Source organism: Pygocentrus nattereri, chromosome 3 (assembly GCF_015220715.1).
Source record: "Pygocentrus nattereri isolate fPygNat1 chromosome 3, fPygNat1.pri, whole genome shotgun sequence".
NCBI lineage: Eukaryota > Metazoa > Chordata > Actinopteri > Characiformes > Serrasalmidae > Pygocentrus > Pygocentrus nattereri.
Window position 1 is genome coordinate 28244309 of NC_051213.1, and position 230480 is coordinate 28474788.

Consider the following 230480-nt stretch of genomic DNA (forward strand, 5'->3'; position numbering starts at 1 on the left):
GTCGGGGGGTCAAGCCGAGAGGAGACAGCATTGTGTAGGAACTGTCACGCTCCGCCACCTATTTTGACATGCACGGGGCCGTTTGTTGTCTGTCGAACATGCAAATTTGCCGGCCCCGCTGTCATAAAGCCCGAGCGATCTGCAGGGGGAGAAAATGAGCCCACCTGTAACTGCTGAAAGGAGTGATGGACAAGCATTCAGTCCCCCCCTTTTCCTCCTACAGCACTGAAAAAAAATGTTGCACTCTTCATATTCAAAAAGCTGGGAAAGGCCCAATCCTGCAGGGGGCGAATCTCAAACCCAAGGCCTTTTTAATGGCTCTCACACTAAACGTCTCAGATATAATCTTTTCATTTCAGTACTGCCTTGTAAAATTATTACAATATATAAAATGCAAACATTTGGAAAATGCTTTAGCAGCAAGAACAAAGCAGAAAAGTCAGACAATAACACATTATTGTCAAATTTAATTGGCAAGTGCATATGATAAAGTTTTATTATTGCTGTACATAATGTAACCATTGTTTTTTAACTGTATATACTACATGTATACTTTAACCTCACAAAGTCATATTTTCCAGACGTCTTTCCAAGTCATTGTATTGCATTTATTTTGATCCATTCATCATACGAATTATGCACAATGTAAATAACAACAAGCAAACTATGCCAAAAACAAATACAAAGTTTTGTTCCAACAACAGCAAGATATATATGTATATATATATATATATATATATATATATATATATATATATATATATATATATATATATATATATAATGTTGGCACCTGCACTGAGAGAAATTTATGTAATAATAGGCTATTTTCAAATGTTTACACTTCCAAAACACATCCAAATATATATCTATTTTTTTCTCCATTTCATTTCACTGTGAACAATTAGCCTTTATTTATTTCTTTTTTCTCCACTTTAATTTCATTCTGTACCATATCTGCTCTACTGCCATTTACACCTCTCACTGTGAACCTTTATCCTCTTATTTAAGACTGCCAGGATCCCAAACAGAGAAGAATGCTGAAAAGGACGTACTAAAAAACTTCTGCAGGGCACTCAGTACTCCAGTAATGTTGTATTTGAGGTAAATATTAGGATTGTAGTGGGATATTATACTTTGGCTTATTGTAATGAGGAAAAAGAACAATGAGTAAGCAGATTAAAACACTTTGTGATATTGTTCCAGTGAAATTGTGCTGAGCTGCATTTCTTGCAGGGTAACCTCTTGTGCATGAACAAAACATTGGAAATGTGGACAACTACATTACAAAGGCAAAGAAAAATGAGTATATTACACACATCTACACATCTTATCCTGCCAGTCAATGGGCTGAGCAACTAATTAATTATGATCTTCACCATCCCACCCCCGACCGCTCGGTTAGCGCGTGCCATGCGGCGATCTTTAATTTATGGATGTTTTTGAACAGAGGAGTTAAAAGAAGTGCCTCATTCCCCTCCAGACACCTCTGAACTCACACATCAAGGAGAAAAAGTAGTGAGGCCACGTCAATCCGAGTCAGTTTAAACTATACACGTATATCTCCGTGTAGACACATGCTAGCGCTGTCTTTGCCTTGTCAGATCAGTGGGCATTCATTTCCTCCAAAATGATCCATTAAAAAAAAATGAGGGATTAACTGGGACGCTTTAATGATATGGGCCACAACTTTCCCACCTCATTATATAATTTCCCTCTGTCAAATGTATTCAGACGCCACCTTTATAATCCCAAGGGTGGTTTGCATAAATTGAATAAATCTTGCCTGATATTCAGAGAGAATCAAACATATCAAAGGTTTCCTGTCTTTGAAGTGTGGTAGTCTTTAATTCCAAAACAGATTTTCATGATAAATAAATACATTATTTATGATTTTGTGGGGGGAGGGGGGTTAGAAAACAACACTCAAAATGCATGAACCATTTTAAGCTCTGGAAATGTCAGTAGAGGCAAGATGACACGGACCCACATATACACACACACACATGCACACACACACACACACACACACACACACACACACACTGCAGCATTTTGGTATATGTTGGTCCCTTTTGCTTACACAAAGACTAACAGTTTTCTTCACTCTCGTTTGTGAAACATGCATGAATAAAGAGGATTCAATTATTTATTTGGACCAAAAGAAGTCATTATTGAAACCATTTACAATAACTAATACAAAGTATCATTTACCATGTTACAGTGTTACCGAGCTGACATATGTCAATGCATAAATCGGAGTCACAGTACTATATTCCTAATTATAATATATACACTGTACAGTGTTTGTACTAGTTCTTAGTTCTTTGAAAATTCAAATTAGGCAATTAACATACTTAAAGAATTTGTGTTATTAACAAAAAGAAACATAAAGAAATCATTTTATGCAGCACTGTATGTATTGTAAGTATATTGATTTCAATGCAATTTCCCTCTGGGATCAATAGAGGATTCTGATTCTGATATATATATATATATATATATATATATATATATATATATATATATATATAGAGAGAGAGAGAGAGAGAGAGAGAGAGAGAGAGAGAGATTATTTATGTAATTTTTACATATTTTTACATGTTTATTTTTTATATAGTGCTGGCTGTTGTTAACACTGTCATTAGAGGTTTATTAGAAATGGTCTATAATCTTGTTATGTTAAAGTATATTGAAAGAATGTTTTTTTCCATTTCCTGATAATTTATTTGGACAAGTTTCATTCTGACAGCGCTCTGCTTACATAGACACTCATATCAATCTAAAATCACATTTTTTTAATGTTATGCTTTTTGACAAACTTGACATAATTCACAAAAAAAGATTAAATTATTTTAGTTACTCACTCGGCTTTGGCATTTTTCTGTCCCCATTATCATCCATCATTTGAGGCCGTGCTCTTTAAAAGAGTGTGTTATGCATTAAGTACACAGCCAGGCTAATTGGTAAACCCTGGGTTGAATTTAAACCCATCCTTCTCACTTTTATGTCCTCCGAGCTGCCAGGTCATTAGAGCAAGTGTTAAAATGGCCAGCATTAGGCAACGAAGTGTGTCTAAAATGTCCTCTGCAAATCACACAAATGGGCTGCCACTCACGTTTATAGCAGATTATATGGGGTTTACTTAATAATTAGTTAACACACAAGAATGAAAGGAAAAAAATGGTCAGCTGGGGTGAGGCTGAGGTCACTTTTGCGGCAACTGTTCAAAACAGTCAGATTTATTGTAATGGTGTCAAGTTTGGACTTTGTTCCTTTATTTTGCAACAAATGCCTAAACTCCTATGAGCAGATGTACAATCTCAGTCAAAAGTTTGGACACATCAAAAAGGACATATTCTTAAGAGGTTTTCCTTTGTCTTTCACTTCCACCTATTAGAATTATAGTGATGATTAAAATGTAATACAGTAGCTTGTAATGCATTGCAACATCCTGCTTCTGGTTTGCACTGCCAAAGAGGCTTTAGAGGCATAGTCATGTAAAAGGCCATGCGAAGAGGCTCATGGGGGTCACGTATGGCCAATAAAAAGGGACTTGAATATTTGGTTGCCCTTCCTGTGACTTAGTCTTACTGCTGACTTTACAATATCTTATTTTTTTTTATTCTTTGATGTAACTCCTCTTTGTGCAGCACTTATTGGTTGCTGAAAGCTAAAAAACTTTTTTTTAGTTTTCAGTTTAAATATTTGTTTTGGAAAGTTGTATATAGGCACCTTCTTTACTATTTCTTTCTTTCAAGACTTTAGGCATAAAACTTTAGCTCAAAATGGTGTTAAGATGTTAAGAAACATATCATATCAGGGTGTCTATACTTTTGACTGGTACTGTATATATCTGCCTGTGGGTGCTGAGCACATGAAAATTGACTTATTTTGAGCTCAGTGCAGACTAAGAGAACAAGATGAGTTAATTAATTTACCCTACTGTACAGAAGTGTGAGAAGTGAGAGAATAGAGCCATGCGTGTGGCTGTGGGGGCAAAAACAGGGGATTAATGAATGAAGAGGTGCAAACACAGTGGCGTCCGTTACAATAGCTCCTGTCTGCGTAAGTGATGAGCTCCGCTCCTTGGAGAATGCTCGTTTAACCTGGGAGCCGCAAGGTCATTTCTACGCCTCCTCGGCACACAGCGGGCCTCGGCTGATGATTTATGTGTGCAGATCCGTCTCCGTCGTCTGGACTCACCTTTATCTCCATCAGCGTTAATTAAAGGAAGGTCAGCCTCCGCCTGCTTTAGCATAATAAATTACCTCCAGGCTACTGTAGCCAAGGCACCGACCACCAGAGCCTTGTTTACAAAGTTCACATTTAAAGCAATACTTGGATGGAAAATTGAATTGAATTTTTTTCTTAGCCCAAACGGAGCTGATCAGTCAGTGTTTACTTTCTGAAGTTTGCTTCTTTAGATTTACACTGGAGCTTCCACAGTAGTGTAGCTAGCAAGTAATGAAAGCAAGTAATTAAAATGTAGACTTAACAGTTGGCAGCACACTGTAAAAAATAAGGCCAGCTCTGTATAAAATTAAGTAGTAACTGATTTTAACACTGTAACACTGTTTTTCTTGAGGTAATTAAACATGAGGACACATTTTAGTGGAAAGGTTTCCACACTCCCTTTTCTAGTTTCTCATTTAAAGCAATTTTTAGCACAATATCTGGGACACTCTCTTTCATACAGTCCCATCAGGCATTTTCTCCTTTTGGGCTTCCAAATAAAGACAGCTGTGGAATCAATATTCACTATTCAAACTCACTATTCCCTAATGTTGGGGTGAATTCTTTGACCAGTGTCCTAGATGTTACTACATTGCTTATCCAATGTAAAACAACTATTATTTTTACATTATTTAAAAAATTTAAAGACATAGAAATCTGAGTAATTTCAGGGGCTAGTAAGTGGTGCAATAGAGTAAGCATTCATATCCTCCAAGAGGCTGTGATTTTGAACTCCAACTATTTGGGGGAATGGGTAAAAACATGTATTTTATATTGTTTACCCAACTGAGATGCTTAACTAAAAATGTAAGTTACTAATTAATTTTATTTGGGTCCACTCTAGCATACTCAAGTTAACGTATTGTTAACGTTCGAGTCGTTAACTAATCTCAAATAAACTTTCTTGTATAGTTTCTCATGTACTGTTATCTAAGAAATAAAATACAGACAAATTGCAGAACACTGTTTTTGTTATGCAACCTACTTTCACCTTTCGTGAGCAAGTCCCCTATGGTCTTCTCTTTAGACATATAGATTTGAGATGGCGTGTAACAACTCATATGTCTGCTGCTTCTTTTTTTTAAACTATGCAACATATTTTTGCCATGTATCAAACCACATTAGCAAGTCTTTTCAATGCAGTTTGAGGAATCATTGGTGAACTGTGATTAGCCTTGTGGCTGAAACTAAAGAAACAAACTTCAAAACTGTTTGGGCTAATCAACTACATTTAGGATGATGGGAAAACCGAGATTTTTGCCAAACTTCTGCTAAGGCAGGTGGCGGGCATGGTATGGCAGATCATACGCATACTGTAAGTTCTAAGCTGCTGGGCTAAGAGAGGGTGGGGGATTTGACGGACGCTCGTCCAGGCTGCTGGGCCGGCTGGTGCTGAGTGTTGAGTTGAGGTGTGTGGTATCAGAGTTGACAGGCCGGAGCTAAAAGGCCACAGGCACGTCACGCTTGTGCGGCTTGATGCAAAAAAGAGCGGCCCAGCAGACTGTCAGATTACCATACATCACAGCCACAGACACGTATGGGAGCATGCATGATGAAAGGAGATATTTTATTCATTTTGAGAAAAAAGGAAAAGAACAGGTGCAGAGCATCATATAGGACCAGTCAAAAGTTTGGACACACCTGATTGAATGTGTGTCTTTTTTAGTTTCAGGACAAAAATAAACAGTGAAGCTGATATTTATGCATGTATTCATTTAAAAATGAAGCAGCCTGAGAAAAAGCCAAGAGAGTGCAGAGCTGGGTTAAAACAAGGTGGAGCTGCTTTGAAAAATCTAAAATGTAAGATTGTGTTGCTGAATAATTCCATGTGTGTTGCTTCATTAATTGGATATATTCACAAGTGGAACATAATACAAATCAAAAACAACTTACATATGTGTCTACACTTTTGACCATTACTGTGTGTCTGAACAGATAAGCTGCTTCCAGACAGTGTGCACGGCCCTGAAAGCAGCTCCCTCTCGTCGTCAACTCTGTCCACATAATTGAGCCGGTCTTGAGCTGTCCAGCAGGTTAGCTTGCGTGGACTCGATGGTGAATGTATAATGCACTCTGGATGATGAGCCTCTGCAAGCTGCAGTTCCTGTCAATACACTTCAATTCCACTAATTGTCTTGAATTAATTAAGTGAATCTTATAGGGCACATGCATCCCATTGAGTCCAGGACAATACAAGCAAAACACTTCATGTATGCTTTGAACTATTAATTATAATTTCTTATTTGATATATATATATATAGTAATTAAACACTGGGTAATTAAACACTGGGAAAAATCTGTCATTCCAAATGATTTCTGATGTTTTTGGTTCTAACGCACTTTCATATGATCTACACTCTCTGTTAGCAAACACAGAGCTGGTTTTGTGATGTAGATTTAACATTTCAGTGTTCACAGTGATATGTTTACATTGTTAGACTGTCTGTAGCTGAAACAGAAAACTAGACTTTCTGTTTAATTGAATGACCATCTTAAACCACTCTCCCCCAATGTAAATTAGATTTAGGCAACACTTTGGCATAGGGGCTCATTATAATGTGTTTGTAATTACTTTATTGAGTCTTAACAAGCCACATGGTTTTAATAAACTAGTTGCTTATTACTATTTCATTAACCAGTAACTAGAATGAATTAAGCAGTTTCCAGAAAATGTTTATTTCACTATTGTACATATTTTGCACAACATTGACATGAAGACGTTTAGTGTTTTCTTAACACAATCTGATATTAGCTAGGCATTCACTTTAGAATGAGGAGCCAGCCTTTACAATTGAATGCAAAAGTTTAAACATCCCGGGTCAAATTACAGATTTTGTTGATACTTTAAATGAAAATAAGTTAACACATCCTCTAAAGAGATGCTTACTTTGAAGGGCTGTCACTGAAACAGAAACATGCTGTATTTCTGATTGCATTTAGAGATCATTAATACACTAATGAAAGATTAATTAGAATGTAATGAATTTAAACCTTTTCCATAAAAAAACAATATTATGTAAAGATCATGATGTATGACATACAAATGTAAGTGCTTAATAAAACTGTAATTCATTTAGTCACTGCTTAACAAGGTAAACAAGGTAATAATGCACTGTTAATTACCAATTCCTGGGTTGATAAGGCTTAAAGGAGAATAATGTGAGAATTGGTATTTTTTATGGGATCCCCCTACAGCTGCGGAGTGTATTTAAATTTTACACCCCTGTCGTAAATACAAAATGAGCTTTGAGGAGCTGAAGGACATGGAATCCCACTTCCCATCAGAAGAGGAAGAACCATATGAACTTACAAACTAGAGTATATTCAAAGCCAGAACGCTCAAAGCCTGACCAAACTTTTCTTTTTCAGTCACACTCTCTTTGTTTTTTCCTCACCTCCTCCGGCAATGTTTCTTTGGTCCTTTTGCAGCCTCTGTCATGATGTCCATGCTGGGAATACATATCTAGCTTCTTCCTATTGCTATCTGAGTTGTTGGTGAGTGACATGGAGACATAAAGCATTACACAGTTCTCGCAAGAGGTGTCGTGTCTGCTTTTACAAAGTTACATATCACTATAGCATGGTTTCTGGGCCTGGGGTGGCAATAACAGAGACACCGTTCTCTCAATTATATATCAGTGTACCATCAAAATGTTTTAAAGCTGTTTATTAAAGGTAAAATTGTTATGTAATGATGAGACAATTACAATGACATTATAACATTCTCTTATACGGAACTGTTACATGTATAAAACACTAAGCTCAGTTTACTCAGGAGTCGCCCACTGTTCACTCCAGACCAATCAGTCATTCCCCATAAAACCATTTCAATGAAGTAGTTACAATTATTGGTGAGATGCATTCGTGTGGAAGGCAGGTGTTGAAAAAACTTGAATGTGCTGTTTTTCTGCTATATTTATGCATTTTAACACTTTTTTAAGTGCATAAATCATGTCTACCAAGTGTTGGTTTTTACATGCCACATCCTTGAACTCAAGGTCAAACTGAAACTTTTCATGTGTTCTCCAGCAGCCTCTTCATGCTTCAGAACCTGCAGCCTAACACAGCTCCTGTCCACCCAGGTGCGGCACTGAGGTCAAGAAGTCAAAACCTATCTGCCACATCCAGCAGTGGAGGTCAGCTAGGGTTGGAAGCAGACAAGGCAGTGTTCCTGCAGTCACAACGCTATTCTGCCTTTCAAACAAGCTCTTTTCAACATTATATTTAAAAAGAAAGGTTCTCAAATGCTTTTGATTTGAATCTATGGTAGTGTAGAAAGTTATGTGGAGGTGCTTTAAACTCTAAAAATGATGTACACTCACACATCTTATTTGCTAAAAATGATACATTGAAGGCCTTTAAAGGTATTGCTGTAAAAATTTGTCTTAGACCCTAAATGTTTAGGACTAAATCAGAAATGGTTTTATTGACCAAATAAGATCTTTAATACATTATATTTTCATTTAGACAGAAGCGCACAGTTAAAAAAGACACAGTAATAAATGAAAAACATAAAATGTTTGACCAGTACAGACTGAAAGATAATGTTAGTGTGGTATCTCCAGCCTTTCTGCATATATATTCCATATATATATATGGAATGTTCATTCCATATATATCAGTGTCCATTCCATATATATCAATGTTCATTCCATATATATCAGTGTCCATTCCATATATATCAATGATCAATGTTCATTCCATATATATCAGTGTCCATTCCATATATATCAATGATCAATGTTCATTCCATATATATCAGTGTTCATTCCATATATATCAGTGTCCATTCCATATATATCAATGTTCATTCCATATATATCAGTGTTCATTCCATATATATCAGTGTCCATTCCATATATATCAATGATCAATGTTCATTCCATATATATCAGTGTCCATTCCATATATATCAGTGTCCATTCCATATATATCAATGTTCATTCCATATATATCAATGTTCATTCCATATATATCAGTGTCCATTCCATATATATCAATGATCAATGTTCATTCCATATATATCAGTGTTCATTCCATATATATCAATGTTCATTCCATATATATCAGTGTCCATTCCATATATATCAGTGATCAATGTTCATTCCATATATATCAGTGTTCATTCCATATATATCAGTGTCCATTCCATATATATCAATGTTCATTCCATATATATCAGTGTCCATTCCATATATATCAATGTTCATTCCATATATATCAATGTTCATTCCATACATATCAGTGTCCATTCCATATATATCAATGATCAATGTTCATTCCATATATATCAGTGTTCATTCCATATATATCAGTGTTCATTCCATATATATCAGTGTCCATTCCATATATATCAATGATCAATGTTCATTCCATATATATCAATGTTCATTCCATATATATCAGTGTTCATTCCATATATATCAGTGTTCATTCCATATATATCAATGATCAATGTTCATTCCATATATATCAGTGTCCATTCCATATATATCAATGATCAATGTTCATTCCATATATATCAGTGTTCATTCCATATATATCAATGTTCATTCCATATATATCAGTGTTCATTCCATATATATCAATGTTCATTCCATATATATCAGTGTCCATTCCATATATATCAATGATCAATGTTCATTCCATATATATGTATATATATATATATATATATAAATATATATATATTTATCTTTTTGTTAAATTGGTAAAGTTAAAATAAAATATTATTTAAAACATTAAAAAGCACACAAAATTCAGGCTTCACAATCACTATGACTACTGTTTTTAGCTATGAGATGTACTTTTATCCATTTTTTATATCCAACTGTGTCAGAAACCACATAAGCAAGTGAAGGGATTACTTAACACTGTGTGAGGCATGTGTATGATGATTTGCGCAAGCACTATGCACAAATCACTATTTGTGGGCTACATTAGCTACGTGGTTCCAGCACAAAATGAAAGAAGCAGGAGGGCACGTGGTGACTCTTTCTTACAGACAATAACAACGAAGCTAGGCAGGTAACTCAGGAGTACAAAAAAGACAACAGAAGATAGGCCAGCATGACCAAAAACAGCATGAAGAGGGTAAGTAAAATAAGTAAAACATTGTGCAAATAGATGATGCCAGGAGCCAATGACCATCAAATTTATTATCAAGTAAAGCTGATAAGTCATTGAAAATCCATAACTAACTCAGTTTCACCCAGATGCATGTATTTGTTAAGTAACAATAACAAGAGAAAACAAAGCGATTGGTTTCATTTTTAAACATGTTTAGACACCTTTCACATCTTGGCTGATCTACTACATTTATTGTATTGGATCTTTCAGCAAAGTGTTAATATAAGTGTACACACTAACTATAGCATGTAGAGGGTCTAATTACACAATAGAAGAGGGAGTGAAATGCAGTATGATACCACAAGGCCGAAGGATGTGTACTGTAGATCAGAACACCAGGGCCAGTGTTTCACGGTATATCACATCCTCGAGTTCATTCTTGTTTTAATGACAAAAACTGATTAACAAAAAAGTTTATTTAAACTCCATAAATAAAAATAATTTAAAAAATGACCCAACATCTGTATAAGGGCATGCACAGTTGTCTACATTAGACTAGACGTATCAGCTAATAGTTTGAGAGAACTTGCTACATATTTTACATTTGTGTAGCACATTTAAATGCAATATCAGTTGCTCACAGCAGATTAAAAATAAAGGTATTACTCAAGGGGAGCAATTTCTAACCAAGTCTCATTTTGGTCAATGGAAGGGTCATACAGCTCCTCTTTTCCACATCGTGGATGATCCTCTCCTAATCTGATTTTGACTAGTTTAGTTTTAATGAAAGGTGGAGGCCTTACCTGCAGTATACAAAATGAAGTAGCTCATCTAAAATGCTGCTCTGCCACTTGCATTAGTGTAGTCAGCTTCGGTGATTACAGTGGAAGTGTCACTCATTTGCATTGCTTGCTGTTCAGACCAGATGTTATTTGTTATAGTTCTTTTCAGCAAGTTTGCCATGTCTTTGTCATGGTTGCTACTTTTTATAGGCTAGTTGTTACTTGTTACATTACAGGTAAATAAGAAAGACTGATACTTAAAGAGATTTGCTAAGAGTGCAAGAGATATTGACACTTACAGAATGATTCTCGACCCATCACGCTGAAAGATTGGAGCTAACTGTGGTATAACAGAAGCTGAAAATGAGTGTGAGTGAAGTTGTGTAGAATTTTAGGAAAATGTACAGCAGTGTGGTGTGTAGTCAGATGGTAATACAGTTATACAGGACCTCAGTAACAGCAGGCTCTGGAAAGTCATGTTAGCGCTGTGGCAGTGTGTGCACTGAGGCTTTCGAGGATGTATTTATGAGAGTGATTTAAATCAGCACAGTCAGTTCTGTAATATGTGGCTGGTGTTAATTCATTCACTCTCCTTAAAGAGCTTGACAAACTATACACTTGTGTGCGCCCAAACTTTTGCACAACTATCACAGATGTGAAGCGATTTATACAATACACATCAAGTCAGAGACAATCCACCCAGGCTGCTCAACTATTCGCAATATATACAAACGCCAGCTCTGTCACGCACACCGATTGATTTTGAGATCTGCTCTGTACTCTCCCACAAACACACACACACAACTCACTCAACCAGAACACACTCTCACTTTGGACCCCGCTCTACACTTGCGGGACACAGGCCCTTCTGAGTGTGTCTGTCAGCTTACCCCTTAATCTGCCAAACAGTCACTTGTACACACACATACACACACACACACACACACACACACACACCCACACCCTCACGATCTGGGGGGCTTCCCGGCAGTGTAATTATGGTGTATATCCTCCTGTGTCAGTGTGTACATCAATAACAGTAATGACAGCGCTGATCCAGTTACTGTGCGTTCAGTACATCAGGGGAGATGGCGGAATGCCTTACACAGCAGCTCTCTCTCTCTCTCACACACACACACACACACCCACACACACACTGGCGAGTGCTGTTAGTGCTAAAGAAAACAGGCCGCTGAAAAGGCCTTCCGCCCAGCAGCAGCAGGGAGGAAATAGCGAGTGTCAAACCTGAGCTGCAGCTCTGTGCCATGAACCAGACAGAACAGAGCACACTGAAGAGACAGGAAAAACCACTGTGTGGGTGTGCCAGTGTGTAAAAGGAGAGTAGAGAAGAAACTTGCATAAGTTTGGTGACTTTTAAAAAAATGTCTCAAAGTTCTTCACTTTGGTGGCTCCAATTGTTAAAGTGTGAATGTGAGTGAGTGAGCGAGTGAGTGCAAAAGTCAGTGAATGAGTGAGTGAATGAGTGAGTGAGTGAAAAGAGGGTGGTAACATAGATAAAATCTCACATCAGCTATAAGAAATCAATATTACTTTATGCGTTTAATTTCCAAGCAAAATGGACCTTATGTACATATTATTTATTTTTCCGCAACAGCAAAAAGCTGAAAATATATATTTATCAGAAAATTACACAAAAGCCTAAACAACAATATACGATTGATGAAAGAAAGTTGACGTGTCAACCTTTTAGACTACTTATGGAAATAATAGACATTGTGTTCTCTGGGCCAAAACAGAAAAGGACTATCCAGATTGTTACCAGCATAAAGTTCCAAAGCTAAGGTCTGTCACAGCATGGATGGGGATTAGTGCATAATTTGCACACCTCTGAAAGCATCATAAAGATAAAAAAGACAGTTTGCAGTAAAATACTTTGAATTCCAGATAATGTCTTTTTCAGGAATGTCCAGGCATATTTCTCCATGATAACACCAATAAACATTCTGCTCATGATACAACAGCACAGCTATGTAATCAGAGAGTGTGGGTGCTAGACTGACCTGCCTTGCTCCCATTGAAAATGTGCGTCTCATTAAGCAAAACACACACACACAAACACACACACACACACACACACACACACACACACACACATATATACATATACTCTATATATATATACATATATTTATATATAGAGAGAGAGAGAGAGAGAGAGAGAGGGGCATTGCCAATAGTAAAAATAGAAAAATGCATGCATGAAGTTTTTTTTTAATCTTTGAAAATGTTAACTGTCTACTGCGTGCATTATGGTAGCAATTTTAAAACTTCACTTTCTTGCATGAAATGGTCCTTGATTATTAAATTAAATAATTATAAAATTATAAAAAAATTTAAATTATCTATCATTCTTATTCATAATCTGTCAGATTAATAATCTGTTTTTTTTACATTTAGGCAGGGATCCTGTATTTTACAGGAGAAGGCAAAAACACTCTTGCCTTTTAATGTAAGCTAATGTAAAGAGGTTTTATTCCATGTGATTTTGGAGCATTTCTATTGGTCCACTCCTCATGAAACTTTTACAGAATGTAAGGGACAGCTGGTGTGTTAAAACGATGTAGAAAAAAAATCGACACAGACAGAGATACATGGATTTCTTTGGACAGCGACAATATGTATTTTTATTCAGTGATGAATGTCACTCATAAATTAGTTCTTATTTTCACATGATTTCAATTTAGATAAGTCTTAATGATATCCAATATTGCATCGCTGTTGTCACTTTGGCTTTCTGCACCCCCACATACACACATGTTGTGTGATAAATATAAATACTGATAAATATAACATAACTATAGATGTCAAGACAGTGTTTGGTGAGACATTATTTTAAGTGCAATAGATTCTAGTTGGTCCTCATTCCTGAATCAGTAAGTTGCAGAGTTGCTCAGTTGTAACTTTGATGAAGCCTTAAAGGGATGAGAAGCGTTATACAGTGTTATCCGCGGTTGTCATGTGTAATGTTTGTTAAGTATAATGTTGTTGGTTTTTGATGTGTATCTGTATTTGTATATGGAACAGATGTGCACAACATTTCTGCAAAGAACACATCCTCCCTTGTTCTTTGGTATTTCAACATCAGCATCTTAATGTGGTTTATGTGTGGAGGATAAATTGGGCTGAGCTGGCCTGGTGTGTTTCTGGAGGCCTTGGTGACTGAGGCCTGTCCTCGGCCATGCTGGCAGGGTATGTGTGTGTGTGTGTGTGTGTGTGTGTGTGTGTGTGTGTGTGTGTGTGTGTGTGTGTGTGTGTGTGTGTGTGTGTGTGTGTGTGAGCATGTGTGTTTTCAGGGAGAAAACGCTGGAGGGCACAGCAGCGGCCGCACCGAACACACACAGAGCGCCTTCCAGGAGCTATTGTTTTCAGAGACAATCATTTGCAATCCATCAAAATCCACAATGGCCCGCCCTGTAATGTGAGCACTCTATCCTGTACACATGCACACATACCCTTTTCCCCAATGTTTCCCTCTTTAAAGCAAGACAGCACTGCCCCCATATGGCCAAATACCCTCATTACACTCCCCCCAACAAGCTTTAATTAAGACAGACCCTCACACACATACACACACATAGACATATATACACCCCCTCCTCTGCCTCAACCATTTGTTTTAATGTAGATAGCTGTGAAATTTGTCCAGCCCCCATAAGAGGGGCAGGAACAAGCATCATTTCAGTAATAGCTGTAAGGAGCATAAATGCATTGTTCAGAAAAAAAATCACAAGTGCACCTCATATATTACTTGAAATTAGTGTCCAAAGTTTTTTTGTTATTGGCTCATGTAGCTAACAAGTAATAGAAGCTTGTTCATCACCATCATTGCACAAACTACATGTCTACATCATAACACACAAAATTGGCACTCAGGCTGCACCAAGTTGTTCAGTGATCTAAAATAGACTTGCTTATGTGCTTTCTGAATTTATTGTATTGCAATAAATTGTATTAGCCTCCCTTTAAAGCCTGAAATTTGTGCTCATTTTATGAATAACAGCACACCATGTTGTGAGGAATTATACAAGCAAGCGTTTCTATTAATAATTAAGTTAATATGCTAATTATTAGGGTGTATATTTTCATAACTTGTTAGCTACATTAGCTTTGTTACATCATTAGAAAACTAAAGAAGCAGACCTCTTTTGTCTTGGCTCATTGTGTATTTTTATGGTCAGGAGAAATTTTTAATTTATAATTGATTTTTAAGCAATTACTCCTCCATGTAAGGCTGAAGACCAAGTAAAGAGTAAGGTCCTATTGCAATCTGCTTTAATTTCTTAACAGCACACAAACTGTAACTCTTCAGCTGTGATAGTGCTGCCTATAGTGTTGTCTGCTCTCTCAATGGGGGTTTGGACAATAATTAAGAGTAATTGTGGAGGACAGCAGTGCTGTGGCATGCAGGCAGTGGGCTTATGAGAGAGGGGCTTCTGCATAGCAATGATGATTAGAAAAAGAGAAATATGTGTGGACAGCCTGTACCCAACACACTATTCCCTCAGCTGGGACAGCAGCGTTTTTTAGCAGCACTGATGCTGAAAGACACAGTTAAGCACATTTGTGATGCACGTTTTTATTCTCATTAAGATTTAGTCAGCAGAAATTCAATACTGTCCTAAGTCCCTGAAATTAAGATTTTTCCTCTTAGTTTGTAGAATGAATTTTCATATCTTACATCATATTCATCTCATCAGTCCTGGCTTGCATGGCAGACACACAGACAGACAGAAAGAGGGTAAAAGGTATTGCACCAGCTTAAGTGAGTTGCGTAATTATTTTTCTCAAACTGCAGCTTTTAAAACGGCAGAATCTCATCACAAATTAATCATCTTTATTATTAACAACAGCATTTACAATAATTAATGAAATCTTAAAAGCTAGACACCAAGAGATATTTTTAAATGTCTTTGGATCCAACATTTAACATTTAATTTTATAATTTGAATTAATAATAGTTTAATTATATAGTCATTTTGGGGAACAATTAGTAAATTGTTGCTGTCCAAAAAAAAAATCTCCAAAGTCAAAACATAACATTACAGGAGAAGCAACAAATGCTCTTGAATTTTCTTGTGTTAATATGAGGAGATTTTTTTAAAATCATTTTGGACCACTTCTAATGTCCTGTTCATCATGAAATTTTGATATAAAGGACAGCTGTGTTCACATGACACAAAAAAATAAAAATAAAAAAAAAAGGCTGATACTTTTTTGTAAAGTTACAAAAAAATGATAAATGATACATTGCAATGATCTATTAAATATACAAGAACCTTATTATATGCCTTGCCACACAAGTTATCTGCCTTGATATTTTAACTGATTCCACTTTGGAATGATAGTCTATGTACAAAGTGAGCGAGGGAGAGTGAGACAGCATGAGAAAGAGCGAAATAAAATATTACTATCTCTAACTGCTCTGCAAACATCAATATGAGCTGAGATTCCCCCCGGCCTTTTTAGCCTGAGCGCTGAAACTGAGATAGCGCTTAAGTTTCCCGTCTCAGGGGTCCTGAAACGGTTGCATCTCAGAGGATCTCAGAGGAATGGCGCTCTGAGTCTCTGGAGAGGCCTGATCGAGCAGGCACGGCTCACTAGCAAGCATCTGCTGGAGAGCAGGCCTCATAAAAACCTAATGAAGATCCAGAGAGTCTCGTTACCAAGGCCAGAAAACTCCACTCCCAAGGCCCTCCTGGGCCCAGCCTGTAGCATATAGGAGGATAATATACAGCACATTGAGCTGATGGTCACGTCCATCATTCCCAATCAGAACAATGTTGTTGCTAAATGTCATAATTATACTCACTGGCCAATTTATTAAAAACAAGAGTATTTCTGCTTTCAGGCTACCCTATGAGGCACATATGCTTTATAGGTCAACTCTATAGGTGCACAGTTACACACTGCAGCCCATCTGTTGTCATGAACAATTTGTCAGCCACCCTAATCTAGTCATCATTGGTCAGTTTCTGACCATAGGACCTCTGTTAACAAGATTCTATTTGAGTAGTGGACTATTCTCAGCACAGCAATGACACTGACCATTGAAGGAGGGCTAGAGGAGGGCTAACAAATTCAAGGTGGGGGTTTCTCAATAAAGTAGACAACGAGTGTTCAACATTGATACTTGCAGGAATGGATGAACGAATAATGTGAGAAACCAATAATTTGTTAGGCTTATCACAATCACAATAAAAGGCATAGTGTTGAAGCCAATGAAGACACAAAACACAATATAATTAATGAAGATAGCGGTTTTAGCAGCCTGCTAAAATGAATTTCATTCATTACAACCCACATATTCTTTATTCATGTTATGAGCTTTTGATTAAAAATGTCAATATCCGCCTTCACTATGATGAAGATAATTCCTATCATGTACGTTTCTACAATGCCCGCCCGGCAAAACGAGCTGGGCAGAAAGCTGCATATCACGCTATGAATAATGCAAATAATGGAGGGGCCTCTACAGTAATCCGACATATCCTTATGAATTATAATGTGCTTTTTCATATTTATTATATATTATCTTGCCATTTCTCATGCTTCAGAGCAATTTATCACTCTACAATTAATTATTAACCTGTGCAAAGATTTTGGCCTCATGCTCGGAGAGAGGCACATGCATGTCCAACATAGTGGGAGATGACAACTACTTAGGCCCTGTCAGAGCCATCGGGTTCTAAAGACAAACAGGACGAATAATCAAAGAGGACTCCTCCTCTCCCTTATAGAGGGGGGATCAGGCTTATTTGTATGTGGGAGTACATGGTTGGAGGGTGGATTCATCTTAACAAGGAAGCATCCCTTTAATTTTACAGTGAATAATTATAGTTAATAATTACAGCACATGATGCAATAAATAAAAAGTGAGAAACCTACAATGATGTTAGATTGAAAAAGTGGTTTGGCCTTTTTGCTCAACTTTTGAAGGACTTTATTTTCAATATTTTCCTCATAATATCATTAACATTTTTGTGTTAACCCTCTATTGAATGTTGTTGCCTCAGGGCAACAAACAACTTTTCCTCACTTTACAAAAACATTATCCATACTTAAAGACAATAATAGGGTTAACAACAAAGGGAGGAGTTTGAGTAAGTCAGTAAAAACATGTACTTGGTCATACTATCTCTTAGTGGGTATATTTAAACCTCTTTTTTAATATTCAGTATAATTTTTTGCAAGAACTATGAGAGTTAACGAAGTATGATGATTCACAGAAATATGTTTGTTGCCTAGAAGCAACACTATGTTACACTAGAATGTATTTAGCCAGTCACAAGCCAGGTCTCACCACTTCAGGGAACACAGGCTCTATGTAATTTCTTCCCATTGTCTTACAATGTTGCCTCCAGGCAACATACTCCAAAAGGACCCCTGCATGTTTGTTTTTTTTAAATATATTTTTAAATTCAATAACTTGGGACAGATTATTAATAAGAATTATATATAATCTCATAATTATGTAATTTAATAATCAAGGACCATTTCATGCAAGAAAGTGAAGTTTTTAAATTGGTATCATAATGCACGTAGTAGACAGTTAACATTTTCAAAGATAAAAAAAAAATAATCTTAATGCATGTTAGCTAACTCTATTTTGCTACTATGTTGTGTATTTCTATGTCATGGTAAGTCCTGATAAAAAACAGAATACATGTAATCTCATAACTGTTTCAGGGACTATTTACCATTTTGCACTTGTTTGAATGATATAGGTAGTGATGTAGTTATGTACGCTATCACTCTCCACTTTCCATTAATTATAAACTGTTATTTGTTGCAGTTGCACAAGACCAGTTTGACCCCAAAAGTGGGTAAAGTCTGAAGGGTGAGTCTTATTTTAAAAGCATGCATTCCACCAAAAAGCATTAAACCCAAACGCTCTGTTCTTTATCAGGTCTTACCTTCATCAGATGGAAATAATAACAAATTTTCCATCTTGCTTTATGCTCCAAGAAAGGCTATTAAAAAAACAACTTCTGAAATCTGGAAAGTTTATGTTTTTGCTTAAAAAACACTGGAATAGTTCTTTAAACCTAATACAGAAAAAAAGTCAAACAGAAAGAATCACCTAAACCTGTGCCTTTTTCGACTTGAGCAAGCAACACATCGGGTGCATTGAAGTCGTTTGCAGGCTGCAGACTTTTTCTCTGATCTGCCCTCAGGATTTTAGAGACGTGAAACTGAGCAAAGCCCTGCCCTCTCAACAACAATCTGGATTGCGGCGATAACAAGTGAAAAATGTTGGAAGCAATCCACTTTGCCACCACTAAGACCTTTCCGATCCCTCCACTTCATTAGGAAGTGTCTAATCTCAGCAGTCTCACAGGCTGATAAGGCCTGAGCCACTAATGCAGCCGAGTCAAAGTTCAAGCCGCCTTCGATGTTTCGATGCTTAACTTACCCAAGTTCCTGCATGTTCATTAGACAGTTTTATCTACTGCTTCTACTCCAATAACCATCGAGATAGAGGAAGACTGGGAGAGATACAGAGTGTGTGAGAGAGTGAGAGAGAGATAGAGAGAGAGAAAGAGACAGGAGGACGGTGTGGAAAAAGAGAGATAAGCACCAGGCTTCTTGTCTGAGACACAGTTGACCTTCTAATTCAGGCCTTTTAAAGCTCTACTCTATTAGAGCTTTAAAGCTGGCTGAGGGGTAGAGCACGAAATATTTCACAGTGGGTTTGGTCAGGTTCAGACATAACTCCTTAAATATTTCATAGGTTCAGATTTCATGTTTAGGTTTATCTTTGTCCATCTTCTTTAACATATTTTTGGTTTCTATGTCTTTAAACAGATTTTAATCTGGCATGCCAGAGTCACTTGTGTTGGCAGTGAAGTCTCTGAGGCCAACAAGGCCAGCATTAGAATGCATTGTATAAACTTTATCCAGACTAAAAGTTTTAGATATATTACTTAAATCAATTAATCAAATTGATATTAATTTTGGAGACATGATCATTTTTTATTTTTGTCTATCAATGCTCTGATGACAGTAACCATTGCCTTCAGGTAATGTAAAGGGAAATTCCACCCATTTCTTATATACATTTTGCATAATTAAATGTTAAAAATTATTAAGACAGTAAAAATCAATTAGATGTGAAATGCTATACTCCAGAGAAATTCACCAGAGTTTGTTGTCAGAGTTGTTTACAGAGGTGCTGACAGAAACCCAATGGCTAAAGCATTTAGTGCCTCTAAAGATACCTTGCTCAACAGTTTCATAAAAATTATTATGAATACAGTCCCTGATGACTTAGACATTGTTTTATAATCAAATCAAATCAAATTTATTTGTAATGCTTTTTACAACTGATTTTGTCACAAAGCAGCTTCACAGAATTTCAGTAAAGACAGTTTTAACATGAATGTAAAAACCCCCAGGTGAGCAAGCCAGGGGCGACAGTGGCAAGGAGAAACTCCGTCAGAGCTGAGGAAGAAACCTTGGGAACAACCAAGGCTCACAAGGGGGGCCCCATCCTCCTCTGGTCAAACTACCTACAAATGATTATACTACTAATATTAATAGCGGTAGTATTAGTAGTAGTAATAGCTAGGAGTCTATGAAAACTTCAATGTAGGATGGGCAGCTATCCAAGGCAGGTGGTGGTAGCTGGGGCATGGGCAGCTGGTCTGGAGCGGGTAGCAGGAGTGCTCGACAGTCAGTCATCCATCAGTGTTGGGCAGGTGGGCGGTCGTTTACTCTGAAAAAGGTAGGAAGATGGAATTAGTTTTAGAATGATTGTACGTAAAACAGGGAATGTGATCATTTCCAGAGTGTAGCTAATGATTCCGGCAGATCTGATTATAACAGCTTAACTAAAAGGAGAGAACCAGAAGGACACAGACACGAGAGCACTCTGAAACAGTTTGGCATCCCTCCGCTCCACCATCCACAAACCTGAGAGACCGCATGCGAGCAGCGGGATGACAGCACCAGCGTCTTGACTTCGTGAACTTGGTACTGTGGTTCAGCTCGGTCAGATTTTAGCAGAATATCTCAGGCTACATTTGGGTTGAGACCAAATTTGCAGGCCCTATTACAGCTCTATAGGGGGGAGACAGAAAGTGGGAGAGAGGGCGGAGAATAGAGAGAGAGAGGAAGGAGGAAACAGTCCCTGGTTACCATGCCCAGGCCTTGATGTCCTCATGCAGTCACATCTCCAAACGCCTGACGACAGTTTCCACCCTGTAGTCATCAATTTTGCATTGCTGTTTAAAAAGCCTATCACAAGTTTCACATCAGTCTGCAAGTGGCCCATGGCACGCATAAACAGGAGCTATTTATACCAATCCCACTCCCCTGAAAATTGTTTTTCAAAGGGAAGATATTATTTTGTACCCTTCCGCTATCAAAGCCACAGTACGCCAGAGGAAAAGTTCTCCTGCGTGTTTAAAAAAGCATAAGGGGGTTCAGATGTGACACCAAAAAGAAGCATTTTGCATGAACAGCGTTTGAAAAGGTCTGCTTTGCTTTCTTGTTTACTGCTTTACTCCCGGTTGTCGCTATCGATCAGGTCGTGTCCGCAAAAGCCGTTAATTGCGTCTGACATCTGGCTTTCAAATGGGTTTAAAGGTACCAGTGTACTTGATGTTGACAGGAAAGAACATTCTTCATACGTGAAAGTTGCTTGTACCCTCAGAAAAGGTTTTCTGGGGAAATGCGTGTTTGTTGTTTTCATGCACTTTTAATCAGGAGCATCTCAGTTTAGAGACCAAACCAGCTGTAAGAGTTGTGCAATTTGGCTTTGGATCTCATGCACCGCAAGCAGAACACTCATGTACAGTAGCTACATGCATGGGTGGCATTGCTGTCTTGCAAAAAAGAAGTATATATTGCTAAATGCGTGTTATTGTTCTTATGGTGGTGTTGGTTGCAATTTAACTTTAAGAGTTTGTGTTATTCTATACAAGAACAAGTTCAATGAGCATTAGTTGGCTTGAAACCACTTTAAATTGAGCACTTCTAATGGTCACTACACACCCCCATCCACTTCCCTACCTTGTACTTCCACTAACTGATCACTTCATGCCTTCCACCAACTTTTTAGGTTCACTACAGAAGTGTACAATTACAGACTGAAGCCCATTTCAAACACAATTTCTGAGCCACCTAATCATCTCTCATCAGTTTCTGACCAGGTGTTATTTAGGTGGTCCAATCAACACAGCACTGACATGGTAGTGGTGTGGTAGTGTGTTGGTAGATTTTCTGCTACATGTTCAGACTGCCAGCCCAAAACCGATTTTAATCTGGCATATTCAGATTGTATCCAGATTGATTTTTGACAGTCTGGACAGCAAAAAACACATGAAATCCGATTTTTGCTAATTAGATCCAAACCACACTTGGAGGTGAATAAAAATGCAATTCCAAATATTTACAGATGTGTCTCAATCTGGATGCTCCAGCTGCTCAAATCAGTTTTCAATGTGTCTTTTGCATCACTCAAAACATGACAAAGACGTTGGGTAATCCATAGTGATGGAAGTGGTGGGATTCAAGAGGAGCACAGATGTTTCATGCTTATGCCAGAGAATTTGAGGAGTCTGTAGGGTAAAATGATTCACCTCTATCTTTCCTGAATCCACATTTGAAATCCGTGTCACTATCATAGCTTTTTAGTTACTGTATTGTGCTGTACCAAACATTATACATTGTTTGTTATCTTATTGTTAAAATAAAGCATCCCAGTCAATGACTTTACTTGACTGTAATATTCAAATATCACTCTCTAAAATCACATAGTCTACATATAGTCTTTAATCGGTAGTTTGACCAAATGAATCAGATTTACAGTTTACAATTTTACCTTCACCTCAAATAAAGTTGATCAGTCAAGGCATGTTTAGTGTCCAACATTTGCTGTCTTTAGTTTTGTACTACAGTGACAAGGCTAATATAACTAAAGTTTATGGATTAAACTTCAGGAACTGACAGGGCCAAGTAGCTATCAAGTGCGAGGGAGTGAGAGCAAGAGCAGGAGCAAAAGTGAGAGAGAGAGAGAGAGAGAGAGAGAGAGAGAGAGAGAGAGACTCCATACTTCCCAACTACACAAAGTGTGTGCTACAAACTTACAAATGTACTGATTATTTACAATCATGGGACCGGATCCAAAAATCATGGGCAAAACAGGCAAAGGGTCAGACATAACAATAACAATCAAAGGATAAAGGAGAGAGCTCAAGCTCAACCACCCCTGTTAATCACTGTGCTGATATTTTCCTACAGCGTGTCTCTAAGGTCCCCTCAGAAACCGTTGAAGTGTGAGAGCAGATTTTCATTATGGATATCTCCCAATCCACACGAGAGTTTCCCAAGCTTGGCTAATATCCGGGCCAATCCTCTGGGGCCTTCATTATGTGTCATTAGCCTTCATAAGGTTTTCATGAGGTAATGCATCCCTGCAGCCCCATGGAAAGCCGGGCTAATTTCACACACAGTTTAAACATACACACATCTCTGTGGTTTTCCTCCCTACCATCCCTGAGGGTTCCCGGAGCCGCATTATCCTATGCATGCTCTGTGTACTCATACCCTGTCCACCACTGCTCTGTAGTGCCCGGGGGACAGTGGCCAGGAAATAAGACACAGAAATAATCAGGCTTTGTGTTTGTCAGCTGTGCAAATCTTCTTGTTAAGGAGAATACACTGATGCATTCATGCTTGGAGAATGTTCACAAAAAATGTCCCAGTGATTACAACTCAGTACACACACCATCCATTAGAACCCCTACATAGAAGCTGTAGTTCATCTGTTGATGCACAATTTGAATTAGCCATCCTCTAACTAGCCATGTCAGTGTCACTGCTATGCTGAGAATGTAATATCTGCTCAACAGAAACTGACCAAGAATGGATTAGAGGAAGGCTGACCCTAATGATCCAGCAGAAGAAGACAGCAGAAAAAAACTCTCTGAGAATATAAAGAAGAAACCTTGGTGTTAACCACATACAGAGGTTGCTGTGCTCCTGAGTTAACTGGTCACAGAGCATTGGAGGCCAAAGAGGTTCCACCTTGGAAGTCTTTGCAGTGGTCTGACTGCAAAAGTTACAGTGGTTCCTCGCTCCACCTGCACCTGTCTGTGGTGACTAATGTTTTATAACATCAGTAATGACTGTTTCTGCCAGTCCAGATTTAGATAATAAGGCTGTGACTGATCTTTGCACACGTGTACATAAGTGCCATGTTTTATTATACTATGTAAACATTATGCTAAGTAAAGCATTTGTAAATGTAATAAAAAGATCAAACTAAACTTAAAGTCAGCTGGCTTAAAGTCAGTAAGCATGGAATACCGAATCATGAGACAGAGCCCTGGATGTAGAACACTGAGAAGGTTATCTTCAATTTAAATGGTAAATTATAAGAACCCTAAGCAATAAATACACAGTTAGCCCTGAGCAATCCTGCTTAGGACCCCTAAAAGGCTAGTGAAGGTTCTGCTCACCCTTGAGGATTCCACCACAGCGGCAGCATTTGTGAATGGTGTGTCAAAATCAAACCATTCTGCAATATGTCTATGTTTCTATTTGAAATAGGACCTGTATCTTTAAAATGGCCTAAGACCATCAAAAACAGAAACATCTGCAAAGGTAAAGCACCAGCCAACCCTCCTTTCCACACACACTCACACACACACATTCTCTTAACATGTGAGGTTGTGAGCTCTGCGTATGACCTCGCTTGGTGGCACTCCTTCACCTGCTCAGAGCCACCTACGAAAAAATCAATTCCTCAACAGCATCAAAAGTCTGTGTGTACGCAGTGACTTTCAGCACAGAGCAAGGTCAGTGGTGGGAGAGGGAGAGACTTACAGACAAAGCCCCCCACACTCTCCATGCTCTGAGATGGGTATGCTCACGTCAAATACACCCCCACACAGACACACATCACAGCAGCGGCTCCATCCTCTGAAGTTCTCTTAATCAAAGTGTGGCACTGTGGCTAATCAAAGGCCCTAAATAACTCCAGCTCCCAACACGGGCCACCGGAGGATTAAAAATCCACTAGCCAGAACTAGCTTCTTCGATCGGGGCCTCAGCACCTAATGAGAACTCCCCAAAGCCCCGAGATCACAGCTGCAATGGCCCCACGCTCAAGAGCAGTGGAAGCCCTCTTTAAATCCTTAGGAGATCCTATCAGGCCAGATGAAAATAGATATTGGCTCCGGCATGTCCGCTGATTAAAAGAATGGCAGAGGATTAGGTGGAGATGCCGCTGGAATCTGCGAAGTGGCTCATTTACATGGTATTAGCAGCCTGACAGATAACAGCTAAGAGAGCAGGCCGACCAGCAGAGACTGGAGTTTTTTTAACGTGTGAATCAGAGCCAGAGGCTGTTTACTCAGATCTGAAGCCGGATTAGGTCTTGTTTGCTCAGTTACCCATAATGCAGTATTGTTCCACTAAGTCCTGGATGGCACAGGAGTGCCAGAGCGCCCTCTTGACGTTATTTAGATGTTTTGTTTTTGACAGGTTGTCCCGTGGCTCAGGGTCAGGTTCAGTCAAGAGACAGGCCTGTAGTCAAGCAGTGCTTTGATTTCAATTTCAAAAGATGTCTGCTGTGTTGAAGTCTTGCCCATCTCTTTGTTTTAGGTTTCCAATGCCAAGAAAAAAGAAAGATCAATGCACTTAATTTAATTTAATTAAGACATATGATTCAAAAAAAGAAAAATAAACAATTTTATGAATATTTTGATTTTGATTGGGAGTTGAATGTATTCTTAATTTATTAATTAATGTATTTTCTGGGTCCTTTATCTAATGTTCTGTACATTTTTGATAAATTTATCATTGAAGATTCCTCAAAAACCACTTTTTGTACAAACTGAAAAAGTTACGCTTATTAGTATAAGAGGAATTTTTAAACCCTGGTGGTACAAAAAAGGTCTTTATAGCTCTATATATTTAAAAAAGGGTGTCTTAAAAAACACAACTTAAAAATGGCTTAATGGGGAATTCTACATATTTTTCTTTATATAATATGTAAACAAAATCATTCAAAGTGGTTTAATGTGAAATGCTCCATTCTAGAGAAGTAAACCAAGTCAGAATTGTTAACAGTGGTGGAGATAGGAACCAGATTTAAGCTCCATCACAAAAAGATATAACATAAGATAGTTGTGAACATCTACATGACATTATTTTACAATAGCTCTGCAATATGTTTTTATCTATTTTTTAACTGTTCATGGTGGACAGGTGTATATATAGGGTGCTGGAAAGTGAAATGGTCCCAAAAGAAAACATTTTTTTTTTCTGATTTACCTTTATTTCACTATAATCATCATTAGATATGATGCAATGTGTTTTAAATGTTTACAAAAACATTTAAGACACATGGAGGTTCACTGGTAGTTTTGGATGGTTAATAAAATGTTTGTATTGCAGTATTTGCATTGTTGACATTGTGATCCCTGGTTCCTATCACCACCACTGTGAAGAAATCAGTGCCAGTAAGTTTCTCTACAATTAACCATTTCACATCAAACCACTCTCAATGTCTTTGTCTACACCTCAACCATTGACTCATGCAGAAATTAAAAAAGAAATCAGTGTAATTCCCCTTTAAAGCCAATTCTATCATATAATAAATTGTATTTTTAAATTCCTCCTACAATACATTAGCAGCTAATGAGTACATGGTCTTCTGTAAAGCATGTCAGATTGAGGTAAAAGCAGAGAAGATTTTGAGAATGAAAATGAGAGCAATAGCACAATAGCACACAGAATAAAGACTTTGCTCCTGCGGAACTCGGCTGTTCACACTTAGCCCTGTGCATTCGGGGAGAACCGCCAGCCAACGCAGGTGCACATCATCCATACACCATCCATATTAATAGCAACACAAAACTGGTAATATGACAATTAGTCAATCATTTCTCTCTCTCTGCCTGACAGGCGTGCAGCTGCAGAGAGAAAACGGCAGGACCGGACTCCGACACACATCTGACAAGTTGCTTCCTTGTCACGTTGCAGCCTTCTAACTTTAACATTTTCATGTCTGCCTTGGCAGGTTATTAAAATAAATGAGGGCTCTTTGGACTGCCATGGCTCTTCTCCCTAATGGGATATGAGGAATCTGCAAGCCAATAGCACAAATTGACTGATCGTGAAGGCTGGAGAGGGAGGGCCAGCTAAAGTGGACAATTAGAGAGAGGGATATATATATATATATTGCAAAGCCCAGTGAAATATTGGCTGTTATTTTAATAATGCAGGCCATGGCTAATTTGCCAGAATTTTTTGTGCCTGGTTTTGTCAGGACAGTGTGTGAAACGGTGTGTCCCAGTGTCACTTTGAACAGTGGCCTGGCAGCAGACGATCCAGCTGCTAGTTTGCGGTGCTGGTTAAGGCTGAGAGCAGACAGGAAAAGGAGGCAGATTTTACTCATGTGCCTTCGTTTACATGCTTCTCCAGTAGATGATGTAAGCATGAACACCTAGTAAAAGCTCTGTGTCTGATTTAAGCTGGTTTATGTTTATGGAGTGAGGCGTGTGAACAGGAAATTATTAGAGCTGTTTATTGTGATGGTGCTTTACACATAAGCACCAGTTTTCTTCTAGAGAATGCACAGTTAGTAATTAAAAAAGTAAGCACAGTCCTTAACCAATCAAATACATCAACACACAGTTGTTAATCTGAGCAAATAAACACACAATTGATATACAAATTAGGTGAATACAGTTATCAGTCAAAAAAATTAACACATGAAATCATTCATTTTGCTTTTAAGTCTAAAGCCAATACTGTTAACAGAAATCTGAGTAAACACATCCTAGTTTTGATTCATATATCCAGGGACAAAGATGTTTTTCACAGTAAACTATAGACCTTAATTACTTCCACAATAACAAACTCATGAATACAACATAAATAGTATTCATTAAGCTTTACTTTTAAGAGTCAGGGCTCAATAGACACCCTGTGATGGACTGGTGACCTGTCCAGGCTGTATCCTGCCTTCCACAAGGCGACAGCTCCAGCACCCCCGCAACCCAGAAGGAGAAGTGGCTTAGAAGATAACCTTGAGTAACTTTGAAGTATTCAATAGCAAAGGATTTATAGTAGAATATATTTACTGTTAAATAATCAAAGCATGCAGAAAACATAAATAACAAAAGTCATATGGCCTGTTCACATTAGTGGTTTTTGATTTTGCTTAAAGCTACACTATGTGAGTTTTACGGATTTGTGTGGAGGAATATTTTGTAATGTGGGTTGTGCTTTGGACCCTTTCTCTGAGCAAATGAATCTGATGACTGCAAGTATGTTGAAAAATTTGTATTCAAAGAGAACTCAGAGTAAACTGGTTGTAAAAGCAATGGACTGACACAGTTTTATAGCTGGACTGATGCCAAGATTGTACATGACAAGTGACAGGTGTGACAGACATGATCATGTAAGGATAAATAAAAATAGGCAGAACAGAATTTTCTAAACACAGTCACACACAATATACTGACATATAATACAGCACTGAACACATTACTTAGCAGTACATTTCTTCACAGTCAGTCATCTACTACTGTTGTCATATCGTCATTAGTATAATGTTGATTTTGCATTTAAGCCCTTAACATCCAGCCAGTTCAATGTTAATACATAAAGTTGCTTCTGACTTTATTTTAATTATTATCTCAGGCTTCAAGGTTGACTTGCATCAGCACACACATCATATGTTAGTGTGATTTTCTGTCTTGACTCAGTAATGCTGCTTTTTTTTTCAATTTTTGCGATAAAACATTACATAGTGCTGCTTTAAGTTCACATTAATCTGACAAATTTCTGAATTCATCAGAATGCACAATGACTGGGTAAGACAATGCTTACAGCTATACTTTATCTTTGAGGGACAGGCGGTTGCCTGAAATTCTGGAAAAATGTCACATTTGTTGTTCTTCCCTGATGTTTATGAAACAGTGTGTGAGAGCATCACCAACATATCAAACTGTAGCATATACACTTAGCAATATGTATAGTGTGGTCTCATGTATTGTGCTTTTGCATGGTTTTAGAATTGGGACACACTTGGATACTTAGCAGAAAAGCACATGAACATGCAAAACTTCAGGTTTGAACACAGAGACTGCTAAACTGTAATGGGTGCAATAAGACCTTTAGGGGGCAGAGCTGAGTAGGGGGTTAATGTTTATTTATGCTTTAGCTGTGTCTCTGTCAACTGGAAGTTCTCCTCTGTTGAAGCCAGCATTACTGAGAAATCACCAGACTTGCTTTGCTCTTCCAGGTGAGGATAAAGCCACCAAGCACTGTTATATGCAGGTAACTGGAATCAAATATTCATGTGTTGGCCACTATTTTTAGAGCTATGATTTTGTAAAATGTTTGATAATAGTGTGCTAGTTAGCTGCAACAAGTATTTCTTTATCCTCATATTTTAACACTTATGGGAAAAATATAAGCCTTCTTTGGCTCTACACAAGTGTGTGGAATTGTAGGTTTTTGTATGAACGTGTGAACCAGAAAAGTGCAGTATTATGTTTCCCAACCATACAAATGATTGTTAAACAATAAGTTGAGTTAGCTGACCAGCATAGCAGAGATGATTAATTAGCCATCCTGTTAACTTTAGGCTACTGGTCTTGGGTGTAAAGTAAAAGTTAATTATTTTTGTTGTTATTTTTGGATATAACATGGAAAAATGGGGCTGGAAATCTAGCCTCTTTAAATTAAAACATTAATGTTAAGTTTAAAAATAAAAAGGTGTAAACTGGTTTGTAAAACTTGCTACCAGTGTTCATTTGATCTCATCTTTATGGAATTTAATAGATTAATTGGAATAATATCCCGTAATGTTGTCATTTGCCTGAATGTCATTAATAGTGTCTGTCTGCATAAATCTAGCTTGACTCTTTGCTTGTTTATTTCTGTCGGACACCAGTCTCTTCCGTTGTTTCTTTTTATTTTTTTTTTATTTATTTTATTCATTCTATTGCAACCACTTTGTGCAATTCTCTCCCTTTCTCTCTCTCTACCTCTCTCTCTGCTTTCTCACTCACTCACCTTCTCACGTCCACTCAATTCCATTGTCAGCTCCTTTCATCCCTTTTACTTTTTTAAGTCATTTTTAAAATTCATGCATTTCTCTTTACTCGCAATCTACAATATTACACCAAACACCTTTGCTAGCGACTCCGCAAAGAGCCCAGAGCTGCGTGTATGTATTTGCTTTTCTGTTTCTTGTTTTATTCAAGGTCAAACAAGTCAAGGCTTAAGCGTATTTGGCTTCTGACCAGCATGCTGCATATTTTAGAATGTTGAAATCATCTGAAGTTTTATGTTTGTTATTGTGTTTTCCATAACAAACATATTCACTTAATAATGGTATAAAAATACCTTCCCTCTCCACTTTCCTCCAGTGGTTGCATTCTTAAATATTTGTCATGTGTGAAGTGAAACAGTGTGTGTCATCAGTGTGTGTGTGTGTGTGTGTGTGTGTGTTATAGCCTGAATTGAGGCGATCACACTCACACACACTCACACACACACACACTGACAAAAAGCCATCACATTTCCACCTTAACTCTGCTCTTTATGGTGAAATATTGTCAGCTTGATAGAAAGGGGGGGAGCATAACCTCCCCTTCACTCTCTCTTTTTCTCCCTCTTTCTTTTTGAGATAATGACCATGATTTCCTCTCCATGGTCACTGATGACAGTTTGAGCTAACCGATGATGGCACAGCGGCACTGCAGCGCGCCACTTACGCTACTCCTCTTGACAAGGCTCGGGGAAAGGCCTCATTTTTTTGACATTTGACCATGCAAATTCAGTCCTGCTACATTATTCCGCATTTACTGCCCCTCTCAGCCAGGCTGCAGTGGGGATAAAGGCCAGGGAGGGGTGTGGGGCACTTAAATATGGATGTAAAAGGTGGATCCAAATGAAAGAGTCTCCCTCAGTGCTCTCTCATGCCTCTGCCCCTCTCGGCCAATAGGAGACGCCGTCCTGTATAGGATAAATATGGAACCGAGCGAATATTTAAATAATTAATGGCTGCAAAAATTTCATTTTTGTGTTTTGTCCCAGAAAAAGGAGGGAGGTCAAGGGGGAAAAACCTTCACGTGCTTACAGCTGTCAGAAAATCACTGTTGGTTTGCAAGTTTCACAGTGGAGAGACTGCTGATCGTGTCTGATGGTGTGTGTGTATGTGTGTGCGTGCGTGCGTGTGTGTGTTTGTGTGTGTGTTGAGGAGCCAGAAGTGTGATCACCATCCACTAACACACATAAGCTGCTGGGCATCTCTGTCACTAATAAGATGATTCTTTATGTTAGTAGGTTTATTTCTTAATCCCCAGACGGTAGAATTTCCTCATTTATTCATGTTTCAGAAGCGGGTCTTTGCTCTCATGCTGTCTGGGGAGGCAGGATGGATGGAGAGATGAAGAGAAGGGTAATTTCATGGGGTTTGGATGGGTCACCTCACCTGCAGAGCTACAAACTGGTCAGGACAAATCTTGACCTCCACCACCACATCAGCCTGTAACGGATCAAAATGAGCCACAGCTGCTTTAAACAAGAGCGAGTTTGATAGAAACAGACTCAAAACTCACACCCTCCCTCTCTCTCTCTCTCTCTCTCTCTCTCAGCTTGCTCTTCCTCATTCTCTCTCTCCCTCTCTACCTCCCTCTCTCTCCTTCCCTCTCTCTTGCCATCTCTCTCTCTCTATCACTCTCTCTCCCTCATCCTTCTCTCATTCTCATTCTATCATGTTTGCAACCACCCTGTTTCTTTCTGTCTCTCTCGTATTGTCAACCTCTCTCTCTCTCTCTCTCTCTCTCTCTCTCTCTCTCTCTCTCTCTCTCTCTTTCTGTTTTCTCCTACCTGTCTGCTTCTTTCTCTGTATTATTATTATTATGTCTGTGCTGTTTGTTGCTGTGTGTCAGGCCAAGCCGTGCTCAGACTGCAGGATTTGACAAGTAAATAAACCTCATTAGAGCGCTGGGTGAAATAACCCACTCAGTGAGCTGACAGCACCGCTCCCCTTCTTAAACAGCTGCCAGCCGCTTCAGCTCGGGCTTCAGCTTCAGCTCCGGCTCCGTCAGCTGACGGACGCCACACTGCTAATTAACACTCCTCTAAACCAACAGCCAGACTGGGGGTTATTAGATCAGAGGTGGGATTTTGAGAGGTTAACTTTTCCTCCCCCCATTCTGCCATCACACCCACGTAAAATCAACCCAAATGTCTAACTGATGATCGCCTTCGATCAACTGCTGGCTGTCACTTCCCTTAGATGTCTCTCAATATGTCCGCCGGTGATCATTCTGTTTGAATGGCCAATAATTCATGACGGCCCTCTGGCAAGCGTTCAATATTTCTGCGCTAGCGGTTTGATGTGACATGGACAAGAAGAAGCATTACGTTTTTTGTAGCTTTTGTGCTGAAGTCTGTGTTTAAAATTGACATGTACTGATCCTGGCACTGAAATGGACCTGAAATGATTGTCGGGAAAGAACATGCAAAGCCAGGGCTCTTTACATTCAAATATTAATGTCCTTTCCATCAATGCATGAGCAAGGCCTGTTTTAATAGCTACTGAATTATTGATCCCCATAAATAAGAGCTACCTAGGCCAAGAGAGAGCCACTTTAGGCATTATGTAGAATAGATCAGCGGATGTACTAAAGTTAGTGCAGTCACAAGCAGGCAGGTACCTGACAGCCAGGTTATAGTACAGTAATATTTAAACACGACCCATGGGTCTTTCAACAGGTTTCATTTAACCACAGATGAACCACTATGAAGGGCTATGTGGGGCATTCTACACTCCCTGTCTACTTTATTAGAAACCACTACCTTGTAGCTCCACCTTGCAGGGATAGTTAGAAACTGTAGTTGCACTTGATGCACAGCATGTGTTAGCCATGCTCTAGCCCAGGCATGTCAAACTGGGGACTTTCCAGGCCAAAGTGCTGCAGAGATTAATGTTTACCCTCATGTAATGCTCTGAATTCAGTTCATGAAGGCTTTGCTAATAAGCTGATGAGCCAAATCATGTGTGTTTAATGAGGTAGTGTCCTAAAGCCTGCAGTGTATTGGCTCGCATGGACTGGAGCCTGACGCATGTCCTCTAGCCTGTCATTGCTGATCAGTTTCTGACCACAGAACTGTTCTGGACTGGATATTTTTGGGTAGTGGACCACTCTCAACCTAGCAGTGACACTGATGGGTGCAGGAGCCCCAACAACACACACCAACAGTATAGCCAGGATTTCATTTTAGGGAGGACTAACACAGGCATCAACAAGCATGCAAGGCCAAGAGATAGCATCCAGCAATATTCATGATAATCTGAGGAGAGCTTTGTCAGTATCTTTTATTCATTTCAGTGCTTTAGCACTTGGTGATCTTACATTTTATAATATTATCTTTGGAAACCTTCTTATTAACAAGCAGACATCTAAGGGGTCTGGCCTGAAAGTGGCCCCAAAGCTATACATTTGATACACACCACTACTAGTTGCCATTCCTTGTCAGCAACAGTAATGTGGTCAGAAAATGACCAGTAATGAATGGGGTAGAAGTAGGCTGACAAACATGTCATTAACAGATGGGCTATAGTCCAGTATACTCTTATATAAGATAGGTGGTGCTCATAAGTGTTCAGCAAGTGGAAGTACAAGGTAGGAGTTTCTAATGAAGTGGACAGTGAGTGCACATTGTCACTGCTCTACTTTTTACTGTAGGCTACCTAAAGAGCTAGCTGATGATTCCGTGTGAACATTCATTTCTCGTTTCAGTTCTTCTGTATCTGGCCATCCTGTCCGTCTGCTATCATCTGCTTGCTTTCCGTTAGTCCTCCCCCACTCTTTCTCCGCTCCAGGCCTGATCCCTTACTTATTAGATCTCTCCGCTTCACCCACACCGCTGTTGCGGCCTGCGTTTAAAGCCGCTCCAAAATAATTTAGAGCGCTGTTGACATTGCACTCACCTCCCCGAATGTGGTTAGCCACCACTAAGGGCTTTGTAGTGAAGCTGGCTCGCTTTTATTTGGAGTTTGTCAGAGCCCGTAGGAGAGAGGAGGCCGGTGCTTTATCAACAGGGGAGAGAGAGAGAGAGCGCACAGCCTGGAGCAGTGTGAAATATTGCAGCATCCTCAGTCCAGCCAGAAGCGTTCAGCTGCCCAACGATGCAATATCTCCGGGTTTGGAGGAAAATCACTTTCAGAGAGTCTGCTGCAAGTTTGGACGATATTTATTTTCTTCAGAAAGAAGCATCTGAGCGCAAGGCGGCATGAAGGCTGTTGTAAGAGCTACTTCACAATCCGACATGAGGAAACAGACACACACACACGCACACACAAACACACAAACATAGAATCCGCTCTTTTATTTGTGATTCTTGTTTAGATCTGCTGACATGTTTGTTGGCGGTTCAAGTGAAATCCTCCAAGCTCAAGATGGAGCGAAGAGTTTTTTTTTCTTGACATTTTCTTCTGTGCTAATCAGTTTTGGCTGCTCATGTCAATATTTAATTACGTAAACAAACAGACATGCAAACAATTTAATTGGAACGTTATCAAGGAAATAATCGACTCTCTCTTCTCACTTAAAATTCTGTCGCGAAAAACGTAATTGCGGTTGACAAAATTAATTACAGTGTGAGCCATGGGACCAGACAGGGAGGGATCTGTGCTGGAAATGAAATATTCACGTACCCCACAAAAACCCTGCTATGACACAAACAAATATCCCATCTTTAGATAATCATCTCCTCTCATGTATTTTTTTAATCTGGTTTGTTTTCTCGAAATGTGAAAGACCATAGAATAACCACTGTCACTGAGATTTAATGAATGCTGTTCTGCTTAAAGATTATGATGTATAATATCTGCAAAATGCAAATAAAGTGGTAGGACCAAAAATGCCATTACGCTTCATGATGGCAGAGATTATTTTATATTTAAGAGGTACAGATTCATATATGGATGGATGGATGGATGGATGGATGGATGGATGGATGGATGGATGGATGGATGGATGGATGAGTCCCAAATGTGGGAAATATTAAATGTGGGATTTGAATAACAGGCTTACTCAGTAATGAAGGCTTTGTCAGTATTTGTATTTGTATTTTTGTGGTGAGCAAATTTGACCAGGAAAGATGAAAAATAGGGCTGGGTAATTTGTTGATTTGTATCATTATTGGGATAAATTATGCCACAATATGCTCTCCATAGCATATCCTGGATATTGTCAGTACCTAAAGAACACGAGCCACTGCATGTTTCATTACAAAGACAGCATAATTAGGCCTCTTTAAGTCAATTTAATGCAGTGTAGTGAAATGTTGAATATGTTTTTGATAATATTTTAAATATTTTTCTCAACTTCTCAAACCTCAGAAAAAACACATATTGTGATATGTATCATGTTTTGTGACAGTGTCTTCAAGTATTGTGATGTATTTTTGCCATATCACCTACCCCTAATGGAAAGCATGGAGATTTTGATCATGTGGAGACATTTGGCTGCTCTTTATTACCTCAAAAATCACAGTTGTTTATTACAAACAGTAAACGAGGATGAAGCTGATGTTTTGGCTGTTGTGGTTCAGGTTTGCTGTAGAACAGCAGTATTTACATTCACTCATACAGAAGAACATGAAACACCCACAGAAATACACACTAGCGTGAGTGTAGGCTACCACTTGTTCCACTGTGTTGCAATGAGGCTGCATAATTAATGGTGCTCAGACAAAGAAGTGCACAGTTCAGTGTGAGTGCCTAATTGGAGCATTCTCTCTTAATCAGCCTGAGCGGCCTCCTGCTGGACACGGGACTGTCCTGCCCTCCTGTGGTAAGACAGGGGAATCGATGCAATTTGCTCTGTGGATTCAGTATTCAAGGCCCTCAAACAACATTTGGCTCTTCATGTTTGATTCGCCTCTAATGACACCGCGGGACACTCAGAGCTTTTGTGGTTGAATAACCTAATTATGTTTTTATGGATTTAATTATCTTCTGGTAAATAATGAATTAATGGAAGGTGTAAGTGATACGGCTTTCCAGCTAAACGTTATAAAACGTTGCTGGAATTCCTGTCTGGGCCTGAAGTCGTTGTCATGCTGCTCGTTTCTCTGTAAACCAACACATGATACCAGAAACAACTGCAGGCATAAATGCAGGCCTTGAAGGCAAAAACCACTTATAACACACAACCACCTCTCCCTCCCTCTCTCTCTCTCTCTCTCTCTCTCTCTCTCTCTCTCTCTCTCTCTCTCTCTCTCTCTCTGTGTGTGTGCCTCCTAAAGCACTTCAGAACGTTAAATAAACAGTGGGCCCAGATTCAGCCTGGGACTCTAACAGCCGTGACCTCAGCACTTCAAATGCGCCAGGGCCGAGTCATTAATATTGCCGCTGCAGCCGCCCGGGGCAGACCTAAACTGCTGATAAATAAACGGGCTGAATCATTTATGGAGCGCTGCGGCTGGCCTATCTCTCTCTCTCTCTCCCTCTCCCCGACCGCACAATGCATCGGATGACATGTGCCTGTCTCTGTTCCGCCCGTGGAGATTTCCCAGTACTAAATGTATGTGCATATTTTGCAGAATTGCCCGTCGTCGCCCCCCCACACCCCCCCGTCCCCGATCCCTGGCGAAACTTGAAAGGCTCGCCGGCGCATAATGCCAGCTGAATTATAAAAACCCCCTCAGTGGCTGCAGCAGCACCACCGGGGGCCACAGTAATGAGTGCGCTTAAACGCTTTGTGTGCCTTTGCCTCCTCTTGTCTCTCTGCTCCTCTCTCCTTCTTAATTTCCTCTTTTTTATTTTCCAGAGGTCTTTCTTCCAGAGGTTTATTCAGCAGTCCCTAACAACTGTGTCTGAGTGATTGGAAAAGACAGCCTTGTTAAAACACAGTGGAACAAATGGTTGAGATGGAACAGGAGTTTGGGAGGGGGACACACACACTGATCTCAGCAAACACATGTTGTGTCCCTAATGTATGCTAATCACTAATTCTACCTGTTTTTAGTATGTAGTGTATCATTGAGCCATGAGAGATGGTACATTACTGTATATAATTAATATACTGTGAATATATTATTATTATTATTATTAGTAGTAGTAGTAGTAGTAGTAGTAGTAGTATTAGTATTATTATTATTAATTGCAATAACCAGTTATTTTAGCAAGCACTGTAGTATGTTAACAGTAGGCTATTCATGCAAAGTAAAATAAAACACACACACACACACACACACACACACATCTTCTAAGCCACATATCCTTCTGAGTAGCAAAATACCAGTCAAAAATTATTCCGTAAACAGAGTAAGTTTTTTTAATAACTTTATGCATTAATAGAGAAAGTAACTGGTCATATGTGTGTATTTTAGAACTGTAACTATTAATGAGGTTATAATGTGCCAATGGTTGATGCTGCTATTTTTCATGTACATATCTGCTAAAGCTGATACATAAATATATATAAAATGTAGAAATTGAGGCTAATTAGCGATACAGAGAAATAAAACATTTATTACTCAGTAGGATGAGAACATGCAGTACATTTTAGTGCAGTAGCCTAGCATCACCTAAACACAATGCTGTTCCTAGTCCTGACACAATCCTGAGATTTTAGCTGAAAATGAGTTGCCATATAAATAATTGCAGTTAACAGTTTAACAGGCTTTTTTGTCGTGGTTTGTCATGATTTAATTCTGTTTTGGTTTGTGTGTACAAGCCTAAAGATAAGCAATTAGTTATTTTGCTTTCTAGATGCTGATACTTAGCAGCTATGAACTGATGAAAGACAGAGCTCCAGCTCAGCTAAACAAACATTACTCACCGCTGCCCTCTAAAGCATCTACATCATCCGTCAGAAGTTGAAGCTTTTGTTGTTCTGTGTATCAATGTGATTTCTTTTTTTAATTGCATAGCCTAATGCACATTCTTTTTGTTGCTGTGTAAATATACATTTGGAAAACCACTGTGGAAATCTTTAATCAGCAAATCATTGCAGTCAGCTCAAATAATAGCAATCAAGCAATTACACAATATCTGGGACAGGCCTTGCTCTTAAACCTTCATCAAACCTGGGTTTGAAATATTAGTCAAATCTAAACAGCTTTCTGATGCCAATCATTTATTGTTGATGCAAATATCTGCTGATACCAGTATAATTCATTGCATGTCCCTAGTATCTATCCATTTTGTGTATTTTTAATTAAGCAAAAGTTCATATACTCAAAAAATGTCAAATGCATGATTAGAACACTTACTATGATATGCTGTTGCTGGTCACAAAGCAATGTGAAGCAAAAAGAGAGTTTTAAATCTGGAAAGTGTTGAAAACATGCCAGGATTTGAAGTAAGCACTAGTTACCTCAACTTGGAACTTTTATGTTAGATTAGTAAACATAGCAGCCGTCTCTAAGTGGTATAGTAAAACTTTCAATTCAACCTACTTGGTAGCATCCATAACATTTAAAAGACTGAAAAGTTTAGTAGCACAATGGAAAGTTTAGAAGCACACAGATACACACATATTTGAAACATTTTTCATTTAAAAATGAACTGGCTTTATGGGATGCTCAATAAAGATATGCATGTTTGGGAACTGAGGAAATGCAAGCAAGCCAGTTTAAAGCAAACAAAAAAAAAGGATTCAGTAAATCATGTTTCCATTTCATTGCTAAAGTGGCAGATTTTCACGTCTAATAAAAGGGATGGGAGCTATCTGTTCAGATGAGCTGTTGCTAAAGTTAACAGCTAGATGCCGTGGATGATATATTGTCTTTTATCAAACTTTAACAGTACAAAGTACAACCCCAGTTCCAATGAAGTTGGGATGTTGTGTAAAACATAAATAAAAACAGAATACGATGATTTGCAAATCCTTTTCAACCTATATTCAATTAAATACACTACAAAGACAAGATATTTAATGTTCAAATGGATAAACTTTATTGTTTTTTGCAAATATTCACTCATTTTGAATTTGTTCCAAAGAAGTTGGGACAGGGGCATGTTTACCACTGTGTTATATCACCTTTCCTTTTAACAACACTCAATAAGGGTTTGGGAACTGAGGACACTAATTGTTGAAGCTTTGTAGATGGAATTCTTTCCCATTCTTGCTTGATGTACAACTTCAGTTGCTCAACAGTCCGGGGTCTCAGTTGTCATATTTTACACTTCATAATGCTCCACACGTTTTCAATGGGAGACAGGTCTGGACTGCAGGCAGGCCAGTCTAGTACCCACACTCTTTTATTACGAAGCCACGCTGTTGTAACACGTGCAGAATGTGGCTTGGCATTGTCTTGCTGAAATAAGCAGGGACGTCCCTGAAAAAGACGTTGCTTGGATGGCAGCATATGTTGCTCCAAAACCTGTATGTACCTTTCAGCATTAATGGTGCCTTCACAGATGTGCAAATTACCCATGATATGGGCACTAACACACCCCCACACCATCAGAGATGCTGATAACAATCCGGACAGTCCTTTTGCTCTTTCCAAAAACAAATTAAAATGTGGACTCGTCAGACCACAGGACACTTTTCCACGTTGCGTCAGTCCATCTCAGATGAGCTCGGCCCAGAGAAGCCGGCGGCGTTTCTGGGTGGTGTTGATATGTGGCTTTCACTTTGCATGGCAGCGTTTTAACTTGCACTTGTAGATGGAGTGACGAAGTGTGTTCACTGACAATGGTTTTCTGAAGTGTTCCTGAGCCCATGTGGTAATATCCCTTACAGAACGATGTCGGTTTTTAATGCAGTGCCACCTGAGGGATCGAAGGTCACGGGCATTCAGTGTTGGTTTTCTGCCTTGCCGCTTACTTGCAGAGATTTCTCCAGATTCTCTGAATCTTTTGATGATATTATGGACTGTAGATGATGAAATCCCTAAATTCCTTGCAGTTGCACGTTGAGAAACGTTGTTCTTAAACTGTTGGACTATTTGCTCATGCAGTTGTTCACAAAGTGGTGAACCTCGCCCCGTCCTTGGTTGTGGACGACTGAGCCTTTCAGGGATGCTCCCTTTGTACCCAATCATGACACTCACCTGTTTCCAATTAACCTGTTCACCTATGGAATGTTCCAAACAGGTGTTTTTTGAGCATTCCTCAACTTTCCCAGTCTTTTGTTGTCCCTGTTCCAACTTCTTTGGAACGTGTTGCAGGCATCAAATTCAAAATGAGTGAATTTTTGCAAAAAACAATAAAGTTTATCCATTTGAACATTAAATATCTTGTCTTTGTAGTGTATTCAAATGAATATAGGCTGAAAAGGATTTGCAAATCATCGTATTCTGTTTTTATTTATGTTTTACACAACGTCCCAACTTCATTGGAATTGGGGTTGTATATCACATATGCGAGAGCGTTCATTTTACCTTTTCACATTTTTATTCACAAATATGAACACTGTGCAGTCCTGTTTCATTTGAATGATTTATCAAGTTAACTGTCAGCAGCTAAGCTAAGAAAAACTGACTATATGTAGCTAACTGATTAAAATGTTTCTGAACCATTACTTATCATTAGACACCATATTAAAATTATTATGGTTTAGCTATGATAAGTCTGTATGATATTAGTTTTCACACTGAGCTGTGAGTTTGAACTACTACATAGTTTAATAAAGCAAAACATTTTCATCTTCAGGAAATAAATAAAAACATCAATCATCGTCCTCATCATCCTTATTATATGCAGGAATGGGGGAGTAGCTAAGTAGCGTGCCTCTTTTTCTAACTAACTACACATTTTTGTAGCTAATAGATGTAGCCACTTCACGCTATACATTGGGCTTGTTTGGTGTGTCAGGTGGAGATTCACAAACATTCTGGCAATCATGAGCTAAAAAGTAGTGTATTACTTTTTAAAAAGTAACTAAAAAAGTAGGCACTACTTTTTCCAGAAAAGTAGTTAAATTGTTGCTAGCTACAAATTTTGGCAAAGTAGCTAACTACTCATTTTTCAGTAGCTATCCCAACCCTGATTATATGTAATTCAGTTACACCTATCCACCATTTCTTAGCCTAATTATTCTAACTAATTTACTGCCACTGCCATTCTCATTGCAGGTTTGTTTTGAGAAGTTTGCTTTTTACAAATTTTGATCAAATACATGTCAAATCACTTTGCTTGTCCTATAATTCTTCAGTTTAAAAAATGATTATCTTTGGAACATTCCCTGACCTTTCATCAGTGGCCAACATTACAGCTTCATTAGCCACTGGAAGCTTCTGTTTCATTGCCAAATTCAGAGAGTCTTTAGGACTGTTTGATATACGCATTTTTCATTTAAACATGAGTGTCTAATCTGTTTTTTTCTTTTTCTTTTTTTAGTTTGTTCTTCAGTGTTTTTGACTCTGTGACTGCATAACATTTTTGACTATTGCAATGTTCTTTCTCATTGTTCAGACATTCTCAGAGTCTTCTCAGTTTGCTTGTGTATATACGGGTACGCTTCATTACAACCACCCTGCTCATGTGTCCTGTTCTTCAGACTAGTTTGTGACACATACAGGGTGGGCCATTTATATGGATACACCCAAATAAAATGGGAATGGTTGGTGATATTAACTTCCTGTTTGTGGCACATTAGTAAATGGGAGGAGGAAAACTTTTCAAGATGGGTGGTGACCATGGCGGCAGATACGAGATGTGCAGCACCTGAAACTACGGATACTGGAAGCCTGTGCTAGCATTTCTTCTGCGGTGTTGCTATCAGTGTGTGAAGAGTGGGAGAAGAGGGTTGCATTGACAATCCAACACAATGGGCAGCACTTTGAACACATTTTATAAGTGGTCAGAAACTTGTAAATAACTCATGAAAGCATGAAGTTACGTTAAAACCAAACACACCATTGTTTATCTTGTGAAATTCTCAGTAAGTTTGATGTGTCACATGACCCTCTTCCCATTGGAAAAACTAAAGTTGGATACAAAATGGCCGACTTCAAAATGGCCACCATGTTCACCACCCATCTTGAAAAGTTTTTCCCCTCCCATAAACTAATGTGCCACAAACAGGAAGTTAATATCACCAACCATTCCCATTTTATTTGGGTGTATCCATATAAATGACCCACCCTGTATAATGGTTCATAATGTACCTCTCAGCTCTGTGCCTGTCTCCATAGGAAACATTCAAAAGGGCAAAGCTTTGAAGGTGTTAAATGATCTTGGATCAGCAAAGCTTCATATGTGTGTAAAGCACATTCTTCACCAACAGAGGGCAGTATTTAGTTACTTTCTGACTTCTACCAGTTGGCCTTCAGTTTTGCACAGCCTGCGTGCACTGTGTTCTCCCATTCTTGAGGATTCTATGTTCCTTTTTCTTTAGTTACAAGTTCTTGCTCATTCTGGGGGGAGTGGCTCATTCATCAAAATGCCTCTGAGATCATTTCTCCCCATTTTGCCCTGAATAATTTTGCATAGTTGTCTACATTATGTTCACAAACAGCTAGAGGTAGACCCAGGGGCTGTTGGAGAGCACCTGGCTCATTCTGTACAAAGACCCTAAACTTTCAGACGTTAAGCCAAAACCACTTAGTACATGTCAGTTTCAGTCAACTCCGACACAAAGCTGGCCACAATCCATAAGCAAACACTTTTATATTGTTTTTAATCAAGTTCCTACCAAATGTAATAAAACCCTCACATCTTACAGCAAGCTTTTTAATTCTTTATGAGAGTGCCAAAATGTAGTTTAACTCATCTGTGTGATAGGAGGCAGCACTGGGCAACAGGCCAGGCAAAGAGCTATGATTTCCACACAGAGCTGTGTATTCTGCCGAAGCTGGCCGGGACTCAGGCTGCGTGCTGCAGAGATCCTGGAAGGCCTTCCATGAATAGGAGCTTGCCATCAGCTGTTGAAGGAGCAAGGGAGACATGGAAAGCATCCACCAGAGGATTTTCACTCGGTCACCCCAGGAATGCATCTGACATGGCAAATGTTGGGGATTTTCCCAGCTCAAATGATTTTCCCTCCGAACTCCAACCTTGCACAGCAACTCAGAGTGGAAAATATGCACAGTCATCCCAATACTTTCACAGCGGACAGCTTCCTTTACTTTTCTGGGAGACTGTAGATGGAAATGTATTGGGGATATATATTGTGGAGAGAATATGGATTATGGCTAAAATGTATGGAAAGTTGTGTTTAAAGCTGAAATGCAGTTTGACCTGGAACTACTCATTTTATTATCTCAGTAAGAGTTGGGCCATTTGCATTTAAACTAATAAACAGATGATAAAATTAAAGATGTGAATATTGATCATGTTGCCAGAGTCTGTTTTTATGCATTGCATGTGTGTTTTTAAAGAGTTGATATTATGGGGGGGGTGTCCTCATTTTAAAATAAGACTTTTAAGAAGTTTGATGTAATATTTAAACATTTAATGTGCACATAAATATATATATATATATATATATATATATATATATATATATGTGTGTGTGTGTGTGTGTGTGTGTGTGTGTGTGTGTGTGTGTGTCTGTGTGTATGTATATATATATATATATATATATATATATATATATATATACATTCACCGGTTTTATTTTATTATTTATTTTATTATTTTATTAATTTATTAGGTACACCTTGCTAGTAAACGTTTGGACCCCCTTTTGCCTTCAGAACTGCCTTAATTCTTTGTGGCATGAAGACTGCTGATCTACTGGGATTTTCACACAGAACCATCTGTAGGGTTTACAGAGAACGGTCCGAAAAAGAGAAAATATCCAGTGAGCGGCAGTTGTGTGGACGAAAAATGCCTTGTTGACGTGAGAGGTCAGAGGAGAATGGGCAGACTGGTTCGAGATGATAGAAAAGCAACAGTAACTCAAATAACCAACCAAAATCTCTGAGGAACGCTTCCAACACCTTGTTGAAAGTAGGCCACGAAGAATTAAGGCAGTTGTGAAGGCAAAAGAGGGTCCAGTGAGTGTATATATACATATATACACACACTCTCTCTCACACACACACACACACACACATATATGTATATGTATATATATATATATATATATATATATATATATATATATATATCTGCGTATTCAGCCTATAGTAATTCAGTTCCACCCATTCACTCTGAAGTTATAAGGAGGTTTTCAAACAGGCCACAATACAGGGCAGCAAATCAGAACAGGGGTCATTTACACATATCTGTCTTAAAGGCACAGTGACCATGTTAGCTTTTTTGAGTAAAGCATCCAGAATACTTATTCTCCTCCAGTCTCCTCTATATTCAGGTCAAAAGTGCATATCGCTCTCATACAACCTCATGAAGAAGTTCACACTAATCCTCTGGCAGCCACTCCACTCATGCTAGCATTCATTAACTAATTAGTTCAGCCACTAGTCCCCATGACCCCAGGTAATGGAGACTTCAGACAAGAGGTGGGCTGGTAAGCACCCCTCATCAGAATGGTTTGTAGTTCACTGAGCCCTTCTTCTTACTCATCAGTCCATCAGCCTGTTAATTAGCCTACTTTGAATACATCATTCCGCAGACATGGAAAGAATGAATTAAGATGAATGACTGATGGAGAATGAGGACTCTTTAAGCCCCAATCACAGATGCAAATGCAATGTTCTTGGAGTCTACAGCATGAAGGAACAATATGTTAATGTATATAAATGTTTGCAATGATTAAGTGAGGTAAGGCGTGCGTTATATCAAACTAACTACAGTTTTTAATCAGGTCTTCATGAGGCATAACTTGGCACAAGCCTCATTAACCTAAATCAGGAAAAGTGAACAGTTCTAGCTAATATCCGCATGCTCTAGAAGTCATAGAATTAATTATTATTACTTCTCCATAGAGTAATAGCGCAGCCAACAATCCCTTAAAAGAAGTTTCCTTTTTTTGAGCTGGACCTATAAAGGCTAATATATTTAACAAATCTTTTCCCCATCAATTAGCATCATGCAAACTTCATACTCTCATCATCGTACACTTTCCTCATACTGTGTCATTATGTAAACTGTATAAGACTTACTTATGTGGTTACTTATGTGTTTTAACACTATTTGACATGCTGTTATGTAAAGAATAGACTACGGTATGTAACATGGATGAAAGCAGCAATCTTGAGGCCTAAATTGTGTTTATATTTTTGTCCATTTTGAAGATACATTTGAGATTATGTAACTCAATCTGGTATAAGGCAAGTGCATGCTAATTTAAGCATGCAGTTTGCATAATGTTAACTGGTGGGATGTGAACTTCTATTAACTTTTAGCTGCATTAATTTGCATAAGTATTGTGGCTCCTGTGCAAAATTAAGGAAATAAATATCAAACATAAAACATGTCTTGGCTGTTTGATTACATATAGGCCACAAGGACAACTGATGAGGCAACTTAAGGCCAACTTGATTTGTCACTGAATTTTAATTATGTTTTCAGTCTACAAATTTAAGTCACGCTGCCTTGACAGAGCAGCTTATTATGACTCAGACAGGGAATGTCTAAACCAGTGATTGAGGAGAGCGCTGGAGTGCCACAGACTGGTAATACCTCATTTGGTGAAGTCATTAATCTGTTTTCTCTCAATTTCCCCCCAATCATCCTGCATGTTATACATTTTTTGGGTGGCAGGTTTCACTGGCTTTGCCCCTTCTAACAGGTCAGGCTTTGTGACGCCAGTGAAATCTTTTTTATTTATGTTTTTTGTATGCTGGCATAGAATAGGCTGGAGCATTGAGGAGTTCTTAGTGCAAAGGAAGCGCATGCAGCATGCCCACCCGTGCCCTGTGTTTGACTGAATGTATGCATGTTGCCATCTGTAACATAAAAACGTTTAATATTACTGTGTCTACATAAGTGCAGTAGTCAAAGTGGAAAGCGGAAAGAGGGGTGTGTGTGTGTATGTGTGAATGTGTATGCATGTGTTAGGCTGTGCATCTCTATGTCTGTATCTAAGGCTCATCTTGAGGTGGAGGAACTCCGGTGCAATCGGAGTCGCTGCAGCTGCTGCAGGCCGGATGCTGAAACTGCACTGTGGGATTAGAGCAGCAGTTGCCACAGTCACACACAGGAATCTCCTGTCACTAACTCACAAAGTTAAGCAATGGACTGTATGACTACCCATTTCCAAACCAACACAACATCTAGCAAAGACTAGCATTTAAAGTACATGGCATACAACCATGGACTTGAATCACTCAAATGTAATTTACAAAGAATCTGCCTTGGGCTTGCATGGTCATAGTAATGTTGTTTATATATTTGTTTATTTGTTCGTTCTGTTTATGATCATTTTTTTCAACTATGACAAACATGAGGTCAGGATCATTGCCACAGATGAAGCAGCGAGACTGGGGCATAGTTTAACATATCCTTATTAATTAAACATATGTCTTAAAAATAAATAAATAAATAATGATTGTTTAAATATGTTTAGAGCAAAATTATTCAATTGTTTTGTACAAGTTTGTTTGTTTTTTGTACCTCTTTGCTACAAATGAAAACGTAAACTTTCTATTATTTGTGAACAATTCAGTCAAAAGCAGCAAATGCCCTATAAGCTTTCTCCATTGGTGGGGTTCATTGTAAAAGACTGAGGGGCTCTCACACAAGCTTTCCAACTTGAACACATATAAATATGTTCATTATAACATATACGATTAGTGAAAAAATGTCAGACAAGGCAAATTTATTTTGACCACAAAGTAGAAGAGCAAATATCAGCACAATAAAATTGAATTATGTTTTATTTGCATGTCATCAATAGTTCATTTCTGATAAATCTTTCAATTTTTTTTTTACTGTTTTGAATTGATATGGGGAGATACAGACTTGTTTTATTGCTTTCAGGTGGAGGCTTGATAGCATCCCTGTGTTAAAGCTAATTGTGTTGGCTGTACTTTAGCCTGGCTATCTTATATGCATGCTTTAAAATTCTATGGTTATAATCAGCATCCTTGCATTTGAAAAATTGTAATTAAATAATATGTCAAGAAATACTTTAAGTAAATAAGTGTAGTGTCATTATTTATCATTATGCATTTATTATTTGTCATTTAATACCTTTTTGCTTCCCAAAAACTTTGAAATTAAATATTGAAAAAAAAATTTTTAACTACTTTAAGGTGCCTTATACGTCACTCAACACTGTATACATTATTACTGAATACATTAGAAGCAGATTTTAAAGTAAAAAGTCATTTTAGTTCATTCAGTAAATCATTACAGGTAATTATTATACAGGTGTTTCACTCTTTTCTGTCTGTGAGCGTAATGTGTAAATAATCTGTATATTTACATTTACATGTATTTATTGATGGTTCTGCGCAAAGTAATGTACAACTAAGGCAGGCCCAATACAAGTGAATGAAATCTAACTTCCATGCAATCAGAACTCACAGAGAAAGAGAGAATCCTGGTATCACACAATGAAAGCCTTGACGCCGTTCAATGAGACATAAGACATAGAAGTGAAAAATGTGAAATATGGGTTTCATGTAAGAGCAGCATCTTCAGCGGAAAAGCTTCTTAAACAAGCCTCTTGAAAGTTGCAAGAGATGAGTGACAAATGAATGAATGTTGTTCCACCATCAAACTAATTCCACCATATATGCAAAGGGACCCTAAGAATGTGCATGAGAAGCGGTAGTGGAGGAGGAGGGCACGGTGAATGAGTGACTGTTGACAGGAGGGTGCCGTTCCAGTGATAGCCTTCAAAGCAAGCATTAAGGCTTTATACTTAACATGAGCAACCACCAGGAACCCGTGAAGTGGAATGAAGAGGATGTGATGTGTGTGTTTAGGCTGTTTAGAAATGCGTCTAATGTTGAGTTGTATGTAGACGTTTGAAAACCCTGACTCACAAATTACAGGACTGTTACATTTCCAAATGAAAAGAAGTTACATAATAACACATAATTTATGGGGAAGAACATAATTAGGCCACATATAAGGCAAATTTTCTACAAAGTTAATTAAATTTAAATTCAGCAAATAATTTTTCTTTATTGGTGCATGAAAACCTGCTAAATAAAAAAAACATGTCACTTGACCAGGGGTGCCTAAAATTTTCCATATGATTGTACATGCTAATGATGGCGCTTGCGCTTTAATGTGCCTCAGCGCCCTTATGAACTGAATGAAAAAAGAGCCAGTTCATTGACTGCCCGGAGTCTCGAAAATATAGATTTAATGCATTTGTTGAGCTCTAAAAGGTCTAAAATCTTTTTCTTTTGTACATTATTTCTTATGTTTATGTATAATATGTACTGAGACAGAGTCTTTACAGTGTACATTAGAAGATAAAACACATCCTGTATAATGACTAAATAACTGTAGATGAGTATTACAGGTAGCCATGAACAGTAGGGTTATCTGCACTTTGTGAGCTTGGGCGCCGTCTGAAATGGACCACTGGTTATGATTGGCGGCTGGCACGATACACCGGAACCAGCGTGTATGTTTCCATGTCCAATGAAGATTTCATTGTTCTTAAATTTGTGGTGGAGTCCCACACACTGAGCCAGATTGTTGCTGCTCTCTTTTTTTCCTCCTCCTCTTCCTTGTCCAGCAATGTGAAAGGTCTTATTTTTCCCCTCATTCTCCCATTGCTGAGTCTGCAGGGCCTTTCTGTCCCCGAGCTCCAGCGAGCCCTTAATGCCAAAGACTAATGGTCTGCCACTCCAGATAATGGGGTTTTAGTTGCCTCAGCCATTTAGCCAGTGTGACAGCGACGTGGGGACTGCCCACACAAGAATGCAGACCTTTCACATGGGCTGTGGGATGGTGTGCCACCCAGCACGGTGGGAGAGAGAGTGAGAGAGAGAAAGAAAGAAATAGAGCTCAAAGATGTCACTTAGGCAAGGATGGAGAGGAGGGGGAAGGGAAACAGAGGAAAGAGTAAATTGGCTCAGCTACTCAACTTCAACCAGCTTTCAGCTTGGAGTCATTGTTGAGAAATGTGGTAGCTCAACATTATGTTTTGTCTACATGCAGTTAGCATGCAGTGGACTATTGTACTGGACTGTTCTGCCATGACTTTTATTATATTAGCCCATAGAAGACCAAAGTTATAATTGTCAACATTCAATTTGGATTACATAATGATTTAAATTTATTTATTTTTCACACACACATCTTCTAAGCCTCTTATCCTCCTGGGTCATGGGAGGGAGCTGGAGCCTCTCCCAGCAGTCATTGGGCAGAAGCCAGGAAACAACCTGAACAGATTGCAGTTACAATATCCATCCATCCATCCATTTTCTAAGCCGCTTCTCCGTCAGGGTCGAGGGGGGGTGCTGGAGCCTATCCCAGCAGTCTTTGGGCGAAAGGCAGGATACACCCTGGACAGGTCGCCAGTCCATCGCAGACAGACAGACACAGACAGCCACTTACACACTCACACCCAGGGGCAATTTAGCATGTCCAATTGGCCTGACTGCATGTCTTTGGACTGTGGGAGGAAACCAGAGAACCCGGAGGAAACCCACACAGACACGGGGAGAACATGCAAACTATACACAGAGAGGACCCTGATCATCCAACCGGGGAATCGAACCCAGGCCCTCCTTGCTGTGAGGCGGCAGCGCTACCCACCACGCCACCGTGCCACCCTGCAGTTACAATAGTAACCCATTAATTACATATTTGTGTAATAACATTTACATTTTGTCACTGATGGGACAAAACCTTGTATCTCTAATTTTGTTATTTTTCATATTTTGAAATTGCTGGCTGCACTTTAAATTGTATTAAAATTTAATGATGAATGGACCAACGGAAGGGGTCCAAGATTAATTAGAAAAATTCATTTCTCCCTTAACATCCATTGAAAATAAAAAAAAAACATTTATCACTCTACTGTAAAGTTGCCTTTTCTGAGATTTTGTTTCTGACAGTGACATGACACCACTTTTTCTTTTTTTGAAACAAAGACCAAGATTGAAACCTTGAGTATTGAATGATATGTGTACTAATTTCATGTTTCTTTTTTAAAAACTTTGTCAGGAGATGGCAGGTTCAGCTCCTGGTGATGCCACAGCCATCTGTGGCCAGGAGTCCAAGACAGCATACTTGGCCTCTCTCTCTATGTAGTTTAGGATGATGCTCTATCTGCCTTCATCAATCATGCTAGGATGTCTTTTGGCCAAAGTAACAGAATTGACAGTAAGCGCTCTCCTACAAATGCGTTCAGCTTTTCAATAGCATTGTGTTAGTAGCACTTCAAAGGATGTGGTGGTACTTCATGTAACTCGGAGGAAGCTTGTGTTTAAATAATTGCTTTTTATACTGAAGTTTTAGTCTGTAGTGTTTTTTGGAGCCTTCTCTACTTTGTATTCTCATACTGTGCTGTGGTGTCAGTGCACCCGCTTCCCCACAGTAGGTGGACCTCAAGTTTTTAGTGTGAAGCAGTCAAGCAGAAAACAGGCTCAGCATGCTAGCTGCTGAGAGAGTGGGAGTTAGGAAGGAGCTTTAGGAGATGCTATGGGTCACTTGGTCCACCATGCTGAATGTAGAAAATCTAAAATTGTGTACAGTGTACAACAATGCAAGGATTCACATTAGATGATCAGAATAAATATTGTTCTTAATGTCTGGAAACTTCATTGACAAAATCAAGTACAGCAGAAGCTGCTGACCACTTGTAAACATCTCAAGAATGTTTACAATGTAAAGTTTTAGAAGTTGTAGATATGGCTGCCAATAATGCAGTAACAATCAAAGCTAAGCCTTTAATTAGGGCCATAAATGTCAGTTTGCTGATTCAAACTGTTGATTATAAGCTCACTCAATGTCACAGAAGATTAAGAGGAAATTTATTATGATTTGAATTTGACAAAATGTTACTGTAATGCATACAGTTGTTCAAAATGTACGCTATGTAAGATTTGGGGATTTCCACCTCTCTGGTGGAAATGTGTAATTGCATGCAAGGCACCAAAAAACACTGTGTGACATTGGTTGTGCTTCTGACCCCCATGAGTGGATAAATCTGATGACTGCAAGCATGTTGACAGAGTTTTCAAAGAGAACTCAGTCAAAACTTGGTAATGGATGTAAAAGGATGCAAGGGAATTATCTACTGTTGACATAATTTTACCAGTGTACATAGACTTTGCATTTGACACTAAAACAAGTCGGAGTCGGATCTGATATGATTCTAATTCATAAAAACGTGTGACAAGGCCTGAAAAACACAACCTGACAACTCTGAAATTTGAATTATTATTTCAAGGTTTACAGGGCATCACACAGCAGTGCATATACACCATGCATTAGTGTGTTTTTCTGACTTAACGATGTTAATTCTTTTTTTTAGAAAGATTTAGATTTCTGTTATTTGAACAATGACACAACAAAAAAGCAAAAATACAAACCTTCATACAGACTGTAATTTGCATTTATTCTACAACTAACTTTGTAATTAATTATTTGATTATGTAATTACATTTTAATGGTTATGTAATGTAGATCAAATGTATAGTAGATGGACTAATAACTCTTCTTATAGGCATTATAAATACAGGCAAAGCTCTAAAACAGCCACTAAATGAGACGCAATGAATGCTGTTGATGTTCTGAAGTTCACTAAGGCCCATCCAGTTCGCAGTCCTCTGTGCCCACTGATGCTGATCTGGAGTGATGTGGCTACTGACCTGAGAGCTCAGCCTCTCTTTGGTGCAGTCAGGGAAAAGGCCATGTTTGTTTAGCCTGTCACCCTCTTGGCATTTGAGATCAGGCAAGGCACTCCTGAGTGGACATGAGAGAGAGAAAGCATAGAGAACAAAGGACCACATCCTGGACATTAACCCAGAGAGCCAGTCAACCTTAACCGGCCCTTTCGGCCAGTGGATAAATCCCCCTGGCAAACACCTCCAGGGTGGATGTGTTCGCTCACAGACCCTTCTCAATGTTTTGTGGAAGTTTGTGGTCTAAATTAGTGACGTGAGAGTATGTCCAGCCTGTGTGGATCCACATGGTTCCAGTTATTGGACACAGCTAATGAATGTGTTTTCACTTTTCCCATAATAATACTAGCCCCTGGGGTAAATATGGGTTTTATTACTCTGTAAAACATGCATGTCTTTGCTACTCTGGCTGAGTGAATCATTTAGCATCATACACTGCATGTGCATGTAAAGTTGTAGTGAAGTTTATGGGATTTTTTCACCATCTCTTCAGAAACACTGCAATAATCACCATTTTGGTGTTGGCCTTTTAGTTATCATCCACTCTTGAAAATACTTTTTTTAAGTGTTCTTTAATAAAGATAATGGTTCCATTTAGAAGAACCATTCTATATAGAAACATTTTATGCTTAAATGGTTCTTTGCATGGTGAAAGGGTTCTTCAGACTGATTGAAAATGTGTTGTATTTGGTTCTGTATAGCACCAAAAAGGTTCTGCTAATGTTATAATGTCAAGTTTGTAACAACAGAAGAACCTTTTTTAGTGCTATATAAACCCTTTTTCAAAAAGGTTCTATATAGAACCATATACAACTCCATCAACTTGAAGAACCATTTCACCATGCAAAGAGCGTAGTAAATAAAACATTCTTGTTTCATTTTATTAGCTTTTTTAACTGTACTGACCTTTGGCCTACATTTCAGAGGAAAACCCCCTTTTTAAATAAAATGAAAAATGCAACGTTCTGACAAACAGAGATGCTGTTCATAAAGAGCTAAGATACCAACATGGAAAAAGCATGCCTACCTATAATTTTGAGCTACTGCAAGTGATACACAATAGCTAAAAATAAGTGTTACAATAACTGTAAAGATTAACATTATGGCTCTATAGGCTGTAGAATGATTTAACCGGATTAACAGTTTACATGCTAGTCTAATGACGTTTTTATTTTACTAGAAAAGTTATATGTGATTATGTTTCCAACTCAAATCTCTTCACATGAAAGTTGTGCTTGCAGAATGTGTTGTACTTTTAATCAATTACCTTTTACAAAGCTAGCTAGCGTGTGTAACAGCGTGACGAAGTCAGCTAAATATTTCTAATTAACAGTTGTAGTCATTAATATGAAGTTTGTAAGGGTAAGGTTAGCTCATTCTCACAAGTCACTTATAGCACAAAGTATGAAGCAGCTGTTTATCAAAACAGTTTATCAAAAATCCCTGAGGGCAAGCTATGGTTTACTACCCATTCTGCAGCTTGAGAACCATGTTTTCTTTTCTGGTGGTTGAAGGTAATGTTGTGGTTCCATGGGAGGCCAGTCAGACTTGCATACATCGTATGTGACTATTTTATTTTTCTTTTCATAAAAGAAAGGATAAAATAGTCACATACGATGCATGCAAGCGTTCAGACATAACTGTTCTTTTTCTTTTGCTCTCATCTGCTCACCTTGGTAAGACTGTATAAGAACTGCTGCCCTCTTCAGATGAACTCATGAACACACTTCAGGTTGGATTTGAAAGTATACACAAATACCGAAATGTTTTCCAACATTTTTTATTATCGACATTATCAGCAATGAGCCCTAGGACAAAAATATTTCTCAAGCATTCACCAGTAAATTTGAACCTTCCTGTACTCTGCCATTGTTTGCAAAAGAGGTCAAACTGTCTCAGCAGTGTTCCACAACAATTGCAGGACTTAGATTCATGATCTGTATTTGCTTTGATGAAAGAATGATCAGATGAGACTCTTACAACATGTAAAAGCATTCTACAAACCATAACATTTAAAAGCATCTCGTGGTCCATGAAATCTAAAACACCTGTTCGAAAGAAGCAAAAGCTCACAGCTAGCACCCATGTGGTCACGGTCTGCATGTGTTCCAAGCATTGCTCTTGATCTCTAGGCCAGACCATGCTGTCATAATGTGATGTCACATTTTTTTGTCTTTATTTCAGCACTTGGCCAAAGACACCAAGCTCCCGTTTGAAGATTTCAATACAATGAGCATCACACTAGCTGGCGTGGGAAGTATAAGTGCCTTTAATGAGCATGACGCAGGGTGGATGCAGGCCTGGGACAGTAGCAGGACAGCCAGGTCAGACTCAAGCTGAGAGAAGAGCCATAACAAATGGTAAGTAAGAAGTAATGAAAAATAGTAAAGGTAACATGAAACTCATAAGAGGCAGAAAGAGATCATAATGGATGAGAGGATGGAAATCAAACATGGAAGGAGAGTTTCACTCTGTTCAGTTGTGCACTCTGAGTTACAGAACCAGCTGGGTCCACCTGCTCAGCCCCTCAAATTTCTAACACTGAACATCTGAGCAGTTATCGGTATTTACCACTATGTCTACTTCTACTTTACCTTCAGAGTCTGAAACTGTTGACTGCAGTGCTTTCCTTGCTGCTCTCAGCCTTGTTCACTTGGGGTCTGAGCCAGGAGCTGTGGCTTCAAAAATAAAAATTCAGTTGGTTCACTTAGAGCCAAAGCAATATTTTCACCTTTCCTTTCTTGCATTCCAAGCTCAACAAAATGTTCCTAAACAAACTAAATTATAAAAAACTTAAATCAATTTCTTTTACATAGGATGTATGTAGGCCTAATATGTTCAAATTGCGAGTTTGCAAAGCTATTAGATTTGCCAGTTCTGTTTGTATTGATAAGGACATTCATACCCACACAGGATATGTTGTCAAGCTATTTGAGGCTGCTTGTGAATCTGTAAATTGCTCCAAAATACAGATAAGAAATTGCTTAGTACAATTTCCCAGAGGGTGTTATAATCAACACAAGCTCAAACACAATGATACAAATATATCAATAGAATTAGCAAATTCTCCATTTAAAAATGCATAGATATGCTAGCTGACTAGACGGTTTCTTACATCATGACACATGATACAAAAAGATGGCTAAAAGCCTGGTACTCTGAGCTCATTTCAGTATATGAGTATCATATCATATCAGTCATATGAGTCTTGTAAAATTATACCCTAGATAAAATCATATGTCATGTTGATCCAAAAACATCTGGTACATTGGAGGAAAGACTCAAATAATAAGCTAGTGTGCCACATGGATCAGAAAAATGACTGTTTTTTTATTTATAACTAATAATAATTATTTACCTGTGGCAGAGATTTCAAACTAATATTTCTGATACTCTTCCACTGCAACAGTCTAAGAAATGCCCCTGCTCTGCTTTATGTCATGGTGCCTGGTCAGCAGTGGGCTATAAAGGTGAATCCAAAGCACTATATGTAATTATGCACCCATAAGGCACACTTCACAAGCCGCTGACATCTCACATTGTGACAAAGTGTGAATGTGCAACAGAAACAAAAGGAAGGAAACGGTGGAATGAGTGGTCGCCAAGAGACTGTGCAATATGTTGGCCAGACACTAGACTTTACTTGTTATATTTGCAGAAAAAAAGCACAGTTGCACGCTTACAATACTTGTCGATTGGGCAATGTGTTGTAAGATTGTACCCTCAGGGCATGAGTACTGAGAAGCTTCACATTAAAGAACTGACATGGAATTGCCAAGTGTTACTGAAAGTTGAGTGCTAATCAAGATGGGGTCCCAAGTTCTACCATGTTAAAGGTGGTCACAGGATTGACTAGGCGTACAGGAATCTCTGTAGAGACAGCCTGCAGTAAGTGTGGGTGGTCTCTGCCAGACACTCTGCACAACCCAGTCTTCGTCCTGAGGGAGGCTGAGGTACAGAAGCTCTGACTAAGGGGTTCTTTCTTTTTGCCCTCTCTTTCCCTTCGTCTGGCATACAGGCTGGGGTTTTGGGTCAGTCATTGAATCTTTGGCTCTGTAATGTGTGGGTCAGTGGGATCTGGACAGACTTCAGTGCCCCCACCCGTAGTAGCACACCCTCATGCAGTAAGGGAACTGAAGAAGAGAGAGTGAGACATTGCTCCTTCCTGTGGAAAAGACCTGCAGAGCTGACCTGAAAGGGCCTTTCATACAACACAGCTTAGGCCGGGCAAACAGCCTAGGAGGCCTCTGTCGTTTGTCCTGCAGCCCAGTCTGGACTACACCATGTGATAAGCTCTTATGGTTCTGTTTTTTCGTCTCCTTAAGTACAATGTGCATTGGTTTCCCGGACAAGGATTAAGCCTGGTCCTGAAATACACTTTTTTTTGAAAGGTGAATTTCCGCTCATAATACACACCTCTCCACCACTCCAATTCATACAAAAGTTATTAGATGATGCTCCATCACTTTTTGGTATAGGGCATGGTTCATGTGCAGCTGCTACAAAGTGTCCCATTCTACTGAAAATATATTTTTTATGGAGTGCACCAATTTGTATAATGTGTGTACTTTAATGCAGCTGAATTTAATAATTAGAAGGAGTGTCTGAAAAGTTTTTGGAAATATAGTGCACTGGCCCACTCATCTAACAAACATGATTATTCTCCAACAAAATGATTGCATTTCTGTGAAAACACTTCCATTTCCCAACAATCTCAAGCATTCTAGGTCTATTCTTCACCAATCACCAACAAACACCACCATTCTGCAATGAATACAACTATTATACAACAAATACCATCATTCCTCTACAATCACTAACATTCTCCAACAAACACCTTCATTCACCAATAAACACCATCACTCTCCAAAAAACACCATTATGCTCTAATAAATGCAATGATTATCCAACAAACACCAACATTCTCTAACAAATACCATTATTCCCCAATAAACACCATCACTCTCCAAAACACACCAACATTCTCTAACAAATACCATTATTCCCCAACAAACACCATCACTCTCCAAAACACACCAACATTCTCTAACAAATACCATTATTCCCCAACAAACACCATCACGCTCCAAAACACACCAACATTCTCTAACAAATACCATTATTCCCCAACAAACACCATCACTCTCCAAAACACACCAACATTCTCTAACAAATACCATTATTCCCCAACAAACACCATCACTCTCCAAAACACACCAACATTCTCTAACAAATACCATTATTCCCCAACAAACACCATCACTCTCCAAAACACACCAACATTCTCTAACAAATACCATTATTCCCCAACAAACACCGTCACTCTCCAAAACACACCATTATGCTCTAATAAATGCAATGATTATCCAACAAACACCAACATTCTATAACAAATACCATTATTCCCCAACAAACACCATCACGCGCCAAAACACACCAACATTCTCCAACAAATACCATTATTCCATTTACATTTACAGCATTTTTGCTCTTATCCAGAGCAACTTACAAGAAGTGTTTTGTCAATCTAGAGAAAGTATCTTTGCTAGCTACCAATAGCTTAGAGAAAAAGACAGTCATGAGCTCAGATACTGCTAGAAACAAAATGTCACTGCAGACACCAAGAGAAAAAGAAACAGAGTTCCCCAACAAACACCGTCACTCTCCAAAACACACCAACATTCTCCAACAAATACCATTATTCCCCAACAAACACCATCACGCTCGAAAACACACCAACATTCTCTAACAAATACCATTATTCCCCAACAAACACCATCACGCTCCAAAACACACCAACATTCTCTAACAAATACCATTATTCCCCAACAAACACCATCACTCTCCAAAACACACCAACATTCTCTAACAAATACCATTATTCCCCAACAAACACCGTCACTCTCCAAAACACACCAACATTCTCCAACAAATACCATTATTCCCCAACAAACACCATCACTCTCCAAAACACACCAACATTCTCTAACAAATACCATTATTCCCCAACAAACACCATCACTCTCCAAAACACACCAACATTCTCCAACAAATACCATTATTCCCAAAAACACCAACACTCCCCAAAGAACATCATCATTCCCCAAAAAACACTATAATTTTTCTCAAACAACACCATTATTTCTTCACAAACACAGAATGTCAATTGAAACCATGTACATGAAGTAGAATATTCTAAACACCTACTGAATTTCACACAAAGTACAGTGTTTTTCAGTTAACTTTTGGTTGTTGTGCTCTGTTTAGACTGAACTGTAAACAATTAAAATACTATATCATAATTGGGTTCATTCTGAATAACTTAAAACCAAGCTCTCTCTATTAGCAAGGCACACATTCATGTATTTGCTAAAGAATGAACTCTTAAATCTTAAGGATGTTTGTGGAATGTCTAAAAGAGCATTGTCCCATACATTGTAACCCTCCAGTAAAGCCAGCGTTGCCCTGCTCCTCCCACTAGGAAGATGAAGAGTTATTCTAACTGAGCTGTGTACACAACACAAAGGTGCCAACCCCCTCACTAGAAGAGCCCCCCTAAGGTACATCATAAGACTGGACACATCACATTCGCGTGCTCTTTCTGCCCTGCTGCTCAGGCAGACATGAAAGAGGATAATTAGAGCATTTCTTTCAGCCCAGCTCCAGCACGAGCCTCTGAGGGGCCAGGGTTTGGTCCAACGATGTGGTAGGAATATGACTATCATGAGAGAGGTACTTTTGGAACATTGTATAGTGTGTAAGCAATGGCTCTATTATGGTGCTACTTCTAATATATACACACTCCTCTCCCTGCTCTCTGTCCTGTTTCACATCATGTTCTCCCTCTCCCATCCTCCTTTCTTTATCCTTTTATTTCTCTAATCTGTCTTGAGTCTAGAGTCTTGCTCTCCATCCCCACATGCTATCTTCTCCTTCACTTCCTATCTCTTCTTTCACCTTTTCTTTCCTTCTGCCCTTTCTCAGCTCCTCTACTGCTTTTCTTCTCTCTGTTATTTCTCCCATCCTCTTCATCGCCCCCATTTGACCAACTTCTCCAGTTTTGATTTTCTTTTCTTTCCATGCTCTTTACTCTTTTTTGGTTTGTTCAGTTTCTGGTCCTGGTGAATGTATGCCTTCATCTTGCAGTTCATAACCAGAGGTAGGTAGTAGCCTAAACATATAGTAAAAGTGTTGTTATTTTGCTGAAACAATGATTCAAATAGAGCCCAAAAGTGTCAGGTAAAAATAACGTTCAGTGCAGAGTTCTCTATACAATCCACTGAATTCTTTATTTATTTGCCAAAATATTATATAACAGGCTAATATGCTGTCGGTCCTCTGCATGCCATCAAAAGACCTCCAACTTGCTAAGGCATGGATTGTACAGGATCTCTGTAGGTATGCTGTAGTATCTGGCTCTAAGACATTAGCAGAAGATCCATTAAGTCCTGTAAGTTGTGAGGTGGAGCCATGACAGATTAGACTTTTTTATCATGTTCCTTAAACCATTCCTGAACAGTGTGTGCAGTGTGGTAGGGCACATTATCCTGTTGAACGAAGCCACTGCCATCAGGAAATACCACTGCCATAAAGAAGCGTACCTGATTCACAGTGGTGTTTAGGCAGGGGGTATGTGTCAAATTGAACTGAACTTCTACATGAATGCCCAGATCAAGGGTTTTCTAGCAGGACACTGCCCAGAGCATCATGCTCCTTCCACTGGCTTGCCTTCTTCCCACAGTGCATCCTGGCACCATCAGTTCCCCAGGTAAATGGTACAAATGTACTGGTCCACATGGTGCAAAAGAAAACAAGCCTCATCAGAATGAGTGACCTTCTTCCATTGCTCCAAGGTCCAGTTTCGATGCTTGCATGCTTACTCATTGTTCACAGTTACAATAGTAGACAGAGGTTAACATGGGCACTCTGACCGGTCAACGGCTTCACAGACCCATACGCAGCAGAGTGTGATGCACTGTGTTTCTTCCGTAAGTATCACTAAAAATCTCTGTGACTTGTCCCACACTTAGTCTTGTCATTTTGGAGATGCCCTGACCCGGGTGTTTGGCCATAACAATCCGGGCTTGGTCAAAGTCACTCAGGTCTTTCTTACCTGTGCATTTTTCCAGAATCCAACAATTGACTACCAGAACTGATTGTTTACTCATATCTTAATAATTTATATATAATATTAATTTCATCTGAAATGTTTTCGCTCACTGGTGTACATTATATATACTTTCATTTAATGTAGCATGGTTATGTTCACCTACTCAAAGTAAATTAAAAAAAAAAAAAACAACAATTGAAAAGCCTTCAGTCAGAAGTTAATAGAGTGTCCAGTCCATGGTACTGCACACTCACTAACTTGCTATACACTTAATCAAAAACAAGGGAGATGCACAACCAAAGGAAAGTAGGCCAGGGGGACACCTCATGGAAAGATGAGTAAATTAAAGGTGAACGACATGCCCACTATGTAAACAGAGAGAAAAATGCAAGTTTTATTCAACAAGGTTAAACTTATTAAGTAAAGCTGATAAATCACTGTATTTCACTGAAACTACACAACTGAACATGTTTCACTCAGTTACATGCAGTAGTTGAGTAATATGAACATGAGTGCAGTTGCTACGTGTACAGGTAATCATTTGAAAGTACTAAGAAAATTCAGAACTGTAATTAAGTGCATATAAATGCTAATAGTTGCAGTCCAGCTCTGTTAATAATGGAGGGCCAGTTGAGAGAGGAATTTTAGCAGCACAGCAAGCATGGCCCTGATGGCCCTGTGCCATGGTCCACTCCAACACTGCCCCAGCCTGAAATTCTCAGACAGTTAATTAAACTGGATGAGGGAATGAAGCTCTCTGCACTCCTCCAAAGAGCTGAACTGTATGTGTGTGAGCACAATAGGAGTAAAATTACAGCTGGAAATCTTTTTAATAAAGCATTCTCTTGAGGGAATTATTTTTGTTATTATTTAAAAGCTATTTTATAAATAGGATTAGTGCATGGGATTATTGCAGAAATTTGACTTTGAAAAACAAAAGATTATCATATTAATTCAACTGAAAACAACAGTTGGGTGAATAAAAACATAATGTAAACAATTTTCCCCCCTTACCCCAGATGTAGTTGATCAGCCAAGACACAGCCAGGACAAGTTTCAAAGGTTCGCAGAAAGTACATGGTGGTTATTTCTAGCTGTGATATGTGATGTTTTTGGCCATCTTTATGGACAATAGTATGTCATAAAGTGTCAGAAACCACATTAGTAAGTCTGTTTCAGATTACTTAGCAATTCATCATGGTTTGAGGTTAGTGTGAGTGTATGACAATTTCCTTAAAATTTGCTAAGTGCTGATAAGTGAAGTTTTAGCTCCCATTACTTGTTAACTAGGTTAGCCTCATAGCTCCAGTGCAAAACTAAGGAAACAAATGTGTCAGGCACCAAATGTGTTTATAGAATTTTTGTAAACAAAATTTTTGTGAAATGATTCCTTTAAGGTGGCTGTGATGGTAAGAAGGTAAGCAACATAAATGTTTCAGTGTATTAAACACATTTGGAGAAAGTACCAAGCTTTATATATATTGGCTGAGTCTAGACTGTGCTGTTCACTTTTCTATATAATAACTACTCATGCAATCAAAATAAAGAGAAAAGAGGGCACATTTTGAGGTGATGGTCCTCTTCTTTTGAGCCCTTTAATTTCATTCATTTTCATTCATTCTATTACAAATTGTTTGCGTATTCTTAGTCAGCATTTTATATTGGCATGTTTTGTATGGACATATATTTAATTCCTTGGCTTTATGTTTTATGGAGGTATGGTTTACATGTAATATATAGGAGTAAGGCAATATGTGACCATCTATCACATGTTAACGGAAAGCATTGTGTGACCACGTTTCACTGTTTGGCACCAGATACTGAGTCTTTATGTCTGCCATATAAAGAATTATGCTATAAGGGCAAGAACAGCACTCAATATATTCATATAGAAGTCAGCAGAAGCTGGAATGAAACCAGGGTCAAACAGACTTTTTACATTAGAGAGGTCTAGAGGACTTTCAGGTAAAGCATTTTTGTTTCCATGATAAATCTGGTATGAATATGAGTCTAGCATTATCAAACCATAATTACTATGATCATACACTATGTGCCAGATGGCACTTTCCATGGAAATGCACCTCGTCCTGACATGTCTTAACGCACCAAGAGGTGCAATGTTTAGAGCTAAATACATTCTAAAATCTGAAAATATTACAGCTTGGGATCAAGCACAGATGTTCTGTATTAGTTTTCTTATTTTACAGAACCTGCCAAACCAGTTCATGGCAATGTGTAGTTCGTCTACAGGGTTGTAAAGCTACTGGTGATCCTTTTTGCAGTAGTTCAGCAGTTTTGGTTTAATTCAGTTTAATCCTAAATTCACCTATGCTTTGGTATTATTTAACCCTGATTTCTAGTAAAGTTTCCATTCAGATGTGCTGACAGGCTTAATGCACATGGACCAGGTAGGATCTGTCAACATGTTTGTTGATTTTATTTTGCCCCTTGGACATCATGCATGCTTGCACAAAGGTGCCATTTTAAATGTGTTAGAGTTGGCAGTCTGTCCTCAGCTGCAGACATCCTGAAATTCAGACCAGTCTGTAAACTGAACAGTGGACAAATGCTGCACATCCCTGAGAGAATGAATAAACTAATTAATGTATGAAAAGTAAAGCCTAGAAAAAATGTAACAGTTGAGTTTAAATTAAAGAAGATCTTTCCCCTTCGTTTCTAAGAGTTCATTCAGTGCATTATGTCCATATTTCTGAATCATCTGAATGATTTGCTATGCCCTGCATAAGCTGGGTGGCCTGGGGTGTGAATATGCTTCTGTGCATTGTTACGTCCATGCACTGACACATCAGTCTGAAGGTGCGGATTCAAGTGCATCAATTTCAAAGTGTTATAACCACTTAGAATTGATAATAATTCCTGCAGTCATTCCTGTACACAGTGTATTAAGAAAAATACTTAAACATTACTAGTACTACAAAATTGTAATCACATCTCATCATGGTGAAGTCTCAGATTTCCTAATGTATTCAGTTCTTTCATAAAGAATTGTAATCATAAGTCATAAATATTTTCATTCATTCATATGGTGATACCAAGATTTTCCCTAACAGGCAAGTCGAGGTGGCTAACTGTCTTAAAACCTCATTTTATTTCAAATCTCAGGTTATTTCTATGAGTGTGTAGCTTGAAAATGACAAAAAGTGCTAGATATGAGCCTCATTCACCGAATTTGTTGGGAAGAAATTTTATTAAAAACATGCAGTTTTCCGGAAGCCATTTGCCAATGTTTTCTTATTCGAGATTTGTTCTTAAGTAAGAACATAATCTACACACACTTAGGAGCACAAAGGTGCAAACAATTCTGTTAAAGAACCAATCATGAATCTGACTTTTTCTTAGGACTTTTCTCAAGAACAAATTTGAAAAAAAAAAAACAATATAGTAAGATACATGTAAAAGAGGCCCAATGTTATTCTCATACATGAAAATGAGTGGTAAATTACATAAGTTATGATCATTCATTGCACATCAACGGCCACTTTATTAGAAACCCCTGTCTTAATCCAACACCCCAACAACATCTAGTGGCTGTAGTCAGAAATGGGGTAGAGAGAACTAATGCCGTGAGCTAATAAAGTAGGTAGACCTCATGAAGTGGTCACTGAGTGGACAATCAAAGTAGGAGTTTCTAGATGGTGAGTGTAGAGTGTAGTAACACTGTAATGATAGCAAGTAGTACAATGAGCAGGGCCTATATGTATCTGACTGCTAATAGAGCTGACTGAACACCCCTTTGACCTTTTGAATAGAACCATATGGATAAGGAGTCTTCTACTCAGAGGAGTATAATATATATGGCCCCTGACCAGCTGCTTCAGAGAGAGGCGGGTAAGATTTGCAGAGCGCCTGAGCTGCCTAAATGAAGTTTGTCGATGGTAAATCTAGCAGTAGCTGAGAGCGACTCAGAGGTGGGGGGGCTATTGGAACTGACCCAGACCCAGAGACAATCCTGCCAGGCACCCGGAGAGAAACATATGCCCTTATCTTTTGTTCCACTCAGCAAACAGGGCTGAGGTCGTTTCCAACACTGGCTATAATCTGTGAGAATTGAAAACAGAGATTCATTCGTTTGATGAGTGGTGACAGGTGGAGAAACCTGAACAAACTTTTTTTTCTTTCTTAAAGAGTCCTCTAAGTGAATTAAATGAACCACTGATGTTTATGATTACTTTATGATTTCATGACCTACTTACGAGTGAACTACATATGATGGACTAAAAGGGGGCGAGTAAAAACTTCTCAGACATTTGCTTAAAAACTTTAAGGAATATAAATGTTTTTTCAATGTACAAATCTACAAATGTTCATTTTACATAGACTCATAAAAAGGTTATCAAATGATTTTGGTTTGAATATATGGTTGGTATAACTGCTATAGCTCCTTTATATGTAGATATGTTTCTTTCAACTTTTACCCCTTAAAATCCTAAACTTATTAAATTCTAAGGCTTATGATTCTGTGACTACAGGGACTTCAATGCAAACTGGCTAAGCTATTTTTAGGTTATAGAAATGTGTAATAAAACTTTGGGCCTGCTGGTGAGCCCTGAACATTTAAAAGGTTAGAAGATTCTTCACATTCCCACAACTCATTTATAAATATGTGCATTTAAAGAATCTGAAATGTCCTTTAAGGAATTCAAACTATTTCTGCAATTCAGTTCAATTCAAAAGTTACTTATATAATGTTTTTACAAGTGGCGTTATTACAAAGCAGAAAATCAGAGCCCAGTCCTGAAATTAGTCAGCCAACAGCGACAGTGGCGAAGAGAAACTCTGTAAGAGCACAATGAATAAAACTTGAGTTTGACCAACTCTGTGAAAAACAGTCACTGTTACTGATTAGTTAGTGACTTCTATGGCATCAACCCATAGAACCATTCTTGATCCCGTTATTTTTGAGAGTGTAAGAGAATTAAATGAACTACAGGTGTTCATGTTGTCATTTTGAGGCATTAATGCCATCTCTGTGGTTTTTTTACTGTCCATGGTATAAGATGGAATTGGTCTCAGTCCCACTACATTAAGTAGCAGGATTACAGCAGAGGAGGCATTTATTTACTGCTTCCTCTCAAGCACTAAAAGTGTGAGTTTATGATGAAGCCCTAAAACCTTCTCACTTCCGCAGCGATTGCATCTAAGCCCAAAATCCATCTCTCCACATTTACCACGGCCAATGTGGAAACCCCCTCCAACACTGATGGAGACCTCTACTGTCTATGTGGCTGAATATGAATAGACTATGTGTTATGAAGTGATGTAGGTCAGTAAGTTGTAATGTGTGAACTTTCATTACTTCACTCTGTGAAGCTTTCTCTCATCATGCACAGGTTATGACCAGATGGTGGATGATGAGTTTGATTCAATTCCAAGTACTTAATTACAATTTTGTATTTTTTCACTTTGCTTTTTTTTGGTTCGTTTGTTTTGTTTTTCGTTATAGAAAGACTTTTACTTCCACGCATGCATATTTGTGTTACAGCGATTCTACCTTTAATTATTCACACTTAATTTAGATTGGTTTTAATTTCATTCTGCTCTGTTGGTGCAGCACCTGGACTGTTCTGCTGCTCAATTTTGAGCTTTAGCATCTTAGACCAAAAAGAAAAGAAAAGTACCTAAAAAAACTTTTTTGGATGCTGTATGTACGAAGATGTTCCACCGCAGGTCCATCCAAGGCTACACATGTCTGTGATGAGGGAAGTGACTATAAACTTTCAATCAACTTGAGTACAGAAACTCTTGTGGAGATTCTCAACCTGCTGTTTTTATTTAACATGTTTGGTATTTTTAGTAGTTTGGTAGTATTACTGGTAGAATTTACTTCTACTTCTACTTGAGTCTTTATTCATGTAACAATACTTTGACTGGAAGATGGTCAGGCTACATTACCACTGTATCCTGGTTATGAGTTATAATGATACAATACTGTACATTTTTGGTTGAAACTTTGCTGTAGAACTGTAATGTAGCAGCCAGAATCATCAAAATCCTCAGCTACAAATACACCTAAAGCCCCTTTTAAGGTTCCACAATCATTTTGTGCTTAATTTGCTCCTTTTTTCTTGCCACAGTATACATTCATTTAGTTTTTTTTTCTTGTTTGTTTGTTTGTTTGTTGCTTTTTCCACCTCCATTTTTTCCATTTTTTGCTATTTAATACTCATAAACCAACTCTGTGTCAATATTGCATACTATCACCCCATTGGTTCTTTGGGGGCTTTTAGTAAAGGCAGTAAACACGGAATAGAACCATGAACATGGTTAAATTGCTCCTCTCTATAATGGAAATGTTCTATCAGTACTATTAAACAAAGACGGTTCTTCAAGAGTTCTCAGGTGAAGCAAATGGTTCCAAATCGAACCATGAACACTCAAAGAACCATTTGCATTACTAAATGGTTCTTTGTGCCATTAAAGAGTTCTTCAGATGTGTCAGAGTTCTTCACACTCTATCAATGTGAAGAACTCTTCCATGATGCAAAGAGTCCTCTAATCATAAGCAAAAAAGTTTGAGTGTTTATGGAACCTTTTTGGGTGTTATATGGCACCGCTGTCACAGAGTGCACCATACCACCACTGAAACAGCATGTCACAAATAGCACATCACCCTTAGCCATGCACTGATCAGTAGGATATACCGTGTATATATAGTACAGTATGTGGTTTTAAACGCAGCCAAAACTTCATCTTCAGCCTTTTTTTGCTTCTCAGGTGTGGCTCGTGATTGGCTGATTGGGACGGAAGTGGGAGGGGCGGGAGGGCGAGGGGCCAAAACTCAGATTGACCGCAGCGCGAACATGGCATTAGCGCGTTCAGGGCGGAAAGTGTGAGGCTGCGGAAACATGCGCTCGGACTGGGAGCTCACTTTGTTCTCCTCCATCGCGCAGAACACTGATTTTCTTCTCGCTGGGGGATGGACTCAGGACCTCGGAGTGCGCGTGAATTTGGAGTCAGTGATGCGACAATAAAAATGTCCTGAAAGTGCTGAGAGCCGCGAGAAGTTCCAGTCACTGTGGCCGCAGAGCGCCTTTGGAGAGGATCCCTTATAAGCGCACCGTGAAGCCGGAGCACGCGTTCTTCAGGGCTCTGCTGGGGACATGGCTTACATGCACTTTGCGCCAAACAGAAGGATTTGCACACCGACCTTCTTAGCGTTGACTTTGATTTTCATTCTGGGATCCAAGGTGAGCAAAAGCCTCAGCTGACCGTTTATCTCAGTGTGCGTCTTTGTGCTTATGCGTCCTTTGTGTTCAAATTCTAGAGCACACAGTCCAGCTCTCCAAACCCCGGAGCGCACGGAGCTGACAGGGCTCCATCCTCACTGCTGGAGTCCCTCAATTTACCTTCCAACACAGGTAAGAGCACATCCACCCACCACCCGCTGCACCCAGTTCACCAGTCAGGTCTTATGAACCAGTGCAGTTTAGCTTTGTGCTATAGTGCTGTTAAAATTAGAAGGAAAACGCGTCCTGTCTCAGGTTGCAAACCCCGCCAGGTTTGCACACAGTGGTGGACAGCTATATGCTCGATGGGGATGTGTTCTCAGTGAAAAGTGCGGTGACAATGAGGGATGCGGCCAGCAGGGGCCGCTAGACAACACGACTGAGCCCCATCAGTAAACAGCGTGAGAAAATGCTGACAGATTGAGCTGATCCAGGGCAACAGAGCTGGGTGGATCAGCCTCAACCCATCCTCCAGTATAAGTCTTACTGCAATGAAATGAAATGATCTATCATAAGTTAAAGCAGAGAAACCAAAGTATTTTTTCACTTTTTAGAAGAAAAGTTCAAGATAAAACTGTGGTGGACCTTCTTAGTGCAACCAGCATCTATCAGCATGAACTGAAGGTGCTGTTATTCTCTTTTTGGGATCCTTTTAGTGTAAATAAGATGCTCAAGATTGTATTGCAGTGTTAATAGGACTGGATGCTGTCCACCACTAAGGAGTGGCAATTTTCAGTAAAATTGATGTATGTCACCTCTGCCTCTTAGCATGGAAAAGCACTTTTCTGGTCATAGAATACTGTGCATCTCATTACGCCCCCTCTGTAATCTTTCATTTGTCTAAGACTTCTCTCCTTCTCTTTTTCACATACACACACACACACACACACACACACACACAGAGAGAGAGAGAGAGAGAGAGAGAGAGAGAGAGAGCCTGTAGAATGGCATGCACTCAACTTTGAACAAAGGCAGACACTTCAAGAAGCTCTCCATCAAAGGCTCTAAATGGCTGAGTACACCGTGACAGTATTGAGCTGGGGGACTGTATGGTACACGTATGTGTCCATGACTGAGAGTGAGAGAGAGAAAGGGTGTATATGCGTGTATTTATTACCTTGTGGGGAAAACATGTCCCCAGAATGATGACAACCTGAATGTTTTGACATTATGGGGATATTTGGCTGCTCATCTTAAGGAGACATGTTAACGTAAGTTGGTGTAGAATAGCAGCATTTACATTCACTCGTATAAAAGAAACCCCCACAAAGATGCAAATACACACGTGTGTGTGTGTGTGTGTGTGTGTGTGTGGAGTGGAGACAGTGAAGTCGTGTTCTGAGTTCCATGGCAATGAACACATTGGTTCTGTCTGCAAAAGCATTTATAGTTGAGCTTAGCAGACCACCTCACAGACACACAGATGAGAGGTCAGTACAGGTCAGATTCCCTCAGCGTTGACACTCTACTGGCTCACTACCACTGCATCTTACTGCACGTTCCACTTCCAATACTGACATCTGTAAGAATGTTGTTTTTATGATATGGGTCATGGAGTGATGAATCAGAACATGTACCCTTTTCCTTGTTTGCTGCTGTATCCAATGGCATTCTTACTGCTGCATATTGTTTTTGCTGAAGAATAACTATAAATCCATGATGTAGATCAATCTTTAAAGTAAGCCAGTCATATCAAATGAATTATGCACTTTGCAAACATGTATGGGGGTGTGAGGGGGGACACACTGAAATGTCTTTGGGTTTTGCATCATTAGTAGCCAGAATTAGTTAGCCATGATTCATCTCTCTGAGGACAAAGTGATCATTTGATTTTGAATGTTGCTTTTTTATAACATAAGTCTGTTGAGTGTTTTGATTAACTGGTGACTGATGTCTGCTCGTTCAGCTAAGAATTGTGAAGTCTGACTTTGATTCACTGCAGATCCCTCAAACTTGCAGCATCCAGGATATTTCAGGGAACAAGTCACACTCCTGGCTTAGTGAATGGGATTATGTAATGCATCACAGCACTAGCATGCAAACTCCAGTTACCATTTGCATTGTGTTAAAATTTCATGATGAACGAGCCAGCAGAAGTGGTCCAAAATTACTTAGGGAAAAAAACCTTTTTACCTTAATGTCCATTAGAAGTTAAGAATGTTTTTTCCTTCCCAGTTGCATTTTTGGAGATTTGAGATTTGTTCTGATTGCAGAAATATGTAAAAAAAAAAACATTATCTAACAAGCTAAAAATTAAGTTTTCATTTTGTAAGCTAACAATATACATCATACTTCAATATAACTCCTCTCTCACTATACCCCATGTCAAAGTCAGCAGTCTAAATGATTGGAATTCTGTTCTGAATGTGTATGCATGCTCACTCAGAGACTCATTTGCAGTGCATCCAGCATTAAAAGGCAGCATCATACTTCTTTTATGCAGTGATAGAAAACGTAGCAGCACACAGAAACATATTCCCATGAAAAATGTGGTCGCACACATTGCTGCTAGCACATTATAATGAGATAAGTGGCACAAGTCTCAGAATTTATTTCCAGGAAAATGTTTGAGTTGTTAGGTTTTATAAAAGAAATTAATACACATTCTGTATTCACTCTTCCTTTTCTTTGCAGAGTATGAGATTGTGGCTCCATATGAGGTGGACCATAAGGGCCAGTACATTTCCCATGCTGTGGCTCACCACCATCGCAGGAGGCGCTCAGTGGAGGGTCAGGTGACTGACCTCACCGCCATGGCCCACTTTAGGCTCCATGGTTTGGGCCAAGATTTCCACCTTGAGCTGCTTCCGTCCAGCAGTCTGTTTGCACCTGGCTTTACAGTTCAGACTCTGGGCAAGAATGGCACCAAGAGTCTGCAGCCATACGCACAAGATGATTTTTGCTTTTACCAGGGGACACTCAGGTCAATGGTCAACTCCTCTGTGGCCTTGTCAGTATGTGCAGGGATGGTGAGTAGACTGTCTGTACAATTATGCCATATTTCCAGGACTTGTGTTCCATACTCTCCCTATCCACTTTAGTAGGAACATTTTGCTTTCACTCACTGGCTACCTTATGAGGTCCACTCAACACAGAACTGCTGTTGCTCAGATATTATTTGGATGGTGGACCATTCTCAGCACAGTAGTGACACTCACTCTTAGGCTGAGTGGCCACCCAAAAATAATAAATCAAGAGCAGTTCAGTGATCAGAAGCTGACCACTGATAAAAGATAAAAGTGTGGGTATCACAAAATGTGAATCAACCCTTGGGCTACAGTTGTACACCAGCAAGGTGGAGCTTTGTGGCTTTTGGCTTGTGAATGTGGTCGAGATCTGCTTAATTTACCAAAAAGTCAATTTGATTATTTTGGAGATTTTTCATGAGCTTGACATGTTGGAAGACATGACCCACCAGTATCAGCCATCAAAACTGGAGAAGTCAAAGTCAAAGCCATAATTCTGCAGTCTTGTTTCTTCTGCAAATCAGCAGTTGTCTAATGAATGGGAACACTCAGCCTTAGTCATAGCCTAGATCCCTGCCAAGTAGGGGAAGTGGATAAAGATCATTAGATCCACAGAAAGCAATTAATGTTGTTTATTTAAGTGCAAACATTTCCTTGCTTAAATTAATTACATTCAGTGTCAGTGTGAGACAAAGCTGGTAATTATATCTTATTATTAAAAATAGTTGCGGCCGTTTAATAATGTATAAAAGAGCTTGTTCAGCAGTCGGTTTGAACACTGGTCATGGACTGTTTGAGAGATCATTGTGACTATATTGGTACATTGTGTTCTGATGCAGTGTCCTGCAAAAATTTTCCATTTCCACTGCTCTCATTCCTGATTCTCAGAGTTTGTCCTATGCTGGATGCCCACTCAGACCCCTGAGAGAGTACTCTTCCATTCAGACTTAGCCCCTCCAGGGGATTTCCTTCTTTCTTGAGAGAGTGGGAATTCTCAGGCCATGAAATAAATGCTGGTCTGCAGATCTGGGTGTAAAAAAAAAACAACTATTTACCGAAATCAGCAGGGGGCTAATTAAAGAATCTGTTAAATTTCCTCTACACCAAATGTTCTTCACTTTTTTCACTGGAGCTAAAAGGCTAATTAGCTAGCACTAGTTGTAATGGAGGATTATGCTGAACTGACTTATCATACTGACTTGTTTCAAACCATGTTGGGTTCTTAAGTCTCAAACAGACTTGCTTATATTGTTCCTGAAATTGTATGATGTGCTGTTAACCAAAAAATGGACAAAATATGTGAAAACAAAATCTCTAACCTTAAAACCTGATATATTGAAATCTGATTTTGTCCATTTATGGTGTGGCTGGGACTGAAAGGATGATGTACAACATATTGAGTCTCACAGTATATCAGAATATAAAAATGTTCTATATCTTAATATGAAAATATGTTGCTGACTTTGGCATCATATTGAGCCAAATTCCAAAATGGGCATCACCTACTGCACTGGGAATTAAACAACTAAAATGGGAGAGAATGAAGGCAATACAAATTTTTAAAAAAATGCTAGCTTGATCCCCAGGAAATCATTCCCCTTTCCCCCTGTTAGGCGGCAGTCTGGTCCACTGGGTCCTGCGGCTCATAGGCCCCTCTGCATGCGGCTCCCTGTCAGAGGCTGAGAGAGTACAGCCACTGGAGCTTCGCTTCTCATGACTCTGTCCCAACCAGGCTGATCTTTATTCTCCCCTTAGATCAGAGGGGTCTGTCTGACTGCGCAGAAAAAAATCCCTTTATACCAGTGACTCACTAACCCACATAAATTTGGGTCAGGGAAGGCAGAGTTTCTTACTGGAAAAACAGAGTCTCCTTTTATAACCCAAAAGATGGTTTTATGTGTCCTCTCCTTGTCCTCTGCAAAACAAAAAAATAAGTTTATCAAGTTTAGATAATTAAGAATTTATTAAGATGTTTTATGTGGTTATCAATTTGTTCTGGATGGAGCTTGTGACAGAGAAGATGATTGAAAACTCAATAGGGAGAGAAACAGCATATGCTGGCCATACTACTCCTAAGATCACCAATAACTCTTAAAGCTTTGCCTGTCATCTCTAATGTTACCTATCGTCATGTTATTTCTGTATGCTTTTGAAAAACCAAATATGTTTCTGTGTCACAGTCTTGTCCAAAGACCATCATGTTTCATCACCACTTAGTGTTTTAAGTAAACATCACAAATCAGACCAAATGCAATAGGGTTGTCTGGAGCTTTTGCCTGAGTCATTGCATTCTGATCATGTGTCTCTGTTTCTGTTGATTTGGCTGGTTGATTTATTGTTTAGTTGAAACTTGTTTTTGTTGGCTGAGAAGACACAGTTATTGCCAGTGATAATGAAAGCTTGCTGTGATTTAATAGTAATTATTTCCCACTTGTAGGTCATTTAAACATGTGGAGAAATCCTGCTGAAAGTGCAGACACTAAACTTTAAACCAGGCATACACTGTGGGATTTCAGCACATTTTTAGGCCCAGTTCGCTTGTTGCAGACTAAACTTTAGGATTGGTCCGAGTTTGATGTCTGTCTGATGTGAAGTGGGCAGCAATGCCTGTTTAAAATGGGAAATTTTGGTCAAATGTCTTGCTGTTTTAGCAGATCTCGCAGGCCGATTGCTCTAAACCGCATGCAAACCACACAAGCACAGTCACAAACTGAGGCAAAAAGTTAACTGACTTGTTGCTGACTTTGCTTGACTGAATGAAATGTTAATACAGTGGGTGGGTTTTATTGTCTTTATAAAACAGGCCATACAGAGACCATGTTTTCCTGCCCAGGTACATTATCTCTTGGTTTTAGATTGAGTGCACAGTGAGGCACAAGTTAGCAAACATGCTGCATCCTTTCTTTTGAGTTTTGAATGAAAATCTGAGAAATAGACCTGTCTGCAGAGTGTGCACCCACATCATAACATGTCAGTTGGACTGAGCATTTTCATACAGTGTGACCTTGTAAACTGCAGCTATTGTGCGCACATGACGGGTGATTCAAACATGTAAACTGTCATCAAAGAACAAAATTTCAGAAATTGCACAGTGTACGTCTGTCTTAATTAGAAGAGGGGATGTTGCATATACGCTTTCAGAAAAAAAGGACGCTGCACAGGTGCTAACAACATAAATGTATCATCAATGGTATAGCAATGGTTTTAATATTCAACTGTGTTCCTTAAATGAGATTTAAAGGTAAACTGTGTCCACTTTCCCAGAGGAAAAGAGAAATAAAAGACGAGTCTAGAATTAAAACCGGAGGTTCGGAGGCAATTTAACTTAAAAAGAAAAACAAAACTGCAAAAAAAAATATGGTAGTTATGTTTCCTAGCTAAAAGTACTGATGACATACCATTGAGTGTGATATCCCAAGTAACGTGAGGGGTGCCATCCCAGTGACAGTTTAAGTGTACAGTCTTGTGTTGTGGAAAGAAAAAACATCCATTGTTAATTTCTCCATGTTTTTTTGTCTCCTTTTCACATCACAACGAACATTTCACATGGGAAATATATGTGACTTTTTTGGTGAACGGCAGACTTAAACCTGTGGACACAGAACACAAATTGCATGTAAATTTAATTCATTATGTAGTTATGTCATTGTGGCATTACATTCAAATACTTATGTAGCGTAAATTATTCCAAAACGCCAGCAACAGCTGAGAGTTTACTGAAGAAAGGGGCTTAATTCAAGAAGATTAATCAGAAAAGCATGTGAGACTGTTAAATGTTAACTTTTGTCACTGCAGGGTTTGAAATAAGCCATATGAAGTGCATGAATAATAAAAATAAACTTGTAGCAGCCCATGAAGTGTCTTTTTGCTGACACAGATGCTGACTTCAATGGAGACATGGAGACAAATTCCGAGTGTTGGCGGTCATGACACGTCCACATCAGTAGTGCTTCTTGTGTCTCTGGGTAGGGTGATGATGGGGGCGCTGATTTTTAATCAGAAATGAAAAGCTTGGTGAGTGACTGTTGTGAATGACTGTCATTCTGTCGCTGTTTGTGTGATGGGCTCTGGGACTAACTCGAATCTGGCAGCTGCAGTTTGTCATCGTCTTCAGCTGGAGGTGATTAGGAGCTCAGCCATGCACGATCATTCGTTAACTCTTTTGTCACAGGCCAAGCGCCTAGTCGAGCTGTGCCATGTTTTAAAGTCTGCACATAAATACGCTCTGAATGACTGCGAGGGCGCTTGGCAGGGTCTTGGCAAAGCTGCCGCGGGTTTGATGACAGTAGGGAGTTTGCTGTAAAAAAAAGACTCGAGCTGGAGTCTGTAGAGCAAGGAGCAGGCGACTGACTTCACAAGCCTTTGGCGTATTCCTGGCGAGTGGGTTACAAAAGAGTTCTTGTGACAGCGAGGAAGCCAGTAACTTTATGTGGGTGCATTTGTGTGTGCACTTGTATTTGTACCCTTATGAGGAAAAAATACTGGTGGCACCTTCATTGGACTTCTTTTCATTGGACTTTCTGAAAAATTCTATGATCTTTTTATAGAATATTATAGATATATAGATTATACTGCTGCAGAATTTATTTTTTACATTTTGCACAAAATACCAATGATACCTAGGCCATAGCTTCATCACACTGACCTTATGATGGAGGGGAATGTGACAGAGTGAAATATTTCATGCAAAACCAGCTCCTACACTGCCTATTTTCAAGTTTAGACCTTTTAACATCATTTTTTCAATTTGACGTTTCTGTAAATATTGAAAAAAAATGGTGGGCGTGTGTATATATATATATATATATATATATATATATATATATATATATATATATATATATATATACACACACTGTGTGTGCTTATGAATGTGTGTGTGTGCGTGTGTGTGTGTGTGTGTGTGTGTGTGTGTGTGTGTGTGTGTGTGTGTGTGTGTGTGTGTGAGTGTATAGCTGTTAAAAGGTACAATGCCCAAGTTTAGAGGTGGCTCATTGGGAATGTCAATTGGGAACGTCATTGCGAATGCCAGTCTGGGCTCAAAAGGGCTCCATGGCATGAAAACACCAGGAACAAAATCCCCTCTGAAGAGTCTGCATAAGGCTTCACCCTCTCTAACAATAGGCTAATTGTGAGTGATGTCACTTGTGAACTTTAGTGAAGGCTGGAAAATCTACCAACGAACCTCAGTGAATGAGAACTGAATCCCATTCTTCGCTGCACTGTAATGGGAATTGAAAGAAAAGGATAAAAACGGTTAAAATGTTATGGCCAATAAGTTAGTCTGGACAAAGTAGATTTCTAAAGCAGCTTTAACATCATTAATACATGAATGGCAACCTGGATATGAATGAAGAAAGCACTTATGAGGTTATAAGGGAAATGCTCCATGACAGGAAAAAAGACTAAGGCCCTGCAGAGCACTGTTTTGTGATTCTAGCAAGGATATGCCCAATCGTGGCCTGCAAATTGCAGGAAGTGTTCAGTTATGATGTAATCTCATGTCGAATCCACTCAGGTTTCAGGTTGTGACTGGGTTGGAGCCTATGAAGCATTGGTGAGAAGTATGCTGGCCTCAGACAGAGAGTCTGCTTTTGAAATGCTTTAGATGCAGGATCGTTGCTAAAAAAAATATTTTATGTGCAGGCAGCAATGGTCAATCTTTAATGAAATAGTGTGGCAATCTAATTGACATAGTCTAACCTAGTTGGACAGTCTAATTGATCTTTGTGATTAATCTAATTGACCATTACTCATTAATCTGTGAAGACATGTTTGGTGTCTGAAGTTTCTTCTTTCTTTGTTTTGCACTGGAGATTTGCACTGAACTTGCCTCAAATTGCTGTTAAGTGATCTCAGATAGACTTATGTGGGTTCTTGCATTGCACGACACTGTCATCTATTAAAACGGGCAGAATTAATGAGTAAATTGAGCCTTCAAGATGGCTCCTGCAGCTCGTACATTCTGTGGAATGTACTTTTGCCCTTTTATATAGATGACAACATTATCCATTATATACATAACAGTACAGCGTCATAAATCGCAAATATATTTGATGTGATTTATCAGCTCAGTGTGCTTTAGGCATGCACTTAGTACAATGCTACATGGGACATAGAAGCTTACATTACTTGTTGGCTGCATTAGCCTTGTAGCTCCAGTGCAAAATTAACTTCAGACTCCAAAACTTCAAACATTATGTAAATAGACTATGTTAATTCTTACCAAAATGTCCTTAACGCTTCAACCTGCCTAACGCTTCAACCTGCACATTACAAAAACATTTGGGTCTTCTGTTTCTCTGACTTCTCCTTTTTTATGTGAGAGGAGCTCCCTCAGGGTCAAAAATGGAATCCATCAGGCCGGCTTCACCCCTTCCCAGAGATTTCTCAGAATGCATGTCGTATGGCATGCCTCATTTATGTGACAGCACTACGGAAAACACACCACTCGGTCCCAACAGATCTTCACATTGCAAGAAAAAACAAAGCCTACATCCAAAAAACATACATTAATTTCATTCACAAAACAAAAGGCATGTTTTAACCTTTAATCCCTGCTTGTGACTGTAATGGGTCGATTGAATTATGCACTAACATATATTTATGATAAACACCAAGGCGCAGTAATGCATGATTTAGATGAGGGAAAATCACTCGGTGAAAGCAAAGCTGAAAGAGCAGCCAGGTGATGACTAACTGCTGGCTACAAGGCCACGAGCTTTAAAGTACATTACTATATGACAGCTTACATAAGGCTTTTCAAGTGGCATCAAGGCATGAAAGTGGGTGGAGTGGCAAAGCCTGTCTGCTGAGGTTAATCGCTACCCTAACCCTGCAGTTAGCAGTGTTTCAGGATTGTCACCCGATTCAGTGGAATGTACAATCCTTGTGTCTGACTGGCTTCATGACTCTCTCGCTGTATCTCTTTTATGACGATAAGTGAAGTAGCCGTTAGCGGCTTAAGTGATGTAATGCTATTATTGAAGCAGTATTGTCATCTCTCTCTAACAGCAGAGCTAGCATCTCTTTTTATGTGCTGTATTAACTTTTTCTAATCCCTCCTTCACTTTAGTCCTGCAGAAATTTGATATCACTCTCATTTCTTAGCTCCACAGCTCAGATGAAACACTGTGCTAACTGTTGAGTTAGCAATGTTTCAGAGTGGTCATTATATTCTGTGGAAGTTACTTTCAACTTCAGCACCTTCAGTGACATTTGTACTGCAGGCCTGTGTGTTTCATCATAACAAGTGAAGCAGTTAGCAGCTTAAGTGATGTAATGCTATAAAAAAGGTAACATCATCATCATCTCTCTCAAATAGCCCAGCTAGCAAAATATCTTTTTTACACCCTGGATTGAATTACTCTTTTCTTGGCCACACTTCAGTCCTGTAGAAAGTTCACTTTCATTTACATCAGTACACCACTATCTGGTGTGGTCTAGAGGCGGATGGGTTTTCCTTTTTGTGCCTTGGCTCATTTATTTTTTTTATCATCCTCTTTTTCGTTTTTTCTTGACTTTTTCCCTCAGCATGATCATTAGGAGTCTGCATTTCTAGAAAGCAGCAATATCTGCTAATTGTGCTAATGTCTAACTGAGTTACATTTAACTTTTCAGTCACCATTGCACTTACCATTAGGTTTCTTTAAAGCTCATTTGAAAGTTCTTGGTATTCGTTTGACTTCTTTGACTGTGTTTGGTAGGTCATGTCTGGATCTGCCCCATGCTGCTGGAGGGCGGCTTGCTTGATCATTGCAGCTTTTACGACTGCTATTTACACCTCGTAGCTCTTGGCATGTAATTTGATAATGGGTATCTACAGACGCTGTTCAGACATTTGTTTTTGGCTAAGGTCGCCGTGGGACTGCACAGAGGAAATGCTGATTTGTGGAGGGTAATTACCGGTGGTGGAAAGAGTGCTGAAAAACTCTCTTCATGTAGAAGTACTGTTGCCTCAGAGGCAATCCATTTTAATTGTCAAAGCAGCCCTCCAAGAAACTACTCAAATAAATTGCTTGGTCTGCAGTCAGTGCACACACCGCCTAAGTTCTAATTGACCATTTAGATGCTACTAACTTGATTCTGAAAATGGCATTTAAAAGGGGCTACAAAATAAGAAAGTTTGTGATTGAAAGCCAATATTACATCTTTAAACATGAGCTTAAGCAAATCTGAGGCATTAGCTGAGTCTGAACTAAATGTAGTAGTGGCAGTTTATTAACCCCATATCCGGCCAGGGCCAGCCGGCAGGCCTAAAGTTTTATTACACACTTCTATAACCTAAGAATAGCTCAACCAGTTTGCACTGAAGTCCCTGTATTTACTGAATAAGCCTTAAGCATGTAATAATTCTGGGATTTTTAAGGGGTTATCTCTTTCAGACACACATTAGTCTTTCCACTTTGGCATACATTTACGTTTTGCATGATAATGTTTTTTTATCAGTAACATCAACCTGGCATAAGATTCAGAAAACCTCAAATATTAAGTATCTAAAAAAATACATGGAGATATTTGTCCATAAACAGCCTTTTCGAGCCAAAGTATTGAAAACCTGCCTAAAATTCTAAATAATTATTCTATACATCACTAACAATAATGATGAATGAAAACTGATCTCTAGTTTCACAGGTATAAAAATGCATCTCTTGCTTAAAGTATACAAAGGTAGGGATTCTCTAAAGAAAATGTGAAATTATGTTCATGGTCAGGCAGTATGATAGGTTAAAATGCAGCTATCACAATATTCACCTACACAAAGACTATTTTCTGTGCAAGCCATTAGTTACCTTACACAAGGGAACATTAAATCTATCGATAAATGACCATAAACCGCTAAAGATTTTGACTGTTGTGTCATGCAATTTCCAAGTTGCTAAAAACAAAAGTCCTACCCGCTAGAAAGGCCAAAAGATCAGTGGCAGAGAATTCAAACAACTGTCGCTTGTAATTTGGGGTTTCACTGTAAAAGAGAACAAAACCAGCACTGCATGGTAAACAACAGTTTTGTGTTTGGGATAGCCATGCAGAGCTTGCTTACAGAAAAGTGTAGCACATTTGGGTCAACAGACTTTCAGTCTCTTTTGCTACATACCCAATAACAAGGCCCAGTGTTTCTGCAAAGTTTCATAGTCTATCACCAAATCTCAAAATCTTCATATGGCTGATAGAGAGACACACAGAAAGCAAGTAAAAGATTTTGGTCATCTGTGGTTAAGCCTTTAAACCTAAGTCTCAATGTGATCAAATTGTTATATCTTAATATTTAAGTTCACTTGACAAATTCCTCTTATTATTATTCTACACTTTTTTGTATTGTTTCCACAAGTCAAAGTTTTCAAGCTAGAACTACAAAGCATTACGTGATTAAAAAGCTTATATGGCAATAGTGTATAGATGGTTTTTGAACAGCATTTGAACCAACACATTTTTTTCCATAGGAAATAAATGACAGAACATTGAGAGACCTTAGTGGGATAGTATATGGTAGGATACCATAGTGATGACCTTATAACACCTAAGCAATAATCTGTGATTATTATAGCATTCCAAAGCAATGACTTTTACAAGCCAGCTTAAACTAAACAAACTTTCACTTAGCAATAACTAGAGCAGTCTGGTATTAACTGTAGGAGCAGTGCAAAATGTGTCTCAATGCAAACACAATATAAGCCTGAAATTAACTTTTATTTTACTATGGCTTTAGCTTATCGCACAAATGAAACAGTAAATAAATTTGAGACAAAAAAAAGAACATGAACGTTCATTGAAATCCTCTAACACCAAAACATTAGAGGGTTGTTGTTTTACTTTGCAGATCCATGACAACATGCACAGTGTCTCCTCACACATGTATATCTGATCCAGAGTTTAACATGGTTATTCTGCTGCTAAATAAAATAGGAGGCTGGTGCCTCTGTCTAGCTGCTATGGCTGCTGACATTGTCAAAAGAGGCCTGATTTCTGTACAGTCATCCCATATTTTGTAAAATGCAATTTAGCATTTTTTCATGCAAGTGGCCCATAAACATGCACCTGAAATTGCTGCAAAAAGTTTTTTAAAAAGCAATAAATGGGCTTTATATGTTGAAAAGTTTGTTAACTCCTACTTATCCCTTCTTCTGAAATGAAGTTTAATATTGGGGAGTTAAGGATTTGATTGAATTCAGTCGCAAGAGCATTAGTGAGGTCAGATGCTGATGTTGGATGATAAGTTTTTGTTTAGGGGATGGTGATCTTATGCTCATGTGCTGTTGCTTTTGAGCACCCCCATTCAATTTACATTTACATTTACAGCATTTAGCAGACTCTCTTATCCAGAGCGACTTACAAGAAGTGCTTTGTCTATCTAGAGAAAGTCTTTTTGCTAGTAACCAATAGGTTAGAGAAAAAGACAGTCCTGAGCTCAGATACTGGTAGAAACAAAAAGTCACTGTAGATACAGAGAGAAAAAGGAACAGAGTTAAACACAGAACTCTGTGCCATTCAATGCAATAAAATACAATACACTACAATACACAGTGCAATACAATAAAATACAGTACAATATACTACAATACACATGCAATACAATATAATATAAGTGCAGCTTATAATTCAATGCTCATTTAAGTGCTGTGTAAAGAGATGTGTCTTCAGTCTGTGTTTGAAGACAGCAAGAGACTCTGCTGTATGGACAGCTAGTGGGAGTTCATTCCACCACTTGGGTGCCAGTACAGAGAACATTCTCGACGCCTTTCTTCCACACGCCTTGAAGGATGGCGGGTCAAACCGAGCTGTACTCGAAGCTTGAAGGGCTTGTGGTACAGTTTGAGATTTCACCATTGCCATCAAGTAGGCAGGGGCTGGTCCATTTTTGGCTTTGTAGGCCAGCATTAGGGTTTTAAATCTTATGCATGCAGCTATAGGAAGCCAGTGAAGGGAGCGCAGCAGTGGGGTGACGTAGCTGAACTTAGGCAGATTGAAGACGAGCCGTGCTGCCGCATTCTGGATGAGTTGCAGAGGCTTGATGGCCTGCATGGGAAGACCAGCCAAGAGAGAGTTGCAGTAGTAAAGCCTCGAGATGACAAGTGACTGCACTAGCATCTAGGCGGGCTCTCGGGTGAGGAAGGGTCGGATCCTATGGATGTTGTACAGGAGATATCTGCATGACTGAGTCAGGTTCACGATGTGAGTTGAGAACGATAACTGGCCATCCAGAGTCACACCAAGACTTCTTGCCTCTACAGACGGAACAATCAGAGAGTTCTCGAATGAGATGGTAAGATCATGATGAGGACCTATAGTTGCAAGGATGAATATCAGCTCAGTCTTGCTGGGATTGAGCTTCAGGTCGTGAGCTGCCATCCATGAAGAGATGTCAGACAGACATGCCGAGATGCGACCGGAAACCTGTGTGTCAGAGGGTGAGAAAGAAAACATAAGTTGAGTGTCATCAGCATAACAGTGATAAGAGAAGCCATGAGAGGATATTACATCACCAAGAGAGCTAGTATGAAGAGAAAAGAGAAGAGGACCCAGGACTGAGCCTTGTGGGACACCAGTGACGAGTCTGCATGGAGAGGATGTGAACCCTCTCCATGTTACCTGATAAAAGCGATCCTCCAGATAGGACTTGAACCACTTCCATGCATAGCCAGTGATTCCAAGGTTGGTGAGGTTGTCCAGAAGGATCGTATGGTTGACTATGTCAAAAGCTGCTGAGAGATCTAGAAGGATCCGGACAGATGACAGTTTGGCTGATCTTACAGATTGGAGGTTCTCAGTCACTGCGATGAGGGCAGTTTCTGTAGAGTGCGCTGGTTTGAAGCCAGACTGGTTAGGGTCCTGGAGCTGGTTCTGTGTGAGAAAGAGAGACAGTTGATTATAGACTGCACGTTCAAGAATTTTTGAAAGGAAAGAAAGAAGTGATACCGGTCTGTAGTTGTTGACATCAGAGCTGTCAAGCATGGGTTTCTTCTAGATGGGAAGTACTCTTTTGTCAGTGCTTTTCTATATAGCTCATACAAGCTGTGTGTATAATTGAACACCAGTGTCTGGATACTTTTGGACATATAGTGTGTATTGCGCTATCATGCATGTCCTCTGAGTCAGCGCAACCTTTTTACTTATGCCATTTATTTACATGAAAGTTTCACAGGAAAGATCAAATGAAGTGTGCAAAAGAACAGCACATAGTGTGTTGAGTAGGTCTCTGTTTGTTTGGCAAGCTTTGACAACCAAAAAAGTTTCAAAAAAGACTATGTATTAACAACAACTGCTGACTATTAATCTGTATCCACTGTGATATAATGAACTCTCCAGATGCAGTGTGGATTGAGCCTGGGACTAAACATTGTGTGTGAGCTCATGTTGTCAGAAGACTTACTGTGAAATTTGAAGCATGTTAGTCTCAAACAGATACAAAGTTAATGTGACAAAAGTGAGAGAGAGCAAAGTACATGGAATAGCATAGGAATAACTTCTTTCAGGGTCAATTAGATGAAGACTGAGTCAGTGATCAATTGAGTGGATGGGTCACTGGACACTAAGTCGGTTTTGTTGGTTTGTTTCAGTTTGACCTTTTATTGGCCCTTTCATATTATACTGTACTTCATGCTGAGGTTGCTTTTGAGTACAGAGAGTTCTTCTTTCTCTTGCAAAACTGCTATGATTACTCAAGCTCAGAATCCAGTAGTGCTGACCTACACATTGTCCTACACCCCACATTGTCCCTGCCTGTTTTCTCACTGTCTGCCCACATTACATCACTGAGATATTTGTCTAAGCAAAGATCACATTAGCAAGTCCATGTCCTATTCTTAAAACCTTGAACCAGATGCAATGCCTCTGATTGCTCAATACACAATGAGGCATGCAAGAGCTGTCACATAAAAGTAAATCTGTGCAAAACTGGCTTTGAGGAGGATTAGGTTTGACAAAGGCTCAGGGACCCACCCAAATTCAGACCCAAGCCTCAGTCACGTGAAGCAGCCAGTCTGAGCCGAGCAACCTGCCTGAGCTGTAGCCCAGAAGGCCCGGCACTCATCAGCACAGCACTGCTTCTGTAGAGTGGCCCGTCTTATCTGCCCAAAAAAAGCCAAAGCCCTTGAACCTCAGCCCAAAAAAAGCTGAGGTTCAAGGGCTTTGGCTTTTTTTGGGCCTGAGCAATCAGGTAATTGGGTTCTTTTGAAGTGCGAGCTGTGTTGTGTAGGATCAAACGGCCAGCCGCTTGACCCTCTCTCTTTGCTCACAGAGAGGGTCAAACGCCCAACTGCTTGACCTTCTTTCTTTGCTTACAGAGACTTTTTTGCTGATCATGTGTGTCCCCGTGTGACACTCTTCATTAATCTGCTTAAACTTGTGAACAATGTCAGAGTTATCAGTTGGCTAATCGACTATGCTCCACTCCACCAATGGCTCTTAAAATTTGATTCGCTCTTCACAGAGGTTTCGCTTTGATGTGGGGGTCTCCATAAATTTTTACCTCTAAAGCAGGATCCTTTTTTCAGCACCATAAACTCATCAAGTTCAACTTGGAATGACATGAATGTGCTTCCAGTCACTTAATCTTGAGCTTTATGGATGTGATCTAGCAAGCAATGGATAAATGATTTGCATGTGCAGACTTAGCCTCCCATACTTGTCTTTTTGGCTCACTGACTCGCTGACATATTTCATAGAGCATAGTAATTATTTATTTAAAATAATTATTTATAATTATTTATGTAATTAAATCTTTTAAAATGTGCTTAATTCATTAAAAAGGGTATTCCTGTGAGTTCTGTATTGATGCTGGATGTCTGGTTTATTTCAGCTACAACTGATATGTTGTGTGCAGGTGTTACGCTGATAAAATTCTGATTTAACGCAGTGGTCCGCGCACTTATTCAGAGAAGTCTTTAATACTTTGTCTTCATGAATAACCAAGCTGGTTTCTTTCCTTCAGGAGAAAAAAGGACAGCTGTCATTTTGTTTGTGTGAATGTTATGACGGCATGGGCGTGACCCAGAAATGGTCCACAGTGAGGTGTAGTGGTGTCACTTTTTCCTCGAGCTAGAGTTTGGCACAAGCCTGCAGCCAATCTTTCCTCTAATCTATCCTACTGTGCACTTGCATTTGAGGTTGGTATAATTCAGAGCCTGCTGAAGCTGGCATTAAGACTTAACAGCATTGACGGTAGCCATAAAACAGCAGCAACATTAAAGATCAGCACTTTTTGTACAGATCCTTACAGTGATCAGTGTCAAGACTGGCTTTCCTACAAAGACACAGAGGTTTATAGTTAAGCTTGCAGCATATTGTGAGAATCTGCAGTGCTGTGCATCAAGCAAACACTGCATCCAATTGGCTAAGAAAGTTCATCATAATAATTAGGGATGCAGTTGTTGAATTTCTTATGATGTTGGCTGGGCTTTGTTGCAGTTTCATGACAAAATAGCATGGTCCAAGTCAGTGCACTCGAGCTGTGTTTAAATGCTGCTGCTTAACTAATACCAAAATGTCGTGGCATACAGTCAAATGCAAAAGCTACAGCACCCTGGTCAAATGACATGTTACACATCCTCTGTAGAGAGCACACTTCTGCACATTTTAATACATTAATTACTGTTTGTTTGTTGAATTCAAGATTTTGGAAAATATAAAAAAATAAACCATGGAAAGTTTTGGTGCATTTTATATTTTATGTTTTTTCAACTTGTGCACAATAGAAACAGACAAATGCCATAAAATTGCCCCTGTAGAGAATTCGTTAACATATTTTCACTTGATGAAATATTAATATGACGGAGAGCTTCAAACTTATATACAGTCATATTACATATGACTGTTGCCTCTTAATAGTGATGTTGCACTTTATTTGATTCAAGTTATTTAGAACTAATTTTATGCTTGTTTGGCCTGAATAATGTTACTTATTTATGTGTTTCATGTCTCCACTTAGCTCACATGGTGGTGAGCTTTGGGTTTAAAAAAGGCAAATAAAAATCAGCCCCAAAATTTCCTGTTGTCTAGTTTGGCTTTAAGGAAATTACTGATCAGGGCATTCCAAGTTGCATTAATTAAGCATTAATATGATTAGATTTGTATGATAATGTGCATATATTAATGTATTTATTAATGTTTTAATATTTCAAAATGCAAGGTTAAAGGCAGATTTGTCATTTTCTTTTTCTTATTTGTTTTGTGCACATTCTGGATTGGTTAATGTGTACTACGTTAAACGGTTAAACAGTACACACATTATCAATGTCTATGTTGCTGTTATAATTGTATAGTTTTCAAGATATAATTCAACTTTCCTTGGCTGTTAGACTGTATATCATGTGGCTTCTTTAGGTTTCAAGTACTCTTCTGGATCTTTTGTAGAGTTTTTATATCTTTTCTGTCTGAACAAATCAAATTTAGTGTAGCTTCTGCTTTATTTTGGTCTCATCTGCTTTTAGTAAACTTTAAGGGCCATAAAAGATTATGGGATGTGCAGATTACATCTTTAGTGGCTGAAATGGGAGGAATCAGCTCTGACTGACTGAATCACATTCAGCCGCAGCAAATCACAATAACATAACCACAGACACATACAAATATGCATGCACACTAAACATGAGCAATCACACACCAGCCTCTCTCTGTGTTGTGGCTGGAACGTGGACCTCACACACACTGATGGCTTTTTCTTTGCTTACATGGCTTTGCTGCTTTTCCCCAACACATGCAATTGGTCAGAGAGTGTGCTGATCACCAGCTGCCGTTAAAGCTTTGTTTAATGATAATGTGAATAAAGAGTGCTTAAAATCGGCCTGGTTTGACCCAGTCCCAGATATTCTTCAGCTCTGAAAAGAAACAAGTTTTATAGGCCATTGTGTGTGTGTGTGTGCGTGTGATTGCCCTGCGGTGGCTTGCAGTGCTGTTGATGATGACAAATGATAACCATACTCACTTAGTTCCAGAAGGTATTTTTGTTTACTCTCGTTAGAGAAGAAATTCTGTAATGAGCCCAGTTTGGGCCGACTACTGTACAGAAATGGTCAGTGAGGAGAACAGAAGGGTCAGCTGAGTTCTTTCTCTGACCTAGCCTGGCCCTCAGTTGGGGGTGTGGAGAGATCTTGGGAAACGCCAAAAAAGACGATTTCGTCCTGTTGTTTATAAACAATGCAAAACATAAAGTGATCAGAGCTTTTAAATATTGTTCTTCATCCATCACATGCTGTTTTTTTGTGCATTCAGAGGGTTGTCTATAGGCAAGCTTCTCCCAACTCTTTTCTTCCACTTTTGTTAAGATTTAGAAATGTAGAGATTTCAAGCTTGATATCAAGTTAAATGAAGCCTGATTTAACATTTTTTGTAGGCCTCTCACTGAACAGTTTGCTTGCATACTGGAAATCATCCATCCATTTTCAAGCCACTTCTCCCTCAGGGTCACGAGGGGGTGCTTGAGCCTATCCCAGCAGTCATCGGACAGAAGGCAGGATACACCCCAGACAGGTCCCAGTCCATTGCAGGGCAGACAGACAGACAGACACAGTCACTCACACCCAGGGCAATTTAGAATGTCCAATTGCATGTCATTGGACTGTGGGAGGAAACCGGAGAACCCGCAGGAAGCCCACGCAGACATGGGGAGAACATGCAAACTCCACGCAGAGAGGACCCCGGTCACCCGGCTGGGGAATCGAACCTAGGCCCTCCTTGCTGTGAGGCGACAGCGCTACCCATCGCGCTGCTTTCTTGTAATTAATATAGTCAAATAAAAAAACTCTGTGATCAGATAAACTATGACAGTGTTGGCTTTCTGTGTGTGAAAAACTCTATGCTTAGCTGCTAGTGAGCAATGAGTGGTGAAAGTGCTGACGTAAGTACCCCCTGCTGTAAAAACAAGTCACTTATGGCTACTGTAAAAAGGAAACAGAGAAGAAAGGCACATCATTTTTCATGACATCATCTCTCATGTCACTTATATGCTGCTTAAGATTTAATACCCCAACCCCCAAAGCACTTTCCTGTGTCCTTCCACACAGTTGCATAGTTGCTGTATAATGCATTACATTCACATTCAATTTACCCCATTTAAACACGTATCATTCAAACTCTGTCCACTGTTTTAGAAATCCCTACCTTGTATCTCCATCTTGCTGGTGTACAGTTAGAGACTGTAGTTAATCTGCTGATACACAATTTGTGTTAGCCATCCCCTAACACTTCTTCTGCTATTGGCTCCAAATGTTTTGGATGGTCGACCACTCTCAACCTAGCTGTGAAACATTGATGTGTGTAACAACCTCAGCAGCACCACTGTAACTGATTTGCTTGTACCAGCACCACAAACACTATCATACCGCTACCATGTCAGTATCACTGTTATGTTGAAGATCCACCACCCAAAAGAAATCTGAACTAGTGAGATAATGCGTGTAGCAAGATCTCTGACGAATGTGTGTGTTTCCCTGTAGTCAGGTTTGATCCGGACACAGGAGGCCGATTACTTCCTAAGGCCGCTGCTTCAACACCACCTGCGCATGAAGAACTACACAGCACCAGAACACCACCAACCTCACATCCTTTACAAGAGACATGCTACACCACACATTGCCAGAGAGACAACCAGAGATCCAGCAGAGCCCTCCAGAAAAGATAAGGAGGGTGATGGACTGTACAGAGACACCAAAAGACTCAGAAGGTCTACACACATGCAGATGGTTCCGGGTGACCACCTACACCGACACCACAGTCACCACAACAACTACAGGCATGGCACGCGCCAGCGACAGCACTACTGTGGAAGAAGGAAGAAATGTATGTAAGGGCATTCTATATTACACTGCATTACACTGTTTTATATCACAAGTCTTTATCTATGTTTCCTTATACTATGTTCAACTAAATAATATTATTCTACTGGAAGTGATCTAACATTACATTTTCAACATTAAAATATGTGCAATCAAATTAAATACCTTTAATAGACAGACAGACAGACAGACAGACAGACATTCACTCAAAAGAGGCCCTGTATATGCTGCTGTAATTCCCGTTAGGATGAAGCAGTCTGAACCAAAAAAATACACTACATACCGTGACATATGTGTAATTGATTGAATTGCATGCGATGCTGGAAGTGATCTCCGTTTTCTGCCAGACACATGAAGGGTTACAGGGCATGTACCTGGAAGTTACAAATGGAGGTTAAATGTTGCAGTGGCTGTCCAGCGCCTACCTCATCGCTCCAACGCAGGGGCATTCCGTCTTGTTCGAAGCTCCAGATACTGAGGAGCACATTGCACATCATTTTGTTCAGATTGCTTCATACTAACAAGAGTTTTTACAGAATATTCTGGGCCTCTTTTAACTGAATATTAAACACATTTGTTTTGTTCTGTAATAACTCATAACATTATTCTAAATTAAACTGCATTGCATTTTTAGATTAAACTAAACAGTGTTATACTATTCTATATTATACTAGTACTATTCTACTATTCTACACCTAAACAACTATATAAAAATGGCACATTATTCTACATTAAACTAACATATTTTATTTGGTGTTAACTAGAATATTTCTATGTGAAACAAAATGATCATGTGTTGAACTGTTGTTACTTTTTTATATTAAAAAGTTGTAACTTATTTCTGTTAAACTGCCTTAAATGATTCTATGTTTTCCCTAAAGATCAGTGTCAAATTAAAGCAAAAACCTGAATAAATAAGTGGAGAAACATAATGAGTGCAGATGTTTCCAGACAGGTGTAATGTATGATACAGTTAAGCAGTTGACATCCTTCCTTGCCCTGTGGCATGTATGAACATACCTAGCAGCCACAGTTGACACTGATGTTTTTACTCTGAAATCAGGTTCATTACTTGGGCATGGATGTCAGGGGCTTCAGTTACAATGGCTGCTCAACAGGCTAGAGATTAAATAGGAACAGAAGTGACATCTGTATTAGATCTATGGCAAAGACATCAGGAAATAGGATTGGAAACTATGGTCACTGTGATGACCATGTATTAGTATAAGATGTAAGGATAAACAGAAGAGCAGCTGTTCTTCAGGTGTCTTGGAATGTCAATGTAGGACATGATCAAACTGTGTCAGCATGAATAATTCATCCACAACTACACAGAGAGGGATATTAAAGTATAGCAGCAAAGCATAAGCCTTTTAGACAAATGCACATTTGAGAGTTCAGTGGTCTAAAAATTACAGGCATGGATCTACAGAGATGTGGAAAGAACAAGTGGACAAGTGCATGTGTGGTGTACACCAAAAGGACAGTACAGGTCTGAATGTTTAAATGCAGTGAGGGGGTCCAGTGGGTCTCTAATGCTGTGGGAGGCAATTTGCTGGCATAGAGACCACTTCTCCACTTGCTTCAAATCAGTACCAGTTCATTCTGACTGAACACCCTTATCCAGATGACAGTGACCACATGCACATGGTGCAAATGGTCCCTGAGTGGTTTGATGAGTATGGAAATGGTGTAAATCATGCTATGACCTTCACAGTTACCAGATACCATTTCAGTTTAACATCGATGGGAGATTTTGGACTGACATGTTAGACAGCACTCTCCACCATCATCGTCAGAGCACCAACTGAGGGAACATTCTTTTGGAAGAGCAGTGTTCCATTCTTAAATACACAGTTCTGGCAGCTCCTGGTGGCCCATCACCTGAGTTCCTAAGACACTTTATGTTCTTTGTTCCTTTAACTTGTCATCTGTCCATAGATTATATTGTTCTATATGAAAATATGTTGCATTAGTCTGCGTTAAACTGTGTTGCATGTTTATGCTGCTCTACCCCAAACACTGTTTCTCAATTTCTGTAATGAGTTTCATTCGACTAGATTTAGTATAACTTTAAATGTGAAATGTTTTACATTTTGTCTTTTATGCAGCAGAGTTCCATAGTTCTCAGAGAAGATTTAACAAGAAGTTTTTAAAGAAATATGTGCCACTGAAAGAAAATTATGGCAATGGTCACATACAGAGCCAAGCATACAACAATCACGTAAGCAAAGAATTCATATAGAACAGGAAAAGAGTGCACAGTGTCACTGTTGTCCAACTTGGATTTTCATCCATCTTCTGCCTGCATGTTTCTATTGGTTGACGTGCCTTCACATCAGAATGCGTTGGAGCACAAGTTGAAAGGGTTTGACCTTTTTAGACGCTTGATGGTGCACCTTTTCACTGCATGCAAACACATTTCTAGTCCAAAAGAGTTGATGCAGCATCCTAACTGAAATACATTGGAGGGCTGTGTTTCTCACGCTGTGTCAGCCTCTAGTGTGTAGGCAGTCTTAGTCTAAGACTGAGCCTAAGACTGAAAGTCTTGCATGACATCATCAAGTCAGTAAGGAATCACTACAAGTAATTTAATCTAGGTCTTGCAAACCCACCCTGAATGTTTAGATTGTTAGTTTTCACACATGTACTATTGACATGGAGTCACACACTTAATAAGCGCTGCCCTTATTTCATTAAGGTTGAGTGTGATGAGGTCACAGCTGTTCATGCACATTTCACCCTGGTGACATCATCACACACCTGTGCTGTGTTTCGTCAAGGTCACATGCTCACCTGCTCTGAGCTCGCTCAGCATCAACATGCTGCGTTTGAAATCTGAGCGTTATTCTGTGCCGACTAACCAGTCATCACTGCATTAAGGTCACATTCATCACATCAGCTCTTATTAAGGCTTAAAGACATTACAGAGGAATGACATTTGTGGTTTATGACCTGTAAAACACTCCATAGAAGAGTACACAAGGACACATGGATAATATAGGTTGATTTATGGATATTTACATGTACCTGAGCCCTGCTCTTCTTAAAGACTACTGGGTCCTTATTATTAAATGGCTTTTCTGGTTTGGCTGCTGCAAATAGGGCTGTCACAATTATTACATAATGGTCCAATGGCAGTTACTTGAGCAGACCACAGTTATTTAAGCTTAGCACAGTGATTTTCCATAGGTGTTAGCTTTCACAATCACAGTTGTTTTATTTCACAGTGTTTACATTGCAACAAACAGAATGTGAATTGGAGAAAAGACATGTATAGCTAAATCCACCAATTTGTCCACTTCAGGCTTGTATTGCATGCAACTAACAGAAACCAGTTACATTTATCTGCCAATTAAATGTTAATTTCATGACCATAATAGGCCTAGTTGCAAAAGGAACAGAAAGAATTAATCATATTTGATTAATGTTTTTGTTGATTATATGGGAGATTTGATGCCCGTAAGTGTATGTAAGTAAACTACTGCTGGATTAGATCAGTTCAATTCAGTCATTTTATTATCCCAGTGGGAAACTTGACTTATAGCCAGGTGCAGGCGAAATGTAAAATGTACTGAAATTTCTCCTAATTAACCTAACAAGAAAATTTAAAAAAGAAATAAAAATGCATCAACAGACTAAGATTTTTTTCAATATAAACAAAACATACCAAACTTACACATGTCAATTTAGCACATTTTTCACACAGGAAGCAAAAGATTTGGTTGAGGATACCAAAGACCTTTGCCACCGTTCAAACCCTGGTGTTAAATCTTTTGTATACGACTGTAACCTCATCCTGCCATTAGATACTGTTGCTCTGTCTGGCAAGTTCTCAAGCTCAGCATGTCAGCTGTTTTCAATGGTGAGGGAAATCCACGACACAAAATCTCATGAGTGAACAAGAAAAACTGTATTTGCTTGCTAGATTTAGACAGCTACTTTAACAACTTAACCTTTTTTGACAAGTTTAAGGGGTGATGTGGTCTGCCACATCATTTAATCCCAATCCTGCACCTGTCCTCTTGCCTTCAGTTTAGGAAAGAGCTAAATTCAATGTGGAAATTCCTCACACACAATGCTGCAGCTCCTCATTCTAAACTAGGAGTTCTAAGCTCTAAGTTAGGATTGGACAATTGGTACCGAGGAAAAGGGCTTAGATTCACAAACTGAAGAGAGATGGTTCCGCACGTGATCAAATTAAGTGGTCTGCTCACCAAGATATTCTGTCCAACAAATGAAGAGAGTATGATGTGGTCTATACCAATCAATAACAATAGCATCGGACCACTGACAGAGTAAAAACTTGAAAATCAGTAGGAAAAATAATCTAGCTATTTGATATGGCTCAAATAAACTAAAATGTTCAAAATCATTATGTCCAAAACTGAGGGGGCCAGAAGATCTTATTGAGAAGACAACACCCCTTTTGCCCTAAAGAATTACTTTTTGAAATATCTTTTCATTTCTTTTCACAGATATGCCAAAGCCTCCAGAAGAAGACATCCATATTTTGCCTGATGAGTACAAGTTCCTGCCTAGAGGCAAGCGGGCTGTGATATTTCAGACCCCTTCAAAACAGAAGCTGAATGTTGAGACACTGGTGGTGGTGGACCAGAAGATGATGGAGAATCACGGCCGTGAGAACATAACCACATACGTGCTGACTGTTCTCAATATGGTAAGTCATAGAGTAGTAGTCAAACATAAAGACACACCTTTTTACCTTTTTTTACATTTTACAGTAAAAGTGATGACATCAAAATTATGAACTTACACATGGAATTATGCAGCATCCACAAAAGTGTTAGGCAAGGAAACATAAACTAGCCCCCTTTTACCCTGATGCAATTTTACATCTTCTTTACATTCTTCTGACCAAGTTCATGAGACCCTTTTCAAAAATGTTTAAGAAGTTCTACATGTACTGAGTTCTTATTGGCTGCTGAAAATACATTCTGAGGACATTTTAAAATTATATTTTGTCAAATTATATTTTGGTTTGGAAATAAATGAAAGTATCAATTGTACTATTGGTATGTAAGGCACATTTTGAGCACTTTTGCCTTATTTTCAGAATGTCTTAAAGGTCATGAAAAACATTATATCAGGTGTGGTCAACATTTGAACGGTGCAGGATGTATATGGCTCTGTAAATCCATTCCTCGCCCCATTCATTCACTCGTTTACCCGTCCATACGCCCATCCATCTGTACGTGCATTCCTTAGTGTAATGCAACACACATTTGACTTGGCTTGAGAGACCATGTCAAGGTGAGGTCACTCCATATGTTTCTGCTCGCTGAGGTCTCAGTTCTACCTAATAACCTGTGGAATCCAGAACCAGTCCTGTCTGTGGTGAATACAGTGCAGAAAGCATACTGGCACTGCTCAAAACACCCCAACTCATCAGGCCCTGGGGGCTTAAGACATAGATAGAAATGATATTGCATTTCGCATGGTGGACGCAATAAGTGGTGTCAGGTCTTAGGTGTCTTGAGCACCCCGCATGGAGGTGTCACTGAAAAGACAAAACAACCAAAGTGAAAGATCCTGTGCTCAGGTCCAGTTACCAGGGTCATGATACCTGAACTTCTTAACCCTCTAAACATAGAGCTTAAAAGTGGCTTCTTATTATTGACTGTGTATTTTACACCATCATCAAGTTACCTGTGTCCTTTGGCTCAGGTTTTCAGTTACGCCACTACACTGTGCCACTGAACATGAATATTGAATAAAAAGATGTATAATGTGCAAAAGAATAAAACGAAGTGTCATGATTGGATATGCTGGATGGAATGTATAATCGTGCGATTGGCGTCCAAGCACTGACAGACAAAAGAGAGTGCATGTAGTGGTCAGACAGTCCCTGAACACTCTGCAAATGTAGTCTACAAGTTTAGTAAGAAATGTGAAGCATATTGATCTCCAGATGAAACAGTTGAAAAGTTATTAGAGTGTAAAGACAAAGTGTCCTAAATATGTCAGCATTACACACCCAGGCTTACATGGATAAACAGTCTTTAGGAGTGTTTGAGTCCGGCAGAATGTGTAGGATCAGGAAAGGAAGAGAAATTGATGAGGAAAGATCTGAACATGAGTTTTTCGTTTTCTTCAAAGTGAGTTGTCAATCACACTTCGACCCCTTGGGTCCCCCATGGCGTAGACGCCTTGAAGCGTTTCTTCTTACATTATATTGAACTATTTCTCACTCATAGCTCGTTGAAAGGGAGAATTCTCTGGAACATCTCTAAATCTCTAAAAAAACTCTAAATTTTCAATCAATACCACATTTGTGTTTGTAAGGAGAAGCTATTGTTATTGCTGATTTGATGTAAAGTTATTGTTATAAAGTTATTGTTGTGCACACAGTTTTATTTATTTCCATATGTGCCATATTTGTGTCAAATTCTGACTTTGGAACAAATTAAAAAAGGAAAATGTTGGAATAGTAGACTCAAATCTGTTAATGCAGAATGTAAATTAAATGGAAATGTAATGAATTACATAATTATGTAATTACTTATGAATAATTTCGTAATGATAATAACGAGACTTAACTGTAGTTAGATTTTCTCTGCTCTTGTTTTAAACTGTGCAATTCAGGTGATCCCGTTACCTAGTGTTACCATGGCAATGATTGCTTTTAACAGGTACAATGTCTTTTTCTGTGCAGGTCTCCACTCTCTTCAAGGATGGAACTATAGGAGGGGATATCAATATAGTGATCGTTGGCCTGATACTGCTGCATGAAGAACAGGTGAGAGGATGACGTTCAGTCTTACTGAGCTGTTATAATTATTAGCCATCATTGCCTTTTGTTTCTTTACAAAGTCATTCTGGGAAAGTAAACCAGTGCCTACTTGGAAGCAGTTGTCTGTTTTTTCCTTTTTCCTTTTTTTTTTTTACTTTCCTTGAGAGACTTGTTTCTTTGGCCCATGTAGCTGGACAGATCTCATTTTACAGTGACAGTTTAATTGGACAGACGGCATACCTCAGCCAAATGAGTTTGGACTCTGGGCCAGTAAAGCCCCTGTTACTGATACACCTGCAGTAATGCAGAAGAATGCAGACAAATACCATCGTCTCCTCTTTTTGGCTGCATGATTAGAGACGGTTGCCCTGACTGCCTTTGGCTCATACTGCAAAATTAATTGTCTGTAGACTCATTAAATTAAAAGAAGGTTAAGAAGGGCAGGAGGTAATACAGTCCCTGAACAGTGCTCTCATCTCGTCTTCTCTTCTCTTCTCTTCTCTTCTCTTTCTGTCATTGTCGCTCTCTTTCTTTGTCCTTTCTCTCTCTCTGTCTCTCTCTATCTCAGGAAGGGCTGGTTGTTAGCCACCATGCAGATCACACTCTAAACAGTTTCTGTCAGTGGCAGTCGGGTTTGGCGGGACGTGAGGGCCGTCGTCATGACCACGCAATTCTCCTGACAGGGCTGGACATCTGCTCGTGGAAGAATGAGCCGTGTGATACTCTGGGTAAGACCTTAACCTCTAAAGCCTAGTGATTTACTGAATCTTGTTTATCTGACCATGTAGTCACGTTTATTGGGAAGTTAAGGTCAAAAAGACTGAAGCCTATCTGTTGTCATGCCTTTTGTAGGCTGGCCGCTTCCATTTACATTTACATTTACAGCATTTAGCAGACGCTTTTATCCAGAGTGACTTACAAGAAGTGCTTTGTCAGTCTAGAGAAAGTATCTTTGCTAGTTACCAATAGCTTAGAGAAAAGACAGTCCTGAGCTCAGATACTGCTAGAGGCAAATATGTCACTGCAGACACCAAGAGAAAAAGAAACAGACTTGAATGCAGAACTCTGTGCCATTCAATGCAATACAATAACAATAAGATACAATACAATAAATAAAATAAGTGCAGCTTATAGTTCAATGCTCATTTAAGTGCTGTGTAAAAAGATGTGTCTTCAGTCTGCGTTAGAAGACAGCAAGAGACTCTGCTGTTCGGACAGCCAGTGGGAGTTCATTCCACCACCTGGGTGCCAGTACAGAGAACATTCTCGACGCTTGTCTTCCGTGCACCTTGAAGGATGGCGGATCAAGCCGAGCTGTACTCGAAGCTCGAAGGGCTCGTGGTACAGTTCGAGATTTTACCATTGCCATCAAGTAGGTAGGGGCTGGTCCATTTTTGGCTTTGTAGGCCAGCGTTAGGGTTTTAAATCTGATGCGCGCAGCTACAGGAAGCCAGTGAAGGGAGCGCAGCAATGAGGTGACGTGGCTGAACTTGGGCAGATTGAAGACGAGTCGTGCTGCCGCATTCTGGCTTCCTCACTCAGGTTTCATTTGCTTGGTGGATCATTCTCAACACAGTGATGCCAACGTAGTTGTGACTTGATAGGTGCTTTGTGCTGGCATTTCAGGCACAGTTTACACACTGTATACACTTACTCGCCACTATTAGACAAACCGGCCTTTGTGGTTCACCTTGTAGGTGTGCAATTAGAGACTATTGCCCATGTATATTAAACATTTATGGTGCCACTAATGAATCTTGTGTAAAAGCAACTGCCATTAGCCCATTCACCAGGCCATGGTTCAAAGGTGCTGGGAACCTGGTGCTTGGGGCTGGAGCTGTGATTAACTTGTGATTAACTCCCCAAAGCCTATAGCTAGCAGCCCAAAACCCTCATAAGTGCAGGGAGGAGCTAATGAGGATCTCACACCAGTCTGAGGTCAGAGGATGATTAAAGGCTAGCATTCCAGCTCTCTTAGCTCTCTTTATCTAGGTCTGGAATACCCAGTACAGGAGCACTCTGAAAAGCTTGTTTCCGAAGTGGTAAAACACTGTGAAGCTGGACTGTTCTCAATAGTTTTGAGTGTTTGCAAAATATATTTTGTTTATTTTTATTTTTATGGGTGTGGACAACTAATCCATTGATATGGTTATGAGATGGAAACTACAACTTTACAAGACAGAAAACATTGCTTGATGCGTTAAAAAAAGGATGTAATAGTTTTCTTTTGCTTTTGCTATCACAAGCAAGACATAGATTTTTCATCCTAATGGCAGCATGTCACAGCAGTAATGTGAATTCAGTCCATGCACTTTTATTGTTGCTGTTTCATATTTTTCCCTTTTGGACCATATTTCTTCGTTGGTCCTGCATGATTTATGATCTCAATAACATTATCTCTCACACATGTTGTGGGAGTTGAAAATTTCATAGCTCTGATGAAAAGCAAATAGAGAAAAACCTGAAACACTCTCTGTCCCCTACATACCTGCCAGAGGCCTGCAGGCCAGACCCTATTGTGCAAGGTGTTCTCCACATTATCTGATGAAAAGCACATCAGTGGCCTTGTTTCAGCAGAGTTTTCCAGGATCAGTTTGGATGCTCTAGATTCACAGCCTTAGAAAACAGGGAAATGAGCTGTGATCTTTTTAGATGTGGATGTTTATAATTGTGGTGTTGATAAAGATATTTATTATCTGACCATTCATCTCCAGCAGGTGACATAATATTGGGCTGACCCCAGTGTTTTGCGATTCCATTTCCAAAAGAGTTGGGACATTGTGCAAAATAAAAATAAAACCAGAATGCAATGATGTGCAAAGCATTTAAACCCTATATTTAATTGAAAAAAGTCCAAAGAATAAATTGGGAAAGGGGCAACAAAAGACTGATAAAGTTGTGTAATGCACTAATAATAGTAATGACCACTCTTAACTAATTAGGTTAATTAGCAACAGGTCAGTAAAATGATTGAGTATAAAAAGGGAGCCCAGAAAGGCTGAGTCTTTCAGAAGTAAACATGGTGAAAGGGTCATCACTCTGTGAAAGCCTGCATGGGTAAATAGCAACAACAATTCATGAATAATGTTTCTGAACATTAAATAGCAAAGAATATTCATAATCTACAGTATATAAGATCACTAAATATGTAGAGAATCTGGACAAATCTCTGTATACAAGTAACAAGGCTGAAAACCAATAATGGAAGGCTTTGATCTTTGGGACCTTAGGCAGCACTGCAATAAATACAGACATTGTTCTGCAGTGAAAATCACTGCATGGGCTCAGGAATACTTCTGATAAAGACTATTTGTGAACACATTTCATTGCTGCATCCTCAAATGCAAGTTAAAACTTACCATGCAAAGAAGAAACCATATATAAACAGAATCCAGAAATGCTGCCACCTTCTCTGGGTCAAATCTCATTTGTGCTGGACTGAAGTGGAAAAGTGTCCTGTGGTTCAATAAATCAGAATTTGAAGTTCTTTTTGGACATCATGGACAGTGTGTCCTTCAGGAAGAGGAGAGAGGAGGAGAAGGACTATCCAGCTTGTTATCAGCACACAGTTCAAAAGACAGCATCCATGATGTTATGGAGTACATTAGTGCACATGGCATGGATGACTTAGACATCTGTGAAGGCACCTTTAATGCTGAACGATATATAAAACAACATATTGTATACAATATATTGGAGCAACATATGCTGCCATACAGAACATCTTTTTCAGGGAAGCCCTTGCTTAATCCAGCAAGATAATGCCAAACCACATTCTGCATGTATTACAAAAGCATGGCACTGTTGTAATAGTCTGGGCGCTAAACTGGTCTGCCTGCAGTCCAGACCTGTCACCAGTTGAACACATTTGGCAGTTAGTCTCCTCACTTATAGAGTGCTGTTAAAAGAAGAAGGCGATGTAATGCAGTGATAAACTTGTGCCTGTCCCAACTTTCATGAAAGGTGTTGCTGACATCAAATTCAAAATGGAGATGTATTTTGCAAAATTTCTACAACAATGAAGTTTCAACATGTGATGGTGTGCTATTTTTAATTAAATGAAGGGCTTAAATGATACACACCTGCATTTTTTATTTACAGTTTTTATTTGCATATTGCACAGTGTGCCTTTTTTTTTTTTTTTTGGGTAACAGGATTGTATAGCCATTTAATTTGGTGTTCTTACTCTGTAATTCAACGCGGCTTATGGCATCTTTGATTTCAGTGAGAATTTTGGTAGGAATTATGCCTTTCTGTAAAAGGGAATCAGATACTCTTACATGAATCAGTTAGCCTTTTCAAACCTGTTTGTTTTTGCATGACTTAAAAGATAATAATAAAGGTTATAATAATAATAATACAAGAAATTAGTCTGTAAACAATCTACCAGACCAAAAGATTCACAAACATGTCTAAATTGTCATTTTGTATATAATGAGCATGAAGAAGGAAGGTCCATATTGATAAACTAGGGCTTGCTAGTTAGCTCAAGATTTAATAAAGAACCAGTGATGTAGATTTTTTTATTGGGACTGCCAGATAGGGCTATAATACATAAACTGTATCAGCAAAAGTATGTGGACACCTGACCATGATACCTAAATGAGCTTGTTGTATATCCCATTTCAAAACAATAAACATTAATATGGAGTTGCCCCTCTTTTGCAGCTATGACAGCCTCCGGTCTTTATTCAGCCAAAAGAGCATTTATAAGGTCAGGCAAAGATGTTGGCTGAAAAGACCTTTACCCCAGTTGATGTTCCAATGAATGTTAAAGGTTTTCGGAAAAGTCGAGTTAAGGACTCTGTGCAGGCCACTGGAGTTCCTCCACACCAATCTGATCAAACCATGTCTCTATGGACCTCGCTTTATGCACAAGGGCACAAAGCAAAGGGCATTCCCCAAACTTTTGCCACAAAGTTAGAAGCATATACTTGTCTAAAATGTCTTTCTATACTGTAGTATGAACATTACCCTTCACTATAACTAAGGAGCCTAGCCCAAACCTTGATAAAGCCCCAGACCTCCTTCACCATAGGATAGGTAGCCTTCTCCTGATGACCGCCAAACCCAAGTTTGTCCATCAGACTGCCAGATAGTGAAGAAATACTCTGGCGTGATGAATCAATTTCCACTGCTCCAGAGTCCTGGTGCTTTACACCACTCCAGCCGCTTGGCACTGTGCATAGTGATCGGACATGTGTGCAGCTTCTTAGCCAATGAAATCTATTTCATGAAGATCCTTATTAACAGTTACTGTGCCATAGGCAGTTTGGAACCCTATAGTGAGTGATGCAACGGAGGATTTTTTTGCACTATGCGCTTTAGCACTCAGTGGCTCCACTCTGAGAGTTTGTGTTGTCTACCATTTTATGGCTAGACTTGTAGGTGTATCCACTTTACAAAAATGGCACTTACAATTGACCATTCCTACTCCTGCTAAAATCTCAAAACAATAAAAATACTGAAGGTATGGGTAGCGTCTGGGTTTGTCCTGTGAACTCTCATTTCATGTCAGTTCAGTATGTCTGAGTGTTCTAGATCTCTGGCCTGAAAATGAATGAAATAGTGCTTTGTCTCTTTTCTTTCAGGCTTTGCCCCCATCAGCGGCATGTGCAGCAAGTACCGGAGCTGCACTATCAATGAGGATACAGGTCTGGGCCTGGCCTTCACTATTGCTCATGAGTCTGGCCACAAGTAAGCACAGCTCTCACCTTGAATGCATCACATTTAGCTGGGTTTAGTGTCCTCCTCCTGGGAATTGATGTTCTTGCAGGAGTTGGCTCCAATATTTTAAGGAATACTCTTAACAATTATTACAATAATACATATAATTCGTTATTATTATTGTAGATGTTTATGTTGTTATTGTTGTTGATATTTTTTGATACTTTTTTCGCATCACCCACCCTATTCTAAATCTGTCTTTTCTAAAATAGATGGAGTTTCTCATTTTACCCATGTTGCACATGATACACTCAGAGAACTTTCTTGTGACATAATCTATCATCATATTGCCCATTGCTAGTAGTCTGTATGTCTTATTATCTAATGCAACTGATGCAAATTCACTTGCAGCAAATTTATCACCAAAAGATGAAGCTTATTCCACCTATTTTGCAACCATAGTGCCTCCATTCAACTATAGATCCAGCTAAATGTTCTTGCAGGAGTTGGCTCCAACATTTTAAGGAATACTTTTAACAGTTTTCCACCTAATCTACTACAGTACTGTGCAAAAGTCCTAGGCACCCAAGACACATTTTCAAAATCTATTTATTTGTGTTGTTTATTTGCTGAGAAAAATGTTAATGTTATTAGTATTATATGTAGTTAAAAAGCAACTCCTGGTTTGATCAATCAGTGCTTCATTAAATTGTGCTCATGATGTAATTGATGGAATTAACAAGTCTCTGTTGTAGCTGTGAAGGTGTCAAGGAAAAATATGGACCCAAAAAAATTCTTGTTACCTTTTATTGTTTTTATGTTTATCTGAATTATGAATATGACTTGACTCTAATGTATATTATGGTAAACTCACTGCTGAGGTAAATTGTATAAAAATTTGCTTAGATGCCTAAAATTTTTGCACAGTACTGTACATCTGTGTTAATTCCCACAGACACTAACTTCAGTGCGTTTCTCTGTACTTTGAATTGTTCTCTGTAAAGACAAAAGCCTTGCCTGAAAACACACTTATAATAGAAGCCAACATGCAGTTGTTTCTATTGGCTGGGGTAATGAAACAGATGTGAAAGATAGAGATAAGACTGAAAAACACAGGTATTCTCTAAATCTGTCAGACCAGATCCAGCTAATGAGTATCTTCAGACAACATTCTCATCAGATGTGATGGATTGGAAATGATTTGGGTTTGAAATGGAATGGGTTGCACAATGTCATTTGTTAATCATTATCAGAGCATTGGTCTGTAATACTGATGTCACAGAAGGCTGCAATATGCCGGATGATTCTAGCAAGTTTCTTAGATGGATCAAGGCATTTGCATGATGTAATAAACGTAATCATTTTAATATAACAAAAACAAATGGACAATTTTGAAAACACCATATTACGTTTTAGCATATTGCAAGACTGTAATTGTAATTTCAGGTATAATATTTTCTCTATATAATGTAGCCCTAAAATGAACTCTTCAGGAAGATTTCCAGCAGGAGGATTGTATTGTTCACCATGTGACCGCTATAATAATTAAATACACTTTTTTTGCTCTCAGTTTTGGAATGGTCCATGATGGGGAGGGGAATGTGTGTAAGAAGTCTGTTGGCAACATAATGTCCCCCACACTGGCTGGCCATAATGGCCTTTTCTCCTGGTCATCCTGCAGCCGGCAATATCTCACTCGTTTTCTCAGGTTGGTACTCATTCACTTTCTAACATACCCAGCCTAAACATCACTGTCAGTCATTTAACTCACTTGTGATTTGTCCTGGTGTTCATATTACCCAGCCCTGGTCTAAATCTGTCTTGTCTTTGACACATACAATTGCTCAGTGTTCTAGAATTATTTATAATATAGAATGGATAGTACTCGATATACACACACCTATGACCACCTCACTACAACTGAATTCTGAATTACTGCTCCAAGTCATTAGTTACTGTCACAATAATACATATTGTTAGTTATTATTATTGTAGTTGTTTATGTTGTTATTGTTGTTGATATTTTTTGATACTTTTTTGTTATCGTGATATTATCATCATTATCGAATAATAGCTAATGCTGTGATATGAAGTTCACATCACCCACCCTATTCTAAATCTGTCTTTTCTAAAATAGATGGAGTTTCTCAGTTTACCCATGATGCACATGATACACTCAGAGAACTTTCTTGTGACATAATCTATCATTATATTGCCCACCACTAGTAGTCTGTATGTCTTATTATCTAATGCAACTGATGCAAATTCACTTGCGGCAAATTTATCACCAAAAGATGAAGCTTATTCCACCTATTTTGCAACTGTAGTGTCACCATCCAACTATAGATTCAGCCAGACTATGTTTTGCTCTCCAGTACTCCAAGTAATCCGAAGACCAACATAACAGTAGGCACCCTTCAGAAAGACTACCCATTAGTCACATGCTATCGCTATTAGCAGCCCACAGCAAGAACAAACAGACTTGCACTCAAAAACCTTTCTGCTCCAAATTAACATCTGTGCCCTTTACAGAGAATGCTCTAAATCATCCATCATCCATTCGGGCTCACACACCGGGCTGCCGGCCGTCTAGACGCAGCCTCATCCTTTACAAGCTCTATTTGTGGAAGTGTTGTGCGGAAATAGAGCCAAAATGGTCCCCACTCTAACATGTAACATTGGGCAGCTCAATCCGGTCTTGTGTCTCAGGCCACTGTCCAAGAAAGTAGTCTGCGCATGTGTAACTTGACCGAGCTTGCACTACAAGCCCTAAATTAACCTGCTGGTGAAATTAAATGCAAAATATCCACTGCCTGTCAGATCAGACTGATTTAGTGAGGCTTTCATTAGTGAATACAGACTCCATGACCTCAGCCTTGTTAGAGCATGACAGAGATCTGGCCCACAAACTGGGGTCAGTGGTGTCAGGACAAGCCAGCTGAGGCTGAGGGTCACATGTTGGGGTCTGCTCTCCCCTTGTCTATGCTAAGTGCAGAAATCCAACCCAAATGTAGTTCAGCTAATCGAGGATTTCTGAAGCATTGATTAGATGGATCAGGTTGATGGGTGTGGCATACAGTCATTGGGGTGCTGACCTTTTCAAGCCAGCGGACTGAAGTATGCTTGCTATCTGAAGTGACACTGACAAGGTAGTGATATGGTGGTGTGTGTGTTCACACAGGTGTTTCAGGTACAGCAAAGTTGCTGTTGTCACTGTTAGGTTGAGACCACTGCCCAAATACAGTGGGGCAAAAAAGTATTTAGTCAGCCACTGATTGTGCAAGTTCTCCTACTTAGAAAGATGAGAGATGTCTGTAATTTTCATCATAGGTACACTTCAACTAAGAGACAAAATGAGAAAAAAAAGTCCAGGAAATCACATTGTAGGATTTTTAAAGAATTTCTATGTAAATTATGGTGGAAAATAATTATTTGGTCACCCACAAACAAGCAAGATTTCTGGCTCTCACAGACCTGTAACTTCTTTAAGAAGCTCTTCAGTCCTCCACTCATTACCTGTATTAATGGCACCTGTTTGACCTCGTTATCTGTATAAAAGACACCTGTCCACAGCCTCAAACAGCCAGACTCCTAACTCAACCATGGTCAAGACTGAAGAGCTGTCGAAGGACACCAGGAAGAAAATTGTAGCCCTGCACCAGGCTGGGAAGAGTGACTCTACAATAGGCAAACAGGTTGGTGTGAATAAATCAACTGTGGGAGCAATTGTAGGAAAATGGAAGACATACAAGACCATTGATAATCTCCCTCGATCTGGGGTCCACGCAAGATCTCATCCCGTGGGGTCAAAATGATCAAGAGAACGGTGAACAAAAATCCCAGAACTACATGGAGGGACCTGATGAATGACCTGCAGAGAGCTGGGACCAAAGTAACAAAGGCTACCATCAGTAACACAATACACTGAGAGGGACTCAAATCCTGCAGTGCCAGGAGTGTCTCCCTGCTTAAGCCAGTACATGTCCAGGCCCATCTGAAGTTTGCCAGAGAGCATATGGATGAATCAGAAGAGGATTGGGAGAATATCATGTGGTCAGATGAAATCAAAATAGAACTTTTTGGTAAAAACTCGTGTTTGGAGGAAGAAGAATGCTGAGTTGCATCCCAAGAACACCATACCTACTGTGAAGAATGGGGGTGGAAACAGCTTTGCGACTGTTTTTCTGCAAAGGTGACAGGACGACTGATCCGTTTTAAGGGAAGAATGAACGGGGCCATGTGTCATGAGATTTTAAGCCAAAACCTCTTTCCATCAGTGAGAGCATTGAAGATGGAACGTGTCTGGGTCTTCCAGCATGACAATGATCCCAAACACACCACTCGGGCAACGAAGGAGTAGCTCCGTAAAAAGAATTTCAAGTTCCTGGAGTGGCCTAGCCAGTGTCCAGACCTCAACCCCATAGAAAATTTGTGGAGGGAGTTGAAAGTCTGTGTTACCCAGCGACAGCCCCAAAACATCACTGATCTAGAGGAGATCTGCAGGAGGAATGGGCCAAAATACCAGCTACAGTGTGCAAACCTGGTGAAGACTTACAGGAAACATCTGACCTCTGTCATTGCCAACAAAGGTTATGTTACAGAGTATTGAGTTGAACTTTTGTTATTGACCAAACAATTGTTTTCCACCATAATTTACAAATAAATTCTTTAAAAATCCTACAATGTGATTTCCTGGATTTTTTTTCTCATTTTGTCTCTCATAGTTGAAGAATTAGCTGAAAATTACAGACCTCTCTCATCTTTCTAAGTAGGAAAACTTGCACAATCAGTGGCTGACTAAATACTTTTTTGCCCCACTGTATATCCAGCCATGAGCTGCTCTGTGGTCCATTGATGACGGGCTAGAGCAGCGGTGTCAAACTCAACCACTAAAAGGGCCTTATTACAAAATCTTAATAAATCCGTGGGCAAGAGAACACCTGTTTTTTTTGTTTGTTTTTTTATTATTAACATAATCCAAACTGGCTATTGTTTTAAATATGCCAAATTGTGAACAGCAAAATATAGGCACGTGTAGTAGACCTTGAAATATTACATGAAAACCTGAAATATTCCAAATTTAAATGTCCCCGTGGTAGGGCTGGTCGATAAAACGATAACAATAATTGTGTCTGTCTGTCTGCCCTGCGATGGACTGGCGACCTGTCCAGGGTGTATCCTGCCTTCCGCCCGAAGACTGCTGGGATAGGCTCCAGCATCCCCCCGCGACCCTGACGGAGAAGCGGCTTAGAAAATGGATGGATGGATGGATGGATAATTTTTTCTCGATAGAGCGATAAGACATGTTTGATAAATTTTCGATATAATGCACCATTCTCACACTTCCACATTCTAGAAAGTTTTCTACTGCAAGGAAAGCGACACTACTCTGCTGTCTCCAGGAGAGGGCACACTTCCAAGTTTTTCAACGATTGGAGAGGGGGGCCATGAGTAAGATGATGTAGCAAGATAGCCAAGCACTCATCACCAGACAGCTAAAAGTAATGTGTTTTTTTTTTCTTAAATTATGACTATTACAAAAACTGCAGCCGTGCTTTCCCAGCTTTAGCAGCGTTAAATCACAATCAAAGTCTTCACAACTACAGCACTGTTGCAGCGCTCAAAAAGTCATATTTTAGTATTAGTGTATTCCCAAGCAACGAAAGTGAAAGAAAGAAGTGAGTTCATGTCAGTTACAGCCCTGATTTAAACAAAAGTAAACTGGGGAAGCTGTGAGGCATTGGAAAGTGGGAGAGCACTATTTTTCCTGGCTAGTTGTTTTTAGCAACTGGCTAACTTGAAGCAGTGCTCCGTCACTCACACAACACAGAGAACTGATGATACTGTAGATCAAACACAACACAAAAGCAGCGTTTTCAATTTAAACATACCTGAAAGGACGACTGTTTGTCTGGCGCTGATATATTGCGGTTCACCCCTAAAACTATTACTATAGTATAAAGAGATGCAGTCGTCTGCCAGCTGGCGTTTGAATACAGTGAAGTGCTCTGACATGGCTGTGTTAGGGCTGATGGCACTAAGACAGCGTGATTGTATATGATCTAATGTTGCTGTCCGTACTAAGTTGAGGTTGTTGAGAAACTAAACAGTTTGTCACTGTTGTTGGCCACTTGTTTAGCATTTGTAACAGGATAGCCCAGCATTCGTCAACAGACAGCAAAAAATAATCTTTTCTTTCTTAAATTATGATTATTACAAAAACTGTGGCGATGCTTTTCCAGCTAATAAAAACAGCTCACCAGACACTTTCTCCCACTGTCCTATGACAGATTTGTGAAATGTTCCACTGTTTGGTGAGTGTTTGTCGTGTTCCGACCATAAAGGATCATTTAAAACAGCAATTAACCACCCAGGAGCAAAAATCAGCCTTCACACTTGAAAGAAATAATGATTTGACATTTATCGCGATATGTATCGATATCAAACAATGTGAATTTTGTTTATCATGATAACATTTTTTGCCCTATCACCCAGCTCTACCCCATGGGCTTGGTCTTTTGAATCTACCTACCTGCTTGAACTAGACACCTGGGATCCTTCTTGTACTGCAGGTTCATTAATACTTGAGCTCAGTTTCTGAGGTACTGAGCTGACATTATTTTAATACTAATTGTGCATCAACAGATTATCTACAGTCTCAGATATGCTACAGTTCACCTGCAAGGTGAAGGTAAAAAGGAGAGGTTTCTAATAATGTGGACAGTATGCTTTTGAATCATGTCTCCTGGAGGCTGTACAGAGGGGCTAAGAGGTTACATGTTTTCATACGTTGCCCACACAGCATGAAGGTTAAAAAGATGAACATTTTAGTGAAACTAACACAGAACAGGCCTGTGCAAACAGCTTAGACAACCACGCAAAAAGAAAACAAACAGGACGCAGCACGCAGAGTCTGGTGGCATCTTCTGTAACTGTAGCTCTTCCCCTCAGAGCACCTCCTCTTTCATCTCTCCCTTCTAAAAGGAAAGCCTAGAAGGAGAATAGTCTCTCAGTTCGCTGAGGCCTGCACTCCTGCTGCGTGATGCGCCAGCAGTTTAGCGTCTCTTTAATGTGGGAAGCAGCTGGAAGGAGGTGACAGAGCAGAGTGAGGATGCACAGCTCTTGTCAAATCCAGCTCCAGATGTGGCTGAGCCGAAAGAGTCGGGGCTAATTGGAAGCAGAGCGTTATGCGCTGAAGTATGGATTCATAAATCAGACAAGGCTTCCGCAGATAGAGTTTTCTCAGGCTGACACCATGTGCAGAATAGAATGTCGTGTCCTTGTTTTGCCCACTGTGATGCTGTGTGATCGACTGTTGTAAAAATAGAAAAAAAACAGACAAAATTCAGACTTAATAGAGGCTGCTAATGATTGATCATATCTCTGCAACATTTTTATATTTTAGATAACAGTATGTCACAGTGTTAGAAACCACATAAACAAGTCTATCTGAGTTTGCTTAAGAGGCCCATGTCCTATATTTTTACTTGTATTTCATTTTTTACTCTTGAAGCACATTTTGACATTTATTTTCTTTTATGTACCAAAAACACACATTTTTTCACTTTTTGTCTTTACAGACAACGTTTGGTAAATCCTAATTAAATAATTTGGTATACATTATATATGATATGCCTCTCATCTTATAGATGCCATATGTCAAACGTAAGGCCTGCCAGATCAGACTGCGCAATCCCATCTTAATTTTTTACATTTTTTTAATCAACATTAGCCCATTTTACAGTGCGCTGCACTACAATCCCCAGCATGCACTGCAACATAACATGCACTTTTACCCCCTTCTGCAACAACAATTATAACAGCATATGGGACAAGAATTCATGGTGCAGTACAAGTTTCTATAATTTGTTGTTGACATTGGCATATTTAAAAATGAAATAAAAAGCAATGTTGTCTTGTCCACAAATGTATTAAGCTTTTGTCATATGGCCCTTTAAGTGGTTGGGTTTGACACCCCTGTTTTACATTGTGAATAGTTGCAGACTCTCAAACTAACTTGTGACTGTCGGTGTGCAGTGCTCTGTGTTTCTCTGGAGCTAGCACTTGTTTAGAAACTGTTTAGAAAATGCTCCTGCACGTATCGGAGCGAGGAGGCGGACGCATATGTTGAGATAAGCGACATTTATTGTGGGCAAATCCAGGGTCATCGTTTAAACGGTCCAGGATCATAGATCCAACACGGATTGATCGGGGGACAGACATGACAGAAACCAGAATCAAACAAGCAGAACAGTACAAAGACCAATACAAACAACAAAGACCAGCAAACACAAGGGGCAAACACAGGGCATAAATACACAGGGTAAACGAGGGACAGCTGGGAAACAGGTGGAGACAATCAGGGGCGGAGTCACAAAACAAGGGGCTGGACTAGGATCAAACCACACGCACATGGACCGGACTGGGAGGGGCCAATCGTGACACTGCAATTATACTCATCATACCGATATCTCCTGCTTTATATGTCAGTGATACAAGACAAAATCTAAACACATAATGCTGTTAACAGGAATAATGATATCATGCATATTCATTATAGACATTCAGTGTTGTTGTCTATTACAGTCACATTTATTTCATTTCATTAGTAATTTTTTGTGTAATGTGTAAGCTGCTCTAAATATTTTAGCAAAATAGCCCAATAATGACAAATATCTTAGAAAAAGGAAGGACTAATAATAACCAACTCAACAAGTAGTCACTGTACAGTAGTGATGAAAATGATTGAAAGGCAGATCAGTGTTATGAATTACAAACTGTAATAGAGGTTTACACTGTAATTGACAGCTATATAATTGATATCTATCAGCTCTTTAGCAACTCAGCTGTTTTGTTTCTTAATAGCCATTACACCAACACCAAAAATTATCTTAAGTAATTTCAAAATATGGAGATGTATGCATATGTTTTGTGACACAGTAACTCTCTCTCTCTCTCTCTCTCTCTCTCTCGCTCTCTCTCTCTCGCTCTCTCTCTCACACACACACACACACACACACACACTTGTAGGTTGGTTCACCTACAAAGTCAGGACATTTTTGTCCTGAAAAAGTATGAAAACAAGAACGTGCTTACACACATACCATGGCCATAAAGCCAACTCAACTCTGGTAAACTCATCAGGTCTACAACACAATCCAGTGTTTCTGATCATGTAAAACGTACCATATTAAAATCCATAAAAACTTTTTTTCATGATCACCCACTATCATGTGACATACAGGGCCTGATGGCCAGTCCTCTCCCAGCAGCACTCAGTCACATACATCATTATAAACTGTCAGAACAGGTTTAGGAGAAAAATTACTTGTCCCATAGAGGAGTGCTAGCGGGATTATTTTGTTTCCATGGTCACTGCCCCCTGCTGTACTGTGGGAAATGTATTTTTTTTATGATGTGAGTGAGTGATGAGTGGCCTTTGTCCTCTCTTTGTCCAGCACGGCTCAGGCCACCTGCCTGTCGGATGAGCCCAAAGCAGTGGAGGAGTACAAATACCCAGAGAAACTTCCAGGGGAGCTGTACGATACAGACACACAGTGCAAGTGGCAGTTTGGAGAAAAGGCCAAACTTTGTACGCTGGACTTCAAGAAGGCAAGGAACACCTCTTTTCTCTACATACATGACATATGCTTAATATGTATTAAGGTTTTTGCTTGTGACCACTTTATTTTGTTTAGTTCATCATGCTTAATCACATCAAATTTGAGCCTAAAGAGTTTGTTTTTTCTTTTAAAAAGCAGTGTGATGTGTGCTAGCTTTATGAGTGGACAAAATAAACTTCATCACAATGTATTTATTACTTTTAATAATTTAATTACATTAGTTATTTTCATGAAGTGATCAAAGGCATCAGATGTGCCTGAACATGAAAATCATGATTTCCATAGGATGAAAACAGCTTACAGTTTTCATCACTGATGTCCAGAGAGAGTAACAATGGCTGCATGTTTCGACCAATGAGAGTATATATCATATACACTCACCGGCCACTTTATTAGATACACCTGTTCAATTGCTTGTTAGCACAAATAACTAATCAGTCAATCACATGGCCGCAACTCAATGCGTTTAGTCATGTAGAGGTGGTCGACTTGCTGAAGTGCAGACCGAGCATCAGAATGGGAAGAAAGGGGATTTAAGTGGGATTTGAACGTGGCATGGTTGTTGGTGCCAGACGGGCTGGTCTGAATATTTCAGAAACTGCTGATCTACCGGGATTTTCACGCACAACCATCTCTAGGGTTTACAGAGAATGGTCCGAAAAAGAGAGAATATCCAGTGAGCGGCAGTTGTGTGGATGAAAATGCCTTGTTGATGTGAGAGGTCAGAGGAGAATGGGCAGACTGGTTCCAGATGATAGAAAGGCAACAGTAACTCAAATAACCACTTGTTACAACCAAGGAATGCAGAATACCATCTCTGAACGCACAACACGTCAAACCTTGAAGAAGATGGGCTACAGCAGCAGAAGACCACACCGGGTGCCACTCCTGTCAGCTAAGAACAGGAAACTGAGAGTAAAATTTGCACAGGCTCACTGAGATTGGAAAAATGTTGCCTGATCTGACCATATTTCAGAATGAAATTTGCACCAGAATTACACCCACTAACCTTAAATTTTCAATTCAACTGTATTTGTAAAATGCTTTCTAAAACAGACATTGTTCCAAAGCAGCTTTCCTGATGATCAAACTGAGGGAGACCGTGTCAGGCAAGACTTCCTAACAGTATGAGGAAGAAACACTGAGAAGAACCAAGATTCAAGAGAGGACATCTCATACTTCTCTAAACTGCACCAGATAGTTAGTGAGATATTAAAAGTCTATTAGAGACTGTCAGATTCAACAGACAGACTGCTACAAAGTTTTCATTCAGGGGTCAGTCAATCATGCCTAGATCTTGAGTTTTAGTTATTTATGCTTTTGGTTAGGTTTGGATGTTGCTGGCCACTCTCAAGCCAGAGAACTTTGGTGATATATAGCCAATAGTGCAAGTGTTCTGAACTTACTGAACTCAGCAAGGGGTTTGCCCCAAATCATTGTCCTCCCTCAGTCTAAAATATGACATGGCCCTTTTGAGAGGCTTGATAAAAAGCAGTCAGTGGAGAGCCAGTGGCCAGACAGACATGGATTCTGCTGCAATAAAGGAAAGTTCAATGTATGTTGAATTATTGCCAGTGAGAAGTTCTGTTTACTGCACTCTTGTTCTAAGTGGATGAGAACTGTATAGAAACGTCCGATCTGATCAATCTTGACATCAGCAGTGTTTGACAGTGGAAACTTGTGAGTTGACCGAAAATCTCTTACTGTCCTCTTTGTTAGAGGCTCCTACATAGTACTTATACATGTAGACCATCTGTTGTTGTGTACAATCTGTCAGTTACCCTTTAAAGAAAAATTCAGGGGAAAAACAGGGAAATCACCAAACTGTGCCAGACTCAGGTCCTCCAGGATGTGAATCAGTGACACCTGTTCTACCACAGGACTGCTGTTGAACAGGTATTATTACAAATAATGATGACTGAAGGGTTAGAACAGGGCTCAACAATCTTATCCACAAAGGGCCAGTGTGGTTGCAGGTTTTCAAGCAAGCGGAAGCACATCTTATATAACTGATTCATCATTTGAAGACTGAGATCAACTTATTACACTACCTCTTACTACAACAATGTCCAGAAATGTGTGCTGTGTCTGTGCTGCACTGTCCTGTCTGTTTACTGTGTCTAATGTCTGTTTAATTTATCGTATTTATTATATTGTGTCTAGCTTAATTTTTTGTCTGCACACTGTCTGCACATTCACACTTTGTAATTTTTGTTCCTTGCTGCGCATGTTCCTGGATAATAAAAGCCTCTTGACTCTCTTGACTTGACACAAGTGGAATCAGGTGTGTTTGTCCTTAACTGGAATGAAAACAATCAGCTACCCCAGCCCTTATGCATAAGGTTGGTGACCCCCAGGCTAGAGGATGACAAATTGTGCACCAACAAGGTAAAATGCTGCTCATGTACTGCTTTCACATGCAAAAGAAAAAAATGCTTATGCAGCTGTTTAATTTTAAAAGGTCTAAATGTGGGATGTCTGAGCTGCAGTCAGTTTTGGGCCAAAATACTTTTTGTTTGGTGCAGCAGACGACTGATTCAGATGGTGACGTCAGTTTAATGCAGTGAGAGCATCGCGAGCAGGTTACACATCTGTTTTCCGTAATTTTGTGACTGTTGGACAGCAACCCAGACAGCATCTTGGGTCACTGCTGGACAAATAGTTGTTTGTATAATCTAAAATATTTGAGTCCAAAATGCACACTCATAAAAAAAATGTTTTGTTTGGGGGGATTTGTTTTTGTTTTTTTTGAAGGACCTTGTCAACCTCATGCAGTACATCAGCTACTTTTGCAGTTCAGTTGTAGAAGGTGGGACTGCAGAGGGGAAGGCCTGTTTCTATCTTCCAATCTACTTTATCTTTTTTGTTTTTTTTATTTTATTTTTTTGCAAATTATTTTGATATATTAATAGCATGATCTAAAAAGAAAAAAATGTTTTATAAGCAAGAGAAGCTTACATTTGAAATATGCTTCATACTTGAATTATGTTACAGTTACCCTGATGAACCTGAATAAAAAAAAAAAAAGCACTTACTGATGCCAATTCTAAATGTTTCCATTGCTCACACAAAAATAAAGACAGCATTGTGCTTCTATTATATACTGATAGAAAACAGTAGCTCACAGAAAGCATCAGTTCCACATGCTGATCCATTTTTCCATGCCAAAGTGGACATTGCAACTGCTCTGGGGCAGATATTAACAAGCGAAAAGGACATTGCCAGAATCTCTGAATGTACTGCCAATGACATGTTAGGTAAGGTAGGTTTATCATTGTGGTCACCTGTTGAATCAGATGATGAATGAGATGAATGATAGCTGCAAATACAGTGTATTAAAGAGCTCCCATCACTAACACAGGGAATCAGCTTTTCCTCAGGCTTTTGGCACACAGGGCAGAGAGAGAGAGTGTGAGAGTGAGAGTGAGAGAGACATTGTTTTAGCTTTCTCTCCGCGTTCACTGCTGGAGATAAATCAGACTGGAGTTGCCTTTGCAAAGGGTAAATAACATTTTGGAATCTCCCTTTTTTTCTCTCTCTCTCTCTCTCTCTCTCTGCCTGGAGTTAAATTAGCTGTTACTTTAACAGACAGCTGTGTAAACGCACTGTGAGATTTGGGCCATTATCAGTTTGGCAGGCTGCTGCTGGGCTCCTCATCTGTGGGCTGAATGTTGTGAAAATAGCATCCAATAATGCAGATATGACAGACACAGAATTGTAAAATGTCTTGCTGTGTTTGTCTGCTTCGGGTTAGAGATCTAGCTCAACAAAGTTTTTAAAAGTCTAGAGTTATTGTTAATTGCTTTACTGTTTAAAGGTAAATGTGTAATCAAAATGTTTCTATTTAAATTTAATTATGTAATAACATAGCTGCATAACCAGCTACACTTTCTGCACTGAATGAAAAAGAAACACTCAAAAATAACTTTTTTTATCAAATTCAAGTCATGACATCTCCTTTATTGCTTATACATGTGACTGACAGTTTAGAATCTGCATGTTGTTTATTTCAGGGTGAGAAATTATTAATGTAAAATGCTGTATGCTTTTTTATCATGAACAGTAACTGGCATAGTAAACTACAACTTACCTTCGCCTAATGTGAAGTTCATTTTCCATATTTTTGATGGCTATTCAAACTGACATTTAAACTGTCTTAAATTATAATACCCAGTAAATATAGAGGTTGCTCACAATAAACTCACTATCGGTAAACCTAGAAACCTAAACTGTCAAGCATGCTAAGCTAAAGCATACTGCCGCATTGGGCATGAAAAGTATTTATCCATCATTTGTATCCTTTGTGTGAAAGCAGACATGTCACAGACCACTGCCCGTCAGTGACGCAGCGACTTTTCTTTAACTCAGGCTGACTTTTTTTTATTTGTGCTTGGCTTTGGAAACAGGTCCTTCAGATATAACGTCTCACTTTTACAGGTCCCTCAGGCACATCTTTATCTAGCTTCAAATTTGAAATATGTTAACAAGAATGCTGCGTGACTGCAAAAAAATATTAAAGTTTGACTGAGGTCATTTGAAAATGATGTTCAGGAATGACATTGGGAGCATCATGTTTTGATTAGTACCACAAGATAAGAGTAACAGAATGTATTTAAACTTTTTTCTGCCAGTAAAGCAGAGCTTTTGCAGGGTAAGGGTTTCCCACTGCAGTCTTTTGTGCTTTTGGTTTTGTTTTTTTGAATTTGTCATAATTGCTCACAGGGGCCCTGTAGTGTCTTGGGCCTCCATGCACACACCCATAAAATGCATGAGGTGTTCCAGGTCTGCATGTTTAATTGTAAAGTGTGGTTTAAAGTTATTGTTGTGTGTTTAATCTTGTTTTGCCATGAACCAGAGGATGTTGGTGAATTGATTGTAAATATAACTCATTGTGTAAGTTACTATGTAATTAATTGTGTGATTATGTAATTACAAATTAATAAATATACTTGCTTTTCTGACTTTCCTAGCTTAGCTTCTATCATGAGTACAAGCTGTGTTAAAAGGTTAATAGGTTCTCTCTCTCTCTCTCTCTCTCTCTCTCTCTCTCTCTCTCTCTCTCTCCCCCTCTCTCACTCTCTCAGGACATCTGTAAAGCCCTGTGGTGCCACCGGGTCGGCCGGAAATGCGAGACCAAGTTTATGCCAGCTGCCGAGGGCTCTGTGTGCGGGCCAGAGATGGTGAGGCACAGTCACAAGACCAGCCATCTTCACCTAAAAATACAGCTAAAGCACATCTTCACTTAAATACACAAGGCGTGCTCTTTATTCAGTACTTAAGCACGCAGGGGCTGCAGGGAGTTGAACTGAGTGGTTTTATGAAACTAGTTTGGGCTCCTCTGATTTAGTAAATCTTCTCAATGTGCTGTTTTTTTATGCTCTCTGCTATCACATGCTTGATTTAAGCTCTATGTGATCAGAGTAAGACATATTAGAGCAGCAGTATGTTTTTACAGGGCTCAGATTGAGACCAGTACTCTATTATGAGTTGTAGTGTATGTGAATTTGCTCAGTGGCTGCTGGGATATTTCTTAGAAGATAAATCTTCATCTACTGGCTGGTGCTTGTGCAGGATGACCTTGTTTTTGTAATATAGAGGTTAGAAGTCTAGATGAAGGATGTCTTGCTTTAACACACCTGTTTCAGGCCTTGTTTGAGCTGACATGGACGTGCTGAATATGTGTTCTGCAGTGTTGTGATCTGTTTGGTTTCCTAATCCTTTTGGGGGGTCGCTGCATATTTTTAATATCTTCCTTACCCCAAGAGACTTGATTTATAGTTAAACATTGGTGCATTACAGCTGGAACATGCCAAAATCATCAGTGCAGGGCACTCCAGGGCCAGTTCTGTGATGTACACTATATTTCCAAAAGTATTTGCTCATCTGTCCTCACACATATGAACTTAAGTGACATCCCATTCTTAATCCATATGGTTTAATATTATGTCAACCCACCCTTTGCAACTACAACTATGAACTATTCTAGGAAGACTTTCCACAAGGTTTAGGAGTGTGTTTATGGGAATTTTTGACCATTCTTCCAGAAGCGCATTTGTGAGGTCAGACACTGATGTTGGACGAGAAGTCCTTGCTCACAGTCTCCTGACTCTAATTCATCCCAAAAGTGTTCTATCAGGTTGAGGTCAGGAATCTGTGCAGGCCAGCCAAGTTCTTCCACACCAAACTCACTCATCCGTGTCTTTATGGACCTTGCTTTGTGCACTGGTGCACAGTCATGATGGAACATGAAGGGGCCGTCCCCAACAAAACAACCCCACCCATAATCCCCCCACCACCAAACTTTACACTTGGCACAATGCAGTCAGACCATGCAGTCAGACAAGTACCATTCTCCTGGCAATTGCCAAACCCAGACTCGTCCATCTGATTGCCATATAGAGAAGCATGATTCATCACTCTAAAGAACACATCTCCGCTACTCTAGAATCCAGTGGTGGCGCTTTGCACCACTGCATTCCATGCTTTGCAACTTGGTGATGTTAGGCCTGAATGCAGCTGCTCAGCCATGGAAACCCATTTCATGAAGCTCTCTGCGCACTGCTCTTGAACTAATCTGAAGGCCACATGAAGTTTGGAGGTCTGTAGTGATTGACTCTGCAGAAAGTTGGTGACCTCTGCGCACTATGCGCCTCAGCATTCCCTGACACTAATCTGCCATTTTACGTGGCCTACCACTTCGTGGCTGAGCTGCCCGGAAGTGGAAGGCCACGCTTCCACTTTTGTTATAATACCACTGACAGTTGAATTGAATATTTAGTAGCGAGGAAATTTCATGACTGGACTTGTTGCGTATGTGGCTTCTTATCACGGTACCATGCTGCAATTCACTGAGCTCCTGAGAGCGACCCATTCTTTCACTAATGTTTGTAGAAGCAGTCTGCAGGCCTAGGTGCTTGGTTTTATATGCCTGTGACCATGGAAGTGAGTGGAACACCTGAATTTAATGATATGGATGGCTGAGTGAATACTTTTGGAAATATAATTTATGTATTGTAGTGTAGTACTGTGCAGAAGTCAGAGACCAGAAAAGTGTAAAATCTGTTTAGCATAAAATTACCTCAACAATTAAATATTATAGTACAATTTTCCCTATTTAGTGTTTCCAACTTGTATTACAGCTTATTACAGTTCTTTGCTGGAGACTTGCTTTCAGTTTTTCAAAAAAATCTGCAGGGATATTTTTCCACACCTCAAAAGTTCAGTCTTAGAAGTTGGTTGCATTTTCTGCTTCTCATGAGCCAAGTACACACACAATCCCACACACACTCTTGATGTCTGGACTATGGGGGTGGTTAGTCCATTGTTCTGAGAACAGCAGAAACTTCTTTGTTTGATTCTTCTTTTTTGCCTATTTCTTTTTCTCAGTAAGAGCTTCTTGACAGTTACGCATCCTTTCACACTCATAGTGTTGACTTGTCTTCTCACAGTGGAAGGACGGACAGAAACGCCTGTAGATTTTTTCAAATCTGAAATAAGAGTGGAGCTTGATTTTGATCTCTGAAAGATGAAGCCTTTAATTACTGTTTATCTGTCAGTTTTGGTGCATTACCAGGTTTTGCGGTTATTTTTATATTGTTTAATCATTTATAAACTCCAGTTTTGGAATTATCTAAATATACTCAAGAGCTGATAGGACCTGAAATTAAATGAATGGAGGGTGGTGCTCTTGCCCAGTATTGTAACATAGATCCCAGTAGTGAGCCAGCCTAAGCTCTTAAAATAAATCTCAGGCTTATGCATTAAGTGTCTCTGAGTGACGATTCAGACTAGGTCCCTAATGTCCTTATAATCATTTTCTTAAGCATAATAATAATAATTGTGTTTGTGACCATGTTAATAGCCTTCAAAAGAATTTAAAAGATGATAACTGATCCCAGATCATCACACTTACTCCATTTAATCCTTTGATCAGATAAACTGTGTGTGTGTTAAGGGGGGTGTATGAGTGTACAATATCAGCATCCCAGAATGCCTTTCCTGTGACTCAGGCTCCTTGTAGCTGTGTGCGTGCGTGCGTGTGTGTGTGTGTGTGTGTGTGTGTGTGTGCTCTTTGACAGCCTATAGTTGAGGGTTTGGTTTTAGGATGTATTGGAAGTGAAGGCTTAATCTGGTCCACTCCCATTGAGAGCCAATTACACAGCTCTAAGAATCCCAGCCAGGCACTCTTTGGAAATCTCAGCTATAGAATAACTTCTCACATGGATTCTGTCCCAAATAAGCTGTCCAGATTGAACATTATTGCATATTCTAGTGCTTCATGGGAATACCCACAAACCACACTAGAGAACAGCTCCATATCCTGTATAGTGTTATACTTAGACATCAGTATTAATTCTAAGTCTGAATTCTGCACTCATGATGAGAGAGCAAGCAAAGATATTTGCTCATGTCAGGACACTGCCCACAGGATGCCGCTTACTGCATGTTTCTGGTTGGTGGACTATTCTCAGTCCAGCAGTGACACCGAGGTGTTTGAAAAATCTAGCAGCTCTGCTGTGTCTGATTCACTCATATCAGCACAACACACAGTAACACCACCACATCAGTGTTACTGCAATGCTGAGAATGATCCACCACCCAAATAATACCTGCTGTCCTGTGGAGGTCCTGACCATTGAAGAACAGGGTAAAAGAAGTGTAACAGAGTATGCAGTGAAACAGTCTGTAATTATAGATGTTCAAGGTGCACCTGTGTTGTAAACTGACCTGATAAAATGGTCAAAAGGTGCAGATAGAGGCAGATGCACGAAATGAAGTGGCTTGTCCTGCCGACTTATTATGACATTGTACCTAAATGAATTGCCCATTTTATCACTGTCATATTTTCTACATTCTATCTTGCAAATTGTATCATACAAATAAAAAATGTGTGTGTGTCTCTTTCAGTGGTGCCGTCGTGGACAGTGTGTGAAGCAGGGTGAAGAAGGTCCACAGCCAGTGCATGGTCAGTGGTCCTCCTGGTCCAGTTGGTCCAGCTGCTCCAGGACCTGTGAGAGTGGAGTGACCTACAGAGAGAGACACTGCAACAGTCCCAGGTGTGTACTGAGCCCAGATTTACACAGAAAACATGGCAGATTTTCTTCCAAACTTGTGATCTTCAAACATCTAATTGATTAGTTTTCCTTTGGCCGAGCTGTGTTATAATTTGTGATATTAATGTATAATAATTAGTGGGTGGCAGGTAAGTGCACTCACACTTTGAATGCTGGTACTACACCTGTACTAAATGTCACCACATAATTATGCATGACTCATTGTGCTAAACAGCTATTTACCCCTTGCTTTTGATGTAGCACTTTATTTGATTCATGTTATTTGATATGTAGCAGATTTTACATTTAGGAATTTAAAGTGTCAGTTTGGCCTGTTAAAGAGCAAATAAGCTTATGTATACTACAACTTTGGCTAATAAAAAGTACAGGAAATGTGCTAGTGAGTCGTATGTTTTCATTTAGCCCTTACAGTCTGAGCTTTGGGTTTTAAAATATGCTAGTAAAAATCTGAACATAAAAAAGGAATAAAAATCTGCCCAAAATTAAGACATCAACCAATTTGGCTAAAGGGAAGTCTGAAACAGAATGGAAATTCTCATATGGTGCTTCCCTACAATAAAAACACACACAGATCAAAGTTATTATCATTTATGAAAATGGTTTTGTTAACTGTAGTAAAAAATAAAAACTAAATCAAGACTGTAATATCCACTGCAATATGATGAATACAATGACATTCATTCTTTAGCGTTTTTGGCTATGCCTTTAAGGAATGCTTGCAAGCTAGCCGAGCATAGTCTGCAGCTGTGCTGGTTTTGCACTGTTCAACCAGAACACAGAACTAATCTAAAACTGGTTTCTCATAAACATAGACATGTCCCTGTTGGCAATAATGGTAAAAGAGAGTGAAACAATGCTAAAAGTAATGCTAAAATGAACTAATAAAAGCCATGTGGTGACATACTCTCTGCATGTTGTACAGCAAACTGCCTCAATGACTCAAATGTTCTTTGAGACAAGGATGTCAGCAAGACTGTGTGAGTCTATTACATTGATGCTGTAAGTCCTTGTCAGTACATCATACCTGGTTTTATCATAATATTGTAAGAGCAAAACTAAAAAAACACCCAAAAAAAACAAATGGAAAAAAAAAATCTATAATAACTCGCACTCATACTTACTGTACTGAAGACTGAGACATTCTTTGGTTTAGGGGTCTCTAGCAGATGTTTGTATAAGCATGAAGGAGAGAGAGAGAGAGAGAGAGAGAGAGAGAGAGAGAGAGAGAGAAAGAGAGAGAGGAGTAGGTGTAAGAGAACGCAGTGAGGATGTTACGGTCATGTTGAGGATATAGCAAAGTTAAGCCTGAGGATATACACCTGTGAGATGGACTCATGAACTAGCAATCAACCACTAAATATACTGTTAGTAATGCTCAAGGCTGTGCTGCTGAAGTCACAGTGTCATGTCATTCTACAACTTACAGTCCGCTTACATATACACATTAATCCAATGTAATCCTTCAGTTAATATGATAATGTATTACAGAACCCACTTTAAATGACCTGCATACTTGTGAATTTTGATGTGTGTTATGGGTTCTTACGTGCCCTGCGTTGTGTATAGTGTGTGTTATGTGGTATGTGGCCCGCATAGCGTGTTATGTGTAAAGTGTTAATTTTCCTGTAACTTGTTATGTGTTTTCGTCTCTCTCTCTCTCTCTCTCTCTCTCTCTCTCTCTCTCTCTCTCTGTGTTCTCTTTCTGTCTTTTTCCCTCTGTTTTTCCTTCCCTTATTCTCTCTCTATTCTCTCCCTCACCCAGGCCAGTGTATGGGGGCAGGTTCTGCGAGGGACCATCCCGCTCTTATAAGCTGTGTAACACGGAGAACTGTCCTCAGGGCAGTGTGGACTTCAGAGCTGCTCAGTGTACAGAGTTTAACAGCAAACCCTTCCGTGGCTGGTACTACAGCTGGAAGCCCTACACACGCGTAGACGGTGGGTGGCCTTGGATTTCACACACACACAGACTCACAAATACACACCACCTGGATATGAAAACTAGCCTTTCTGTTTTGTAAGCAGGAACAGCACTTGAGAAATATCATGATGCCACAGAAGAAAATATGTTCACATGCTTCCAATATCAGATAATCAATGTCATATAAATAAGCCATGAAATACAATAAGTCACAGTTTTGTAAACTGAATTCTGGAAGTGGACAGTCACTCAGTTGTCACAGTAAACACTCCAAGTCTACACACCAGTGTTAACAACTTAGATATAGGATAATCAGCTTGCATATGGAAGAAGAAAGTCAAAGGAAAACAAATAACAAACACGGAGTTTCCTTAACTGGATTTTAAATCATTATTGAAAGATATTTGGAAAATATTTGGGCTCCTTAACAACTGTGCAGAACTTGGTAGACCACCAAAATAAAGCTCCACTCTTGATTCAGGTCTAGAAAAACACAGGTGTTTCTGTTCATCTTAACTGTGAGAATATATCTCAGTTCTATGAGTCTGAAAGGATATGCAGCTGGCAAAAAGCCTTTACTGAAAAAGGAAGAATAAAAATAAATAAATTTGCAAGTTCAACAAAGAAACTGCTGACGTTCTAAACCAGCATGTGGCAGAGCATTCAAACACTGTAGCAAAGTTACTGACTACAGAAGAAAAACTCATCTCACCTTCACCAATGATGCCACCCTTGCAGATGCTCTAAACATCCTCTGTGCCCATTTTAATGTGTCCAACACTGAGATAGCAGTGAGAATCACCTCTGTTCATCAGAAAAATGGTGTCTGTGAGGAGAACCCTAGTGGGGTTGAATCCACACAAAGCTGCTAGTCCTGACAAAATTCCTGGGCATGTGTTCAAAGAGAGGTTGCACCAGCTTACTGACATCTTGAGCATGTCCTTGGTGCACGTGGTTAACTCAACATGCTTCAAATCAGCCACCATTATCCCAGTGCTGAAGAAGTGTTCTGTCGCCTGCCTTAACAATGACTGCTCTGTTGTACTCACCCCTTTTCTCATGAAGTGCTTCAAGAGGCTGGTCATGGTACACCTTATGGACTATCAACATAGGACCCCCAGCGATATGCCTATAAGCAAAACCGCTCCAGTGTGGAGACTACAACCACTGCCTCCCACCTGGCCTTATACATAAAATAAGGACACATTTGTTAGAATGCTGTTTATCAACTTTAGTTTAGCATTCAACATTGTCTTACCCCTGAAGCTCGTTAGCAAACTCCACTCACTAGCTCTGAGCTCTGCAGCTGGGTTCCAGATGTCCTAAAAAACAGGCCTGAAGCTGTCAGGATCCAGAACAGGACATACCACTCCATTGCTCTGAGCACTGGTTCCCCACAGGGCTGTGCAATAAGACTTCTGTCCACCCTGTTCACCCATCTCTAAACATCACATCAATCACATCATCAGGTTTGCTGATGATAGTTACAGTTGTGGGACTTCAACATTTCCAACAATGATGAGACAACCTGCAGAGAGAAGGTAAGGCAGCTGGAATTCTGGGGCAAAGCCAACAATCTCTCTTGTGTTGTCAGCAAGACAAAGGATGCTGTAGGACACAGGCACCTCACAGCCCTCTGCACATCAGCGGTATAGCAGTGGAGTTCCTGGGAGTGCACATCATCAGCAAAATCTCCTGGACCCTGAACATCTCTGTCTTTGTGAAGAAGGCGCGATAATGCCTGTACATCCTAAAGAGACTGAAAGGACCGGCATGTGCTCACCCATTCTCAACGACTTCTGGAAAGCACTCTAGAGGACAATGAGGACTATCCAGTCCATCACAGGGTCAACCTTCCCTGGCATCAATGATATCAACACCAAACAGTGTATAAGGAAGGCCTGCAGCACCAGAAAGGATTCTTCTCACCTCTTACACAGACTGTTATGGAAGAAGGCTGTGGAGCCTCTGGATCTGCTTGATGAAATTTTAAACATACAGAATACACTTTCATCTGTTGCACTGTACCTGCTGCACCCAGGCGGTTTGTATACTGTCTGCATAATCTGTTATCTGTATTTATTGTGCTTACTTTCTTTTGCACTGTTGTCTGTTCCAGTTCCACAGTTAAATGGAGCATTGTGCCCTGGACTAACTTTATTTACTATATTAACTCATCTATGATGAAAAATGAAAAAAAAGTTGACTTTGACTTTGAAAGACAGAGTGGCCATCCAGGAGTGGGGTGTTTGGGAATGTTTGGATCATGAGAAGCCAAAAATGTAACCAACTTCAAAGACTGAACTTTGGAGATATGGAAAAAGATCATTGCAGATTTCTGAAAAACTAAAAGCAAGTCTCCCCCAAAAAATGAAAGCTGTGATAAAGGCAAAAGGTGGAAATACCAAACACTGAAAAGACTGGTATTATATTTATGGTTTAAATATATTAATTCCAGATGCTGAGGAATTAATGACTTGTACCTAATGGCCATTTTGACTGGAAATTCAATAAATGAAAGTCGTCCCTGACTTTTGCACATTGCTGTTTATATTTGTGTATATATGTTAGCAACTGTATGTGTGTGTGTGTTTATGTGCTTATTATCTTACTTAGGCCAGAGTGTCTGTAACTGTGTGTAACTGTGTATAAATGTGCTCCTTTCCCAGACCAGGATGTCTGTAAGCTTTACTGCTTCGCCGAAGGCTACGATTTCTTCTTTGCACTCTCCAGTAAAGTCCAGGATGGCACACTCTGTACACAGGACAGTTCTAATGTGTGTATCGACGGCATGTGTGAGGTAAGTTCCTCCTGTTATCTGTGGTGTGTCTTGTGGTGTGTCTTGTGGTGCATGTTACGGGTTCTGTGGTCTGTGTTATGTGTCCTGTGGTGTGTCATATGTGTCCTGTGGTATCTGTTAGGTGTCCTGTGGTGTGTATGTGCCCAGTGGTGTGTGTTGTGTGTCTTAAGGTGTGTCTCATTGTCCTGTGATGTGTTCTGTACAGCATGTTATGTGTCTTGCGGTGTGTGTTATTTATCCTGTTATCTGTGTTGTGTCTTATGGTGTGTCCTGTGGTGCATATTAGGGATCCTGTGATCTGTGTTATGTGTGCTATGGTCTTATGTGTCCTGCAGTATTTGTTATTTGTGTCATTTGTTGTGTGTTATGTGCCCAGTAGTGTGTTATGTGTTGTGTGGTGTGTCATATCTGTCATGTGTACTTTATGTCCTGTAGTGTGTTATGGGTCTTGTTGTCTGTGTTATGTGGCCTCTGTTGTAAGTTATGGGTCCTGTGGTGTGTGTTATTACTTCTCTGGTATGTATGGTCAGGTTTTGGGTGTTATGTCATTTACTTTGGGTTGTGTTACATATGATATGTGTTATGTGCCCTGCGGTGTGTTATGGGTCCTGCAGTTTATGTTATGGGTCCTCTGATGCAGTATTTGTCCTCTGGTGTGTTATATGTCATATCAGGTGCGGTACACGTTCTATGGTTTGTATTATATGTCTTATGTTTTGTGTTAAAGGTCCTGTAATGTGTCGTGTTGTTAAGGATCCTCTATCGTGTTAGGTGTAACATTGCTTTCCTTTGGCTCTGTGTTTAGTGTAGGTGAATGTGTGCCTGAGCACCAGTGTACATGCCACTAAACATTTGTGTTTTCTGTTCTGTACTTTTTGACACTGAGTGCTGTTACTATTATGGAAATTCCCGAAGTCTGAGTCTTTGAAGAAGAGAAACCAAGAGTCTTTCATCTCAGTGTTTAGTGACTGTGCCTCTGTGCCTCTGTAGAGCTCTGGCCAATCGCTAATCTGTCCTGAATCCAGAAACAAAAGCTCCCTTTGGAGGACTCTGGATGCAAATCAATTTCATGCCTCGTATGTTTGCCCAGAGACAGCCAGCCTCAGTTCCATCTAATTGAATTTTACTGTGAATGGTGTATTTCAGAAGAGAACTGTTTGACTTGACAGAATTACATGGCTTGTTTTTGTAGTAAAAAAATGGAAAAGAAATAATTTTGACATTAAATGATGGTATATTGCTGTAGAGCAGAAAATTTAGTTTCAGCCGATGTGACTTCCACAAATGGTTGCTATGGCTGACTGAAGCTGCTCGTCAATATTACTGCTTAGATCACAGAAAACTGTCAGGAAATCATATGGGATTTAGGTTGCTTTGAAAATAATACTAAGATACTTTTCAGGTGAGGTATGTCACGCCGTCATAGTCTTAAACTATGTTATTCAGGAGGGAATGTTTGACGCAAGTGTTTTTGGTTTGTGTGTTTTATGATTACCAGAGCTTAAGTTCTTTGTTTGTTCTGCTGGGCCAAATCTCTAGATTGATCTTATTTTTTCATTTTTATTGTTTACATTTACACTCTGTGTCTGCTTCAGAAGAAACCCTGCCTTGCAACTCCACCTTGCAGGTGTACAGTTAGAGACTGTAGGCCATTTGTTGATACACAGTTTGTGTTAACTAATCTATCATCCTGGGGACGGGTAATATGATGATGTGTTATCTTAATTGCGATAAATAATGTCACGGTACACTTTTCTGAGTATATAATATCGATGGAGATCAGGACTTTTTGAATAGTTAACATCTTCATGTGTCATAAAAATATTATAGAGAACCTATAAATAGCAACAATCTGACTTCTTCTGTGTTTTACACACTGATATAAAACAGAAAACCCAAATATTATGATACATTATGTATGGTGAAAATATATTTAAGCATTGTGATGTTATATTTATGCCATATCCCACCCATACAGCAGCCCTTCAATGGCAGTCAGTTTCTGACCACAGAGCTGCTCCTGTCTGGATATTATTGGGTGGCGTAGTACTCTCAACATAGCAGTGACACTGAGGTAGATAAACAAAGCCAGCACCCTGACACACTTGTACCAGCATCATGCACGCTGCCATGTCAGCTGTTGTGGTCACAAACTGACCAGTGGTGAATGTGGTAGACATACAAGGTAGGTGGAGTTAAAAATGTAGCCAGCAAGTGAAGGAAGATTTTTTGTTTTGATGTTTTCGGCTTTACGTTAATGCCTTTGTGGATGCGTTAAGCTGACAGCTAATGTACCATCTTCTGCAGAGAGTGGGCTGCGACCGGGTGCTGGGGTCTACAGCAGTGCTGGACATGTGTGGAGTCTGCAGTGGCAACAACTCAACCTGCAAAATCTACAAAGGCCAATACACCAAACAGCATTACGCTAACCGTAAGAACTTCATTTATCTCTCCCAAACTTCTCTCCTACACATTCAGTTTTGTAGCATATGGCTCAGAAATACAGATATGACTTTTTTCTGCCAAATTTCAGAAATTAAGACTAGTGCATTTTAAACATTTTCAGAACAGAATTTACTGTGTTTTCTGCTCTATTAATAAACTTAATTTTACTTTTTGAACTTGAGGCCTAATTAAAGTTTAGCACTTATTTTCTCTCCATGATGTGTGTGATAGAGTACTACGGAGTGGTCACTATCCCACCTGGGGCCCGCAGCATCCATGTGGTAGAGCTGAACACCTCAAGTTCCTACTTGGCCCTGCGGAACAGCAACAGGAAGTACTACTTGAATGGCCGCTGGACGGTAGACTGGCCGGGCAGACACTCCATTGCTGGGACTGTGTTTGACTACAAGAGGCCCTACAATCGCCCAGAGAGCCTGACCTCTACTGGGCCCATCAATGAGACCCTGGTGGTGGAGGTGGGAGTTTTAGAAACTTTGGATGTAGATCCTTCTTACTATCTTTCACTCCTACAGCTGCTTTCTGTATTTGAAGAGAAGTTGCTGGAAACAAACATAGGATAGGAACATTAAAGTGTAAAGTGGATTATGAAGTCCTTTATTTGTTCTTTTTTAGGGATGTAAATTTCTTAGTAAATAACTTAATGCATCATAAAATCTAAAATTTTGCTGCATTTAGATTTTTTTTCTATTTGATTACATTAATTTGGCCTGATTCAGAATTATTTTTAGAAATCAAACTTGAGGAACTACTTTCTTTATATTCATTCCCCATATTGTTCAGCTCATCTGTCTTTTAAAGCTAACATGCTTTGATCTGACTGTGACCCAGCTGGACATGAACAATATCCCCACCAACAGTACTATAGACAAGAATGAGCTTGCTAAACAGGGGACATGACTTGTGCTTCATGTGCTCTTTTGTCGATGGTCCTGTTCCATATTATGATTGAGTTTACACTAATTAGAATTAACTAAGCATGAGGACAGTTGGGACAGTTGCAAACCACAGTTTACTGCCACAGTAGAGCCACATCTCACAAAGCAGCATCCAGAAGTGCGTAAGTTTGATCATCACTGTTCTGATAAAGGGCCTCCCAGTGTCATGGTGGGTAGCGCTGTCACCTCACAGCAAGGAGGGCCTGGGTTTGAGTCCCCTGCCAGGCGACCACGGTCCTCGCTGTGTGGAGTTTGCATGTTCTCCCTGTGTCTCTGTGGGTTTCCTCTGGGTTCTTCCCACAGTCCAAAGACTTGCTAAATTGTCCCTAGGTGTGAGTGTGTGAGTGAATGTATCTGTCTGTCTGCCCTGCGATGGACTGGCGACCCGTCCAGGGTGTATCCTGCCATTTGCCCAATGACAGCTAGGATAGGCTCCAGCACCCCCCGTGACCCAGAAGGAGAAGCAGCTTAGAAGATGTGTATGTATGTGTGTTTTGATAATCCATTAGGACATCTAGAATCTATTTCTAGGGTGTTTTTCTGAGCCCAGATGCCCTGACTTTGGAGATGAGTCTATGGTGGAGAGCTAAGGATACTGTGTCTTTTGTTGATATGTTAGGTCAGTAGGTGAATAGGAGGTCCTCCTACTTGTATTGTGTTCAATTTCAGTCGTATTGGTATAGCAGACAATATTGAACACTTCACATTTGGCAGACAGATACCGTTGTGCCCTGTAGTGGTGTAGATGCTGGTAAATATTTAACTCTTTAAACCATGCACTCTAGTGTTTGCAACACAAAGGGTAAAAGTAATATGTCAAATGGAGGGAGTAATAATACTGCCAACTTGTGTAGTTGTATATCTACACCAGAGCTGCGCTGTCAGGTTTCTTAATGCCATTTGAAAGAAAAATGCTGTACATCTGTAAGATATACACCGCTAAACCTGTAAGCCTGTCAGCAAATCCACACGCATTCATGCTCTCCTGTGAAACTTCTCTTTGTCTTGTCTGAAGGTTTTATAAACCCTCTGTCCTTTTCACCTGTGGCAACATAAGGAGTAATTCGTAGAATAGGAGTTTATGGTGCTGTAAGAAGTCCATACAAAATATTATGCAGATCTACTAGGCTTGTTGCTTTCCAAAAACAGGAATAGAAATAGAAATCAAATTATGGTCATGCTAAAGCCAAGATCAAACTCAAGCTGATTGACTGTGATGATGTGAATTGTTCTGTGTACGTTTGCATTAGCTTGCTCTGTTCACTATCAGGAGTTGGACAGAGCACTTCCTGAGTTAGAGATGCGGACTCCAGTACAAATACTGCCTTTTTTGGATCATGTTGTTTAAAGCTTAAGAAAGCCAATGATAACTCACTTACCATTTAGCAGATGAGTTCAATAATGTGTGTTACAGCAGGAAAAACATAAAATAGTGCAGTGTAAGGGATTAACATGGAGTGTTGAGAAACCATTATTGAGACACTGTTTAACTCAAAGCAAATAGATTTTGACATGAAACTATTAATTTATATGTACACTGGCTGCTTTATTAGCAATCATTGTACATTTTATCAGCCCAATGTGCCAGAAAGATGCACTAAAATTATAGATTGTAGTTCATCTGTTTCTCTGCATAGTTTGTAAGCCCTTGTTTAGTGTTACCGCTGTGCTGAGAATGATTCATCAAATAGTATCCACTCAGAGGTGGTCCTAACCATTAACAAACAGGGTAAATTATTTCTAGAAATTGGGACAAAAAGAATAGCATACCTGTTTTTTCTAGCTTCAGGTCTGAATGTTGCCAGCTACTGCCAGTTAGTTGTGGTTGTGTTGTCATGTACACAGCACATGTGAACATTTTGTACACTGTTTGGATGCTTTTCTTTGGTCTTTGGACTCATCTACAGGCAGTTTACCAAGTTATCAAGCTCCATGTTATTAGGTTAAAGTTCCACACTTAAAACTTATATCAACATTGTAGATATAATATTGGCCTATAATTAAAATTGCCGCTGTTGTGATTTGAAAATTGTACTATTATTCTGGTAGGCTGAAACTGCTCCACCACTCAAAATATCCAGCCATTAGCAGTTCTGTATACAATGGTCAGTCATTCACTGTAGTCAATAACTGACCATTGATGAAGGGCTAGTGGATGGGTAAAATAAACTTCAGCACATTAAATACAGCCTCTAACCGTTCCTCTCATTTATGGAGAATGCACGTACAAAAGCTGAATTCATATTGGAAAGCAGTCCTGCAGAAATAGAGCCATTGTTATTCGTGTTTGTGGTCTATGTGATTGTGTTACATGGTCTGTGAGCTTTATTATTATGTGTTGTCTCCTCTGTGCAGATTCTGCTGCAGGGTGTTAACCCAGGCGTGCGGTGGGAGTACACACTCGCCAAAGCCGACACAGAGAGGGAAACCCAGCCTAAACACAGCTACACCTGGGCCACTATCCGCTCCCAGTGCTCTGCTACATGTGCCAGAGGTAAGCATTCTGGACCTGACACGGCTCATCAAAAGTCTGAGGACAAGTAATTTTGGATTTTGACTGTTACACTTTAATTCAGTAAGAAAAAGTTACATAATAACTACTGACTAATTTGGCTACACACACGTGTGTGTGTGTGTGTGTGTGTGTGTGTGTGTGTGTGTGTGTGTGTGTGTGTGTGTGTGCGCGTGTGTGTGTGTGTGTGTGTGTGTGTATTGTCATTATTTGTATAAAGATGAGGTTTTACCTAAATAATGAATTGAGAGGCTTCTTTTCTAAACTCTATTAAAAATACTGAAATGCAAATTTGTTGAAAATTGTTTGCTAGAAGGTGATTTAAGCACCTGAAAAGTATGAGTGCTGACATCGTAACAATGGTATAAAATGTGTGGAGTTTGAGATTGTTACTAAGAGCTTTTGTCAGTTGGTCCTTCCGTTTAGCACTTTTTGCAAAGAAAGTTGCTAAATCTAAACAGTTCTCTCTCTTCTCTCTCTCAAACCAAAAAAAGAAAATTTGTTTATTTATTACAAATTTTGAAAATGTTTGTTGGACAGTGTGATACACACACATGCATACACAAACGCACACACAGTCATCCTAACACACATACAGCTTCCACTCTTATCACTGATTTGATGGCTCAGTAAAATTTGGACTAAATATACAACTGTGGCTCAAACAAAACAGACATTGCTGTTACATACCCAACCTGCACATCGTGCATTTTTACATTTAGAACTTTTAAAATGTGGGAAATGTGGTAAATAGTAAAATAAGGAAATCTCCGACAGGTGTTCTGAACTTTTGGCTGTTATTACTGAATATTCCTCATGCCATTTCTTTAGCCTTTCATAAAAATCAAAGGCTTCCCACTCACCCTCTCTGGCTGTCAAGTATGAGCTGCGCTGGTTTACCCTAATCTGCGATCTGACCTGTTGCGAGGTTCTTGAACCCATTCTGTTCCCATCCTGTTTGGGGAAATGAGTGGGGTGTGGCGTCCTCCCCTTTACCTGACCCTGTAATTACTGCCCATAATGACCTGCAGTTAGACTGAGGACAATGAGAGCTCAGGGGTATACCTGACTCAAAACGAGGGTCAAACAGCCTCTGCCTGACCTCTGCAGATGAATTAGCTTTTAGTGACGAGAGTTAGTGTTTTAATAGATGTCATTAGGAAGTGAATTACTGCGGTAAAGATCAATAAAAAGTACATCTTTTAGCTTTTTGGTTATCACAGTTGGCTTTTACATTCACAAAAATTATTTTTACTTATTTTAAGTATTTATTCTGTGCCTAGTAATTAGTGCTTTACTACTTACATTGTTATACAGGGTAAGTAGTAAGTATTTATTATATAGGGTTTTATTATCTTTCCAGATATTCCAAATTTATAAAACATGTTCTGTGCATTTTGCGTTCTGATTGTAATCCAGGTGAGATGAGTGTGAAGGCAGCGTGCTATAAAGATCTGAGAGTTCAGGTGAACACATCCTACTGTAATCCACGTTCACGGCCCAGCACCGGTGTAATGCCCTGTAACACCCAGCCCTGCCCTCCCAGGTAAGACAACACCTTAAACCTTGTAAGGCCGCAGTCTAAAAGTGGCCAACTGGGAATATGTTTGTACTGATGACTATAACTTAGTGATATACACTGCTCAAAAAAATAAAGGTCCTAGATCTGAATGAATGAAATATTCTCCTTGAATACTTTGTTCTGTACAAAGTGGAATGTGCTGACAACAAAATCACACAAAAATCATCATTGGAAATCAAATTTATTCACCAATGGAGGCCTGGATTTGGAGTCACACACAAAATTAAAGTGGAAAAACCCACTACAGGCTGATCCAACTTTGATGTAATGTCCTTAAAACAAGTCAATGAGGCTCAGTATTGTGTGTGGCCTCCACGTGCCTGTATGACCTCCCTACAATGCCTGGGCATGCTCCTGATGAGGTGGCGGATGGTCTCCTGAGGGATCTCCTCCCAGACCTGGACTAAAGTATCCACCAACTCCTGGACAGTCTGTGGTGCAACGTGGCGTTGGTGGATGGAGCAAGACATGATGTCCCAGATGTGCTCAATCGGATTCAGGTCTGGGGAACGGGCGGGCCAGTCCATAGCTTCAATGCCTTCATCTTGCAGGAACTGCTGACACACTCCAGCCACATGAGGTCTAGCATTGTCCTGCATTAGGAGGAACCCAGGGCCAACCACACCAGCATATGGTCTCACAAGGGGTCTGAGGATCTCATCTCGGTACCTAATGGCAGTCAGGCTACCTCTGGCGAGCACATGGAGGGCTGTGCGGCCCTCCAAAGAAATGCCACCCCACATCATTACTGACCCACTGCCAAACTGGTCATGCTGAAGGATGTTGCAGGCAGCAGATCGCTCTCCACGGCGTCTCCAGACTCTGTCACGTCTGTCACATGTGCTCAGTGTGAACCTGCTTTCATCTGTGAAGAGCACAGGGCGCCAGTGGCGAATTTGCCAATCCTGGTGTTCTCTGGCAAATGCTAAGCGTCCTGCACTGTGTTGGGCTGTGAGCACAACCCCCATCTGTGGACGTCGGGCCCTCATACCATCCTCATGGAGTCGGTTTCTAACCGTTTGTGCAGACACATGCACATTTGTGGCCTGCTGGAGGTCATTTTGCAGGGCTCTGGCAGTGTTCCTCCTGTTCCTCCTTGCACAAAGGCGGAGGTAGCGGTCTGGCTGCTGGGTTGTTGCCCTCTTACGGCCTCCTCCACATCTCCTGGTGTACTGGCCTGTCTCCTGGTAGCGCCTCCAGCCTCTGGACATTACGCAGACAGACATAGCAAACCTTCTTGCCACAGCTCGCATTGATGTGCCATCCTGGATGAGCTGCACTACCTGAGCCACTTGTGTGGGTTGTAGAGTCCGTCTCATTCATGCTACCACGAGTGTGAAAGCACCACCAACATTCAAAAGTGACCAAAACATCAGCCAGAAAGCAGAAAGGTACTGAGAAGTGGTCTGTGGTCCCCACCTGCAGAACCACTCCTTTATTGAGTGTGTCTTGCTAATCGCCAATGATTTCCACCTGTTGTCTGTTCCATTTGCACAACAGCTGTGAAATTGATTGTCAATCAGTGTTGCTTCCTAAGTGGACAGTTTGATTTACTTGGAGTTATATTGTGTTGTTTAAGTGTTCCCTTTATTTTTTTGAGCAGTGTATTACACTCACATGACCTACAGCCATATGTAGAAGTTTAGACGCCTCTGGTCAAATCGCATGTTGATTTTCTAAATGAAAAAGTTCTCATATTCTATAGAGAACACTTCTGCACATAATAATATATATTTACTGTTTAGTTGCTGAATTTAATATTTTGAGAAAAATGGCTTGTGCAAAAGTTGTGGCACATTTTATATGGTATGTTTTACTTTTTGTTTTAAAAAGCTAAACTCAAATAGATATAATCAGAAATTGTGCACTATTTTTTTTATTATTATTATTTAACTTTGTTCTCTGTAAAAGATGTGTTAGCTTATTTTTACTCAAAAATAGATCACCAGTGGTCGGATGGTTATTTGGCAGCTACACAATCATCTTTGCATGGTTAACTGAGGAAAATTAGGATATTGCAATGTTGAAATCAGCATTAAGCATGTAGCTATCTAAAGATCTTGGGGTATTTAAGACTTTTTGTGTACTTTATAACGTTGTATTACACAGTACACATGATTGTGTTTTTTAGAGAAATGCTGCTAATATTGATTATGAATTCTGACCTAATTTGCAGAAATAGTAAGCAACAAAGTTTGTAAAGATTTATTGTATATTATTGATAGTAGTATTATTATTGGTGTATTGGTGGCATATGTATTGTGTTGCCTTGTGTTGCTTTGTAGTGTCTTCATCTCAAGTAAGTCTACTCTGCTGGCTGGGTTTGAGTGTTTGTGCTGGGTTCGTTCTGCCTTTCCTGCTCTCCCATCTCTCATAATAATATTTTACAGCAGTCTTGGCTCTGGCTCATTCAGCAATTTTTTTATTTATTTATTTTTTACTCTTTGTGTCATGTGTCATGTGTCAGGCCTGGCTGAGGACCAGCCTGTGTCTCGGAAGTCCACAAACTGTAATTCGCTGTAATGTCTAGAAGTGTGGAAAATTTTAAGAAAAAGGCCTTAAAAATGACTCGTACCTTAGAGGGATGCTGTCAGGAAGGCCATCAGTCCATGGGAAAAGTCAAAACTTATGTAATTGTGAAATGACATTTAAAGTATTATGTAATATTAATTCAGTGTATGTCAAAACAATGATTACTTTTATGTAGCTCCTTGTCTGAGAGGCAGTATTTTGCCTGTAGCATTGAGCCTGATTTATGCAGCCTTTGTAAAAGACAGCTAATGACTTATCAGCCTGGGACGTTTCTTTAAGCCTCGCAGCTTCAGCCGTTAAAAGCTTTAACCTCCCATAAAATCTGCCTGATTGCTAGTCTGATTGGGTCCTGAGTGAGACTGTGTTTTGTTTGGCTCTGGCTTTTGCCGCTTAGGTGGATTACAGGGTTGTAGAGCGGCTCCGTCTGTCCTGGGGTTTGGTTGGCTTCCTCACAGCCCCTGACATGTCTTCAAACAGATGTCTGTCAGCAGAGCACCTGTTGCTAACATTCAACCCTTACTATCCACTGTATCCATATCCCCCTACCTTGTAGCTCCACCTTGCTGTTGGCTTGCCTAATTTGTTAGACATCCTCTAGCTCTTCATCAGTGGCAGTTTCTGACCACAGAGCTGCTCTTGGGAGAATATGTTTGGATGTTGGGCCACTCTCAACCTAGCAGCATACCTGATACATTCATTCTAGCACCATACACTACCATACTACTACCATGTCAGTGTTAATGCTGTGTTGAGAATAGTCCAGCACCCAAATAGTATCTGGTTAACAGTGGTCCTGTGATCAGAAACTGACCAGTGATGCATGACGAAACAGATGGTTTACAGAAGAAAAGTCAGGTTCCCAAAGTCAGTCCTACACTCTTTAAAAAGAATCAAGAATCATGAGTTCTATATAGAACCTTTTTATGCTTATCTGGTTCTTTGCATGGTGAAATGCATCTTTAGATTTATGGAGAACTTTTTGGTTATACATAGAATCATATACCACACATTTTCCATCAATCTGAAGAACAATGTCACCATGCAAAGAACCATTTGAACATGAAAAGAACCAATTCTTTTTCTAAAGAACCCTTGAAGAACCATCTTTTGAAGACCTCACACTTTACAAATGTGTGTGCTTTCCCTAATCTAGCACACCTGATTAAACTCATTAGATAATTCACCTGTACCACATATGCTGAGGAAGTTGTGTTAGAATAGACACAAAATTTGTATAATGCTTTGGGAACAGCACTGACTTTGGGAACCACCAGGTTATAGTCTGTAACTGTACACCTATGTGGTGGACATACAAGGTTGATAGAGCTCATAAGGTGGCCAGTGAGTAGAAGCACATGGTATGGATTTCTCCCTTTTAACACATCTACCTGGATAAAGTAAAGCACACACAGATGAGCTCAGAAGCCTCTCCAGACTGAGCTGCAGCTGTTACAGACTTGTAATGTCCAAAGTAGTGTGAGAATTAGCTTAGTTGCTTCTTCTCAAACTTGATTCTCTGAAGGCATCATTTATTTAAAAGTCTTAATGACTTCATGATTTATTGAAGTCTTGATGACATCTTCATTTACTGCAGTCTTGCTGATGGGAAAGGTTAGTTCCATTTAAATTGAAGTGCTCTGCCACTATGGGAACTGCATCGACAGGGTGTGTTCGGGGGGTTTTCACGCATGAGGCAACAAATTCACATTACTTAAGGAGCTGGGAGTAAACCCCTCCGTGAGTCAGACACTGGCATCCTGAAAACGTCACCATCATCTTTTCCTGGTTCAGTGACAATGCTGAACTCATAGTAAAGATCCACACCAATGATAAGGCATGGCAGCTGCACACTATCCATCTGGGCAGTCAGTAAGAATCATGCACATTTAAGGATTTGTGCAAATTTCTGTTCAGTTTTATGTGCATGGTGCTTTCTACAACAGGTTTTGTCCCAGAGCAGCTTTCCAGATATGCAGATCCAGATATGGTAGAGATAGTCCCTCTGTAAAAAGGCTAGCTATGTTATCTGCCATTATCTAGAACTAAAATCAATGAAATGGCATTTCTGTATTCTTAGTGTTAGCTCGTCATCAACTCTACTACTGCACTGGTTAGTTCTATTGTTAGTGGGCTTTATTTTGTGTGTATATTTTCACCCTTCCCTGAAGTAGCAGCCTCTGTTACTCAAGCTTTATCCAACCAAAAACAGTTTAACCCGCAGTGAGAAAAAGATTTCCCTTGGCTGAATAATAAGACGTATTTATTTGAAATAGCCTGCTACCACCAATGCACCTGGGACAGGGAAAGGGGTGTGATCAGCAGCATCAATTGGGACAGGAGCTAGGGTAGTGATGGTGAGAGTGCAAAAATATAGCCCGGGACTGGGAGACATGGATCGGGAACAGTAATCATGACTGGGACAGAAATTTAGACGCGGATGCTCTGACCATTAGATACTCTGAAAAATCTGCTGGTAAGGAGGGACTATGCAAGGCAAAGGAGCAAAACAAGAAGTATATATACATACAGATAAACAAGAAACAGCTGTAGACAGTAATTATAAGGCAAGACTATTGGCTAGACATGGTGGCAATAACAAGAGGGCAGAACCAAGGTAATGTGGAGACAGGATGGGATAGAGACTGGACAGGGCAGAACCCAGCCAGAGATTCAAAACTACATTACACAACTACTGTCATAGGGTAGGATTAATGGACACATTTTTGTAGTATATTGAACAGAATGTTAGCCATTAAGCTCATGGATTAAGAGAGAGGGAGAGTAAGCTAGAGAGAGGATGAGAAGATGACTGAGTTGAGTTTGGGTGGACATTAGCTCATGCAGCATCAGCAAAATGTGCTGATAGTTTGGATGTTTTGGAGTTATGAGGGCAGTGAGAGAGGGATGGGTCAGCGAGTTGGCGGCCGAAGGCCTTGAACCATTTGCCACAGAATTCTGGGAGCCAGACAGAGACGAGGAGATGGGAGGATAACAGGTTGATGGCTAGAGAACAAGCAGAGAACAAATCACACCCATGCCTACTTGAGTCAGATGAGTGGATCTGGACCTCCACTCTGTATATGTACACATTCACTCTTTCTCTCTCTCTTGCTCGCTCTTTTTACTGCTATTACATACATACCTGTTAATCTGTCATCCATCACAACCCCATTTGCAGCTCATTGAATTAGATAGCTGGTTCAGCTAGTTTGTGCAGGCTCTATAGACCATATGGGCAGGTGAGACTGGCAGTGGCAACAACCAAGTATATGCTCTTGTATGGGAGATTATATGAATTGGCATTGATAAATATCCTTGTTTTTGGAGCACTTGGTGAGCTAAGTAACTTGCCAGCCATAAACAGTAACAAGACCACAATGAACATAACTATATCAGATAATTAAACACTTGCTCGTGGATTGATTGTGGTGACTTAGGTGCAGCTGTAGCCAAGAATATAATATAACAGTTAGCACCCTGGCTAATTTGCAAACTATAAACACTAAAAACACAAAAGTGAACATCTATATCAGATAATTATATACTCATGAGAGTGTAGTTCTATAAACTGATTTGTAGCAGTAGATAATGTAGATAACTGGCATGGTTGGAGGTACTGGGAAGAATTGTGTGCAGCTGTAGTTACTCAAGGAGCTAACATAGCTTACACAACTAATAAATGATCTGGAGGAATGGTGACGAAAATAATTCCTCTGTTTTTGGTTGTTTACCAAGCTGGCTAACTCGTCTACCATACACAGAAAAAAACACAAAAATGCACACAATTATATCAGAGATTATATCACATGATCTGTAGCACAAAAGTGTCAATGGTATTATGTGCAGCTACAGTTAGCCAATGAGCTAACATCACAGTTAGCATGCTGGCTAACTGCTATAACCTTCATGGTTTGTGTGTATTTATAGCAAGTGGGGGTGAAATGCTAGTCATGCTTACACTAATGTTTGCATTTCCTCCATTTTTGGACAAGGATGCAATTTTTGTCAAAGTTTAACAAAGTTGAAGTTTATCAAACTTGAAATTTATTCACCCCAGAAATCTGCAGTGCAAAATCCCCATCACAGTTCTATTGAAATTAATGGAATTTTGATAGCAAAATTTTGCTGGAAAACACTGGTGTGACAAAGGCTTGAAACAGAGAAAAAGAAGAGACACATGCATTAAAATTTGAGTTTTTATAATTCCTGGAAGTCTCAGTCGGTTTGTTGAGCCTAAATACCAATGGGGGTTGACAGCCCTAGCGCACACACACACATACACTAGTGTGTATTTCTATCTTTGTGTGGTATTTTCTTGTTTCATGTGTAGTATTTCTTCCATATGATTAAACATAAATGCTGCTGTCAAACACCTAAACCAACTATAACCTCAACCTCAACAACCAAAACATCAGCTTTATTCTTTTTTTCTTCTGTTTGAAAGTTTTTTGAAAAATTTTTTTTCCTTGTGTAGCGCATTCAGTTGCCACCACAAAATCAAAATGATCATGTTTTCCATCATATTTGGGACATTTGGTCATCAGAAGCCTCAAACAAAACACATACACACGTGTTCATGTATTTAAAGCTGAGACTGGGACTCTGCCAAGCACAGCTGAGATTTGTAGGTTAGGTGGGAGTTGAGGCCTGCTCCCTCGGAACTTCTCGAAATATGGCTCTAGTGGGACTACTGTAGTTATTTATTAATTTTTTTTATATGAAAAAAGCCTAAGTAGCTCAAAGGAGCTTTCATTGTGTCTGTGGAGTGATGACTATTAGAGTGACTGAATTGCAGAATTGAATCATCTAAAAGCTGAGAGTAAAAATTACCATTGATTTCCACCAGACTTAGTGAGTCTGACCTTGTAAAGTTTGGTTTTGTTTCCTGGTTACTATGAGAATATCTCAGTCACATTTAATTTAATACCACACTTTAATGGCATTACCTGTGTCTGATGTGTCATGTGGTTGGCTGAATATGGTATGCTGTATGGCTTGCCTGGAGCTCTATTATGAGTCTGAGTACAGTATATGAGTGTGCTGTATGTAGATTCTTTTACTAATGTAATTCTACATGTATGTAATTCTATTTTTAATTTTATCAGATGGATCAGGGCCTTTCAAACTGGCTCTGTCGGTTTTCCTTTTAGACATTTTCAAGTATAAAATACCATTCATACTACGGCTTGGCTGAATACTTGATGGTTATTATTTGCTGAGAGATACGCATCCATACTGCTTAGTATGCCCAGCTAATCAATATTTTAAATTCAACATTTTATCAATAGTCAATGTCAATATATCGCTTTCCATTTTCAAATAAACCTTGACTGAGAGACTAGATAATCACTGTCTTGATTTAAAATTGTGTGCATCTATGAGGACTGTGCCATTATGCCCATATATTGTAGTAGTGTGCACTCCAATTATACTCTATGAGTGTGTTATCTGAGTGTGCCCTCTAAGTATAGACTATGAGTGTGCTCTCTGTGTGTGCACTCCAAGAATATTCTATGAGTGTGGTATCTGAGTGTGCCCTCTAAGTATAGTCTATGATTGTGCTATCTGAGTATGCCCTCTAAGTATAGTCTATGAGTGTGCTTTCTGAGTGTGCCCTCTAAGTATAGTCTATGAGTGTGCTCTCTGTGTGTGCACTCCAAGTATAGTCTATGAGTGTGCTCTCTGTGTGTGCACTCCAAGTATAGTATATGAGTGTGTTATCTGAGTGTGCCCTCCAAGTATAGACTATGAGTGTGCTATCATTGTGTCTCCAAGTATAGTATATGAGTGTGCTATCTGAGTGTGCCTTCTAAGTATAGTCTATGAGTGTGCTATCTGAGTGTGCCCTCCAAGTATAGACTATGAGTGTGAAAGTAATGAATAGATTTATCTGATACACAAATGAAAGCTGTCAAAAATAATATATGACAATTTCACCATTTTGATAGTGTACTATCAAAATCTCAGTTTAACCATAACTGAGGCATTTGCTAATTCTCACTACCTCCTTTGCCACAAACAATCCCCAGAACTATAGCTCTGAACCTGTGCACCTCTCTTGCTTTTATGAGATGGTTGAGTCTATGTATGAGTTTGCGGAGGTCTGCATTAGTTCTGCAGTGATCTCAGCATTTTGGAGATAAATATTGGGAGGATTAGTATGTGGATTAAAGGATTAAACACTACTGGTTTTGAGGACAAAAGTAGCCAAGCTCACTATATAGGATTAGATAAAAAACGGTAACTACAGATATACAAATCTGAACATGGCATATGACACAGTCATCAACAAGCTCATTAACATCAAAATGTATTTAAATAAATGCCAGAAATCACCACTATATCAAATGTATGTTGGTTATGATCATTTATACAGTACTGTGCAAAAGTCATAGGCACCTAAGCACATTATTTAAAACCAGTTATGTTGTTAGTGTTTCTGTCACATGTTTTTGCCTGTAAAAACACCCTATATCTTTAGAATAGATGCAAATAAACACCAATAGAAACAAACAAAAAGTAACAAGCATATTATTATATGATTAATAAATTAATTAGGTAGAAAAAAGTAAGTAAGTAAGTGGATTGTGGTGACTTGTGTGTAGCTGCAGTTAGCCAAGGAGTTAACATAATGATATCTTACAAGCTACTTTGAAGAGCAATTTAGTTCCCTGAACGTCCTCAGCTATCGCATGTATTTGCTAAATTCCATCACCAACACACTTCATTTTACATAATGAAGCACTGATTGACCAAACCAGGTATTGGATGTTAATTAATACTAAATAAGAGCTATTTACAAGCTCTGGCTTCATGCCCTCCCAGAGTCCAACTCTCCTCTATAAGCTGATCTATCAGAGCACGTCTGAGCATAACTGCTCTTTGTTCCCCCGACAAGAGGAATGGAGCGCAACCTCTGGATACACACATCCAGAAATATCCACACAGTTCAAAGGGCCCTGAGAAACTCTAACTCAAAGTGGAATGTTGGTCATGTGAAATAAATGTTTCTAAACAGAAAGCTCTGAGACATCAAATCAAAGCATCCATCAAATTTTAACTAACATGCGGCGTTGCAATCCAAGTCTTGGATGGAAAATCGGTAGCAAGGTTAATCCAAGAAGTGTGTATTTTCAACTTTGTTTAGCAAAACAAACCACATCCCGTGTTTCTGTGCACACATACACACCATTTCAGTCACTCTGTGTGCTCACACTGTATCCCAGTACACTAGGATTGTGTTTTAGGATGGGGGTTTTTAAGGGCTATGACATGGCTACAGGGGAGTTGCAAGAGAAGAGCCATACAGAAATGAAAATACCTAAACAAACACAGAAAAAATATGATTATATTTGCCATATATGCTCTTCCTAATGGCTCCACTTATAGACCACAGAAGATAGGCTAATGTCAATCATGAACCCCCTTTCACAGTAGCCATAAAATTGCTTCCTGTTTTGGATTTTCCTCTATTTCTGCATTCTGCATTATTTTTCTTCAGCAACATTAATGAAATATGTTTGGATGGAAATGTGTAAGATTTACAAAACCAGAAATTGAATAACTGTATATTATCTTTGTAGGTGAGCAAGGCAATGTTTATACAAATATTTTTATTGGTGTTAAAGGTTTATTGTTAATATTATTGTGGCAGTTGTACAACAACTGCTGAAATCAAGAAAGCTGCAGTTGTCCTGTCCGTTTTATATCAGCATGGCCATCTTTAAGTATAGAGTGAACTGTGTTCACAGCAGTGGGGTCTCACCCCTTCTATTTCACCCCTCAATGCTCACTAGCAGCTCAGTAGCTCAATATAGTGTCACAACATCCATCCATCCATCCATTATCTTCCGCTTCTCCGGGGTTCAGGTCGCGGTGGCAGCATTCTAAGCAATGAAGCCCAGACCTCCCTTTCCCCAGCCACTTCCACCAGCTCTCCAAGGGGGATTCCGAGGCGCTCCCAGGCCAGCTGGGCAATAGAGTCATGCCAGCATGTCCTGGGTCTTCCCCAGGGTCTCCTCCCAGGTGGACTTGCCTGTGACACCTCCCGAGGGAGGCGTCCAGGAGGCATCCTAACCAGATGCCTGAACCACCTCAGCTGGCTCCTCTCGATGTGAAGAAGCAGCGGCTCTACTCCGAGTCCCTCCCGGATGACTGAAGTTCTCACCCTATCTCTAAGGGAGAGTCCAGACACCCTGCGGAGGAAACTCATTTTGGCCGCTTGTATTCACGATCTTATTCTTCCGGTCATTACCCAAAGCTCATGACCATAGGTGAGGGTGGGAACGTAGATCGACCGGTAAATTGAGAGCCTTGCCTTATGGCTCAGCTCTTTCTTTACCACAACAGACCAGTAAAGAGCCTGCATCACTGCTGACCCAGCACCAATCCGCCTGTCAATCTCCCGCTCCCTTGTACCATCACTCGTGAACAAGACCCTGAGATACTTGAAGTAAGAGCCTATCCCCGACCCAGAGAGGGCTCTCCACCCTTTTCCGCCTGAGATCCGTGGTCTTGGATTTAGAGGTACTGATTCTCATCCCGGCTGCTTCACACTCGGCTGCAAACCGATCCAGCGAAAGCTGAAGTTCGCGGCCTGATGCCCCCAATAGGACCACATCATCTGCAAACAGCAGCGATGTGACCCTGAGGTCACCAAACCGGACACCCTCCATCCCCTGACTGCGCCTAGAAATTCTATCGATAAAAATTATGGTGACATACGGTGACAAAGGGCAGCCCTGACGGAGTCCAACTCTCACTGGGAACGAGTCTGACTTACTGCCAGCTATGCGAACAAACTCCTGCTTTGTTTGTACAGGGCCTGAATGGCTCGTAGCAAAGATCCATGTACCCCGTACTCCCGAAGCACCTCCCACAGAATACCCCAGGGAACACAGTCGAATGCCTTCTCCAGATCCACAAAGCACATGTGGACTGGTTGGGCAAACTCCCATGAACCCTCCAGAATCCTGGAGAGGGTGAAGAGTTGGTTCAGTGTTCCACGACCAGGGCGGAACCCGCACTGCTCCTCCTGAATCCAAGGTTCGACTATAAGCCGGAGTCTCTTCTCCAGTACCCCTGCATAGACCTTACCAGGGAGGCTGAGGAGTGTGATTCCCCTGTAGTTGGAACACACCCTCCGGTCCCCTTTGTTAAAAAGAGGCACCACCACCCCAGTCTGCCAATCCAGTGGCACTGCCCCTGATGTCCACGCAATGTTGAAAAGGCATGTCTGCCAAGACAGCCCCACAACATCCAGAGCCTTGAGGAACTCAGGGCGGATCTCATCCACCCCTGGAGCCTTGCCACCAAGGAGCTTCTTAACTACCTTAGCGTCTTCGGCCTCAGGAATGGAAAAGCCTATTCCCATGTCCCCAGACTCAGCCTCCTCACTGGAGAACATGTCGGTGGGATTGAGAAGGTCCTCAAAGTATTCCTTCCACTGCCCAATGACGTCTTCAGTCGAAGTCAGCAGCACACCATCTTCACAATATACAGTGCTAGTGGCACACTGCTTTCCCCTTCTGAGTTGCCTGACGGTTTGCCAGAATATTTTCGGAGCCGACTTAAAGTCACTTTCCAAGGCCTCACCAAACTCCTCCCATACACAAGTTTTTGCCTTGGTGACGACTGAAGCCGCAGATCGCTTGGCCTGTCGATACCTGCCAGCTGCCTCTGGTGTCCCACAGGCCAACCATACCCAGTAGGACTCCTTCTTCAGCTTGACGGCATCTCTCACCTGGGGTGTCCACCACCGGGTTCGAGGCACCAACTACCTTGCGGCCACAGCTACAGTCAGCCGCTTCAACAATGGAGGAACGGAACATGGCCCATTCTGAGTCAATGTCCCCCACCTCCCCCGATATCTGGTCAAAGTTCTGACGGAGGTGTGAGTTGAAGATCAATCTGACAGGTTCTTCTGCCAGACGTTCCCAGCAAACCCTCACTATATGTTTGGGCTTGCCTGGTCTGACCGGCATCTTCCCCCACCACCTGATCCAACTCACCACCAGGTGGTGATCAGTTGACAGCTCAGCACCTTTCTTTACCCGAATGTCCAAAACACATGGCCGCAAGTCCAATGACACGACTACAAAGTCATTCATTGAACTGCGGCCTAGGGTGTCCTGGTGCCATGTGCACTTATGGACATACTTCTGTTCAAACATGGTGTTCGTGATGGACAAACTGTGGTTTGCAGAGAAGTCCAAAAACTGAACACCACTCGGGTTCAGATCAGAGAGGCCATTCCTCCCAATCACACCCCTCCAGGTCTCACTGTCATTGCCCACGTGAGCGTTGAAGTCCCCCAGTAGGACAATAGAGTCTCCAGGAGGAGCACTTTCAAGCACCCTTCCCAAGGACTGGGTACTCTGAACTGCTGTTCGGTGCATAAGCACAGACAGCAGTCAGGACCCATTCCCCAACCCGAAGGCGTAGGGAAGCTACCCTCTCGTCCACTGGAGAAAACCCCAACATACAGGCACCGAGTCGAGGGGCTATGAGAAAGCACACACCTGCCCGCCGCCTCTCGCCCGCCCCTCTCAAGGAGATTGGACCCAGAGCCCATGCTGTGTGTTGAGGTGAGCTCGACTATATCTAGCCGGTATCTCTCAACCTCGTGCACCAACTCAGGCTCCTTCCCCGCCAGTGAGGTAACGTTCCAAGTTCCAAAAGCCAGTTTCAGCAACCGAGGATCAGAACGCCAAGGCCCACGCCTTCGGACACTGCCCGATCCACAACGCACCGAACCCCTACTACTGCCCCTCCCATTGGTGGTGGGTCGATGGGAGGGGGAACTCATGTAACTCCTTCAGGCTGGGCCCGGCCGGGCACCATGAGTAAATGCCCGGCCACCAGACACTCGCTGGCGAGCCCCTCCCCCAGGCCTGGCTCCAGGGTGGGGCCCCGGTAACCCTGTTCCGGGCAGGGAACACAAGTCCTGTTTTTGTGTTTTCATAGGGGTTATTATGAATCACACTTTGTCTGACCTGTCACCTAGGACCAGTTTGCCATGGGAGACCCTACCAGGAGGATCCTACCTTTTGCTCCAGACAACATAGCTCCTAGGATCATTCAAGCACGCAAACCCCTCCACCACGATAAGGTCGTGATCCATGGAGAGGGTGTCACAACATTTGATCTGATAATATCTGATACCGGAGTTATGGGGGAAAATATTGATTAATTAAAAATACCCAAGATGATTTCCATCTCATATGGGGCTGTAGCAACAAAGTATAGTCAAATTGGTAGCACTGATTATTTTTGGTTGATGGGCCTGACAAACTGTTTTTACATTGCTTTATCATTTTGTGTCATAGCACTTGCTCAACTACAGTGTCCATTACTACATAGTGTAGAAAAAAGGCCTGATTGGCTAAATTCAATTCAGTGCAGAACAAAACCAGTCAGTCATAAAGAAGCAGATTTCAAGTTAAGTTAACCCCTTAATAGGGCTGGGCAATGGGTAATATGACTATATATATAGATATAGATAGAGATACGCATATGTATCACAAAATGTAAGGATGAAATAAGCTACAACTGAGAAATAATTAATATATACAGTATTCCTTTGTAACACTAACTGTGCCTTCTAAGGTTTAAGGGGTTAAGTTCGAGAAGCTATAATCTGCCTGATTGTGTGTAGTATGTGACCTCATGTCGAGATTCAGTCGGTTTCAGTGGACTCAGGAGACCTTAGCGGCACAGAAAGAGCACCACGGTTTACACGGATTAAACTGAAATAAACAGAATTATGTGTTTTGCAGCATTTTGGTACACAAAGCAGAATCCAGAGAGGCGTTCCTTGTTTATGCTTGGAGTCTGTTAGAGGCAGGCACTGAAGATCCAGGGGGCCAGAATGCTGACTATGATTCACCCAAAATGTTTAGTTCTTTTGCCACAGGCCAAACATTTGTTCCTGTCTGTTCTAGGGCATTGTGCGGAGTGTGTGTGCAAGCAGCATAGACAAGCCACATCATAAAAATGCTCACACAGTCTGTGGACAGAAAATGGACGATGAGTAAAGACACTAAAGGGCTTTTTTAATGTGCTGCAGTCAGCATTTCAGACTGTCTGTTGTTTAGATGCCCGAGTAGACTTTACTGAGACAGCATCATTTTCTCTCACTTCAATTACGTTTAATTCAGTAAACTTTATTGCCATGACTATATTTAGTTACAGCATTGCAAAAGCATCAGTGAAATAACAGCAAGCATCATTTAGTCCTTATATGTAAGTAAGAATAGCAGGAAAAGAATAGAGAAATGGAGATGGAATGATAACCGAAATGTCTCTCTCTCTCCCTCTCTCCCTCAAATTGTCACTGTTATTGTAAACAGCCACTAATGGTACTAGGGGACCGTGGGGTCACATTTGTGTCCTAACCTATGGGGTTTATGGGGGGCCAGGGTTTAAAGTCATCCAAACTTGGCAGTAGCGACACACACAAACACATACACTCACAGATAATGAGGCTAAAGGACCTCTGAGTCTATAACAGCCTTTTGTAAACTCAGCACTTGCTGTGTTACTAATTGCCACTCTTCAATTTTACAGAGTCATAAGACTCCACACAAAAAATGTCAAAAAAATTATAACATCACTATGACGTATAACATCAGATGAATGAATAGTGAAATCACTGGAGAGCATTACTTCTACTATGACATCTTAAAATAACATGAAACACATCATTAATACACACCACTACACACAAAGTGCACATGATGCATGGTCTAATGGAGCTAAAGTAACCTTTCTATTCACATTTCATATTTTAATTTTCCCTTCCACTTTAAATGATGCAGTAGTTGGGGATGTGCATTCCAAATAATTTTGATATACGACAATCTGTAAAAGGTTCCACAGGGAAGAAAGAAAAATTATTTTAGCCAAAAATAATGTAGGGCTGTAGGCTTACCTTTGAAGTGACCAAAATATAGCAGCTTGCAAATTAACATGTTTTATTATTCAAAAATAGCCGAGGGACACTGGTGGGTTGTCATGTCGATGAGTAATGGAGAGTAATATGTCAACAGAGCTGACAAGTGTCACTTTGGATGCTGATGGGGATTTGTCATCTTCTATACAAGATGTTTTCTCCACTGTGAACGATGTGCCAAAATGTTATTTGTCAGTGAAATATGTTTGTTGTATTTGGACCCATTGGATTTCCTTTAAATATTCAACTTATATTTTTCACATATTGCCATATTTGAGACATACATACCAATTTATTTGAAATAGGTCATTTTCAAATATGGGACATTAAGCTTCTAACTATAAATGTCAGGCACCAAACATGTCTTGGCTGACCTTATTTAGGATAAGAAGTAAATCAGATTTTTCCTGAAACTGTTCCTTTAAGCAAAGCCAAAGAAACGAAACTTTTATCATGGGTTTTACTCTAAACTTGGAGACAGGAGTTGACAGAAGTGGCATTCTGTGGAAAGAAGCATAACAAGAGTGGACATATGGAGGGTTTCACTGACCAAAACAGAATCACACAAACAAATGCACATGCCAGCCATGGTCTCAGCATGTCCAGTATTTTTGGATGCTGCATTATTTCATCAGGTTGTGTTGCAGGAGCAGTGCCAGGGAGGACATTGAGATGCCATTACATCATGGAAATAGGTGCATGGCTACATTTATGACTGACATCAGCCTGAGTTGGGGTTACAGTGGGATGCTAATAACCTCTCACCCCCTGCACTCAGTAATAAACACACACACTGCATGTGAGTTTAGATCATATCAGATCCTCTTGAAACTCCAGCTTGGAACTTTATTTAATTTCTTTGCTGTTGTTGCTAACTCATGTATATGTGGATTTGAGTCATTTTTATGAGGTTTATTTGATACTTTTTATGTAAGATACATGTGTTTGTGCACTATATAAGGAGAATGTATGCAGTGCAGTCTGTTTCTTAGTTCTCACAGCATTAAAATAAAGGCAATATGGAACAAAATGTCCTAATGATCTATTGGGCAAATGTGCAGCTCAACTTATAGGCTTTAATTGTGGACATTTGGAGAAGGTGTTAGCTGTGTGATCAGTTTCATTCAGGCTGTCAGGAATTATTTAGTACATGTACATTAATTAACGGTGTCAGTAAAAAAAAAATTCCTCACAGCTTTAGAAAGTTATAAAAATAACAAGTGCAGCGGGTTGACTCAGTGTAACTTTTGAAGTGTGATCAGTTTCCAGCTCAAGCTCATACTCTATCTTGTTAAAAAGGTTGAGTGTCCGATTCTGACTCTTATAAATATCGACTCATTTCTGAAGAAGCTGAGAGCAGATGGATGTTCTCCAGGCTTTTTTTAGCGCCAAATTGAGCCGGGATGCTACAGTAGATGCAGCTGAGTTCTGGTTGAGTGATGTACATGAGTTCCAGAGTGATGAACAGAAAAACTGCAAATAAAGATTAGAGTTGTGTATGACAGGGGGTCCAGGGCATCTGGGGCAGAGGGGAAGAAGGAAGGGGGTTGTAGGAGCAGAAAGAGTTTGTGGTAATAAGAGGACAGAAAGAAAGGGGGATATTGTTAATGTCTGGGGGGAAAGAAGTATTGTGTATGGAGAAGTAAATGATGGCAAGATGTGGTGGAAGATGACTAAAGGGAGAACAGCGTTGGCGATGTAGAGTTGAAGATTAGCGTGTGAGTTGTAAACGATGCAGAGATGGGTAGAAAGTGGAAGATTGCTATTTTGATGCAAATGACAGAAGAACTGTTAAAAAGGTAATGACTGGTGTGTCTGTAAGGGGGCAAAAAATGAAAGACAATCCAGCACCCATCAAGAGCAGAGCTGAGTGAGCACTGAGGCAGGTTTTCATCATTCATTCCTCATTTAGAAATAAATAAAGCTTTGAAAGATACAAGCCTGGGAAAGGCTGTGCATTGGTGTGTGTTGATGAGAGAGACATTCACTTTCTTTACTTCTTTACTTTCTCTGAAAAGCAATCTAATTCATTAACTGTGTGACTATATGTATGTGTCATAACTTCCTCTGAAATACTCTCTGTAGTATTAACTGTGTGTTGTGTGCATGTGTTGGTGCAGCTGGAGTGTTGGAGACTGGAGTGTGTGTAGTCGTACCTGTGGGTCAGGAGAACAGAGCCGACAGGTGCAGTGTGTTCGGCGAACCAGCCCCACGCAGATGGATGTAGTGACTGATACCCACTGTGCACTGCCCCCTCCAGCCCGCAGGCAGCCCTGTAACACACATACCTGCCCACCCACATGGAGCACAGGACCATGGTCTCAGGTGAGTGACCCCAAAGAGCACAGCTGAACATTTCTACTTTACAGGACACTTTACGTGTTGGTTTAAACTCTGTATGGCTTAAAGCTAAAAGTTGCCACCTGACACCATAGCTAGTGTCATACACAGTTATTCCAACAGGTTGCACAACACTGTAGGAAGCGTAGAGGCAATATTGCTTCTGTTGTTTTGTTGCACTGTAAAAACCAGCTAAAGAAAGAAATCATGTGTCACTCAGATGTAACTTTGAATGACTGCAGCACTGTGAGAAGAAACCACAGAAGTCATAATGGTTTGACAAGTCAGTTAATCAAAGAAAAGAAATATATATGCATGTGTACAAAGATATATGTGACCCTTTGGGTGCCAAGCACTGAAAACCAAAAATAGGTTACATTAAAAATAGAAGTCTGCTGTCTTTCGACCTGTATCTACCATGATCTAGTGATTTGATAGTAAAGAGGACTCAGCAGATGTAGTGTAGGTTGGACAAGATTTTCATTCTTTGAATCAGTTTCTAATCAGTCCGTTCTGAACATTTCACAGAATAGTTTCCTATAGAACATGATTAAAGGTAAAGCACTGCTCTGCATTTTCTCTCAAATAAACCTTTTTATCATCCGCCAAACGTCTGAAACCACACTTGCTGTACTACTTAATCCGTACACAGTGTACTTACATCACTGCCTCTGAGCCTGGTCATATTCATAATGGTTTTCAGAGCAGTAGGGTATATAAAGCCATCTCTGGGTCTGGAGCAGAGTTGCTTGCTCACTGCCAAATCAAGCCACTACCTGGCATGAAACTCTTAAAGAGAACAGATGTATTTAATATGGAAAAATACACATTTCCATATTCATCCAACTTCCTCTACAAAAACATTGCACATTGCAGAATTTGCTTTGTATTTGGTTTGTGTTTATGACTAGAATTTAGACATATGAGTGAATTTAAAACATTTTATTTCACAAAAATATTAGTTCTCGGTAGTTAGCACATGTGGAACTGTTAGACAAACAGTTGTTAGATTCATTTATAAAGTGTGTATTTTTTTAATGCTTTTGAATTTTACAAATACATTTGATTACAATACTGTAATGATACTGTTGGCTATGAAATCATATTAATTATAATAGTTAAATGTAAAAGCAGGCAGATCTTAATGTTTGTTGTATTTTTGCTCATAGTGCTCTCGTAAATGTGGTAAGGGTGTGAGAAAGAGAACGGTTATGTGCCTGAGCAGTGCCTCAGGATCACGTGTGCTGCCGGACAGCTCGTGTGTGCTCCTGCCCAGACCTCACAGCCAGGAGAGCTGCATGCTCAAACGCTGTCAGAAACAGCACAGAGCTCAGTGGGTCCTCTCCAGCTGGCAGCAGGTAAACACACCCCCACAGCTAAAGCTAAGTCTCAGAGTTAACCAACATATTCAACCCACAGCCTAAAGTTATTTTTGTCATTCAGTTATACATTTGGATTACATAGTTATTTCTATGTAATCATATAATCACACAATTAATTACATTAGTTGTATAATTACAGTTATATTTACATTATATAAATTGACTGAATTGACTGGTTCAAGTGTACACTTCTTACTTTTCATCAAATGCAAATCATGATGAATTATCTCCTCTTTTACTTACAAAATAATGTGATACTATCTGTTAGCTTGGAATTTGTAATTTCAGGAGTTTTATGTGCCTGTTTTAATGAGCAATAACTGTGGCTTCTGTGGGTTTATCTCCTAACCTACTCCCTTTTCGTCTCTCTCCTCTCTACTTCCCCTGCCAGTGTTCAGTAACATGTGGTAAAGGTGTCCAGGTGCGAGTGTTGAAGTGTGTGGAGAAGGACACAGTGGGGAAGCACAGGGATCTGGCCCTGAAGAAATGCCAGCACCTGCCCAAACCCTCTGCAGAGCTACAGAGAGCGTGCGTCCAGCCAGACTGCCCCAGCATCCCTCGCCTTCACAGGCCAGACTGGTACAACTCACCATGGTCACAGGCAAGTGAAGCATCCCAACATCCTCCACCCCCCAAAAAACACTTTTCCGACTAAGGCTGTTCCAGTCCTCAAGTTCCTACTAGCAGAAAACTCTTTCAAGTATTTAACATGATCAGAAATCGCCATCTGGGTATATTTCCATATTATTGACTATTATTGATTCAGCAAAATTCAGCTTTTAAACATAAGTTTTTTAACATATGCACACAAAAATGTGATCTAATGGTCAGAAAATTTTGAATACTCTGCAGAATTGCTGTGTTGCACAGGAATTCCCTCTGCAACCCAAAGGGCAGAATACTCAGCTTCTCTATGTCAATGTGGAGCATGTTATTCAAGGTTAAAAATTTAAAACCTTCTGTGTTATATGACCATGTTATATGATGAGTATGTTAGAACAATAACAGATAAAAAACAAAGATAAAATTACATTAAAAAAACAAACCTGTTTCAGAGCATCAACCTCAGGGTGTTTAGTGTTTTTTAGGCAGTGTAGGTAAACTGTTCAGTAGATTATGCTTTATGTTTATGTGTATGCAGTGCACAGTGTCATGTGGCGGAGGTATCCAGGTGCGCTCCGTTCAGTGCCTCATCAATGGTCGTCCCTCATCTGGCTGTTCATCTCAGATGAAGCCAGCCATGTCTCAGGCCTGCAGCACAGCCTTCTGTCCACAGCAGCAGCCCCAAGGTAAAATTCCTCTAACACAACCCCATGGATCATCCACCCACCTTACAGGTCTGCTGTTTAGGTGTACAATTACAGACTGTAGTCATGCACAATTTGTCAGCTGCCCTCTACTCTATTCGTCGCTGTTCAGTTTCTAACTCGTGTAGCGTGTGTGGTGCGGATAAGGGAGTGTTTTTTACTCACAGAAATATCCAACCAGGAGTGACTCAGAAACTGACCGTTGATGAAAGGTTAGAGGATGGTTAACACAAACTGTGCATGGTCAGATGAGCTACAGTCTCTAACTGTGCACCAGCAAGGGGGAGCTACAAGACAAGGGGTTTTAATAAAGCAGACACTGAATGTATACTGTACTGTGTATTGTGAATGTCATCTGTTTGTTTCAAATCAGTTTAATTCCTCACAAACTACTTTTCCTAAAGAATCCAGATGCTAATGCTAATTAGTGACACAGGAGTCCAAGGTCATCATGCACAATGCCAAGTGTTGGTTTGACCTGGTTTTTAAAGCAAGCCTCCCAGCATTGGGCAATGGAGTAGTAGAACTCTGTTCTTCAGAGTAATGGACTCCAAACTAATCATCCAACATCAGTACCTGACCTCACTAATGCTCATGTGGCTGAATATTGTCAAATCCTCACAGCAGTGTTTCAACATCCAACCTTCCCAGAAGAGTAGAGGCTGTTACTGCAGTAAAGAATTGAGCATTAATACCCTTAATTATGAAGTTATCTATAAAAATGTGGACATGTAGTGTATTTTGTGCAGCTTAGCATCAAATGTGAAACTACATTTATTTTTTCCCTTTTCTTTCACAGGTGCAGTCTGTAAGGATTCTTTCAACTGGTGTTACCTGGTGCCCCAGCATGGAGTTTGCAATCACAAGTTTTATGGGAAGCAGTGCTGCAGATCCTGCTCACACACAAACTTATGATAAGCATCTGTATACAAGAAACTGTGCAGCCAAAGCAGCTTTAGCGGCTTTAGCATGTGAGACTGCAGGGAGATGAAGATGCCAGCAGTGTTTTCTAGTGACTGGAAGCCGTCAGAGTGGTTTGTGAGCCACTTTTGACTGAGACACTCAGCTCTGTTGCCTTCTGTTGAAAGACGGCTGTGATGTTTACTGTAACCCACAGTGGAGAGCGATCTCTATGCTCCCTCAACAGGATGGAGTGATGGATTTCAGAGTGTCCTGTGGACTCTCTCACAGATATGGTGAGATGTGTGTGGAGCACCTCATCACTCAGCCACACCTGCACAGGGATTAGTTATGGTCCCCATTGGCTCAGTGAAGTCACATGAGCTCTGTGGACCAGCTGATAAAGCACAAATCACGGACTGATTATTAAAGAATGGAGGAGAGATTTTCAGGAATATTCATCTCTCTGTCATTTTAAATCTACCTATCTCTCATTTTCTTTCCCAGTCTCTAGTTTTCGCTTTGAGTCTCTCTCCTTTTCTGTCCTAATCTCTCTGGTTTTGCTGCTAGTCTCTCTCCTCTTCTTCCCTAGTCTCTAATTTTCTTTTCCAATCTTTTTCTTTGGTCCCCAGTCTCATTCTTTTTCTCTCCCAGTCTCTCTAATTCTCTTCCAGTCTCTCTGCTTATTCTGTTCCAGTCTCTCTCATTTTCTTTCAGTCTCTGTCATTTTCTATCCCAGTCTCTCTTCTTTTTCTCTCATTTTCCTTTCTAGTTTCTCTCCTTTTGTCTGCTATCTCCCTTTCTCTCCCAGTGTCACTTCTTTTCTTCCCCCATCTCTCTCATTTTCCCCAGTCTCTCTCCTTTTTGTTCCTAGTCTTGTTTTTCTCTCCCAAGTCTCTCTTCTTTTCTCTCCCCAGTCTCTCCCTTTCTCTTCCAGTCTCTTTTTTTCTTTACCAATCTCTCCTTTTCTAATGCCAATATCTCTTTTGCTCTTACAGTCTGTCTTCTTTTCTGTCCCATTCTCTTCTTTATCTGTCCCTGTGCCTTTTTCTCCTTTCCTCCCTTCATCACAGAAAAAGCATTACAGATTGTACTCAGCTGAGGGCTGTTGTGCATGTAACGGCTCTCATACATACAGTATTTTAATGGTGCTACACATTTCCTCTGACACTAAACAAAAGGCTCTGTAGCCTCTGAAGCGTTTTGAATGAACACAGAAATGAACTGAATGAATTGCTCTGTAGGACTTCGAAACTGATCCACTTATTTATTAACAGTACTCCCCTGTTGCTCTGCGCTTACAGTCTGAACGTTAACGTGCTTTTCATTTTGGCATTGATCTGTCAAGCAGAATTCAGGTTTATCCAGTTATAAAGATCCTTGTTTTATTATTTTTGTATGTATTGTATAGTATTATTTCTTTATGCTTTTGCATTAAAGGTACAGTAAGTAGTATTGTACATATTGCTTGTCAATTGTATTACTGGTTTGCAGGTCACAAAGCTGGTTATAAAGCTTGTTGATGAATAGAAATTGAATATTGGTGTCAACCAGAAAAGTTGTAGAAAACTGATTTTGTATCAACATTTAGATCTCTAACACTTTACACTTCACACTTGCTAAAACCTCAGACACTCACCACTTTATTAGAAGCCCCTAACTTGCAATTCCACCTTGCTGCTGTACCTGCTACAGTTTGTTGTAGCCCTCCTCTGTCCCTTCATCAGTAGCCAATTTCTCACCACAGAGCTGCTCTTGGCTGGGTATTTTGATGGTGTGATGAAAGTGGTAGAAGGTGAATGATAAATTGTGTATCACACTTATACTGTATGTACTGTATAGTGGACCTACAAGTTAGATAATATTCATAAAATTGGCCAGAGCATGGTAGTGCATGGTCCAGAATTTGCTTCCAAAATGAAAATGTTACTTTGCAGTACTGTGTAAAAGTGAGAGATGACATTATATTTACATTATATTTATTTGGCATTATGTACAAGCTCTTTTCAGCATCTAAAAACATTTGACAGAAAAATGCACAGACACCAAATACAGTATCAAATTTTTCAGTATTTAACGTGTTCATCCTTTACCTTTATTACAACTTCTACTCTATTGATTCTTTTTGCTTTCAGTTTTTCAAAGAAATCTGCAGGGATACTATTCCATGTTTCTTGTAATCATCTCCACAGTTCAGCCTTAGAAGTTGGTTGCATTTTCTGTTTCTCATGATCAAAGTAATTCCAAACACAAATTTAGACTCATCAGTCCATAAACCCTAGCAGCCGTCTTCTCACAGTGGAAAGACGGACAGTAACACCTGTGGATTTTTTTCTCTTCCTTGTACAAGTGGATTATCTTATATCTAATCTCCTTAAAATGATGTCCTTAATGTTGAAGGCTTTTGTGCAATTTTCTGCCAAATATATATATTTGAGAGCTACCTTCCTGCAGAGTTAAGTTCAAACTACAGTTTGCCACACCTACTCCAGCTCTTCCCAAGTCCCTCATCTGGTCAGATGTTTTAGAGTTAAGGAAGGGCCTATTATGTGGAAAATAGTAAAAACAATGAACCTATAAATAGGTGTGTCCACACTTTTGACTGCTACCAAAAGTAATTGTTGGAAAGTACATATGTTTACTGTTATGTGATATGACTTTCTCTATTATCTTTATTCAGAACTCACCTTCAGCTAACATATTTATTTGTGAATAATAAAAAATCTGAAAGATCTCTACTAAAGATAAACTCAGCAGTGATTGTCCACTGTTTGCATTTATGGAAATTGTCACTATTCAGTCAGCGTTGGTATGAAGAATATGGACTGATTGAAGCATGGCGCAAGCAAGTTGTTTCCCAATTCATGCTGTTTACAGTGAAGCCATAATGAATGTCATCACTTCTGTCTGTCAAGCCACATCTGAGGCTGTAATTGGAAGTGTGTGAAACGGCCATATTAAACAGAGCTTATGTTTTCTCATAGCTAATGGAGGTCTGTAGCTGTACAGACACATAGATTACTAACAGTTGCTCTCTGCTAATGCTGACTCTGCACTTTTCTTATCATAGCCAGATGAAACTGTGTCGGGTGGGATTCACTTCTATATAAGCTCAAAATCATCAGTAATTAAATAGTGTAAAGACTCAAACACTCAGGAATAAAATGGTGTAGAAACAACACTGATGCTGTTTTTCAGAAAAAAAAAGTTAAAGCTTTTCTACTCTTAATACATTTACATTGCCAGTAAATTGAACAGATTCAGCTTTGCTCCCATTAACTATCAACTCCATCCTGTTGAGTGATGGGACCACAACATTGAACATCTGGGTGAACCCATGAGAGAGGCAGAAGCAGTGAGAAAGAGAGAGAGAGATGGAGAGAGGAGGGGATGAGTATGGCTGATTTATTGCTGGTCAGCTGTGGCAGTAGGGAGTGTTTATTTACCCCCTGCAGGGTGCCTGCCTGGGCCTGACCAAGCTGAGGCTGATGTCAGCTCTTGCAGACAGCACACATGTCTGAGTAATTCTCACTCCGTCTCACGGCTCATTCCAGGTCAGAGATGTTTTCTCCTATTGCCATGGAGACAACACATCTCTCATTGCAGGCAAGTGTCAGATATTATACAGTCTCTTACAGTCTCATGTGCAGTGTTTGCTAATGCAGTCTTTGGGTCCCATAAAGTGTCATACAGCTCTCATACAGTCTAAAGATGTCCTCATACAGTCTCATTTAATCTAACATTCTTTAGGTCTCATACAGTTTCATGTGATCACAAGCACTCTTTAGGTCTCAAACAGTGTCATTCAGCCCTCATATTGTCTATTACAATTCACTCTTTAGGTCTCGTACAGTCTCACATAGTTTTCATACAGCCCTCGTACTGTCTTATACATTTGTATATGGCTGTTCAGTGTCGTACAGTTTCATATAGTCCTCATGCAGACCTTATACTTTCTCGTGCAGTCTCATACAGTTTTTAGGTGTTATGCACTCTCAAATAATCCTTATACAGCCCTCACACTGTCTTCTTCAATCTCATATAGTATCATTAAGTTCTCATACAGCCCTCATACTGTCTTATTCAATCTCATACAGTCTAATTAAGTTCTCATATAGTCTCATTAAGTTCTCTCACATACTTCATATTGTCTCATATAATCTCATAGTCTCATTAAGTTCTCATATATTCTCATTAACTTCTCATACAGCCACCATACTGTCTCATATAATCCTCATACAGTCCTCACACTGTCTCATACAATCTTATACAGTCTCATTAAGTTTCATGTGGCCCTCATGCTGTCTCATACAATCGCACACAGTTTTAGGCCTCATACAGTCTCATTAATCTTAATATAGCCCTCACAATGTCTCATACAATCCCTTACAGTGTCATTATGTACTCATATAGTTTCATTAAGTTCTCATACAACCCTCATACTGTGTCATACAATCTCATATAGTCTCATTAATTCTTATACAGCCCTCATACTGTCTTATTCAGTCTAATTAAGTCCTCATACCATCTTACACAATCTTATACATCCTTTAAGTCTCTTACAGTCTTACATAGTCCTTATACAGTTGCATAAAGTCCTCATACAGCCCTCATACTGTCGTATATCAGCACATGGGACATGGTTTTCCTGCTTGAAGAACTGATGCCAGATGTGAATGAGACTCTGATAAAGAAAGGGCATTCATTGGCCTCAGAAAAGTCCCACTGAAAGGCTTGAAAACCAACACTGTAATTTTGTCCATCATCATGGCCCCCCACCCTTCCCCCTGCGCTCACTCTCCAATATAGACTGCTACAAGTGTTTGCTCTCCAGCCTCTCCAAGCTGTCATGCACAGTTAATCTTTCAGTCAGTCTCAAACAGAGGGAATTTCTTTGTTACAGTGAGTCACTGACCTGAAGCAACCCCTGAAGCCCGGAAAGCACTTCTTCAGACAGGCAGGAAAGATAATTCTGCGGATTGAAGGACACGACAGCAAGCCTCTTCCCCTCCAGGTGAACTTCTCACAAAAGCCTCTTCTTATCTCTTATCTCCTGAATCAGGACGTCTGACCCCCACCTATCTCCTACCTGAACCTCATCATGCTCAACTCCTAAGCAAACTTAGAGCTGGGTTCAGAAAAGCACTCATGATAGACAAGAGGTTAAACATATCATGCACCAGAGATCCACATACTGTTCGTCACTTACACAAGCAGCAGGACTCTGATAGTTTTTTAGAGAGATAGTCAAAACTGGCAGTTTCAGACAATGGAAGATAGAGCTGTCTAACATGATCCTTAAAAGTCATGTAAAATAATGACTCCATGAAGTTAAAGCAGCTACCAAAACTAGCTTGAGCAGAAAATGTATGAGTTCCCTTCAGATCTGCAGAGAAACATGAAAGATCTATTAGCAAAGGAACTGAAGAATGAAATTAAATCCAAAAGAAGAGCTAGAAACTCAGAGAGCTGAGGAAAAGTGGATTCCTTGAGTGCTTGAGTGGAAGTACTTGGAGAAGTACAAATCCATCCCAGCTGTACTTAAGTATATGAACTGAGTAAATCGAAGTAATCACTATCCATATTTGGGTTCAGACGTGGACAGTCACAACACAACACACAGATACTGTGCAGTGTGCTCTAGCAGGCACATCTGCCATCCTTGAGTGAAGAATCCCAAGACTGAATCCTTGGCATGCACTACCAGCGCGCCTTCATTGCGTGAATGAAAATAACCCAACAGCGCCCTCTGCTGGCAAGAGGATAGAAAATAATACTTATAAACAAAGAGAAAGTGAAAAATAAAATGTAAATACACAACAAAATAATTGGATAGCGCATATTTATATATCCTTACATAATTAATAATTTACAGATGTTCAGTATCTTAACTTGATTGTGTAATGTTAAAAATTGAAGTTTAAAAAGGTAACAATTTTTTTCTCATTAGAATGTCTAAACGTATGCGCATAATATGTACCGAAAAATATGAAAAGATAAAGACTGCTGAGTTTGATTACAATCAAAATATATTTATTATTACAATATAATATTTATTTTTACATTAGTTGTGTAAAATATTAATATAAAATGCTCCCTTTCCTCTTCAATTCACCACGAATACAATGATAAAACAATTAATTTATTCAGTATGATAAGTGAAAAACAGGCCACAGAATTTATTTGGGCGAACACCTACAGCTATCCGTTTTATGGTTAGTGTCCTTTTTATTATTATTATTATTATTGTTGTTGTTATTATTATTATTGATATTAGTAGTAGAAGTAGTAGTAGTAGTATTGTTGTTGTTGTTACATATCGTTTCTAAATCCCAGTGAAACGTGGATTTTCTTAAACCATAAAAGTTTGAGTACCAAAAGACTGAATTTAATGATAAATTAAGTGATTAAATTAAATTAATTAAATGAAGTAACATTGCAAATACCGACATTAATGGACTAATTGTTATTTTTGTTCTAAAGTTTTGATAGTTTACGTTAAACTGCCCCGAGGCGAGAGAGGATGTGCTCATTAATCGTGTCAGTAAAGTCATAATTAAGTCTATCGCCGGACGGACCCGCTGTCCCGCCCCCTGGCGCCCTCCAGCGGTCAGTCCTAAATGAAGCGGCCGAGCTCTGAGTGGGGAAGGTGAAGGAAAGATGGCGGCCGGAGCTGAAGCGGGCCATGGCCGCAGCAGCAGCAGCAGCACCAGCAGCTCCAGCAGCTCCTCCTCGGCCGCGCTGGAGGCCACGCTGGACCGCCGCTTCCAGGGCGTCACCAACACCATGGAGTCCATCCAGGGCCTCAGCTCCTGGTGCATCGAGAACAAGAAGCACCACAGCCTGGTCGTGCGCTACTGGATGAAGTGGCTCAAGAAGTGTGAGTGTTTTGTTTTCGCTGCTTTGCTTCGCACAGGCTCCGCTCCGACTCGCCTTTCTGCCGTTTATTCCTGCAGAAATGAAGCCTCGTTCAAGCAGTTTAAGCTCTAGCGCCGAGCTGCGAGCACTTTAATCACTTATGTGAGTCCGTGCTGGTGTAGCTGCTAGCATATTGTTGCTGTTCTGCTGCTGCTGCTGTTCAGGCCTGGTTTAAGATTCAGGGAAACACGACCTGCGAGCACCGCGCACCGCGAAGTTACATTAGCGGTGCTGAAAATGGTCGGAACCCACTTAAATGCAGATATCTGATCACAAGCAAGTGTTAGTTATGAGGGCTTGGCGTGTAACTCTGCATTAGTCTTTATAGTGAGTTTAAAGGGGAAATCCACCGATTTCTCAATTTCTTTTGATTCAGTGGTTGAGATGTGAACAGTCATTCAGAGTAGTTTGATGTGAAATGGCTCATTTGTAGAGAAACTTCTAGAACTCCAGCTTTCCTTACAGAGGTGTTGATGGGAACCATGGTCAATTTGAGAGAGAAAAAAAATTCTTTGGGGACCTTTTTGGCTTTAGGGAGTTTGGGAGGTACTTCATGAAGCCGAGTTGTAGTTTAGTGAACTGTGGGGCTGGTTGGGTCCTTAAATGGGCCAAACTCCTTCAGTCTACCTTCAGTTTGACCTTTTAAACTCTGTCAGACACAGGAGGGTCAGTGTCCAGCACAGAATCTGTGAATAAATGTGCTGTTCTGTTAACGATGTCCCTTATTATCTGTTAATGTCCCTTGCCCAATATCAAGTAGGGGAGTCCACAATCTCATTTTGTAGGCTTATAACTGTGGGGTTCTGTGTTCACTGCGGTTTTGAGATATTGATCCACCATATGTCAGAACTGCAGTGAACGCAGATGAAACCTTAATTAGCTCTTATATTAGTACAGTTATCTGTAATACCCTAAAACACTGTTGTTGCCCGGAGATGCTTTTGCCCCAACATTAGAATCCTAGGAAAAATCCTTCTCTTTTCTGCAGTGGAACAAGTGCAGAGAGAACCTTAATTCTGAGAGCTCTTATTCCATTTAGAATGATGAGGTTCTGTCTGCCTATGAACCCAAACTACAATGAATGCTTCACCAGACCGTTACAGGTGCAGACTCTGTTGACGTGAAAGTATAAGGCAGCTGTTTTACTGTAATACAATGTAGAGCACTCATTTTATGTTGAAGTATTTGGTCATTTTCTTATCAATATTATACACAGATTCAAATGTGATGCTATGCAGGTTCTTAGGTTGGCTTCAAGTATTTAAGTAGTTGTATTTAAGTAGTCATTTTACTTCATTCCTCATTCATCCTGTCCTAAAAGCACTGCAAGCTCTCCTTAAGTACTTATTTCTGCCTTTTGTGTCGTGAACGACCCTGTCATTCAGTACTGTAACTAACATGAGCTATAGACGACTGTACAGCTCTTCAGGTTAAAGTTGTGTGTTGAAGGGTGGGGAAATAGCAAATTAAAGTTTAGTAAAATAACAATGTCTCTTATTTGCTGTGATCCAGCTTAGAATGATTACTTTAACGAGAATGATTTATGTTGTAGCTGCTGTGCTTCTGGATACGTGCTTTACCAGAAGTCCTACATCAGCCTAATGCACCACCAAAAGCCTTTAAAAACCATCAGCACTACAAAGACCACAATCCCCGCAATGCACCACTGTGTCTAATTGTCAGTAAGGACCCTGAGAGTAATGCAACTATGGTGAATCAGCAATTCCTTTAACTGGTGTAAAAGAATGAGAAAATCAGTATAAAAAGGGCAGCAGGGAGCAGGAATAGTGCGTAAGGGTGTTGTGGCTAATGAAAGAGAGCATACACACATTTTTGTGCAAACTTTTTATATTCCAAGTTGTAAACATGACATCCCTAAGTGAATTCAGAGAGAATTTCTGAAGTTATCTGGACAAATTGAAATGTTTTGAGTTGAGCCTTGAACACTTAAGGCACTTTTTTTTTTTTTTTTTTTTTTTTTCCTTCTTTTTTAAATTTCTGCAAATTTCTCCCAAACTCAGTGACTGACTTCTTTAAAGTGTTGGTGATGGAAACCAGGGCTCATGATGTCTATACCACAAATATAACCTTTTTATTTACTGTTCAAAACCACCAGTGACCCTGCACACGTCCTCACGTTTCTAACATGTAGTACCAATAACGCTATTTTATTTAATAATTTCTTTTATTTCGTCAACACCCTGCATGCATCCCTCTGCTGTATATAGATTACAGAAAATGTTTCAGATCAAAGTAATACTTCAGAACTATTTTAAAACAATGTCTGTCATCAGGCAGCGCAGTAATGATGATGCCATATACAATAACTTTCTGTCTGGGTGCTTTTAGATGTTAAACACTTCAGATGTTTGGTTCCTATCACCACCATTGTGAACAATTCTGACTCAGCTTCCCTAGAACGGAGCATTTCACACCAAACCATTTCTTTATGCAGCAGTTATGGAAAATAGATGGAATTCACCTTTTTAAAGCTGTTATAAAGCTATTCTGCCTTTATCAGTTTCAAGGCAGAAAAAAGCCAGTTGGTTGGCTTGTACCATCTTTCACTAGCAATAAGTGCACACTAGATAAACTTTCTTGACTTATGTTCCTGAGAGCATATGCAGCTTTTAGTTCTTTGTCAATTAAAAGGTTTGTTGCTGTTTGTAGGCCAGAGCAGCAGACGTTGTGTTGCTGTACATGGCGTTGTTTTAGTTTTCCTTCTGCAATAATGAAATAATCACCAGCACAAGTTCATGATTTATGTTTTGTTATTTAGCCATGCAGTTGAATTATTCTTCTTGGATTTTGCTGGGACAGTCTAGCATATGTATGGTAAAAATGATTGATGCATTGATACCATTTATTTCAGACATCTTTTAGTCCTCACTGATGCCGTAACAAATTAGTTAGATTATATTAGATAAGGCTTTATTGTCATTCACATCACACGTGGTACAGTATATAATTCAAATGTAGCTGACTTTAAATGATGAGCATTTATTAGCATCAATAGCTGCCAAAATATGGCAAAAAGAAATGGACAGACGGAAGACGCATCCTTCAACCATGTTAGGAGTGGTAGTGTTGGGTATTTTGTAAATAATAACTTAAAAATCCCCATCATTTCTCCTCTTAGACTAAATAAGCCTGGCAACATTAATGTAAGTGATGCCTGCTTTTGCTGCAGTACTGTAAAGGCCGGTACTGTCAGGCAAGCATCACTATTAGCCAACATTTAATGTTACGGCACTTGAATGGTGTAGGCTAAGCTGTTGACATATTGAATAGTTGATTTATTTATGAAACGCTGTGGCAGTTCTAGCGAGTAAAGAAACAGCGGTGTTATCTTTTCTCCCTAGCTTGTCACTTCTTCTAAACAAATTTGTGTCAACATCGCTTACAGCAGCTTATAACGCTGTTCATTGCTAACATGGGTTACCCACAAAGCTAATGCAGTGCTTATTAGTAGAAAACAACTAACGTTAATGAGCAGTTAAACTATAGCATTTAACTTATTATACCTAAATGACGAAGCTGAAGCTTCCAATTTGCCAGCTTCTTGGAATTTTCCTGTTCCGCCTTAAATGGTGCAGCAATTCCATTCTGGTACCTCACACTATGTTCACGTGTCCAACATATGCAGTAGCCATGTACTGTTTGCTCAATCTGTGAGGAATGAAGGAGATTGCACTTGAAGACATTCATCCAGTTTGTGCTTCGTCTTAGGTAGAGCTTCATCTCCAAAATCAGTTTGGACTGAGTTATGGAGATCTGAGCTTTAAGGCAGCGCTTAAGCTCCTGAAGTGAGGTGGAGAAACTCCTTCCTTGTCCTTCTGTCCTCCTTTTGCTTTTCCAAATCCTGCATACTGTAACAGTTTGCTCATTTTGGAAAAAGCAAAGGACCTGCTCATACATATTCCACACGTCCTTTTTCATGGTATGACCAGTTTCATGAATCGTGTGTTCTATTGCTTTTACAAAAGTTAAATAAATAAATTGCGACCTCAGAGTAACAAGCTACACTCACTCGCTGAACAGCTAGCAGTTCTTTCTCCAGCAGCTCCTTACACAGGTCACTAAATTCCCAAACTGTCAGTTGTAGTCTCATCTTCAGAGTATGACTAAATCAGCTGTCAGTCACATGTCATTTTAAAAGCATCTATTTTTTGTTTCTGCGCAAAGTAAGAAGTAAAAATGTTCAAATGGTTTGAGCATCTACAGCTGTCAGTTGTTGCTTAGCAACAGCATCTCAGCAGGGTGATAGTGTTTGTGAAAAACCTGTGATGTCATGGCGAAATATCAGCACGGTTAGAATGCCTCTCAACCAATCAGCTTGCGTGGCCGGAACAAATTGTTGTATGAAGCGAGCTGTACGCTGTGTGATTTCAGAAATCTTGCTCTTTGGTGACTAAGTAGTGAGTAGACCATTGGATGCATGAAGGTAGTATGTCTGTGCCGTGTGTGAAACGGGGCCTCTGCAGACAGCTCTGTCCATGAGCAATTCCCAGTCTGTTTGATTGAAAATGACACACTGCATGCCGAGTACTGAGCAAACACACTGAGAAACGAAACACTGCTGCTAACACTGTGCACCAAAGCTAAAAGGCAGGCAGTCAACACGCTCTCTCTACAGCATATTGTACAAAAATTATAAGCTTTCATCATATGCATTGCACTCCACCAGTTTGAGCATGTGGTGTGGTTGTTGTGCTGCTGTTTGTCTCCAGCTGCAGTAAAACTGGCGTTCTGTGCGCAAACTCTGAATGGGAGCAGCAAACGCTTTAACTGTGTGATTTAGGATGGCAAGAGTGACCATATGTTTTCAATATTTCTGTAACTTGCAGTTGACCTGCATTAAGTAGGTGGTTTAGCATGTTTTTGTGTGTTGGGCTTGATGAACTGATGCTCTCAGGGTTATAGTGGTTAACATTTTTCCACGTTAAACTGCTGAGAAAGTTGAATGTGTAGGAGGTGTGTGACTGAGTGCTGGTTACATGCCTGTCTGCTTTGATCATGCATTCATTCACATATTCATTCACCTGAAAGGTGGGCGATACTATGACACCTTGAACATTTTCCAGACATTTCTTTCATGTGTGTTTAAAGTTCCTTTAGGACAAAATGACAGCATATGGATATAATATTTAAGTGATTGATGATTTATTTTTCAGGATAGTGATTTTAAAAGCTGTTTGTACCGCAGACTGTTCTGCAGGATGATCTTCAAATCACCTTTTAGCTCACTTTGGTCAGCTTTTATGCAGCAGGTCATTTTAATTCAACCCATGCCCACATTAATTTTGTCTTGTGTTTTGCTGGCTAGAAAAAAAACTCTGGTTATAATAACTAGGATTACTAAAGTAATATGTGCTTCTGCTGAGAAACTACTGTTGTGGTTGAGTAGATTGAGTATGCATGTGCAGGGAGGTCATGACCTCAGCCGTGTCGTTTGTGGTTAAAACAGTTCTTGTGGTCTCTGTTATAAATACTTTAACTTTGACTGCGGAAAGCAAAAGTTTTTCTGCCACTCATTAGTCAAAACCTCTTTATTGTCCCACAGCAACATTTCATTACCAGTCATTTCAGGGTTCCCACATGTTAATGATTATTGTGTAACTGTAGTGGTTATATATATAAATAATGAGAGTTAAGTCAAACTTTCAGTGTTGCACGTGGGAACAGGCGGCAAACCAGCCACTGCAGGCAGGAGCAGGCGAAAGTAGCCGTGAAGAGAAATCCCACAAATTACTGAATAGCCCAAATGAAGTAGAATGATCACCGAATCGTATAAATGGTGTAAAAGGATAGCAATAAAACAACTAAAATGAATGAAGTCATTCTAAAGAACACACACATTCTTGTAGCTTATAGAGAGCCTTCAATCCCACAGCGACAGACTGCAGCCACAGTCCAGCAAAACACCAGAAATAACCATTCTGTCATTTAATTCCTGCTTTGTGTTTTTTTTTTTTTTGCTAATAAATGATGTTTGGTGTAGTTACTTCACAGTGAGTGTGATGACCATGACTGCTGTGTTATTTTAGCATTATTTATGTATTTGTGAATCGACTGTCAGATATTCGATGTGAGTTCGCTTTGACGGAACTGTACAGGTGGGAGAGGGTAAAAACGTTTTGGTTGCGGGTGGGACTGGGATAAATAATTTCGATTTTCTGCAGGAGCGGAATGAAATCTTGCGGGAACAGGACTGAAAAATCAGTTCCAAAGAACAGAATAACCCACAACACCTTTCAAGTTTGCAGATGTTAGTGCTAACTAGCCTAGCAGTTTCCTCTATGACTAACTGATTGAGCCTTCCTGGTGATGAAACTCTACTGCTTAAATATCTAACGTTAGTTTACCGTGTTAATGTAAAGATGGACATTCTGACATTAGACAGTCTGTAAACTGACATGCTGAGAAAAGAAGCCTGTTTCAGTGACCGACACAGAGATTCTGTTGGTAGAAACAAGAAAAGACTGACAGAAGTCTTCACCCCCAGAACAACAAAGACATGTTGGCTTTATGTAAACATTACCATCTTCCAACTATCTTACATCAGCCATAACTTGTCTGGCAGTAATCTGAGGTATTTTCCACCCTTCGCTGTGTTTAGCCAGTGGTATGTTATTTCTCTCGACATAGTACTGCAGATTTCATGCCTCAGACACCCGATTGGTTCATGAATGGCTCAGATATCAGTTAAATAGCTTCATCAGGTGTTTTAAGATGAGGAACAGCTGAAACCATCTGGAGATGTATGTCAGAAGCAGGGTTAGGAGACACTGATGAAAAAGCAGAAAGTTTGCCTGGTTGGCTCTTTAGCAAACACTGCTAGATATTAAAGGACAGTATACCTGCTTATCGAATATACTGATTGAAATTCTTCTAAAGATATTAGTTGTCTGTACAATTATACTGGTATGCAAATAAATAGACATGCGACAAAACGGTGCAAAACTCACTGATTACCTCACCTCTGCACCGTTTCTATTGGGCTTGAAGCCACTGTGGGCTTTACATACTGGCATTTATCTCATTAGGGTTAGAAAACGGTCCATCTATACATTGTTAATTTCTGTTTTTGCCAATTTACCCAATGAAATATTTTAGATTTACTTCAGTTGTTAAATATGCTTTTTGCCCATACTGCCCTCTGCTACTGCAAAGCTTGTTAGCACTAGCATCTGCAGACCCAAAAGGTTGGCACTGGTAGGCCTAATACTGCAGGTTCCAATATATATATATATATATATATATATATATATATATATATATATATATATATATATATACACATACATACATACATACATACATACATACTTATTTATTTATTTATTTATTTATTTATTTATTTATATATATATATATATATATATATATATATATATATATATATATATATATATATATAAATTTGTACACAGAGCAGGGCCCTGTTAGTCATTTCACCAATATAGAGTACAGGTGATCGCCCTCTGAGGAGTCCCACCCCCTTATGAAATGTCAGAACCAAAAGAAAGATTTAAGAAACAAACAAAAATATTTTAACTAAAGAAAATGAAAGCAAAGACTGGAAAAATGAGTAATTTATATGAAAATTAATAGTAATCTATTCGAAAAGGTCGTTTTGATGTAACATGTTATTTGTAACATTTTTGGATTTTGGATATTTAGTTTGAAACTTTTGGTACAAAATTAATATATATAATAGTGGAAATGTGGCTTGTTTCTCTGTACCGTTGTCTCTTCTGTCACCTCCTCAATGAATAATTAGAAATGATATGGGTTTTTTTTTTTGGTCACTTCAGAATCAAATATGGCTGTCAAAGATGGATGGCTTCTAAATTAAACAAAATGATGTGTATATACGTCAGACATATGTCGATATGCTGCGTTTAAATGTTGGCAGTGGAGGGAGGACAGATGTTCCTCATACAGATTTACAACACCAGCATGTCTGATATTAAAAAACATGGTAACGCTATAATTGATGCACATACATGCCAACATAAGGTGAGTACGGGCCAACTGACCCTATAGGGCCTTTTTTCCCTTCAAAGGTCTGACAACTTGGCCCTTTTGACATTTTAAAAGTTAGCCAAATTTCCCTTTAAGACATACATGTTGCTTTTGCATGTCGTCTGTCTGTATATTTAATAAACACCTTTTGGTAATTTTTCTTAATCGCAACTAAATTTCGCTCAACTTTTAATCTTAGCACAGTTTTTCTACAGAATTTCACTAAAAGATCTTTTACTTTCCTGATATTTAATGCCATGTTGTAGCCATCATGTGTGTAATTCATAAGCTTTCTCTATATGAGCATTTGTTGATTAGTCATCGTTGCAGGTCTTCTCAGTGCTGATGTTTTGCCACATTTGAGCCAAAAACATCAACTTTAAAATTTTTTAGACCGTGTTTCCTTCAAACACCATTGGCATAAAATTACAGTATGTGAAAAGAGAATTTTCGCTGGCACAAATGGATTTGCAAGCAGGATGTTTTTGAGGGTTTTGAGTTTGACTGTCTTTATATCTTGTCATTTAGTCATCTTGCTACTGCGGTCCTATTGATATTTCCATGATCATAGCAAGTGACGGAAGTATGTTGATCCTATACTTGCTGCCGGTCTTCTTAAAGTCTGCACACAATTGCATTTATGTTGACTAAACTCACCATGTTACTCAAGGCTCTCTGTGGATGCTGAAGCAACTGCCGCTAGATGAAGGTTATTCATAAAAATCACTTGGTAGGCATTTGCTTTTGCTTGGTTTTTCTTCTTATTAGCTTGTTACTATTACTGATTTAAAAAGCTGTTAGCATGGAGTGCCATGGTATGTAGACACCTTTCTCTATTAATAATGGACTGGTGAGATGGAAATCTGAAAAGAGGATGAGAGCTTTGGGGTTCCTGAGATCATATTCTAAGATATGCATGGTTCAGCAGCAGGGTTTGGTGCGATAATCTGGATTCAGAGTTCTGATTGGTTCCAAGTGGTCTGGGTTCATTTGCTTTGTTCATACAAAAATGCATCATATGATTCTGATATTGTGGTATATTTTGAAAGTAATGTAATATTGGATTGTATTTAGTTTGCCAAGCACTAAAGTGAAGGATTGCAGTAAAAGTGTGAGGGTTAGTTGAGTGAGTGGTCATTCAGTGGGGTGGGACACTTGCTCAGTGTAACATAGCATCGAGCAGCAAAATGCCACAAGTTTAAAAAAAAAAAAAAAAAAGACCTGCTTGCTGAGACCATTCTAGCGGCTTGAAAACTTTGCTTAGATGGTGTCTGTTGTCCAGCTGCTGTGATGAAGCTCCTTGTATCCACTGTTTATACAGTAACATTACCTTTGGTAGGTTCACGTTGTAAAAGATTATAGTCTTGGGCTTAAAGCTGATGGAATTTGGAACTGGAGCTGGTCTCCAGATGCTGCACTGCGGCTGTCCGCTGCTCCTGTTGTATAGGATGGGTTAAAGGCAGAGGAGTCATTTCATTTCATTTTTCATTTCAGTGTATGCCAGTACTTGTTAATAAATTATAATAATATAGAATTATTATTTAATACATATAAATCTTCTGAATGTAAAGAGCAAATCTTGAATTGGCGCTACTACACTGTATTTGCTCATCTGCACCTCTTTCACAGCACCTCGGATTCCTGTAAAATACATCAAAGCTTATAAAAAATGTTTATCAACAAGTAACTTCTGAAAACACATACTGTTGATTTACAGTGCTTATAAATTAGTGCCATGTGTTTAGTGACTGTGAAGTTGCTTGTCTGTAGGTTGTTGGTGGTCAACAGTCATGGAGAGAAATGATTTGTTAAAGATGCTTTTCTGTTTTAAACAGTGGTTCTCAAACCTGTCCTCAGTGCCACCTAGACAGTCCACTTTTTTGCTCTATCCCTATGTGTTGGGAGTTGGGATAAACCAAAACTTTTAGGCTGCTAAGGAACACCTGAGGACAACTGCTAATCCCTGCCTAACTTAGGAGGTGATCAGAAGTGAGTGGGGGGCATAATGTCAGAAACCTAATCCTATTTCCACATTTCCAGCCTGGAACCATTGTGTATATTTGCACTCCTACACTTGGAGTTTACTCTTCATTTATTATTTGCGTGAAAGACTGCCTTGGAGAAGTGTTTCACTCCAGCCCCTTCTCACACATTCTGGAGAGACGTGCGAGAAAATATCGCTTCGTGTGCATGAATGAAGTATCTTTTACTACCTGTAGTTAAGAGAGAGTCCTTATTAGTGGAATATTCAAATTAGTTTGTTTTGCTCGGTGATTGTAGCCTTTTAGAATTCTGTGTTGGCACAATTACAATTTTTTTATTTAAGTTTTTTTTTTCTTCCTGACATCAGCTGAGTAGGAACAGACCAGGCCATGCCTTTAAAAAAAATGCTGTGACAAATTATGAATGCAGTGGTTTGTATTCAGTGTTTCTCACACTGCATTGCACAAAATACAACTAACAAGACTAATTATACTTATTTTGTAATCAAGCATACAGTTGGGAGGTGCTGATTAAATCCTGATGCTCTCAGTAAAGCATATTGTGACAGTTTATCATGATGACGGTAATTGTCATATTGCCAAGCCCTAGTTTGTAGCATGCCATGATTAGTGCTTTGCTGTCAACATTTGGGTTATGTGTTTGTAAAGCTGCTTTGTGTTGTAGTGTTGTTAATAACTAAGTGGAGATATATGCGCAATGTGCAATCAATGGCATGCCTTACTGGCCTTTTTGTTCACCATAAATTTAAAAAATAAAAACCACAGGTTATTACATAAGTTCCCAAACCTGTGAGCCACAACATGGGTACATATAACAGCCATGATCATGCGCAGAAAAAAAAAAGATAAACATAAACTGGATTTTGTCATTCTTAATTTTAGTGTAATATTAGAATGTGATAGTGGTCATGGGCCGTTTTTTGACATTATAGAAAACAGTATACATTTTTAAAGATTTTTTTTATATATATATATATATATATATATATATATGTGTGTGTGTGTGTGTGTGTGTGTGTGTGTGTGTGTGTGTGTGTGTGTGTGTGTGTGTATATATATATATATATATATATATATAATTTTTTTTTATCACCCTAAAACTTACATTTAAGAAACCTTCTTGCCTCTTTTGCATGAGTGCCACGTGTGGTGTTGCTGCAGTTACACTATCCACCCAATTACAAAGGTAACAGTACACATTGACCTACCAGTGTTTCTTCTTTAAAACATGAGTGTTGAATAACTCTTCTTCCTCTGTGTACAGCGGAGCCCAGTCACAGGCTGAACCTCTTCTACCTCGCTAATGATGTCATTCAGAACTGCAAGAGGAAAAACGCTATCGCTTACCGCAGCGCTTTCGCCGACATCCTACCAGATGCCGCCCTGCTGGTCAGGTGAGCATCTTCCCTAATGTTTGTCTCTCTCTTTTTTTTTTTTTTTTTTTTTTTAAATATGTGCTTATGATATTTGCTGTTCATTTTTGCCATATTCCTATTGCTGAAGTATACAATATGCAAATGTGCCTCTAACAAGTAACTCAGTTTTATTCTGAGCTGTGAAACACTTGACACATCACGAGCATTCTTTAGGTGTTTGGATGAATCAAAGCCTTCACATGATCCAAATGAAAGGAAATAATGCAAGCAAGTTCTTAGCCATGTCACATCAGGATAAGAGTGATGGGGTAGTTAATTAAAAAAGTAATTCATTAATTCACTAATTCAGTTATTTCTCTCAACCTGTAATAGAATCAATGAACTGACTACTTCCTAGAAAGGTAAAAACTTCAGCTCCCATCTAATGCTCAGCTCAGCCAATCAAGGACTTCTAAAGGCAATAATGTGAAGACTAAGTCAGTTAGGGTTAAAGCTTTGTACCACTCTGCTCCCAACACAGCAGGGTAATGTTTCATATTTGCAATTTTTAGCAATATGATTGAGGTATCATATTTTGTGCAGCCCTACTGTGTGAGTGTGAATGAAGATGAGACAATTTAGAGGAAGTATTCTTCACAAAGATCATTTTTGATCCTTGTTCATGTCTGTGAGCCTTTAATCGGCTGAACCTTTCAGTGTTGCATTTTTTAACTGTTTGTATGTTGTAGGGATGCTAAAGTGCGCAAGTCAGTGGAGAGAATATTCAGTATTTGGCAGGAGAGGAGCATTTATCCAGATGAACTGATCACAGAGCTGAAGGCCACTCTACAGAAAAAGGAACAGCCACCACCGCCTTCTGGTAACTACAAGCTATAGTTCACAGCAGCAGAAACAGCAAAACTGTTCTAGTCCTGACTGACTGAAAAAACATTCTTAGTGATTTTAGGTTACTGGACTAGTCAGGATGATTAACAGGCAAACAATTCTGTTTTGTTCAATTCTGGAATTTTGTGTTAATATCATTATCGTTAACCGCTAGTCCAGATAGGGTTGCAGTAGCAGTTGAGAGAGCAGAGAATCCCAGACGACCCTGTCCACTGCAACTTTCTTCAGCTCATTCCTGGGGACCCCAAGCCGCTCCCAGACCAACTTGGAGATGTAATCCCTCCAGCGGGTCCTAGGACGACCTCAGGGTCTTGTCCCGGTCTTGTCCCCATCGGGAGGTGTCCAGGGGGCATCCACATCAGATGCCCGAACCACCTCAGCTGGCTCCTCTAAATACGGAGGAGTAGCGACTCTACTCTGAGCTCCTCCCGGACGACCGAGCTCCTCACTATATCAAATAGTAGTGCACCATCCTCCAGCTCATTTCTGCCGCTTGTATTCGCATTCTCATTCCTTGTCATTACCCACAGCTCATGACCATAGGTCAGGGTCGGGATGTAGACTGACTAGTAAACAGAGAGCTTCGCCTTTTGGCTCAGCTCCCTCTTCACCACTACAGTCCGATACAGTGACTGCATTACTGCTGCCACCTGTCCCAGCCTGCGTCCGATCTCACGATCCCGTTTCCTATCACTCATGAACAAGATCCCAAGACACTTGAACTCCTCCACCTAGGGCAGGTCCTTTCCCCTTACCTGGGGTGGACACGCCATCCTTTTCCAGACTAAGACCATGGACTCAGACTTGGAGGTACTGATCTGCATACCAACCGTTTCACACTCAGCTGCAAACCACTCCAGCAAGTGCTGGAGGCATGCATGTGATTCAGCCAAAAGAACATCATCATCTGCAAATAGCAGAGACACCACCCTCCAGCCTCCACACACAATGCCCTCCTTACCCCTGCTATGCCCTGACACTCTGTCCATGAATATCATGAAGAGGAGTGGAGACAGGGCACAGCCCTGGTGGAGTCCAATGCTAACACTGAAAGAGTCTGACTTAATGCCAAGCATACGAATACAGCTCTCGCTCCGGGAGTACAGAGATTGGATGGCCTGGAGTAATAGCCCCGGCATCCCATACTCCTGGAGGACCTCCCACAAGATATCTTGAGGAACATGGTCAAAAGCCTTCTCCAAGTCCACAAAACGCATGGAGACTGGGTTGGCAAACTCCCATCTTAACAATTAACAATCTGAGGTCCATGCAATATTGCAGAGGCATGTTGGCCACGACAGCTCCACAATATTCAGAGCCTTAAGCATCTCTGGACGAATCTCATCCACCCCTGGTGCCTTGCCACTGAGGAGCTTACCAACTACTTCAGTGACCTCCACCAGGGAAATGGAACTTGACACACCAGAAGCCTCTGGCCCTGACTTCAGTGAGGGAGGCACGTCTCCCGGATTAAGGAGTTCCTCAAAGTGCTCCATCCACTGACGGACAATATCCTCATTTGAGGTCAGAGTTTCTCCACCCTTGCCGAATACAGCTTGGGCGCAGCCACCCCGACCACTCCTGAGTCGCCAGACAGTTGTCCAGAACCTCTTTGAGACCAACAGTCTTTTTCCATGGCCTCACCAGACTCCTCCCATGCCCTGGATTTGCTTCTGTCACTGTTGTGGCTCCCACCTTTTTTGCCTGTCGGTAATTGTCTGCTGAATCGGGAGTCCTTCAGGCCATCCAGTCCCTAAAGGCCTCTTTATTCAGCTTGATGCCCTCCCTCACCACCGGTGTCCACCAGGAGGTTCTTGGGTTACTGCCCCGACAGGCACCCACAAGCTTTTGGCCACAGCTATGCCTGGCAGCTTCCACGATGGAGGTTTTGAACAGGGTCCATTCAGACTCCATGTCCCCTACCTCCTCCGAGAAAAGCTCTCCCGGAGGTGGGAGTTGAAATCATTCCGAACAGGGGCTTCCAACAGTCGTTCCCAGCACACCCTCACTATTCTGGGTCTGACCATCAGACTTCCCTGTCATCTGATCCAACTCGCCACCAGATGGTGTTCAGTTGACGGCTCAGCACCCGAGTGTCCAGAACATATGGTCCCAAGTCAGATGAAACGACAACAAAGTCGATCATTGACCTTTGACCCAAGGAGCTCTGGTACCATGTACACTTATGAACATCCTTGTGTTCGAACTTGGTGTTTGTTATGGACAATCCATGCCTGGCGTAGAGGTCCAATAACAATTCACCATTCAGGTTTAGGTCGGGCAAGCCGTTCTTCCCAGTCACGCCTCTCCTCGTCTACCAATCATTGCCAGCGTGAGCATTGAGTCTCCCAGTAAGACTCTGGAGTCTGTAGGCAAGACCCTTTCCAGAAGCCCGCCCACTCGCTCCAAGAAGGCCGAATACTCTGACCTGTTGTTTGGTGCATAGGCACACACAAGTCAGAGTTTTCCTCTCTCTGCAATTTTAATTCGCATTGAGGCGACCCTCTCGTCCACCAGGACAAACTCCAACTGCAAGGTCGCCAGCCAGGGACTTGTGATTGTGTTAATCTGTGATTCTTAAATATGATTTTAAATCTTTTAAGCTTTTAAATGTGATTTAAGTTCAGTTGAGAGAATGTTTATTATTGATTGGACAGGAGTGAGTAAAAAGCATTGTGTATTACTTAAGCAATATTCATATAGAAATGTAGTTTGCTTAATTGATTTCATATATACAGTACCAAGTAATATAAAATTATAAATATAAAATAATATAGGGCCAGCTATGGAATGGTAAGGAACCCTGGTCTTTCCAAATAAAATAGATTTCTCACCAGTGTTTGTTTTTCGTTTTTTTTTTTGCTTTTCCCCTTCCTCTCATATCTAGTTAACCCCAAAACTGCCCTCAAGTCAAAGATTGTGGCTGAGTTTGCGGTAGGTATCTGTCATACCAAAGCACCAATATTGATATGACTTTTTGTCCCTTTATATTATTAATCATTATTTAATACTGCTTTTCTTCTTTTAGCCACATGCCTTGATCGAGCGTTTGGGGACCTTTAAGCGCTCACTGGAAGAGAGTGAGCTAAGAGAAAAGCAGCTGGCCACTCTCAGAGTGGATGTCTGCAGCACAGAGGCCCTCAAGAGGCTTAAAGGTGATTTAGAACTTTACTGCTTTATATAAGTTTCAGTTTCAATTTTTGGAGAATTCTCCACAATCACTATTCTTTTTCTTTCTTTCTCTCTTCCTATATGACCCGCTGTAGATAAGGCAGGGGGGAATAAGTTTTCTAAGGACTTTGAGGAGGGCAGCATGAAGCTGCAGGAGTTTGTAAAGTTTCTGGAGGGGCAGATGCAAGCAGGACCCCCTCTACTTGAAGCTCTGGAGAATGCAGAAGTCTTCTATGAAATGCAGTACAAAGAGGTCAAGATCGTCACCAATGTAAGTCAGTATTTTTATATGTAGTGTCGGTTATTTAAACAAAGTAATATTGCAGTGCACTTCAAGTGTTCCTGTATCCATTCAGGCCTACAAGACCTTCGCTAATCGGGTATCTAATCTGAAGCGTAAACTGGACGCCATAAAGGCCACGCTGCCAGACTTGGATGACTCCCCTATTCCCTCGCCCTCTGAGGATGCCCCCTCGCCCACAGGCTCGGAGTCACCCTTCCATGGCCTGGGCGCCAGAGCAGGCCAGAGCAGTGTAGACCGAGAGGGAGCAAGAGCTGGAGAGCAGAAGGACAACAGAGACGTGGAGGACATGGACCTGTCTGAAGAGGAGGACGCCACAAACATGGGCATTATCGGTAAGAAGAAAATACTGGAATCCATCTTCTTTGATTTCATGGTTTTACCTGGAGCTTTCATTAAGTCTTATCAAGTGTTGTATTTTACACTTTTACTATCTTTTAGTTGAAGAAAAAAAAGAAAAAACATCCACAGTGGCAGCTTCAAAGGTGACCAACTCAACAGCAGCCAGGTCTTCTCATATTATGGCCGCCTCTGCTTTAGCCCCTCCCACAAAGCCGACGCCTGAGCCTGCAGCCAGTCAGACGCCACCGTCTTCTGCACCTACCCCTACAACACCTGTTCCTGCAAGCCCCGCCCCTCTGCAGGTGAATTTGGCAAATGTGGATCTTGGAAAGATCAGCTCCATCCTCAGCAGCATCACTAATGTGATGAAGAACACGGGTAAGCCACTTTCATTGCTTACTATATGAAGTTTTCTTGAAAAGAAAAATAAATTCCCCTGGATTTGTCTCCACTAAGATGCTGAAGGCACCAACTTTCTGCTTTATTCTCCTTTACATTCAAAGTGAACACCAGAAAAAGTACAATATTGCATCAGTAGTTTGGAAAAAAATCAAATTTCCATACTTTTACACTTTTATAGATAATGCTGCCATATGGTGTCAAACTGTCGATACTACATAACAACTATTACTTACATGGGAATTTTACCGTGTTGTGTTCTGTGTCTGTTGTATCCTCCTTTGCATGGACTTGTCCACCCACGTCTTTTCTTCCACGTTTTTTTTTTTTTTCCCCCCCTGCTTTTTCCTCTTTCCACTGAAGGTGTAAGTCCTGTGTCCCGCCCCTCACCAGGAACACCCACTACACCATCTAGCCACACCCCTTCATCCAAAACTCCTCTTGTGGCACCTGGCGGAACTCCTGCATCCAATCCACTGGCCAGTATCCTGTCCAGAGTAGACATTTCCCCTGAGGGTATCCTCAGTGCCCTCACCAAGACACAGACAAACAGCCCACGGCTACAGGGTGTGATATACACAAACGTGCATACAGATAGAAAGGAGTTTTTATCTATTGATTGTATTTACATATTCATAGTTGTTCTTGTGTAACCATTACAATGTCAATGACACTATCTGTTTATTTTTCTCCCTCTCTGTCGCGCTGTCTCTCCTCAGGTTTGTCCTCTCTGCTCTCTTCTGCCCGTGCTGGCTCTCTCACCTCTTCAAGTCCCGCCCCCTCTTCCTTTACCCTTACATCTTCAACAATCACCACGGCAACAGTGACTACAACCCCCACCACCCCAACCACCCCAAAGACTCCAAAACTTTCCAGCAGCAATGTAAAGCGCGAGTCAGAACGTGAGCGAGGTTTAGAGTGGGAAAAGGTGAAAGAGAAAGAGAGGGAGAAAGACAGACGAGAGAGGGAGATAGAAAGGGAGGAGGCTGCAATGCCCAGCCTGGAGTCAAAGATCAACAGCTTCTTGCAGGGAAACCCTGGTTTTAGTGCTCTTGGCCTTGGCTTGGACGATGGGGTCAGTAACAGCCCTCTGCTGGTTGGTGGAGACAATGCGGATGGCACTCCTGTTCGTGATGAAAGTGGCAGCACTCCAACCCAGGATGAGATAATGGACACCCCTTGTGTTCTTAGCGATCAGAATCCGGGCTGCTCTGGAGCCGTTTCACCTACAGCGTACCGTAGTGACCCCTGGGATGCAGTGATTATGCCAAGAGAAGATGAGAGGAAGGACAGGGATTACCGCACCCCTTCATCCTCAACGTCCTCACGATCACAGGCCTTCAGCCCTAGTGGCAAAAACACAGGTAGGAGTAATATGAAGCCCAAAGAACAGGATGGCATGAAGAGAAAAGCAGGGGTATCCACAGGTCCCACCTCTTTCACCTCTTCTGCGGATGTAGGTGTGAAGGTGGCCAAGATGGAGGGATCAGGAGGGAAGAGTGTGGTCCTGCGCAGGACGAGTGGTGGGACTCAGAATGGAGGCAAGGAGAAGGAGGAGAAAGGGAAGAAAGGAGGAAAGAAGGAGGAAGACAGCGAACACTACCACCGCATTGAGACTGTTGTTACTACAACGGCCAGCAGCAGCGAGGGCACGCCCATAGAAGCACTATGCTATAGCAACCGCATCCAGACTGTGGAGAGTATTCGTGTGATTGGCCGAGGTCCAAGGAGGGCAAGTGGAGCTGCAGCAAGAGCAGGTGGGGCGTGGTATGAAGAGGAAGAGTTTATGGAAGCCCCACTTCCACATCACCCTGGCGACCATACCCCTGAAGCCCCCGAGGAGCTGGGACTGGTCCCCCCTCCTACGCATCTGCTGCCACAGGGGCAGTACCCACCACCTCCTTACACCAGTGAGGACTCTACTCATCCTGTGCACACTCACACTATCCCCCAGCACCACCCACCTCCATCTCCTTTCTTCCCCACCCCGCCAGTTCCTCCCATCCCTCAGCCCCCGCCCCCTTCAGTGGCCCCACCTACAGCAGCCCCACCCTTACCTCAGCCTCCTCCAGCCCCTTCAAGAGACTTACCCCTCTCCCCCACGTCTGCTGTGATGGTAGGCGGGGTCTTGGTGCCCATTGACCGTGTCCTGCCGCACCCACCTGCCAACCTGCGCCCGGAGGGGGGTGGGGCTAGCAGTGCTGCACCTGCTCGGGGCAAATCCCTGCCCATGCGTCCTGCCACACTCAAAGAGCAATTCACCCCTCACCATGCACCCCCTCTCCATCGCCCTGGTACCCCAGGTGTACCCCCGCCCCTTTTGGGCAGAGGGCGTAAGGGGCCACAGTCACCCTCTTCCCCAACCACACCCACCACACCTTCTCCATCTGGAGACCCCCGGCCACTCCTGCCCTCTCCAAACTGCCTGCCCAACTCTGCTGGCTCTCAGCGAGCCCACCGACCACCCTCCCCACTTGGCCTCCTCCGCCCGCCCATCCACACACCTCACACCTCTCCCCTGTCCCAGAGGCCCTTGCCACGAGGGGGCCTACCTCTGTCCCTGCCCCTCCCACCCCCTTCCCTGTCCCGAGAGCCACTGCTACCTGGGGTCAAGCGCCCCGGTCCTGCTTTCCGAGGTGGACCGCTGCACCCTCCGAAGCGTCCCTTCCTGCCCCCACGTTATTAGGGTTATTCAGAATAAGGGTCAGCCTGCAGTGCCAATGCAGTGCAATTATGCTGTGATTTGATGTAGGAAGTGTTAGCACCAGACTGTCTCTGGGCCATGATGAAAGATAAAACTAGTCAAAACGCATGCCCGTACCAACCCCACCCCCCTACCCTCCCTGACCTTCCAACCCTGCCAACCCACAGCCAGCAGTGTTCACTTACGTGTAGACAAAGAGAAGCCTTCCAAAGATGGAGAGAATAGACGTTGGAGAGAAAGATGACGCAAAAAAGATAAACGCAGTGAGAGAGAGGCAAAAGGTGGTTATTCACTTCAGTTCCACTTTCTTACTTGTGTGAGATGGGTTGCATGAATGAAGGAGTATGTGCGCGTGTGTGTGCATTTTTTTCTTAAATACTTAGAGTTGTAACTATAAATGTAAATAAGGACTTTAGCTCTTTCCTTCTTGTAACTATAACTGCTCTTTCCCACTGTTGTATGGCTTCTGCTTTCTGATGGGGGGGGGAGAAAACCACAAAGTTTCTGCTCTATAAGCTCTGTCCCTGTTTCTGTACATGCATAGTAGACCAGTCAAACTCTGCTTAAACTCTAAACTGATTTAAATCATAGGCATAGTTTAAGCATCAGCCATCCATTATCACATCACCACTCTGCCTCTTTCCGGATGTGATGCTCTTTCACCTTTGGGGCGGGGGGAGGGCTGTTGAGTGAAGGCTGGGGTGCCGAAATAAGCTAGTAAGAGGGAGGAAATAAAAAGAACAACCTCAACGCTCAACCTTCAGAGTAGATTAGGTTTCTGTTCAGTTTGAACTGAGCGCTCACGTGTATTGTTGCTAATAAAAGCCCTGCGATGATAAACAAGAACAATGGGGGCTAGCATTTTTTTACCATCATAATGATGGCAGAGTTTGTCACTTTTTTGGGTTTGGTGTGCTTTGGTTTATTTCAGGAGAAATGTGAATATAGAATGTGTATCTTTAGTATTGTGTTCTTTAAAAAAAAACTTGATTTCTGATCATGGTCTCTCTTTTTAACATCTTGTGCTTTTGTTCCCTAACTTTTCATGGATTTGTACAGTATGGCATGCACAATGCTGTGTATCATGGTCTCTACAGGAGCTATATGTAAGATTAAACACAGCTTCCAGTCTGCACAAACACCTCTTCCTTAAAGTCAATATTTAATGCATTGTAAAGATACAATAATCACTTCAAGTTTGGTTATAAAATCATAAAAGCATCTCTGGTAAGGCCATGTTTGTTCAGTCACTTAAGTATTCTGGAAAGTTGATTGGAGGGTGGTGCAAGAAGAGGCACTGATGCCTTTCCCTTGCTTTGCATTTTCTGTCCCTTTTTATTTTTCTTTTTTTCCTCATTTTTATTTAAATCTCTTAATTGCCTTTTTCCAAGGTCTGACTTTTCATGAAAGTAGCTCTTTATTTGAAAGTGTCAGAAGATAAAATGAGTCCAGAAACTCGTGTGTATCAACATTTCCAGTGATATTTTTCTCATGTCATCCCTTCTTGAGCTATACTGGATAGGATTTTTGTGTTCAAACTTAATGAAGTTCAAAGGAGATGTTGCACCATCAGTGTCCATGAGGTGTTCATATTGACAGGATGCATTCAGCCACGCAGATGTTAATATATGAAAGTTTGTTTTGACTGTGTGAATTTAGTGCGAGAAATAGTATTTTGCAGGCTGCAAACTAATGCGTGTCTGTTTTAAACCCTGTTGTTGGTTTCACCAAAGTGAACTGGGCAAAAATGTCAACATTAACATAAACCTGTATAATGTAGTGCTCTTTCATGTACAAGCAGTGAAAGTACTTAATGTATTTTTTTTTTCTTTTAGTGCTGAAATGTTGAATCCTTTGAGGAATACGATATGGTGTCTTCTTTTTGTCATATATGCATTCACATTCAGAGAGACTGTTCCTTACAAAACTCTAAAGTACTTTAAAGCTCTACAGTTTTTTGTTATTTATTCAGAAACATAACCGCTGTGCCATCACAGATATGCAGGTGTAAATGTGAGTGCTGCACGTTAAAGTACAAAAACGCAGACGAATTCATGATGGGGCAGTTTAAAGTGGCCTAAATCACAAAACAGAATTGCTTCAAGATTTTTATTGGCCTGAACATTTTAATTGGAAACCATTCATTTAGCAGCACTACTTTGCGTCAAATATTGCATTCATGTAATATTCAAATTTTCTTAAAAAATGGATTACATTAATCTACAACCAATCCTGAACACTGTTAATCATTTTATTTATTTATTTGCTTTGTGCTTCTTGTCCTCTGTTGCGTTTTATTTATTTATTTATTTATTTATTTATTTATAGAAAAGCTGTACAACACAAACTCAGGCATGGTCAAACTAGTCCTACCCCGAAACACCTTCCAGAGTCTATGGTTACATAATAACTGCTTAGCCTGATCTAAACACAAGAATATTTTCACATACATTTCACCATACGCCAGTATGTTTCCTTTCCAGTGTGTACGATGAGAAACATTTGAAGAAAAATGTGTGTGTGTTTATATGGATCATGCTGAAGTCCACCTAATCTGCTGATGTGTATTAATGATCAGGTTCTCGAGAACTAAAACACCAACCTTTCTCAAACCTGGTCTGAGAGCTCATCTCCGCTTCTCGTTTTAGTGTTATTCTTATTACAACACGCCTAATCTAACTATTCAGGGTTTCCCTAAGGCATCTTGGTGTTAAGATAATCATTTGTAGAGGTTGTTCAGTGCGACGCTCACTCGACCATTTAAAGATCATTTTTGTGCCGAGATGCTTTCAGGACACCCGGCCCAGGTGCTTACAAAGCCCTTCTTGAAGTGAAGTGAGTGATAGCAGAGAAGGAAAAAAAAAAAACACTAAACTGTGCAAGATGGGGAAGCCACCAGGACTAGAGAACCACTTGGTGTAGAGTGCAGCACCAGACGTTCCTCAGACATTGTATGATCTAGCATTATGTGAGGTGTCCATTCAGGACTGTGACCAGTGACTGAACTTCATATGATCTGGCTGGATATTTGAATCCATGGCTGCAGAGTAAATGTGTGATGTCAGTTCCTAGATCACCCTCTGCTGAGGCATGTGGGTATAGCAGCCTGTTCTCATCCTACATCTCTAAAGCCAAGTCATATGAAACAGTACTGCTTCTGTCCTACTGAGTCCATATTGAATGCCTGTTCAGAAACTATTCTGCTCAATTTTCAGTTTCAAAATGCCCAAATGCATACCAGTATGACCTTGCACATGTGGATTGGTCCACATTTTCAAAGAGGCAAAACCCCATACAGTGCATTATTTGTCTGTAGAAGTCCCTCTGCTCCTCCAGACTGGGGCAGAGTTTAACTCATGACTTTGCGAGGTGAGGTCTGTAATGACGAGGCCACAGTTGGGTTTATTCATGAACATGGCTCACTCAGTATGTGCACTCATTGTGTGTGTGTGAAATTGATTTGATCACAAGTGACATTTTGAAGGGCAGGTTTAACCACAGGCCAAATGTGTGCTATACCTGGACTGTGATCATACTAAATTTCCTCATATGCTATCAGTTGGGCCTCTGATGTTTTAATCAGGATAAGAGCCGTAGAGGCAATAATTTTATGTTTTGGGCCTTTTAAACTAAAGGCCAGTGAGGCCCTCATTTCAATTGCATTTGCATGGTTAGGAATTATTTCACTGGATAAAATATGGTTGCAAATCTGACTACATTTAGAATAGATGTGTGTACTAACACAAAAAAGACGAGCATGAAAGGAACCGGTTCTGATCGGCATGCCAGAACGTTTTGTGGCCGTCCCAGACTCGGACAGTATATATAACTTTATTTTTTTTGTTCGTTTTTTTTTTTCATATATATATATTTTATGTTTTATTGGTGTAACACGGTGGCTTCCAACACTGCCCCTGGATTACCCTATGCCCTGCACATTAATGCTTCTCCTGCTCTCAACACCTCCATTAACGAGCTCTTTATGACTTGAACGAAATGTGTTGGAAGCAGGATGAACGCTGAAGTGGGCTGGGCAGGGCAGGGCAGGGGGTACTCAAGGACCAGGGAACAGGTGGTGTAACACTCTTCTCACTGCAGTTTAGCCCCAGACTGTGTTGAATTCATGCCCTTAAAACAGATCTTCACCTTGCCTTTTCAGTCGTTCAGAGACCTGAAGTGAGGAAAAGTCATTTTTCTTGGTACATTTTTCATCCTTTTTTCGGACTTTCCGATTTTTACAGTCGTTTTCATGCGTGCAGCAGTCGATCCAGACCTTTTCATGATCAGCGGTTGTTTATTTTCTTGAGCGCCCCGCCCTCTTTCCGCTCTCGCCTTCTGATTGGCTCACTCTGAGACAGCTCTCCACCAGTCAGGTGTTGTCTCTGTGCTTGCTGTTTTCCTGTGTCATGGCGCCGCGCTGGTTGTGAGAGTCGTATTTGTGGGGTGAAATAAAGTCGAAGGGCTCCGGGTGAGAGTGAGGGATTGGGTGAGTGTCTGTAGAGGTGCGATGGTGTCGGCTCTGCGGGCGCGGTGGCTCCTCCAGCCGGGGCCGTTCGGATCAGCGTGGCGGAGCTGCAGAGAGGTGCGCTGAAGCTCTGATCACACTCACATGGGTCGGGCTTTCTTCATGGACTGACTTTCGCCTAGAAAACTATTGGAAGACTGACTGTAGTGGTTCTGCTTTGGTAGGACCTTTACATTTTTATATATATGACACCTTGACCTGATCTTGACAGAAACTTACAGGGCTCATACAGGAGCACACACACTGTGGACTGATACTGTAAATATAAAAGATGCTGGAAGACAGATTCATGCCTGGGAGAGCTGCCTACTGATGAAGTGGGAAACTGATCATGTACATGAGATGAACAGAGAGCTGCATGAATAAAGAGAGATGACCACTGAGGCTGTACAGGGCAAAATGGCACATGGGATGATCTTTCATTTTTGGTCTGATCTTTTTCCTAGTTGGACCATTTTGGGGGTTGCCATACTGTACTAATGTGCATTATGAGCTTTAATCAAAACTACATGCATTAATCTTACATCTAGGTAGAAAGCTAGCTGAGGAAACTGACTATATGAGTCTATAATGCCCTTGGGATTATCTATTATTTTAGGTCTGATCTCCTTTATCCTACTTGACACACTTCACATGGAATAATCATTTATTTTTGCCCCATCTAATTGAAACCTGCTGAGGCGCTACATGATATAGTGCATCCCTTAATTCCCTTTATTGTACAAGAACGTTGCTTATGTTATGACACCTATCTGGACCTTTCTGTTTGGCCTGATCTCTCTCCACTTGAGTAGAAGGCTGCTGGAGGACAAAGTAGAAAGTTTGTTTCTCAAAATAAATTTAACAGATCAGGGTACTCAGTGGGATGATGTGCCGAAACATTAATACAAATTGTGTTTACCCCAAACATAATTGATCGGCCATGATAACCAAGGAGAAGGCATTTACTGGAGCCACCAGACTAATACAGTAAAAGTCACCAAAAAATGTGACCTAGACTGCTATTATTTTCAGCTAAATTAGTATCATAGCTTTTCATAGAGCACAACTACAGAAGTAAACTTTTTCTTCTGTGAACCATTTATTTAAGCCTTGAACCAAGACTCAGTAAAATATCAGGAATACTCCTGTTGGATTGTTGTCTTCTTGTAGGCCTGAATGACCCCAACTCCTACTTTTGTGAAAGGCCCTCCGAGTCATTCATTTATACTGTCTTCCAGTTTGACAGCACAAACTTTTGTGTGTTCTGTAATGTGTTATAGTTGCTTTTTATCCATATCAGTTTTCAGATTTTCACCCAAATTGCTGGAAAACACTTTCAGTTGATGTATATTTCCTCTTATATCGGCACTGATGTTAGCAGCTATTTTCTAGTGGACTTTTTTTCTCCTAAGGTCCTTTTTTTGCAAGGTTCTACATAATCTCAGGTTATTCCATCCACATGTTCTTCTACAACTAGTTTTTTTGGGCTGACATTGAGTGATGGATATTTTTCCTGCTTTCTGTTTTGGTCCTGGTAGGGTGTGAGCATATGAAACCATAAGCACGTCTTAAATCGTACATAATTTAAAACATTTTGATTTTACAGATTGATATGGAAATAGCAGGTCATTCATAGCTCAGTACGTTGATTTTTGTGTGTGTGTGTTGCAGCTGCATCCCTCTGCTGGTCAGTTGGAGCGTCTGCGGCTCTTTGAGACTCTGAAGGTGAGGAAGTCAGAACAGACAAAGGCAGCACCTGGACGAGATCTAAGTGTCAGACTGGCCGATGGGAAAACAGTGAAGGCACTGTCGGGGGTCACATCTCCACTCCAGATCGCTCGGAACATACGGTGAGTGTATGACTTCAGTTTTTACAGCACACGCTCAAGAATCTAGACACGTTAGGTGAGCGGAATTGAATTGCAGGGACAGTTGCAGAACGTGCCAGAGCAAAGTTATTTTTCTGGCAGATTTTAACATCACTGCTGGTTTGTATATGACACATTTCTTCTCTGTGTGCTTGCAGTGCCTCTGTTCAGTCATGTCATCCTTGTACATTTCTCCTATCTGTATCATAACTCCACTGTTCGATCTGATCCAGAGGAGGATGGGTTTTCCTGTTTTGTTTTGGTTCCTCCCAGTATTTGTTCATGCTCTCAGCTTGTTCATCAGGGATCTGAACCTGCATTTCTGGAAAGCTGCTTTGTGACCGCATCTGTTGTAGACCGAACCATCTTACATGCAACAGCTTGTCTCAGATGATTGGAAAATGAGCGACAACACTACTTTCTAATGTCCATTCCTTACATTGGTGGATGACAGGCAGGCTTCTATAGCAAACAAGAACAATAACAGACTTGTGACCAGACCCTACAGGCAGAAATAGCTATTTTGGTTGAATCAGTCATTTTAAAATATTTTTGCTCAAATCGTGTCTATGTGTTATTAATTGTGCTCATAAAAGTGCCAAACCTCATCAGAAATGTATTGATTTCAGGGTGTTTGGTCTGTTGTTCATTCACATCCAACACTGCCCACACTAGGCCACATCTGTCAACGTTGTATGTTACTGCAAAGCTTGTTTCTTGTAGAAGCGAATGTCTTTTTCTTAACTAATGGCAACAGTCATGTTTGCTGGAATCTACATTCAGAACCAATAATCTCAGATTCTAAAATGACTTCTTTCATGAGTTTTTACGTTCCTAACCCTGTTCTAAAGGACAGTACATAAGGATTTCCTATTACATTGCTCATAGCTAGATTTTGTACTACAAAAGACAGTAAATAGTTAGACAGTAAATAGTTTTTTCTTAACTAAACATTAAAACAAGACTTTAGTGAACTGTTCTCTGAGAAACTGTTCTTTCTCTGGAGTCGCCATATTGAAATAAACATTTTCATTCTAACATCAGCCAAGAAATGCCCAAAAAAGGTATCCGAAACTATTTTAGGAATGTCAGTAATCCGCTGGCTAAGATAAATTGCCATATCTTCCGTTTGAAAAGATTTCACATGCTAAACCTGAAGGGTCTGGTCTTAAATAGTGCCTTTGTCATTTCCAGTCACTTTACAGAAGTAACCAACACAACAGCTACTGGATATTTGCCCTAAAACAAATGTTGAAACAAATGTATGTCAAAAGGAGTGTTGTGATCTTGTGGCAGCATTTTGAGTTTTGTCACCTGTACTCCGTTTGTGTGTTATACAGTGTTAAAGGTGCAGTAGTGGGGAGAGTGAACGGTGAGCTGTGGGAGTTAGCTCGCCCCCTGGAGGCAGACTGTGAACTGCAACTGCTAGGCTTTGACTCCTTAGAGGGCAGACGGGTATGAAATTTGTGTGCGTGTGAGGTGATGATGAAATACTTGTTGGATGTTGGCGCTTTTAAGCATATAAAGTGTTTGTAAATGTGTGGTGTGTAGGTGGTGTGGCAGACAGGAGCGTGCGTGTTGGGGGGTGTAATGGAGACGCACTATGGTGCTCAGGTGTGTCGAGAGGGTGTGTCTGACACAGGACTGTACGCTGACTACCGATTGGATAACAGGTGCAGACTTGCATACACGCATGCAGCTCCGAGCCCCAAGCCCACTCCCTCACCACTCCACCATATTTCTCTCAAATGGAACTGTAAAAACATTTTTTTTTTATATTGATAATGTGATATTCTTATATGTAATCATAGTTTGATTCATTTTGTTACAAGTTTTAATTACTTGGTTTTTACTTTCAGCAGCATTAAAGCTCATATTCTTTCTCTTTCTTTGTCTCTCAGTACTCTGTCTCTGGAGGAGGTGGAAGAGAGGTGTAGGGAGATGGCAGATCTGAAGCTCCCCATCACCAAGCTAGAGCTGAATCTACAGGAACTCGGAGAACTTTTCCAGGTCAGAGTTCTTGACCTCTGTTTTTAAGGATATATGGTGTCCTTTTGTAGTGTAGCATGTTGCGAGGCTGTACTATGATGTAGATTGTGGCAGTTATATTGATGTGTGTAGAATAATGTGGTATTGTTACTGGTTCTTGTTGGCTTTTAGGAAAACATGAAGTTGTATTGAAATGCTGGTGTGTTATAGCACAACATAGTATTGTATGGTAGGATGATTTCTGGTGTTGGAGAATAATCAAGGTGTATTGTTGTTGTATTGTACAATAATGTAGTGTATGGTAAGCAATGTGACGTTGCACAATAATCTTGTGGTGTGGTGTTATGACAGTAGGTGTTGTAGGAAGATATTGTGTTGTATTGTAGAATAACTGCAGCAGAGTAATGATGTGGGAGTTGTAGGATAATTCTGTGGATTTGTAGAAAAACAATGTGATTGAGTAATGGTACAGGGTAGTACTGTGGTGTTGTAAGATAATTTTAGACTGCACGATGATGTTGTCTAATAAGATAAAGCACGGGAAGTGTGGTTAGCAAGTAGTACTACATTGTTGACCCAAATTGTTATCGGTATCGGTGAACATACCGCAATTAATGTGCCAATAATAACATCTTTCTTTGGTTATGCCATCACCAGCGAAACTTTACATGGTTGTGCCACTAAGGACCCCAATATGAGGCACCCCCTGTTTGTCTAGGTGACAGCAGTTAGACTACACTAGTAACTCTGACTAGTTAGCCCTGTCTTCAGTGTTTCAATACTTCTTTAAAACTGTATATTCTTTTAAAACATTTCTTAAATAACCTTTAAAATATAACTTTATATCATCCACTGTTACGGTAATTTAGCCCCTTAAATTTGTAATCGAATCGATCACAAAATTACATATTGGTTGGGCTCCTGTAAAGATTATTTTCCCAGTTTTTGTTTTTTTCTGATTTATTTATTTTATTTTTTATTTATTTATTTTTATAGACTTTTTCCCCCTAATATTTTTTGTCAAAGTAAATGCTTAATAAGGCTACACTAACAACAGTATTGCATTGTGTATTTTTTTGTTTTTTGTTGTGGGTTTTTTTTTTTGGGGGGGGGGTTGCTGAAATTATATTCCACAAGACTCTAACTTCTGGTTATGAATTAAATTCATTTTAAATGTAACTAATTAATAAATAAATTCTTTTGTAATTTACACACACTCATTCACTTCCTTACTCGTTTTTGTTTTTTTCAGTTGTCATTGTTCACAGGGTTAATATTGTGATGTTATATTGTAGGATGTTCTGAGGCTGCAATTGGCTGAGGAGCAGATGCAGGGACCCACAATCAGCATCTACAGGTGTGTATTCAAATATTCCAAAGCTCACTCACATTTTCACTCACTGGGACAGTGCGGAGCAGGTAAACACTCAAATACCTACTGTGTTTTAGTGTAGTACTGCAGTTGATGTATACAATCATCCACTTCATTAGAAACCCACAGTCCACTTTGAGCCCCACCTACCTTATATATCAACTATATGGGTGAACAGTTACAGACTGTCATCTTGTATTATTTGTGTGGCAGATCATTCTCAACACAGCACTGACACTGTTTTACTAGTGTTATGGTAGTGGTCCTCCACCAGAAAACATCCCCCGCAAGAGCAGCTCTATGATCAGAAGCTGTCCGCTGATGAAGAGCTAAACGCAGTTTCACTCCAGTCTTGCCGCTGTGTGTGAGCAGTATGTGCCGGTCACACTGTGCGTGTTTGCCTGCTAGATGACTGATTACTGCCTGCGTATTTTTGTGCTTAGTATTAATATATTAATTGATTTCTCACTTAGGTTTCTTTATTCACACCAACGTTTTATGAAGTCATTTTAGCGCTCTCTCTCTCTCTCTCGCGCTCTCTCTCTCTCGCTCTCTCTCAGGTGTGGGCAGAGTGTTGGAGTGTGTTCAGGTCCACTTCTTCCTCATACAGGCTTCCTCCGCTCTTTTAAGATGCTGCAGGTGAGCTTCATTGAAACCCAATTCCAGCCCGTTCTCCCTTTTTTACAATGAGAATTAGAATTTAGAACCATTAGCCTACTGTGGTTTGCACACGGAGGAATAAGACCTCTGCATTTAACCCATCCGTGCAGTGAAACTCCCATTTACATGCACACTAGTGAACACACACACACTAGGGGGCAGTGAGCACACTTGCCCGGAGCAATAGGCAGCCCTATCCATGGTGCCCAGGGAGCAACTGGGGGTTAGGTGCTTTGCTCAAGGGCACTTCAGTCATGGACTGTCAGCTATGGGGATCAAACCGGCAGCCTTCCAGTCACAGGGCTGGTTCCCTAATCTCCAGCCCACCACTGCCCCATTTATTTATTTGTGTGTATGTGCATTATTTTTGTCACTTTTTCTATCCGTAGGTTTCTCCTGTGACTCTGTCGGGCAGCACTGGGCTGTCAGGCCTGCTGAGGATGATGGGTGTTTCATTTCCAGGAGAGAAGGAGAGAGAGCAGTGGGTGCAGGAGCAGGAGGAGGCCAGGAAGAGGGACCACAGACGCATCGGCAAGGTGAGCCTTTGATCACATCAGATGGTTTGCTTTTGAGTTGTGTGTGTGACTGTGTTCATGATGTCATAAATCTCCTTCATCCAGGACCAAGAGCTGTTCTTCTTTAATGACATCAGTCCAGGCAGCTGCTTCTTCCTACCAAAAGGAGCTCACATTTACAACACCCTCACTGACTTCATAAAGGTACCAGCCATAGGCTGCTGATCCTTCTGTTTTTTTAGCACAGTACCATTCAGAGCTATGAACACATCTGATTTTATTCCTGCTTTTCATAACCTTACAAAGGCTTGTTTAGGTTTTATGGTATTTGTATAGTATCATGTTCATGTCTGTGTGTAAAATTTCTTCTCTGAACAAACTGGGGGGAAAAAAATGGATTCGTTTTACATTGTCTGTATTAAGCACAATTAATCATATCTTTTAAAAGGCAAATCTGCCATCAGAGTGATGGGGGTGGATGTAATTTTCATCAATAATTTGATGATTCACTCATAAATACATCACTCTGCAGAAGGAAAATGTTATGATTTCCGGTTTACATTGACTCTGAATTGATATTACATAAAATGAATAAGTTCTGCTTTCAGAGGTCAGCTGCATTTATTTGATTCTCTTAATGAAAGAGATCCAGTGCCTTTGCTTACAGTTACTGATTTCCACAAACCATGGACATGCATGTTTGCATTTTATTTTACATTCACCCAAGGCTTTTTGTTTTAGTTGTTTTGTTTGTCAACAGACAGTTTGTGATTTGTGAGTCATGACCATCATTTGATAAGGAAATAAGCAATGATTCCATGCCAGTGAATCTCCATTCAGTCTAAGCAATGAAAATCCCAGTCCTGGCACCGACAGGCCTGTCAAGTCTGTGTTTTCTCCATGCTCTGACCCAGACCACAAGGAGCTTATTAATTAGATAATGGTGTTAAAATCGCATGTGCTAGATGAGACAAAGGTCATAAATGTGTGTAGTGAGGGGGTCACCAGGAATGGGATTGGGAAACCCTGCTGTGAGTGAGTCTAAATAGTAGTAGAAGATAAATACTTCTGAATGTGGTACCTCCATGTGTATTCTCTCATAGTGCTCACACCTTTACAGGTATTCTAAAATGGTAAGAATAAAAAAAAGTAGAGAGTATTTATTTCCAAATGTTTTGCTGTTCCTGGACTTTGAAAGGCAATCATATAGGGCATTTTTAACATCTGACACCAAATTAAAGAGAGACCTGATGCCTGAGAACCAAAGTCAATGCTTAACTAGGAAATTTAAGTATCTTGTATTCCCTTTCCAGAGTGAGTACAGCAGGCGGGGCTTCAGCGAGGTTGTCACCCCAACACTGTACAGCACATCACTATGGGAACGCTCCGGTCACTGGGAGCACTACAGTGAGAACATGTTCACTGTGACTTGCGAGCCTCACACCTTCGCCCTTAAGCCCATGAACTGCCCCGCCCACTGGTGAGAAGAACACACGGCACTTTTGAGTCTTCCGGTTCTACAGCGTATTGTAGCAGAAGCGTGTGTCAAAGTTACATGAGTGGTTAGCATTTAAACCTGCTATGAATGTGTGTTTTTAGGATTTAAACATTAACATTTTAAAGTGGCCAAGTGCAGGTACCCCTATACTTGCTATACTTGCTATCCTCTACCCTATTCATCATTGGCCAGTTTCTGACCACAGGACTGATGTTGATCAGATATCATTTGAGTGGTGGACCATTCTCAACGCAACAGTGATACTTGTGGTAGTGTGTGAGTGCATAATGCTGGTACAAGTGCATCATATACGGGAGTGCTACTGTTGTCAGAAACTGACCCCTGATGACTGAACTGACCACTAAACAGATGTTGGGGTAACACATTGTTCATCAGCTACATTCTTTGACTGTACACCAGCAAAGATGAGCTACAAAATAGTTTATAGTAAAAAAGATGGCAAGTGTAATTTAATATTACACTTAGTTATACAAGTTTCCTTTTGTCTCATGGGAACATATCAGGAGCAGCTCAGTACCATATTGAAATAATGTAGCGTTTGTTGATACATTCATGTTATATTTCTGTTTTAAGTTTAAAGGAATCTAATTTAGTTTGTCTCAGTTTTCTCCTCTCATTGTATGTAACTGTGTTCATGGTTATTCTGTGCATTTCTGGGCCTGTGATTGGTCTGATTGTCTGTATGTCATCCCCTGTAGCGTAATGTATGAACAGAGAGTGCGGTCGTGGCGGGAGCTGCCCCTTCGCTGGGCTGATTTTGGGGCACTGCACCGCAACGAACACTCAGGGGCGCTAGGGGGTCTCACCAGGGTCCGCCGCTTCTGCCAAGATGACGCACATATCTTCTGCACACCTGATCAGGTATGGAAAACACGCACTCATGATCTTTCATAGCATGCAAGAGTGTTGAAATGCTTGCTCCATTTTCATGTCTGTGAATAGCAGTTACTGAGCAGATTGGATTAAAGCTTCATTGAATTAGAGCAGGCTTAAGGTTTGGACAGCAGTGCCCTGTGAATGCTGCTTTTTTAGCTCTTTTTCTCTGTAATAAGAAGTTTGCCTCATTCACTTAAACTAATCACTGCAAAAAGCTACTGCTTTCAGATAATCTCTTCTTTCCATGTTCTTTTTGGCCAAATTTCTTACTGTATATGCACTGAAATGATTTGTGGTTTATGTGGTGTCTAATAATGTCTGTTTATGTAACTATGAAATGGTTATAATATTTACATGCAGGGTATCTTTTCAAAAATGAAAATTGCAGTGCAAGGAAAAGCTTAGAACATAGAACAAACATAAATAAAAGTGCATAAATAAATGGGAAAATGGCAAAAAAAAAAAAAAAAAACTGTGACAGCTGAAGTGAAGTTTTACAAATCAATTAGTCTTTAAAAAAAAGAACTGGAGTAGCTTTTAAAACATTTGTAGATGCCAGTATGATTTTTCTCTCTCTCTCTCTCTCTCTCTCTCTCTCTCTCTCTCTCTCTCTCTCTCTCTCTCTCTCTCTCTCTCTCTCTCTCTCTCTCTCTCTGCAGTTGGAGGAGGAAATCACAGCGTGTTTAGACTTTGTAAGGAGTGTCTATCGTGTGTTTGGTTTCACCTTCCACTGTCTGCTCTCCACTCGTCCTTCCTCCTATCTGGGTGAGGCTGCTCTCTGGGACAGTGCGGAGCAGGTAAACGCTCAAACACTTACTGTGTTTTAGTGTAGTACTGCAGTTGATGTATACCATCATCCACTTCATTAGAAACCCACAGTCCACTTTGAGCCCCACCTACCTTATATATCAACTATATGGGTGAACAGTTACAGACTGTCATCTTGTATTATTTGTGTGGCAGATCATTCTCAACACAGCACTGACACTGTTTTACTAGTGTTATGGTAGTGGTCCTCCACCAGAAAACATCCCCCGCAAGAGCAGCTCTATGATCAGAAGCTGTCCGCTGATGAAGAGCTAAACGCAGTTTCACTCCAGTCTTGCCGCTGTGTGTGAGCAGTATGTGCCGGTCACACTGTGCGTGTTTGCCTGCTAGATGACTGATTACTGCCTGCGTATTTTTGTGCTTAGTATTAATATATTAATTGATTTCTCACTTAGGTTTCTTTATTCACACCAACGTTTTATGAAGTCATTTTAGTTTCTCTGTCTGTCTGTCTGTCTGTCTGTCTGTCTGTCTGTCTGTCTGAGCAGCAGTTGGAGAAGAGTCTGCAGCAGTTCGGAGAGCGCTGGGAGCTGAATCCTGGTGATGGAGCTTTTTATGGCCCAAAGGTCAGAAATGTGACTTGTTTTCTTCCCATCCTTGAATTGACTCTGTTCCTACTTCTCCTCTCTTTCGAGAGGCTGCAGTGGGCCTGTAGGATTGAAAGTGTGATTGGAAACACTTAGTATTTGTGTGTCCATGTATTCAGCTTATAGCAGGGGCCAAGTGTCCAAGGATGAGGGAAAACATGAAAGTTTTGATGTACCCTTTGTGACAGTAAAAAAATGATTCTTCCCTCCCCCCCGGTAAAGTGTAGTTGTGTATTAGAAATGGTAAAAGAGTATGAAGCTAGTGTTTTGGTTGTTGAGGTTCAGGTTAGATTTGGTGTAGAACAGCAGCATTTACATTCACTCATACAGAAGAACATAACACCCACAAGAACAGTAATACAATGTGTGTGCGTGTGTGTACATGTACATCGCCTTGAGAAGAAGATTCGTGCTCATACTGACACTAATCTCCTCCCACCTGCCAGACTCTGAGCCCAACTATGACAGTAAATCTTGAGAGATGAGCTATTATTTAGTAAATCTCGAAGGAGCACTTAATCCAAAATTTATAACTTACAATATTCTCTGTAGTTTTGTGCCAGGCTAACAGGGTAAACCATAAAGCAAGTCATATCACACAATTTTTAAAGGTGATAATGTATGAATGAATGTCTTGTCTTGCCCTCTTTTCTTATCCTTGTGTATCTGTGTAGATCGATATCCAAATCCGTGATGCAATTGGCCGACAGCACCAGTGTGCCACTATCCAGCTGGACTTCCAGCTACCAATCAGATTCAACCTGCAGTATGTAGGGTAGGTGCAGATATGCTGAAACACTGTGCTTGTGTTCACATGCACTGAAACATTGCCTAAGCGTTACCAAATTTTTACTGTCTCTCAGGCCAGATGGGGGGATGTACAGACCTGTGATGGTACACAGAGCAGTGCTGGGATCCTTAGAGAGAATGATCGCCATCTTGGCTGAGAACTTTGGTGGGAAATGGTGAGAAATGTGATTTCGCTTGCATGTGTGTAGATTTTCTCTCCTAAGATTCTTTTATTTGAGTCATCCTACCTTGTAGCTCTATTTTGCGGGTATATAGTTAGAGGCTGCGCTCTTCTGTTGATAAACAGTTTGTTAGCTATCCTTTAGCCATTCATCTTGGCTGGAGACCCAGCAGGGACAGTGATGTGTGTAAAAACTGCAGCAACAGTGCTGTAACCCCCACACACCACCAAATCATATAATTGTCACTGCTGTGTTCAGAATGATTCACTATGCACATAATATCTGAAAACAGTAGGCCTGTGATCAAAAACTGACCAGCAATGAGTGGAGTTCAGATGACAAATTGAGCATACTATGGGTTTGTCTGTAATTGTAGGTAGATAGAACTGTATTGATCCCAAAGGGAAATTTCAATGTTTCAGATGAAAGACATATAATTGCACATAAGGTTACATATACTATGCAGTGTGCTTACATAGTATAGCTTACTTTAGGCAGAAATAAAAAATAGACAAAATAATAGAAGTTAAATTATAAGAGTGGAAATGAAAGTATCTCTCTTTGAATATTTACACCCCTAAGGTGGATCTATAAGGTAGTTGGCCCTCATAAAGTGGTCAGTGAGAGAAAATATGAAGTAGTTGTTTCCAATAAAGTGAACAGTGAGTTAATTTGAGTTTTCTGGGTTCTATTCTCGCCCCCCTTTAGGCCGCTGTGGCTGTCCCCTGCGCAGGTTATGGTGCTTCCTGTAGGGGGAGACAGTGAGCACTATGGACGAGAGGTGTGTGGAAATACTTTGCTGTGTGAAAGTGCCATTTTGCCACACAGGCATTGATTTTCCTGTTTTTTGTTTGTTTGTTTGTTTTTTTTCCTTATGGTTAATTAAGGTGGTTCACAGATTAAAGGAGGCAGGCTTCATGGCTGACATTGATGATGACCATGGTGCCACTTTAAACAGGAAGGTTCGCTCAGCACAGCTCGCCCAGTACAATTACATATTTGGTAAGAGGCTGTTCAATACAAATGTATTTGTTTTTTGTCTTTATGGGGTAAGTTGGCCCCTAAGACTGGTACTTTCATATTTTTTGGTGACGTATTGTCATCACAGCGATACCATAACACAAGTGAACTGTGTCCTCTGATCCTGCACAAACTTAATCACGTGTAGAAAAACCTCTGACCGTTGACCTGTATCCTTGGTGATCTAGAGGTCAGTCAATCCAGATCTGCCCAATCTGCAGATGCAGTGTAGATTGAGACACCCATTGACTGAAATGATCAGAAAGCTCAGCTTCTCTTGTTTAATGTGGAATTTGAAGCTCAGACAGTTGGAAAGCTAGCCAAAGTGATGTGGTATGAACATGTCAATCGCTCTTACAGGATTAAAAGCTCAGCTTCAGTTTTAGGTCAGTACGTGTGAATGAATGTGTACTTTGGCTAGACACAAGTGTTTTGCATGAATAAATCCTTATCCCTCTTTTCTCTCTCATTCTCCCGTTCTCTCTTTCAGTGGTGGGAGAGAAGGAGCGGGGGAGTGGCACGGTCAGCGTGCGGACGAGAGGTGGGAAGCAGCTTGGTCAGAGGTCGCTGGAGGACGTGATGACTTCACTGATGGAACTCCGAGGGAGCCGCAGTAATCGAGACGAGTTTTGAGCAGCCCGTTCGCTCAGGAACCCGGACGCACTCAGCCATAACAACCCACCAGAGCCCCATAACATCTGAGACGTGTACACAGTGTCGCGTATGAACTTTGTTGAGTCTCCTCCTCTCTCGCACATGCATACAATCCACCCACCTATGTATAAACAATCTCTTCGTCAGTTTAATGCCTGAACTTTCTGTAAACCAAACAGGCTTATTGTGTTTCTACTCTCTGCCAGAGAGAACAAAACTGACCTGAACAGATCTGTGGGGGAAAAAAGGACAGAAGAGCATCCAGCAAAGTGCTTGACTTCAGTGTGTTTATAATAAAATAACTACATTTGTAAGTAGCGCCTCATGTACTCTGTTTGGAGATGGTCCCTGAAGTAAGGAAAAGCTGTTGGGATAGTGTTACACTGCAGAAAAAAGATGAAATCTTAACAAGATGGAAAATCTTTAAAAAATGACGATTTTTTTTTTTGGACGCTACACTAAATTTGTATTTATGATATGAATCAACAGTTTACGGTTTGTTACTTGTAACTATATCAACAACATATAATACTAAAAGTAAAAAATAACTATCCATCACACACACATAGAGATATTTTTCAAATATTGCACATTACATTTCACACAGGAAAAGGTGATGCATTCACAGTTGATGTGCTGTAGGTGTGCGGGGTCTCATGGGGGTGAGGGAGGAAGCGTAGGGGGGTTCTACTGTGACTAACATCAGCAGGAAGGAAGGACCTGCAATAGCATTCCATCGCACACTTTGGGTGAAGGAGCTGCCCAGCACTGCCAGTGTCTTATGCATGGGGTGGGAGCTGTTCTCCAGCATGGATGCTAGTCTGGCAAACATCCTCCTGTCTCCCACCATGTGGACTGTGCCTAGGAGGCTTCCCAGCACAGAGCTGGAACCTCTTAATGAGTCTGTCAAGTCTCTTCCTGTCGACAGTTGAGATACTGCAGCCCCATCAGACCACTCCGTAAAAGATGGCTGATGCCACAGTAGTGTCGAAGAAGGTCCTCAGGAGTTCCCCCTGCACTCCAAACGACCTCAGTCTCCTAAGCATTTAGCGTCAGCTCTGGCCTTTCCTATAAAGTGCACTAGTGTTTTCTGGTCAATCCGGTCTATCCGGAAATCCCAGGTACTTATAAGAGTCCACTCTCTGTGTTCCTTCCCTGGATGTTCACTGGAGGAGGGCGGTGGTTGTGTTTACAAAAGTCCACCACCATCTGTTTTTTTTTTTTTCCGCGTTGATCAGAAGGTGGTTCCTCAGACAGCAGTCCACAAAGTCCTGGGTCAGTTCTCTGTACTCTCTGTCCTCATCTGTAATAAGTCCGGTGATTGCTGAGTCATCTGAGAACTTCTGTAGATGGCAGTTTGGTGAGCTGTACATGAAGTCTGCAGTGTACAGGGCGAAGAAGAATGTCGCCAGGACCGTTCCCTGCAGGGCCCCTGTGCTGCTCAGCACCATGTACCGTGCCTTCACACACTGTGTTCAGTTAGTAAGAGAGTCCAGAGTCCAGCTTGATAGGTCGTATCCAACCCTGTGTTCTCCAGCTTGTCTCTGTATAGTGTTAACATCACTGGAGAAATCAAAAAACATGATTCTCCCAGTGCTCCCAGGCGAGTCCACAGATGAGCTCACCAGAGGAGGGAGATGCACAAGGACTAGTCTCTCTTGCGTCTTCATCAGGTGTGACATTGCTGCCACCAGCCTGTAGCTGCCGAAGTCCTTCGGTTGCTGTGTCTTTAGCAATGGTACCACACAAGATCTTTTCCACAATTGCTTCAAGCTCACGTTGAGTATATGTTCAACTGTCCCACACAGCTGATCTGTACAGGACTTCACGAGCCTGGCGCTGATGCCATCCAGACCCGCAGCTTTCCTAACTTTGATTTCAACACAGATTTAGCACATCTTTATTTTAAGAATTTAATTGGACTGATGGCTACTGTTATGATCTTATAAATATTCCAGAACATTGCAATCTTGAAATTTCTTTTCATAGTGGAGAACTTTGAAACATTTCAAGCTGATTAACCTCATTCATGCAAATTTGCACTAGTCTGTTTGTTTTTAATGCCTCATTTAATGGAAGTGATTTTAGGAAAGTAATTCATTTCAAACATTACAATGTTGATTTTAAAGACATTTTTGTCTGTTTAAAAGCAAAGGTTTCCTGGATGTTGAGCTAGAAGCTGTTCAGACATTCTTGTTTCAAGAAATTTTGCACCAAATAAGGTTTTGAGAACATGCTTAAAACAGGATTCAAAAGCTATTATTTTCTATTTTTTTCCCAGATCAAATTGGTGTAAATTTAAATTAAACCAGTAAACTTAAACTACTAAAAACAGATGTTAAGAGTTTGTTGTAGCCCTTTCTTCACCCTTATACCAGATGACCACACTCCTTTTATAGAAATAACTTCTCATTGGCTATTTCAGTGTTTTTGTTTGCAGCACCATGTACCCAGGCATTGTTATATAAAGAGGAGAGTCATGGGTATGAGAATAGAATAGACCGTATCTTCAGAGGGGAGAGAGGGAGAGAGTGGGATGGAACAGGGAATGAAAGAGAGGTGGGGATTTTTACTAAAATCGGAAGCAAGGATAGGGGGTGTGTTAATGAAAACAGGAAAATGGAGGCTGTGGGTCAGTGACAGGAGTGACCGCTGGGAGTTTTACTGCTCTAATTGGGAGAAAGCAGCGGAACGGAAAAGATATGAGTCATTCTGAGTGACCAAAAAGGGACAGGGTCAGGGCAGACACGCACACGCAAACGTGTCCCAGACAGGGTCGAGCTTAGCAGACCATTCTCAAATAGACTTAAAAAGGCTTGGTGAGACGCTGGTATGCGTGTGCGTGTACATGTGAGTGCCTGCAGAGTGTCGTGGGGTTTCGGCCACCAGCCGGCTGAAAACAAGAATGAGCGAGAAAGAGAGGACCGATAGAGAGAAGGAAAAGTGAGACGGGTTCAAAGACATAGCTGTTCTGCTTGAGAGGTCAGACACAGAGGGGGAATTCACTGTTCGTGTGTGTGTGTGTGTGTGTGTGTGTGTGTGTGTGTGTGTGTGTGTGTGTGTGTGTACACACTTCTCCAGCTGACGTAACTTCTCTTGCTACAACAACATTCTGGACATTCTGGTTTCAGTTAGTCTGATGCAGAACTGACCCCCTGGACAAAAGTACAGACCAGATTCAGACTTGAAGATGTGCTGCTGCTACTGTTTTTAGCTATATGATGTATCTTCATTTATAGGAAAATAATTTTATGTGTGTGTGTGTGTGTGTGTGTGTGTGTGTGTGTGTGTGTGTGTGTGTGTGTGTGTGTGTGTGTGTGTGTGTGTGTGTGTGTGTCCAACTTCTCTTTATCTTCCAGCTTTGTGGAGTTTTATTCCAAAATGGCATATTTTCTGTAATAGCTGATGTGTAATGTAAAGCACATTTTTATTTCTCTAATAAAGGTGAAATTAATCCCAGCATTGATATATATTCTATGTAAAGCCCACTCCCAACAATGTACATCATGCAAAAAAAGACGATTCCTGAAATTGGTCTCTAACTCATTTAGGAACAAAACTAACTAGCTGTGCCTTTAAGGTTGAAATGTGTGTGTCTTTTATGATTTTATTGAAGCTTATTCATGAAGCACTCCAGGCTGAAATGTGGTGCAGACTGGGGAAACGAAAACTTCAACCTCTTCTTTTGAAAAGCTGTAGTGATACATTTGCTTCCCGACAGTCAGGAACAGAGCGTTTAACTGTTTACCCCGCATCTTCCACTCTAATAACTTTGCTACAGACTATCTGCAGTAACAGCGCTCCTGATCACTTTAGTGTGAACAGGTGGGCTGAATTGCTGTAGGCTGAACTGGGGAAGGGTGTGGCATCACAACTATTGTACATTGATTTTTTTTTTTTTTTTTTTATGATCTGGGGAATTTAATCGTTTTTGGAAACATGCTGTGCAAACACATTATCAAACAATTACAAGTGAGAGAAATATATTTTTCCATTTTATGGGCCTCAAACTCAAAGCAGAAATTTGAGATGATTTAGACATGCTGTTTCCACTTAGCTTAGCTGTATTAGCTCCAGTGTAAAACTCAAACTCAATTTTCTGTACTTCCTGAACAATTGTGCCACTAATTTGCCAAATCCAACTCATTACTTGCAAAGCTTCAACAAGTCTCGTCTGAATTTATCAGTACCTCTGATGTTGCTACCTAATATCCAACCTGATCTGTTGTGTGATAGCTTTGTGGCTGTGTATTGTAATGAACATTTCTATTCTGCATTTTCTGTTTACTAATGCTCCAATTTCACCATGACAACTTCTTTGTACACTATAGCCCAAATAAGTGGAAGCGAGCAGCTTTAAGCTTTATAATTCTGAAGTTTAAAATATATTTTACAATAGTTAATTAGCCACAACACAATTTGCAAATTGACACCTAGTTTAATGCTATTCTAAAAGTTTTAGAAATACTGAGACAGGAGGTAAAAATGTGTTAAGATATAGTGTCTTTGCACTGCTGCAAGAGTCTGAAATAATGAAACTAAAAGTCAAAGACATCGAGTCAGATCTTGTGAAGTTTCTCAGACCACATTACACATCTTTAAGTACTAACGTCACACACAGTCTCAAAAAAAAGGCTCAAGATTCGATGGTCAGGTGTCAAAGGCCAAATTAACATTATACTGATGAATATACTAGATAATTCACTTAGATTCTCAGAAAATGAACATACTTCAAGTTCTTCTTGAATACTCATTTAGTGTACTCTGCACCTTTGGTCCACACATTGCGTGCAGTTACACATTTCCACCAGAGAGGTCTCCAAATCTTTGAATCTTACATAGTACAGCTGTAACCAAAGAGGTTTTTCTGAAATATGTTTTCTTTGCAGTGATGTGATCTTAAATTTGATTAGTATGTTTAAAGATGATTGAGCCAAAGTTAGGTTGCAGCCATGTTGAGTCACATGGTCTGAGTACTGTGTGCCGATTCGCTGAATGGATTTATAGGTTCTGCTGAAGAACAGCACTGGTGTTTGACGTTTTCTGCTCTAAAATGGGAACTTACAATGCATTGACAATGGGCAATAATGGCTTTTGTGACAAAACATATTTAAGGTTTAGAATGTGCTGTGTTAAGAATAACTGGCAACAGTCAACTCATTAAAAAAATGCTGTTTATCAGTTTTTGCAAATGAGCTCATGTCATATTGGTAATAAGCTTCCCACTCTTTGTTCCCATTCCCTTACATCAACCATGTTTTACATACTCTTACTTTAAAACACCTCAGTCAGTTGATCAGGCTTTCTAGAATCTGTATGTGAGAATCAGGTGTATGTCAGTATAGCACCTGTAAAACTATAGGAGAAAATATAAGGGAAACAAATGACAAGTCAGTTGTATGCTGTTGCTGACATTTAGTCAAACTCTTTTAAAGTTCTATTTTAATAAACACGTTACTGTCCGTTATCTCTTGAAAACAAACCATTGTCTTGTTTATTTTGTGCCAAAGTAGCATTGCTTCCAAATTTTTATGCTGTATTGTGCATGTAAGTGCACTTGGCCAGTAAAGTGACCCTGAGTCTTGGCCACACTTGGAGAAGACTAATCTCCAGAGTGTGACCCTTTGCTGTGGTTTAGAGCACAGAAAGCTCAATGGTCAAGTTGTTTTTCTTGCCTCAAGTGCTATTTTTTTTTTGCCCCATGCGACTCGGGCAAAGTACCACTGCGGTGTTGTAGGAGCAGAGGCAGAACATTGCCAACTTTCAACATCAATTTTCCCTTCTTAGTTTAAGAAAGAGCTTGTGTTCTTCACTGTGATGACTGCAAGAGACCTCATGGAAGAGATAACCATCACAGTCTCTCTCTCTCTCTCTCTCTCTCTCTCTCTCTCTCTCTCTCTCTCTCTCTCTCTCTCTCTCTCTCTCTCTCTCTCTCTCTCTCTCTCTCTCTCTCTCTCTCTCTCTCTCTCTCTCTCTCTCTCTCTCCCCCTCCCCCTCCCCCTCCCTCCCTCCCTCTCCATACAAACACTCCTTCACAGAAAGCAATTCTTCATCCAGTAGGCCAAGTCACGTAAAGTTCATTGGAAATTATTTTTAGCTTGCAGCAGAAAGAGTTTTAAAGACTCCTGCTTTGAGCACATTTGCCTAAGCCATCAAGCCTCACATATGGCCTTAACCTCAGTCTCCGTCTGTAGGGTATGGTTCAAATGTCTTAAGCCATCAGGAAAATCAGTATGTAAAGAGCCTTGTTTCTAGACTGTTTTGGCTAAGAAAGGAATGAAACGTAAATGAATAAGCATGTCTTTAGTTAGATTCTGAAAGTACAGGCCTTGATTTAGCAGTGTTCTAATTTAAATCATAGCTTTACAACTTCAAAGCTGACTCTTTTTACCCAGGTCGTATTAAGCATAATTCATCACATACCAACGAAAAGGCAGAATTCTTGTTTTCCTCTAATCTTCAATCACAATCTAATAACTTTTGCTCGCCTCTACAAAGTCTCATGATTTTTATTCACATTTATGTGCTCCAGCAGGCAGGAACCAACAGTGACGTCATATTTCACCTCCTCTCCCACCATCCCCACCTATCAGGGAGTGAAAGCCTACAGCTAGTTCAGAGATCCCCCTTAATGCAGCTTTTCATTGAGAAATTTACTGCCTTTTAAACTGTTTTTGATTACCAGGTCGTCTTGTTTACAGAAGGACTAATGGAAACCATTTTTTTATTTAACTTGACTGTAAAAGTATGAGGAAGTACAATAATGAATGCAATAATGTAATGCTATCTTTCTGGGCAGTGATTCTTTAACATTAAACTCTATTAAACATTTTGATAAAAACAAACAAATAAACAACACCTTGTGATTTGATGTGTGTTAGTGAGTTTTCTTAACCATTTCCACACCTCTCCTCAAAGAAGCCTAGTTATTACAGTTACTATGCAATACCTGCTTCAGCTAATCAGTCCTTCCTTTAATGAAATCATCCATCCATCCATTCATTTTCTAAGCCGCTTCTCCCTCAGGGTCGCGGGGGGTACTGGAGCCTATTCCCGCAGGTCATCGGGCGGAAGGCAGGATACACCCTGGATAGGTCACCGGTCCAGTTAATGAAATCAGGTGACAGAAAACAAATCCATGGGAGGACTGGAGTGCAGCAAGAACTCAGAAACCAAACCTAATGTTTTTTTGTATTCATTCTAATATTATGTAGTATTTTTACTGGCAAAACACACGGCTGATGTAAACAACGTTAACAGATGTAAAAGACTTTTGCACAGTGCTGTAAGAAGTTGAGAGAGGAGATAAAGAAGACTTTCAGAAATGTTGTGTCAGAGTGTGAGTACATGCACATCCCTTTGAAGATAAGCTCATGAATGTGACATTGAAGGAGTGGGCAGAAGTATGGATGTCTATTAGTACTGTTCTTAGCTATGTAGCACACCTTTGTCCATTTTTTATAGATAACAGTAGTGCATACAGTGTAATTAATCACATACAGTAAGACTAATTTAGTTGACTGAACAACTCAACATGATTTGAGGCAAGTGCACATTAAATCCATATAAGCACGTTTTAAGGTATCCCACTAACCTAAAAAAGTTGAACATTGTTGAACAAATCAGTTTAAGTTCAATATACTTTAGATGCTAACCACTGCATATTAGAGTATCTAAAGGTTTGTGTTATATTAACATACATGCATGTTTGTGCAATTCATAAGTTCAAATAATTTTGACTTTTTAAGTCAAAATAAAATCCCATTTTCATTATACGTTTCAATTTGTAATCAAGAAGATTGTGATATTGAGCACTCTGCTAGACTTCATTTATTTCAGTTAAAACAAAATGTGGGATCACAATGTGTTTGATGATTTAGGCAAGCGGTTATGCTAATTGTTGGGCCGTGAGCTTCCGTTACTTGTTAGCTACTATAGTTCCAAAACTAAAGGAGCAAACATGAGGCATGAAACCTGTCTTGGCTGATTTATTTTTGAGGGAAACTAGACTAGAATGTAAAATAGATTAGAAACATGCATAACTTACCATGACACCCTCTGGTGTCGTGTAATTTGTCCTGACAGATGACATAACATAAGGCAAATGTGCTGTTTGTGGTTCTGTATAGCAAAGCTTGACATTGTAACAATACAGAACCCTTCTGGAGCTATACAGAACCATTTTCAAAACATTCTATATGAAACCATATACAACACTTTCTCCATCAATCTGAAGATCCATTTCACCACGCAAAGAACCATTTAAGCAGGAACTAGTTCTACATAGTACTCATGGTTCTAAATAGAAGCATTGCATGTACTAAAGAACCCTTGAAGAACCATCTTTTTTGAGATTGTACAGTACATGTGACAAAAATGATCATGTGACATAAGCTAAAATGACATTAAACGTTGTGGCATCTGCTATGATAATTACCATGACAATTACATCACTGAACAAAGTTTCATGATGGCATATGACATCAGCCACAGCATGTTTAGGGCCACGTTATGTGAATGTGATACAGCAGAGTTATACAGAGCTCAAGAGTTATACAGCAGAGTTATACAGCAGAGTTATACAGCAGAGTTATACAGAGCTCAAGAGTTATACAGCAGAGTTATACAGCAGAGTTATACAGAGCTCAAGAGTTATACAGCAGAGTTATACAGCAGAGTTATACAGCAGAGTTATACAGCAGAGTTATACAGAGCTCAAGAGTTATACAGCAGAGTTATACAGCAGAGTTATACAGAGCTCAAGAGTTATACAGCAGAGTTATACAGCAGAGTTATACAGCAGAGTTATACAGCAGAGTTATACAGAGCTCAAGAGTTATACAGCAGAGTTATACAGCAGTGTTATACAGAGCTCAAGAGTTATACAGCAGAGTTATACAGCAGAGTTATACAGAGCTCAAGAGTTATACAGCAGAGTTATACAGCAGAGTTATACAGCAGAGTTATACAGAGCTCAAGAGTTATACAGCAGAGTTATACAGCAGAGTTATACAGCAGAGTTATACAGAGCTCAAGAGTTATACAGCAGAGTTATACAGCAGAGTTATACAGAGCTCAAGTGTTATACAGCAGAGTTATACAGAGCTCAAGAGTTATACAGCAGAGTTATACAGAGCTCAAGAGTTATACAGCAGAGTTATACAGCAGAGTTATACAGAGCTCAAGAGTTATACAGCAGAGTTATACAGCAGAGTTATACAGCAGAGTTATACAGAGCTCAAGTGTTATACAGCAGAGTTATACAGCAGAGTTATACAGCAGAGTTATACAGAGCTCAAGAGTTATACAGCAGAGTTATACAGCAGAGTTATATAGAGCTCAAGAGTTATACAGCAGAGTTATACAGCAGAGTTATACAGAGCTCAAGAGTTATACAGCAGAGTTATACAGCAGAGTTATACAGCAGAGTTATACAGAGCTCAAGTGTTATACAGCAGAGTTATACAGCAGAGTTATACAGAGCTCAAGAGTTATACAGCAGAGTTATACAGCAGAGTTATACAGCAGAGTTATACAGAGCTCAAGTGTTATACAGCAGAGTTATACAGAGCTCAAGTGTTATACAGCAGAGTTATACAGCAGAGTTATACAGAGCTCAAGAGTTATACAGCAGAGTTATACAGCAGAGTTATACAGAGCTCAAGAGTTATACAGCAGAGTTATACAGAGCTCAAGAGTTATACAGCAGAGTTGTACAGCAGAGTTATACAGAGCTCAAGAGTTATACAGCAGAGTTATACAGCAGAGTTATACAGAGCTCAAGAGTTATACAGCAGAGTTATACAGCAGAGTTATACAGCAGAGTTATACAGCAGAGTTATACAAAGCTCAAGTGTTATACAGCAGAGTTATGCAGAGCTCAAGTGTTATACAGCAGAGTTATACAGAGCTCAAGTGTTATACAGCAGAGTTATACAGCAGAGTTATACAGAGCTCAAGAGTTATACAGCAGTGTTATACAGCAGAGTTATACAGCAGAGTTATACAGAGCTCAAGAGTTATACAGCAGAGTTATACAGAGCTCAAGTGTTATACAGCAGAGTTATACAGAGCTCAAGAGTTATACAGCAGAGTTATACAGAGCTCAAGTGTTATACAGCAGAGTTATACAGAGCTCAAGAGTTATACAGCAGAGTTATACAGCAGAGTTATACAGAGCTCAAGTGTTATACAGCAGTGTTATACAGCAGAGTTATACAGCAGAGTTATACAGCAGAGTTATACAGCAGAGTTATACAGCAGAGTTATACAGAGCTCAAGTGTTATACAGCAGAGTTATACAGAGCTCAAGTGTTATACAGCAGAGTTATACAGCAGAGTTATACAGAGCTCAAGAGTTATACAGCAGAGTTATACAGAGCTCAAGTGTTATACAGCAGAGTTATACAGAGCTCAAGTGTTATACAGCAGAGTTATACAGCAGAGTTATACAGAGCTCAAGAGTTATACAGCAGAGTTATACAGCAGAGTTATACAGAGCTCAAGAGTTATACAGCAGAGTTATACAGAGCTCAAGTGTTATACAGCAGAGTTATACAGCAGAGTTATACAGCAGAGTTATACAGAGCTCAAGAGTTATACAGCAGAGTTATACAGCAGAGTTATACAGAGCTCAAGAGTTATACAGCAGAGTTATACAGCAGAGTTATACAGAGCTCAAGAGTTATACAGCAGAGTTATACAGCAGAGTTATACAGCAGAGTTATACAGAGCTCAAGTGTTATACAGCAGAGTTATACAGCAGAGTTATACAGAGCTCAAGAGTTATACAGCAGAGTTATACAGCAGAGTTATACAGCAGAGTTATACAGAGCTCAAGTGTTATACAGCAGAGTTATACAGAGCTCAAGTGTTATACAGCAGAGTTATACAGCAGAGTTATACAGAGCTCAAGAGTTATACAGCAGAGTTATACAGCAGAGTTATACAGAGCTCAAGAGTTATACAGCAGAGTTATACAGAGCTCAAGAGTTATACAGCAGAGTTGTACAGCAGAGTTATACAGAGCTCAAGAGTTATACAGCAGAGTTATACAGCAGAGTTATACAGAGCTCAAGAGTTATACAGCAGAGTTATACAGCAGAGTTATACAGCAGAGTTATACAGCAGAGTTATACAAAGCTCAAGTGTTATACAGCAGAGTTATACAGCAGAGTTATACAGAGCTCAAGAGTTATACAACAGAGTTATACAGAGCTCAAGAGTTATACAGCAGAGTTATACAGCAGAGTTATACAGAGCTCAAGAGTTATACAGCAGAGTTATACAGAGCTCAAGTGTTATACAGCAGAGTTATACAGAGCTCAAGAGTTATACAGCAGAGTTATACAGAGCTCAAGTGTTATACAGCAGAGTTATACAGAGCTCAAGTGTTATACAGCAGTGTTATACAGCAGAGTTATACAGCAGAGTTATACAGCAGAGTTATACAGAGCTCAAGTGTTATACAGCAGAGTTATACAGAGCTCAAGTGTTATACAGCAGAGTTATACAGCAGAGTTATACAGAGCTCAAGAGTTATACAGCAGAGTTATACAGAGCTCAAGTGTTATACAGCAGAGTTATACAGAGCTCAAGTGTTATACAGCAGAGTTATACAGCAGAGTTATACAGAGCTCAAGAGTTATACAGCAGAGTTATACAGCAGAGTTATACAGAGCTCAAGAGTTATACAGCAGAGTTATACAGCAGAGTTATACAGCAGAGTTATACAGAGCTCAAGAGTTATACAGCAGAGTTATACAGCAGAGTTATACAGAGCTCAAGAGTTATACAGCAGAGTTATACAGAGCTCAAGTGTTATACAGCAGAGTTATACAGCAGAGTTATACAGCAGAGTTATACAGAGCTCAAGAGTTATACAGCAGAGTTATACAGAGCTCAAGTGTTATACAGCAGAGTTATACAGAGCTCAAGAGTTATACAGCAGAGTTATACAGAGCTCAAGAGTTATACAGCAGAGTTATACAGCAGAGTTATACAGAGCTCAAGAGTTATACAGCAGAGTTATACAGCAGAGTTATACAGAGCTCAAGTGTTATACAGCAGAGTTATACAGCAGAGTTATACAGAGCTCAAGAGTTATACAGCAGAGTTATACAGCAGAGTTATACAGCAGAGTTATACAGAGCTCAAGTGTTATACAGCAGAGTTATACAGAGCTCAAGTGTTATACAGCAGAGTTATACAGCAGAGTTATACAGAGCTCAAGAGTTATACAGCAGAGTTATACAGCAGAGTTATACAGCAGAGTTATACAGAGCTCAAGTGTTATACAGCAGAGTTATACAGAGCTCAAGTGTTATACAGCAGAGTTATACAGCAGAGTTATACAGAGCTCAAGAGTTATACAGCAGAGTTATACAGCAGAGTTATACAGAGCTCAAGAGTTATACAGCAGAGTTGTACAGCAGAGTTATACAGAGCTCAAGAGTTATACAGCAGAGTTATACAGCAGAGTTATACAAAGCTCAAGTGTTATACAGCAGAGTTATACAGCAGAGTTATACAGAGCTCAAGAGTTATACAACAGAGTTATACAGAGCTCAAGAGTTATACAGCAGAGTTATACAGCAGAGTTATACAGAGCTCAAGAGTTATACAGCAGAGTTATACAGCAGAGTTATACAGAGCTCAAGTGTTATACAGCAGAGTTATACAGAGCTCAAGAGTTATACAGCAGAGTTATACAGCAGAGTTATACAGAGCTCAAGTGTTATACAGCAGTGTTATACAGAGCTCAAGAGTTATACAGCAGAGTTATACAGAGCTCAAGTGTTATACAGCAGAGTTATACAGCAGAGTTATACAGAGCTCAAGAGTTATACAGCAGAGTTATACAGCAGAGTTATACAGCAGAGTTATACAGAGCTCAAGTGTTATACAGCAGAGTTATACAGCAGAGTTATACAGAGCTCAAGAGTTATACAGCAGAGTTATACAGCAGAGTTATACAGAGCTCAAGAGTTATACAGCAGAGTTATACAGCAGAGTTATACAGAGCTCAAGTGTTATACAGAGTTCTGTTCTGCTTGTTCTGCTTGTATGATAACTCCTCTATCTGGTGCCATCCAGAGCAGGATCAGTTTCTTCTTTGGAGTCCTGTTCCTGTCCTGAACTGAGCTGATCTGAATCATTCATGTCATGGTGGCAGTGACACAGAGAAGGAAACAACAACAAAAAAAACTTCCCAGATAGTTCACAGAGGCCGGTATGCTTTACTTTTGGTGAGAAACTGTCAAGTGAAGAAGATAGAGGGCTGCTGACCAAAATAGGCCCCCCACTACCCCCACTCTGCCCTTTCCGTTTACCTCAGTAAAAATAAACCCAGGCAGTCCACTGCCAGAGTTGTCCTTGGACATAAGCTGCCAAAACAATAACTGGAGGTCTGTGGAATTCCACGACAAACTGCAACACTGACCACACGGTCAGTCACCCTTTTTTTCCCCTTCATTTCGCTGCTTTTAACTGTGCACTTTATAGAACAGGGCATGACGCAAAGCCTAAACAGTTTGTACATGTTTAAAAGTTTAAAAGTAGTTTGAGTGCTGGTTACTGCTACTCACACAACTTTAATCTATAATCTTCTGCACATGTTATCTAAGAATAAAAATAACACTTATGAAATTATGCTATAATTAAAAGTGTTAAACATTTAATAGTATAATTTAGATTCTTTAAAGCCTCTTTGCGTTGCTGCAGCTTTATGCGCTCTTGGCATTCTCTCAAGCAGCTCCATGAGGAGCCACCTGGGATGCATTTCCAACAGTCTTGAAGAAGAGCCACATATCCTGCTAATGTGTTGTGCTTTAAGCTTCTTTTGAAAATACTTTCCAAGTATGACTTTAAACGTTTGCTTTAGACATACACACATAGGCATTGACTTCACTATTTATATCTGTTTTAGAAACTAATTTCAAATGTTTAAGCCTAGGCCTTTAGATTCATGAAAAACATTCATTCAATCAAGTGGGTTTTGACTGGGACTATACATTGATGTGTTTATTTTTTGTGTGTTTGGGTTTGGATTACTAAGTTAAAGAGCAGGGCTTGGTGTTTGCACTGCCTTAGGATGAGAAAAAGCAGACTAATGGAGAAGTCATGTTGGACTCCTTTCTGTCGCTTGGCCCATTAGGGCTCTGCTGCATATCGCCCTTCTTTGCTCAGAGTGTTTCAATTTCCACTTCGTCTGAAGCTGATTCAGAGTGCTGCGTTTAGTCTGGCGCCTGACTCAGAGCAGCCCACCGCCACTGCAGTTTGATTCAAGCATTTATGGTCAATTTGTGCCTTGCTGAATCTGAGGTGTTTTGCCCTATCCTGCATAGGGAGTGTGAAAGGTGCATGTTCATGCATGATGCAGAGGAGGGGAAGCAGTTTTCAGTCCAATCAAGCTGAACCCCAGGTTCTACTTTCAAATACATCTAGGCTACTGTTTACTTACGTTATTAAGAGTAAGCTACTGTTTATCTGGCTTAGGTGCATTGCTTGCCTGTTTTGTTAGGAGCTGCTTAACTGGCTCAGGTGGGTAGTAGGTGCTGTATACCTTGCTCAGGCGTGTATTAGAAGCTGCTTACTCAGGTGGGTGGTAAGAGCTGCTTACCTGGCTCAGGTGTGTATTAGGTGTTGCTTACCTGTCTCTGATATGTATTAGATGTTGCTTACCTGGCTCAGGTAGGTATTAGGTGCTGATTACCTGTCTCTGGTATGTATTAGGTGCTGCATACCTGGCTCAGGTGAGAGTAAAGAGATGTTTACCTGGCTCAGGTGTGCATTAGGGCTCAGGTGTGTTAGAAACTTTTTGCCTGTTTTGGATTAAGAGTTAAGAGCTTCTTACCTGGATCACATATGTGTTAAAAGCTGCTTACTTGAATAAGGTGTACGTTAGGAGTTTTAAAGAACTTTATTGAAATTTATATATCACATACAATTTAAGATATATTCATTGCATTATTTTCAGAGCTGCCTACCTGTGTTAGGGGCTGCTTACCAGGCTCAAGTGTGTGTTAGGGGCCACTTACCAGGCTCAGGTGTGTGCTAGGAGCTGCTTACCAGGTTCAGGTGTGTGTTAGGGGCTGCTTACCAGGCTCATGTGTGTGTTAGAGGCCACTTACCAGGCTCATGTGTGTGTTAGGGGCTGCTTACCAGGCTCATGTGTGTATTAGGGGCTGCTTACCAGGCTCATGTGTGTGTTAGGGGCTGCTTACCAGGCTCATGTGTGTGTTAGGGACCACTTACCAGGTTCAGGTGTGTGTTAGGAGCCGCTTACCAGCCTCAGGTGTGTGTTAGGAGCTGCTTACCAGGTTCAGGTGTGTGTTAGGGGCCGCTTACCAAGCTCAGGTATATCTTAAGGGCCGCTTACGAAGCTTGGGTGTGTGTTAGGGGCAACTTACCAGGCTCAGGTGTGTTAGGAGCCGCTTACCAGGCTCAGGTGCGTGTTAGGGGCCACTTACCAGGCTCAGGTGTGTGTTAGGAGCCGCTTACCAGCCTCAGGTGTGTGTTAGGAGCTGCTTACCAGGTTCAGGTGTGTGTTAGGGGCAACTTACCAAGCTCAGGTATATCTTAAGGGCCGCTTACGAAGCTTGGGTGTGTGTTAGGGGCAACTTACCAGGCTCAGGTGTGTTAGGAGCCGCTTACCAGGCTCAGGTGCGTGTTAGGGGCCACTTACCAGGCTCAGGTGTGTGTTAGGAGCCGCTTACCAGGCTCAGGTGTGTTAGGAACTGCTTATCTGGCACAGGTGTATTAGGAGCTGTGTACCTAGTTCAGGTGTATGTTAAGAGATGCGTACTTGAGTCAGATGTGTTATAAGCTAGTTACTTGGCTCAGATGTGTGTTAGAAGCTGCTTACCAGGCTCAGGTGTGTGTTAGGAGCTGCTTGCCAAGCTCAGGTGTGTGTTAGGAGCTGCTTATCAGGCTCAGGTGTGTGTTAGGAGCTGCTTATCAGGCTCAGGTGTGTATTAGGAGCTGCTTATCAGGCTCAGGTGTATGTTAGAAGCTGCTTACCAGGCTCAGGTGTGTGTTAGGAGCTGCTTACCAGGCTCCAGTGTATTAGCAGCTGCTTACCTGACTCAGACGTGTGTTAGGAGCTGCTTACCTGGTTCCAATGTGTGTTAGGAGCTGCTTACCAGGCCCAGATGTGTATGTTAGGAGCCACTTACAAAGCTCAGTTGTGTTAGGAGCTGCTTATGTGGCACAAGTGAGTGTTAGGAGCTGCTCTCCGGCCTCAGGTTCTTGACAGAAGCTGTTAACCTGGCTCTGGTGAATTTCAGGAGTTGCATACCTGGTTCAGGTGGTTTAGGGGCTTCTTACCTGGCTCAGGTGTATTAGTGGCTTCTTACCTGCCTCTGGTGTGTGAGACGACTGGAATAGACTGCCGTGTAATAGGGCGGTCAGTTGCTTACAGTCTGCCACAGTTCACGTTTGACTGCCATCTACTCCCAGCTCGGGTCTTCTGTTCATCTCACTTTCAGCTGACCTGAATTCACATCCTGTCTGCCTTCTGTGCCATGAAGACGGGAGTTGAGACTCTAATGTAAAAGAACAGATGGTGAGCTGCAAATGCTCAGGCTGTGTGTGAGCAGGTACAGAGCAACAGACAGATAAAACCAGGTTTTTGAGATAAGTGGGCGCAGGGATTTTTATGTTTGGTAAATATTTGTTGAGGCTGGCTGCCTGCCTGGCAATGAACTGCTGATAAAATATAAATTTACAAGACAGACAGGGGGAGACAGAGTGCATTTGTTGTGAATTTGTCCTGGCGCTCCTATTTTTAATGGAAGGCAAAGCGTGTGTGTTCTGCCATTCGATCCCTTTTTCCCCTCTCTCCAAATTTTCTCGTATTGGAAGGGAAAATTTATGCATCTCGTTCCTCCTGTGCTAAGAGCAGAGAAAATGCCTGATAACACAGCCAGGCCTTATGATTTGTGTGTGTGAGAGAGAGAGAGAGAAAGAGAACCCACGTTGTAAAACTTTTGTTGTGACATTACAACAATGTTCTCCAGTAATTCACTGTTTATTAACAGCAAATGTACTTGACTATTGTTTGCACCCCTATATTTCTAATAAATAGCTTATACGTGCTCTAATGTGCACCCCAAGCCATCTGAGGACCCTCTGTTTTGCTACATAACCTGGTACAACATGAAAAGATAGAAGCAAACACAACAAAACAAGCTAGCTTGCTTCTAGTTACATACCTCAGTGAATAGTTATGCTACATAGCACACAGTGTTACTGTTTGTCAATCATATTTAACATCACTGTATATCAGTCAAACTGAACATCACATTACAGCTGTCAAATATATTGACAAAACTGCACTATGTTTGGAGAACCAAAATGTTCAAGTGTGTCTTTGGGGTTTTAATAGCCTGTTATGCCAAAGAATCCTGTGAAATCAAGTACAGATGAAAAAGTAAAAGCTGACAAAAACTAACAAAACCTGGGAAGCTCCACCCCAGTCTACAGTATTCAGAGACTGCTCAAGCAATCACAGAGAGGGTAGTACGTTGGGCGACTTTCTGGTGCACTGGTAACATTTTGGGACTGTGTTACTGTGAACTAACAACTATAAACCCAAACATATAAACTAAAAAAATGTGCAGAAAAACTCTGAGCAGTTTACTGAAGTCTGTATTTGTAGTCATTTAGATCATTTTAATATGTAGTTCCCTCCTCAAGTGGTACAGCCATGCTTTGCTGATTGTAAATGGTCAGTTAATAAGTCCAGTATGTTGGGTAGAGTTTAGCATGTTCTGATTCTGTGTGACAAATCTGGTGCTAGTTGACACAGACGGTGTTCTACAGAGTTACTTAACAGTGCTGCAGTTTCTTATAAAGATTGATATGGCAACAGGTGAAAAGTCAAGTGCAGATGAAGGTGAACATAAAAAGCAGGAGAATGCAGTGAAATGCTATAAAACATTTGATATGGTCAATAAAGTGGGCATTGAGCATTAACCAATGATAGAAATAGGTGAAACAATATTTAAAATTATATTAGGTGATTAAATATATATATATATATATATATATATATATATATATATATATATATATATCTAGATTATATATATGTATATATATATATATATATATATAGAGAGAGAGAGAGAGAGAGAGAGGTACATATGTCATGTATAAGACTGTATATAATTAAAACTTTATTTGACATCATTATAAACATCAATAAATTGTTTGTCAGTGCTTAGTTCTTACTGTCTGTTGAGTCACATTAAGTTACACATTAATAACACTAGTTACCATTATTAGTTAATAATAAAACATTACTTAAGTATTTAGTAATGATTATAAGCTACTTAATAAAATCTACATGTTAGCGCCCGTTTCTATCATAAGTTAATAATTAGTTGTGACATCACTTAACTGTTTAGTAATGCTTATTACTCTGCTGAGTGTAGATAATAGATGTACCCTTATATTAAATGGTTCTAATTGTCTATTTTCTGCAGGGTTAATAAGGTGTAAACTAGGCTAACTAAGCTTTCGTCAGCACTTCTCAAAGCCCACTTGCTTGGGCATATCCAATATTCTGTAGCATTTCGTTGCATTTAGTAGTGCTTATTACTGTTTTAAGTAGCATTACCAGATGTACTGATTATTGGCTTAACAGATGCTATTAGAGACTATTAGTTTCTTGTAGGACACCTTTAAATCTCATTGGGAAGCCACGAACACATCTGGAATCAGAACACCTGTTAAACCATTAGTATCCATTACACTGTGATTTTCTGTCAAACTGCCAGAAAAACACAAACCATCATTGAGTACTGGACACCACCATGAATATCCATCCATCCATCCATTTTCTAAGCCGCTTCTCCGTCAGGGTCGCGGGGGGGAGCTGGAGCCTATCCCAGCAGTCTTCGGGCGGAAGGCAGGATACACCCTGGACAGGTCGCCAGTCCATCGCAGGGCCACCAGGAATATACAGAAAGTTTTAATGGTTTCTATGATTTTTTTCAGCTGAAAAATGCCTTGATGTTTACATGTAAGCTTTCTTCTACGTGTAAGTTTTCATTTTGTCACTAGCTGGTCAGCATGGTAAGCAAATAAAAGCTGGAAATGTTAGAAAATTTTACTAAAAGCTGTTAGCCAGTTGAACATAATGGATAGCCAGTAAAAGGAGAAGAATGTGTGCACGCGCATGTTTGTGTGTATGGCAGAGAAAGTACAGTTAGAGTTTGTGGTGGGCCGGTCTGCATCATATAACTCCTGCTCTGAAAATGCTTTGCAAAAAACAGCTAATTACTGTAAAATCTAACATTTAAACATTTTTAACAAGACATCTAACCTGTATTTTCCAGAATGAACCTTTTTTACAGGACTCTTCTGTGTCTCCTGTAGTGCAAATTTTCATTAGTCCTTCACGGTGAGTGAATGTGTGTAAGTTAATATGTGTGCGCTTGTGTGTTGATTAGTAAGAATGTGAAGATGTGTGTGTGCATGTGTAAAGCCAAAGCCGCAGTTCCATAGAGAAGTGAATGGTCAGTGTATGTGTGTGGGCTGGAACACACTGCTAGAGCCGTTTCTCTTCTGATTGCTTGTGGTTGCTGGACGGCTGTTCTGACCTCCAGCACCTTGAAGCAGCGGTGCAAGGAGCGTGCTGGATGCTGCAGTGGGCGCTGACCCTCCTGAACCACTTCACACTTCACATGTGTGTTTACACACCGTTCCAGACCTCCGGACCGGAGGAGTGAGGCTGACTTCCCTTAAGGCCTGTGTTTATAAACACTACATAAGAGATTATTGCTGCTGCTGCATGCGTGCCATAGCAGAGGAGGTGTGTGGTGTGTATGAGGAAAGCTATTCAGTGTCACTGTTCACATTCATGAAGGAGCACAGTGTGAAGACTTTTACAAGTTTCACAACACAAACTCCAGCTCACCAGAGAAAATGAAGTCCTCAACTCACATGTATTATTATTTTTTCATTATTTCTCAGTTTGAAACAAGTCAATGCTCCTTTTTTAATCCATGCCACATTTATGATTTTAATTATTAGAGATATTTTTTCATTTAAATTCAGTGAAAAAATGTAGTGCTTTTGATACAGACTTGTTTTGCAGAACACTTTTTCCATGTTTTTTGTCATTTTTCCAGTTCAAAATACATGGAAAACAGACAGAAGCACAGACTTGAATCAACCCCTTCCAGCCGCTTGTTGCTTTTAGTTATTCAGTATATCACAAAGAACGCTCAGGCTGCATGGAATATTTGGCATTTTTTGCAGCAGTACGTCTTCTGGGTGTCTTTGGCGGACTGAGAAATTCATGTTGGTCTCATATTGCATACTACTAACTGCTTTTGGAGACAGTTAGTATGCATGCAGTATGTATTAGCAGTATGCAGTTGAAGTCTAGAGTTATCGCCATTGTAATGTACTAATAAAATGTGTCTCATTATTTACTCATTAATTATGTTTAAATGGTATATCAAAATGGGAGTAATAACTTTCTTTTATTATTAGAGATTATTAGAAGGTCCAGATTATATAGATGACTTGATGGTAATTGTCCTATACTGGATACTATACTGCATGGTGATATAAGGAGCATGTGGATAATGCTACATACCAGTGCAGAATGCCATATAAAGTACACAGTGTGCTATGCTGAACACAGCCATGAGCCAATACATCATCAAAGGCTGTATCCATCATAATCGTCCTTCAGATACAGCTGAGAAATGCAGCTCAAATTCTGACAACATTGGAGACTAGACTAGACTAGAGTATTCTGTCTATCATGCATAGTATCCTTCACCTGACCTGAAAAAAAGAGGGGTGCTGGCAGATGAAGCTAACGACTACATGTTTTTGAAAAAGGCCAGTGAATGTGCAGCGCATTACTATACACCACTTCTTCAGTTATTTAATGGTTTAATGGTGCAGAATGAATTTAATGGTGTAAAAATGAATGCATGGTGTAAAATGCTTTGATTGAGTTGAACAGTTTTAGCTCCCAGGATAATCTTTCCTGCCACATCATTCACATCACTGTTTTTGTTGCCAGCTTACTATCAATCACATCAGCAGTCTCCTTTTCCAGTGATTTAACACAGCTCCAGCCTTTTTGAAGGCGCCCATCTTGCTAGCTGATTCCAGACAAACTACTAATAATAGCATGAACATTAACAAAAAACACATGCATTTATCTCTGTGCTTTTTCTCCTCATCCTGTCATTTCCTTTTCTGTTTTTGGCTCTGGATGTGTAAGTTTGTTTTTCAGACATGATTAACCAGTTTCCCTCATACTCAAGCTGCTAATGTCGCTTACTAGATAGAGCAGACACTGCTGTGATAAAGTGGCCTCCTTACACGAACCCATTTGCATTATGTAATACATAAAAGGAGCTTTCAAAGGACATAGTGCTACCAAGGGCCCACATTTCTCAAGTGGCTCTGCCTTCTATGTCTCCATCCCTGTCAAGTCTCAGATTCACTCTGTTTCAGCTGTAATCTGACTTCTAAATTAGTGTTTCCGCCTGTATTTAGTTAGTCTCAGTGTATATGCAGTTCTCATGTCTACCACATCACCTTGTGTGTTTGTTACATCCTCCATGTTCTTGTGATATTATTGCCTGTTTCTAGTTTTCAGCTCACCATGGCTTTGTTTTGCGTATGCATTAGTTTTCATTTGTTACTTTTCCAGGCATTTTATTTATATTTAAATATATCCCACTCATATATTGCCTTTGTCGCACTATTGCTAAAAATATTTGTATTGTGCAAAACACGCCTGCATTTGTTATGCATGTTTTCAGCTTGTGCCGAATTCCGATTTTTCTGTGGAGAAACCGTTGACTCTGCTTTTAGGAATGACAAGAGAGGCTTTTGTCCACAACTTGATCCCAACAAAAAACAGTCCACCTAAGGCATGGGTCACACAGTCATTGTGTGGTGATAAAGATTTCTCCCTTTTCGTCATCATTTTGGTCTGTGTTGAACACGATATCAGCCATGGAGAAATCTCTGCCATTATTTGTTTAGAAATGCATTGTGAGTGTTTTTTGAGGAGCAAAGGTCAACTAAGTCACACCACAGGTTAGAATGAATTTCTGGGCTTTGGCATTCCTCTGTCTCAGTCAGGCCTCTCAGGTTTCACCGCCTACAACACCAGTGTGCTCTGAGAGCTCCCAGGGGTGACAGGAACCACACAAAAGAATTTGTTTTCTACTCAGTGCACCACACAGGTTTCGAAACCGTAAATTATTGCGACTATGGCTGCTCTCCTTCTGACTATGCTTTGGAGAGGAGCCAATTTAGCCAACGGTGGTCGATACAGTAAACTCCATCAAATCAAATCCTGTAAGTGATGTGTGCTGAAATGTTGAGTCATGTTAGACCAGTTATGTTGCTTAGTCATTATGATAACAACTGCATTATCCGGTGTGGTCTAGAGGAAGACCACACTGCACTACACAGTACAAACAACATTTTTTCCTCAGTTTGATCATTACAGGTCTGAATATGCATTTCAGAAAAGCTGGTTTGGGATGATGTGTTGTAGAAAGAGACAGAGATAAAAGTGAAATTTAGTTGAAAACACAAAGACCCCTCAGCGCTGTCCAAGAGGACACACACACTCAGTCCAGCTCAGACTGTATGTGAGATTGGTGTTTTGGTTTCCTCAACGTTATGACCTTTGACCTGAAGTCAGTCCAGGTGAAAAAGTGTTTCCTGTGCAAAAGTGTTTTTCAGTCAGGTTGTACTTGAACATTTTTCATCAGGTCTGCACAGGAAACTTGTCTAAATGAGTCTGGAATGAATGAATGAATGAATGAATACATTAATTTTGCTGTTATAACTGCTTTAACCCCTAGAATTTCTAGCTATAGTCATCTTGCTACACATTGCATGATTATCACACTAGAGTGATAGTGACAGGTTCTGACTTTTTTTTTTCATTTGTTTCAATGTCAAATGATGACAAAAATATAGTGCAAATGTCTGCAAAACAAAACTCTATGAACAGCAATAACTTTTGGTTAAATTCAAATCATAATTGACAGATTTCATTTAATTACAAACACCATTGAGTATTGAGTGAAAGTTTAGAATCTGCACAGCAGAATGCTTTGCTTGTCTCAATGAGATACAAGTGAAAAATTATTCGTATAAAGCACACTGCATTGTGTGAGTGAAGAATTTACGATGAATTAGCCGATAGAAATGCTCCAAAATTGCATGGAATAAAATCTATTGACATTAACACTTACATTAAAAGTAAAGAACACTTTTGCCCTCTCCTGTAAATCTGCAATTTTGTTTGAGTAGCTGGTGTTTGCATATAATAACTGTTGAATTTCAATAGTAGACATACTTTTATACTTACTGTATAACATTAAGCAGAAATATTAGCTTGGTTTTAGCAAGTATGCAGCATTATTGGCGTTTTATTGGAATTATTGGAACTAAGCTCCAGTGGCGCTTAGTTCAAGAGGATCCAGTGATACTTTGGGGGGAAGGGGATAAGAATGTACATGCAACAAAACATATCTTGGTATAGTTTGGTACATTTTGGTTCACCACAGGATGCAACAGTGGCGTTTTTTTCCATCCAATTTTCTCATATGTAAAATTTGATTACACCCAGAGTTGCTAACATGTTTTTTTTTAAAAATGGCTCAAAGGAATATGCTGTAATTAAAATGCCTAAGGTAAAAATACTGATTAAGATGTGCTCTGAAAATGTGTATATGAGGAGGATATTCACTTTCAACAATTTTGGATAAAACAAATTTCTATAATAATGGTATTAACCTTTGATATTTCTTGTATGTGTAATGTTCATTCCCAGTAATGTGTATCATGGGAAAAAAAAGAAAGAAAATTCCTGAAAGTGGTGGATAATTTGTCTTGGAAGAAAACCCCAACATTTTTTGTTATCACCAACAGTTACTGTAATTCTAGATAAGACATAAAACTCAGAGCTTTGTGGTTTCTTTTAATTACACTAGAAGGTAAAGCTGCAATTAATGTTAGCCCCCCAGGTGAGGGATCTTGTAAGGGTGTGGCTGTGTGTGCTGAACACACAATTGCCTTGTTAATGTACAAATGTAAGGGCTGTACAAATATAAATAAGCTCAATGGAACTGAACTGAATCATCATTTAACACCCAGAGATGTTCTGTTGCACAGACAGTCCTTATAAAGGCAGAAGAAGGCCAGTTTCATAATATCAAATTAATATCAGACTTTTTTGTGCATGCTTCATTGCAAGGTTCTCACAGAGCTGGACAGCGTACAGAAAGGCAGCAGTGAAGGCAGCCGCAGCTGTTGGGGGCTGCTGGATTTTGGTATTTTTGCAAGGGTGGTTGTGGCTGTCGAGGGCTGTTCCTGGATCAGTGTGACTGTCTAGGTGGTGTGAATTGTGTGGAGATCAGAAAGGAAGGAAAATAAGGAGCAGCTGCTGCATTAGACAGATGTTTGATACGTTGCCCGTCCGCCTGTGAGTTGTCCTTCAGCATGGAGGCAAAGACTGCTGCTGGGAACTTTTTATATCAACTGTGGAATTACATTAATCAAAATCTAACACAGACATTTATGTAAACAACTTCAAGTAGAACATGCTTTTGGTTATATTCCCATAGCTTCGTCATCTGCTAATGTGGACAGTGGCCAGATAGATATTTCTTGAGATTCACTTTAAGGTTTTTGTGCCATGAAAATAGCTTTTTTCCTAAGTAGTTTTTTGATTATTGAGTTTTGTGAGTATAAGTACAGAATTCACAGTTGTATCGTTTGAATTATAGCACCATCTGGAAGCGCAGAAGACATCAGCCTATGCACAGCCTCCACAGGGTGGGCTTCATTGTAACAGAGTGTTATTACTCCCCCCAAAGTAAACAGTAAGAGAAGTTAATACCTATTCAAATTCCAAAGAGTTCATTTTTTGAAGGTTTTATGCCTAGATTCATAAAAATATACCAGCATGTTGACATTTGCTTTTTTACATTGCAGGCAAAATGAAATTTGCCATGGTTGACAGCTTTTCACCCTCTATATTTATTTTAATTAACATATTTTATGTATTTAGGTTGGAAAGCTCATCTGGTTCGAACAATTTAGAATTGTACTGCATTAATTTTGTATTGTATTGACTTACCAGACTTTTAGTGAATGTCAGAACTAGATCCTCCATCTGTCACAACAATGGGGTAACATTCATACTGCAACTATGGTTAAATACTTTAAAAATACAGGTTCATTAAAGCTAACATTCAGTGTATGTTGTCCTGGTGTGTCAATGCATGACCCTTAGTCTAAATCACTGTGGTGAAGTTCTCTGAAGACAGTTACAAAATAGTTGGGATGCTGTGCAAAATGTAAATAAAAACAAAATGCACTGATTTGTAAATTATTTAAACCCTCTATTAAATTGAAAATAGTACAAAGACAACAGATCAAATGTTGAAACTGAGAAATTGTATTGCTTTCTGGAAAATATATGCCCATTTTAAAGTTGATGCCAGCAGCACATTTCAGAAATGTTGGGACAGGGGCAGCAAAGGACTAGTAAAAACTAGTTTACCTTTCTCTCACATCAAAAGCAGTGTGAAATCAAGGTGATAAACATAAAAAAGTCATGACTTCTTAGCTAATCTTTACCAAGGGTGCCAATAACTGTGTAGTCTAGATCCAGGCAGGAACTTTTTCCAGGAAACTTCTCCATGGAATCTGACCTCAGGTCTGATTCACACCATAACTGCATGGTATTCAGCAAAAGACAGCATATTGGTAGCTTGTCTAAACACGCAAACCGAATAAGATAGAAACCTTCTTTGAGTATTACAGGGTTATGGTATCAGTCAGAAGTTTTTAAAAACATTGTGGAGTGAAGACACCAAAACTATGAAATAACAAGTGAAGTTTCTATGATCAGAAATATTTGGCCCTCTTCCAAAAAGAGTTATTTCGACTCACTCTGTTTCACTTCAGTACACACATGATTGGCTCATACAAGAAGTTTTCTTGTTCATTTTTATTTTATTTATCATTAAGATTTATCCTTAGGACATATGATGAAGATATTTACAGTGTTGACAGAGTCCCAGCATGCTTTGCGTGAGTTCAATCTCATGGTACACTTGTCACAGCAGGCCAAGATGCCTGGAGACAGACGACCTTGCATCGACAGGCCAAATGCCTCATGCTAGTGTTAACTCTCCGACCCCTGATAGGTCATCAGACTTGACTCATCTTGCTCTTGGCGAGAACTTTTTTTGTTACCCTCAAGGTGCAAATTAGAGTGGATATAAACATTGCTCAGTAATTCTAAGCTCACCGTGCCAGGATAAAGACATGCTTTACACTGTATGTATTGTCTCCAGTGCTTATATGTAGTTACATATGAACTGCACTTGCAACATGCAATGTAAATACTTGGGTATGTATGCACTGTTACAGGCACATTACACTAATACAGCTTACAGAAATATACATGAAATTCTTAAATATGTTGATGCAACAAACATGGTTCCAGAGGAGTAAAACCATATTAAGAGAGAAATAAATGCAATTATGGCATGACATTGTTATCACTAGAGATATCTGTTACTTATAAGAGTTAAGATTCTTGCCTGGTTAAGTAACAACAATAAATTTGCAATGTTCATCATATAGTAATGGTCTGAACTCAGTTCCATACTATGGGTCAGTTCTATATTTGCTGGACCTTTTGATGAGACTAATTGTGAACACAAGCCAGCAAGGTCAGTTTGGACCACACTGGCATGTCTGAGCTGAAAACAGCAGAGAGGCCCATGTATCTGCAGTGTGTGTATGGATCAGACTGACCTGACTGCTGAACACGAGGCCTTTCCTTCTGCTGTCATTGTGCCTGTGTGTGAGTGTGTGTATGGGTGACTGGTTTGGCTCTATGGTGCTGGACGAGTTCTTCTTTGTGTCTGTAATTGGAACAAACTCATCAAGCAGCTCTGAGTGGACAAGCGCTTGGTCAAAGCGGCCCACTGGCCCTGGACAGCCCTTCAGAGGGCCCCCATCATCTGAGTCTCTCTCACTCTATTTCTCTCTCTTTACACAAACGTAAGAACACACAGTCCCCTTTTTCAACTACACCACTATACTATCAGTGGAATGAGACAAATATTGACTTCTATTGACCCTGACCAGTCTCTCTCTCTCTCTCTCTCTCTCTCTCTCTCTCTCTCTCTCTCTGTCCCTCTCTGACTTTAAACTTCAGTTACTTTCCAGTCTTCTCTCTCTGCTTTTGCTCTACCGAGTGACCTTTTCTCTTGTGTGACTCTCTCTTTCTCTCTCCCTCTTTCTCTCTCTCTTTCTCTCTCTGCTTGTCTCTATGTCTTGTTCTTTTTCTTTCTTTCTTTCTTTCTTTCTTTCTTTCTTTCTTTCTTTCTTTCTTTCTTTCTTTCTTTCTTTCTCCTACATTCTTTCTCTATCTCTCTCTCATCTTCCCTCAGGTCGGATATACATGAATGTACCTCCGTCCCAAAAGGTCGGATTTACATAAACGTACCTCCATCCCAAACGTACCTCCGTCCCAAAGCCGGCACATCTTTCTCCCCGTCCCGCATATCTCTCTCTCTCTGCTCCACTGAATTGCTACCCAATGAATGCCTTTAATGTTTGTTCAGTTCTATTTTCCTTCAAAAAAAAAAACACGTCATGCTCCTGAATGCAAATTACTCTTTCTCTCTCTCTCATGCTTTCTCTCTCTCTCTCTCTCTCTCTCTCTCTCTCCATTCTCTCTAGTCATTCTGCCAAACATCAGAAGAAATTCATGCATTCAAACAGAGAGAAAGAAACATTATGTGGAATGTAATTATTATGCTTGGCCAATGTGCTGTAAGATCTTTCTCTAAGATGGCATTTAAACAGCTGCTGTGCTGTGATCAGGGTTTTTGTGTCTGGTGGGTCTATATGTTTTTGAACGCTACTGAAATCACTGGCTAATGTGTTGACATCAGTGCTTCAGTTCAGCTCAAGTCAGAATAGTCTGGAGATCTCTCGCTTTCTCTCACTCCCTCCCACTCTCTCTCACTCACTTAGTTCCTTTTGTAGCTCAGACTGAGCATAAAAAGTCAGATACATGGAGAATTTATTCGCCAAACTTACACAATTTTCCACTTACAATTAGTCAAGACATATTGTACTTCTTTAGTTTAGTGCTAGAGCTCCATCTTATCAAAGCCGATATCAATAGTGACTGTAATGGACCGGTCAGTAAGGGAGGGTCCCCGTATGGTCCAATGCCTCTGGACTGATGGGAGGAGGGTATAATGGGGCAGTTGTAATGTGAGATAATGCCCCTCGAGGCTGGGGAGGGGCAGTTTGAGCCACTTTTAGGGATGGAAAAGCCCCGGGGCAGAAATAGTCCTGCCTTTGCAATCTGATTAGTTGCCAGTGGTGATGCGAGACAAATAACAGACTCTGAGGCATGTGCTGATACACCCTGGTAATGTCTCACTTACACAGCCACACAAGAAGTCAGCAACTAAAACTGCTACCCAGTAGTGTAACTAGGATCTCATGGACTCCAGTGCAAAATGACCACCATAGATGAGATGCATCATGAATAAGACAGAGAAGAGTAGCCTTCACAGTTCATTATGGTTCACTTATGTAGACTAATGGTTGACATATACAAAGTATGCAGACACCTGTCTACCACACCTATATGGGCTTGATGGACATTCCATTCCAAAACCATGAGCATTAATTTGGAATTGGTCCATCAGACTATATTGGATAGTGAAGCATGATTAATTACTTCAGAGAACATGTTTACACTATTGCATAGTCCGGTAGTGATTGCTTTACACCACTCCAGCTTATAGGCTTGTGTGCAATTGCTTGACCATGGAAACCTATTTCATGACACTCTTGTGTCTATGGGAGTTCTTCCTTCACAGTTCTTGTGCTGATGTTGCTTCTAGAGTCAGTTTATAAAGAGAACCTTGTAGTGTGTCTGATGCAACAGAGGATGGATAACAGCACTCAGCAGCCCCACTCTTTGAGTTTGCATGGTCTACTGACCTGTGGCAGAGCTGTTTTTTGCTCCTAAATACTTCCATTTCTCAATAATAGCACTTACAATTGACTGGGGCAGATCTAGTAGGGCAGAAATTTTACAAACTAGCTTATGAGAAAGGTGCTGTTCTATGACAGCATTTCTCTATGAAGTTTGCATGGCCTGTTAGCAATATGTAGGTTGGTCATACAAAGTATATTATTATTGTAGCTAGCCAGAAGTCAAAGGCATAAAATATAACGCTGTCAGACGGAAACCTTGTATTTCCATTTTTTTTATTGTTTTTCAGTTTTTGACATAATTTGAAAATGCCTGTTGCCCTTTATATTATATTGTATTGAAGAATGGACTAAAACAAATGTACTAAAGTGACTTGGAAAAAAATCTGGTTCCATTGTCTTACATTAAAAGTAAAGTAGGTTTTTCCCTTTTCCTGTAAAGTTACCATTTCTGAGATACAAAGTTTTTCTTCTGACTACAGTGATAAGGGAAAACAGATATAAGGGATCCAATAAAGATGTTTAGGTTCTCCCCACCTTCACTGCCAATGTGTGGTAACACATTTTAAGTTTTACAGACTCAAACCTGCCCATAACACATCCTGGGTGCTAATGACCTCTGAGCTAAGGTGAACTGGCCTACTGAGGGTAAGATAAAACAAGGAAGCAAAGTTTATTTATATAGCTCTTTTTACAAAAGGTGTTGTCACAAAGCAGCTTTACAGAACAATCAGCATTACAGAAAGAAAATCCGGGTCCAAGCCCCTATGAGCAGGCCAGTGGCAACAGTGGCAAGGAAAAACTCCCTAAGGGTAGGAGGAAGAAACTTTGAGAGGAACCAAGACTCAGAAGGGGAACCCATCCTGCTCTGGTCGACACCGGATAGCAAACATTGTTAGTGTAAAGTATTATAGTATTATAGGATAAGTGGGAAAAACAGATGGGGCAGTAGTTAATTTGATTAGTTTATGATTATGCAGTAGCAGTAGCAGCATCTGAGGGTGAGGCTTGAACAGCTTTGTACAGCAAGAAGCTCAATGGTGGTCAAGCCGATCCAGAAGGCTGGCGAGCAGTGGGCACCCAAGCAAGGCAGAAGAGGCAACAGCATCAGATGCACAGGATGGGCATTTCAACTCGGCAAAGAAAAAAACAACACAGAGTTAGTTCTGTAATGAGTGACTGTTACAGATTACAGTATTTATAGAGCAGCAGAGACTCCAGCAGCTCTAGATCTAACAGGGAAGACTAATTACCATGCTTGACTATAAGTAAGTTTTTAGACTATACTTAGTCCCAAGTCCCAAACATTAACAGGAAGATTATTCCGAAGCAGGGGGGCTTTGTATGAGAAGAATCTCCCCGCTGATGTAACTTTATTAATTCTAGGTACTAGTAGTGAGCCAGCGCCTTGTGATCTAAGTAGGCGTGATGGTTCATAGTGGGAGAGAAGTTCACTCAGGTACTGAGTCCATTTAGAGCTTTATATGTCAGTAATAGAATTTTATAATCAATGCGAAATTTAATTGGTAACCAGTGCAGGGCTGATAAAACTGGGCTGATATGGTCAAACTTTCTGGTTCTTGCGAGGAAGCGTTCTGGACTAGCTAAAGCTTGTTAAGGCTTTTGCTGGGACATCCAGACAGCAGGGGCAATACAGTAATCTAGCCTTGAAGTAATGAATGCATGAACTAGCTTTTCTGCATCCTGTAGAGAGATTTGCATTTCTCAATTTAGCAATATTGCGGAGATGCAGGAAAGCTGTTCTAGTAATATTAGTTATATGTGTGTTGAAGGACAGATCAGGTTCTATCATGACACCAAGATTTTTTACAGATGAGCTTGATGCAACTGAGAAATTGTTAAGTTTAAGTGTCAAGTTAGGCAGTTTGTTTCTAGCTGCTTTTGGAATAAAAAGCAGGACCTCTGTTTTACCCAAGTTAAGTAGGAGAAAGCATATATATATATATATATATATATATATATAGCATATATATTGTGAATAATATAGATCCTAAAACAGAACCTTATGGAACACCATACTTTACTTTTGTGAGGCAGATTATTCACCGTTTACATTAACAAACTGATAGCGATCAGTGAGGTAGGACCTGAACCAGAAAAGAGCTTTTCCTGTTACCCCTACAAGGTTTTCTAGTCTATCTACACTGTTAGAAATAAACGTACTATGCAGGTACATTCATTGATCATTCATGATTCATTTGTCAAGGTACAAACAATGTAAGTGTACCATCAAAGCTACAACAGAGGTTTTAAGTTCCAGTGGTGTACCTTACATGAGTTCTTCCTAGTGGAAAAGTAGATATTTGTACCTTTTCATAACCAAATGATGTTAATCAGAACATTAAAATAAAAAGCCTGGAGACGAGGGTATGTGGAATCAATGGAACTTAGATAATATAATTTCAGTGGATTAAGAATTACATTCCCTGACTAAAGGTAATGGGATGTACCCCTGAGGGTACCACCACAGTGACAGAATAGGCTTGGTTATTTCTGCCAAAATTTCCTTGAGTAAACCTGTAGGATCTGGATCTAACATACAAGTTGAAGATTTTGTGGAAGGAACTATTTTAACTAATTCATTTTCTTGAAGTAATGTAAATGATTCCAGTCTGTCTATAGTGACTTTAATATTCTCAGGATCTAGACTGGCATTATAAGGTAGCAGGTTTGTAGAGTTTAACTGTGTGTTCTGAATTTTCTGCATAATTTTCTCAATTTTATCACTAAAGAAATTCATAAAATCATTGCTGCTATAGGCTACAGGCATCTGGGGTTCAGTAACGGTTTTGTTCTCTGTTATTTTAGAAATTGTGCTTAATAGTAATCTAGGATTATTCTTATTGTTTTCTATGAGAGAGGAGAGATAGGCTGAATGCGCTGTAGCAAGTGTTCTTTCCAGGCAGACTGGAACACTTCTAGTTTAGTCAGGCGCCATTTTCACTGTAGTTGTCTGTTGGTCTGTTTTAAATCTCGAGTGTGATCGTTATACCAGGGGGCGGTTTTTTTCTGCCTTACTATTTTACTTTTAAATGGAGCCACACTATCTAGAGTAGATAGAAATGTATCCTCTAAGAACTTGGTCATAATATCTAACTCAGCAGGATTAGATGGACAGCTGACAGAAGCTGATAATTGAGGAAGGTTTCTGATAAAGCTGCCAGCTGTGGAGAAAGATATAGTCTGCATAACACAATAACATGGTGATGAATGCACATTACAACTAAAGTGAATTTCATATGAGATTAAGTAATGGTCTGAGACTGCTGTGCTCTGAGGGAGAATGGGTAAGTCATCTATGTCTACGCCAAAGGTCAGAATTAAGTCTAAAGTGTGTGGTAGTGTGTGGGCCCCTTTATAATTTGAGTGAAACCTACATAGTCTATGATAGATATAAATGCCTTACTTAGTGCATCTTGAGGATTGTCAAAATGGATATTAAAATCTCCGCCAATTATTATTTTACTTGAAAACATTATTAGACTTGATAGAAACTCAGAAAGAACTGAGAATATGGACAAGGCATGCTGCAAATCGTAATTAGTGAAAAGGAATTTTTATTTGTTCCTTGATCAAGTGTATTAAGTAAAAGAACTTCAAAAGAAGAGAATTTATAGCCTACTTTCTGGCTCATGCCTTAAGCTTTAGTATGGATGGCTGCTCCTCCACCCCGGCCATTTAAATGAGGGCTATGCGCATAGCTGTAGCCTGTGGGGGTGGTTTCATTTAGACTAAAGTATTCTTCAGGTCTAATCCACAGAGCATCAAAATTGTGATTGGTAATAATTTCATTTACAATGACTGCTTTAGATATAAGAGATCTTATGTTAAGCAGTCCTAGTTTTAGACCAAAGGTGTGGTCATTGCAAATTGGTATAATTGGTCTGATATTAATCAAGTTACTAGAGCAAACTTTTTAAGGCTTTTTGATGCTTTGTTTTATTCGAGGAACAGACACAGTGTCAATTGGGAGGAACCTATGTGGCCTCTCAAAGCAGTTTGTGAAATGAGCATTTGTATTTATAGAATAAATATTTTTATTAGCGCTTGACTTATTTACAGTAGAAGTTCTAGCAATTGCCTTAATTTAAAGATTAACACTAGCATTATTAGCTGTGGCGTTTCTATTTTTGGTGCTACTTATGTGGCCCTCGCTTTGCTATCTCAACATCCAAAGCCACTACAATGGTCAACACTTGATGTAGATGTGATGACTGTTTTAAGCACAAGTGGAAGCAGTGCACATCCATCTACCCTTCATTTCTCTGACTGTCAGAGTTACAGCACCCGAAAGCTTCTCTTCTTATCAATCATAGTTATTATGGGATGTAAGCAGGCTTTGAAAACTTCTGCTGTGGCATCTCACTGAATTCTTGACTCAGAGTAGCATGAATGGCCCTGAGTGTACAAGTGCAGACCATCTCCTGATGAATAGTTTGTGTTAGCCATTCTCTACTCTATTCATAATTGCTCGCTTTCTTATCACAGAACCAGTGTGGACCACATATTTTTGGGTGGTGAATGGTTCTCAACATAGCAGTGACACTGACTTATTAAAGGTATGGCAGTGTGTGGTGCTGTTGGAATTCTCACACATGTCAGTATCAGTTCATTGCTGGTAAGTTGGGAGCGTCCACCACCCAAATACCTCCGAACACCAGCTCTGTGGTCAGAAACCTCAGAACAGAAAGGACTATAGCGAAGCTAATATTGTGCATCAACTGATGATCTACACTTTTATCTAAAAAAAACCTCTATCTGAATATTAGAGCTTGTCTGCTGGAGGTTAACCATTCTGGGATACAACTAGACAAAGCTGTGTCCAGCTGGGCCTGTGGGCAGCTTCTGGTTTAGGGAAAAGTGTTGGGTGTGTTATCGGCCCCCTGACAGTCTGTGCTATCACTTTCTCGCCATAGTGTTTGGTCTCTGACTCTCAGGGCAATTTTAGAGCTTTATCTTCACCAGCCTGTACAATCACATCTGCACCACCGTGACTGAATGCAGTGGAACAATCATACTTTCATTCTGCATTATCAACAAAATCGCTCCTACACCCTACAGATCTGACAAATGGCAGCTATTTCTTAGTCTGCCAGCAAATATCCTCATTCACGAAAGAAAGAAAAGAAGAAAAGTAAGGAATATGAAAAGGAAACAAAAGGAAGACAATAAATAGAAAGAAGAAGAAAAGAGTAAAAGGCAGTTATAAATGTTGAAATTGCTATTTCATCACTGTTGGGACTAAACATTATATCTTCGAAGTGGTTACTTTGCAGAAGAAGGAAAAAAAACTTGCCTTTAAACTGAA

General features: G+C 40.1%; 3 protein-coding genes across 6 annotated transcripts; all 3 read left to right on the plus strand.

Moving 5' to 3' along the window:
• Positions 1-66734: 66734 nt before the first annotated feature.
• On the plus strand, positions 66735-153282 carry LOC108434877 (A disintegrin and metalloproteinase with thrombospondin motifs 16). 2 transcript variants are annotated; one of them, XM_017710310.2, is made up of 23 exons: positions 66735-67092; positions 67170-67263; positions 69766-70100; positions 87530-87872; positions 92347-92549; positions 94545-94628; positions 95191-95350; positions 100214-100319; positions 101860-101997; positions 109748-109901; positions 114997-115092; positions 118820-118968; positions 120749-120921; positions 123574-123704; positions 126012-126135; positions 126381-126625; positions 129461-129599; positions 131037-131163; positions 148804-149008; positions 150193-150381; positions 150797-151006; positions 151547-151694; positions 152512-153282. In XM_017710310.2, the coding sequence occupies exons 1-23, from the start codon at positions 67006-67008 to the stop codon at positions 152625-152627; spliced, it is 3756 nt and encodes a 1251-aa protein (XP_017565799.2). In that variant the 5' UTR covers positions 66735-67005; the 3' UTR covers positions 152628-153282. The 2 variants fall into 2 exon arrangements, with proteins under 2 accessions (XP_017565799.2, XP_037392951.1); XM_037537054.1 differs by lacking the exons at positions 66735-67092; positions 67170-67263; positions 69766-70100 and having other exon boundaries at positions 87536-87876.
• A 5950-nt stretch (positions 153283-159232) lies between these two features.
• rprd2b (regulation of nuclear pre-mRNA domain containing 2b) lies at positions 159233-185052 on the plus strand. Of its 2 annotated transcripts, XM_037537055.1 has the most exons (11): positions 159234-159492; positions 170826-170955; positions 171666-171796; positions 174710-174756; positions 174851-174977; positions 175089-175264; positions 175350-175629; positions 175736-176014; positions 176399-176602; positions 176755-177945; positions 184918-185052. In XM_037537055.1, the coding sequence occupies exons 1-11, from the start codon at positions 159273-159275 to the stop codon at positions 184959-184961; spliced, it is 2829 nt and encodes a 942-aa protein (XP_037392952.1). In that variant the 5' UTR covers positions 159234-159272; the 3' UTR covers positions 184962-185052. The 2 variants fall into 2 exon arrangements, with proteins under 2 accessions (XP_017565806.1, XP_037392952.1); XM_017710317.2 differs by lacking the exon at positions 184918-185052 and having other exon boundaries at positions 159233-159492; positions 176755-180689.
• tars2 (threonyl-tRNA synthetase 2, mitochondrial) lies at positions 178884-196084 on the plus strand. Of its 2 annotated transcripts, none has more exons than XM_037537056.1 (18): positions 178884-179020; positions 184918-185096; positions 186455-186569; positions 186666-186787; positions 187016-187124; positions 188399-188460; positions 189036-189114; positions 189525-189671; positions 189756-189854; positions 190964-191130; positions 191868-192030; positions 192705-192842; positions 193362-193439; positions 194135-194235; positions 194324-194425; positions 195140-195212; positions 195319-195433; positions 195942-196084. In XM_037537056.1, exons 1-18 carry the CDS (start codon positions 178952-178954, stop codon positions 196082-196084), a joined length of 2061 nt encoding a protein of 686 aa, XP_037392953.1. In that variant the 5' UTR covers positions 178884-178951. The 2 variants fall into 2 exon arrangements, with proteins under 2 accessions (XP_037392953.1, XP_017565807.2); XM_017710318.2 differs by lacking the exon at positions 178884-179020 and adding an exon at positions 181490-183321.
• Positions 196085-230480: the final 34396 nt, after the last annotated feature.

What these genes read in the sequence shown, in the direction of transcription:
- LOC108434877 (XM_017710310.2), top strand. Translation starts at nt 67,006, where the DNA reads ATGGCTTACATGCACTTTGCGCCAAACAGAAGGATTTGCACACCGACC. An exon ending in CTCTGCTACATGTGCCAGAG is followed by an intron (nt 129,600 to 131,036) that starts GTAAGCATTCTG and finishes ATTGTAATCCAG; the next exon opens with GTGAGATGAGTGTGAAGGCA. An exon ending in TCCACAGCAGCAGCCCCAAG is followed by an intron (nt 151,695 to 152,511) that starts GTAAAATTCCTC and finishes TTTCTTTCACAG; the next exon opens with GTGCAGTCTGTAAGGATTCT.
- rprd2b (XM_017710317.2), top strand. Translation starts at nt 159,273, where the DNA reads ATGGCGGCCGGAGCTGAAGCGGGCCATGGCCGCAGCAGCAGCAGCAGC. An exon ending in GATGCCGCCCTGCTGGTCAG is followed by an intron (nt 170,956 to 171,665) that starts GTGAGCATCTTC and finishes TGTATGTTGTAG; the next exon opens with GGATGCTAAAGTGCGCAAGT. An exon ending in ACAGCCACCACCGCCTTCTG is followed by an intron (nt 171,797 to 174,709) that starts GTAACTACAAGC and finishes TCTCATATCTAG; the next exon opens with TTAACCCCAAAACTGCCCTC.
- tars2 (XM_017710318.2), top strand. Translation starts at nt 183,247, where the DNA reads ATGGTGTCGGCTCTGCGGGCGCGGTGGCTCCTCCAGCCGGGGCCGTTC. An exon ending in CAGATCGCTCGGAACATACG is followed by an intron (nt 185,097 to 186,454) that starts GTGAGTGTATGA and finishes TGTGTTATACAG; the next exon opens with TGTTAAAGGTGCAGTAGTGG. An exon ending in TCTGGGACAGTGCGGAGCAG is followed by an intron (nt 192,843 to 193,361) that starts GTAAACGCTCAA and finishes CTGTCTGAGCAG; the next exon opens with CAGTTGGAGAAGAGTCTGCA.